The sequence below is a fragment of the Acomys minous genome (genome assembly GCF_964271855.1).
Source record: "Acomys minous genome assembly, chromosome: 6".
NCBI classification, from domain to species: Eukaryota; Metazoa; Chordata; class Mammalia; order Rodentia; family Muridae; genus Acomys; species Acomys minous.
This window is the reverse complement of record NC_140487.1, coordinates 21,287,214-21,498,642: the sequence shown is the minus strand read 5'-3', so window position 1 is coordinate 21,498,642 and position 211,429 is coordinate 21,287,214. Positions and strand designations below refer to the sequence as shown.

General features: G+C 40.8%; 3 protein-coding genes and 1 long non-coding RNA gene across 9 annotated transcripts; 2 read left to right on the top strand and 2 right to left on the bottom strand.

Moving 5' to 3' along the window:
* Window positions 1–45,323: 45,323 nt before the first annotated feature.
* LOC311600756 lies at window positions 45,324–56,039 on the bottom strand. Its single transcript, XR_014780353.1, has 4 exons — window positions 55,674–56,039; window positions 54,740–54,822; window positions 50,230–50,400; window positions 45,324–46,103 (listed from the first exon to the last, which is right to left on the bottom strand). It is a non-coding gene; the product is annotated as an uncharacterized lncRNA (long non-coding RNA).
* Window positions 56,040–56,777: 738 nt separating this feature from the next.
* Window positions 56,778–99,136, top strand: CASD1 (CAS1 domain containing 1). Its single transcript, XM_084785416.1, has 18 exons — window positions 56,778–57,767; window positions 64,427–64,523; window positions 65,081–65,201; window positions 69,213–69,257; window positions 70,649–70,711; window positions 74,042–74,086; window positions 74,510–74,633; window positions 75,772–75,986; window positions 79,084–79,506; window positions 80,530–80,619; window positions 84,874–84,993; window positions 85,985–86,141; window positions 87,340–87,419; window positions 89,843–89,944; window positions 91,319–91,459; window positions 92,326–92,403; window positions 96,740–96,832; window positions 97,674–99,136. Exons 1-18 carry the CDS (start codon window positions 57,218–57,220, stop codon window positions 97,938–97,940), a joined length of 2,811 nt encoding a protein of 936 aa, XP_084641542.1. The 5' UTR covers window positions 56,778–57,217; the 3' UTR covers window positions 97,941–99,136.
* Window positions 99,137–129,216: 30,080 nt separating this feature from the next.
* SGCE (sarcoglycan epsilon) lies at window positions 129,217–202,084 on the bottom strand. 5 transcript variants are annotated; one of them, XM_084785779.1, is made up of 13 exons: window positions 201,898–202,021; window positions 185,233–185,340; window positions 174,133–174,255; window positions 172,675–172,832; window positions 167,361–167,433; window positions 162,696–162,894; window positions 150,122–150,284; window positions 146,184–146,395; window positions 145,222–145,248; window positions 144,353–144,541; window positions 132,458–132,501; window positions 131,564–131,598; window positions 129,217–129,502 (listed from the first exon to the last, which is right to left on the bottom strand). In XM_084785779.1, exons 1-13 carry the CDS (start codon window positions 202,004–202,006, stop codon window positions 129,452–129,454), a joined length of 1,491 nt encoding a protein of 496 aa, XP_084641905.1. In that variant the 5' UTR covers window positions 202,007–202,021; the 3' UTR covers window positions 129,217–129,451. The 5 variants fall into 5 exon arrangements, with proteins under 5 accessions (XP_084641905.1, XP_084641902.1, XP_084641906.1 ...); XM_084785776.1 differs by lacking the exon at window positions 185,233–185,340 and having other exon boundaries at window positions 201,898–202,084; XM_084785780.1 differs by lacking the exon at window positions 145,222–145,248.
* A 172-nt stretch (window positions 202,085–202,256) lies between these two features.
* Window positions 202,257–210,547, top strand: PEG10 (paternally expressed 10). Of its 2 annotated transcripts, none has more exons than XM_084786808.1 (2): window positions 202,257–202,511; window positions 209,177–210,547. In XM_084786808.1, the coding sequence occupies exon 2, from the start codon at window positions 209,292–209,294 to the stop codon at window positions 210,399–210,401; it is 1,110 nt and encodes a 369-aa protein (XP_084642934.1). In that variant the 5' UTR covers window positions 202,257–202,511; window positions 209,177–209,291; the 3' UTR covers window positions 210,402–210,547. The 2 variants fall into 2 exon arrangements, with proteins under 2 accessions (XP_084642934.1, XP_084642933.1); XM_084786807.1 differs by having other exon boundaries at window positions 202,257–202,522.
* Window positions 210,548–211,429: the final 882 nt, after the last annotated feature.

Genomic DNA, 211,429 nt, shown 5'->3' with positions numbered 1-211,429 from the left:
TAAGTACCAACCGTGGCCCAAATACCACTATGTTAGAATAATTACATCTGAGCCTCCTCTCCCAACAGATTTCCAAGCTAACGATCTTAATAATCACTCCATCACCAACGTATCACCACATAGAAAAGAGGAAATAAATAATAACACATTTAACAGATAACAGTAAGGAAACAGAGTCAAGACTCACATAGAATAAATAGTTAAAAATTTGATATCCTAATACCAGTTATGAGGATGGCTTAACAAAAGAAAACATGCTTTAAAAATCCCGCCTTTACATATATATTAAACATGCTTGTAAAAACGGCAAGAGTGGGTGTTCACAGGACAGTCATGTCAAGAGTGGTTTTTATGCCTCTATTTTCCAAATTTGCTATAATATAGTTTTATGGCCTGTATCATTTACAACAAATCATCTCAAAAGAAATTCATAGTCAACAGCCCATGTTAATCTTCACAGAGGAGTGGGCATCTCTAAGAATGGGGTGTCTACCTTCCCACTGCGCTTCTTGCTGAGAGTGAGGACAGCTTGTCCAGCCCCTAGCATGTCCCATTCCCGCTGAGCAACGCAGGGAAGGATGCACAAGGCTATCCCGGAGAGCGGCATCCTCAAGGTTTATACAGCTCCGTTGCTAAGGTAGAATAAACATGTATGGATAGTGCTTTAGACAAAGTTCCGTGTAAGGGGTAACAGGACACTGTTAATCAACTGGAAGGTCTCTTGGGAAATCAATCTCAGTTTCACCCAAAACAGTGATATTGGGCTAACTGGCCTCTTTTGCAGATTTCATTTCTCCCACCAGCCTTCTCTGCTTAGATGCTTCTGCTTAGGAAACCACACACTAGAACAGCTCAGTACTTACCAGCTCACTTGCTCCACAGTGAATATTCCTGGAGTATCGGCTGAGAGAATAGCCATAGAATTACGCCCTGACCATGTGACCCTCCGAAGAGCAAACCTCTCTTCCAGGCTAATTGCCAGCTCCTGCAGACTCTTCTCATGACTCTCTCATGAAGGTTGGCCACCTCCAGCTTTGTGTGAATGTGAGAGACGGGCAAAGGGGACAGGAGAGCGGGATCCTGCAAGGGGATATTAATCAAGTCATTTAAAATCCTATAATCAATATAGTAAATGTACTGGTAAAGAGCAGATACCTGAACAATGCTGCAGGCATTCATTTCATGCCAAAAGACTTTCTCAAATTCTCATCTACCTAATATCATTGAAAAAGAAGTTCAAAAATTGGATTCTAGATTTTAAAAAGTTGACAGTGTCATTATGAATCAGAACAAGAATCCAACCATATAAAGCAGTGGTTATCAACCTTCTTAATGCTGCAACCTTTTAATAAAGTTCCTCAGGTTGTGGTGACCCCAACCATAAAATTAATTTTGTTGTTACTTCATAACTGTAATTTTGCTACTGTTGTGATCCATAATATAAATACCAATGTTTTCCGATGGTTTTAGGTGACCCCTGTGAAAGGGTCATTCAACTCCCAGATCTAGACCCTCTGATCTAGACAAAGGCTTTACACCAAGAAAAACTTGGAAGGAAGTGGTTGGCACATCTCAGGAGGCTAGCCTTAAAACTCCTGTTTATGAACCTAGTTGTAAATCTTCTTTTTATATAGATCTATCTAGATCATCCCAGAGCCCTCTGTTGGTTTTACAGTACCACTAAGCAAGAGCTAATGCTGAGGTACTAGCTCGCTGCCCCCTCCCCTTCCCCTGCCCTCTCTTCCCCACCTCCTGATAATATAACTAAAATGTTTTCTAGCCCTGTGGCTGGACTGGCCAGGGATTCAACAGTTCTGTACCATCAGGGGGCGCCAGTAACTGCCGCAGTGATGGGACACTACACAGCTCCTAAGGCCTGACTTGTCCCTGCAGATCACAAAAAATGAGCAGGTCATTTGTGGTCAGAAGCACGGCTTTACTAGCCTGTAGGCCTCGGGAAAGTCTGCTGAGTTAGGGCACGATGGATTAACATGCTGGCTTTTGCACACTTCCATTGTCACATCTACTCTACCCATGTCACGGAACCCTAGGGAACCCAATGAGCACCTTGTAAAGTGCAGGTAACAGCACATGTCTTCCAGACACTTGCAGTAGCATTTTCATTTAATTTTTTTTTTTACTCCTGGCTCTTGAATTCACATTGAATTAGCTTCTTTAGTCAGAATGTGTATCTTACCATGTCTTACCTAGGATCTGAGACAGTAAACCCACACCCCTCCCCGAATTAAAGCAGAAATTTCTCTTTTCTTTCTCTACTTGCCTGGTGTGAGACCTTTGTCCTGCACCCAGACAGACTTGACCAAACCACCCTTGGACTCTGTCACACCAAAAATGGACCTGTCCCTAGGACCTCTGTAAAAAAAAAAAAAAAGAGCAAAAAAATGGTCAATCATTGGTATATCTTTTAGATAAAATAAGAATTTGTTGGTTATTTAACTTTAAACAAATATATTTAATCTACAAAATGACTGCAAGGTTATAAGAACCATGTAAATAGTGCATGCCTACAACTCGGGGGTTGGGGAGGGGGTTGAACGGGGGATAAGAGGAGGAAGGGGAGGAGGGGAGAAGGAGGGGGCAGAAGGAGGGGAAGGAGGAGGAGGGGGCAAGAGCACCAAGAGCATCCTGTGCTACATAGCAAGATCTTGTTTTTTAAAAGACAATAATTGTTTCTCAGGAACTTTCAATTGCTTTATAACCTGGTCTTCTCAACTGACTTCTCCTAAGCAAAACTGTTGTTTCTGAGACCGTGATATAAAGGCGATTTTGGCCAGAATTCATGATCCTGCTGGAATCTAGAAGTATACATTTCAAACTGAAAATCACCATGTCTTAAAATAAATGGATAAATACAAAAATGTGTCTTATCATTGAAGTGAGGGCTGTTTTCGAGTGTAGCGTTTGACCAACATCTCAACTAACCATTAAAAAGGTGAAAAGAAAACAAAAGCAATCTTTTTTTTTCGAATGGAATCTGTTAATGGGAGGCAGGATAAAATCACGGCAAAAGGCACTACCCAGTGGATGGACTTTACCCACAGGACGGCACTTCAAGTCTACTGCTCCCCCTGCTGGCTGGATGTAGAATACCCCAATGGAGACCCTTTGAATGGAAACTCAGTTCTTAACCGGGGAAACAAAAGCTTTCTTCTTCCTTGCGGGTCGCAGATGCACCTCCTTTGTCTGGCCTATTTCCATGGACTCAGTTCCCCTTCTAACTATTGCCTACCCCAATAGCCTTCTCTATCTATTGTTAGTCTCCAATGGGATTGATAAACAGTCGCAAAGCAGGACAACAAACAGACTTCTAGGTGTGGAGATGACTAAATGCTGAAAGTGCCTCACATAGTGATGAGTTGAAGTAAACAACCACCCTTTCAGAATTTCAACAAGGGGAAAGGATAGGAAATGGGGAGGGGGTGGTAAATTGCAAAGGTAAACCAGGCGCGGTGGCGCCTGCCTATAATCGCCGCACTCAGGGAGCCAGAGGCACCCCGGATCACTGTGAGTTCCAGACCCGCGTGGTCTACAAAGGGAGTCCAGGATAGCCAAGGCTACTCGGAGAAACCCTGTCTCGAAAACTAAGAAAAAAAAAATAATAGTAAAGTGCAAAGGTTCTTTTGAAGAGAGACAAGAGAATATTGCAAAACAAAGCCAAGGGCTTCAGACATGGAGCCATCTGCATTTTAATCCTCCGTGGGTCCCGGGATGAGGGCTGCAACGCGAGGATAAGGCAGGGCACCACAGGGCTGTTTGTGAGGCTGGTAAAGACGAGGCACTCCACCATCCAGACCACTTGGGTCACCAGCCCCCTAATGACCTTTAACTCCACCTTCAAAACTAGCAATCACCTTCCCTGGGTAATCACCTTCCCTGGGTACCATCCTCTCAGATCGTAGTGAGATAAAATGATAACATATCTGGATTTCATTTACACATCATTTTCTCCGACAATGGGGAAGGATCTGCTAATTCCCAAACCCTCTCAACTCTCTTCCACCATCTAATAAAAACATTCCTGGCTTTCATTAACAGTTTCAAGTATTTAATATGTAAAAATACGTTAGCCACCCGATCTTCACACTTTAAAACTTTTTTTAAAAAGGGGAGGGGGAGGATTTGCTGTAAACTGGCTGCTGCTACGTGCCGTTGGACACATGCAGCTTTGAAAACAAGGCTAGTGAACCTTGGACACGGCCTTTGTGCTTACAGGGATTACGTCTTCCTCACAGTGTACTATACCTCACACATGTCCGCCCAACAACTGACACTCAAATTTTACAATTTGATTTTTCTAAAACCCTGGCAGTGGAAATACTAACTCAAGTGTTATCAGCACAAGAAGTGATCATAATTATTAAATTCCTGTCCTCTGGGAACTCTCTTGGCTTATATGAATTTACTCAAGGGCTTTAAACATCATTAAATCACCTATTATTGCTGGTACTTTGCCTGCCTATATGAGTGATGTTATAAATGTCTCCACTTCAAAGAAACATAGACGACTTGATTATAATTGTCTCCGCCATGTGTTTTTCGATCACTGATTATAGATCTGCTTCCCTTGTAACACAGAGGTCTGAAATAATTTCTAAACTGTTATCGATGTAACTAAATTAAAATTTCCATTTACTATTTTGCTCATCAGCATAAGATTTGTTCCTAATCAAATGAATCTTCAACAAGGAGGAAGAGGAGGAGGAAGAGGAGGAGAAGAAGAAGAAGAAGACTGGCTCAGATAATGTTTAGAAAATTTCTCATTTTACAAGTTTCTCTCCAGATTGTTCGCAATGAATATTTACCCTCAGTTACTGCTCAGCGTGATCTATTAAAAATGTAAGGTCCGCGAGTTTTCTCAGATTTTTCCTTCAGCTAAGCTATCACAATAACAATCACTTGAACACTATAAATTATAAGAAGGAACCTCGATTTTCCTGCCTCAAGCAGGCGAGGGTTATCGATCACAAATGGTGCTGACTCCACTAAATCCTCTGAAGCTTTGAAGAGAGAAAGGCAAATTGATGCCCAAAAGGTGTGTTTTCTCACCAATGCACAAATCAAACAGTGTATTTTGTAAGATTTGCAGGGTTACCAGCCCTTTCTTCATTCTCACCTTTGTGAGGAATTTGAAACTTGAGACTTAATTTAGTAAAATACAATGATTTGGGGGTAGTAAAAAACAAAAACAAAAAACAAAAAACCCTAATTACTTTTTCAGGTTAGAGAAAAAGGAAATGATTTCGCTACTCTATATCACACACTTTATGATCTAATTGGATCAAAATATTGTTTCTAAAAGTCCCTTGGTCGATTACAGCTTGCGAAACATTTTAACAAAAATTAGTCTAAAGCCACAGGGTTCTGAAGCCCTCCTTCAACTCACTGGTGAAGCGGGACACTTGCACATACGCCTTTCCCCCAGCAGTGTGTAGTGTTTTACAAGACATTTCCAGACCCTACCAAATACTGTTCAAGCTGGAAGTTCTGAAGTAAGCCCAGTATACCTGCATCGTTAATTAGAGAAGGAAGGTAATTCCGGAGAGCTATCAGAGTCTGGGAAGCACGCTGGCGTGTAGTTGTCCCAGAGCCTGCGTTACTCTCCCCACAATGCTTGGGACTGAAGTTCTCAAACTGTGGACTCTCTAAAGCGGCTTTAAAAGAGAACATGTAACAGCTCATTGACCATGTGAGCAATTAATTTTGGAACAGTTGCAGTATTACAAATGTGATTACTTACTGCAAACCCAATTAATCCAGGCAGGAGGAATGTTAATTACAAAGGAGTACGAAAATTAGCATGAGTGCATGACTAAGTGCCTAAATTTTAGCTTTATTACATTGTCTGATGCTAATTTACTTTCAGGGTTCTTCTTCGGGAAGTCCCCTGTATGTTCATGTGTGTGAACAGTAACGTAGCATTAGCCCTCGCTCCAGGCTTGATGGAGTCATCCTGGGAATATCCCAATTAGGGCACCTCACAGCTTTAGAAATGGCTACCCAGGCATTTTAAACAGAATTACTGAAATTTACATCCGAAGATGGGTTAATTCACATCAAATTTTTAGAAGTAACTTTTATTGTGCAAATAATAGTCTTGAAGATACATGGCTAGCTAGTACCTGCTTGGAATTAACAAAAGCATCCTGTTCTTCATCCTCTTGAAAGCCGTCACTAAGTAACAAGACCTTCAGAAAAAGCCACAACTCCTATCTCCTTCCCGTCACCACGGGCTGCTTCTAGTCACCCAGAACCCTTGAAATGGCTGAAAATCCACTCACGAAACGACTCCAAGAACTGAGGAAGGGCACAAGATAGCCAAGAAAACAACGCACAAAGTAAAACATGGCCTAACTGATTTTCAAAAATGAAATGAAACAAAGCTCAAAACAGGGGACTCATTTCTTGTATGATCAATGAAATATAAATCCAAATGAAATCTAGAGATAATAGAAAGCAATTGGGAAGGCCGCCAAGCTCCCGGGAAAACAGCCCTCAGATGGGAACCGGAGAAGATTTACTAGGTCCGCGTGTCGATAACCGTGCCTCCCAGGCGTAAGGGTAAATCAAGGGGGAAAGTTTAGCCAAAGCTGAGTCAGTCAGCTTCTCTCTTATGGGAATTTAAGGCAGAGAGGGGAAAACGGCAGAAAATGGCGGAGCGCCTGATGAGAAAGCACAGGAAATGGAGGCGCTCTCCAGCCAGCTACGTGCCTCACACCAAAGGCCCCTCAGCAGCACTAGGCTTGGGGTTGTTTCTTAAACTATCCTCTGACTAACTTTCCTTTGTCCTTAAAGGAGGAAACGATTCTTGGTGTTGAATAAAACAAACGTAGTTTTTGTTTTGTTTTGTTTTTTTAATAAAGAGAATATGGAGTACAAAGAAATCTCCAAGCAAGCAGAAACAGAACTGCTCTTTGAAATAGTTGCAAAGATTAAAAACTCTCAGAGAAGAAGTCCTTTTTGGGAGATAATTCTCCCTGACTGTTTGTCATTTCTTCATTTACTGTAAGCAGGGGAGGCATTGACGTTTGTCCGGCACTATCTGCTCAAGGATGTTTATACAGAGATAGCAAACTGCCTTGGAGTACCGAGATAGCACTCGCCTCCAGAGCGAAGAAGCGAGTGGCTGTCCAGCTTATCAGAGATAAAGTCTCCCTCCAGGACTCTTCAAGCAGGTTCGCACAGAGCACTTAGATTCCTGAGTGAGGTGTTGCTTAACTGGAGCACGTCCACTTGGGTTGCTCAACACTGTCCCCATGGAACATGGGCGGGGAAAAAAAAAAGCCTAATGCAAGCAAAAGGCTCACATTCCTTGCTTTTTTGAAATAATGTCCTTCATCTTTGTGACCGCTGGAGTCACATGTCTACGCCAGCATTTTTTGAAACCGTGGCAGGCTAATATCTTAATGGTAGAAGTCCAGAAACTTCCAGGCCCTTCACAGTTTTCACAAACATTTTAAAGAACTCATCTCAAAATGAAGCTGCTCCCAACTCTGTCTTTCTGTCTTTCAGGTTGCTTAGCAACTCGCTGGTCACCGTCGATCTGACGATCTGCAGCCACCAGCAGCCATGCTATGTAGAAAAGTGTGACTTAACCACGTGCTTCTGGGGATGGCTTGACTTCTCTTCCCTGTCTAACTACTCCAGACATTAGTGCGCGCCGTGATTTTACGTTGAATTATTGTTAACTGAAAGAACTGGCATGCAAATGACTGTAGACTTCTACTAGCTGATATCCAAATTCATATCCAAGTTTTGTCAAGAATCACTCTGTTTTATCAAGTTTATCGAACGGTGGTTCGCACAGCCCCACAGGAGCGAGTTCAAGTGACTGCGCATGCTTAGGGAATTGAGCGCCGGACAGCTTGCTGTGGCTGCCACTCCCTCCGCTTCAGGCCTGTAAGTAGCTTTAGGGATCTCCTCCTCAGCCAGGAACTTGGGAGCTTCAGCCCTTTCTTCTACAAGCTCCACCTTTAATCTGGCTCATCTGCCTTCAGTGAATTTGTTCTTTAAATTGTGCTATGGTTTGATAATTTCCTCCTTCTTCTAATTCCTGGGAAAAGGATTCGGTTTCAGTTCACATAGTCCCAGCCGTGCCTGCACTGGCATCTTTTCCGTAGACAACCGTTCATGAAAGCCCATGGGCTAGTAAACATGGCTACCTGGACATCGGCTGCCCCAGTAAGGCAATCTGTAAGGAGATGAGTCTTTGATAGCCCTAGATAGCCATATTAGTATCAGCTACATTACAAAAGTCACACCGGTCTAGGTAAAATAGAAGCACCGCTAAATTCAGATATGGTGGATGTGAACGTCTGCTGCCTATGTGCCCCTCTCACACGCTTCCCATTTCATTTTTCTCCTGAAGAGTACATATATGCATTTTTCTATGTGAACATCCTATCTTCTCATTACATATTAAAATACAAACAAGTCTTAGTAGGCAGTTAAACAAAATCTTAGCTGGACGTGGTGGAGTACACCTTTAATCCCAGCACTCAGGAGGCCCAGCTTGGTCTAAAAAGCGAGTCCAGGGCAGCCAAACCTACACAGAGAAACTCTGTCTCAGAAAAAAAAAATCTTGCAGTGAAGCAAGTACAAAGAGCATGGAATAGCACAAGGAAACAGAATGCTAAAATACAAAAGAGCAAATTAATTACTCCTTTAGTAAAGGAACAGAATAAGCCAGGGTGCTGGGGAGCACTTGTAATTCCAGCGCTTTGTACACTGAGACAGAAGGATGGCAAGTCTAAGGTCAGTCTTGGCAACGTTAAAGAAAGACAACCTCTCAAAAATAAAAACAAAAAGATGAAAAGAAACCAGACTAAAAGAGAAGAATACAAGGAAATGACAGAGAAAGGAAGTGGGGAAGACAGAGGAGAAAGGAAGGCAGAGAAGACTGAAAGGACAGAGAACAGAATCCGTGTGGCTAAACTTCTTCTTAAAGAAAACACTGCTGGAAGAATTGAGACAAAAGATGATTTTTGTTATGTAATTATTGTTAAGTGTAAATTTCAATTTTTTTTTGGACAGAAAATTATCGGTATAGAGCCAAAGGCTTAAAAGTGCTTATACTTCTAGCTGGGTGCAGTGATGTGCGCCTGCAATCCTAGCACTCAGGAGGCAGAGGCAGATCGCCGTGAGTTCAAGGCCAGCCTGGTCTACAAAGGTAGTCCACAACAGCCAAGGCTACACAGAGAAACCCTGTCTCAAAAAAAGGGGGGGGGGAGGGCAGTTATACTTCTAACAAGTTTTATTTCACATCTACATATGTAAGTAAGAAGTAAATCTTTGATTTTTTTTTTTTCTAAAGTGTTTTGATCACAGGACCCAGAAGAAGAGCTTGCCATAAAGCAATGTGGAGCCAGCACAGCTGTCCAAGGCATCCTACCTGTGAAGACAAGTTGTATATGTCCACAGAAACAACGCACAAATCACAGACATCTCACTTTGGAGAATGCCATGGCTATTCGCAGCACAAAGCCAAGAGAAAGAACCAGAACACCCCAGCAAATACACGCTGAGCTGAGCTGTGACCAAGTACCCATGTAACCATCTGAACAGCTGTCATGGTAAAGGGTCTAAAATCTAAAAGAAAAATATAGTATAAAATATATTTTATAATATATATACATATTTGCTATATTTACTATATAGTTAACATATTTTACTATATAGATTTATAAAATATACATACACATAAAAATATGTATAACTACTTTTTCTCGCCTCTGCTTCTGTCAGACAAGCCCTAATGGATTGCCCTAAGGTCACCATCTGCCCTTCCTACGTGTTCGCAGCAATAGAGAGGTAAGTGTTTCTCAGTGAATGACTCTGCAACAGTCTCCAATACATGTGCAAAGCCAAGACGTGACCCTAACATCATGTCTCAGGCCAGTTGTCGTGGCTTTATTTATACCAACCTTTTGGAAATGAACCAGATGCCTAGTAATAGTGGACTGGTTAAAGTAGATGTGGAGCAGCCACATGATGGATGGCAAGAATGTTCTCAAAGTATAGTTAATGATGTGGGGAAATTAATAACCATGTTCTAAAATAAATAGGTAGTGCACAATGAGATGGCTTCTGGTGCACACTTTAAGCTCTCAGAGCAGCACATGGTGAGGAAAAGGTAGTTTACCCGGTCAGCCAAGATCACATGCAAAAATCCCAGACCAGATGGATCCCAAATGCCATGGGTTCCACATGGTTCTCCTTTTCCCACTGTATGGCTCCTTCTGTGGATGAGCATCAGAGACAACTTGGTTAGGAATTATATACAATATATTCCAATACATTTATTCCATTAAACATGTGTGTGTCCCATCAAAATAATAGCCACTGGAACAAAATACACATGCTATGACAGGCACAGAAAGTGGAATCGATTTAGAAAATACCAAATCTTTAAGCCCATCTCACGCATATCCTAGAGCATACATTCAGTAGCAAAATGAAAGGAAAATTTAAAAAAATAAAAGTAGAATTTTAAAAACGTATTTAAATCATCTCTTGTACACGGCATATTGTGAATATTGTGTGGTGATTGCATAACTCATTATATGAAATGTAAATTCAAAATATTGTTTGATACAGATATGCATAAAAACCCAGAAAGCATATGTACAAAAACATTTATATCCATTGTCACTAATGACACAACAGATACTGCCAGACAATGAGTTCTTTTATCTTTTGGTAGCCTTCAGAAGCATTAAATGAATATATATTACTTTCATTATAAAGAAAAATGATTACTTTTAAATGGCATTTGCAAAGCATCGGTATCTTTAACATTAAGCCTTATTTATTATAAATGTTTAATATGTAGTTTTTAGTGGACCAATTCTGAGTCAAAAGACAAATGGTGTAGTTACAACACAGATTAAAGTATAAGAGCACATCTGTGGTGTAGGATGTTTCAGTCCATGGGATATTATTGTACCTTAGCAAGACAGAACTTTAAAGAGATCTCAATAGGATACATGAAAATCTTCATACGTGGATATGGACATTAAGTTGTCCGGTTAAGGCTAAGAAGAGTCTCTCTTGATGTGGATTATGTAAATAGACCTGTGGAGTCTATAGAAAATTGTTTCAGGGGGTACTGCCTAGTTTTCCATAAATTCCTACCCTTCATGTGTCTCAGTGAAATACCAGTTAAGATATGCATCACCACAGGAATTTCTCTTCCACTCATAAAAGATTCATAGATTCTGCATTCACACAAATGCATATTTCCTACTGAAACACACATGTCCTTTTCCATGATTGGGAAAAATACATTTCAAATGAGGTCAGTTAAAATTCTTCTTTGATTATGCAAAATTACTGGTGGCTTGAGCCATTGTGTCAGATGCGCAGTGAAGATTAAATTGTAAGAGTGAGTCTTAAATCATCAGCATTAAACTGAATTAATAAATTGAGCAAAGACGTGCTTCAAGTAGGGCTGAAAGGTTCTGCAAAAAACAAGGCCGTTTGGAACCATTAGCAGCACAGCTACAAAGAAGGAATATCTTATCAGAGAACAGTGGAGGTCGTGGAAAATTAATCGAGACTGCTAGACCCAATCTTGGTGTAGAATTACATGGAAGGGATTAGGAAGTAAGGGGAAGGTAATTAAGTAGAAAGAACAGCCGGAAAGAACCAAAAAGCAAAATATCAGATGGTTCTGAAGTTGAGCCCCTCACCATCTGTTGGCAATCATCAAATTTATTTGATCTTATTGCGTATTTACTCTGTACAGGAAAAAAAAAATAAACCTTATTTTAATGAATGAATGAATGAAGAGTGAGGCGAACGGAGAATGCCTTTATATCGGTGCTCATTAGTGGAGCAAGGGAAATCTCCCCTATTACAACAGGACAAACACAATTAACACAACCTGATGGTTTCCGCCTTTGTCCCTGCCCCTCATCTCTGCTGCACTAAAAGGTTCTTCTGTTTTCCCCGCCTTTTGTGATGACGTCGGAGGGCTCTCTGTCTGTCATGTTATAAAATGTCATTGTTTGTTATGTGTTTGTCTATACAATCTGCTCTTATGACATTTCCGGGGAACAGTGTGTGTCCATCATGAAAGTAGGTCGTTCTGCCACTTAGGTCCCCACCCCCACCCCGTGTAATTGGCATCAGCACCTGTGACTTCATTACCAGTTAAGGAGGGGTTGCATGCTGCACTGTGATTTCATGAAGCAGAAAACTGAATACTTTCCTTTCCTCCTGGCCCTCATATCCCATCAAATCCCAAATTCTCCTGGATTTTACCCACTACCTGCCTTATGGCTTCTACACACACACACACACACACACACACACACACACACACACACACACACGCAGCTCTTGTTCAACGTTCCTTTCAGGCTTTGATGTCCATAAGGACTTTTTACCGCCTCATTCCTTTCAAATCCATCTTCCATCCAGAGAAAACAGAAAACCATAAATCTGATCTTTCAAACACTTTTTAGAATATTTGTTTCCAGGGCATATACAGGGTAATCTCAAAGGCTTCTGCATGATAAAACAACAAAACAAAAAACAAAACAAAAACCCAAGCTTCAGCACCACCACATCTCCAGCCTGTTACCCCTCCCAAAGCTCTTCCTCACCTCAGAGTTTACGCCCTCCAGCCAAACCAGAGTCATTTATAAAGCAACTACTAATAAATAATTAAGCATTTTTTTTTTATCACAATCAACTCCTGACATGCCTCAAGGGTGAATATCCCCTTGTGTTCTGGGCTCTGTGCAGTGCATTAGTATTTAAAAATTAGCTGCTTTGGTTAGAGCCAGGGAATAGGGCCTCTCAGGGAAGGCAGCCCAGCCCATGCAGCCAGCTCATCTGTATAGAAGTCTTCACACCACTCAGCCATACAGCAGGCGCCATCTCCGTATCTCTGAATACATATTAGCGTTGCCCACTAGTCAAGCCAAGTGAGGGGGCAGCTGCACAGAGAGCTGCAGGTTTTCCTTTATTAAAAAGTGATTGAGACAGTGTCATTCTTTGTCTAATATCATCTTTCACGTCCCCAGCAACACTTTTAACATGCCGGATATTGGAAAGGTTTTATCAGAAAGCCACTGGCTCTCTCAAGTCAAAGGAGTTATTTAATTTAGTTCTAGAGTTGCTTGAGGAAAATTAATTTATGTTTCTCTTAGCTTTACAGTCATGTTTGTGCTGTGGACGGACTATTTAACAGTTCACATAATCAATAAAATTGTTGCGAAAGCACGGGTTGTGTGAATGAGAGACTCTCACATATGAGGCTGCTGCCATGTTCATTTTCTCAAGCTTTTCTTTCACAAGAAACCGCCATTTTGTGATGAAAAAAAAAATGAACCATTGGATGTCACACCAGCCAGCGGTTCCTTGCCCACAGTATCCACTTCTTGTTGGGGACTCAGCAAGTACCAATAGTCCCAGCACTCTGTCGCCTCCCACCACTCTCAAATGTACAGGCTCAATTATGCGTGAACAGGTTTGCAGTACCTATTGATTACTGTGCTAAATGCATTAAGAAAAATGCTCAAATGCCCAGAGTATTTTACAAATGAGATGATGGGCTTCATCAACGGATAGAAAGTAAACTACACTTTCTAACCTTTTCCTTTGTAGAGACAGTAGATGAAAGTTATCTACGTGCTATTGGCTAATTCTATGTTTGAACAGCTTCAGTATGTTATAACTAACACAATAGACCACAGGTATTTAGAACACGATTTTGATACATCTATGAATGTTATTGTTTTAAAATAAAAGGTTAGAAATGAGCAACGAAAATGTCTCTCTCTGCTTATACTACAGAAATCATAATTAAAATTTTTAAACATGCCCCTCAATCTTTAAAGCTATATTTCTATATATACATAAGGTAGCAAAGGGCTTCTTTTTCTATCAAATTATAAGCAAACTATGTATATTGTGGTATATTCATGTTTTTTACTAACATCATGGAAAATTTTCATGTCATTAATAATCACCCAAAAGATGATTATTAATATATATCTCATACATTTTTGTTTATCAGTAACAAAACAATTGAATTGCAAAATGAATGAAAAATGAATGATGAAGAAAAGAACCTTTAGTCGCCTCTAACCTGTGATCACCACCAGCAACCATAAAAATGTAACCTCAGAAGTAGCCATACAAAAATATTCATATGGAATCTTAAAATATAAATAGATGTACATATGCACCTGCTTTAAAGTTATCAAAATAACAATTAAACTATATGTGTTTTTACTTCACTATAAAGAAATTTTAATAGGTAGTTTGCACATTTCAATGCTAGGTGAAAACGTTCTGTAAAATGCATAATGAAGAAGTATGCTCATCAATACACAATAATACAGACAACCACTACTAAGCTTTTTTTCCCCTCAAGACAGGATTTTTCTATGTAGCCTTGGCTGTTCTGGGCTTGCTTTGTAGACTAGGCTGGCCTTGAACTCACAGAGATCCCCCTGCCTCTGCCTCCCTGAGTGCTGGGATTACAGGAATGTGCCACCGCTCCTGGCAAAATGTGTACCCCAGCCTGGCCTCCAACTCATGATCTTCCTGCCTCCACCTCTGCCTCCCTCAACAAATCCTTCCAGTGTGCACCACCACATTCACCCTGTTTAATACTTTTCCAAGGAGCAGGATGTGAGCACAATCACACTGTTATATAAACCCCATCTTAATTAAACTTTGATGTGTGTATTGTCCATACTCTTGTACTTATGTCCAGGAAAATTTTAAATCGCAACATCATTATACAATATGGAGTGTTTTAGTGTAAGGAAACATTTAAGACTTTGGCTAAGATTAGAGAGAGAGGGGGCAGGAGGGAGGGAGGGGGAGAGAGAGAGAGAGAGAGAGAGAGAGAGAGAGAGAGAGAGAGAGAGAGAGAGAGACAGAGAGAGAGAGAGAGAAAGAAAGTAAAAAGTCACACACCCTGGTTTGGCTGCGAGGTAAGATGTGTTTTTCAAGTGCTGGCAGGCCTTTTGCAGAGATGTCTTCTTCATCTTGTCAGTTGGGCCTGTGAAGGGTATTTTCTCATTTGTTTCATAGGTGATGTTCACACAAGGAAGTTTTCCTTGATCCTTGCCTTGGCATTTTTCTTTGCTTAAACATTTATGTGTACACTTCTATTCCTCTAATTTGTAACTCGTCACATCTGGAAAGGGTTTGGGATGTGACGTGAGGTAAGCAGGCATCCTTGCACATGGGCTGACATGGTGTCTCTGTCACATCATAAATTCTCATGCATGCATTTGAATTTTGATTTGTGTCAGTGGAGTGACGAAAACTGCAGCTCGCTCTCTGAGCTTTCTTCTCTTTCTGTCTGTCTCTTTTAATGTGGCTATGATTTAAGGTGGTGTACTTTTCCTTCTTACACGTCATAAAACATCATTATTAAAGGCTCACATTTTGATTTATACACACACATTCAGCTCTTGTTCCTCTTACGACGATGCAAGCTGTCCATAGCAGGGGTACATGAGTAACAAAGTTAGAAGGAAGCAATAAACCCGCTTTCATCTTAGAATTCAGTAGCAACTCTGGTAGAACACTGTGGCCCTTTTAATTCTGAGACTACTTTTCACTTTCTAGGTTTGTATAGATGTAAACACAACTCTTTCGATGGTTTCCTAATAGTGACTGTTTTATTCCCAGCCCAACCCTGTCCCCCCCCCCCCCAAGCTCGTAACTGTGAAATTCTTTATTGTTCCAGGGAAGTTTAAAACTAGTCTTTGAAAGAATTTCAACATGCAAATGCGCCCTCTGAAAACAGTAAGCCCTCACCCCATGAACCCCCATTAGTCATTAAAATGGAAATGCTCTGTTTTCACCAGTGGGTGGCAACCTCAACATACACAGCTCCATCTTTTCAATGGGACCACTTCACGCTAAGAAGAAAATGACTCCAGTCGTCTGACACCCTAACTCCGAGCAGCTGTTAGTGCCCTTTAGTTGTCATTAAAAACAGAACCTAAAGAAGTAGTCACAGCTAAAAACACTCTGCAACATGCAACAAATTCACCACTATTAAATGTGGTTCCAGAAAATGAATCATTGCTTTTTGGTTGTGAGTCTAACCTTTAATAGCTAAGCCACCCCCGACGCTCCCATCTCATCGCTCTCTGTCTCTCTTTGTCTCTCTCTGTCTCTGTCTCTCGGTCTCTGTCTCTGTCTGTCTGTCTGTCTGTCTGTCTCTCTGTCTCTGTCTGTCTGTCTGTCTGTCTGTCTGTCTGTCTCTCTCTCTCTCTCTCTCTCTCTCTCTCTCTCACACACACACACACACACACACACACACACACACACAGAGAGAGGGAATTTTTTAAATTGTATGTGTGTGTGTATAATGCAATAACAATTAATGGGCAAGTGAGACCATGAATTTGAAAGAGAAAGGAGCAGAATATGAGAGGATTTGGAGAGAGGAGAGGGAAAGGAGAAATGTTGTAACTGTATTAGAATCCGGAAAAAGAGAGAGAGAGAGAGAGAGAGAGAGAGAGAGAGAGAGAAAGAAAGAAAGAAAGAAAGAAAAATAGTATGCATCTCACCTGCTCCTAAACCCAAAACAGAGGGTGCTGGGGGAGACCGCAGTGATGAGCCAACAGCACATTTGAACTGTGGTTGGGGGGCGCACTTAAGAAGCCCTTAGAGAGCCAGCCCTTGTAGCTCAAGGCAGTGGGAGGAGAGGAGAGCTTGCAAGGGCTCACACACCCTCCTGGGGAAGACCTGAGAAGGAGTGTGTGAATTTGCACTTCCCATACATTTTAGAAGCAAAAACAGAGAATTGTAAATGCCTCTGTTAGAGCTGCCCTCTTCTAATAGTCTTGTGTGAGCAGTGCAGTTACCAAGGTAAAACCCAACATCCAAGCAATGTGCTATCAAACAGGGCTTCCATAAGTTGAATATTTGTCCTCATTTATAGACAACCCAGGCAGGAGTGGTGCCTCTGTCCTTATATTCCAGCACTTGGGAGGCAAAAGCAGGCAGATCTCTGTGTCTGAGGCCAGCCTGGTTTATATAGTGAGTTCCAGGACAGACAGGCCTACGAAAAGAGATACTGTTTCCCCAGAAATTATAAAATGCCTAATTCCTTGAGCTTTTTAAATATTGACCTGGAACTTGAGTAAATATTGGTTAGAAATCGATTGAGTTGTGAATTGTGCTAACCCTGATAGGCCACTCTCTCAAACACTATTTAAGCCACATTCAGCCATCTAGAGGCATTAAGTGGCCTCAGTAAACAATGATGAAGGAAATAATATGTGATTGAGTGCCAGTGTGACCTTTCCAGATGCCAAGAGCTTTAGTAGTCTACAGTGGAGGACTTTGGTCATTGTGGCCAACTGGAGGGCTTAACAGCTAACATCCATCCTCACATCCACCCTGTGAGGTAGACACTATTATTATCTCTGCGTTACACATGAGGAAACTGAGGCTTAGAAATGTTGTGAGAATCTGTTCAAAAGAATACAGCAAGTTACTAGGGATGTGTGGATCCTGAACTCAGACAGCCTAACTCCATAACTCCACATTTTAAAATCTCTTCCATTCATCTCAGTCATGCCCGGGAAATCAGAGGTGTCTCATTTACCTTGGTTCAAGGTGGCTGCTTTCTGATCTGCAGGGACCGGCATTTCCCAGTTCGCTTTTTATGTGAAACCAGGCAAACTGGCCCTAATGAAACAATCTGAAGCTTTGTCACATCTGAGTCCATTGCAAGCGTGAGTCTGGAGCTCATGGTGACAGGTTAGGGCTCTGTGAAAATGAGCAGCGGAAATGTCAAAACAGCCCACAATGGGAGATTTTTTTTTTTTTGAAAACGGGCAATATTGCAATGCATTTCTTAATTCATCGGGAGTAATGTGGATCAGTCAAAGCCCTTTGCATCTTTCTCACATAAACAACAGGCAAACAGGAAGCATTCTATGCAGAAAGTGTTTTCAGTAGATACCAGGCTGATGACAGCAGGGGCTTGGGAGATGTTACTTAAGATCTTTTTCTTTAACTGGGACTTATGTTTTTAATTCTAAGCACACGGCATTATAGTGAGAAGGAGACAAGTATGAAAAGTTGTGTAGAGAAACAGGAGGGAATAACCCCACAGAGAAAATGTTCTCCCCAGTTAGTTGCAATTGATATGCTAACTAAAGACCTTAGACATGTTAAAATGACACTCCCAGTCTCAAGAAGAAAGTTGCTCTGAATAATGCAAAAGGAATTCCATCCATGGAAGCAAAATACCTGGTCTTTGTATATTGTTCAGAAAACAAAACAAGATTTGTCCACAACATGTGACTAGCTCAAATTACACTAATGAAAAGTGAGCGAAACTACCATGAAAAAGTGATTTTTATGTCCTTTAGTAAACAAACTTAAACATTTATTTAGATGGGTGCCATATTTAAGGGGCCAAATTCTGCCTCAAAGAGAACCAGCTGCCCATGAAATACGATCTCCCAGTTGGATCAAGGATAAACAATGTTGAGTCCTTCACGCAGAACATGCAAGGAAGACAGAAAGCATTTTGGCCTGGGATTTGTCCTGAGCAGGTGTCAGCAGCTTTGGTGGCTGCCAAGTCTCTATTTATTCCTCCTAGCAGGATAAGAAGAAGGATGCTGGCATCCTTAGGTCACTTGCACACATGTGCCAGAAGTAGATGTACTTGGAGGTGGTTAGGTTACATCTATAAGCAGAAACATGGTAATGAAATAGCCCTCCATGATTAGAATACTGCTCCCCAGAAACATGGATCTAGAACTGTCTCTCCAGAAAGCTCTGTCCACACATCCCAGATACTGCCCCTGGGGCTGCTTTGCACCTTTAAGAACACTGTGTAAGTATCTTTAAGGCAGACTACACCTTGTGTTTATTATTGCAAAGGCCAGAGAAAAGTTGGCTCCCTGTTAGCATTCCCGTTCCTTAGGATAATGTGCTCCATTGGCTCTGCCTGTTTGTGCTGGAGTGTAGGAATAGGGAAGGTTAAGATAGCCAGCAGCTGCTTGTGGCCTTGTACTTAGTCAATTATTCTATTTATATCTGTGCTAAGACCTCAGAGGAAAGGTGTCACAAGTCCACGTTAAGGCTAGATAGTTATACTGCAAACCTACTTTACATAAGTTTTTGTCACTGGGTGGGCTGGTAAGCAAGTAATAGAGATCTGATTAAAAAATAAAAGTAAACAAACAGTCTTCTAGATGCAAGATGTCCTTTGGCTTATGCCTAGTGTGGTGGCAAATCAGGCGCTTTAGCTACTTCTACTTAGCTTCCAGTCAGTCCAGCAGAATGATGTACAACAGTTTGGCAAGTCATTATAATATACATTAAAACAGTCAGCTGCTCTTGAGTCAGTTAAGGAAATCAATTATGTGTTCTATCTTATTCTATGCATCGCTTTCTTTTCTTTTCTTTCCTTCTTTTCTTCCTTCTTTTTTTTTCTTGACTCTAAATAAAAGGTCTTACCGAAATAAACAGAAAAGAATAACAACAGAAAACTGAAGACTTTCAAACAACCTTTCTAATTTGATTATTTTTGCAACAAAACAGACACTTTCAAATTGTACAGCTATGAGCTAACACCCCCTAAGAAAGCATGGTTTCTGTCTCCTGAACCCAATCACGTCTGAGACACTTTATTGTTTTTAGTTCCCACCATCCATCTCCTCTTTATGAGCTGGGTCTCACAGTCTTCCATGAGAGCTATCTCTCTACCTCCACCCAACACTTATCTATGTTTCGGGTGGCACCTCATTTCGTCCCTCACCACTACCAAGAGTCTGAGTCAGGAAACACATGTCCCGTGTCTGTTCACAGGACTTGTGTGAAACTTCAGGAAAGAAACCCTTTCTCCCCTTTCCTCTGGATTTGAACCTCAGAGACATTATTACTAGGTCCAGCCTGAGACTGATGCCATCCAGGGACGAACAGCCTAGAAAGAAGTAACCCAATTTAGTGTCAATACTTTTTGTGCCTATTCTTTTGTCAGTATATTAGACACCTAACAGCACTTTATCTACTTCCTTGAGTCTGAAAGCATCCCTTCCATGCTTCATGGCCCCAAATCTTTGACTATCTAATCATGATGGGGCTGGTACTCCCTGTGCATAAATGGATCCAAGTAAAGAAAGAACCTTGCCATGGGGTTGTCACTCTGCTACTTGCCTTGCATTGCACATTATGTGGTTGCACAGGACATAAATTCAGAGATCAGATTCTCAGTTAAAGGGCTTCTAAAGGCCATGAAGATGCGCATTTTAATTGTAATAGCAATAGCTAAGGTTACCTGCCAGAAGAGATAAAATGCAATTAATGGCATTAGAAATCACCAAACTTTTAAATATAGATCATCGCATCCCAAAGCTGGGAAAGATTGGCAAAAATTATATATGCTTATAAAGAACTTTAAAATAAAGACCTTTAAAATAAGTATGTGTCAAAAATTGTAGACTGGCTTTCAAGAGAAACTGCTTAACATACGGAAATATTTAATTGAATTAAAAATGAAAACAAAGCGTATGCTTTAAGCAAATATGAGAGGTGTTTAAAAATCCCAGCGGTCTCCTATATTATAGAATCAATGTGTCATAATCATTAAAAACCAGTTTCCTAGGTATGCTTTCCACATAGTGTTATGTGTGACTATCTGCAGGTGGGAGGATTCAAAATCAGGCATGAAACGTAAATGTGTTGAAGTCACAGCCAGAAAATGCCATTGCTTCTTAAAGTCATTAACACTTAGGCATAAATTTCATTTATAGATCTTGGTTCTAAGATTCAGACTCTATATGTGTGTCTTCCTTCCATACTGAATGAGAGGCAGAAATGGAGGCAGGAGGAACCATGGGAATTGGAAGCTGTGGACCTGTGAGGTATCCAAAAAGAAAGACTGGTGGCCACTGCAATTAGTCAAGACTGTAGCTATAAACACAGGCATTACTGTGTAAGGAGCCATCGTAATTGAAAGTCATTATAAGCAGGAAATCTCTAGGACCATTTTATCTGGAGTATGTCACAGTCACAGCAACTGTGTTAAGAAGTCGGCACAGGCATCCTGAAAGATGATACTGACCATGTTACAGCTATGCCTTGTTGTATAAGGAATACATTACCACCACATGGAGTCAAATTGGATTCGAGCATGAGACAGCCGCAGCCCGGCCAAGTGCAGGGGAATTCTGTCATAGAGATAAATGTCCAAATAAGATTTTTGCGAGCCATGGCAACAGCATGAGAGATTGTCAATAAACCCAGTCCACCGCCTCACAAGGATGAACTTACACCCATGGAGTGAGTTAGTAGAAAAGATTTCAAAGGATATTGGGTGCTATGGGGAAATAAAGCAAGGAATTTAATCATGCTCATAAACTAAAGACCAAGTACTTGTGAAATAAGAACAGGGGGTGACACAAATGATAAGCTAAGCTTCGCAGGTGCCCGAAATACGCCCACTCCGAGAGACAATCTAATAAGGAGACTAAGTGACATTGAATCTGCTGCAGGGAAAACCCTCGAACTAGGAATACAAGGCCTGTGAATTCTTGCAGAACTCAAGGCAGAGCTAATGAAGCAGAAAGGACTGGGAAATCTTAAGAATGTGTAAGAAGACTGAATTTTGATACCCAACTTATGAATTTCTGTAAATAGAAAGACAGAACTGAGTATCTACATTGAAAAACTAGCCGCAAAGACTTCCCCAAACCAAAAATTGGTGCAGTTCCTTAAACCAGAGGGTACACCCACTAGATTAAAAAGTCAAACCTAAAGTACAATTTCCAAACATGGAGAAAATTTTCTACTGCCTTTCTTCCTCTACAAATTGCTTTTCTTCTTCTTCTTCTTCTTCTTCTTCTTCTTCTTCTTCTTCTTCTCCTCCTCCTCCTCCTCCTCCTCCTCCTCCTCCTCCTCCTTCTTCTTCTTCCTCTTCTTCTTCTTTTTTAGTTTGGTTTCTTTAGAGATGGCCCCATAAGAAGGGGACAGGAGGCAGGCGAGCTTCGGATTATGGGAGTTATGGAACTTGTGGGGTTATGGGATCAGCGAGGGACTTAGAAGAAGGGGGAGCAAAGAAGAGGGTTTCAAGCAGACACGGGAACAGAGAGGACAGGGGCCATAAAGAGGGAATTCAGCTAGTGACCAACTGTGATCATGAGAGTAGAGGAGCAAGGAAAGAAGTAAGTGTGTGAATGACAAGAGCCGGATTTCCCCATATTAAAAGAGTGAGTAGCAATATCAAAAAGAGAAATGGGCAAAAAGCTCTGGGTTGCCATGTTACAATCGGGCATGTGAACGTGCTTGTGTACATCTTGTATACACCTAAATGAGTATATATGCATGCTTGACAACAGTCACGTTGGCAAAGTGTGAAGAATTCAAATATTACAATGATGATAGAAGTCAATTATAACTGGATTAGATGTAGGTGTTCATACATAAACAAATGAAAAAATTTCCTCAGGAGAATGCCTTTAATAAAAGTCAAAAGACAGCAATAAAGAAGTTACCATGTGCCTGGTCTACAAAGTGAGTCCAGGACAGTCAAGGCTGACACAGAGAGACACTTCTCAAAAAACCAAAGAAGAAAAACTACTATGTGATAATTACATAAAATTATATTTTAAATTATATAAAAATGTAATTATTATTAAAGATGGCTGCCATGGTGGTTGACCTGATCTCCATAAACAAGCATATATACATGTGCATGCATGTGTATGCATACAAGTACATATGAGTATACACACACAAAAAATAAATAAGTAAACAGACTTCATTCTAACAACATTGTATTAAATGGCATAAATATATATCCTTTGGATGCTGTTGGAACTTTTCTGGACATCTTACTGTTCCTTCATTAATAAGTAGTGTGATAATATAACTACTATGAGATTCATAATTTTGCAATTTTGAGAAGTTTGCTTTCAATGCAAAATGTCTCTCCAGAATGAGAGAATAAATAAAATAAATATGAATATGGATAACATTTCTAATAAACAAAATATCTACAAACAATGGCACAGCTTGACAGTGTCTCGGATCAAATCAAATGGTGGGGAAAAATGTGAACCTTGCTGCATTCCTCCAGGTCACCAAATAATCTATGAAGTGTCCTTGATACTCCTTAGAATGCTATGACAAATGGGGGAGGGGAATATAGTTCCTCTTATTTCTGGTTTAAGAAGAAAAAAATTAACATTATAAAAAGTGAGAAAAACTCAGATTTTTAATTAGAAATGAAAAGAACCATAATCTTCACTGAGAAGGCAGAAATAATTTTAAACATCAGTAATTACTATACATATGAATGAGAAAAATATTCAAGTTAATTTTAAATTAATCAAGCTCTGTTTATAGAGAAAACATTGAGTGTTATAAATTGACATAATGTATATGGTAAACAAAGGAAACACGGGTGAGTGTAAAAAGAGAAGTGTAACATAAACATAATATTCTCAAAATGTCACATAGGACAAAAATCAGAGATTGAGAAGGAAATGGAAAGGAAGAACAAGAACAGGAAGTGAAACAGGAAAAGGAAAGAAAAGGGAGGAAAGAGGAGGGGAAAAGAGAAGGAAGGGGAGGGAAAGTACCAGAAGGGAAGAGAAAGGCAGGAGATGAGAGAAGATGGCCTGGTGGAGGTCAGTCCTTAGACCACTTGCCTAGGGAGCATGAGGCCCTGGGTTGCTCCACATCCTGAAATAGGTCAAGTGTGGTGTCACATGCCTCTGTTCCCAGCATGGAAAGGTGGAAGCAGAAATACAGGGAAAGCAAGGTCAACTTTGGCTAAGTCTTGAGATGCAGACTAGTCTGAGTAACAAGAGACTCTGACTTAAAAAACAAAAACAAAAACAAAAACAAAAAACCCCCAAACAAAACAACAACAAAACTGAGGAGAGAAAAAGAGTAAAACAAACAAAAGTAAAAGAAAAATATTTTATTTTTTGAAAGTCATGAAATGTCAATTATTGAATATTAAAGAGAAAATAAACTTCAGAATTCCAAGAAGAACTTGACAATTGAGAGTGGGTTCTTTAGCATCCTTGTCTTTGACAAAAACAGGGTAAACAGATTTAAAGTAAGCATAGATGATATTTGAAAAAAATGTGACTAGTGCTCTTTGAATAGATAGCTTAATATAACTAAGAACTTGGAGTTTGGGTTGGTTGCTTGGTTGGTTCGTTGGTTGGGTTTTTGTTGTTGTTGTTGTTGTTGTTGTTGTTTTGTTTTGTGTTTTTGAGCCAGGGTTTCTCTTGTAACAGCCCTGGTTGTTCTAGGACTCACTCTGTAGACCACACTGGACTCAGACTCACAGATACACTTGCCTCTGTTTCCTGAGTGCTGGGATTAAAAGTGTGCACCACCATCACCCAGCGTAAATAAGAATTTTGTAATAGCAAACTATATGCTACCTATAAAAAAGCTTCAACAAAATTTTAAGCTGTGATATTATGTAAATCATACTCAGAGTACAATGAAATTGCATATACAACTTAAGATGTAGTTTAAAATTGTAAATAAAAATAAAATCAATGAATGCAACATCTACATTTTGAGTCTCCTCCAAACTATTTATTAAACATACACTAACTTTTTAAAGCTGACCGGGTGGCACATACCTTTAATCCCAGCATTTGGGAGGCAGAGACAGGTGGATCTTTGTCAGTTCAAGGCCACCCTGGTCTACAAAGCAAGTCCAGGACAGCCAAAGCTACAAAAAGAAGCCCTGCTTCAAAAAACCAAAAAATAAAATAAAATAAAATTTTAGTTTATTTCCTAAAACTCAGGAAAAAGCCAAAGTGATTTACCCAAAATTACAAAATCTATATAAAACTCAGAAAATCTGATGTGATTTTTAACTTACTTGGTAGCAAAATAAAGTCTTACCTGAAATCATTTAGTAGCAAAATCCGATCTTAATTAACAAGAGGACATTCATAGTCTTTGTTCTGTAAAACGTGAATACTCATGTTTGTTATAATACACTAGCACGCACACACACACACACACACACACACACACACACACACACACACACACACCTGTGCTTTTGACTGAAGAGTACTGCCAGATGCTCAAGAAATCTTGTATGCTCTCCTACATGTGAATTTATGTTGCCGGTCTAACACCTTCAAATGTTTTAACTCCAGAATGCACACTAGACCTCAGGCAATTTGCGTAAGGTCTTCTAGACCAGAAAACTATTTCCTCTGTATTCTGAACCTAAGAAAAACAGGATAATTCAGGGGAGTTTTTAGCTTCAATATCCAATTTTCCACTGCCTCAAACCTCACAATCAAGCCTATTTCTGTGTCAAGACACCAATTTTGTGTCTATTGTAATAACGCAAACTCCAACTGCTTTGCTTTTTCTTTCCTTTCTTCCTTGCAGAGGATAATGGGGTACACTTATTTCCTCTCTCCTCGAGGCAACGTTTGAATATTAAGAAAGAGAACTAATATTTTGGCTGGTAATGATTCAGTCTCTAAGGTAATGATCCATCAAGCTTTCTCATGGGGAGAACTGAACTACACTTGAAGGACAGGGCGGAGTCTCACTGTAAGTGCCATCTGAACAGAGAGCAGTGCTTTCACCTTCCTTCCTTCATCCGTGGCTAAAAGGAAGTTAGGGAGAATAAACATATGCAAAGAGAGTCACTAGAGCTGTCCAGCAACTTATCCCCCAAAAAGGCCCCGTGGGGCTCGCTGTGTACAAGACCAAGTGGGTAGGCCTGAGACGCCCAGCCAAGGGCAGCCTTACACCACGCAGTACCCAGGAACTGAATGGAAGCAAGCAAGAGTTTTTGTAGACGTCATATTTTGTGCCCTCGTCTATTGCCAGTAACAGGAAGGCAGGATTTAATTAAAACCCAGTGCTTGGTGGGGATGTAACTTAGCGCCAAAGCACTTGACAAGTCAGGGCTCAGATTTCTAATCCCTAGCACTCCCAAATAGCCCCAGTGCTTTACATATTAGTTTGGGGCCATGAGGATGTGTTTTGCACTCTATGATTTTGACATATTTTTGTGTGTGTGTGCATGGTTTGTGGATTTGGGCTACTTCTTGTTTGAATAACGGGTGGGCTCAGCCCTCATCCTATTCTGCCACCTCAGAGCCTCTAAACTAGAGCTGAGACAGACAATATATACTGGGCATCTAGCATAAGCCACGGTGATGGAAGAAACGTTCCTTACACAGTGCTACACAAGTGGGACACAGAGTTCACAGATTTCATCTGTTAGTGTCCTAAAGGAGTGGCTTACATGCTTACATTCGAGAGACTTGCAGGGGGAAAAAAAAAAAAGGAGGGCAGCTATTCCTTGACCTGGTCTTCTTCATTGATAAGTAGTTTCAGGAGTCCTCACCATTTCTGGTCATGAGCTAACCAGTAAACTTTCATATGAGTAGGGCAAGAAAGGATATTACAAGGCTGTTGCACACGTAGCATATTTCATACAAGTATGACTTGGTGATACACCTACCCAGTAATATCAGGACAAAGCTCTGAGCCAGTTCTGTTATCTTTTTTTTTTAATTAATTTATTATTTTCCCTACTCTCATATGTTACACTCCAATCACAGTTTCCCCTCCCTCTCCTCCAAGTACTCGGCCCCACCTCCCCTCTCCGCCAGATCTGTTTCTCTGTTTCCCTTCAGAAAAGAGCAGGCCTCCCAGGGCTATCAGCCAACCAAATGTGCCATAACAAGTTACAAGAAGAGTAGACATATACTTCATATCAGGGCTGGACGAGACAACCCAGTAGGAGGGAAACGGTCCCAAAAGCAGGCGACAGAGTCAGAGACAGCCCCACATGCACTGTTAGGAGTCGCACAAGAACACCAAGCTACACAACCATAACATGTATGCAGAGGGCCTAGGTCAGACTTCTTTAAGCTCTCTGCCTGTCACTTTAGTCTCTGTGAGCCCCTAGGAGCCCTGGCTAGCTGACTATGTGGGACGTGTTCTCTTGGTGTCTTTGACAGCTCTGGCTCCTACAATCCTTCCTTCCGGGAATCCCTAGAGCTCCAGTTAATATTTGGCTGTGGGTCTCTGCATCTGCTCCCATCAGTTGCTGGATGAAGCCTCTCTGATAATGATTATGCCGGCTTCCAGTCTATGAATATAGCAAAATATCATTGGAGGGACACCACACCTGACACTGCCTAGATGGCCAGGAACCAGAGTCAGGACAGCCTGGAGGGCCAGGACAGACCCAAACACAAACACATGGGGGCGGGGGCATAAAATGACTCCTACTGACGCTCTGCTACACTCACTATTGCTATCCTACTGTGTGCTTCCTTTTGTTCAATGCCTTGATACTTGAAGCTGGGGGAAGGAAATGATCTCTGGTTTTTTTCCTACTTTAATGAATCATCATCCCACCATTTGGATTGGTCTAAATTCCATCTGAATTTAAGTCTTTCTTGCTTTCTTTCTTTTTTTTCTTTTCTTTTCTTTTTTTCTTTTTTTCTTTTTTTAAAGTTTTCAACAAAGGGCCATGCCCAAGGAAGCACAAATTAAATGCTAATTTTCAATAAATATACAGAGATGATTCGCATTCAAGCTGAGAGGCTAGGAAGCTGCACAGAGGGTAGTCTGCTTGCTGCTGCCATGGGTGGTTGAATTTGATCTGCAGCCTGTGCATAAAAGCTGGGCATGGTAACACAGGCCTAGAGCCCCAGTTCTGGAGAGTGTTAAGCAAGAGGATCCCTGGGGCTCACAGGCCCATCAATCTAGCCAACTGATGGACTGAGAAATAGTGTCTCAACAAAATAAGGGACAGACAGTGTAAGAACGACACATCACGTTGTCGTATGGCAATGGTTCCCACCCTTCCTTTAACCCAGTTCCTCATGTTCTGGTGACACCCCCAACCATAAGATTATTTTTGTTGCTACTTCATAACTGAATTTTGCTACTGATATGAATCATAATGTAAATATCTGACATGCAGGATATCTGATATATGCCCCCTGTGAAGGGGTCATTCTGCCTCACCAAAGCACTCACAAGTCACTAGTTGAGGACTGTTGCCCTACGGCCTCCACACTGCACACTCACAAACACATACATAAACAAACTGAATGTAGATAGTTGTTCTCATTTTAACTGTTTTCTTTATGTTTTTATTATTTGCCTATTTGTTGACTATGCAGATAATTCTTATGCCTTAATAGTTTAACAAAAAATGTTCCTCTCCAATATAACTTTGACTTTTTGACTTTCGACATTTCTTTGGTTTGTTGTCTGCCAGGAGTGTCTCCTGAGTAGTGAAGGTAATTTGCATTCCACAAGCCAATGCCCCAGAAGCTGTAGTTTTTGATGCGTGAAATGCCCTGGGGCTTTTATACCACATGTGATGACCATGGCCAGCAGGATCTTTAGAGTTACAAAAAGGAGCTTACTAATAGTCATTTCACTGGTTCCCAGAAACAGAACTCCTTCTTGCTGCATGACCACAGTAGAGGAAACATCCTGCGGATTCAATGGAAGAATACCACCTCCCTCAGAAAAGGGAGCTTTGCCATCGTGCCAACATGATCCTAAGGTAGATTCAGACAGGCATAATTATAACCATACCAGGGGGATGCCTGTTACGAGTTTCCTAGTGTTAGAGCCAATCTTGAGGTTGCTGTCTGATTACGAGAACTGCTGCTGCAACACATTCTAACCTGATCAGACTTTGTTTATCACAAGACACCATGAAGAAGAAAAAAAAATCACAGGCATCTGCAGACCCAGGATAGTTTATAGCACCTTTTGTCTACGCTCTTTGGAGATCAAATTACATCAAAGGTCACCTGTGATCCCTCAGCCGCAAGCTAGAAGGAGGCTGTGATCCTTTGACCAAAGCTGTTAATGCCATGGTCAGGTGATAAACAACTCTCATCTTTTTCAGTGCCTATATTAATTCCATCTATATATTTTGTTTTGGCCACATCAACTCTTAGCTATCCAAGAGGCCCTGAAAGGGGAATAACGGCGGGATATACATCCCCTATAACACTATTCTGGCTCCTTCTGAATGAGCAGAGCACAAAAATTCTGAATCTTATTTTCTAAAAGATGTAAAATCATAAGATTTCAATTTTTATTTCCGGTATTAAGTACAAGGTGATTTCAGGGCGTTAAAGTTCATAATAGTGGGGACAGCATGGGTGCAGGTGGTAGAAGCAGGAAGCTGGCAGATCACAGTTCATCAGCACACTATGAATAATGCTGGTTGTGGTGGTACCAGCCTTTAAGCCCGACCCTTGGGAAACAGAAGCGGGTTCTCTGTGTGTCCCAGGTGGGTCTTTGTGTTTACCTAGCCACAACCATCTACATATGGAGTTCGAGCCCAGCCAGTGATACTTCGTGAGACCCCATCTAAAACAACAGTAAACTAAAGAAAATGTTATATGAGATTTTTGTCATCTGTTTTTACAAGTTAACACTCCAGAGTTGTAAACAGCTTACAGACAAATCTGCAGAACCTTCAGTAAACCACCCAAAGTCTAGCATTGCTTTGAATATATATGGTAATCTTCTCTGCTTACTACAAAGTCTCACATTCTCCCATCACAAATATCATTTATGTACAGTCTTTAAACTGTCAAAGTTAATTCTACGATTCCACGTCTAGCTGACGGTCTTTAGTAAAGACGGTATTTGTCATTCATTGGGGACTGTAATAAATGTCAAGGTTTTGATAATTGTCATAGTATCAATGACAATAAGTAGGAAGAAATGAGCGTTTTCTGTTCTGATACTTAGCAGCTATATTTCCAGTTTGCAAAACATAGGGAAAGATTAAGATAGCAAAAATATTTTTGTCAATCACTACTTTTAAAATACTGTTCATCAGAAGAGGCATCTGATAGGCATGACTAATAATATCAGTAAGTATTTATATAAATACTCTTGGATAGAGCTACAGGCAATAGAAACAGATTCTCAAATCTGAAAATAGCGACATGGAGAAAACATAGAAAGTATCACATACTGGAGGGAAGGGTTTTAAGTCACCAAACTGACATTCCTAAGTTCTGACATTATGGTGTGTTAGACACTGACGTTAGCTAGCATATTAACTACAAGCCAAACTATCGGCTCAGGAAAGCTTTCTGTTTAATCTACAAATCAGCACATATGTTAATGTCCCCTATATACAGCAGAAAGAGCTATGTCATTTATACATATATATTATATATATGATATTTGCTGTGTGAAGTCATGCATGCTTTTGATCTTAGCACTCTAGAGGCAGAGACAAGAAGATTCTTGTGAGTCCAAGGTCAGCCTGGTCTAGACTGCAAGTTCCAAGACAGCCAGAGCTACATAGTGAGACTTTATAAAAAAATATTAGTTTCTTTTTTTCACATGTGTAAGATATGTATGCATTCACGTTTATATGTATGTTCATAAATGGGCCCACACATTCAAATAGAAGCTTAAAGTTGATATTTAGACTCTAACCCCATTGCCTCTCTGTCGTACTCTTAGAGGCAGGATCTCTCAATTAATCTCAGAACTCAGGGGTCTGGCTTGCTCCACAAATCCTTTCTCTCTAATTCCTGAACCCGTAATCATAAGCCAGCTGGCTGCCAAGCCCACCGGGCACCTTACATGGGTTTTAGAGATCCAAGCTCCAGCCCTCTTGATTCTGTGGCAAGCACTTTAGTCAATAATCCCAAGTCCAAGCATTAAAAAAAAAAAGTATTCCTCAGTAATAGAGTTGTTGCATTGCAATGTTACATACATAGGTGATTTTTGTTATTGGTATTTACTTTATTGTTGCTATTGTTGCTTTATTTTTTGAGACAAGATTTTATGTGTTCTGGGGTACCATTGAATTTCCTATGTAGCCAAAGACAGGGCTGAATTTCTCATCTTCCTGTTTCTACTTCCCCCAGTGTTGGGATTAGTGGTTCATTGTACTGTATTAGTTCTATCTGGTGTTGGGGATTAAACCTAGGGCTTTGTGCATGACAGGTAAGCATATCACCAATTGAGATAAAACCTTGGCCTCAGATATGTATTGGCCATGTGTGTGTGTGTGTGTGTGTGTGTGTGTGTGTGTGTGTGTGTGTGTATGTGTGTTAGGACACTAGGGATTAAACCCAGGTCCTAGAACATGCAAGGCAAGTATTGTACCACTGTGATGCGTCTCATGACACGTCTCTTAGTGTCAATGGAGTTTGTCATCTTCCTTCTGGGATTAATAGAAAACCAAAGGTTTATGGTTGTGAAAAGAGAAAGTCATGTTGGTCATGGACTCTTAACATTGTAAACATGGTTCGTTGCTATTTTAACTAATTTTTAAAAATTTTATACAAGTGTCTCACTATGTAGACCAAGCTGTTCTCAAACACATAGAAATCCTTCTGTCTCTTCCTTTGTCTATATCTGAACACTGGGTTTAAATGTGTGTTACCACCAGGCTCAGCTATCCTTAGATTCTTAATTGAAATATCTCCCTATGAAAAAATATAACTCTCTGTAAACAACTTTCATGGCTAATTTTGTTACCTGTGCTGGAATCTTGGCTCTCCACTGTTGAGACAACTTCAGCCCGACTTTCTTCCTCCCAGGCCCTCTTAACTTTCCCAGACTTTTTATCTTGCCTGCCATACACTCAGAATAGGGACCAGCAGTTGCCTAGAGAACTAAACATTTACAGCAAATGAGTCACAACTGGGGTGATGTAAACGTTTTGAAACAGAGTTACAGTGCTAATGTGTAAGTGTACAGAACCATTAAGAGTTGCTCGAGCTGACTCATGCCTTTAATCCCAGCACTCAGGAGACAGAGGCAGGAGGATCTCTGTGATTTCAGGCCAGTGTGATCTACAAAGCTAGCCCAGGACAGCCAGGACTACAGGAGAAACCCTGTCTTGAAAAACAAAACAATTAACCCACAAACAAAAAGATCAGTCCATCTGAACATTTACATTGACCTAATTTACATGCTTCGTACAACTGAAAATCATATTACAATATATGTTTTTGGTTGCTAGTTGATTTATAAAATATTGTAAAGAATTCAAATAATGATTTTAAAAAACAAGAACTTAAACTATGATTTGAGGGCTGGAGAGTTGGCTCAGTGGTTAAGAGCACTGTCTGCTCTTCCAAAGGTCCCGGGTTCAATTCCCAGCACCCACATGGCAGCTCACAACTGTCTGTAACTCCAAGATCTGACACCCTAACACCAATGTACATAAATTAAAAAATTGAATAAAAAAATTTAAAAAAAACTATGATTTGAGCTTCAAATAAGAAACAGAATTTGAAGTTAGGGGCCAAACAAGTCTGCAATCTGATGAAGCGAAAAGAACAAAGAGTAGAAGTATAGTTCAGTCCTGGCTCAAATGGGCCCTGGGTTCAATTCCTAGCACCACAAAATTAGTTAAAATCTTTGAAAAATTAAAAACAGAGCTCAAGAAAGACTATAGCACAGTAAGCAACACAACACTGACAGTGTCCGGGGTGTAATACATAAGGTACTGAATATATTTTGAAAAACTATGAAACCTAATCTTTAAAGACAGGGTTTCTCTGTATAGCCTTGGCTGTCTTGGACTTGCTTTTAGACCAGGCTGGCCTCAAACTCAGAAAGATCTGCCTGCCTCTGCCTCTATGAGTGCTGGGATTACAGCTGTGAACCACTGTGCCTGGTATGAAACTTAATCTTAACAATAAAAAACAAAACAAAACCAAAAACAAAACACCACTTTCAACAGAGTGAGATTTCATAAAAATAAAGGAATATATATGAGCATATGTGTGTATACATATACACACATATAATATTTGAAACAGTGGAGTGGAGAATTCCATGAAATAAATTACTAACACATTTAAGAATTTACAAGCAGCTATTGTAACTATGCTTAGTGACATAAGGATAAATAGATCAGTAATCAATAAAATAATAAATCAGAAAGAAAATTTAAAACTCAAAAAAATTTTAATTTAAATACCTAAGTAGAAATAAAGTAATTATTAAAGAGAAACTAAAAATTCTAAAACTTGAACTGCAGAGATGGTTCAGTGGGTAAAGGAATTCGGTTCCAATTTCTGAGGCTATGTAAAAAGCCAGGTATGTTGGCATATACTAGCAATTGCTGTATTGGGTGCAGGAGGCAGAGAATTCCTTGGTGTTCTGGTCAACCAGTCAAGCCAATTGGCATGGTCCAGGTTCAATGAGAAGCCTTTTCAAACAAACAGACAAACAAATAAATAAATAAATAAATAAAGCTAAAGATACTAGATTGATTGCTGGCGTCACCTGCATACACACAGGTGCACTCATGCACATATGCAAGTACATTATAAAGCTTCAAATGAAACCTCTGAAGCTGAAAAAAGTCATTAGATTGGTGTAGTAATAAAATAGAAATAAAAGGGGAAATAGTCAGTAAACTTGCTTATAAAACAAAAGAAACAGTAGGATAGAGCAGAGACACCCATAACATCAGAACTTGAGTCTATGGAAGAAAGGACACAAATTTGAGGCTCTATAGCAAGACCATGAATGAACGAAACAGAAAGAGAGAGAGAGAGAGAGAGAGAGAGAGAGAGAGAGAGAGAGAGAAGGAGGGAAGCACAGAGGGAGGGAGAGTAAGGGAGGGAGGGAAAAAGGAAGAGAGAGAGAGAGAGAGAGAGAAGGAGGGAAGCACAGAGGGAGGGAGAGTAAGGGAGGGAGGGAAAAAGGAAGAGAGAGAGAGAGAGAGAGAGAGAGAGAGAGAGAGAGAGAGAGCCCAAATTGCCAATCTAAAATGCACCTCCTCAAAAACATTTAGAATAAACCAAACAAAGCCGTAGAAACTCTGAGATGTCAGCCACAACATCACAGGATCTAGCATTTATAATTGGATTTCCAGGATGTAAGGAAAGAACATGGAAAGAAAAATACTTGATAAAACAGGCCCAAATCTCCAATATTTGATAAAAGAATAAATATGCAGTCAATAGAGACTTGTTTAAATCCCAAGCGTGATAAATATGAAAATGCTATGGGCTGATGCTTCATAGTCTATCTGCCGAAAGCCAAAGTAGAAGAGGAGAATCCTAAAAGCAGACAGAGAAGCAAGCGAGCTACCAAACACGAGGATAAGGAACAGTGACTCAAATGACTGAATTTCACATTTGAAATGGTGGCGGACAGAACACCATGAATTCAAATTGCTGAAAGAAAAAACACGTCAACAGCACACAGTTCCATATGCAGTCAATATGTCCATATGTTTAAAAGGAGAGAGAGAGAGAAATGACAGGGTGAGTAAGCAGAGCTCCGAAAATGTGTTTTCTAACTTGGTTGAATTCATGAATGACATTCTTCAGGCTGAAGAGAAACAATTCCAGATGGACACTGGGAGTTCTTATGGAGTGAAGATGCCTAGAAATGTAGACATCTGGATAAATATAAAATTCTGCTTAACCTTTTAATATATATATATCAGTGTTTAGGTAAAAAAATGAGATCCTCGACTGTTCACAATAACTCGTGCCTGTAATACCAGTATTCAGGGCCTAACAAGAGTTCAGGGCCAGTCTGGGCTTCACAGTGAGCACCAGGAATGTTTAGGCCCTACAACAAGACTATCTCAAACAGGAGAATCAAACATAAAATATACAAAATCCCTTTGTAGACTTACAGTTTCTGTACATGTGGCACATCTGATCGTTGTCCCTATAAAAGAAATGTAGGGGAATAACAAGCCAATAGAGTAGCAAGTTGGTGATAGTGTGTGCAGCCTATAAGACGATTAACTGTAGAGATAGAGTCAAAGATGAAACTACCGCTTTGTTAGAAGTGGAATTTTTTTTAAAAAATTGTTTGCTTCATGTACCTTCTATCCTGAATTCTTCAACTCATACACACACACACACACACACAGAGAGAGAGAGAGAGAGAGAGAGAGAGAGAGAGAGAGAATATTTGTGAAGAAAACTTGAATGCATTTCTTCTTTTTTTTTTTTTTGACATGACTTCCACTGAGTTATCATTAGACACAACACAACGTTTGATATGAAAGTCAAACATGCACCTGTTAGCAGCAGTATCTATCCTTACTGGTGTCTTTGGGGGACAGCACTGCCATACATCATGTTTCCTGATCCACTAAAGGATAGCCCACTCGTATTTAAAGATGTGTTTGTTTCGGAGTACCCAGACTTATGGCTTGAGTTTCACTGATTTTCTATGTGACTTTTCTTTTTGCCTGTGACTTAAGCGAGATAATAATAAAACACAGTGCACAGAGCTACTGAGGAGATTAAAGGAAAGTCACGGACATTGCTGATCACAGCACCATAAATAAGCAAGGGCTTGATTTATGTGGGCTGCACTCTCTGAAGGAAGGATTGCATTTGACAGTGCTCGATATGAGCTGTTTAAAACTCGGTAATCCAGACCTATCACATGTATTAATTATGTGCTCATTACAATCACTGTTTTTCACCCCTATTGGACCACTGGGTTATATAATTCCACTGTGTTATGAAAGCCATTCCTGCCCCCATTGTTTTGTGTCAGGATATAAAAAGCAAGACTGATGTTAACTATGAAGTAATAGTAAACGTTTAAATTTCATTTGTCGTGAGCTTGACTCATTTTTATTACTTTACAAATTCATGTTATGCCCCACAACAAGTTGATCATATAAAGTAGACAGCGAGGAAAATGAGTTAAAAAGAGGTTAAAGGATCCACCTGAAACATGAATCTAATAAGAAGCAAGCCTAAAAGGGCAGAAAATCAAGACTCTGGCCCAGGGCTCGTTCCTCAGCCATCTTGCTATACTCCCTCTCTGAAGTCTAATTTCGGTTCTAATTATCTATAATGCAACACATTTAAAGGTCATCCTAAATAAGAATTTCTAAATCCTGCAGGTCCCAGTTAGTTTCTGGCCAAAGGGCCCATTAGCGCTATAGAAAAGCTCCACTGCTCCATGTGCCCCTCTTTCACAGTGAACAGAAATAGAATAGCCCTCAAAGTCCCAATATGTACAATATCCACCAACATATACCAACCACCACATTGTTTTTCTCTGTCGTGCTGGCAGTGAAAGAAATAGCAGGGGGTGAGAAATTGGTGGAGGAGGCAAGCAGGATGGAAAATAACATGTGAAAAGCAATCGAATCCCAGGTGGGTAGTCTTTTCTCGCTCCCATGTGTTCAGGGCTGTTTTTTCCTCTCTCTTTCTCTTTCTCTCTTGGGGAGGACAGGGTGGCGAGTTGTCTGGGCTTGACTGAAAGTCGCATGGCACTGAGTCTCCCGGCCCTCGATCTGAGGAATTACATAAAAGTCACTTGAGAATACTGGTTATTGATTTGGAGCATTTCTCACCCCTGATTCACTCAGGTATTGAGTAGAAGTTGAAAGGCTTTACCATAATTTTCTATATCTTAAATTCAACTACAAATGTACAATGGCTTCTTTTCAGGTTAAGGTAGTAAGTATATCAGATCATCACTTCCTCTTTCAAGACCAAATGATCAGCATTTTCCAATTTAGATGTATCTATAAGTAGATCACAATCATATTCTGTCCAAATACTTTCTATGTAGGAACTGGCTCTGCAGTATAGGACATATTTGATATTTATTAACGAGAATCTGACCCTGTTGGTTAGGATGACAAACTTTTCATTGTGTCCCTTACTATATTCGGGTATAGTCAAATCTAGACTGTGTCAACATGGTTGAAAGTCATTTTAATTATGCGTCTGTACTCCTTCGGGGGACAAAACATCTTCCTGATTTTATACTCTTGTTTTTTGTTCTCATTTTATGTTCCAGGCCCTCAGGTAATCACAGTTCTCACATTTAAAAGACAAGTTTAGTGAGATTAGATTTGATTCTCCTTGGTAAAAATGCTCAGTCACTGTAGAACTGAGCATATACAGACGATAAAGAAATCAGTGAGGTAAAGTGTAAAGAAGTCAATTATAAAACTATGGAAAGACTAAAGTTTAGCTGTGTACATCGTGAATGAGCTGATAAATGAGAATATAAAAATAAGTGGTATCTCTAATTTCCCCAGCCTTGGAAATACCGGGAAATCAAGAAACACTATTAAAGACAGATAGACAGCAGCAAAACAGCATCTTAAGATCAAATGAATAGAAGTTTTTAAAAAAGGGGGCAGGGGGTATAACTAAATAGATGAAACTTTCCAATAACTCGGTAGCCCCATCTCTCTCTCTCTTTCTGAGGGAAAAGTGCCATTACTGCCACAGAGGGAGAGAGACTGTTCTCCTCACTGAAGAACTGAGTCAATCTGCCTCTTGAATGGGTGGTCACAGCAAGGGTAAATAGACTAAGTGAATCAGCAGGAGCGATTGCCTTCAGGGCTGTCTGCAGACAAGGTGAGAAAGAACTCTTCCTGGCTTTTACCAGGGCAGTCCCATTAAGGAAAGGGAAACTTTCAATCAACTCGGAAGGAAGGCTTTCATCCCGGAAGTCTTCTTTGTCATCTGGTTATAATTAAACATTGCATGACAAGGGGAAGGGAGCTGGCACCAGAGGGCTACAGCCTAGTGCTCAGGGTGATGCGACTTTGCTCACAGCATCCCCCTTGATGCCTCCAGAACCTCTCCGCCTTGCCTATCTGCTTTCTCGTTTGGCTGATGAGATAAAAGCCAGGAAGCTGCTATGATGTGGTCACAAGGTGGCTGTGCGCTGTGATGAGGTGGGAGTCAGTCCACATATCTTCAAAGCCCATGCTCTTCCTGGGTCATTTGGGCCAGCTCTCCCTGGGACACAGGCCCTCCCTTTGGCTCTTCTCAAATATACAACGCATGACAGGCCCTTCCTTATCTGAACCAGGCGTTGTTCTAACTGGTAACATCCCTGCTTCCTCTCCCAGACTCCTCTCCAGTCAACTAGAAAGACACTGAGCTGCAGCGGAGTCAAGATGAAGGCGCAGCATTCTTTAGAGTGTTGTCTTTTGAAATGGAGGAAGTGAACATCGTTTCTTGGTAATAGAAACGAAACTGGGCCGTCTGGCTTCGGCCTGCAAAGTATAATTGACCCGAGTGTCAATCATGGCCTAGAATGCCTACACTCTGGACTCTGCAGAGGCGATTAGTTGCTCCCCAATAATTTAGACTCCGTCTGAGGATGCGGAATGGGGAAACGGACAATGAGCAAGGCCTAAGTCTTTTCCTCTGCTTTCTTCATTAGCCTTTGTCACATGACTCCCATTGGTGAACATGCACGGGAAAGTTAGAAGTCATCATGGGATAAGGAATGTGAAACTGCACATTAGGTATGAGTTTCCTAACAGTTCAGAGGTCAGCCACCTACAGGTCACCAAACTCAATTTGACCTCTACAATTGGTCTGCCACACATTGCAAAATTCACCGACTTTCTTCTCCGAGACAGGGTTTCTCTGTGTAGCCCTGGCTGTCCTGGACTCGCTTTGTAGACCAGGCTGGCTACAAACTCACAGAGATCCACCTGCCTCTGCCTCCCCGAGTGCTGGGATAACGGGCGTGCTCCATCCTGTCCTGGTACTGATTTTTTTTTTTAAATGGGAAACAGTTTGCTGTCTCTAAGCATGCAAGAGTCTGGGATCCAGCAGGACTGTACGGATAGTTTGTGGAAAAATTCACAAAGGGCATGGTGATGATGACGTCTCCTTACTCCAAGCTCTTTCTCAGTACGAGAGTGGTTTCAGGTCTCTGTGTGTGGACATCTTGTCTTCTCCAGGTCTCCCAGTAGACAGAGGGCAGTTCCCTTCCTCATATATATGGTATTAATCAAGTTTGTTAATCTCTTTACTTAATGAGCTACCCGTGGCTTTTACTGCTGCCCATTTACATAGTTACGAATCTGTATTTGTGGACTTGTACTTCTTTATTCTGTATTTTATAAATGATATCTTATTAGAACAAAATCTAAAAGTAAAACTCGCCTATACTCTGCACCTGAAAAATGATGGGTTTTCCTTAAGCCTGGCAGATGACAGAAGACAGCCTTTATATGACTAGTCTTCCCATACAGTGACTAGTATAGCACAGAAACAAGAGACAGGAGCAAAGGGTTTGCACCACCATAACTCACTGTCTTGAGATGCACTAAGAGTTCAGTACTTTTTGTTTAACTCTTCTGATTTTATCTTCATCGGCTGTTTTTCCGGCTACAATTTGACATATTATGTATCTATAAAGGGAGCCTGGGCTGGGCATAGATAACAGTTCTTTGGGTAGTTAGGCAATTGTATTTCTAATTAAAAATGAGCAAATTAGCATTCAAATTTAGACATCTGAGTTGTGAGCTTGATTTACATGAATCTGCCACTGTAAAACACATCTATTCTTCTGTGCTGATAAAGCCTTCAGAGTTCCAAGTCAGAGCCAGATCATATGCCAGGATGGATTCACCCAAGCAAAGACCCCTTGCAGGGTTCTGTGAGGTGTCAAGAGAGCCAGCTGCTGGCCTGGCCCTGATGACATCCCATTCACAGTCAGGGTCTGACTTGACATTTCCATTGCTTCTGAGGAACCGTGTTAACCACGGCACCCCATTAATTGCTGGCATCCTAGTCAGCCGTATGCACGGGATTTTACCACACAGAGAACATATTGTTTGCATCTAATTGGGGTAAAAATCCATTTTTTGTGGTTTCTTGTCCCACCTTCTGTCAATTGTCATATTTAGTGAGAAGAAACATTAAAGTTGAAGGAGTCAGTAATCACCGTGCTCCCTCTCCTTGCCACCCAGCTTATCAACCTCTCACACAGAAGATGGTGGCTCTCTAAAGCTCCCAGGCCTTCACGCTTTCTGCAGTTCACTCTCTATGTTGGCGCGTGCCAGCTTTGACAATGCAGGCTTTTCCCTCTGTGCATTTTTTTCTATGTCTTGAACATCTGAAAACGGATTTACAAGGTCATCAAGATGGAATACTGTAAATATACTTGATTCAGGTTGACTTACACTGAGGATTACTTGCTTTCTTTCCTACTGTCTTTTTTTTTTTTTTTTTTTTTTTTTTTTTTTTTTTTTTTTGGTGGGGGCGGAGGGGGCAGTGTGGAGAGCTGTATTGTGCAGGATAAACCCAAACAATGGTGATGTGATTTCATGGCAGTCAGGAGGAAGTCATTCTGTATTTATTGAGTTGTTACCATGTACATTCAGCACACAAGAGTTCTCAAGTTTACAGTCATGAGAATGCTGCATTCAAGTGGATGTTTGCATTTATGTGGAGGTGTGTTGAGATAGAAACAGAAGAAGGTTATTAGCTTCCATTAGGTGGCCACCAGAAGGTATTTAGAGTATCCTTATTAATAACATCGATGAGCCTCAGTTTTAACTAAGCAATGGCTGGATGACAAGGGTAGCTCATGCAAATGTATCAGCCACAGAAGTCCTTTGTCTCCGCATTGGTCATGAATAACCCTTGAACCCAAATTTTGAAGAGATTGCTGTTGTTTATAGCCACATAGCTCTGTAGAAATAATGTCTGTTTCTATGGCTGAAAACAGTAAGAAACATTCCTGTATCAGCCACTCTGTTCGAATCCACCAATCAAATCTTAGTGACCCACCCTGGTGGCCATTTGGGAGGCTGAGGCAGTAGGATAGAAAGTTTCACAGTCTGGGTTTAAATGGTGTAAACACAAGCTTCACGGTGGTGTGCACGCCTTTAATCCCAGCACTCAGGAGGCAAAAGCCAGCAGATCTCTCAGTGTGATCTTAATGTCTGAAATGATACCAAAGACTAAAAGAGTATCATTGTATCCTTATACAAACTTTTAGCTAAGCAGTGTTCTTTAGAATATGAATAGTTCTGCTTACTTCCTCATCACTAGAAATGCCATGTTGGATGGGTTGAAGGGATTCTGGCCAGCTCTAACGTGGAAAGCATGGCATTTCTAAAGCTAGATCCTGAGGGCTATTCCCTATTAGTTCTATTCCACTTTTGGCCATTTGGTCCCAAAATAGTTTAAACACATCTTTTCTTAGAGTTTTCTTTCTTTTGCCTGCTTTCTCTCTCTCTCTCTCTCTCTTTCTTCTTTCCTTCTCTTTTTTTCTTCTTTGATCATTATAGGGATTTTAATCTCATTCTATTGATCTTATCTCAATGCCTGGCTAGTCCCTTTCCTAATATCGCTCAGTAATTCCAGAGTGAGCTCCTTCTCTGGCTTCAGAGGTTTGGTGGCCAGCACACAGCCATTGTTAGCGCTGTCATTTATTCCACCCTAGCCGGTTCTTAGCAAACAATATGCCCGGTATATGAAAGCAGCTGGAGAGGAACTTAAGGTGCCTGCCTTGACCTCACCCTAACCCTCTGGGTGTTCCTGTTCTACTCAGGGAGCCTCAGCAAGCAAGACAAGAGATGGCTGGCACTCGGCGGAGAGGTGACAGAACAGCGGCATCCTGGCCAGTATATTATTTTTCCCAGATTGTTGTACCTACTTTATGTCTCACCCACAGAATTTTAAGTTACCCGTGTAATGTTTGGTAACTAGTGAGAGGAGACGTGAGAAACATAAGCAGAAGAGGAATGTCAACGTGAGCTACAGAACCAGGAAGCCAAAGGACTTTACCAGAGAGAGGTGGGATGGTGAAATAGGGACGCTGCTTCTCTTCCCTCTAGGATATGCCTCCTTCTTAGTCACTGTGATAAAAAAAAAAAAACAAAAAAAAAGTTAAGACTAAAGTATGAACCATCTTGTCAGATGATATTCAAAGAGAATGTAATGCACATCCAAACAAGGAACCGTAAGAGTAGCTAGCTACAAAGTTCTCTAACGAAACAACAGAACTGCATCTGTCATGTTGGGATGTCATCCCGTGGAGCTAATGGAACACAGGAAATAATTCCCAAGAACGTGCCAAAGAAAGTAATTTCCCACAAGAACCTGAAGAAATATACTGCTATAATGATGCCGGCAATAGCTGATAATACTATTCATAAGCCTTCACTCATCGTGCGCTTTATGGTGATTTCCATAGCGAACAACATCTTTTTCTGTTTCTTCCACCAGACAACTACAACACCTAATGTTCCAGGCCTAACTACAAAGGTGTCATGTTGGATTCAGAGCTACTATTTGCATAAGTGTCGCGGGTAGAGGTGTAGGGGTTGTGCCGAGAGCTCTGTAACTCACATTAAAGGAGAGGCAGGGAACATTGGTGCAGGGGAGCTGAGCACACGTCTCTCTGGCAGTCTGTGCATTCCTTACTGTGGCTATGGAACTGTGCTCAAATGAGAGGCGGCGTGGCTGCTGGCAGAGAGACTCCCATCCCTGGAGCTTAAAGCTAAGCCTAAGGAGAAAAGGTTTCCTTTTAAAACATAACTATCAAGAGGATAGAACTTTAGACAGCATGTTTTCAATATTTTCTACCCATTTTCCTCATGTTAGCATATCAGTTCTTTCTTTTGGTGTGATTAATATGTGCTGTTTATGACAACACATTAGGCCTATTATTTTATTTTTCTGTGACAGCTATATCACTTAAGCTCTCAGTGTCTATCACAACTCCCTGGGGATGTACACACTCATGGTAGCAAGGGGTTAAACCTCAGGTACTGAACACTGAAATAAAAATCAGAATAGCATATACACATTTTTATCACTGCTTAGGGGTGTAGGACCTAAGAGATCATCAAGAAACCAATGTGAGCTCTCATGGTAATTTCTCACCCTCAAGACCACAATTGTTTAGCATTTATAATCTCTGTGACCTACTAAATAAAATCAGAGTAATCAATCCAGAATCCTCTATAAGGATGCAAGGACCAAGGAAATGCATGAAGATATTTTGAGACCACAGCCTTGAAGTCTTTCTGGTACTGGCCTCTGCTCACAACATCAGAAGAGTCACTGGCCACTGCCCAACCGCACCTTGGTCACCACCTCCCCTCTTCGTGGGGCTCCTTCCCAGCCTGGATTGAGAAAGCTTCTTGCAGGGCTGGAGAGTTGGCTCAGTGGTTAAGAGCACTGTCTGCTCTTCCAAAGGTCCCAGGTTCAATTCCCAGCACCTACATGGCAGCTCACAACTGTCTGTAACGCCAAGATCTGACACCCTCACACCAATGCACATAAATTAAAATTCAATAAAATACTTAAAAAAAAAAAGAGAGAGAGAGAAAGCTTCTTGCAGCTTTGCCTACAATTCGGGATGACCAGCTCTTCCCATGGATGCTTCTAGCTGGTGCCGTCCTTCTTCTCCACACTGAGCCTCCCACCCACACCACTTTCATATTTCCTGCTACTCATCAGTCTACTTGCTCCACACATTTAATACCAGACAAAGCAAGTCTACGTCCTTGAGATACTCTTACTTATAGCGTGGTCTTCACGGAGGAAGAGTCACAAGGCTGTTTCTGTATTCCCCCAGTCGCTGCCTTCATCTTTGAGCAACATGATTTTTCTCCCCTGCCTCTTGACAGTAACTCCAGCTGCACTTGCACTTAGTCAAAACCCAGGTCTACTTCCTTTGTGAACCCCAGTGACATATTCACCTTCACGGATATTTCTTCCCCACTTTCTCCTTCATACCTCTTCCTGTTCCTTCTGATATTAGAGATATGGAAGATAGTGCAGCTATTACTGAACTGCTTGCCAGTAGTTGTCCCTGGTCACTGAGACTTCTTAGACTAAAAACTCACCTGGTCTTTGACATTCCCCTGTGGCCGCCATGTTCGCCAGTGCTAGTTCTTCACAGGACTGTGTGAATCCCCAGAGGATGAGCTCCTTCTGGCTTACTTACTATAGTAGTACCTGCTCATTAGGTAGAACACAGGTGGTCAAGCCAAGTCTACGGTGTCTGCTAATGTTGGAGGAACCCTTACATCCTTGCTATACCAAGGGGAAGGAAGGAGTACTGCTTCTTCCTGGCCTGCCATTCCTTTCCCACATCTTCTTTCTCTGTGGCCATGGCAGATGCAGCTCCACAAGTACAAGCGGAAGCAGAGAATATACACTAGTAAACAGACTGCTCTACTTCCTAAAGGTTCCCCCCTCCCCGATCTCTGGGTGACTGTCTTACAGTTCCCCTTATTTGGTCCTGGGCACTAACAAACGCTAGGGGACTCTGAGGAGACATCTCTTCACTCACGCTGAGGACTATGTGAGGGGACTATGATACCAGTTACTCAGTTCATGCCGCGGCTTCTTTCTTTTTCTTTCTCCAATTTTCTCTGAAGTGGGATAAAGACAGGGGAGCTGGCCTCAAGTTGGAGACCACCAGCCAAGCAATCACAAGAGGACGGCTGCCCTTAGCTGTTGGCTGCTGTCCTTAGAACAACGAAGATGAATGCAGGCAGTAGGCTGAGAACTCCATTACTATTCAATGTACAAGAAGAGAATGGAGAAGGAAGGAGAGGGGCGCTCGGGACCGAGAGAGTGAACACACCAACTCTCCCACGCACGTAAGACACAAAACTGGAGCTACAGCGGGAGCTGGAGCTGCCCCTGTCAGCCCTCGCTCCATTCTCTCCTCTTCAACTCTTGATAATTCTCTTTTCTCCTGCCTTCTTTTCCCTCTTGCTCACCAGTCATCTTCTCTCTCTCTCTCTCTTCTTCCTTTCTTCATCCCTTAAGGGACAAAAAGGTCCCAATCCACAGGCCTTGATGGTCTCCCTCCCGGACCTTCCATCCCCCACCTTTCCCTACAACTCTCAGCCCTCTGCCCGGAGTTCAACTTCAAGTCCCAGTATCTGTCCCGGTCCATTCCCCACTGGGTGGAGTCTCTCAGAGGACATCTATGTTGGGCTAATATCCACTTATAAGTGAGTATATATCAAGCCTGTCTTTCTAGGTCTGGGTTATCTCACTCCAGATGATAATTTCGAGTTCTATCCATTTGCCTATAAATTTGAAGACTTCCTTTTTCAATAGCTGAATAGTATTCCACTGTGTAAGTGAATCACAGTTTCTTTATCCACTCTTGGGTTGAGGGACCACATGAAGCAACTCACCAAGACTCTGACAATTTTGGCCATGAATGATCTTTAAAACCCACGTTATGAAGACTACACCCACAAAATTCTCCATCTGTGTAGTTTCTAATCTAAAGTAGCACTCAAGTCTGTTTCACCATGTCCTGTCATAAATCAGGTCCAGCTCGACATAGGGAGACACATGTTGCTCAGTAAATAATACCACAAATAACTGTCACCACAGCCCTCCAGGTGCCCGATTCCTGCCCTGCACTGTCCTTGCAATACTTTACACAACTATAAACTGTGGTTAACCAATTGCACAATAACATCAAAGGATTACCAAACCCTGTGTAAAGGAGAGCCAACCGCCTCTTTTTACTTTCCACCTGCCCTTTATAGAGACCAGTTTTAGTTTTATTTTCACATTTATTTAAACATTCCTGATTTGTAATCTTTAAAAAAAAAAATTCTCCACTCAACATGTAACATTTTACCTTTTTCCTCTTGAGTTAATAAGATCTCTATTTTTTTATACAATTATGAAATTATTCACTTTTCTGTATTTTGATGAGGTGATGGAACTTGAGGCTTTACATATACTAAGCATATGCTCCACAAATGAGCTATAAGCCCAGCAGCCATTTTACTTTCCCAGAGTTCCTCTTGAACATATTCAACAGTGACACGTTGTCACATCCTTTTGGCTATTCCGCTCCTGGTTTAAAGTGATATTCAAACAACCGAAATCACTTTTCCTCAGTACTCTCTGAGAACTTTTGTTTTCTCTAGATCTTAGCCAAGACTCTTCAAATGTTCATGTTAGCTGGAACCACAGGTGGATTCAGTGAGAAACAGCTGGGAACATCGGAGCTCCAGCTCGGTCTTAGCTTCAGTCAATAGAGCTCCTCATGTGTGTTTGGCTCTGGTATGAACAACGAATTCCTCACTGATGAAGCAGTATTTGAGGATCTTCTTTAATGTTATATTAGATAGTGTCTCCCAAGCAATAATATGGATCTGTTTTTGTTGGATGAGAGGTGATGAGAAATCTGGTTGGTCAGCCTTTTTTCCAATTTATTTGTCCTTCTGTTTGTGAGTACAACTCATCGCAAGAAAGCCTTCTGCGTTCCCTAAGGAGTAGCACATCCCTCTGCCATCTGCCACCGGGGTGTTTGCAGGGCTGCCTTGGTTGTTAGCTTAGATGAGTCTGTAGAGCAAGACATCAGGTTCTCAGTAGGTGTGCCTGTGGAAAATCTTTACTTTCATCATATAAATCTGACAGTTTTCTACCTCTGAAGCATGGAAATAAACAAGCCCTTATGAAGAACTGCACTCTTGTGGGCCCGTACAGAAAAGTGTGCCTGTAGGTGGGGTTCATGAGTTTCTTAGGAAGTACATAAAACAAGCAAGTAAAACTAGATTTAAAGAACTCTTAGGGAGACTTCAAGTTCAGAAGTAGGCATATTTAAAAAAAAACAAAACACAAGTTCACACAGTAATGATGGCTCTCATCTATACTGCGCCTGTTCAATACGTCTTGGATTGAAAACAGCTGTGTGACTCTTCTGCTTCTAAGATGTGGTTGAATTTATTTCCTGTTGCTGTATGACACTATCACACACTTCTTAACATAGCAAATGTTTCTTAACTCACAGATCCTGGTGGCGAAACAACACTAAATGTGTTAGATGCACTACAAAGAGGACTCTGTCCTGGAGGATCCACTAAATGGGAAGGAAGGCGATACATAGGGCCTGGGCACTGGCGCTGGATAAGCAGGTAAGGCCGTGTTGAAAAGACAGGACACTGAGCTAGAGGACGCTAGCCACCATCATTGAGGACTACGAGGCACAGAGAAAGCCAGCTACTCAGTTTTTCCAAGTTCCTTAAGAATTTTGTACAACGTGTTTGATCATAGTTAACCTTGCTCCCCAACTCTTCCCAGATTCAGACCCCTTAGTTTCTCACCCAAGTTCAGTGTCCTCCCCACTGCCTTTTGTTTTTTCAACCTTTTTCTCATCAAGACTTAAGTTGTGATACCAAAATATTCTTGCATGTGTAGCCTTCCACTGAGTGTGATGGCCTTATAGGGATCTAAACTTTCAGAGAAAACTTCCCTTTCCTCTCCCTGAGGTTAAGGATAGCCAATAGCTAACCCACTTGGGGTGGAAGCTCATAGCCTGCTCCCATCTCTGTGCTGCGGTTCAATCTGGATTAAACTTACACAGGTCTTACCCAAGCTGTCACCATTGACCATTGCTGGCTGTTGACGTGATATTCTCTCTCTCTCTCTCTCTCTCTCTCTCTCTCTCTCTCTCTCTCTCTCTGTGTGTGTGTGTGTGTGTGTGTGTGTGTGTGTGTGTGTGTGTGTGTTAAAGTTGAACCAGGTTCTGTTTAGTTGCACAAGTTTTGATAATTTAAATATTAAAAGCTAACTTAAGCAGTTTGTTTTTCTTATATAAGACCCTTTGGCCAGATGTACAGACTGTATATAGAAATTACTATTTAAAAATTTCCTGGTGGAAATTGTGAAGTTACTCACTGAACACAGCTTTATATTCCTAAATGAAACTTACAATAAAAAATTAAATCAAAATGAGATAATATTGAAAAACAAAGGAAAGACTTATATAAAGGATGTAAATTTTAGCTCCAACTATTAAGCTACAGGAACTCAAATGATACTGTACTGACACCTGATTGTCTAGAGTGACGTTTGCCAACTTAACAAAGATCTATATTTAACTCTAAAAGTTCACACTATTCTTTTGTCATTTATTATTCTTTAGGAGAAAAGGCATATAAAATTACTAGTGGACTGTAAAAGCAACTTTTATTCTCCTGATGTAGTTGCCATCTTGGAGGCTTACTGCTAAAGAAGCTCACCCTTTGTAGCTCTTTCTGAACTCTGGCTGGCTCAACTCAGCTGTTCTGGCTTAAACTCCTCTCCAAGCTGATTGGTTCAAACTGGCTTCTCTCACTTCTGACTGAATTGCTCTGATTGGCCTCAACTAACTCTAGAAATCTATTCTAATCTTCTCGCTCCTTCTCATTCTCTGGCTTCACTGGCCTCTGCACAAACTCATGAATGAACTCAACTCCATTGCACTGCACTCACTCAACTGAACTGCATCGAACTCAACTTCCTCTCCCTGAGCTCTCCTAAATGGCCTCTCTTTCCTGTGCTATTCTCCTGAGAGTTGAGTCTATCCTATTCTGTCAAATCTTTCTCTTATTCATCACTTTGTCTGTCCCACAATTAAATGTCATTGTGTGAGATTAAAGGTGTTTACTAAATGCATGTCTGCATTCCAGCCAGATCACATAGACGTAGAAGGTCTTTGGATGTAATTGGAGCAGCTATATTACTGGATTAAAATTTGTCCACAATGGGCAAAAGGGGGAAATCACAGCATGGGACAATATCATGTTTACACACCTGTTCTACATTATTTAAGGATGTTTATAACCATTTTAGAACAGAGGGAAGCGGGTAGTTCTGAGGAAGTTTAATGATGCATAGAGGAATATATGGTCCAGAAAATGACCTTTGAACAATTAAATGATTCAGTGAAGAACCTGAACACTGGGAATTTTTTCAGCAAAAAAGAATCTGAGATTTGGTCATCAGCAAAATTCAAAATATATCCAATTATTTCTTATTGGTAACTGGCCACATTAATCATTGTATTTACTTTGCAAACATTTGAAAAATAGATGTCGTGACTCTAAGGGATTATGTCCTTTTTCATGAGTTTTACTGAGTATTCAGACTGTATTTAAAAACACATTTCTTGAACTCAAGGTTTTCTCTCAGAAAAAGAAACTGATTTGGCTTAAAGCAATCATCTGCATGGGTAACCAAAAGCTAGACTAAAGCCACGGTAGCAAAGTACAAGTAGGGATTGGAAAGATGACAATGCAGGCAAAAGCACAGACTGTTCTTGCAGAGGGCCTGGGTTTGGGTCCCAGTGTCCATGCCTAATGGCTCAAACCATCTTAATTACAGTTTCATGGGGCCCAACACACTTTTCTGGCCTCCATGGGCATGTGAAATCATGTGCATAAACTCGAAATAGACAGACAGACAGACAGACAGACACACACACACACACACACACATACACACACACACTATGTATGAAGATACCCAGGAATGATGGTACTCAAAGTAACCCTGAACTCAGGATGCTGCAACAGGCTGATTCCAAGTTTGAGGCCTGGATACATAAGAAGACCCTGTCTCAAGCATAGGGGGTTTATACTGAAGTAATAGTTCTGGGTTTTCTAACACATATTTTTAAAAGATTGTGTAATACAAGGCCTTGTAGACATAGAAAGTTATAGATGTGCAGTAAAAAAGACAGCTTTCTGTCTTGTTCTGACTTTGTCAAGCTTTTGGCTATAAGGTAACAAAACCTTAACCTTCCTCATCTCTAAAAGACCCACAACTTCTTTCTTTTGTGCTTTTTTTTTTGTTAAAGTATTATAGGTCATTCAGATAAACACATAATATTTGTTTCTTAAGCATCCTTGGTTATGGTGATCAGGGGTACTCTGTTTATTTTGCTTTTCTACAATAATATTCTCAATGAAGAAAATAAATTTCAGAGCTTTTAAGATTTTTTTTATAAGATCCTGAAAAGTTTGTTCTTTTACTTGAAGAAGGAAGTGAGGCACAGAATTATTGTTCTAGACACTTTAAAAAAGTGATCTCAACATGGTGGTGTACATTGACCATGAGTGATCAAATTATAGGACATGTTTCATACATACTTGTCAACTGCATGTGTCCAAGCCTGCCCATTACAGGTGACATTAAGAGGCCATCTAGAGATCTTAGAGGGACCTCACTATCTACAGTACATCCTTACTCCCAGAGAGACACAATCAAACTCAAACTCATAATCTCAAAGAAAACATTATTGTGTTCAGTTTTGATTGGATATAGTCATAAAGAGATAGATAAGTACGGATGTTACATAGATATAGATACATAGGTGTCAATATAGATACTGGCAAGATAGATCAAGAGGCAAAGCCATTAACTGCCAAGCTGAGAATCTGTATTCATTGCCTAGACTCATATGGCACAAGAAGAGAACGGACTCCTACAAGTCATTCTGTGACTTTCACATGTGCACTGTAGCATGAATACATGCATGCACACACACATGTGCACACATGTATACCACACACTAAATAAAAAGGTAGTAAAAAAAAACTTCTAAAATTATATATTGGGTGCCCAAAGATTTTACCTGGAATTATATTTGAGAATAAATGACATTTAAGCAGATTTGGAGAGCTTATCATTATAGGACAATATTTACCAATGTCACATGAGAGTTTTACAGGTCACAGTGGGAAGCAACATCATCCAGTGGTCAGCTGGACATCTTGACTGGTGTGGATACTTCTTCAAGTGCAAGAGAATTTTCCAGAATTAGAAAGTAATGAAGGCAACATCTTGGTGGGTAGATTAGTGGGCTTTCTTTCCTGGTCTTTGGATAGATGGAAAAATAATGGAGACATTTAAATCACCAATCCAATCTTCTTTAATGAAATTACTTGGCAGACTTTAATTGTCTGGCCTCCGTAGGGGATCAATACTGACTGCTTAAGGAAGCAAGTCTCATTAGGTAGTACCTCTTGCTGAACTACGTAAACAACCATAGGAAACATACTGAGACTATGTATGTGTGCCTGCCCATGCGCTTGTCTGTGTGGTATAGGTCAGTGCTAGAAGCCTTGTCTATGGAAGGCCCCGAATTCAAACTCCAGAACACACACACACACACACACACACACACACACACACACACACACACACACACGACACAATCACAAGAACTTATTTGTGATCCAAATTTGTATGGTTTCACAAAAGTACTTACAACTAAGAAGATTTTTTAAAGGTGAATTATCAAAAGGTGAGAACTTTAATGTTGTACCCTCTATTTCTTTTTAAAGGTTCAAGCAAGGATTATTTAATGATCTAAGTGAGTGCACGTGTGTTTGACTTGGCTATTTCTGTTAATATCAGCCTATCTCTCAGACACATGTTGTCTGCATAGACAGAGGGAAGATTTAAGAACAGTTGCATATCAATTGACTAATTGCAATGAATTCTGAAGGAAGAAAGAGGTTTCACTGGGCATCATTAAACTGTCAAGAACTATACATTGCTAACCTAGACACACAAACAACCTTGAGTGACAGGTGCTATTGTCCTCATTTTACAAGTAAGAGAGCTAGAGTCCAAGAGGTAAAGTGATTTGCCAGATTGTTTAGCTCATAAACGTGAAAGCCAGGTGTCAGGTACCAAATGTTCTTTGAAAAACCTATGCTCTTTTTACTACTTTCCTCTACCACCGTAGTAAAGTTTTCCCCTAAGGACCACAGAGTTATAGCTGCCGCTCTGTCGGCTGAAAGGCATATCTAAATGTCACAAGTTTGAAAGGCAGAGCTTCATGATGAGAGAAATGTAACCATGAGTTTGGGGTGCAGTGTAAAAAAAAAAAAGCTCCGTGAGTGATCTTGTGCAACCCACTAAGTGTTTCGTTGGCAGTTACTCTTTAGCGACGCACTGGTGGCAGTTAGAAGTAGAGGGGACAAAACATCCCTGAGGAAAACGCAGCTAAAGAGAAAACAAAACATTTCAGGTGCTTTACAGACATTGCCTAATCCATTTTCTGACGTCCCTGTGAGCTATGCAGAGCTACTTGGAAAGCAATCCCAATTTACAGACATTTGCAAGTACTCCACCGGACAGAGGAAGGCCAGATGCACCTAGCAGCAGTAACTCACCTGCGGCCTAGTGTGGTTTGGACAGTTCAGCTACAACAACTCTAAGTGAATTCACAACCATTGCTCTATCTTTACCTGCCCAATGAAAATGTGACTGCCACGTTGGCTACGAGGCTGTGAAGTCAAGAAAGTCATTTATAGTTTTCTTTTCCGCGTTCCAGTCGCCACACTCTGATCTAGTCAATGGTTATACTTCCTCTACCTTAAGACAGTGAGAGATAGTCACGTTTACCTTCCCCAAGGGAAAAGGAGAGTGTGAGGAAGAAGAAGCTGAGACCTATAGGTGACTCTCAAGTGTAACAATCCAACGACAAATAGTAAATATGTGAATGTAGGCTGAAAACCCAGGACCTACAATTTTTTGTTTAAAGTCTTTAAATGCCAACTATTGTGAAATATACTTGCAATCCTAGCACTGGAGCGGTGGAGACATGCTCATGTCTGGCTTTATTAGGCTGCCAGCTTAGCACTACTTTCTGAGTTCCAGACCAGTGAGAGACAGTCTCAAGAAAAAAGATGGACAGCTCCTGAGTTCTAACACTAGAGACCGTCCTATGGCCTCCATGTACAAAGGCACACAGGACAAGGTATGTGCAATAATCAATTAAATCCCAAATTAGGTACAGTTTACATTTGAATGGATGAGCCATTTGCATTGTTACAAGTAGTAACCAATTTACAATAATGTAAACTAACTCAAGGACAATAAAAGGCCCCATAGAACCAGATCATATGTATAATGATTCATATGGATAATTTTTCATTGAAAATACTATAGGTTTGAGGGTCTTTCACAAGTTTTGCCCTAAAATAACACATACATACATATATGTATATATACATACGTATAGTATTTTGTTGTTTTCTAACACATAAGATTCCAAGTGAAGGAAGCGATAAAGGAGATGAACACAATAACTGTGTGATCACAAGTGCACTGCAGTGTATCTTCCCTCTAAACAGAACTGATGATGGTGTCTCCATGCCTGCAGTATGACAGGCAAGGGAGACAGCTGTTCTTATTGGCTTGGGCTTTCTGTAGAATGGGTACTTAAGCACAGACAGGAACAAAGTATTATGAGAGATCTGAAGAGGGAAAGATTTATAACCCCTTAGGATCTCTAGGCACAAATGAATGGAAGCTTCATTCAAAAATGAACCTTCAAACAATGAAAAAAATGAAATAAGCAGAATAAATAGATTGATGGGAAGAAAAAACAGTTCAAATCAGGGGAGTTGAATTAGCTGTTTTTTTCTCATTGCTATGATCAAATTCTTGACAAAAGCAAACCAGGGGGAGGAAGTGTTTCTTTTGGCTCAGGGTTCAGGGATGCAGTCCAGTGTGAGAGTGAGGGCAGTGGCAGCAGGCCTGGGAGGCTGCTTCATCTCTGAGGATCAGGAACTAATGACTGAGTCTGAAACGAAGACAACTTGTAATCCCCTGGCCCAATACCTAGCGGGGCTAGGCTGACAGGCTAAGCTCCTGTCTAAAGGACTTTACAACCTCCTAAGGCAGCCATGCTGTTTTTGGAGCAAGTGTTCAAGCACCCAAGGCTGTGCAGGCATCTCACATTTCGATTGAACAGGAACAGAAAGAGAAACAGCATAGACTGACCATGCTACTGGTTTCCAGTTTAGCATAACTAGATAAAATACAAGGAGAGGAAAGGGTGATCTGCATCTGATCATACTATCTTAAACATGTTAAAAGGTTGGAAATTCATTTTGTTCCCTGAAGTACTACCCAGGTTTTAAAGTAGGGAAGTGACAAGGTCAGCTATGTCAGCAATTACAGAAAGAGGAGAGGAATGCGAGCTGGGAACAAGAAGAGGAAGTGGGAAAAGAGAGAAGAGATTTTAAAAGTCAAAGTATCAGACAGGGGCCATTAGAAACCTTCTTGCAATGGCTGGATCCTGAACTGGGGGAGAGCACTGGGGAGGAAGAGCACACACTTTGGAGAAGGCAGAAGGAACAGAACATGGCCACTCTTAAGTAACTCCATCTTCCTAGGTGGTGTACAATTAAAGAGCTGAGCATGTATCTTTCCACCGTACATAGGTTTATCTATAATTATGTGGTGTGCAACCAATGTGCTCTCATGACTACATAATTTGAGGCATCCATGCATGCTCAAAGAATGAAAAATAAGTTCATCCATGGCTTGGATGCTCAGTATCTAAATGTCTTAATCTTGATGAGCTCATATCAGTAGGGGAATCTCCTATCAAAACACTTCACACTTAGGAACAATGAATAGATGCAAAGTCTTCTTGTAAGTAGTTTTGATAATGTCATTTTTGCTGATTTAAGATATTTTAGTGATCATTATATGTACTCTATTATACACATGTGTATATTGCATATATGTATGTATAATATATATTGCATAGACACATATTAATTTTAAAAAGATATATCTGTATGTATCTGTGTACGCTTGTGCATGTTCACAGAGGCCAGGAGAGGGTGATGGACTCCCTGGAGCTGAAGCAAAGGGTTGTGACCCACATGGCTACTGCAAAGCAGCTTGTAGTTTTACAGAAGACTAGCTCTTAACTGCTGAGGCATCCCTCCAGCCCTGTGGCTGACACTTAATAGAAGTTTATGAAAAACAGTATGCAAGGTGTCACTCTACTGATCTCTCCAGTGTTTAAATATGCAACAACTGGCTGTGCCTAGAACCCTAGCTTTCAGGAGGCTGAGGCCAGTACTATCTAGTGAGACTGTGTCCACTCCCCACCCACCAAAGCAATAAGAAGTCTAAAAGAGAACAAGAATGACCGTGGTGTGTTCCTCTCAGGAAGTCTGATGGTTAAGAGAAAAGACTGTGGGGTGTAGTAAGAAGTATCTGAGGTGTGGAACATTTGGCAAACTGTGAAGGGGGACATGGGCACAGATAGAAAGTGACATCTTCGGGAAAGGGGAATGAGGACATTTTCTTTTAACTTGAATGGAAAGGACAAAAAAAAAAAAAGAGTAATTTGGTAATTTGTGTTAAAATGATAAACAGTTGAAAGAGACATCAGATGTTACCTCTACTTTTCCTCTCTTCTCCGCAGTCCTTAATGTCGTTAGAAAGGAAGTGACCAGCTGTGGGGCGATAAACACTCTAGATCCTTTAGGGTTAGGCAAATAAGCAGAACAATGTTAATTCCATGACTGTAGTATTCAGTAAGAGAAGGCACGTGTAACTAAAGCAAAGCTAAAGCTAGAGAGGGGCGACCCATGAGATTTATGCAGAAGACGCTAAGAACAATGTAAACATTTGCTTGGATAATCCAGTGAAATGATTAGGTGTGTAAGTTAAAAGTACATAGTGGAAGGCCAGAGATGATTTTAAACCAGAAATGCCAACAAATGCTAACCAAGAGCCATGCTACTGGGGACAACCAGAGGATAGCTCTACAGGGATGTTATAAACACAGGAACATACCCTGGCACAGTCTGGTGTGTGTGTGTGTGTGTGTGTGTGTGTGTGTGTGTGTGTGTGTGTATAAAAGGTAACTTGTCTCTTAAGAGCGACGGGGACCCAACTGATGGTGAGGTGATGCTAAGGCCACAGGAGCCACCAGAAGCAAATGGGACCTGGCTAGTACTCTTAAGAAGGGACTGACAAACAGGTCTAGGGAAGGAGTGAGACTTGGACAGGTGCCAAGTAAGAAGTGTAGGAAGCTACACAACAGTCTATAAGAACAAAAAGTGCCCTTCGGATTTAACAAGAGCGCCTTGCTCACAGCACTGGTGAAGAACTGTGGAGGTTGACAGCACAGAATGGAAACCAAGCCAGTGAAAAGCGGCAGCGTAACCATTCCTTCTAAAAGAAGTGGAGAAGCAAACACTGGAACACAGAGGCCGTTGGTAGTTGTAATTAAAGAGGGACACTTATCAGTGGTGAGGCAAGCAGCTAGGAGAGAGGGGATAATTTACAGATGACAGGGGAAAGGACATCTGATGTGGCAATACTTACCAATGGGTTAAAAGTACCAGGAAAGGTAGAATGATAGGCTTTAAAATAGAGGAAAGGAAAAAGGCGAAAGATTTATGCGATCTGAAGAGAAACCAGAGTATAAGGAAGGATAGCAGGCTACCAAGAAGAGACTTGATACCCTATGAGCATATAAAAGGGGAGGTAATCCCCCTCAGGCACAGTCATAGGGGAGGGGAGTAAGGGGGAAATGGGAGGGAGGGAAGAATGGGAGGATACAAGGGATGGGATAACCACTGAGATGTAACAAGAATAAATTAATAAAAAAATAAATAATAAAATAGAGGAAAGGAAAAAAGGGATTCCCAGCTACTTCTATTATTTCCGAAAGCCTTCTGGAGTTCACAATTAAGGAGAACACTGGGTTTGTTTATTTTTGGCAGGCATTATACTAACCCTGGTTACGGAAGGTGGATCAGAAATTCTAACTTGCTGTTGGTGACATCATAGAATTCACTAGGATGTGACTGGCAGGCCACATATTGTTAGCCCGGTTATCTGGTTGTTACTGTATCTGATTCAATTCTGCCAGCATGTGATCAACCTCAGATCAGAAGAAAGAGGCAAAATTAAGCAACCATTTGCAGGCAACAGTGCCTAAGTGTTTGTACACTTATTTAACTTTATTGCTTATTAGCATTATGACAGTGATGTATGTGATTTCATTTAAGCGACAAGAATCTTTCATATGTCGCTCGTGGCTGGAAGTATAATTTTTAAAAAATCCTTCCATGGAGAGGATGGGAAAGACTCAACAGGATCTGTGAGTCCCTTCTCTCTAGCATTCTAGAATGTTGAGAGGGACCTAAAGGCACATGCTTGGGAATGGCTGAAAGCTGTAAACACACTTGACAAACACCTCCAAACTCAACAATGACTCATTCTAACCAGACATTCTGGTCTTCAGGGCATCCTGAGAGCAAATATATGATACACATTCGGTCGGGATTAACAATGCCTTTCAAAGGACACGGAATGACGGCTCTATTGATGATCGCAAAACATTAACCAGGTTTTAGGAGCCAGGGTTGTCATAGGCATCCAATGTGCCATCGTGGCCAGCCTTTGTGTAATCAGAGAGAAAAATGGGGCTCTTATACTGACAACTTCACGAACTTAAGCCTCTGTGGGATACTTACTACCTAGTATTGGATGTATCTAAAAACTGGGCAACTGGACAAACAAGACGTTACGAGTTTCAAGAGAACCTAGCCAAGGCGGTTGAGGAATAATAAGTACAGATAGGCTTTATTCTTGGGTCGAGGATTCAGACTTGTAGCCAGCATCTTAGGTGCAGAACTGGCCAGATAGGTAGTGGGTGGCCTCCCTTTAAGCATCTAGGACCCACGACCAACCGTAGGCTGGCACGGGATTTAAAAAAAAAAAAAAAAGGGTGTGTGATAAGGAAGCAGGGAGTGTACTTTCTTCCGGATAAGTAGTTCTATTGTCCCAACCTGGACTAGGTAGCTGCCAGTCCACCTGGAGACAACCCCAGAGCTGGCATCTGGGCCTTGGCCCACACCCCCATGTCTCTGCAGCAGCAGCCGCCCGCCGCCGCCGCCTGTGACCCGGTGACCCCAGGGGCCCATCTGGGCATGGTGACCCCGGAGCCCCGGGCATCCGGACCCCCCTCACAGGCGCAGCCGCTATTAAGGCAGGAGGCTACCGGGGAGCAGGAAGGGGAGGAGACAGGCGGCCAGGGCGCCTGGGGCACCGGCACGGCGGAGCAGCGGCGGCGGGGTTGGGGGGAGGCCGAAGAGGGCCCCGGGAAGGCCGGCGGCTGCGAGGCCACGGACTCGGGCTCCCCGGAGGGCGGTGCGGGTGACGGGCAAGGGAGCTGGCGGCTGCTCCTCGGCTGGCTACTGCGCCGGCCGCCCCAGTGCTGCCCCTGCGCGGCGCCCCTTCCCCGCTCCGCCGCGCACAGTTGTCATGGAGGAACCAAGATGGCGGCTCTGGCCTACAACCTGGGCAAGCGGGAGATCAACCACTACTTCAGCGTGAGGAGCGCCAAGGTGCTGGCGCTGGTGGCCGTGCTGCTGCTAGCCGCGTGCCACCTCGCGTCCCGCCGCTACCGAGGTGAGCCGGCCCCCCCTCCCCCCCGCCCGGGCCGGCCGGGGAAAGGGGGGCGGGGAGGCGGCGCCGCGGGCCCCGAGCGCGGGGAGGCCGCCCCCCGCCGCAGCACGCCCACGCGGCCCCCGCGGCGTCCCACGTGCCCGGGACCGACCCTGGCGGGCCGGACCCTGCGGCCCTCGGCCCCCAGCTGCCCGCCCTCGGGTCCTCCTCCTGCTGCAGCTGGGCTCTGGAGCCGCGCCCGGGCCGGGCGCGCAGGTGGTCGGGCGAGCGGGCCCTGGGGGGCAGTCCCGCCGCACCACCTCCAAGACGCCAGGGTCGCACACCTTGCGCCCATGGGAGGGGAATCTGCCTTCTGCCCTTCAGCTTCAAGGCCCAAAGGCTGGACAGCTGCTTGGGCCGCCCAGTTTGTTTTGGCCAGAGGGGCCACTCTGGCTAATGATGCGCCCCTCGGCCCACCCCTAGTCCCTTGGAGGAGGTGTCACCAGGCTTTCGTCCACTTTTCAAGACTTTGGGTTGCACACTTTTTACAAATAAAGTCACTGAGGCCAGATTTGGGGTTTTGTTTGTTTGTTGAAGAAGTTAGGAGTTGACAGGAGTAGACATGGGCAGGCGAAGCAAGTAGCATTTTGAAAGCCGCCCTTCAATTTGGCTTTAGACACTGGTGGCAAGCTGGAAAAGAGAACTGTGACCTCGGCTCAGAAGGAATTATCCTTGTGTACTCAAGGGATATTTGCATGTCTTTTTGGTTGATTTTTCCCCCCATCCTTCTTTATGAAAAATGGCACCAGAACAGACCCTGACAGGAGGATCTTTTATTTTTGACCCTTTTTACCGTTAAAGTTATTATCTGGACAGCTGTTGGTGACTGTGAGATAAGTAGTCAGGTGGGATGCTCACGTGCACATTAGCCCTAGGCCCACTTTGGCCAGGTCTCCAGTCACCAGGGTGCTAGAATTTAAGCTGTCCTCCCATTTCAGGCGACCTCTCAAAGTAGAGGCCATCTTGGCCAAACTCAATGCTTTGTTTCTGCCTACTCTTTGAGTTTTCCAGATCTCATATATTACATACCATATCTGTATGCTGTCTTACAAATGTATTAAATCCAACTGAAGAGATAGATTCCTTATATCCTTGTGGCTATTTTCTATAGGGTTATAGCAGATGGCCTGGCAGAGCCTTTGCTTATCTACAGCTGTTATCAAGAACGCCTACCGTTTTCATATATAAAATACAATTAACAGTGTTGATGCACGGGGACTTTTGACTTGGAAGACATGTTTTATTTTATGCTAGTTTGACTGTGTTTTAACTCAATGATATGTTTGTGATACCAAGTTTGTAAGTGTACTGCTGTTGTTCTAAATGTGAGCATCTGCCCTGCCTACTTTTTTTTTTCATTGTGCTCGTTGTCATTTGATGAGCTTGCAATACTAACTCTTAAATTTAGATCGTATTTTGCATCTTGTCAAGATCTGTCATCAGCAGGGAAAATAGAATGTCAGATGGCCCCATCTGAGTCAGGGTAGCAGTCTCAGATCGTAGAGCCTCCTCCAGAAGCGAGTCATCAGTCTCCAAAGGTCCTTCAGTGCCTTGAGTGTGAAGCAGTCCACCTGCCATGTAGACTTTCCCAGATTGAATGTCAAGAACTTGATCCCCTTATTCCCCTCCCCTATGACTGTTCCTGAGGGGGATTACCTCCCCCTGTATATGTTCATAGGGTATCAAGTCTCTTCTTGGTAACCTTCTGTCCTTCCTCTGATAAAGTATTAAAAAAAAAAAAAAAAAAAAAAAAGAACTTGATCCACAGTCTGTTCATGGAAAACAACATATCTTACCAGGAACGTTTTAGCCATCCGTTTGCCTTGGCAGCATCAAACCATGTCAGGTGCAGTGCCTTTCACAGTTCAGTGTGCACTTGAGTCTTTAGAACAAGAAAAAGACTTTCTATCTTAGATGAACAGTGGGAAAGGAGTAAACTATACTATACGTGGATGTGTGGGCATGAACATGCTTCATGGAAGGTACAGTGAATTTGAACGCATATGCGCACACACAGACACACCCCTCTTGGTTTGAAAATTATTCTACATGAGAGGATTACACATTTTAGAACGTAAAGCTTCCTGATACTGTGCATTAAGTTGAGCACTACTGTATGCAAGTAGGGCCTACGGGCTTTACATACTTTGTTCCATCTTTACCGCCTCTGTGAGGTACAGTATGCCATCTCCCCCTCTCTTTAACATTTCTGTAATCAAGAAGAGTCTTTAAGACTTTGATTGCATGTCAAAGTTTAATTGGTAACATTTTTTTTCCTGCTATGAAAAAATAATGATGTGTCTTAGATTCAGTGAATTAGGGAATTATTTACATTTTAAAGAAGGTGCCAGAGAGGTTAAGTAAATTGCCTAAGAATTACAACTAGTCAATGGCTGAGCTATGATAGTTCCAGTTAGTGTGCCTGGCGCCGTGATGTTACAGACTGCCTTTCTTAGAGCTTGGTGGAAGGCATATGGGCGATGAAGTAAAACACTAGTGCTAGATAGTTCAGAGGTACTAATTTCCCACCAGTAAAGCCTTTTTCCTTTGTTTTTCTCTGATGAAGAGTTACTGTTCGAGAAGTCGCCTATATAGAACTTCAAAAGGGTTGCTTTTATTACCTAGTTTTCCTCTCATTCTTCCTAAGTGTTAAGCTTATAACTTAAATACACCTTTGCTTTTTCTCTTTTCTTTGTCTAGAACATCCTCTCTTCCCTTGAATAAAAATGCTTTTTTTAATGGCCTTTTTTTTTTTAAATGCTTGACTCAAATGTTACCTTCACAGAAGTAGGGCTGAGGAATTCATTTTCTGTCAAAGCAACTTGAACATGCTTACCATGTTGTACTTGGGAGAACTGATGTTGTCCTACATACACATACACACACACACACACACACACACACACACACACACTATGAGCTTCCAAGTATCTCCTAAGCATTTTTAAATACTCATGGCCTACCACACAGTAGGGCCTCCATCCCTTCTGGGTGAGTAGATGAGCAAAAATTATTTCCTTCTATTTTTCATTTTGCATTTGGTTTGGTTGTGACTCAAAGTGAATTCTGTGTTCTAATCTCAACTTTTGAAAGAAGAGTTGAATTATTAATATTTCATATAGTATGTTAGAATGAACATTAAAATACTTTCTTTAAAAAAATCTCCATTAATGGTATTTTTCTAGAGTACAGACACGGTTTCCGACCAGAGGCTAGGGTCTGAACCCTTAAGCAAAGTTTTAAAGTGGCAAAGCCAACTTCCAGTGTTCTAAGCTTTTTGAAATTTTATCCCAGTGTTAAATATCCTCCTGCCTCTATTCCCAAATGCTAAGGTTACTGCGCACAGCTTTCTAAAGAAACATTTAAGTGATGTTCTCAGCATGGAGTAAGCTTGCTGAATCTGAGACATGTTCTTCTGCGGAACATGCTGTATGAACACCGTATGATGTGTGTTTTCATGGTGGAGAGTACGCAGCGCAATTTTAGTAGGATGACTCAGTCTAAAGGCAATGAGTGTCCAGAGGTATTTTCATCAAAGGAAAAGGCAATGTGCAATTTATGAAGGACGTTGGAGGTTTTCTTTAGTTCTTACTATATGTTTTCAGTTTCTTGGTTTGCTTGTTTATTTGGTTTGTTCTTACTTTTCTTTCTGTTGTTGAAAAAAGTCATGCATAGAAATTGAACATCTGCATCCACTAACGAGAAAGATTATTCTAGTTTTAACAGAAATAAGAAAGAAGTAAACATCCATCTAAATAGCTTGAGTATTGGAGCCAGCTTTTTTGGAATTGCCTTTTGAAAGTTGTATTCCCGGTTTGATTTCTCTGGGTACTTTGCATCCCAAGTTGGAAGTATTAAAGTAACTATCAGATTTACATTACAGAATTGGAAATAGCAACCATTATTTCTTCACATTTTTTTATATAGTAGAAAGAATTTACATCTAGTATACATAATAAAAATATGGCAGGTTATCATATTTTGGCAACTAGACATACATTTAGTGATTTTATCTAAAAGTATTTGCTTCCTAAGAAAAGAGAATGTGCTTTAGAATATGGAGCTTTAGAGAATTTTGTAAATCGTGTTAATTTATTTTTAATTAAATTCTACGAGTTCTCATTCCTGTTATTTTTTATTTCACTGAATGTGAAAAGGCCAAGTCATCACTGAGCAGTTCGCACTGACGTATGAAAGCAGGCTTGCTCCTTGAGAGACCATTTGCCTCTGAAATACTCTGTTGGTGGGGCCTGGCTACTGATCTCTTCACGCCGCCTTTGCTTCAGGGTTTCCCAAAAGTAGGTTCAAGACATTAGGCCAGGTATTATTCAGTAGATGGCCCGAGCAGCCAGGTGTGGGCACTAGTACAAAGAATGAAGAGAACTGTGCGTGCCAAGCATCTCTGGTGAATATACTTTAAGCTACGGGCATGATGCTTCCATCTCCACACAGGGAGACATGGAGAGCTGATTAGAAAGGCCTCTTGTTTAGGCTTTTACTAGAAAATAAAAGGACAGAAACACGCTGCAGGTTCACTGCCTCACCGTTGCAGCTCATATTTCTTTAAAAATTAGTTGCTACTAACTCACAAGATGGTTTTATACCCATGTCTAAAAAGGTAGAAGTGCAATAAATATCACATTTTCGTTTTCATTTTAAGCACACTCTAATTTATAATAGTATTTTTGCTATGGGACCATCATAAAAGAATACTTGCAGGAGGGCTATTTTCAGGGAAATATCTTAATTGTGTTTTTCTGCAATTCTTCCTTTACTCACCTGTGGTTATTTTTATGCTTTAATTTTGTTTTTTTAGAACTAGAATTAGATTTTTGAAGCTGTAAAGAATTGAGAACTATTTGTATTTAGAAATATCTTATTTAAAATTTTGAATATTACAAAAAATCTTGCATAGAGTACATTTATAACTACAAAATTTAAATTATTGGTATCCTGAATTTCTTATACAGTTTTCCACCAGCAAGACAGTGCAACATTGTGAATTTTTCCTTCCATTTTGTTTGGGACACTGAAGCAATAGCATTCTGTGTTGACCCATATGCCTGCCTTGCACATTTATTCTTTTTGTATGTTTTATGCCAGAGAAGGTAAATGAATAACTAGACTGAGAAAACAAGGCATGATGGTGAGGCTATTATCCAGAGGCAGACTGTCCCTGTGCCAGGCAGGCAGCCCTGGACTGGATCCAGCAACCCACGCAAACAGAAACAGCACCAACTTTGACTTCCTTGGGTTTTACCCCAATGCCTCAGTACTGTTGCTTGTCAGTCCTGCAATATTCCTTGAACTAGAGCCCTTCGTACAAACTAGTGTTACTGTAAATCAAATTTAGTTTGCTGTTAACTGTTAATAAGGAACTAGGGATTAACTTAAACTTCTGTTTTGCTACAATCCACAGTGAAATGCCAAATATCTCCCCTTTCATCTTTTTGGTCCCATATGTTTGACTAAAGTTAAAAAAAACAAACAAACAAAAAACAAAAACAAACAAACAAACAAAGGCCAAAGGATGAAGATTTGCCCTCTCAATTTGTGAGAGCCAGGGGGATTTCCTAGCCAGGCAGCTCTAAAACTAAGCTTAAACCAGGTTCTAAGGCATGCTAATGCATACATGATCAAGAGCACATAAGCAGTTGTAAAGAGGTCATTCCCAAAGTCCATCTTTTAGCCCTTAAGCTTTTATTTTTCTCACTCAGAAACAGGATTGACAACGTGGAAGTAGAAGGAATCACCAGGATGGTGGCCCCAGCATTTAGGGGACAGAAGTCCCTTAGAGTCATCAGAGAGACTTCCTCTGCTAGCAAATGGGAGTGGTGCAGAGACTCCCAGCCAGACATTGTATGGAAAGTCTAAATTGGAGGTCTTCAACTGATACCTCCCCTTGGAGGTCAGGGAACCCCACAGAAGATGGGGAGGAAAGATTGTAGGAGTCAGAACAGATAGAGGACTCCAGGACACATGGCCTAACGAACCAACTAAACAGAGCTCGCGGAGACTGAAGTAGCCAGCACGGGGCCTGTGTGTGTCTGCACCAGGCCCTCTGCCTATCTGTCTGTCATGGCTGCTAGCTTGGTGTTTTGTGAGGCCTCTAAAAGTGAGAGTGGGTGTATCTATGACCTCTCTACCTGCTCTTGAGACTCTTTCGCTCCTATTGAGCTGCCTTGTCCAGCCTTGACATGAGGGCTTTCACCTTGTCTTAGTGTGTCTTGTTTTGTCCTGTTTGGTGAGCATGTCTTAGAGACCTGCTCCCTTCTGAAGAAGAAATGGAAGGGGAGGGGATGGGCCCGGGAAGGTGGGGGCTAGGAGTAGAGTGAGGGGAAACAGTGGTTGAGATGCATTATGTGAGAAAACAATCTATTTTTAATTTAAAAATAAATCCCTTACAGGGTACAGTGGAAAAGAAAAGAGGCTCTTTTCCTCCAGCATGCTAATGTGTGATGAGGACCTTTGTGTGCATGAGAGGTGTGTGCATTTGGAAGGAGTAAGGAAGCCTAGAAAACTTTATTCCCTGATTTCAAGGACTTTGAATAGGACCAGGATAAGGTAAATATAAAAAATAAATAAGTATGTTTACAACACCACGGGTGTTTTACCTGTTATAGGCAATGATTCCTGTGAAGACCTTCTGTCAAGTGGCAGATTTCTTGGCGAAAAAGTCTGGCAGCCTCACAGTTGTATGATGCATAAATACAAAATAAGGTAAAATATTGTCCATTTTGTTTTCTCTCCTAGCATAAATCTTAATACGCAGTGAGAGGCAGAGGTGAAGCAGACAGGGTCCTGTTGTCTGCCTGATGGCCGGTGGGATAGAGACTTCCTGGCAGAGAGCTGGCCCGGGCTGGCCTGGAGCTGCTTCCAAGGGCCAATTGCCCCACAGCAGTAGAGGAAGGCCTTTGGCCAAACAATGTTATCTCATCGAAGAGGTAACCAGGCTCAAATGAGTAAGAGGATGACTGTTCTGTAGCCTGGATCCCTGGCCCCCTCAAGCACTCAGGATAATGAGAGAAAGGGCAGTATAGTTAGGGCGCGTCCGGAAAGTTTAATGCCTGGGGTCAACACCTCATTATTGAGGCAGCTGGTAATAAGGGCATGGGCTAGTAAGTGAAACAGACTTGGCCACTTAATTGTAAAGCTGTGTGATTGCTACCTAACAGTTTGCACCTCTTTGTCTGGTTTCTTTTACATTTTTAAGTCATGTCCTTTCCATTTTAATGATGTTGACTTTATTTTAATTAATGTTTGATTTTTAATTTCAGTGAAGCAAAGAATTGCCTTGTAGATAAACACATTGCGTTTATTGGAGATTCCAGGATCCGTCAATTATTTTATTCTTTTGTAAAAATCATTAACCCCCAGTTTAAAGAAGAAGGGAATAAGGTAAAGTGGTCTGCGCCCCCTCCCCCACCCCCCTCCCCACTGTCCCTTTCACCGGGTGCTCTAAGTGGTATGAGGTGGTCAGCCTTTTCTCTTGATTTGGGGGAAACTGGGCTGAAGCAGGGAATGTTGCTGTAGAAAAAGATGTGGAGGTTGGTGGAGACTGAATTAGCTTAAATGTTCTGTGTTCAAAACTCAGTTCTTCTGGAAAACTTTACTGAAAAGCTTAGAAAGAACGTAAGGCGAAAGTACCCTAACCCATACAGTGGGCATCTGTATGTCATGTGACCTTACTTTGTGGTAAGGAGCTAAGGAATGGCATACCCAACACATTTCTTTTTAGTTTTTTGTTTTTGATATAAATATAATCTTTCAGTGTTTCCAGTCTTATATCCTGCTTTCCCCCACTGCTATCACACTCCACCATATTACTGTGTAATCCACTGAAGTATCCTCTTAATGGCAACATAATATCATATAACATATAGTAGCTATATGTAATTTCATATACTTCCCCCATTTTTTTAGTTTATAGTTTTCTTGAACTAAAACTTTGGTGGTTTTTCTTACTTTGTTGAGTAAAAACTCTAAAACTTCTTAAAATTCTTACTGTAGAGTGCAAATGAGTAGAAGAATATAAACAGCTGAGTGTCATTTCTCTCTGGCTCCGGTGTGTCAGTGTGACCTGTAGTTGGCAGGGTACTGGCACGCTACCTTCTGCAGCATTCCTGAACCGAGACAGCACTGTAGGAAATCCCGGCTTCCTTGATGAGGACTTGCTCATTTTAAAAGCAGATCTGCTGGGAAGACTAACAGGGATGGATATCTTTGTATGTGTTAACTACTTAATTTGGGGTGTATGACCTACCTCATCACAGCCTTCTATTTATAGTCTTCAAACCCCGCATGTCATTAGATAGGGGGTGGCCAAGGGTGGAGAGTTTCTCAGATGCAGAGTTGTAGGAGTCACTCATGAGTTTACAGTGGGCATCTGTATGTCATGTGACCTTACTTTGTAGTAAGGAGCTGAGGAATGGAGTGCTTTGCAGCTAAGTAGCTGTTCACATAGTGGGCCCTATAGCCACAGTAACTACTCCTTATAAGACAGTGATGTTAGTCATGTATTGTATTTAATGTTTGTTTCAATTAATATTTACACATAGAAAAGTTTGATTTTCAAAGACACAGTTTTATATATAGACTTAGAATTCCTTCTGGAAATTAGTATGAGCTTGGCAATTATTTTTTAAAAAACAGTGGTTTAGTCAACAACTATATTACTCTAATATAATTATAAATAAATCCGTATACACACACACACACACACACACACACACACACACAATATGAAATGTTCTGTGTCCTAGTGGAATCCTTAAGCTTGTTGCATTTTCTAAGGATACCCAGTCATCCTGCAGATTATCAAAGATGCATTTTAACAAACATTTAAAAAAGAAACAAGAAAAAACCGTGGGTCCCACTTTTAAAGTTAGAAATACCAAGTGCTTGTTCATTCTTGTTCATTCCAACTACTGACTGAGCATTTCCACGAGTATAGTTTATATTTTCTCTGTTCCCATACCATAAATGCAGATATTGCCTATCCTATTTTGGTTGTTGTTGAATAGAGTTAAGAGATGCAAATTTCAAGCAAAGAAGAAAACAAAATTAAGCAAAGAATACCCTGTAAGTCTAGTGTCAAGCATGTATTTTATACACAGGTGTACATATATACCCATATACAACATATACTTATATATTTATGTGTATTTGTAAAAGTATGTTTTACAAAGATTGTGCATACATCAAAAATTTACATGTATAGAAGGTAGAAACAAATCAAGATGGTATAATTTTTAAAATAAAAATACATACAAGTAATGTAAAACTTTAAACTAAGCATAGACTTATAGATTTCTTTCAAAAGAACACTTTCCTACTTAGGTAAGTATACCTAAAATAAAGAACAGGAAGGTTTGACTTAAAAAATAAGAGTAGTGAGCAAATTCCTGCTAAAGAAAAGTAAGCTATATTAATACAGGACAAAATAGAGACTAAAGTAAAAGCGTTATCAACACAGAAAGTTACTTTCTAGTGACAAAGTGGTCAAATCACTGGGAAGGTGTAAATATTGCCATGTTCATCAAATTAGCCTTAAAATAAAGATTAGCAAAGATTAATATTACAAAAAGTTGACAGATTATAGTGAGAACTCTCCCACTGATCTCAGTGATCGAGGGTCAAGCAGACATGGCTGGCTTGTGGACATTCTTGACGCTGCAGCCTCGTAGCTCAGTAACTTAGAGAGTCACCGTGAGAGTCTGTTGGATCACACTTGGAATGTGCTTGGTTTTTTAACCACATATTAATAAGCATATCTCAATTTTGTCAGAAAATTGATGTTATTTTTTCTCTTTTATGCAACTTATGTTTGAGCTTAACTTGACAGCAGTTCTAGAAGCCTACAGAAAATTTCTTTATTTTTCCAAGTTTTTTATTATGTTTCTTTTTTAACATAAACATTTATATTATTGCACATGGATAAAATAAACTACATACAACAGGAAGAACCACGTGACAATCAAGAATTATATAAATGTTACATTCATAGTGATTTGGCTGTTTGTATCTGGCAACTTGAAGTAAACATCTTTCCTATCTTTTTGGGTCTAAAATTCTGAATGAAAATCAGTATCTATCATATCTCATTTCTATTAATTTAAAACATCTATCTTGATCTAAAAACATCTTAGCCTCTAACCATCTAAGCTTAATTGTAAGACTAAACTATCTGGTCTTCAACATCATCAGAGACTTAAGAAGGACTAAAATTTAGTTACCCCAGTGAACCAGAAGTACGGGTTAGCAGCTTCCAAAATGAAAAAAATGGCTGAGACAGTGTACTGCCTGAACAGTCACCCAAAACTCTCTATAACATTGGAGCATCATCTTCAGCCTCCTGGCCCCAATATCTGTGACAGATATATTTGTGAGGCAGGAATACAGTAAATTTCTTAATGATAAACTGTGAGACCCATCTTCATTAAAAATCAGTGGTGTTCATAATTGCTGTTTCTCATTATGTCATTAGAAAGAGGAGGTAAAGAAATATAAAAATGTAGGCCTTGGCCGGAAGGGAACTCAGCCGGCAGTCCATGTGATATAACTGTGTGCTGGGGAAAGGAGGGCAGCTGATGATAACGTAGACATATAAACATTGCTTGCACAACTAAAATAAAGGTATTAAAATGCAGTTACAGTTCATGTGGCAAAACTACGAAACTAACACTGTAGAAGTGATACCATACTGAGCTATTTTGTAAAAAGGCACTCAGTAAATGTAGCATATTTGTATGCACAAGAAATGAGTAACACTTTACTGAAAGTGTACAATGGTATAGCTCAGTAGTAGGTGTGTTTTTCATAAAATGGCTCAGCATTGTAGAGAAGCCAGTCATGCCCAGATTGAGCTATAGGGTCAATATAAGTCCAGTAAAATCCTAACAGAATTTGTTGTGGAACTGCTGGGCAAGACACTACCAGTAATGCCAGCCAGCAACTCTTCAGAACAAGAATCTGTTCTCTAAAGACTTAACTGTTACAATAACAACAGTACTCTAATGGAGTAGAGCTAACCAAAGCAACCAAATTATTACAGTAGAGATCTCTGAAAGACGCAAGCATACAGCGAGACCATCAGTAGTGCGCACACTGCTGAAGGGCCCCGGATAAAGGAAGTAAAGTTGCTGAAGCACTTGGCAATATGCATGGGCAAAAGTAAGATTAGGTCCCTACCTTGTAATATCAAGTCAGATAGTGTCTAGGTGAGTTTAGAATGGGCAACATTTCAAACTTAAAAAAAAAAAAAAATGGAAGGAGAACATCTTACCTTAATGTAGGGAGAAGTTCCATACATAAGAAATAAATGTTCACTGGGAAAATAGCAAGATGATGAATTTATACTTAGGAACATTTATTTACTAATATTTCTCTGTCATCCCCTTCCAATGACAGCATGAGAACATTCCTTTTGAAGATAAGATTGCATCAGTTAAAGTGGTAAGTTCATTGTGCTAGTAAGCCAGTGCTGAAGCTGTGTTCAGGTGTAGTTTATGTGGAGATCAGCTAACAGTGTGCATTTGTTCCACAGTAAATAGATTTCAGTGTATTCTTTAGAGTATATGTGGACAGCAAAGTAGCTGAATTTCTTTATGTAATAAAATAGAAATTTTTCAGCTCTCAAATTTTTATCCAGGAAACAATAATCTTGTAGAGTAAGTTGAAACCAGTGAGTTTAGGGTTAATGCCCATTAAAGAATATATGTAGGGGGTGTGGGTCAGAATGGGGAAGAGCAGAGGGAGGAGAAACTAATCAGGATGGATTATGTAAGAAAAAAATCTTTTCAATAAAATGGGGCAGGGTCATCATAGACCTTTGTGTCTCCGAGTTGAGAGTCAGACCACCCAACTTCAGAGAGATGGTCATAGACTCAGCTTTGTCAGGGATCAGTAAAGTTGTAGGACATAGTGTGTACCTAAAAGTGGAGCCCCTTTTAGAAAATGTATCTTACCACACTGAGCTTTGAAAATAAAGTATATCTGTTCCCAAATATAAGTATCAGGAAATTCTGGAAGCCAGGCTAGTGGCTCATGCTTATGCCCCATGCTTACAGAAGATGAATTCAAAGATAGCCTGGCCTAAAGAGGAAGACCATGCCTCTAAAAGACAGAAATGATTAAAAGAAGGCAGCACTTCAGCTTAATTATGTTTTGCCTCATAATTTAATATTAATAATAAATTATTAATGTCAAATACTTTAAAAATTCCTGGGCACTCAGGAAAAAATGTCCTTAGTGTAAAGAAGTTACCGCACGTTCTAGTGCCACACAAATATAAGTGGGGTAGGCTAACTGCAAAGAAAGCAGGCAGGAGGTGGGTACACAGGAGGGGATTTAAAGCAGTTTTCCTTTTGAACAAATAACACTTTCCTCAAGGATAAGGAGGATGAACCAAGCTCAGGAAGAGTCCAGAAAGATTTTAGGCAAAAGAATAGATTGTGCAAAAATTCTGGACAAGGAGCACACAGGAGCTTTCCAGGGGTTTTGGTAACCCAAAAGGTTCCTGGAGAGCAAGGATGAAGTTAGCAGAAGGAAAAGCAGAGGGGCAGGTGAAGGCCACAACCTCTGTCTTCCCAGCAAGGTTAAGGGATGCTATTCCCAGGACAGCTCTGGGCTTTGAGTGGGATTGTTCTGCTCAGATGTGCGGAGAAGGAGGGAGTGGACGCAACAACTGTCCTGAGAGTCTGCTCACATCCAGAGGACAAGAGGATGTCTGAGATAGCCTAGTATTTTACTTTTAAGCACTCTGTAGGAAGCTGTTATTTATTTTGGATAATGGAAATAAATGTTTTCATTTTTTACTTTGTCTTCATTTCTAACATTTCTCCCAGGATTTTTTTTGGCACCCAGAAGTTAATGGATCTATGAAACAGTGTATCAAGGCGTGGACTGAGGTCTGTATCTAGAAACAGGCTTTTGTGTGTGTAACTAAATTTAACAAGCCAATGAGACGCCATTGTTTTTCCTAAGGTGTGTGGGATTGATTCTTGTACTTGGCAGAGATGAGAAAGTGTTATTAAATATCTCTGCCCAGTATGGCCATGTAGCTAATGCTCAGAGTCTCTCTTCATGTATAAGGTCCTCTGTTACTGTTGTCACTCCAGTAATTCAAACTTACGTGGCACAAGTCCAAAAGAAGGTTCAAGAAGGTGAGGCCAGAGCCTGGGTGTGTAAATCACTGCCTAGTGTGCTTAGGCCCTAAGTTCAATTGGTGTGTGTGTGTGTGTGTGTGTGTGTGAGAGAGAGAGAGAGAGAGAGAGAGAGAGAGAGAGAGAGGGGGGGGGGGAGATTTCAGTTGAGATTGTGAGACTAATTGATGGATTGATTGGTTTGGTGTGTGTAGTGAGCTCCTATCTTAAAGATGAATAAATACAAATAATCTTCCAGCAAAACACCTATTTTCTTGATACTTTTCTGAGGTTTCTTTATTCATAACCAAGAAATGTTCCTGGCATAGCTTTATTTCCTGGTTTAGTCTATTTCCATAGACTTTGTTTCCTTGTGTCATTTGCGTTCATGACTTGGGATAGGACTGGTGTTCTCCAGCATATACTCTGTGGAGATAAGGTAGAACAGCAAGTGCATCTTTGATGCCTGAGAAACCCTAGGCTCTGTTAGTCTGCCTGCCTTACGGTCTCTACACTAAGCTTTTCACCAGGCTTTGGATGAAGTCTGTATTTTTCCCCAGAGGCCTTTACATTTGGCACAGATTTTAAAAAATGTTTAGTATTGTTGACATTGTTTTGCATAATGACATTTTTGCACCCATTGTTTTTATAATAAAGGCTTAAAACCAATAAGCATCTTTAGGGTCATATTGGAACCTAGGAATCGTATATAAATTCATTTGTTTGAGATTTGTGTTCAAATGGATGGACCTCGGCTGAGAATGGATGCAGCCTACTCAGAGAACCAGCAGCAGATCTAGTGTGTCTGCAGCTCAGAACAGAGTACTTCTTGGTTTTCAGTTCTTTTCCGTTGGGGAGATTCGATAGTTCATGCTATCATGATCGTAGATGCTAAAATGGCAGTCTAAACCACATCACCTTTATCTGCCCAGCCTTTAAAAATGCACTGCTTGTAGACACTTTCGAGTGGATTTCCTAAAAAGCGCATAGGATTGGGTGTATTTTGTGTTTTGAAGGTAGTAGACACTACTGAAGCTAGTAAGTACAGGAATGCTGAGGCATAGCGGAGAAGAAATAGGAGAGCGAGCTGAACTGTGAAGAAGCTACCTGTTTGCGTTAGCTTCGTTAGCTGAGTGAAAATGAGCCCGAAGCTACTTAAGTTAATTTGGGAAGTTTTGGCATGGATTAAGGTGTTGCTAGAAAGCATTTGCCCAGAAACACTGACTAAGTAGAGACTTTGGAGATTAGCGAGGAAAGCTTTTGGGGAATTGGATTATCTAGATGTGGCAGCAGCCTGGGAAGAAAAGCAGGAGGGCAGGGAGGGAGCTGCTGCAGTGTTTGGAGGGGTCTTGGGGGTGGACAGGCTTGGTGTGGCTTTAATTCGGTGAGATGAATGGAGCTGCACGAGCCGGCAGCTCAGACTCCATTAGTGGGCACTAGTACAGTTTAAATGGATGGGTGACGTCCAAACTGAAAGCCTGGTAAAGTGAGGTGTAGATAAGAGAAAGAGAAGCTGGTGCGCCGAGGGCTGATTGTAAGTACAGGAGGCTGACAAGTGAGGCAGGGCTGGAAGGAAGATTGTGGAGAATAAAGACAGCTTGGTACTTTTAGGTTGAAGGAGGAAAGGTGGCACAGGACCAGGCTGATACCAGGAGCTGTGGAGAAGATAACTCATGGATCAGAGCTGCAGAAGGGAAAGAGGAAAGGCCAGGATTGGCAACTGGGAAGGCAGGCTAAGTGAATGTGGAGGCTTGCGTGTGGGAGGGCAGAGCGCTTGTGCTGTCTCAGTCTTGCTCGTTTCTGTACGGAGGGTCAGACTGGATGCTGAGAAGGGCAAGTGGATGTGAGGGAGGAATCTAAGACTTGGGATCAGCTCTGAAGAGCGAGAACAGAAGCTACCTAGGCATGAGGAGAAACAATATGATTTTTAAGAAGTCTGATGCTATAAAATGAAGTTTTGACTGTCTGAAGAAAAATGGACTATGCTTACCATGTGTTACCTGTATTATGGGAAATAACAGTTGACAAGTAAGTTGTATATAAGTTGGGTTTTTTTTTTTTTATTAATTAAATGTAGTCCTTGTTTTCATTTCTTTTCACAGTATTGTAGCATCAGGTCTTCTTGGTGATAGAATGTACACTGAACTCAGAACTTAGAATAGTGGCATCTTAACTGTTCTCCCAGGCCAAGAAGTGCTCTACTGGGTTTCTGAATGGGTCCTTACTGAAAAAATTCAGTATCACCTTTGCCTATCTCACAAGGCAAAACAGTCTATTTTAAAGAGAAATTTTAAGCATGGGCGCGATGGTGCACGCCTGTAATCCCAGTACTCAGGGAGGTAGAGGCAGGCTGATTTCTGTCAGTTCGAGGCTAACCTGGTCTGCAAAGTAAGTCCAGGATAGCCAAGACCACACAGAGAAACCCTGTCTGAGAGAGACAGAGACAGATTTAACAGAAGATACTAAAAACTCAGTGCTATGTAAATGTTATAAGTTCTGTTGTACTAATATATGGTATAACTGTGTTACAAATAGTGTGTCTTGCAGCTGGTGAATGTTTCTAAAGGCCTGACATTTCTTCCCCACATGTGGTCTTTAATAATTATCAGTATATTTTGTTAAATATGTGTTAGATTTAGCCTTCTTGACAGATTATGTTTGCTTAGGGCACTGACCCTATAGTTTGTTTAACTCGTACACTGTGTATTCTGTAGGTTCCCATGAATACCTCTTAATTGACTGACATAATCCATGAGCTTTACTCTAAGTAGTTTACTCAGAATTCACAAAAAAAGTAGGTCATGTTCGATTTCAGTAGTTGTGTGTGTATGGTGTGTATGTGCACGTGCGTGTGTGTGTGTGTGTGTTCATAAAAACACTAAAAAATGATCTGCATAAGTATCTTGCCATACAGTGTAACCATGTAACCATGTAAACTTTTAACTGCCTAATTGTAAAAAGAATCCAGTAAGGAATTCTGTAAACTTAAAGTACATTTGTAAGGAACAAGACATATAAGAAAAAGCATGTGTGCTGTTACTTGTATTCAGTCCGTAAACTGGATGTAGCGTGGCTCTAAGACTTTTCTTCCTCCAGGACTCGGTTGCAAAACCTCATGTGATCGTAGCAGGAGCAGCCACGGTAAGTTCTTGTCTGCATTCTGACAGACTCATCTTTGTTTCACTCGTAAGCACATGATAAGAAAAAGTTATATGAAACAGAATTCTTGATTGTATTTGTATTTTAATTTCCATTTCCATTATAATTAACCAAACTGATGAATTTTAATAAAAGGGCCTGAATGAACTGAGGAAATTTCATGGTAAATCTCAGTATTATTTTATATCCAGAATTATATTCTTTAGTGTTATACATTCAAAACCTGCTTTATAATGTCCTTTTATAATTGTGATCATGTATTTCATTAAATAATTTGACTAAATTTATTCTAGTATTAACTGAGATGAGAATTGTGTTACAATTACCCTGTTACAATAGGTGCGTTATACACTTTACTTTCTGTGCTACGTGCTGAATTAATGCTCATCTCTCACTGCTTCTTAGTGGTCCATCAAGATTCACAACGGTAGCGAGGAAGCACTATCTCAGTATAAAACAAACATCTCTTCCATAGCACCATTCTTAGAGAAATTGGCCAGGACTAGTGATGTTTATTGGGTCTTACAAGGTAAGGAATGAGTAATGAAAAAATGTCATTTTACATATATTTAAAGATAGAGTTTTTATTATACCCTGTTTCAAGAGACAAAATTATGACTTTATGAGAATAAATTTTGAAATAATGTTTGTAAGATTAGAATAAACTAGAAGAACTTGCTTTCTTTTTTTTTTTTAATTTAAGGAACAAACTAATAAGTATAGCAAGCATAAAATAAATAAAAAAATATCCTCCAAGCAGCAGAGTGGCTGCAAATGCAGTAGAGAGAGAAACCCTAAGGACAAATGAGGCTTACCTCCTAAGGCTTTACTTTTCGCAGAGTATATTCACTGTGCTTAGGAAATGCAGTGACAATATTAACCACACTTTATATAATATTGAAATCATTAGAAATAAATATACTTGGAAATGATATGCTATGTTTCAATTGACACCATCTAGTTTATACTGAGTATGAAAGCCACATTAAGTCAGCTCATTATAGGAATTTATTGAATGCCTATTATTTAAAGCTCCACACAATATGAAATGCCTTAGACATTTTAGCAATTCAATATGTTTGTCAAAAACTCTTAGGATTATTTCAAAGTTGGAAGGAATAAGAAAGCGTAGGCAGACTCTGTTGCACCATTTCTGTTTGATTCACAAACTCACAATTAACCTTTTCCTTGTGAAAATGAGAAAGAATTAAGATATAACCTTTGATGCAAATGGACAGAGTAATACTTCCAGATTGTCTGACTGAGCTTCTCAGACCTGCACAGAGACCTCAGGAAAGCAGATTGGTCATTGCTCCTTACTGGAAATTCTTCCATAGTCCAGTTGTAATTTCCTATAATCAGCATCCTGATTTTCAAATTCTTGGGGCATGCAGTATCATGAAAATGTTTCCCTTAAACAATATACATGAGAAAGTGATGAAAGTTCTTTACATTTGAGGGGGGAAAATTGACTCAAAAGTTGAATGTTGGATAGGAAATCATTGCCAGCTTCAGCCAGCTTTTCATGGAAGTAATTTGTTACGTGCCTGATATCATGGTTAGTTTAAGAGCATAGTATGACATGTGGATTGACTAAAGTGTGTGATTGTGCTTTTACCACTAAGAAGCTTTGAACTTTGTTATTTTAAATGTATTTCAATGTGCAGACCCAGTTTACGAAGATCTCTTAAGTGAAAATAGAAAAATGATCACTAATGAGAAAATAGATGCCTACAATGAAGCTGCAGTCAGTATTCTGAACAGTAGCACCAGAAACTCTAAGTCTAATGTCAAGATGTTCAGTGTTTCCAAACTAATTGCTCAAGAAACCATCATGGAGTCTTTGGATGGCTTACACCTTCCCGAATCAAGCAGAGAAACTGTAAGCGGTTTTTGTACGTCAGTGGGAGGAGACTGTTAATCGCCACGAGTCAGAGAGCAGGACTGCGGCCCATTTGTCCCATTGCAGTCCTAGTTGCTCATCCTGTGCAGAAGGAATTTTGCTTTCTGTCACCCACCTGAAGCTAGTCTAAGACGTTTCTTAAACTCTGAAACTCAGAGAAGCAGCAGTGTGCTAGGGAAAATGAAACTTCATGTAGAGCGCCAGGCACCGTTAAGAAGCCCCTAAGTTCTTAGCACGCCCAGAGGACCACTTTATGCTCTCCATCCCATAAGCAAGACTCAAATGCAGGGAAGAGCATAAAAATCATTTTGTTCTTACACTGCATTATTCAAGGCACAGATGAGGGTGACTGGTGGAAGAAAAACTTTATGTTAAGTGTGAAAGAGAACTTAATAAGTAAACACTGTACACTCTGGAACAAAATTTTTAGAGGGCTTTTTAAAAACATGAATAATTGAAATAGAATTATATCAGTTTTCTTTTTGCTTCTTCTTTGTTCCCTCTAGCTCCTCCCATGCCCCCCACTTTAAAGTTAATAGCCTCTTTTATTTTATCAATATTGACACACACACACACACACACACATAAACGTGTGCATCTATATGCACAAATATATAGATACAAGCTGCTAAGCTTGGTTTTGTTGTTTGAGTGTGTGTGTGTGTGTGTGGCCATGGTGTCAGGGCTGGGAGAGCCCTAATGCTCCTCCTCCCAGCAGCAGTCATTAACTGCCCGTAGTTCTGTCTAGGAATGGGGCCCACACCATTTCCCGCCTTCCGAGTATTACTGTGTCCATTGACACTGCCACTGTTGCAGCCTTGTTTGTGCAGCATTTCTAGAAGAGACTGTTTCACAGCTCACTTCCTGGTATTCCATCTCTCACAGTCTCTCTACTCCTTCTTCCAGAACGTTCTCTGGGCCATAGATGTAGGGCTGTGATATAGATTTGTTGTCCACTGGGGCTAGACTTCCACAATGTGCTTCCGCCCTGTGTCTGCCTGTGGATCTCTGTGATGGCCGTCATTTGCTATAGAGAAGCTTCTTTGATAAAGCGCTTAGCTACACTTACCTGTGGGGGTAAGGATAAGGGTTAGAATGCAGCGCGGAGTTATGCTGCTCTAGCAATCGGGAGGTAGTAGGTAGTTTTTTGACATCCTTGACTTGTTGGCTTTGGGAAGTTGTTCAAGTTTCAGTACCAGTCATGATTTCCCTTGTGTTAAGAGGTGTTAGGTTCTGGTACAGGGGCTGTCTCTGACTTCATCGTCTGCCTTTGGCTCCCTTTGCCCTAACTGGCCTGCCTTGTCTAGCCTCAGTAGAAGAAGATTAACCTAGTCTTATTGAAACTTGGTATGTCAAGGCTGTTTGGTATCCATGGGAGGCCTCCACTTTTTCAGGGGAGAAGGGAAGGAGGGGTGAATAGTGGGGAGGGGAGGGACTGGGAAGAGAGAAGCAGAAGGAAGTTGCGATCAGGATCTAAAGTAAATAAATAAAATTTTAAAAGTATAAAAAGAGGGCTTAGGTTGAGTTAGACAGTTGTTGGTTACCACCAACATATGAATGGCACTTACTACATCTTTACAGATGTCTGGTCATGGTTCATAGGTGCTGTGTATGTAGGCAGGACTGTTTGATTCCTTCCCTCCCTTGGCAGCTTGCACAGTATTTGCTGGTACCCTGGAGGATAGACTGCAGGAAGGAGGCTTTAGGGTCAGATCCCGCTAGATTCTTCTGAGTCCTGTGTCCTAAGTACACAGTGTCTTCAATAATGGGGTCCCACCCTTATAGGGTTATTTAACTTTCTAAAAAAGCAGTGGATCTCATGTGTGTGTGTGTGTGTGTGTGTGTGTGTGTGTGTGTGTGTGTGTGTTGGCATTAGATGTTTATTTTATTGTAGCAAAATTCAGCAAGGAATTATTTAAATGTAAATGTGTTTGTAAAGAAGAACTTAAATTTTAAGGAAAAAAAAAGTAACTCATGTTACTTGCTTTAGTCCACGAACCAAATGGATGTAGTGTGGTTACAAAGTCTTTTCTTTCTTTAGGATTAGGTTGCAAAGCCACTTCTCATCACTTTTCATCATGGTCAGAGGGCTCGTGTAGAACATTCTGGTTCTCTTCCTCTCCTGCAAGACAATATCTCTGTTTATATAACCCCGTTTCTCTATATACGTAACGGGCTTTAAAGATCCTGGGAGAGAGTCAAGGACCTTGTGAGAAAATCTGTAGGCTGGGGTTTTGTGAGAATGCAACCCAGAGAACTTCCTCAATCTAAGGGCTGAAACGATAAGATCTTCTAAACATTTGAGTGCGTTGAAAGCTTCCTCTCAAATGATGCCATCAGCATCTCACAGACACCCAAACAGTAGTTTTCATATCTAGAGTTTGACCAAACCTTCAAGTAGACAGAATCTTGACAGCTTGCCTGAAATATGTTTATTATGTTCAAACTATGTTGAGCATTTCACATTTTATGTAGCACCATATATCTTTAAATGATACTCATAAATTATCTATAAGCTCAGAATTAAATGAAAGGCGTATTGTCAGTACTGTTAGCTAAGAATTATTAATTTTTTCAGTGGTACTTATATTGCAGTCCTTTGTCATGTAGGGCTGGGACTCCATCTTAACTATTATGGTTCTGGAAGTCTCCAAATTAAAAGTCTTTGGTGTTTCACATATGCCAGTATGGTTTTTTGGTGTTTGTTTGTTTGTTTGTTTATTTTAGCTGATCTATTAGGAGCCATGAGTTTTTTGCTATTTTGTTGTTGTTTTCTAAAAGGATGGAACCATATCAGTGCATTCTCAGTAGGAAGGAACTATTGTTTCTAGTGTGTTGTGGATCATATTTTAAAATAAACTTACTGTGGCCATAGCCTGAGAATTTTGAGACACCCAAAGTAGCATTTACGAAGTATGGGGATACCCTCATTTGCATGTGTGTGTGTGTGAAGTGGGTGCAAACTGTGCAAGAGCACTGGCTTCCGTATCAGCAGTCTCAACAGTATGCACAGGAGAAAGCGGAATCGAGTGCATCCCTGACAAGATGCTCACTAAATGACCGGCTCTGTTCACAGAGTGCAATGATCCTCATGAACGTGTGCTGTAATAAGATTCTGAAGCCTGTGGACGGTTCCTGCTGCCAGCCCCGGCCTCCTCTGACTCTCATCCAGAAGCTAGCGGCTTGTTTTTTCACTTTGTCCATTTTTGGGTATTTAATTTTCTATGTAATCCATCGTAATGCTCACCGGAAGAATAAACCATGTCCTGATTTGGAAAGTGGCGAAGAGAAAAAGAATATTATCAATACTCCTGTATCTTCATTAGAAATCCTTTTACAGTCTTTCTGCAAACTTGGCCTGATTATGGCCTATTTCTATATGTGCGACCGTGCAAACCTGTTTATGAAGGAAAACAAATTCTATACACATTCATCATTCTTTATTCCAATTATCTACATATTGGTTTTGGGAGTGTTTTACAATGAAAATACGAAGGAGGTAAGATCATTTTCATTAGCTCATGTTATTATCCTGCCTCGCTAGAAAATGTCCGTTCAAGAACTGCTGTCACTTACAAACATGTTCACACATGAGGTGTCTGTAGTTATCCTCTGCTTAATAGACTCTTAACCACATCTTTTTTTATAGCAGCTAACATATTCAAAATGTTAAAAAAAGATACAAGTAAGGCCTGTGAAAAGATGTCATGACTTATGCTCTTTTGCCTGCTTGAGGCTACAGAAAGAAGAATAATTACTTCAATACTAGATGCTATTTATTGTCAATTATAATTTTAAAATATAATTATATTAAGAAATACTCCTATATGAGAGAAATAGCTTATACATTTACCAGATGTGTACACACAAATTAGAACCTCCGTGATGATGTGGCTTCCACTCATGAGACCCTGCTTCCTAACTTAGAAGTGTGCCCGTCTTTCAGAAGAATTCTTGATAGAACTTCTCCACAACACTATCTTATTTGAGTTATCAAATTCTTCTGCAAAACAATAATAATAATAATAATAATAATAATAATAATAATAATAATAATAACAACAACTGCTTCATGAGGATGGTTGATCAGTTCTTCATAGCCTGTAAGAGTATGCTAAGGAAAATAAATTCTAATAAAAGAACATTTCCTACCAATGAAGTGTAGGAGAAGTGTAAGACCATTTTTAAACACTGAAAATCTAAAATTTTACAAAGAAAACTGTAGGATGCCATTTTTAGATCTATAAATACAGCTCTCGTACTTGTGGTGCCATTTTAAACAAAACCAGAAGGATCACCTGAACTCCTCAAGATCTCCTCAGATCTGTCTTTCAAATTTGTGTTACATTTAACACAGTTGTATCATTGTATCTTTTAGCAAGAAACAGTTTGCCCCAACCATGATTCTTTGACAGAAGCATTAGCTTTAAATATGTAAGGAAAATGTGACATTCCTAATATGTTTTGTCCAAATAATTACTTCCCAATGGATTTTGAAGCAGATTTTGGTTCCTTTATGCAGACTAAAGTATTAAACCGAGAACAAACAGATGAATGGAAAGGCTGGATGCAGCTTGTGATCTTGATTTATCACATCTCTGGCGCAAGTACAGTAAGTACTTTGAGTCTCAGTTGAGAGCGGAGAGGCAGCAGTGTTGCTTAAGAGTCCCTTCTCACTTCCTACCCAACTGTTTGCTCATCCTTCTCATGTTCCCCCCAAGGCTTTGAGAAGTCTATCGTGGTAAAAGCAAAATCAGTTTTCTTTGAAAGAGAGGAGGTAATAATTGACTGCATTTATTTGCCCTTAGTACTATTGAAATAGCCGCTGTCTTGCATCGTCTTGTTGAACAGCTAATGTTATCAGGAAGCTTTATAAATAGCAAAGGATTTACAGTAGGCTAGTTACTATAAAAAGAAATCAAATTTATGTCCTATTACTCACTGTGTTTTTAAAAGTTTGATCAACAAGTTTTACATTTAAAAAAATTAAAATTTATTTTTAATGAAGTCTTGTTGTGTGTCTGCATTTAGAGGCACGCACATGAGTGCCAGTACCTGTGGAAGCCACAGGCATCGCATCCTCCAAGAGCTAGAGCTGCTTGCTGTGTGCTGGAAACCAAACCAAGGTCCTCTGCAAGAGCAGCAAGTGTTCTCGATCACTGAGCCATCTGTCCCAGCCCCTACTAGTTTTATATTTGAAAAATGTTAAAACTGAGAAATCTTTGGCCTCACTCTTTTCTCCCTCCCAGGAACTTTGTAGTCTGGGCTGCCTCGGATATGGGAGGGTTACGAAACACTATAGTCCTTCTGTGTTTTAACATTCCAACTGTAATGCACTGAAAATAAGCCTTTGTGAGTGAGCCTGACAGCTGCTTGTCATAAAGGCCTTCATTGTGAAGAGTCAAACTCGTATAAAAATGTTTTAAAACTTGAAGTTAGAAATTCATTCATAATTTGTGAAGTACCAAGCTCTTTTATTGCTTCTTTGCTTACCCAAAACTCATCTAGAAATACTTAGTATTTGACTTGATGATATAAATTCAAGTGAGAGGATAGTGCTCTGAGAGAAATATTTTGAACATTCCATAGTAGCAATTAGGATTATAAATAATATTACCACTAATTTTTTCCTTAAAAAATTAAAACCACAGTTTTCCTCATTTTGCATTTTTGAAAGCTTGTGAACTTATGACTTTTTGGATGTTTGGTTTAAAGACAGGGAGCAAAGGAGTGAAATGTACTCCTTTCTGGGAATCTGTGGCTGTGCTATGTCTTCTTGCTACAGCGGTGAGGTTCCTGTGGCCCCTGCAGCTAGCAAAGCTGAGACAGTGAAAGAAATCCAGCCGGGGAGATGGCTTAGGACTCCTGGCGTAAATCTGCAAATTCTTTAGGAAATAAAAAGAGGTGACTATTGGAGCCTAGAGATACCTCTAACATATGAGTTAGGATTTCATTAATAGGGGGAGGGGTGTTTTGTTTTAAGAACATGCCATTTAGAGACATAATTAATTGCTGGCATATTAAATGGTGATATTTCTATCTAAGAAATTAGGTAGGAAAAAATTAATGGCAGATTAAGTTCCTCAACTCAGTGATTCCAGAAAGGAATTACATCGTAAAGAGATGAAGGCAATTTGGCATGCTAGTATAATCATTTACCAACCCAACATTCAATATGTCTTCTTAGACTGCCTCCCAATACATCCTCATTTGCAATAGAGAACAACAGCTCTGTTCTGGAAGGACAGACTTTTCATTAGCAGATCATTTGTAATGATTAATCATGTGTCCCTGTTCTGTTATACGTGTTTGGTTGTTAAAAATTACCTGTGTCCTCTCTGGGAAAGCACTGTTCATGTAGCTTACAAGATATTTGGGGTTTCCACACATGGGTAGTCGAGGAGGTAACTTTATTTACATCTTTAATTGTCCAATTGCAATACCTTAAGTAAAATATGTTCCCTAGTTTTCATGCTACAAGGCATAGTATGATAAAATCCTGGAGAAGTATTAAAGAGTCTCAGCAGGTAGTTATTGTTGGCATAAACATTCTTTTACAATAAGGTTTATATCAAATATGCAGAAAATGCTGAGAGATCTGCAGGAGACAACAATTTTTGTTTCATTGTGCTTTTTCCTTCCTTTTTAAGACTTTCATGAAAGATTGTGAAGGGCTAGAAAGTCAGCCTAGCTCTTTAATGAAGTTGATCTTTCAAAATAACTTCAACTCTAAACTTTTGTTATAATCTTGATACATGAAAGGTGAAAGGGAACTAGGTATCAAAAGATACTAAAGTGTTGTGACCATCAATGCAGTGTGTGGTTCGTTGTCCGCAGGGTCAGGGATCAAATTCACAGCTTGATGTAGTCTAGGCCAGGAACCTACCACTAAGCTACTCCTCCCGCTCCTGCGCCCTTGACAGCGTCTTGCTGGATAGCCTGTGTGGGTCTTGAGCTTTTTCTAGCATAAGCTGGCCCTAAATTCTTTATCCTCCTGCCTCTGCCCCTGGAATTACAGATGTAAACCACAATGTCCATCAGACAAAAATGTTCCGAGAAACTTAAAAATGAATAGTGTAGTAGAGGCTATTTAATATTCATATTAAATTTATTGCCCATTATAATGCTAATGTGGCTATGTAAGGTACTGTCTTCCTTCTTAAGAGATCCATGGTAAAATATTTAGGAGGCCTCTTGTCTTCATCAAAGTCTATAAAGTTCCTTGTATCAGTCTTGCAGCTTCTCTTTTGATTTGAAATATCATACAATCAAAAGTTCGAGGAAATATGTAAGATTCATAGCAGACCCACACTGATAGGAACTTGGAAATTTTCTGTAATTGAACTGTGCTGCTTAATAAGTAAACAAACAAGCCCAACTTTGTAGTCCCAGCCTCAGCCTTGAAGGAACTTGAAATTTTGCTTTATAGAGAGTGGTTAAAGTAATTAAGGATGGTTAACATAGGTTTGGCATCTTTTTTTTTTCCAATACCTGCAGAGCTGTCAGACAGAGAAAGATGTGTCTCAAGTAAGTGGTTCTGCAGCCACACTCCACTGTGTTAGCCAAGTAGCCATTGACACTGTAGCTAGTCAGGGCTGAAGTGTGCTGTTCAGAGGAAAGCAGATTAAGTATAATTAATTATAATAAATTTACACTAAGTTCAAAAATTTCAAATTAGAAAGACTGTTGCCTTTACGTTAACATTTTTAAATGACAGTTTTTAAAAAAATAAGTAAGTAGAATATATTTATTAAAATTAGATTCATCTGTTTCTTTTAGCCCGGGGAGTGTTAGGCAAGCACTCTACCACTAGCTAGCCTTAGGCCTTGGTATTGTCAATAGTCCCAATAGTCTTAGTTTGGAAGCTGCATGGGCCTTGACCTCTATGGGTAGCCCCAGCTGACCTCGAATTTGTACCCCTCCTGCCTCAGCCTCACAAATGCTGATTCCAGACCCCTGTAATCGCCCCCTGGCTTGCAAATAGGATTCTAGTCAACAGAAGAAGATTTGGGAGAGCCTGATGATACTTCGACAGGCAAACAGAAGCTAGATGACTTGGAAGCATATGAAAGGTCACGTTCGGAGTCAGAGTCGCTCCGTTTGCTCAGAGTAGGCGCTATGCAGAGTGCGGATGATGCGTTGTAGGTTTATAGGTTCACTCTGGGGTTTGCTTGCTTGTTTGTTTTCCCCCCTCAAGTAAAATATTCTTTATAAAGGAAAAAGATGTATTCCAAAATGCATACACTTGAGGCCTTAAAGTCCACTTAAGGTATCCACTTAGGTTATTTTTTTTTTCCTACAATCACTTGGGAAATTCACATTATCTTACAGTGGCCCTAAGCAGTGTTAAAGCTGGATAGTTTCAGAGGTGACCAGATGGCTGTAAATGGGAGCCAGTGAAGCTTAGTGGTTACAAGCCTTTTTAAAGGCGTATACTAGTTACATTGTAGAGACAGTAGCTGCACTCTTAAAGGCAGATGACTCAGTACGATCAGGTTCCTTAGTATGTGAAGTGAGGTGACATTTCCTGTGACTGCCATGTGTAGATTAAAATGTGCTGTGTTTCCGGTGTGAAGTTGTGGTTCTCTGGAAACAATGCAGTGAGCACCTCTGGTGAGGTGACACGGAGTTCTAAACAAGATGCTTTCGAAGGGCGTGCCGAGATAGCTCGCAATTGTGTTTCCACGTGTCTAATGCAATTTTTTTGCTAAGTAAATTAAAAATTATAATTAGTCCTTTGGCTATTTAGTTTTGTTTTGTTTTCCATCTGTTAGGAAAATAGGAAACGTAGGGTAACTAACTTCAAGAGTTCCCATCACCCCAAGAGTTGTGCCATCACCCTGTCCATGTTCGTTTCTGTCAACAGTTTCTGCCTGTGTACATGCACATTCGAGTTCTGGTTGCTGCGTATCTGTTTCAGACGGGATATGGGCACTTCTCTTACTTTTGGGTCAAAGGAGATTTTGGAATCCATAGAGTATGTCAGGTAAGAGTGCAGTCAGCTATTCCCTTTTTCTTTCAACTCAGCATGCTTTTTCTCTCCATCTGTTAAGAAAAAAAAATTGATAGGATCGTTTTGAGATCATGAATCATTATGACTTAGGAAATATCATTTTGAAGTTGTATCTTTGCGTTCACTGTGTAGTCGTTTGAGATAACTTACTAGCGATGGAAGGAAAATATAACCTAGATGCATATATAATAGCACCAGTGCTCAAAGGATCACTGTATTGGTCTTCGTCAGTTTTGAATAGAGGTTCACAATTACCTGAAATGATCATGAATTCTTTTTATCCTGCCTTAAGAGAGTATTACTACCTACCGGCTTTCTGCCTCTTGCTAAGCAGTTTCTAAACATCACTTTCCTTTCCCTGTATTGCAACCCTGAGATGTTCTCATGGGAACAGAGGCTGGGAGAGGCTAAACACTCTGCCCAGGGTCACAGGGTCAGTGGACAGGGCTGCTAGAGGTCTGCTTACAGTCTGTATTTTGTCAATAAAAGTAGAGTGATATCTGAAATGACTGTAATGGAAGTCACAGAGACTTTTTTAAAACTTGAATGATACTACTTTGGATCTCTATTACCTATCCATTTTTTTCCCAAGAGGATAAATCATCATCGAGCAGAAGATGGAAGGAGCATCGTTTTCTTGAGGCAGTTGAATCTCTGCCTGCAAAACTAACCCCCAGAGGGTGGTCTATGATTTCTTTCCTCTCTGTAAAAAGAGGACAATTTCCTGTGACTGTAGTTATAAGATGGCTCTGGCTGCTTTTTTACTGGAAATTCATTAGTGTAATAATACACAAATATATCAAACTCTATAGTGATTGTGGGACAAATGAAACTTCAGGGATTGGTAAAATACACTTGTATGGTTGTTATTTGATTCATAAATGTATTATTGTATTCAGAAAAATCTGTCTTTGCTTTTTCTTCATATTGGGAATGAAAACCATTTTCTTTTCCATTTTCATAGGTCTTATTTCGTCTCAACTTCCTGGTTGTGGTATTATGTATCGTGATGGATCGACCTTATCAATTCTATTACTTTGTCCCCTTGGTCACCGTGTGGTTCATGGTCATATATGTCACTTTAGCACTGTGGCCACAAATAATCCAGAAAAAGGCAAACGGTAAATAGACTGTCTTACTAAAGGATGTAGGCCATTTAAATGTGTGTGTGGTTTTAGCATTTTTGTTGTAAAACTTGTTTCTAAAATAATACAGCCAAGTAGCTCACTGCACAGTATAATACAGCATTGCAGAATATGAGTGTACATTTATATTGTGTGTTTTCCGGTGCAGAGAGGAGCTGTGGGCTCTTCCCACGTTGTCCTTCAATACTGCCAGCTCCGTTGTGTGTGGTTTCTTACCTGTGTGGAGAGTCTGAGTGAACATTCACTAGCAAAACTTTCACGTGTCAAAGAGTTTATAGTTTGTCTTCTGCACAACTGTTTGGGCATTTCTATCAACCTATTTTACATATAAGGAACCTACTTCCCTCCCTCTAAAGTTGTCGTTTCCACATCCCTCAGTCGCTTACTGATCATGTTCAGGTAGGCTACAGTTGTTTATCTTAATATGGCTTCTCCACGGTCATTTCATTCAGATAAAGTCTTAAGTGTTCAAAAAAATTAATATTAAAGCTGTATTTGACGTTGAACTTAAATCTTGCTATCAGAATTTTTTCTCATTGACTTTCATTAAGATGTTAAATAAGTTTCCAGGAACATTTCTATACAACCCCTTTAAAATTCATTAGTATCTTTGCACAGTCTATAGATTTAGAGTACAGTTTTTCTTCAGAAACTTCAGACATTAATCAAAATGCATAAACTTTGACCATCTACTTTGAAGGATGCATATGTTAAAATGTGCCTTAAGGGTAAATCCTAGTCCATGGGGAGTTTACACTTCCTGGAACTTTATGCCTAATCAGTGCTACCTAAGCTAGTATTTAACCCGAGTTTGAACATTGCATTGAACATACGGTTGTACACTTTGTGGAAACATTCAATAGTGACGGATAACATTGCACGCAAGAGGTACCTTAAAGTGAGTACGCCTAGGAGACGAGCAGCAGGTATGTGGGCCTCAGGTGCACACCGTAGCCCCGTTCCTCACAGTGATCTTCTACTGATCACTTTGCCCTGCCTTGGATGTATGCCCCTAAACACATTCAGCTATGTCCCATACTTACCGTTTACATATACTATATCAAGGGTTATTCTGAGAAACATTCAAGATGCAAAAGCCTTGAACAGAGTGTCCTCAGTGTGTTTGCTAATATAAATTTATATTGCTGTGTATGTTGCACATTTTCTCCTCTAGGAAATTGTTTCTGGCATCTTGGCTTACTGTTGAAACTCGCCTTTTTGCTGCTGTGCATATGTTTCCTGGCATATTCTCAGGTTCGTGTGGTCTTCTTGATTTGTATTTTACAATATTTTAAAGTTCAACTCTACTAAGGCTTGTGAGAAGAGTTTTTTAGCTTCATGTTTTAATGACTGTAATAAAAGTGTCACTCTTATATGCTCGCTGTAGTTCTTTTGAGACCCTACCTACTTTGTTACCACTGTTTTTGTTGTAAGAGCAATTTTAAGCTCTTCCTCTGGCAATTGTTCAAGATCCATTTTACTTGACTTTGATCAATCAAACGTTTATTGAATGCCTCTTATGAGACATACTCTAAGTAAGGATCAAAATTCTCTTGACAGAATTTGCAGCCTAGTTTGTGCATTATTCATTGCATCAAGCTGTTAACTTGATTTTTCTGTAAATGCACAAAGTAAATTTGAGACAGTTAGTAAAATGAACTTGGGTGCAGAGGGTTTGCACATGTCTAATATGCTTAATTTAAAAGATGCTGGTAATTTTTGTGCTTCTGCCCTTATATCCCTTATTTTAGTGGTTGAGATTTTCTGTAGATGTAGCAGAATGGCTGTCTGTTATCTGCTGATTCAATCCATCAGGCAGACATTCTATTTGGGCAGCATGCTCCTCATAACAAAATATTTTATTTGAATATCTATAGTTTTGGCAGAAGCTGCAGGTGACTTGCAGTGCTACATTTTGCTATGTCAAATGTAAATGCCCGTTAGGTATATTTTGCTATGTGTAGGGTGGGGCCTGAGCTAATTCTGCAGAGCATTTTGGGGAGGGGTGTTTAAGCTTTTATACTTCCTGTATTTGCCGGTGTATAAGACACCTTTTTAACACCAAAAAAAATCCGTTGCAAAGTTGGGCGCCTGCAAATAGACCCATGCCCAAGTCTGCTACCCAGGGTGTGTATTGGAAGAGGGGTAGTCTTATATGGTGAGTATATTCCAAACTCTATCAATAATGCTAATATTATATCATTTGTCTTATGCACCCAGTTGTCTTATATGCCGGGAAATATAGCACTTCCATACTTAAAATAATTTAAAACAGTTTTGTTTCTGCATGACATCCAGTTTTCTTTCCCATGTGAAATAAATAAAATAATAAAACAATGGGCAAATGTATAAAGAAATAGGTCAAAACAAATACCCAACATTCTATGAGTACATTTGAATGGAAAAAGGGAAGATCACTCATTATTAAATAGTGAGAATAAAAATCTTCCCCAGCTCTGGGTCACTGTTGACCCCAGGACAAGGATAAAAAAGTACACAGTGCAAAGTAGCCCACTGACTTTTCAGGAAGTCAATACTCAGTAAAACTTCTTTATTGGTGACATAATAAATAAATTTCAATTAGAAATAAAAATTTTAGTTACAAATGTATTTATACATAGATAATCTTCATATAGGTGGTTACCAGGGTCATAGTAGATATAAATCTCATAGAGCTATACCTGTTATGTTTTGTATTTGATCATAACTATATGTACGTGTATACATGTGTAATCCAGGAGACTTTATTTGGCACTCTTGGTAAGAGCGAGCCTAAGTTTTCTGCAGAATAAATTTTGATACAGTTCTATTTTATGTACAGTTGAAGGTGTGGTTAAGTGGAAACAGTGCATTTTGCTAAAGTGATTAAATTCTTCTGACACAAGGATTCGGCAGTATCTGAAGTATTTCCTCATATTTTCCTTTGGCTTTTAGTAATTATTTTTTATGCTGTTGCAGTAGGTCCAGTGATAGGACATTCCTTAGTAAAGCTTTGTGGCATTCTTTAGTCGATATTGAGGATTTGTTTTCTTTGAAAGGCTTCATTAGTGTGCAGGAATGTACCCAAGACTTTTGCCCCTTCGTTCCCACATTTTCTTGGCTGTCAGATTGATAAGAGGGGGCTATTCACTAACTGAACAGAAGAAAACTTGAATCTGTGGCTGTCATAGCGTTTGAGAATGGCCGATTGGAGAAACTAATCCAGGGGGTTTTCAACTTTAATAATTATAGATAATTAAAGACACTGAGAGGAAAACAAATTATATTTCACCTTAATCATTTTTTTGGATATTGATATCATATTGGCTAACGCATTTTGTGTTTTTGTGTCTGACTGGTGAATATGAACCTTTTTGTGTAGATTGAACTCTACAATAGAATGCTTTTCTAATTACTAGTTTTTTACTTTTTCAAAATTTTACAGTTTTAGTAGCTTTCCCGTGAAAGACAAATAAATTTGGAAAGTATTAAATATTTTTTGGCCATAGCTAAAATAAATTTATTCTTAAGTGAATTTCCAATGAAGCCATATTTTCAAATGAATTGGACAGAAGTTAAGAATGTGAACAGCCTTTGTTTAATCCCTAGCTTAACCAATATAGATTATAATAAAATTGCAAAACAAGCACTGACAAGCAAAATAATATAGTGTTAACTGTCTGCCTTCCTTCCTTTAGGGTGCATTTGAGAAGATCTTTTCTCTGTGGCCACTTTCCAAGTGTTTCGAGCTGAGAGGGAACGTGTACGAGTGGTGGTTCAGATGGAGGTTAGACCGTTACGTATGTATTTACTTTGTGATATCTTGATGCCTCAAATTATACTGTTAGAAAATTATTTGCCCTCTTGTCTGTTTCTGCTTAGTTTTAGAGTATCTAAGAAACCTGTCGAGAGTAAATTAAGCAGACCCACGCACCCTTTCTCATTACAGCAGGAAATGAGTATGCAGAGCACTAGGTCAGCGCTAGCCCCCTGACTCTTTGCTCTTTTCTTTCTGTCTTTTACTGTCTCTCAGTATGCTTTCAGATAAGCATTCTGTGTCATTCCTGTTTTCTAACATCTGTGTATTTTCCAGTGTAGCTTATGGCATCTCCAAGCCACATACAAACAAAGTGTCTCTGCTATAAGTCTCTTTAGTCTGCTAGGATGTGCTTATCTGTTTGGGAGCCTGAAACAGAACATGATAGCCTGGTTGGCTCCTGAACAACAAAGCATATTTCTTACAGCTCCAGTGACTGGGAAATCCAAGTTTGTGGTGATGGCAGATTTAGTGTTTGGTGAGGGCCTGCTTCCTGGATCATGAGCAGTCATGTTCTCACCAGGGGTGCTCTCTGGGGTCTGTTTTATAGGGCACTAACGCTACTCATAAAGATTGCACCCTCATGACCTGATCGCTTCCCACATACCCAACTAAAACCTCTAAATTCCAGATAGAAATTTGTTTTCCACATACCAGAGAGTGTTTTTTTTTGGGGGGGGGGGGGTGCAGGGTGATAACTGAGGGACACAAAAGTTCAGTCCATTGCCGTGATAAATCACGTTATATTATTTGTGTCTCTTTTTATTTGCTTGTTGATTGTTTGGTGGTTTTTTAATTTGTTTCTTTGTTGTTGTTGTTTCAGAGGAAAAAAAAAATGCCTGTGCACCTTCTGTCCCACCACGTTTTTTAATATACATTGTTTCTTTCTAAACTTCAGATTTTGTAGTATTGTTGCCTGGTTTGATTGAAGGGATTGTATAAAATGTACTTTAGTGTTTTTGGAGAATGTTTAGGAGAGGTTGGGATGTTGAAATTTTTATGGTTGGGGATGTAGCTCAGCAGAGGAGTTTGTGCTTCTCCTGTGTAAGGCTCTGGGTTCAGCTGAAATAATCACTTGTCTTTCTTCCCTCCCTTGCTGCCAGGACACCTTGAGGTGGTGGGGTGGGGGGTGGGGCAGTCTACCCCTGCAGCATACTGGCTCTCCTGGCTTGCACTTTCTAGCAGTCACTCGGTCATTGGCTTTATTTTACTGTCAAGGTTTACTCTTTATAGCCACTCAAAAGTCCTAAAAGCTTCTGGCCAACCTAATGTTATAAAGACAGTTTTCAATAACCAAGTATTGTTGCTCATATTTGAGAGGTCACTTCACAACAAGTTTTCTCTGTGTTGTTTTCAGGTAGTCTTCCATGGGATGCTGTTTGCCTTCATTTATCTGGCTTTACAGAGACGTCAAATACTTTCTGAAGGAAAGGGTGAACCTCTTTTTTCAAACAAAATTTCCAACTTTCTATTATTTATTTCAGTAGTGTCTTTCTTGGTAAGTTTCAAAATAATAAGTCCCTGATTTTCTAAACTTTTAGCTTATAGAGAAAATTAACCTTATAACAAGGCAATGTAATCAACTAATTTAAATCAATACTTTAAAATTTTTACTGTATTTTTTCTAGTTAGATATAAGTTCTAAATAGACTGCATATTTAAGTTAAGAACAAACACTATCTGAGAGTATAGTGAAATAGGAACGATCAATTTGGGAAAAATTATACCATGTTCCCTATCTATCTATCTGCATATCTATCTATCTATCTATCGGTTTTGGAGACAGTGTTTCTTTGTGTGCCCCTGGCTGTCTTGGAACTCCCTCCATAGACTAGGCTGGCCTTGAACTTGTAGAGATCCACATGAAAGGCATGTATTACCACTGCCCAGCTCCATGTACTCTTGTTTTTGCCTTTTTTGGTTTTTTGTTTTGTTTTTGTTGTTTCGAGACAGTGTTTCTCTGTGTAGCCCTGGATGTCCTGGACTCACTTTGTAGACCAGGCTGGCCTCGAACTCACAGAGATCTGCCTGCCTCTGCCTGTGCTGGGATTACAGGAGTGTGCCACCATGCCTGGCTGCTCCCTATAGTCTTGGATGTGGATGGAGAGCCAGCTCTGCCTGGTGATGACCAGATTACAAGACATGTCCAAGTCTCTGTGTACCCCTTTCTCTTTTGCTTTCTTATACTTCGATAGTTGATCCTACTGAAGTAAGTGAACAAACCTAATAAAAGCTTTCATTGGTTCTTTCTATAGCATAGTGATTACAAGTTGAAAAGAAGATAACAACTAAGCCATTCTGTTTTGTGTGTGCTTAAGGGCCAGCCAGCCTTTTTGTGATTTGACCTGTGCATTCTTATTTTAGACCTATTCCATCTGGGCTAGCAGTTGTAAAAACAAAGCAGAGTGTAATGAGCTGCACCCATCTGTTTCTGTGGTACAGGTAATTATCTTTCTTGATTTCTCACAAGGCTTTTTTCTTTAAAAAAAAAATATTTCTAGATGCTTTTCCTACTGTGTAGCCCATGCTGGCCTCAAACTCATGATCTTCCTGCCTCAGTCTCCCAGGTAATAAAATCAAGACATTCACCACCAAAGAATTATGTCGATTGAGAGAACTATTCACTGAAAAGATTGTGTAAGAATGTAGTACTCAGAAATAAAGAAAGGAGAGTCCAAACCCCAGAAAATGTAGGGAAGTTACCAAATCTCTAAGCCTTGTCTCTCTCTACAGTAAGAGCTATTAAAATCACACTCAAAGGGCTCTTCTAGCTCATGTTTGAAAGTTGTGCAGCTAAGCACTTGTAACTTAGAAAACATTAATCCCAGGACTACGTTGTTGGCTCTGTGGGTGACATGTTTGCTGTACAGAGTGCAAGGACTGGCGAGGTCCATCCCCAGCAGCAGAGCCGTTGAGCAGCACACTCATTGTTGACCTCTGGCCTACACACATATATGCATTCACGTTTGCGAACACACACGTCATACGCAAACATTTTAACTTTCGAATCACATGCACATTTTAAATATTTTTTGAGTGTATTTAATTTTATTTATTAATTATCTACTGTGCTAAGTTCCATGTTAATCATAAACGGCTCAGGATTAAAAAAGATCTGACACCTGTCCTCAGGAAATATAGAATTTAATGGCGATTCATGTAAGTGTCTTGTATTCATGTAATAATCTTTTGATTCTGCATGTTAGATATTGGTGATTGCCAGATCCAGCACAATTTCTACCCTTGAAGAACTGACAATATTCTGTAACAAAGTATTATAATAACCACATAATTATGAACAGAAGCATATCATACTTTATGAGAATATATTAATGGGTGGTATATGACCTAGCTGGAGTGGGGTCAAGGATCACAGATCATTTCCCTGAGAATGGAGGGAGTGAAGGAACCGTTGGGCAGGTCCCACAGGGAAAGGGAACATGGCCCATTGAAGGACCTGCAAGCAGGACACTGGGGCTGCAACTCAGAGAGCCAAGATATAAAGAGGTGTGGGATCGGGCCTGGAAAGGGGGCAGAGTCTGGTGAGGGCTCAAACCAGAAGGTCAGCTGCAGCCCGTCATAGGGCATGACCATCAGTGGAGGACCGTAGGTCCAGATCGCTTTGAAAGCCTGGGTGTTTTTCCTAACCTTTGTTGATTAAAGAGCAGAGTTTTGAAGGAAGTTATGTCTTAAAATCTTAAGGGGGAATTGTCCAGCCCAGAGGGGCATGGAGAGTTTCTGGAGCATCCTCCCCAAGTGCTGAGTGTTCTTTAGTGCGGGGACTGTTTGATTTATTCCCAGCTTCTGTGTATTCTGTAGCACCAAACAGGTGGGAGATTCTCTAGACATTATCGGCTATGACGTTTTCAGTGCTGTCTTTGAATGGCATTTCTATTACTTCTGTAGACAAGGGCACCACTTACCAGGAGCTTTTGTACAACTTATAAAATGTCATTGCTGTGACTCACAGGATGAGAGGGAACATTAGCACTCACGGTATACCAGACAGAACAATTGGAGAGCAAAGGAGAAAGTGGCTGCAAGCAGAATAGTACCAACTCTTTTCCTACTTACCACCCCCACATGCTCACATATCTGAAGATACCTTTGTTGTAGGACCACGGCTTCTTGTAGGGTAAAAGAATGGACAAGGAGTATAAACTAAAGCAAGTTTTCGTTTTATTGGCTGTTTTCTTTTCTTTAAGGATATTTGTTCCACCTTGTAAATGTCAACAGCATCTAAAAACTTCCTATGGTATAACCACACGCTTCCAACTTGGTTGCATGCTTATTCTTAGATGTCAGCAGAGGATTTGTGTGTCTCCTGAGAGCTGAAAAGTGAGAGGGGGGGATCATTAGAGCACATACACGTCTGCGGAAATTCCTTTAAGATTTTACCCATGTATACAATTCCTGCTCTTTCATTTGAAAATATTTCCCAGCCTAACTGGTGCATAGTTTTTCTTTCCTTATTTCTCTCTCTTCCCCCTGCCCCTGCCTCTCTCTGTCTCTCTCTGTATCTATCTATCTATCTATCTATCTATCTATCTATCTATCTTTTGTTTGTTTGGTTTTGTGGTGTGTGTGTGTGTGTGTGTGTGTGTGTGTGTGTGTGTGTGTGTGTGTTTTCGAGACAGGGTTTCTCTGTGTACTCTTGGCTGTCCTGGACTCGCTTTGTAGACCAGGCTGGCCTCGAACAAACTCACAGCAATCCACCTGCCTCTGCCTCCTGAGTACTGGGATTAAGGCGTGTGCCACCACGCCCACCCCCCTAGTGTGTGGGGGTGTGTGGGGGGGGTGTGATGTGAGATGATAGGCACATTACCCCTGAGTGTACCCCAACCTGTGTCAGCCTTTGAATCTCAACTTAGTGATTTTGCCTCTCAGACTTGGTAGGAATTTCCAGCAGTGACTGGCTACAGAACAAGGAATTGACTGTAAAGAGTGTATAGAAAATGATTAGAATAGTACCCAGGAAGGTACAACACTACCCCAATTGTAAACATCATTGTATTCATTTGAAGTTAATAATGACTTTCCAGATGTCAACTGTGCTCTCTGTGGTTATTATTTCTCTTTGACTTTTCTCTTTCCCTTATTTATTAAATACATGATAAAACATAAGACTTCAATATGATAAAGAGATGAAGTGCACATTGAGAAGTGGCAGATCCCAGATAGAGAGAGAGGACGTGGCTCTTTTGGTACTCTTCCTGGACTTCATGTTGCTCACTCAGCCTGAGGGATTGTATGCATATGTGTTCATCTTCCTAGTATTTAACTTCACACCTGTGTTACATTGCTCATTATAATAGCACATTAATTAGAGATAGGTCTCCCCTGCTTGATCTTTACCTCTAAGTGTGTAATGCTTGTGCTGTTCACTGTATACTCAGTTTCTTTAAAGATCTCCAGTATATGCCTCAATAAATACCTGGACATGTTTTTATATTACATCCCCATTTGTGATGATGAGAAATCAGACCAGGTTAAGTGCCTTTCCTCAAGTCCCAGAACTGGCACAGGCAGACCACACTGATATCTCTCTGCCATCGCCACCAGGATGCCTCAGTTGAATCGTGTCTGAGAGTTTCTTCTGGTCAGAGTATCCACATTCCTTCTTTTACTTCCTTCCTACTGTGCTCCCCAGAGAATTCCTGCATCTTTTGAATGAGGCATTTCTGAAGTTTAAATGGCTGTCCCAACCGTTTTCTAAAAGAAGATAGTGATGAAAATGCAGCCTCTTTTTTAAAAAAGTATAATGTCTCATTACTTTAAAGGAAGATGAATTCTCAGCATAGTGCTTTGCTTAACAAGCTGGTTATTAGGTATGAGACTGTGAATTGGAAGTTTTAAATGCAAGGCATACCTTGTGCAAAAAGATCCTGGAGAGGGATGCCAGCTAGGAGCCCCCAACTAGAGATTATGTTGGAGTAACAATCCAGAGGGAAAACGGTTGCGTGTAAATGCTGCACAAAGTGCATGCCATCTCTCAGGCTCCGCAGCAGCAACCTGACGATATTCGTGACCCCGCTGTTTCCCATACAAACATCCGTGTCGGCGGAGGACGGGTTGTGCTCATTGGATTTCTGTCACTGTGACAAAATACTCAAGGAAAGCAACTTCAGGGAGGAAAGTCTTGCTTTGATTCATGACTTAATAGGTTTCTGTGGAGTTTGTGGGTGCTGGTGCATTGGGCTGCGGTGAGGCAGAACGCCTCGACATGAATGTGGCCTGTCAAAGCTGCTTGCCTTGTGATGGCCAAAGGAGGCCCAGGGACAAGGCATGCTCCTCAAAGGCATAGCCTCCCTGATCAACTTCCTCCACCTAGGCTCCACCAAGAATGGCTCAGCCAGCCAGGAACCCATCAGTGCGGCAATCCATTTCATGGAGCCTTCATAGCCAGACCACAACAGGAATTTGAAAGATGTGAAAGAGAAAGAGTGGCCATTGGCCTGGCAGATACTCTATAAATGGAGCAAAAATATATCAACTTTACACAGAGAGGTGGGGTGGGGTTGGTGTTTGGGGTAGTTTGTTCTCCGTTATACATAAAGTAAAACATTTCTCTTTCATTACCTCAAGTCTGCACTACTCATCAGTATACAAACCCAGCTTGGATGCACTCTAACCAAAATACCCTGCCAATATTTATCAATTAAAAAACATGTATATCAAATTCAAGAATATAAACAACACAGCTACCCTTTAGGCTTCATTCAAGTTATTGTAAGTAAATGTGTTAATGGTATTTACCTTTCTTGGGTTTCCCTCATAGATTGTGGCTTTCATCCTGATAAGGAACATCCCTGGATATGCCCGTTCTGTTTACAGTTCATTTTTTGCTTGGTTTGGAAAAATTTCACTAGAGGTTGGTATTCTAATATTTTGCTTTATCACAGGCAGCTGAGCGTATGTGTGTATGTGCACATATGTATGTGTATGTGAATGTGCAAGTCTGACATACTCTGTTTTATACTAAAGTTAGGTTCAGTGTGGAATTTGAGCAATCATAAAGCATTTGGGTAGGTTTTTAGAGCCTTCTTAACAATAGCTAGGTGCGGGTAACTATCAAAGCATTCTTTCACATTGTTTCAAGCTTTTGATTACAACTAAGATGCTTGAAAAAAAAAGAAAAGTATTAAGCCAGATATAAATGAATTCACACTAGGGAGATTTTGACTTTTTGTTCATCTCCATAATTAAATATTGCTGGAATCCACATCTCTAATGTTTACTCTAGTAATGTAACTTTAATATGACTGGACACTGTGGGAAGATAGTGAAATTCATTACTGTTTGAGCTAGAAAAAATAAAAAATTATCTACAAAATCAATGTAAGCCATGGGTTTGAAGAATGTCCTGCCAACTCTGACCTTTGTTATTTGAAATAAGATGCTTTCACACAGTCCATATTGCAGTTATAACAGGTACTTTTTTTAGAGTTGAGGTCTATGGAGTGACCTTCTTAAGTAGGTCAGGTAAGTTCTTCCAAGTTCCCTGGTCAGGATTCCATCATTTTATGGTTGTCTCAGTTGGAAGAGGGACTACATAGGGGGAAAGAGCACAGCAGGCTCCAGGGTATGAGAATCACATGGGTCCAAAAAGCCCCCAAGGTAAAACATTATCACAGATTTCAGCTCGGAGAAATTAATGATTTGGTCACTGATGCTGTGTGCACAGCTAACTTCCTAAGTGTTTTCCCCCCTAGCTGTTTATTTGTCAGTATCACATATGGCTGGCAGCAGACACAAGGGGCATCTTGGTCCTCGTCCCTGGCAACCCTACTCTCAACATCATCGTCAGCACTTTCATCTTCGTTTGCGTGGCTCATGAAATTTCTCAGATCACTACAGACCTCGCACAGGTCATTATTCCTAAGGACAACCCGTCTCTCTTCAGAAGGCTGGCGTGTACACTTGCATTCTTTGGCGGACTGCTCATCTTATCCTCCATTCAAGATAAATCAAGACTCTAGGCTCCTAAAGAATCCTAAACACAAAACTGTTTGGGCTTACTTTGCATCTGTCTAGACAGGAAAATCATCTGTCTGAAGATATTAATGACTGTGTAAATACAAACACTTGGCAAGAGGACAGTTTTGTGATGTCCGTTGAACTTGTGTGACTGTATATATGAGCACTGTATATACCCAATGTGAAATGCTTAAAAACAAGGAACCAGGATGTATATATAGGAGTGCATGTAGAAAAGGCTTTTCTACTGAATCTGTGTCCATTTATAGGTGATGATAGTTAACATATGAAGGCAGGGAAATGACCGAGTTTCCAGTAAACACATGTAAGTAATATAATTAGCCTAGTGACACCACTGAGTGTTTTGATGTCCTGTAACTTTGTGGTAACCGTCCCGTCTGCATCTGTACTCACAGAACCTCCTACGTCACTGAAAACTTAGTACCGAAGTGACCTGCGGTGTGTCTGTCTTATGTGCAATGATGTGGAATGAGAAACAGTGTGTCGTTAGCCCATGTGTATTCATAGCCGCTGTGTGTCTCCGATGTGACTGTTTCCTTGCTGTGGTTTGCAGGTGTGTAAGCCTAAATCTTTGTACACTTTGCCCTTCACAGAGCTGTTCTAAAGCTCTGGGTTGAGGTTTTGTTATTGTGGGTGTTGTCGTTGCTTCTTTTTAAAAAGGCCAAATTTTCCTTCCAATCTGAACATTGTATTTCTTTTCCCTAAGCTATGGCAGGATAAAAATAAACTGCCCTGTGGATCCACTAATGTTTGCTGGCCGCTAATTAAGTATTGCATATTATTTCCAATGTTTGGAAAGCTCTTTATAGCCATTTGGTATTGCCTATTATTCCCTCATTTTTTTTTTAACTATTTATCAATCTGAACCTGTGCATTGCAGTGAAGTTCCAAATCCTTTGATTGAAATGTACGATCATAGTAGAATTTTAAGTAAACTGCTGACTTTGGACAATAAATGATTTGTTCAGGTTTTTTTGTTTTTTTAATGAGCTGTTAGAGGTATACATTTATTTATCTGTTGTACAGATCTGATTATGAATTTTAATGTATGAAATATTGCACTTATTTGCTCTTATTCTGTGTGTGGTACAATATATTTTCTGTTCATAGTGTGTGACAAAGGAGTAATTTAAACACAAATAAACATTCAGTGGATGCTTATTTTTATATTGTTAAAGTATCAAGCTATGTGTGGTTTTTTTTATCCACTTACAAAAATGTATTCTCTTTATCAAACCCTTAATGTGTAGGGGTAAGTCACCGGGTTCTAGTTGAGAAGGAACAGTTTAGTTCTTAGGGATTATGATGATTCTCTGTCTTCCAACAGGGAAATTTAAGCATTGGGGTTTATTTGTAGCTTTATTTAAAAGTCTTATAATTCTCAAACCTTATATGCAACTGATACATTCCCATTAACTGGGAAATATTTATTCTACAGAAATGTGCTTTTCTCTTTTCTTCACTTCGTCTGCCCTTCCTTAATCTTTTGACATTTCCCAGATAGACAATTGTAATGATTCATTGCTGTGCCTCCTGGACGGCAGCCTTGTAAGCAGAGAATCGTATAGTTATAAATCAAAAACTTCCAGGCACCGTGCTCACATTATTCTTGCTCATGTAGCTTGCCAATGAGCAGAGTGCATTTTAATTTAGCTTGTGAGTTTTATCACCTGAAGAAGACTCTTTTTGATGGAACAATTGAAAGAGAAAGATGAGCGGTTCTCTCTCCATGGTTTGGAAGCAACTATATTTTTCAATAATGATGCCCAAGAGTTTGCATAAGTTTTTCCATTCTATTTGAATTCAAGTTTAAAACATAAGCGAGAAGCCCTATTTCTTCATGGCATGTTTTATTAAGTTGAAAAACTTCTTAAGATAGAACTATATATAATATAATTAAAACAGTGGCTTTTCTTAATGTATACTTGAAACACTATATTTGATTTGGTTTGGGCTGTCCTCAGGATAAGAAGGGTTGCAGAAGTCACCATGAGGATGGCATCTGTGTAGAAACCGACTGTGGCTGGGCATGTGACTCACCGTAACAAGCTGCTTCGGTGTCTAAGGAGTGCAAAACACAGTTCTCAGATTTTTTTCTCCGGTAGGAATCACATGCAGGGAACTAGCTTCTGTCTCTAAGCTACTTCGATGATTCAATTTTCCCACGTCCCTTTATGCTCCTTGTGTCAAACCTTCCCCTTATGTCTCTTGAGGAAGAATCATAGAGCTGTCAGCGTGTGTCCTCCCCCACTACCTATCTGGCTGCATTAGAGCATGTTGCTATGTCAGCCCGTGTCCTCCCCCACTACGCACCTGGCTGCCTTAGAGCATGTTGCTGGGTTTTGTGATGGTTGTAAATGATGTTGATATGCCATTGCTTCATCATAAGAACACTGCAGCTTCTTTAATGGATGCATTCTTTCCCTCCACAAGTTCTTTATTATCTCAAGGCTAGGAAGCTTTTAAACTTGATAAACTTAACTTTAATAATAAGCATATTAATATATCTTTTTAATGTTTTACAGATATTTTTATAGGTAGATGGATGATGATGATGATAGATGGATGGATAGATAGATAGATAGATAGATAGATAGATAGATAGATAGATAGATAGTTTTACAGAACCAAGGACAGCACTTCATGAAGTAGACACTAAAAGAAGTAATACTAGCAAGGGTTTACACTTCCTCAGAGAACCCCATCTCTGTAGATTAGTATTTCTATCAATTGAGCAAATGTTGAAAGAACCAAATAGGCATGTTTATGTTGAATAACAAATTACTAATATGCTAGTATACAGAAGTAGGGTTTATATCGTCCAACCTAACATCTTCCTTTGTTACATAAACAAAAATCATGATGGGTTGCTATCTAAATATTTTACTTTGATAATTATTCTAGATGTTGTAAATACAGAGTTTGGTCATATTTAGGGTAGTTTTTTATGGATTGATGAAAACTTTAGACACTCACTTTTTAAAAGCACTGGTAAACATTTTTATTCAATAAAATTTATTCTAGTGTCGTGTATTACAAGAATTAAAACTACTATTAAATTCCCTAGAAGATTCATGAAGCCTTATAGATAAGAAACAATTTTTCAAAATGATTCAGTCTATTTATTATAACATCCTTAGCAGGTTAATTAGAAGTTACCTACTTAAATCTTGGAGAATAAAAACGAGATAAATCAATATTTAAAAAAATAAAGCTTGGGGCTGGCAAGGTGGCTCAGTGGTTATGCTTCTTTCTGCCATGGGACCCTAGAAGGACAGAGCTTTCACGAGCTGTCCCCTGACCTCCTATGTGTGTGCTAAAGTTCACGGAAATCCATCTCTATTGGAGTTTCAGTTACTAATATCCACTGGGATTTGTATTTTGGAGAATTATCTAATAATGAAAATTGGTTAGAAGTTGTAGCTCAAAAATACTATTAAAAGTACACATTTTTTTTCTAGAATGATTACAGATGCTTTAACGATTTTTGACTCCCATGGACAAAATTGCATCTTTCCTTTTAGTTGATGGGCAAAGCTCTCCACATTATCACTGGTCTCTAAAATGTGAATTCCAGCCCATGAAAGGCCGTGCCTCTTCTTCCTCCTCATATTGCTGTGTTCTCACCCTTTTCACCTGCCTACCTCTAATTCCTTTAGAAAGTGAAATTTAAACATCTCTGTGAAACTAAGTACTTTCTCTTCTCTAAACTGTGCAACCATTAATCATCTGGCCCCATTATCTTATCAGACCCTATTACTTCCGTAAAGCTTGCAACTCCAGACTGAAGATGTCCTCTCTTCTGAACATGGGGTGTTCATGTGAGCATGAGGGGCAGTAAGCACAGTAGACACAGAAAGCAGGATCTCATTTCACTTACTGCTCTTGTCAGGGAAATCAAGGACCTTCATCCTGCTAAGTCCCATTGTCACTGCTCACCTTTCCTGGGCCCCAGGCAGCCATCTTCATATTGCCTCTGTGTCATTTCTGCTTGTTTGTTTGTTTGTTTGTTTGTTTTGCTTACTTCCTTCCTATCTGAAAAGCCAGCTTTATTTTATGGGTCCTCTTCACACCTTCCCCATCTAAACTGCATTCCCCCAAACCCAGTCCCTTGACCCTTGACCTCTGAACCCACTCCTTACTGTGCCTTACCTAATTGCCTGAGTTGGCATATCTCTATGCTGATGACTATGATGTTCATATTCTATCTGAACTAGAACTCACATACACATCTGCTATGTGTGTTCAGCTATTTTAAATGACAGCTAACCGTTAAAACAGCAGGCGAAGCTTGCCTATTATCGGCCACACGTGAAACAGACCAATCAAACCTTTCAGTCCTTCCCCACCTTGGCAAATAGCAACCACATTCCTCCAAGACCAACAAAAATGGAAGCTCTTGATAACCTTATTCATATACACTGCCACGTCCTGCAGTCAGCAAATCTTGTCAGCCTCTCAGAATACATGGGTAATTCAACTGCTTGTCCTCCCCTCCAGTGTGTGTGTCTGTGTGTGCGCGCGCGCGCGCGTGCGTGCGTGCGTGTATGTGTGTGCGTGCATGTGTGTGCGTGTGTGTGTAGAGTCCTATGGTCTCATTTCTCAAAAGCCATCTGCCCTCTGTTTTGAGAGAAGGTTTCTCACTGGCCTGAAGTTCACTGGTTCAGCCAGACTCGACTGTCTCCACTTCCCCTGTTTTGGGATTCCAGGCATGCACCAACACCTGGGCTTTTTGATGTAGGTTCTGGGAATTGAACTGTTGGTCCTGCCTCCCTCAGAACAGATGCTTATGAAGACAGGAAGCTTTCTATACATTCACTGTTATTTGTGCTGCTGCAGCAACATCGCACACCATTTGCTGAGGCCACCCGCTCAGGCAGTGCTCCAGAATCGCACCAAGTACTGACCCTGTTTTTGAAGTAAGCAAGCAGACTTGCAAAGCAAGAGGCAGTTCAGAAAATGCTTCTTTTTTAATATATATTTTATTAATTTATTCATATTACATCTCAATTGTTATCCCATCCCTTGTATCCTTCCATTCCTCCCTCCCTCCCGCTTTCCCCTTACTCCCCTCCCCTATGACTGTGACTGAGGGGGACTTCCTCCCCATGTATATGCTCATAGGGTATCAAGTCTCTTCTTGGTAGCCTGCTATCCTTCCTCTGAGTGCCACCAGGCTTCTCCATCCAGGGGATGTGGCCAAATATGAGGCACCAGAGTTTGTGTGAAAGTCAGTCCCCACTCTCCATTCAACTGTGGAGAATGTCCTGTCCATTGGCTAGATCTGGGTAGGGATTCAAAGTTTACTGCACGTATTGTCCTTGGCTGGTGCCATAGTTTGAGCCGGACCCCGGGGCCCAGATCTGCCCATCATAATTTTCTTCTTGTAGGTTTCTAGGACCCTCTGGATCCTTCTATTTCCCTGAAAATGTTTCTCTTAGGGACAGAACTCTAGTTGGCTGTTATGATGTTACTTACAGGACTCTAACATTTTAAATAGGTAAATAGTTTCTTTAAGATGGGTTCCTGGTAGAACTGGACTTGGCTCCCTGCACTGTACAGCTTTTCTTCCCACTATGGATGCTGCCGTCTCTGTTTTGTCATCACCTTTGATTGTTGCTTCTTACAGTAGTAAGTCATTCCTTTGAACTTAGATACCCATCAAAAGTAGGAAAATAAAAATATAAGAAAACAGTCCTTTTTTTCTTTTTTTTTTTTCCTTCGAGACAAGGTTTCTCTGTACAGCCTTGGCTGTCCTGGACTCACTTTGTAGACCATTTTAAAAGATTGAAGTTTTATGAAAGGCAAAAGTTCTTTTTTATTGTAAATCAGAAAAGATGATCGTCAAATGAATACTGCTACTTAAAAGACCACTGTGCAATAAACGATACCAAAACCAGTGCCAAAACATAGAAATGCATATGCAAATGCCAGTATAGGTAACGAGGTCAATGAACTGGGTTTTAAAAATCCTGAAAACCTGGTTTTGTTGATTCTTTGATGTGAAGAGTGGGGACTGACTCTGACATGAACTCTGGTGCCACATATTTGACCACTTCCCCTTGGAGGGGAGGCCTGATGGCACTCAAAGAAAGAATAAGCAGGCTACCAAGATGAGACTTGATAGCCTATGACCATATAGTGGGGGAGAAGGTTCCCCCTTGGTCTTAGACCTAGGGGAGGGGAATAGGGTGAAAGTGGGAGGGAGAGAGTAACCGGAGGATACAAGTGATGGGATAACAATTGAGTTGTAATCTGAATAAATTAATTAAATAATTTTAAAAATCCTGGAAACAAGTCTTAATTTTAAATAAATATTTTAATGTATGTAGTAGCACTGTGAAATTCACGTGTACAAACATCACAAGTGAAAGAGAACAGTAAAACATTTTACACATTATAACAAATATTATATGCCAGAAAAAGAGCCTTGGAAGATACAAAGTTAACAAGAAACACTGCTGTATCCATTAACATACTAAGATGGGATAATATCTCATAGGGAAGCTTTTTTAAAGATACAATGTATGCCAATTTCTTTGGCACTTCATCCAAGATCAGGCCTCAATAGCAGGAGCCAGTTCGTTCTATCCGTTCATGTTTTCACTGCGTCCATGTCATCATGTCATCTAGTGGTCCAAAATCCTACGAGTGCCAAATTCCTTATAAGGCCACCGCTCATTAACGAGCTGGGTTAATAGAATCCTAGAAGTTTCATATAGGTGAATATTAACAAAGTCACTAACTAGTCAGCATGATTGTACAGCGTGTGTGGACTTGAGAAGTGAAATTGAAACGCATGATGTTATGCAGAGACGTACAGTTTAAATCCACCGTGGGTTGGTGCTTTACTGTCAATGCAACTTGACACTTTTTCTTTCTTGTGTGAAAGGAGTAACTCAGGGAAGTTGTGACAGGTATTTTGGGTGCGGTGAAGTAGACCTAGGCACCTACAACTTCTTTTTGCCTTCTTCCTTCTCCTCTCCATCGTAGGTCCCCGTTCATTTGCAGAGAATCAGCCACAGAGAAATTGTTACTTGAAATCCTGGGTCTAGCGGTTGCAACTAGCCCACTTGTGCATGGGAAACAGGCCAGGAGGCCGGCCTGCCTCAGATACTCCGATTTAAACTGAAATTATAAAGAAGTTGTATATAGACCTGATTGGTCAGTAAATATCTTCAAATAGAATAGTGAGGAAGGATAAGACTTACATAGTTGGATATTTAAGCACATTATTAAATTTCAATTATGTCAGTATAGAAAAATAAAATAATATATAAATCATCGTTGGCGTTGACTTTATATAAAAGGACATTAAAATAAAGTCTTTTAAATTGGGTGTTAAAATTAAATTAGGAGGGTTTAAATTAAATATTTTTTCTCATTGCTATGACAAAATACCTGACAACAGCCGCCTTTTAAAGAAAGTGTTTTATTTTGACTCCTGGTTGAGAGGAAGCATACTTGCAGCACCGTGAGAAGGTATCATGGTAGGACCAGGAGGCAGCTGGCCACATTGCCTCGGCAGGCAGGCAGGAAACAGAGAGATGAAGGGTGGTGCTCAGCTCCCTTTCTCTATTCTACTGAAGACCACAGCCCATGGGATGCCGTCACCTACATTAGGATGAGTTTGCCCAACTATATTAAACTTTTCTGAGAACATCTCATGAGTGTATGCAAAGGTGTGTTTCCATGGTGATCCCACAGCTGGTCCAGCTGGTGATGAACATTTTAGTTACTATTGCTGAGGAAAGAGAGACAGAGACTAGGTATAGTCCTGGAACAGTTATTTAACTTTGAGGATAAAAGTGCTAAACTGCGATTCTTGTACCAGCCCAAATATAAAGTAACTGATGGATTTGAACACACACACCACTACCACCAGCAGCAGCAGCAACAACCAGAAGTGTGAATATGACTATCTTGTCTCAAATGAGAAACGGCCTATGAAAGAAATCAAAAGTGAAAATCAGAATCACTACGCTCCAGGACAGGAAAATTTAAAACTTAGTTCCGAATTCCATTACACAAAAAAATCAAAACTTAAACATGCCAAAAGACACAAATAGAAAAAAATAATGCAACCTGGAAATTTGCAGAACATGTCTATTTGATAGAAATTTAATGCCCGGAGCATATAGAGGGCTCTTATGGTGCAGAAATACCAAGCTGTCTCCAGATGCGAGCTGGTTGCTAATTCTGTACAGAAGACCACTTCATTCACACGCCTTAATGTATATTACACAAATAATTTCACTTGGAAGAACATCAGGAAAGCAGCATACTAAATACAGTCTTTCTATGGATCATTCTGGGAACTGGCGAGAAGGGGAAATTTTTCTTAATAGCCACTGTGTTTTCTTATGCTTCCTTCAACCTTTTCCAAACTAAAATTAATTAAGACTAGATTATATTTAGTGGAAATTTAGAAACTAAATGGCCCATCTGTCTGTGTGAGAACACAGATTCAATATTATTTTTCTCACTAAAAAGAACCTTGGCCCTACCTCTAGAGAATTAGACAGAAAATTTCCCCAAAAGATGTCGCTCCTGCCCAGTATCTTAAGATGATTTTCTCTAGGACTCTGGGCTACTTGACTCCAGGTAGAGACTATCTGCAGTGAACCCCACATAGGAATAGAAAGTGTTTATAGGTTTGGCTGTAGGAAATGATTTATTAATGGAATATTAAAAAGTGTTCATTTTGTCACTTCTTCCAGTCCTTTAAAATGTATTTGTGGGGCTGGAGAGATGGCTCAGTGGTTAAGAGCACTGCCTGCTCTTCCAAAGGACCTGGGTTCAATTCCCAGCACCCACATGGCAGCTCACAACTGTCTGTAACTCCAAGATCTGACACTTTCACACCAATGCACATAGATTAAAACTAAATAAAATATTTAAAATGTATTTGTATTGCTTACTTTACTCGTCACTCTGATCAAATATGTAATGAGAAGCAACTCAAAGGGGGAGGAACTGTATTGGCTCACAGCTCATCCTGGTAGGGGAGGCATGGCTGCAAGAACTTCCACCCATGGCACTGGGACAGTTGCTTGCTGGCAATTCAGTGGACCAGGAAGCATGCGGACCCCCAGCTGGCTGTCTTCCCCCTGCCAGCTTCTCTCCCCCTTTGGTCAGTCTAGTGCACTAATCCAAGGGAACGAGCCTCCTCCACTCAAATGCGGCTTTTGCAGAGTGTCGTGTAGGTAACTTTAATCCCAGCTTTAAGGATGCAGAAACAGGAAGGTCTCTGAAGATGAGGCCAGACTTGGCTACAAGGTGAGTCCCAGGCTCCCCGTGAATAATTTGACCCTCTCTCAAAAACAAAACAACAACAACAAAAACTGAAACAGTAAGAACAACAAACAAACAATGAATGGATGGTACCCCCGTCCCACTAAGTAATCTCTCAAAACAACCCTTACAGACATACCCCAAAGGTATACTTCCCTAATGTTCTAGGCATTTTTTAATCCAATCAAATTGACCAAAGCCTCCAGCACAGAACGTCAGAATTAAGCTAATCAAGCAGCCATCAAAGATAATAATAACTCCTTACTAAGCCCCGGAATCTCTCTTTGTATTTGAAGACAGTGTTCTGCTGTTGCAGCTCATCCTACAAACCAACTCTATGAAAGTCACCATTGTGTCTCTAAGAAAGCTTGATTATGTCTCAGTGAGCTGTTTTCATGCACTTTCAAATTGTTCCCTTCTGGCCACACTGGAGTACTTACGCGGGTTTCTTTGCTAACATCTCATGGATCCCGCAGTGACTTGGTTTCCAAGTTTTACTAAGAAGAACTTAGTTGTGTGTCCCATAGAACAGGGAGCTTTGCTAGTTACGCCATCCTCCTTCTTGGCCATGTGTTCTTATCAACTTCAGATGAGATCATTCTTGCCTTGTCTCCATCCTTTTTGAAAACAAGGCAGCCTTATGGTCTTGGGAATTTCTGTCAACAACACCAGTGAGAGTGAGCAAAGGACCACAGTCACGGGTACCCCTCATTTTACCGGCCATGCTAGGGCTACCAGCCCTCAGAGCATGCCTCTATAGCAAGTCTTCACAGCTCTCCTCACTCTTTTCCTAAAAAAAAAAAAAAAAATGCTGGAAATTCTCCATGCCCTCCTCATTGCACATGTGCCCTCTTTCTTAACCAGTCTTATTTTTCCTTCTTTCTTTTTCTTTTTAAGTCACCACAAGTGATAGTATTATTTCTACCTGCTTTTGCCTACAACTACCACTACTATGTCCCTTACGGAGATGGTAGTCCTGAAGACCAGCTGCCAAGTCATAGCCAGGCCGCAGATGGTGGCACACACATGCCTTCGCAGCACAACAGATGCCTGTGCGCTTGCTTATGTTTTCTCTGCCATGTCTCCGTATTGCCGCCTGCTCTTCCCTCTGTCTTGTATGCTTCTCTTCCTTGTGGCTTAGTTTTCTGGTAGCTCCAGAAACACACGACATTCTGGTCTCTGGAAGGAATACTTTCTTCCTTTAGTGACCTGACACTATTGTCTTTCAAGTGCTTGCGTCCTGGAGTGGGTAGGGAATAACAGCAGAGAGAAGACAGTAGTGGATGCAGAGTTACTGGGGCTGAGCTGCCATGCAGGGCAAAGAGTTATACTGTTGGTCTTACTGTCTTATGCCCAAATAACCAGAAAAGAAGCTGTGTCCTTACAAGGATCAGAAACGGCCTTTCTAGAAGATGATAATACATGCTCTGGGGAATTGACATCTCTGCAATGAATCCTTTAAAGGAAAATGCTTTCTGGTGGTGGAGGTCTATGGGAGAGTCAAACTACACTTAGTGATTAGCAGTTCTAATAGTGAAATGCTGCTTCATTTCCCTTATCCTATGTAACCTAAAGGCTTACAGTATTCTTGGTCATCTATAAGCATTTTTGTATAATAAGGATGATAACACTTTTTTTTTCTAATTTTGAAAATACTATCCCCAGTTTCTACTTGCCTTCTATTTTGATGTTTAATTTATTTTATTAATTTTAATTTAAGAAATTAAAATTCACTTGAGTGTCTCTCCAATTTTTGTGAGTTGTTTTCCCTAAGGCTCTTTTTATTCTGTGGATTTTTTTTTTTGTCCAACTTCTCTGTGATAGTTTTGTCTCCTTTTATTATATTTTTATTTTGTTTAATACTTCATTATTATCCTATCTAGTAAGAGACAGAAAGGGGGTGGGTCTAGATGGGAGGGAGTTGGGTGGAAATGAGAAGGGTAGAGCAAGGGGAAAGCATATCAGGACATATTATGTGAGATATGACTATATTTTCAATAAAAGGGAAAAAAGAAAATGTGAAAAGGCCTGAAAAATACAATCCATATTTTAAGTATTCTATTCTGCTCAGCTTTTTCCTATTCAGAACTCCTCTGAAAGCTAGCTGCCTCTTTTGTCTCTTGGCATATGGCCAGAGCAGTAGCCTTTGGAGAAGAATATGTTGTCTCTAGAATTTAAAAGAAAAAAAGAGAAGCCTAACCAAGCGTGCCTTCCTTCCTTGCAGTAGATGACGTTACGTGTATTCTTTGTTTCGGTGGTCATGTCTGGGTACAGTACTCATTATTGGACTCCTGAAAGGTCTGCTGAAAAGCTGGGCCTGTTTTTAAAAGTTCATTACCCATAGTCCAGAGCACATGTATCTCACCAAAGTCTGAGCAGGGTATACTAGTAAAGTATACTAGTGAGAGAGAGAGAGAGAGAGAGAGAGAGAGAGAGAGAGAGAGAGAGAGAGAGAGAGAGAGAGAGACAGAGACAGAGAGAGACAGAGAGAGAGAGACAGAGAGAGACAGAGAGACAGAGAGACAGAGAGAGAGACAGAGAGAGACAGAAAGAGACAGAGAGGGGGGGCAGTGTATAGGCAAGCCAGAACTTGTCAGGCTGTTGTATGAGACACAGAGTGAGTTACACTCTTCAGTCAAATGCATATTGTCTGTTCTATGTGAATACAAAGTATTTCCAACTGAATGGAAAGAGCATGTACACTCAGTTAGTGGGCACATGCATCCTCAGCAGTCTGCTCTAGGAGTGAAACCCTGTCTGGTACAACACAGACAATCTTGGTTAGTACATGATTGAGTTTATTATATGTACTACTGATGCTCCTCAGGATCCATGTTTTATCTATGGTACCATAATGTTAATTAGAGTTATACTAAGGCACTGTTGTGATTTATCTGTAAATCACACCCCCTACAAAAGTCTCATGTACGTGGTCCCCTGTTGGAAGATCTGGTCATTGAGAGTTGATTGGATGACAAGGGCTCTGACATACTCAAAGATGAATTCATAATTTAACAAGATTAGTGGGAAGTCATGGTAACTCCCGGTGGTAAAGCCTGGTTGGAGGAAGCAAATCACTTGAGATATGTACTTAAGCTCTGGGTTTTGTCCTGAGACCTTTCTGTTTCCCTCCATCCTACAAACGTCTTTATCTACTCCACACTCCTGCAACTGTGATATTTTGCCACATCTCAGGCCCAAAGCCATGGATCCAAGCTGAACGTTGGACTGAAACTCTAAAGCTGTGAGCAAAAACAAGTCATTATTCCATTTAACCAAGTGGATCAGGTGTATTTAAACTGTGTGCAAACATGACAAATGCAGGTGCCACCAACCCATACCCTTGCACGCTGTAGAGTGGCTAAACCAGTATCTGCCATCACCCCAAAGATAAGAACTGTTTGTAGCTTACCACCACAGCCAATGGAAGGCAATAGTCTCAGTGTCTTGCACTTATGGTAGCCTCTGTGATAGCTCTTGTTACATGGGCAAAGGCAAAGGCCAGCACAGAACCCAGTAATTTCTTCCGTACCACTCAGGGGATAAGCATTGGATGGATGCTCAGAACTTGTAAATTCCATTAGGCCAGAACCTCATTTACTTAATCCCTGGGTGGCCTGCTCCCACCGCTAGGGCCCTAGTGATATACTGGGTCTCTAGGTATCAATGTCAAATACTCCCCAAAGTGTCTGGCTAGTTCCCGTTTTTTATAGCAACACGAATGCATTAGTGTTTAATGTTCATAGAACTGTAGGGGAGGAAAAACTGAAGAAATCTTCATAGTCAGTGGGTTCCTGATCTGAACAGCCTCAGGCCTGGAAATTAAACAAGACATTATGACATTCCACTAAACTGTTGCTCTTACTCTCTCTTCCTTCGTTCTTACTTTCCAGCCTGTTCATTCTTTCCCTTAGGACAATTGTATTTTAATAGCTGTACTCACCAAGACCCTATAACTATCCCTAGACTTTGACAGTTACAGTAGCTTCTGGGAGTTCTGTGCCACCACTTGGCATCTATTATTAGAGACGAATAAACATCATGGTTAATAACTAGACTAACACACATTGCAGGGACCCAGATAGTCTATATAGGTTCTGACTTGGTGTCACAGGCCTCCCTCGCCTGAGTCCTTGAAGATCTCTGGACCTATCTATCACGCAGGTTACTAAATCCTGAACTTACTGCTGAGCTGTGTTGCTTTTGCATCACAGGCTGTGAGGTCCTCTCTGAAAGTTCCCAAATAGGCGCTGCGGCTTTAAAGATGCAGCCTGCGTCTGTCAGCTACCCTCAGTTTTGCCACGTCCTCTACAGGAGTATCTTCACTGTTCTTATTCTTCTCAAAACTTTCAAATGTCCCAATTACCACACTTCTAAGGGCTCTTTCCTCTGCTAGGACATTTGATCAAATCAACACGAGCGAAAGCTTCGGCAATTATGCTGTCATCTTATGCTAAGTAGCCGTGTTCCACGCTGTACTTAGTAATAGCCAGCTCTTCATTGCCAATTGAGCGCAGGACTCTGGTCTCCTAAGCAACTCCATTTTTAACATTACATTCTCAGACTGTTCCAGCTGCCAGTTATGCAAGCTTGGGCCTCCCAGAGGCAGACAGAATTCGATGTGCAAGAGATTTGCTATGGAAAAAAAATACTTGTGGAAGAGAAGGGTGGGGGCACGGGGGTGGGCAGGGGGAGGGTGGGGGAGACACAGCAGGGGTCAGCAGAGAAAGCCACCGTGCAGGTCTGACATTTCACACAGCACAGTGTGTAGGGCAGGCTTCTGAAGGAGAAGCCATCCGTTAGAAAGACCTCATAGCACAGCAGTGTCGAGAAATCATGGCGAGGGTGGTAAGAACCCTAGAACTAAGGCTAATCTGTCAGTACTGAACAGCTGTACCCTGGCTTAACACCCTGGCTGTGCCTAGTCATGGCTGGGATCGGTAGCCACAGCCAGCCAGAACATGTAATGGTTCAGCAGGCGAGTTTCTCTGCCCACTGCCTTCTTCCTGGAGCAGTTTTAAGAGGTATCTCTGAGTAGCACACTTCTATGACAACCACAGGAAACAAGAGGGAACAGTTGTAGTTAATAACAATCATAACCCAGAATTTACAATTAAATTTTCAGATCCCATCCAGAAACCAGAAGAAAAACTGGGACAGCCATATGTCTGTGAAAATTAATAATACAGAGAACATAGTATTTTAATAAACAAAGAAAGGAGGGAGGCAAAATAGAGTTTAATTTTCATCTCTGACGTAGAAACAGAAGAGCTTAATCATATAAAGAGAAGAAAATAAAGTTCGCGTAATCATAATATTCACAAAAGAGAAATATTTCTCTTAGTCAAAAAAAAAAATGCCCTAAACAAAGTAAAAGACAAATTAGAAAAGCACTAGTGAGCTTATTTTTGATATCCCTGCATAAAGGGTATTTTTTTTTTTTTAAAGCCAGGCATGCTGCAACATGTGGCTGTTCCTTCCTAGTTTGCATTGTACAGCACTGCATTCACTCCAGCACTTTGGACTCCACTTCATACCTAGCAAGCTCAGAGGGTACAATGAAGCACCTTTGGCCAAAGCTAACATATAAGTACCGCGCGCTAACCGATTGCGCCACTGGAGCTCCATGGCACACGTCTTTAATCCCAGCACTTGGGAGGCAGAGGCAGGCGGATCACTGTGAGTTCGAGGCCAGCCTGGTCTACAAAGTGAGTCCGGGGCAGCCAAGGCTACACAGAGAAACCCTGTCTCAAAAAACAAAAAACAAACAAACAAACAAACAAGCTAGTCATTCTACGGATATTTCACTGGTTTGCTTTCTTTCTCAATGTGCTCCTGTGTGCTTGCCATCACTTCTTCTGTGTTGTGTGGAACAGAAGTTGCTTGTTCATGGCGCCATCTGTCCTCAACTAAGAGCAAATTCTAAGCTCTGCCTGCAGGAACTCTCTCCCCGGGCGGCCGGACTTCAGTGATTCCCTCAGCCCGTCACATATGCTAGCTTGATGGCCGTTCTGGCTAGGATTTTAGTATGCAGAGAAAAGCTTTCTGTCACTCTACACCCCCAAGCAGGTAATGCCTAAATTTGCAATGTCAGTGAACCAAACAAAATAGCCGTATGGCAGATACTGATCAGAGAGATTTTTTTTTTTTACACTTTCACATTTATTCTGATAGCTTAATTTTGAGCTTTATTACTTCCGTCTTAATTTACTTATTTCTATTACTCAGTAATGTTGTGTTTTCAGTTCTTTTCTATTGCCTTGAGTCTTCCATACATTGTCTCTACCGTGGCAGGGGTTGTCTTTCTCTCTTTGGTCACAGTTTTAACATTATCTGAGTGAGGCTGCAAATCAGAGCAGCCATATTAGGGGACAACAATTTAAATTGCAGTGATCTCTTTATTTCACATATGAAGCAAATGCATGCCTCACGTGTGGCATTATCTAGCCTTGGCCATCTCACTGGAGTCATATGATGCGTTCAGAAGGCAGGTGTTCCAGTCCCCCCACACACACACCCTGAGGACTGACATTCCTTCCTGAGTCTCAGAGCTCTGATTAGCTTTAAAATTACAGAGGAGCCGCAAAGTCAGCTGAGACAGGAATGTGTGCAGGAGCCAGCAGCACCTGGTAACTTCTTCTTTCAAAGACAAAGGGGAGCAGATTTTTGACGGTTCAAAAAGTAAAAAGTACAACGGAGAAATAGCACAAAGTTTCCATATTTCCTCATCTGCCCCAAGTCCCATGATTTCTACCATCCAACACCAGGTAGCCCCATGATTGATTGGCTTTTTTGTGCTCTTGCAATTTTGTTTCATATATGAACTTTTTCCTCACCTAAAATATTTTCTAGTGTCTTTCTCATCAAAGTGCTGTCTTTCCAGAGAGAGAGAGAGAGAGAGAGAGAGAGAGAGAGAGAGAGACAGAGACAGAGAGACAGAGACAGAGAGAGGCAGAGACAGAGACAGAGAGACAGAGACAGAGACAGAGACAGAGAGAGACAGAGACAGAGAGAGACAGAGAGAGGCAGACAGAGACAGAGAGACAGAGACAGAGACAGAGAGAGACAGAGACAGAGAGAGACAGAGAGAGGCAGAGACAGAGACAGAGAGACAGAGACAGAGACAGAGACAGAGAGAGACAGAGAGAGGCAGAGACAGAGACAGAGAGACAGAGACAGAGACAGAGAGAGACAGAGACAGAGAGAGACAGAGAGAGGCAGACAGAGACAGAGAGACAGAGACAGAGACAGAGAGAGACAGAGACAGAGAGAGACAGAGAATGTGTGTGTCTCTGTATGCCTATGTGTGTCTCTGTCTGTGTGTCTGTGTCAAAGGACAACTCAACTCTCAGGTGTCATCTGCTTGATGTTTTGAGACAGTGACTAGAACATTGTCTCTTAGGTTAGACTAGCTGGCCAGTCATCTCGCAATCTGCCTCTGTCTGCCTCCCTGGCATGTATATCCATGTGTCACTATCCAGCTTTTTGTTGTTGTTTTGTTTTGATTTTTTGAGATAGGGTCTCTCTGTATTAGCCTTGGCTGTCCTGGACTTGCTTTGTAGACCAGGCTGGACTTGAACTCACAGGGATCCGCCTGCCTCTGCTTCCTGAGTGCTGGGATTAAAGGAGTGCGCCACCATGCCCAGCTCTATCCAGCACTTTGTGTTGGTTCTTTGGACTGAGCTCAAGTTGTCACAATTGAGAGACAAGTGCTTTGTCTCTTGGACAATGCCCCATGACCCTCTATCTTACCATTGCATAGGTTGAATGTAAGTCATTGGCACTCGTGACATACCATCATAATTTTTACTTATTGATACTGTTAATTCCAAATAAATAATATTAGAAACAGTGCTGCACAAATAGTATTACTTACATATAATTTTGCACTAATATGAGTATCTGTGTAAGAGAAATTATCAGATGCAAAATTTCTGAGTCTTAAGGGATATGCATTTTTAATATTCAGGAAAATTGGCCTCTTTAGGGACCCTAGGAGCAGTATTGGTCTCTCTCAGCACCATGGCTTTCTCTCAACACACAGATTATCACCTCATATTTGGTCACATTCGTAAAAGTCATTAATATTTCTCTCCATGGGCACAATGTGCTACTATTGCTTGCCCTCTGTCTTAGTCCATGAGGGAAATACAAGATCAAAATACTGGCAGACCCTGTCTATGAGGTCTTAATGGCAGTTTCTGACACAACAGTCTTTCCCCTATGTCCTGATATGGTAGAGAGGACAAGGCATGTCTTCAAAGTCTTTCTTATAGGCTGCTAATCCCATTTATGAGGGATTCATCTGCATTCCCCCATTATTCCATAAAGTCCTCACTTTCTTATAGTTTGCAGCATAAATTTCAGTATATAAATATGTGGGGGGGGGCGGTGTACAGGCATCTAGACCTAAGTACTTGCTTATCCATTGTTTTTTTTTTCCTTAAAAAAAACACCTCTTAATTATTCTTTATATAATTGGGAGATTAGCTCATTGTCAATGATGTAAAATATAAATACTTTTTCTCAGTCTGCCTTTTGTTTATTGTTCTGTTCTACAAGAAAAGATTTTTTTTCAAAGAATAGATTGTGTCAATCTGCCATCTTATGACTTTTGCATTTGAATACTTTTTGAATAAATAGAATTTCCCATTCTTTTTTAACAAAGGAAGGTAATAAAGGAAAACTGACAGTCCTGTAGGCCTAAGTGGTATATGCTAGAAATCCAATTTAATTTTGTTTCAGATGACCATTCTATTGCCAGAATCAATTTTTAAATAGTCCATCTTTTTCCAAAAGTGATTTGCTGTTGCTTATAATATGTACCTAGACTACTCAGAATATGTGAAGAAATATTTTCATATTGTATCACTAACAATCATGCAACAACTTCCCACAGTTTTAATTATAGAGGCTTCCAGTTTTTTTTACCTCATAATATACTATAAAATGTATCTATAACTGGTGAAAGAATCTTTCTCTATCGTTTTTTGAGACGCCTACTAACAATATTTATGCATATTTTTTCCAATTAAATTTAAAGTTAGTTTGTCTATGTTCAAATTCATATACATGCAGATCACACCAATTTTACTAATTGATGGATAAATTATATCCTTCGGTTATTAAGTTTAAGGAAATGAGAGCCTCTTTTGTGATATTCACGGTGGCATTTTGAAATCTCTAGATACATAACATTTTCCCAGGCCAATTCAATACTAGATGTTTTAGTTGCTGTTGTTTGCTTATTGTTTGTTCTTTGTTTAGGCTGCTATTCTGAGGACTTTCCCTTTGTATCTTCTAAGTGGTAATTAGATTTACAGTGTTATCTTCATAGTAACTCTCCATCCCATAGTACTAGACAGTTTTTTGAAAGTGACCTTATTTTTACTCATTTGTAATTGTTTAGTTGACTCTGGTGGGTGTTTATATTTTTCCTTGTCCTTCTCCTGATAGTTCAGCATACTCTTTTCATCTGTTTTTATTTTCTGCTTCTGATGCCTCTGCATTGTCAGTTGGTTGGTGTTATTTTGTCCTCTTGGCGTCTCATGTATAAGCTGCCTGAGTCGGAACATCTCTGCTCTTCCCGATCACAGGACAGGCCCTGCTAAGCAAACACCTATCCGGGTGCCGTTTCAGACTCCTGGCTTCAGCCGGGAGTGGTGGCGCTGCCTTTAATCCCAGCACCTGGGAGGCAGAGAAAGGTCAGCCTGGTCTACGGAAAGTGAGACCATGATAGCCAGAAATACACAGAGAAACCCTGTCTTGAAAAAACAAAAAACAGAGCCCTGGGTTCTGTTTGTTAAAATGAGAGCTAAGATTGTTTTTGCTTTGTAGCAGCAATGGAGGGGGCCATTGCATTTTAAATTCCAGGTTAATTAATGTATATTTAGTCATCGGGTTTATAGTATTGAATTGGATTTGTGCCTTTCTGCGTGTTTTCTGGCCATTTGTGTAGTAGCTCCTTTGGACAGATGTTTCTCTGGGTTGGTCGTTTTGCACTGGGTGTCTGGCGTTTTGCTGAGTTGGGGAACTTCTTTGTACAAAGTGGGCCTCCCATCAGATAAAGGAGCCGCAGCTATTTTCCCCATTCTTCAGACTTCCTTTTCATTTCCTTGATGGTAGTTTTCCATACATGAATCTTAACAAAGCCAATTTTTCTATACTCCTGAGTTTATGGTTTTTAAGTCGAAGCTTTGATACAGTTTGAATTATTATTTTAATATAATTTTATTGGCATATATGTGACAGGTTTCATGAAGACATTTTCACTCAAGTGTACCATGTACTTTGGCTGTATGAATTCCCCACTCTTCCTTTTCTTGCCTCTCTTCTCCCGTTATTTCCCCAGACTTATTTCCAGCTTCATGTCCTATATACATATATGACTTACTCTACCAATGAACTAAATTCCTATCCCTTTTACATTTTTTATTTATTTATTTTTAATTTATTTAATTTTAATTTTCATTTATGTGCATTGGTGTGAGGGTGTCAGATCTTGGAGTTACAGACAGTTGTGAGCTGCCATGTGGGTGCTGGGAAATTGAACCAGGGTCCTTTGGAAGAGCAGGCAGTGCTCTTAACCACTGAGCTATCTCTCCAGCCCCCTTTTACATTTTTTAATTAATTTATTTATTTGCTTTACATCTCAATTGCAGCTCCCTCGCTCCTCTTCTCCCAGTCCCGCCCTTCTTCCTTCTAGCCCCTATAACCCCTAATTTTCAGTTAAAGTCTTGCTTAATTACCCAGGATGCCTTCTCCCTGCCTCAGACTTCCAGGTGCCTAGAACAGCTTGTGTGATTGCACCATCCTAGCCTTTAACCACACTGTTTGCCTGTGGCTATCTTATCTTCCTCACATCACTTAATAGGGGCTTTCTTTCGCCACAGAATGGCTTTTGAAACCCTTTCTAAAAGCCAGGTGATAAGGAGGAAGTGGGCTAGTGTGTGGAGGGTAAGAAAAGTTAATGTGTTTGTGTGTGGAGGGGTATGGTCAAAGTGCACTATATAACCTTAGCAGATGTCATAATGAAGACCATTATTTTGTATTAAAAAATATATACAGTAATAAAAAAATTAGTTTGTTACCTACAGTGTATTTCAGTATGAAATTAGATCTTTAGATACATCTGGATCATGCTAGAACATCAGCTTGCCAGAACTAGGGCTGTACCACGGCTTAGTTGGCAGAGTGCTGGCCTAGCCCGCACAAAGCCCTAGGTTCAGTTCCATGCACCATGTACGCCAAGTGTTGGTTGTGCACAGCTGTGATCCTAGCACTGGGGAAAGGAAGGTCCGGGATCAGAAGGCTAAAGCCGTTCTAGCCTACACAGCACGTTTAAGACCAACCTGGGGCCGTAAGATTGTTTACCAAAAGAAAAAAAAATCTGCAAATTTCTGGTTTTGACCATAATTTTTGAAACTGTTTACCTTAAAAGTAAATTCTGGTAAACCAGGACATACTTCTGCATTGTTCACTATTTCACACGTGTCACAGATTTTTGGTCCCTCATTTCCTCATTCTTGCCTTTTGTGTTCAGTTGATTGTTTCCAGTGACCAGTTTAAGTTACCCCTTTTTGTATACACTACACACACACACTCACACACACACCACCACCACACACAGACAACTGTAACCATACACACCTGGACCCACGCCCACACAGAGAGACAACACACACACACACAAAACACACACATGCGTAGACAACACACACACACCACCACCACCACTACCACCACACACAGACAACTGTAACCATACACACTTGTACCCACACACACACACAGAGACAACACACACACACACACACACACACACACACACACACACACTACAAACACATTCCTCATTCCTTTCTGTGCTCTTTTTTTTTTTTCTGTGCTTGAAGTCAGGGCTTTCCAAGTGCTACCAAAGCACTCTCCCAGTAGTACCCAAGCCTCTAAATTCACACTGATACCAACCGACAAATGTGTCAGTTTCTTTTGTGTTGTTGATGTCATTGCTCACGTTTTAGTACACTATGAACATGGAGTGACAACTCTCATTGTCAACCTAGTTGCCTTGGAAATAAACCAACGAACAAAACCTCTGAGGTGTGTGTGAGGGCACAGGCCAGAGAGTTCCACAGAGGAAGGAACCCCATCCTGATTGTGGGTCACTTCATGCCACTGGGAGGGGGGCCTGGACTGAGCAAAAAGGACAAACTGGTTGGAGAACCGGCAGTCACCGCTTTTCCTGCCCGTGGCTGCCGCATGGCCTGCCACCTTATACACCGCCACCAACTTTTCCCCCACCACAATCAGAGTGAGCGGTATCCTCAAACCCTGAGCCAGAATTAGCCTGCCTTTCTTCCAGGGCTTTCGTCAGGGTTGTCAGTGGTAGAGATAGTTAATTTATATTTTAAATCGTTTACCTTTAAATCTTTGTCTACAAGTCAAAACTACAAAGGCACGGCTTTCACGTTTACCTTTCACAAAAGAACCGGCTTTTCTATTAACCCAGGTGCTCACCCTCATTGAAGACAAGGCTTCACGAGGATTCAGGTTCCTGTCATCTCCACAGAAAGGACCCTGCAGCATCTCTTGTGAGTCAGGCCTAGTGAAAGTCGAACTCCGTCTGCGTTTGTTTCTCCGGGAATGTTTTAATTTCTTTGCACCATTTAATGGATGGTTTTGTCAAGCAGAAACCTTCACATTGACACCTTTTTTTCCCCACCCCACCCCCCCAGGTCGTAATAGCTATGAAACAAATGACAGAGAAGGCTTCCATTTCTTGGATCTGACTTTTAGTCGAAATCTCACCTTTTAAGGTTGTCCCTAGAGAGAACTCAAAAGTCCACCGATTATGTGGCTATTTATTTATTTTTTAATCTTGGTCTGCGTGTGTGTTCTCCCGGCCTCTGCTGTCTAACAGAAGTGTGTCTTTACTACAAGCCTTCTCCTTTTCTGTTCATTTTGTGCTGGAGTGTGAGAGAGGACAGGGTATTCATAGAGTTAGTTTGTCTCTTCCAAAGAAGACACAGGCAAGGCGACCCATCCGAACCTAGTGTCGACTATGAGACTCTTTAGTTGAAGATCGTGGCCATGTCTGTGAAAAAAAATCTGGGGGCCTTGGCAGGGCCTTTGTGCATCTGCGTGTGGAAAGAACTAAATACTTAAGAGCAAGGTACTGACTGGTAAAGTGACTACATCGATAGTGTCAATAACCAACATCCCTATGTTGTAGTCTCTGCCCTACTATCGCATATACTTTACCCACTCGAATTTAGGCCTCAGCTGATTGACTCGCTTGGTCAGGTTCTAGCAAGTATGTCACGAAGAGAGAGTAACTTGAGAGATGCACACTTTGCACATTTTAGCTCCTCTCATCTGTGCCGGCCCAAATTCAGACAAAAACAAGGAAGAAACTAAGTATCCCCAGAATCACTTAGTAGGCAGCCAGCACAAGGCATCAGAGAGAACCCAGATGCTGTGAGGAGTGCCACCTTTTTTTAAAAAATTATTTTTCTTTCAGTTTTTCCCTTTTATTGAAATAGATCATCTTTTAAAAATATTTTTACATATACATTTCTATTATTACACATATATACAATAAACTGCCTACAGCAAGAAGAACTATGCAACAATCGGGAATTATATAAATGTGACATGTTGGGCTGTTTTAGCTATTTGTAGTTGGCAGCCTTGAAGAAGATGAGGAGCTCCTTCTAATTAAATCTAACTAAATGGAGGGCTCACAAAGATCTTCCAAAAGCATGTTAAGCTAAGTTTCAGAGCGGCTTTTTTCACATCAGAAGTATAAGAGCAGATACCTGTGTGCCCATGAAGAATCAAGCTACCCAGTATAAACCATCTGAAGGACACTTCACTCCCAGCTTCGTTTTAAAAATATAAGTATTTGGAATTTCTTACAAAGTAGACTTGACAAGCTTGTGGGTCACTCTGGTGGAGTAAGTGGACATGCTAGATTTGATTACTAGTTAGGAAAGCCCTTAAGAGTATAATCTGTGGCTAACGTCTATGAAGACGAAGCACCGGTGTATCTGTGATGCCACAGTAGGCACTGCACGCACCATAGCGAAGACCTCTCCCTCTCTTAGTGGCCATAACGGTCTGTAAGTTCTTGGGTCTCAACATTCAGATATTTGAATGTGAAAAGGAGGCAATTTCAATTTTTTCTATAATTCTCAGAGAATGTAATTACTGAAGATTAAGAACCAGAGATGAACTCAGTTCTACCTCTTATTTACTTTTCTAATCTGTTTACTGGTCTCGAGGTCTGCACAAGACCGTCCCTGTTACACATTCACCTGAAAAAGACCCCTGGACCTCGCTATCTCTATCTCCGGTAGAACCTTTGAACACCATGTGCTCTCTGTGTGACCTAGGCATTCCCGTAGCTAGCTAATGTTTCACTGCTGTAGCCCTTAAGATTTGTTTCTCAAGATGGACAACAAGTTGTCAGGTGCCATTGAAAACTCCCAAGATGGCACATTTGCCCTGTTGTTTTCCCTAGAATGAAAAATAAAAATGCTCCAAATGATTTTGCATGTATCCTTAATGTCTTCACCACCGCAGTAGAGGAACCAAAACACACCCACAAACTAAGGCCATGCTTTGGGAAGTTGTCTTGAGTCGTCCTTTCCCTAACTCACAGGATTTAGTTCATCAGAATAGTCTACCAAGTCTATGTTTAAACTGTCTTCAATGACAACTGTCTATTCCTTCAGCACTCTCCCCACAGAGACAACTGATCCTCTGACTCTGCGCTAACTTCTTGTCTTTCCACCCAGTGTTCGTATTTTAGTCACAATGTTTCAAAATAACTTGGTGTGGTGTGGGGTGGGGTGGGGTGTGTGTGTGTGTGTGTGTGTGTGTGTGTGTGTGTGTGTGTGTGTGTGTGTTTGTGTGTGTGTGTGTGTGTACTACGGGTGTGCATGAGGAAGTCAAAAGACAACTATCAGTAAATGTTAAGTGGGTGCCAGGAGCCAAACCCAGGCCTCAGGCTTGAGGGAAGGGCCCTTTACTTGCTGAGTCATGCTGCAAGCCCCCAACTGTGTTGTTTTTAAGAATTTAACTCTGAGGTAATTACAGAGTTGCAAATGGTTTAAAGTGAGTAAACAATCCAGATATAGGAGGATTTATCAAAGGTTGATATTTTACCACTTTGGCTTTCTCACTTATGTACACCCATTCAAGTTTAGTTTGTGAGGTAGCTGGCAACAAGTTGCAGACATGATTTCCCTTTGCTTCCAAATTCTTTAGTATAAATCCTTTTTGAAAAAATGAACATTCTATTATATTATCTCTGTTTAGTCATCAAAACCGGAGATCTGTTGTTGATAGAATTCTATTGTCTGATAGGTAGATCTTATTTGTATTTTATAACTTGTCCCAACAAGGTACTTTTTCTGCTTCAGAGTTCAGTTGGAGAATACATACTGCTTGCCTTCATCCATAGTCTTCAGTGACCTGCAAGCCCTGCCTTGGGCTCTTTGAGCTTGGTAGCTTTCACGGCTGAGACTGGTTATTGTATTTTCTGCCTTTAAGTTTGCTGTTATCATATTTCCTCTTGTTCCGGCTCAGGCAGGCATTTTTTGGCATACAAACCACAGTCCTGTCCCTGTGCAGACATCTGAGGACCACCCGTGTTTAGCCAACTGTCCAGTGTTAACATGACTAGAGGTAGGAAACACGGTACATTTGCCTGTTGGTGGGGCAGGTTGAAAATGGTGGTTCACATCATTTACAATAGCCAAAAAAAAAAAAAAAAAAAAAAAGAAAGCAAGCATAAAAATAAAAATTAAGAAAAGATAGATAGAAAGAAAGAGACTGACCGATTAGAACAAGTGCCAGCAATATATATTATTTCTCTCCAATCCATCTCCACATGATTTAGAGTATAAAATGGTATTATTCACATTATTTAGGGGTGCAGGAACGGGTTAATTTTCTCTATGGATTAAAGAATTAAAAGGTAGGGGGAAATCTGAAAGTCAAGCAAACCTTAAGTTTATTCAGAGAGGACAAAAATCAAGTTGAAAAGTCAGGCCCCAGGGCAAGGAAGCTGAAATCTCACAGCTGCCTAGGAGGAAAGGGAAGAGAAAGAGCTGTGCTGTTTGAGTGAAGGCTGCATAGAGGTCAGCCACGTGGGGGGACAAATAGCCATGTGGAGGGGAGAACCTTAGAAGAATGTTAAGGAACATCTCCCCCAAAAATACCTAGGCTCTGGTCATCATCATCAGAAACAGACCAAGGAGGCATTTAGGAGTCAGGACTGAGGGAGGTGGGCAGACCACACAAGGTGGCTCAGAAGGACTGTGCGGAAGGGGCGGGGGAGGGGGAGTAGAAGTTTGAGGAAGGAAAGTACATTATCTCATCAAACTTTAATTATTTAAATTGAAAATATTTTCCTTTTTTAAATCGTTTAAACTTACCATAATTTAAAGCCATCCCCTTAATGATTAAAGGGATAATTACTTAGTCCACCCGTCTCTTCAGCAGGGCTTAAGGAAAGCCAGCTTTCCTATGGGTGATCCTCAGGTGATGGACAGGCCAAACATCATTAACTTTTTAATTCTTTGGATGGCTTGGAAGGTTAAGTCTCTACGCAGGCCAGAGATTTCATCCTCTTGACCAGAAAAAAATTAGTTTTCCTTTAATGGGCCTTTTATTGGTGCTGTTTTATTACCTTTTTGAAAGCATTCACCAACTGCGTGTATCCTATTCTTGTGGAGAAATAAAATAACACTCTTAGACTGAACAACACCTGGGAATGTTCACACAGAGAATGGGGCTCCCACCGCTTCAGCGACCACCTCTGCCCCCCTCCCCACTCACCTCTGCCTCCTTCCCCACTTACCTCTGCCTCCCTCCCCACTCACCTCTGCCTCCTTCCCCACTCACCTCTGCCTCCTTCCCCACTTACCTCTGCCTCCCTCCCCACTCACCTCTGCCTCCTTCCCCACTCACCTCTGCCTCCTTCCCCACTCACCTCTGCCCCCCTCCCCACTCACCTCTGCCTCCCTCCCCACTCACCTCTGCTCCCTTCTCCACTCACCTCTGCCCCCCTCCACACTCACCTCTGCCCCCCTCCCCACTCACCTCTGCCCCCCTCCACACTCACCTCTGCCCCCCTCCCCACTCACCTCTGCCCCTCCACACTCACCTCTGCCCCCCTCCCCACTCACCTCTGCCCCCCTCCCCACTCACCTCTGCCCCCCTCCCCACTCACCTCTGCTCCCTTCTCCACTCACCTCTGCCCCCCTCCTCACTCACCTCTGCCCCCCTCCCCACTCACCTCTGCCCCCCTCCTCACTCACCTCTGCCCCCTCCACACTCACTTCTGCCCCCCTCCTCACTCACCTCTGCCCCCCTCCCCACTCACCTCTGCCCCCCTCCTCACTCACCTCTGCCCCCTCCACACTCACTTCTGCCCCCCTCCTCACTCACCTCTGCCCCCCTCCCCACTCACCTCTGCCCCCCTCCTCACTCACCTCTGCCCCCTCCACACTCACTTCTGCCCCCCTCCTCACTCACCTCTGCCCCCCTCCCCACTCACCTCTGCTCCCTTCTCCACTCACCTCTGCCCCCCTCCCCACTCACCTCTGCTCCCTTCTCCACTCACCTCTGCCCCCCTCCTCACTCACCTCTGCCCCCCTCCCCACTCACCTCTGCCCCCCTCCTCACTCACCTCTGCCCCCTCCACATTCACTTCTGCCCCCCTCCTCACTCACCTCTGCCCCCCTCCCCACTCACCTCTGCTCCCTTCTCCACTCACCTCTGCCCCTCTCCGCACTCACCTCTGCCCCCTCCCCACTCACCTCTGCCCCTCTCCGCACTCACCTCTGCCCCCCTCCCCCCTCACCTCTGTCCCTCCTCCCCACTCACCTCTGCCCCCCTCCCCCCTCACCTCTGTCCCTCCTCCCCACTCACCTCTGCCCCCCTCCCCACTCACCTCTGCTCCCTTCTCCACTCACCTCTGCCCCTCTCCGCACTCACCTCTGCCCCCTCCCCACTCACCTCTGCCCCTCTCCGCACTCACCTCTGCCCCCCTCCCCCCTCACCTCTGTCCCTCCTCCCCACTCACCTCTGTCCCCCCTTCCCACTCACCTCTGCCCCCTTCCCCACTCACCTCTGTCTCCCCTCCCCACTCACCTCTGCCCCCTCCCCACTCACAACACCGTCCTCATCTCTTTTCAGAAATCCAAATCCCCACTTGCCCACTGTCCTTGCTTTCCTTGAAAGGGCCTTACATTCACGATGCCTATGACAGAACTCATATTTATTTCCTCAGCCCTGCTTACTGTCCTGTGTCACGTCACAACTGGCCCCTTCCTAGTCCATAACACAATTTCCAAAATGGAGATGTATCAACAGCCCCGGCCCTGTACCTCCTAAGCAGCTCTTGAACCGCCCTCCCCCCACTGTTCTTAGTCATAATTGAAGCTATTGTTTCTTCAGTTGTGTGTGTCATCTAATAGACATAACTGTTCTATCCACATCCACTGTGCCCACTGTTGCACATACTACTGTTAGATTACTCTCCTTGGAATGCAAAATGTGATGTCATCACCTTTTCGTCTTAAAATCCTTCAGGCTTTAATTTTCTGCCTTTAAAACTCAGCCTTAGAGACCTTCGGGGTCTGTCCCAGACCTCACCAACCTCCCTTAGTTGTTCTTCCCACGAGTAACACTGAAGGCTCACACAGAACCCAGTGCTCACTGGTGTGTCTCCTGCTAGCAATGCAGAGATTAGATGGAGACACGTGTGTGCCTCAGACACTTTTTGCTTCTCCTCATCATGTAGCCTTTTGATATCACCATGGACTTCTTCAAGGAAGCAGATCTTCCCTTGTAGAGCAGATGGGGAATCCCTGAGATGTGCGTGTTTCACAGAACCAGTTACTTTTCCCACACAGGAGTCACCATGCTTGCACTGTGGCCTTCATGTGTCTGGAGACTCCTCCGTTAGCACCTGCCTTTCCTACTGAGTGCAAGCATGAGGAATGTTGGGGTTACAGTCAGGGTCACTACTGCATCTGTAGAACATTGACTGACTCTGATGAACTTATTGGCCATTTAAACAAAATAGGCAAGTGGTAAGCACTAGCCATAGAAGTTTTCACGTGCACATCCATCTTAGGATTTTGTTTTGTTTTACATGTCATCCGTCCTCTCCATTGGGTTAGTCAAACATGACTCGTGATAGTTTCAGTCATGGGTTGTGGGTCCCCAGGGTCACGTGGCTTCTACAGCTATAGCTGTACTTGAAGTTATTGTTTTAGACACTTTCTAATTTTCTACTTATTCTCTTAGCCCCAGACTCTGCCTTAACACATTTGCCTAGCGTTCTTTCTTTATTATCATCAGGGCAGACTTGAAGATGTGAAATGTTTAATGACCATTCTAACACAGCTGTTTCAGAGCTTCTAGCTTTCTCAGTCCAGGCAGTACCTCTAACAATTGTTAATAATTCCTTGTTGTTTGCTGCCCAATCTCGCTAATTATGCGGTGTCCAGTGTCCATAAAGAGGTGATAGGCTCGGAAACAAAATTAGAAGTCCGGTGGACAGCGGTGTTGGGAGGGCCAGTGTTTACAAGCTTCATGCTCCTTTAGTCCGTTCTGGAGAGCTGCAGACACCAGATCTGAAGAAGAAAGGGAAACCTTGCAACCTACAGATGCATCACTGAACCAAGAGCCTTCCTTACAGGAATTAACCTCTTATATTGATGACTAGACTAGACTCGGAGGACAGAAGACATATACTGTCTGGGCACATCTGGACTCTGAACCCAAGTTTAATTTAACCTCCACAGATGCAGAACACTACACTTTTAGGACAAGGCCTTATTGTGGCCAATGGAAAAGGTGTTTTAGGTTCAGCTTTTTGGAACTCCAAACCCACCATGCAGCGACTTCCTCAGCACAAGAGTGAATCTGCAGTGTGAGGCAGAATCCCAATTATACACGCACGCACGCACACACTCACGCACGCATACACGCACAGACACCACTCAAAACAAGGATCATTAGGGCATTAGCAACCAGAGGTAAACTTTTGGACTCTGACTCTCAAAGTTTTGCATCAGAGGGAAGATTGCTTTTTCAGGTGGATTTTTAGGGATTAAAGTTGTCAACAATGTGTTAAGACTTTGGACAATGGTCAGTGCAAAGATCAATGTTATCTCCAGGTGCATTTTCCAAAGCCCCCTGTAATTCTCTACAAATGAGTAATCCTACTGACTCCTGACGCACAATTCTTTGTTGACTCTACCTTATCCTAGGCGTACTCACTTAGTCAGCAGAACAGCACTTTAAGCGTGTCTCTCCTGCACCTCCCATCCCCACCCCAACCTCTCCGGAGTCTGAACAGTGAGTTTGCAGTTGCCAGCTAGTCACAACAGAAGGACCTCAAGTGCCAATGCCCTGGTTGTATTAGAAGAAAAGAGATCTATCTTTAAGAACTAAAGTAAGCTTGACATATTACTGCATGCCTGTAATCCTAGTCCTTGAGAAGCTGAGGCAGGAGGATTGTGAGATCCAGCCAGCTCCACAGGAAGATGCTGTATCTAATTTTTTTTTTAAAAGAAAGAAATTAAAGACACAGAACCAACACACTTCCATATACTAAGTCCTAGAAAATACTGAGACGAGCAGGGCTGAAATCCAATGACATGATGGCGTATTCCCTCTACATGGAACATAACTTGTCCTACACAATACAGAGGAGAATGCTTTGGATTTAAAATGCTATTTATATATCCTCTGTAGGACGTCTGACTGACTACCAGGGAACCCAGATAGTGGCCCAGAATAGAGAAACAAAATGTTTTAACTGGTCCATCCCTAGGTGAAGCTGCAGGCTCCTGTGACTACTGCCATATCCGCTTTGGCTCCTAGCTTCTAGCTTAGACGCCTTAAAAAGACAGACCTTCCCAAGATCTCAGAGGACTCTGACACATAGTTTCAGGGGAACAAAACCCTACGACTCAGCTGGATTAAATGCTCATTCTCAGCTAATCCCAGGTAAGAAGGGAAGAATCAATCTGGACTATTTACCATGTAAGAGAAGTGTTTCCCCAAATGAACAGGTATTTTTTCTTTTTAAAGAAAATTATATCTGGCTGCCAGACAAAACAATACATGTTGATTAAATAGTTAGCCCTAAAAACTATAATATCTGTCTCAATACCTAAAGAGGCAGGATCTGAAAATTAATGATCCAAAGTAACAAGGAATTCTTTGAAAAATATTACATGCCTCACTTTATCTTTATCTGACTTAGTTCAGTTCCTAAGGGTAAATGTATAAAGGTCTTCTGTAAGAATATGGTTTTTGTTGTTGTTGTTTTGTTTGTTTTTGTGGACTGGGTGTGGTGGCTCATGCCTTTAACCCCAACACTCAGGAAGCAGAGGCAGATGGATTGCTGTGAGTTTGAGGCCAGCCTGGTCTACAAAGTGAGTCCAGGATAGCCAAGGTTATACAAAGAAACCCTGTCTCAAACCCCCCACCCCCCACCCCCCAAAAAAGGCCAGTAGCTGATATCCATGATGGCCCAACTGTGTTGGAATCATGAAACAGAACGACATTGGATGAGGAAAATGCTGGGCCTGGAACATGAAGTTTCCCATAGTGGACACTGATAATTTTCAGCCCTACTAGTAACTGTTCTATGTAGAATAGCACCTGGCTTGCAAACACCCAATTATATGCCCCGGGCTGCAGTACATGAACTGGGCATGTTCTCGTTGCTATCAAAAACCACTAAAGAACTCTATAAAATACAATGAAACAACAGCTTGCAGGAGTTAAAGCATTATTTAAATGGAACACAATTTATAAATTCATAAGAAGCACTTATTAAAAATCCTGTTGAATGACCCTGCTCCTAGAGACTAATAGATTTCTACTACATGAGGCAACCAAATATATTTATGAAGAAAATTTTACCACACATTAGGCTTCATTAATATTTATTTTAAAGATCATTTTATTGTAACAAATATAAAGTCATTGATGTTTTATAAATTTTCAAAAATGCTTTAAGTACAAAAAGAATACATTAGTAAATGAAAGGTATGTTGTAGCATTTGGTCTATACTGAATACAGTCAGCATGCACAACTGATGGCAGGAAAGCTCATGCATTATTGGGAGAGAAAGGAAGTGAGGCGTAAGTGCTGCGCTGCTGATTATAAACTCATTGCTTCAGTCAGTTTTCTTTCTTCAGGGATACCATTTACCTATAGCAGAGACGACAACATGAGTGTGAGTTATGCGGATTATGGCACATCTAGAGTTTGAGCACAAGAAATTATTACAAGAAGAAAGCCTCTCTTTTTTAAAATGTATACAACGTTTATATTATTACTAAATTTTCTAGTTTATGTGCAGATGGTGGCTTTTATCTCCACACATGTATGTTTTGTATATGAGTCTTATTTGGCTCTTTATTACTTTTTTTTTTTTTTTTTTTTGCATTCTCCTTTCTTCTTTCTGGTCCTTTTCATACCACCATTCCCTTCCTTAGCCCAGACAGACCGACTTCTGCTTTCATGTTGTATACAGGGCATGAACACACACACACATATAAAAATCTAGACTTCGAGGGGAATTTCTCTATCAACTTAACTTAAAATAATTACACTGCATTATTTTTCTGTGTTTGGGTTTAAAAGAAGGAAGAAAGAGATGAATTCTAAATTAGCACCTCTTTGTGCTGAACCAGGATATAGTGTTTTCTTTTCTCCAAAGGTATAGCCTGAAAATTTCTCCCACAATAAACAATCAGAATGAGGCTGACTGTGGGGTGTATGGCTGTACCCTTTAATGGTGGCTTTAAAAAAAATAGCATGTTTGTTGGAAGGGCAGAGAGAATGAGAGAGGCTGAAAGGACATCAGGCCTACTGTCTTGGACTTTGTCCAGAAGGTAGAGCAATTGTGTGCCCTTAACTGCTCTATTATCCCAGCCAGTGCTCCAGCCCAGCTAGTTCACTTGCTAAACTTTTGATAGGAATTAAAAACAAAAACAAAAACAAAAACTAACTGCATGAAACAAGCGCAAATCTACTGTTGGCTGATGAAGTCCATATAGGCAGCTAGGAATAAGACGGCTTGCTAAGAGATGACCCGAGTGCCTCAATCACTCTCATAAAGAAAAGCCCTTTGCTGTTTCACAGTAATGATACACAGATGAGTCCCTTCACACCACGCTAGGATGAGCAAGGTGACAGAACAGAACAGCTAAACTGTACTCATGAAAATACACGCTCGGTCCCAAATCCACGCATTTGCAGATGGAACAGAACTGGAAGCCGAGAAAAACAAGATTTTAATGTAAATGAACAGAATGAGAACAAAACGTAACTGTCCTCTAATTCACCCCCCACCCCAAGGGGCCTAGTACCACTTAGTTTTAAATGTATGAGAGGCAGAAACAACATAGTTACACAAAATGCTATGGTGGTCTCTCTCCCTTCAGCACTTGGATGCACTGTAGGCTCACTGAGGAAACAAGAGCAACAAAACCTCCAGGAGGAGACAGGACCCTCTAGTCAATAACATGAGTCAAAGTGCAGAAAAGCATAAGACAACAAGAAAGTGATAGGAGAGTCCTAACCAGAAAGATGAAATCAACCAAAGTGACTGCTCCCCAAAACCTTTTTAAAAAATAATTTTAAAAAATGAGGACGAGCAGCCAAAAGACCTCCAAGAGGAAAGCCTTTTTATCATGTGTACTTGGCTTTGAGTGTGCCTTCAATCAGGGGAGGCCCCCCAGAACTGAGCACAGCACCCCAATGCAGCCAACAAGTACCCCCACCTGTTGATACCATCAAGATGTCCACTCCTAGTGGGCAAATAGTTAAAAAATCTAGATTTTTACAAGCCTCAAAAAATATTTACAGTTTTCCTAGAACTTATGTGACCTCTACTCATTGTATGCCTCTTGCATCAGAAAACAGACATCTCAGGACAGACAGACCACCATGGTTAGGAGGAAGGCACTGCATCATTTTTTGTTACAGCCATATTCCTTTAATTTTTTTCCCTCTTTAAAAAGCTAGGCATGTAATTAGAGATAAGAATTTGACAATTTTCCTCTTTCAGTGAAGGATATTTATAACTAAGTTTGTTTCTTCATCAATCTCCCGAATGTTTACAGAATAGCACCACCCATCAATATATTGAACGGTCTGCTTGAATCACATTAGCATTTAATTAAAACAAGCAATCAAAACCTAGGGACAACTCTGATAAACATCATCTTATAATTAAAATCAGATGAAAAACTTTATTATACTTGCCTCAAATCTTTGAAAAGTTGTCAAACGAAAATCTCCTTCAATTCCCGCAAGCAATAATAAAGAAGATAATTCTGAATGAAAACATCCAATACATTTCTACACTTGGCCGATATTTTTTGGAGACTCACTTAATGGCTTTCCTACCACAAAGCGACTATTCATACTTAGAATTCCACACTCACCATACATTTTTAGAACTTCTCCTTTCCAAAAGAGGAACAAAAGCATCACTGGTTGCCTGGCAATTAGAGCTAGGGATCAACCACTGATTGGTAGACAATCGTGAGTAAGTTAGGAATGCATGAAATAATTGGCTGCGGAAGATTTTTAGGGACACTTGAAAGTAATAAACTTAAAGAAAGCAAGTCTTGGAGATCAGAACAGCCCAGGGAGAATTGTCCGCCATCTTGTTGTCACTGGTCATATTTTAACGGCCTTTTAAAGCTGCTTTCAAGCCAGGCCAACTATTTCTCATTGATCGCTCCAAGGCTCAGTGAGTGATCAGTCACAATGGTTTTCCTTTGTAAGAGTCAGTTTCAACCTGCTCGCTTACTGAGACAAATCCTAGACCCATTCAAGCTCAAAACTCTTTTATACCAAGGGGAAGAATAGGGAGCTCCCCTGTAGAAAGGGAGTGGAATTCAGTCTTCCTTAATTAGACAGGACCTCCCTGGATGCTACTGATTTAAGATCATTTGCCCTTTGTCATTCTGATGCCAATTTATGCAATAGTCTAAGCCATTATTCTGAAGTTCTAAGTCTAGCTAAGGAACGATACAACTGTTTTTGCCTTCCTTGATGATGATAACAGTGTCATTAATTATGGAGCGCTATGATTATCTTTTAATATATTAGCTTCACCCATAAACATCAAATTGGCATTTGAGTACTCACCTGTAGTCTGCTGTTGAGGAATCTGAGTCTGATGTGGCAGGTTCCTAAAAATGATGAACATGATTGAGTATAACTGTGTTTGCACACTGGTAATTAGAACAAGTCACATTTGATGGAAACCTGCTCGGAGAGAGAGCACCCCGATGATGTCACCAGCTCCTGCTCCGGGCTCTGGAGGTCATACACGAGGAAACTCAAGTGACAATCTGTGACAACATCCATGAAATTCTCACCACACACCATACTAAACCCAGCTCTAAGAGATAGGCATTACTATTATTTTCCATTTTCTTACAAGAAGAAATAGAGTTCGAAGATGGTGCAACAAACATTGGACAAAAATATAAACGCCGTGATTCCAGCAACTGAATTAATGACCTGTACTGTTTCAAACTAGGTCTAGGTCAGAGATCAAGTATGTATTTATGCACGCATATATGTGAATACATATGTAACACATGCTCATCACCATACCATCATTACTGGCATGTAGTAACAGTTTTTGAGGTACACCGTCACTTTTATTCACTATCCCAAACCTTTGTTATCTTCATGCCAAGAAAGGCCATTTCCCCTACTGGACTAGCCAGAATTTGGGAGTCAGCCTTGACCTTTTCCTCTCTTTCCATTCCCAGAGTCTGTTGCTGCGGACTTGGGACGTTTCTTGGTCTTAGTTAAATCTGCTCCCTGTCTTCTATACCTTCATGTCTCCTCTGGAGCCTCTGACAGATCTATGTGTTTCTTTGTTCACATTCATCCTCCCTTACCATCCACTATGGTCACTGATGTCAGATGGTCTCCCAGGACACAAATCTGTAACACACACCTCAATATCTCTTTATATCTATCAACAAACTATCATTGGTCCCCTGCACAATCAATCAGTCAATCAATCAATCAATCAATCAATCTGCCCCTGACATGATAACCCCATCTTTTAAAACAAAACCTGTTTTGCGGGGCAGGGGGACAACTGGATAAGCCTTCTATCGTCTTTGAGAATTCAATTCTAAGTTTCTTACAGCAGATATCTAATACTTACAAAAAGTGTGTCTGTGTGTGTTTGTGTTCCTGCATGTGTGAAATGGCACATGTGTGGCCAGAAGTCAACCTGCATCTGCCAGTTTCTCCTTCCACCATGTGGGTCATAAGATTGGACTCAGGTCATTTATGCTTGGCAACAGGTACTGACTCATCTAACTATTACTTCCAGGAGTAGAAGACTCCATATGTATCTATCAATGTTGAAATATTATTTTATTTATAAAATAACATTGAAGGAACCACCTCTTTGAGGTCTGGGGAGATGGTTCAGTGGATTAATCACTTGCTGGACAAGCCTAAGTATGAGAATTTAGGTTCCCCTCACCCACATAAATGCCAGTTAGTGTCAGCCTGCCCTAACTCCAACTCTAGGAAGGCAGAGACTAGGGGCTCCCCTTGGAAAGGGGCAGTAACTAGTCTAGGGACCAGCTGCTTCTGGTTTCGACTGAGACTCTGCCTCAGTGAACAAGGTAGAGAGTTCTCAAGGAAGATTCCTTGCATCAGCCTTGAGCTTTTACATGTACACATACATTCTTCATGGACCCACATACGTGAATATGCATATAAATGAAGCACACATAGATATGTGCAGAAAATAAAAATAAACAAGACCTCTTCTACATGTTTTCATTCTCTAAGCATCCCCAATTAGGGGGTAATTAGGCCATTTACTGTGCATGCCTGACATGTAGTCAGAGATGTGCTGACTGCCATTGCATTTCTCTGCATATGGTGTTCTGTTGTCCCAAATTACATTATTAGTAAGAACCACCTTATTTTGTTAATGACTCTAAGAGGAAAAGACATACACTAATTTTTGAGTAACATATGCAGAAGTGAGATACAAAGACTCAGGTAATATGCACATATTTACTAACATATAGATATAGAAATTCTATGTTGAATTATGACATTGTTATTAGTTTATAAAAATATACAATTTAGGTTGTAGGTGGAATAAAGCATAGAGCCAGCCTAGTCTATGCACTAAGAAGTGTCCCAAGTTTTTTGTTTCTCCTTAGCAGTGCAATGCGTTTCAGCTGAAATCACATTAGAACCCTGATGTAACAAAAATGAACAAAGGAGCTGAGACTCCTGCCTCCTTTGTTTTCTTTGGCTCACACGAAGCCCTAAAATGGGTCTAGGAACCCCCCAAAACACAGAGTTTGAAAGCCACTGATACGAATCATTCCAGCAAGGAGGAATCTTGTGTTGTAAATACAGGCACTGGAGAGATGGCTGCGCGGGCCAAGTGCTTGCCATGAAAGCAGGAAGGGCCAGCCTTGAGATCCTCAGGACCCACACAGAATGCCGGCCGAGTGTGTCAGTTGGCCTGGAATTCAGGGCCTGGAGGCAGAGGATGGAAACCAGGAATTTGTGAAGCAAATTGGGCCACCACGGTCTGCCGCCCGCCCCACACTAGTCACCAGATTCCAAGGACAGGGCCTCAACCTAAGGTAGAGAGCAATTTAAAAAAGATGTCTCATGTCAGCCTTGGGCCTAAACACACATGCGCGCACACACACACCAACATACCCTCACACAATAAAGAAACAAAATACATAAATGACCAAAGTGGAAAACAGCACCCACTCGCTGAATACTCTTTTTGTTCTTCGTTTGTTTGTTTGACACAGATCAGGCTGGCCCTCAACTCACAGACATCTATCTGCCTCAGGTGAGTGCTAGGGCTGAAGAGGTACGCCTAGCCTAAACCCTTCTAAATGCCTTTGGATGAATTTTTTTTTTTAAATCAAGTCTCAGCTGGGTGTGCTGGTGCACGCCTTTTATCCCAGCACTTGGAAGGTAGAGGCAGGCAGATCTCCGTGAGTTTGAGGCCAGTCTGGTCTGCAAAGCTAGTCCACGGCAGCCAGGGCAGTTACAAAGAGAAATCCTGTCTCATTAAAAAATTTAAAAATAAATCAAGTCCCACTTAAAATTCATTGTTAAGGAAATGAAAAAATCCATTCTCACTCAAGGTAACAAAGTTATTTAATAATTTACCTCAATGGTAAATCCTTTTTGCAATTAAGTATTAGCTATACTTATGTTTACGTGGTTTAGGGAATATTTTGTTTGTTTGTTTGGCTTGTTCTTTCAGAAGTTCACACAATGAATTTATATTGGTTTTGGTCACAAAGGTAAAAGGATTGATTAAAAAACCATAAAGAGATGAGTTGTGCATTTAACAGTGGAAAAGCCCAGACCTTTATTACACAAGTCCAGATGCAATTACGTGTGCCCTTGGGATGAGGGTGGGGATGAACTTCCTTTCAGCTCCTCAGGCACAACCGGACACCGGTCTATTCTATATTCGAAGCTGCTCTAACACTTTCCCTACATCCTGCACTGCACTTCCTCATTCTCCATTAGCTCCAGGCATACCTACACCTGGCCTAATAACCAGGCAAACCAATTCACGTAGACAAAACCCACAAGGAAAGAGGGGGAAAAGGCAGAATTTACGTGTCCTGACGCAGGCAGTGCTTTGTCAAAAATACCAATTTTTTTTAACAAGCTGTAGATGAAGGGTGCCCCAAACTCAAAGTCAGTGTTTGGATAAGGCCTCTTGAACCCCACTTCCTTGTTGGGCCCCACAGCCCAATTTTTGATGGCATATTGTTTTAAAATGCAGCTGTCAAAGTCAATCCATGCCTGTCACTTCCTGAAACTTTTCTTCAGCTACATTGCCAAATTTTTACAATCACAATGGTCTTGGATGGGTGATGAAAAACTGTTGGTTGAAGAAGATACACACTTGTAAGAAATCTGGAAAAAGTGCAGGAGAAAGGCGTTTGAATACTTGAGTTAGTCTGGGGATTTAGAACAACCAACACTGCACCCGGCTAAGTCAGGACCCCCCAAGCCTGCAAATGAAACTTTAGATGAGTTATACAAAAAAGGCTCACATGGACAAACAGGCTAAATAACAACAAAAAAGTTGAGCTATCCCTCTAAGGGGATGGGGGTTGGGTAGGTTTCTGATTGCTCTCTGGGTCTACAGAAACTTATTTTCATCAGGAGGTGGTTATAAGTTATTATTGGTCTTATACAGAAAGAAAACTAGGCTGAACTCAGGGATGTCTTCATCTCCTTTATCTTTAATCTGTAGGTAAGGAGATAGGAGCTGAAAAAAAAGAAAGTAGGATATAGAAATATAGAGGGAGGATAGAACAAAAGGTAGAACTACTCCTTAACTCAAGGCCTTAATGTTACTCACAAAGAAGGTTATCTCTAAGTCATTGGTCTAGGATTTTGTATATTGATGCAAATCCTGGTCGTGTCAAATACATCTGATATAGCACAAGAATATATATCCTAAGTCTAACAGATAGATATGTATCTATAGATATATAAGGTAAAATAGTTAAATAAGGTCTTCAAAAGCCTCATAGACCCACAGAGTTCAGCATTTAAGGATGTTTTTATTATTCTAAAGATTCTTTGACAAGACAAGTTAACTACTGACAACACCCAGCCAACCTCAAAGATGATGAAAACCAAGAATCTCCTTATGGAGTTTGCTTCCAATGTGGCAAACCAGCCACTAGGCAAAATGTCCTCACTTCTGCCACAGACAGAATTTTCCTAAAAATGGGCAAGCTTAGATGCAGGCAGAGTCAATGGCTGAATTCTGCTAAGACAGGGTAAGCAAGTCCTCAACAGTTCCTGCCTTGTGAATAAATCTGGCAGAGATATTGGGCTAGAAGGCCGAAGATGAGACTTCAATGTTATAGAGAGTGTTGGGTGACTGTTCAGGCAGTAAACTCTCTCAGTCATTTTTTTTTTTTTTCATTTTGGAAGCTGCCAGCCTGCATTACCAGTTCGCTCAGGCATTTAAGTTTTTCCTTCTCAAGTCTCTGAGGGGGCATGAAGACCAGATTGTTTAGTTTTACAATCAGGTTTAGTTGGTTAGGGGATAAGGTCTTTTTAGATCAAGATAAAGGATTTAAGGTAATAGAGATGAGATATAATAGATATTGAATTTTATTCAGAAATTTAGACCCAGCAAGACAGGAAGCTGTGTACTTCAAATTTGACAAATACAAAGAGCCAAATCCCTATGAATGTAACATTTACATAACTCATGATTATCTCATGGTTTTCCTTTCTGTATGTAGTTTGTTTTACTCATGTGTGATAAAATAAATGTATATGTTTAAAAAAAAAAGTTGACCTACTGTGAGAGTGCATATCTGTGTGAACATGTGGGAAGCTGATGTCATAGGTGCCGCCTAGAACAGGGAGGTGCTCATAAAAGTACTGCTGCAGACATAGTGATTAATATGCCTAAAACTCACAGTACTGGCACTGTGGTAAAGAGAAAGCAGTGGGAGATCTAGGAACATGTCTATCCTCAGAGCAAACAGGCCACTAAGGCAACTGGACAGGCCATGGGGCTGCCTTCAAATACAGTTCCTGTAATCCTTCAAAGAAAGGACCTTTATGAAGTCATAAAACTATTTAGAATAATTAAGTTATTAATGAAGTTATGGAAGATAATACATTTCATAATATGTAAACTGTAGTATTATATAGGAAGCTAAGAAAAACTAATTCTCTGAATTATTAGCATTCATTATCTCCCAATTTTATTGCAATTAAATTACCTGCATCTAAATAGAAAATTGTGCAAATTAGTCATTGCACAAACTTCATTCTTTAAGAAAGCAAAGGTATTAATTTGCAAATTAGTAAATAAGTGATTTGGGGGAGTACACAATAATTTGTTATTTGTACAACTGTTTCAAGGTAATTTACATTGTTGGCTACCCTGTAGAGTAATTCTATGAGTAAGGTGGATGATTATCAGCCAATTATGTTGGACTTGCCTGAAGACACAAAAAACAAAATGATTTGCATAAAGACACAGAGTCTACACCGTAGTTTAAAGGGGAGGCATAGCTTCAGTGTGTGGCATGTCTTTAAAAATAATATGGAGACTTTAGCAACACGGCAGTAGTTACATTATTTGGGAAATTTGTCAATTACTTCAGCAAAGCTAATATGGCCAAAACCTTCATCTTTCCCCTTTAAAATGATGGCTTGGACTTACAACTCTTTTTGATGAGAAAACAGGACATTGGGAGAGGATAGTGAGGGAGCGTCACACAGAGCCTCGAAATCCTGTTATGGTTTTAGATGTGAAAACCTTAATTTTAATTAAAATCAATACTATATTCTTTGTGATATGTAAAGGAGGAAGAAGACTCCTCCATCTGATTATTACTATTATTATTATCATTATTATTTATTATTATTATTGGTGTTCCACTTTTGCTTGTATAAGGCCAGAAGCAAACCCATCCTAGCTTTAGCCATAAGGTAGATGGGTTCTATTAGGCAGTAGAGACCTATAGAACCCAAATCCACCAAGCAACAACAGTCCATCACTCTTAGTCTATATTTACAAAAATAAAATAAAATAAATGACTGTACACCCTTGGAAGCTGACAGTTCTTGTCCATAGGGAAGCCATCGTCTTGGTCTACTAAAATAGTTTGTTTCAACTGACAGTTACATTCATTAAAATTAATTTTTTTGTATGTGGAATTTTACCTTGCATTTGGTTTTCATAATTACTGATGAGAAGACAAATGGAAAATGCCCAAATAAAAGCTAAAATTAGTTTACTACCTTAAATTATAAGACTTAATTGCACCCTTAGAGTTGTTGACTTGCAAAAAGATGTAAGCACAGTTTACCTCCTGTTTGAGGGGCACTCAATTATCCTGGATTAGATGGTATGTTTAGTACAATAAATAAGGATAATTTCTTGCACATCAGCTAAAAAATGTTACAGGACAGATTCTGGGGCATTTTCCCATGTTCTCCATTACATAGGGTCCTCTAGGAAGGTGCTTCTACCTAGAAAAAGTCAGCGGCTATGGAGCTTGTTACAAACAGAATAAGGAAGTAGACCATGCCCCCTGGAAGGTAATATGGCTTCTAAACACTTCAAAATACATCAATGTTTTTCTAGAAAATTCAATATTTGGGATCCTCCAGTCAACGCCTGCTTCTCAGGACATAAAACTATATATTGACTATATGTCCTAAGGTATTTTTATCCTTTATTTGTTAGTGTTTCAATATTTAACATTTTTCCTCTTATTTGGCCAGGGTTTTTAAGTCAGTAACAATCTCTCACATCCCCACAGCATTTCCTTCCAGCTGTTGAGGAACTTGATGGAAAGTCCAAATGTTTAGCTGTATATATTCACCAACAGCCCAAACTTTATAGAAAAATTCACAGGGATGCCTACTCCATGATTCTACGTGTGCCCCTTGGGGGATCTAGAAACAACAGCGACTGTCTTTTCACACTCTAGGTGGAGGAGTGTATTTACCATCTACACTCTTACTGCAGCCTGCCGGAAAGGCCTGGGAGGCTTTGCCATTCTCAGTCTTAAACCTACATTCTCTAAGCTTCTATGTGGAGATTCACAGCCACAGTCCTGCTCGCATGACATGCACTTCCAGCTACCTCGGAATCCCTGACTCAGGGCTGAGCTCCGCACTGTAAAAGCCCCACAGAGATTCTGAGCACCACAGTTTGGACACGATGTTGGACTGTCTTTCAACTTAAGGACATAAAATCCATGACTCGGAACTTTATAGTAACCTTGTCACTATAAAAAGGATAACTTCTAGAGCTTTGGTTAAGCCTCTGATTTAAAAACATCACCAAAATGCCCAAGACTCTTTGGGTCAAGGCAATTTACATTTAAGAATTACTTTAAAATGTGATTTCCAGAATGAAGTGTATTAAGGGGGCTGCTGATGAGGGGTATCAATAGAAATGTAGTGGTTGAGAGACACAGACAATGAAGAAAGGAAGCAGTGATCCTGACTAGGTAGCCAGAGGGGGACCACTTCTCAGAACACGTGACTACTGCTTCTCCACACTGCCAGGGTAATCAGACACTGGCAGATCTAAGACACTGCCGAGAGCAGAGGACACCAAGGAAACATAGTGACTACTGTGCCCTTGATAAAATGTTGGAAGAAAAAAAGGACATGACTGGAAAACTAGTAAAATCTGAAAAAAAAAATGTCTGCAGCCTAGGTAATGGCAAAGCACCATTGTTAAGAACGTCACCGTGGCCATGTATGTACAGGGTAGCATAGGGCGCTAATGAGAGAAACGGACTGAAAATAACTGCAGATTCTCCGTCATCTTTGCCACTTCCTTGTACCTCCAAGATCGATCCAAACTCATAGAGCACAAACAAATCATGAACGAAGATCAAGCTAAATTGATATTCCATCTCTACACCATGTGAAAATTTTAGCACAAGTTCATATTCTCTCTGCAACTTGAAAAGTAGAAGGAACGGTGATCTAAATGCCCCTGTTTTCTGAGCATGTGACTTGTCTCCCAATCCTGCCCAGCCCGCTGCTTTCCTTGCTCTTCAAACGTCCCTGTGCCTGTAAGCTGGTTCAGGAATGCCTTTGAGGCCAATGGCCACACACTATCTATCCAAAGGAGATACCAGAATTGGTAAATACCCTAATCTCCATGCTGACCTCATTTATCTTTGACTATTGTTGGTGTCTTAAATTTATCACATACAAGTGAGCGCGCTTATTCTTCTGTCTTGCTTTGGTTTGTTTGTTTGTTTTTTTTACTGGATAATTTATGGTGTTAGTCTGGAGCCTGGTCAAGTATTGTGCCAAAAGAAGAAAATAGTTCTATGTAAGAGATAATAGTGGCAGCCCTTAGTTACACAGCTGTTGTGAGCTTTCCATACCTCTCAAGTGGACTGACTTGTTTAAAGGAACAAACTGATTTTTATACAGCCCTGAAGCAAAGCTCTGAATGTCCCCACGTCTTACTTAGAAGTTCATGGAGGTGTTTAGCCACATCACTTTGGCTGAATATTGCTGCTATCAAATCTGAGGAATAAACATGAAATCCTGTTGCTGACCAAACTCTTTATGATTGACAGGTTTAGTACCCATCTATGTGTGAGAGATGGCAATGCTAGCCCTTTCACAATAGGCTAATAAGCAAACACAAAGCCGCGTTATCCAAGCAAACACCTGGCTACAAAGACCATATATCTGCTCATATAAAGATCTCATTTTCACCTTGAAACTTCTGTTCCATCCAAATGACCAAAATATTTATGTATCTACTTGATGCTAAAATAAAACTTAAAAAAAAAAACAATGATTTTTTTCAGTTAAAGTGTAAAAGTTGAATTTTTGTAATAAAAACGTGTTGATGAATCTGACACAATAAATTCCCTATTATCAGGCATAGTTAGAAAATGAGGTTAATCACATATTCTGGCTTATAGGGAGTTACCATAGAGACCATGCACATATTATCCATTTCCAAGAAGAAAAGAAAGATAATATACACTCAACACTGAAACGACACCGAATGTAATTTAATTTTCCTCTGATGAGTCAGGCGCACTTGATGATCCCACAGTGCCTCAGAACAATCACTGTGAACATCATCAATTATCTATGGACCCTATTTATATAGAAGTGCTAGTTAATGGAGCTTTTCCATTAGCAGAAGTAGGAATAATACAAAGGTTTTTCTGGACTTCAAAACACATATATGTTGCAATTGTTGCAAGCTCAGTGTAATAGCCTATTGTATTTGCAAAGAGCTGATCAGCATAATGGGATCTTGATGGGGTCTGCAAAGGTCTGACAAACGGGCAGACACAGAAACTAGACAGAAAATTGTGTTTTGTTTATGTATCAGTAACAACAGTGTAAAATCCTGGACACAGAAAATCATTATATTTTTTAAGAAGATATTTTTTTATTCTCAACATACATGTCCAAAAAGAGTGTCTTTAAAAGCAGTAGCAGCCTTTTCCCACTCACACGGACATCACGAACACTAGCCTATCTGCACTACACACATCCCAGTCTTTCAGCCCACCACAGTAAGTAGCTGCTTCCCTATTCTAAAGTTTTTTGCATGGTGACTAGGATCAGTCCCAGACCCATATTCTCTTAGCCAGCCTCACCCTTCCCTCCAAATTCCAGAGGTATCAGAGGATGAAGATGCTTGTCACAGAGGCTCATGACCTGAGTTACACCCCCCGGGACCCACATGATGGGAAGAAAGCAGCAATTCCTGTAAGCCGTCCCTGGCCACTGCGTGAGCACTATGGCATGCAGCCCTCCCCAGGATAGTAAGTGATAACAACTAAAGCAAACAAAACCTGGCTTCCAAGAACACTTATTAACTCCATGTTGGGACGACTATGGATACCTCTTTGGCACTCTACACAATGTAAGAAACGGTACTTAAGTATCAAGTATGGTTCTGAGAATGAATAAGATCATTTTCAATTTTCATCTGAAAACTTGGATAGATGGGTAAGCTGTGTCTTATTAAAGTGTTCTCTAAACTATCAATCATTGTCGTCAGTGCCTAATCCTAGTAAATGGAATCCCAGATTAGCCTATCACAATGGGCCACTAACCTGTCCAAACAGAAGGTCAAAGTACATGCTTTCTTTATATTAAAACTAAATACTGTGAAGCGTGCATGTGCAGATCATAAGTATAAATAATTTTATTTCTGAAATCCTGAATTCAAATCACACGAACTTCCACCACCATGAAAGGACACATAGCCTTGGCCTTCACAATCTAAGTAGAAGATGATAGACACTTAAGAAAATACAGCTGTGTTACATTTTCAAAGTGTCTGTGCTAAGCGCATGGAGGCTGAGTGCTCACACTGTTCTCCGAGATGACCTTTTGATCTTATTTAGCATATACATTTACATAATGATAAATAAGCAATGGAAATTAGTTCTCAGATAAAGCTCTCTCTCTCTCTCTCTCTCTCTCTCTCTCTCTCTCTCATGTGTGTGTGTGTGTGTGTGTGTGTGTGTGTGTGTGTGTGCGCGTGTGTGTGAAAGAGTAAGGGACAGGAGGACTGAGAGATTTTTTTTTTCTGCATATCCATTGCATTTCCTTTTAAAATTGGAAGGAACATAAAAATACAATTGTGGCTTCTAGGTCTTGGGTGCAACTCAATTTAACCCATTCTAAGATAAGGTTAAAAACAGAAAATGAAAAAGAAAAGGCTACTTTCCAAAGGAAGGAATGACAGTTTTACCTACCACCACTTCATATATCCAGATCTAGTCTCTACGCACAAATCCTTCACTATCCCTACCCAGGCCCATTCTTTTAAGTCCCCTTCCTGGATTCCTGACCCTTGTTTCTGAAGCATGAGAAATGAGCTATAATTCCATGGATGGATGTTCATCTGCACATGGTAGCACATGCCTGTGTTTCCAGCATGTAGGAAGCTGGAACAAAACCAGAAGCTCATGGTTAACCTGGGCTACATGAAACCCTGCCATAAAAGAACAAAACCAAACAAAAAAATAATTGTATGTTCAGAGCCCAGCATTGCTTGTTTTACATACAAGTAGATGGGGGGGGGGAGAGGGGAGGAGAGAGAGAGAGAGAGAGAAATTTAGAATATTTTATAGTTTAAATTATATAGGTGTGTGGTAGTTTAAAAAAAAAAAAGTAACTAACCAAACCGACCATCTCTTAAAAATGATGAGACTATCATGCTTGAGTCTGTGCCCACTTTTTCACAATGAGCTCATCTAGGGGCACACCTCTGAATTATTATCAGTGTCAATTTCTCACATATTAATGTTGATGCATTTTTATTACTGAAGAAAAATCTTGAGATGATTTTTATTACATTTATGTCAAGCCAAGTCATGATATTTTGATATGATTATTGTTCTCCAATAATAAATGAACAAAATCAATAATAAATGCTATGGTTTGGGCAGATATTAGTAAAACACTCATGCATGTTGCCTCCACGCGGATACTTACTGCTGGGTCTGCATCAGAGGCATGTTGGTGCTGTCGTAGTTGTCTGTGTGCAGGGGAGGCATGATCTCCCCAGTCACAGGATGAAACACGGGGAGTGTAGACAGAGGCCATGCAATCTCCCTGTTTTTGGACATGTCTCGAAGCTCCTTGGTAGATTTCTGAATAGAGCTATGATGGACAAGTTGAATACTACACAAAAGAAAAATATAAAACAACATATTTAAAATGAGGCACTAGCCCTAAAGAGTCACCAATTTGAAATTTTCACTTTTTTTTTCTTTAAAAATAAGACATTATTGCTTTTGGGGGTGTTCTATAAACTAGCTCAGAAAAACATACATCTCACACAGCTTTATGTAAGTCTCAAGTTAAACTCAGCTAAGAAGCACTATGTTAATATTACAGCTCAAGTCACAACTAGTTACCTATTTATTTTCTATGATTAAGATAAAACTACGAAAGCTTTTATATGATTGCTTCATGTGGGGGCATTTATAAATACTCACGGGAATTTCATTTTATGGAAGGTTATTACTGCAGATTCAGGAAAACGTGTATGAAAGGCCTTGTCATCTGTCATCTGGTTTATAGAAATGCAGATTGGGAAATCACATAATATAAATGGCATGTTAATATTCTGAATCTGAAATAATTGAGGTTTAATTTTTATCTGGGTTACCTTAGGTTTTGAGCCCTTTTTATTTTTATTGTCTACCCATCTATTTAGAAAGCAGCCTTCAAGTTTGTGAAGTCAACTATGAATGACGGTGAATGAAAAGAAAGCATGAGACACATGTGCGAAGCATGACGGGCAACTGAGAAGTGACAAGAACAATGGTAAAGAAAATAACAGGAAAGAAGACACTTACTCTGGGGTTTGCATGTTTCTCTTTTCCCTAGAAACAAAACAAAATTTATGAATTAAATAATAGCATTGATATTTGGAACATTAAGACTATATGTTCATGGACCTTGTATGATGTGGAAATGCTGATGTCGTGATTCAGACGCAACTAGGCAGCATTTGCCACCAGGTTCATATATTACGTGGAAGAGCAGACATACAGCGATGGCATACTGATGAGAAACACACAGAAAAATGGAAAAAAATGGAGATTAAGAATCAAGCTCTTGATTGAAATAAACTCTATGACATAATGAAATCAGGCTACATGAGGAAGGGAGAATGTGTTACTTGCTGCTTTATGAGTTTTTGAGCCTCTGCTTTGTTACCCTGACTTCCAAGTAATCTCGGGAGATTATCTTAATTGACATAGATGTCCTGAAAGTACTAACTATTCATGAAGGGAAGACTCATTACTCAAATGATACCTTATTTTCATTAATTTACTCCTGGGTTATTTTTTTTAATATATTTTAAACATTTAGATTGTGTCACCCTGTTTGACAGCAGAATGACTTCAAGAAGAATTCTGACCATCACTTTTCATCACACTGACTAAGACAATTTATTTATTTAAATGCAATTACCATGTCAATAGACTCCTGTCTCTGCTCACACAAGATGGCTTGCATAACCACAGTGTCTAGCCTCAATTATTCTTGGGACTGTTTTTCCATCATGAATTTATATCTAGCCTTAATCATTTCTGAATAAAGTAATTTTGGCCCCTAATTTGGTTTGCTAGACTCACAACTACTTTAATTCATTTTAAAGGAATAAAGCACTGCTGCTGTTTGATTTGAACAGAATTTCAATTCATTTACAGTGTGTTTTATGAACTAGATGCAACTTTGCTTTTAATGGAATCGTCTATGTCATTGCCTTAACAGGCTTGCCAATTCTTTATTAGTGTTTGAAAGTACTCACACTCCTTCCCGTCGGCAGCACATGATATAAGCGAGTATTAGGAAAAGCACTAGAGCTACTGCCGAGGGCACAGCCAGGGTAACGAGGAAGTCCGTGTAATAGTCTCTGCTTTTCAAAGAATCCGAAGGGGGCTTATACTCCCCACCATCGGGCAAAATCCCCTCACCACGGACCACTTCCTGGTAGGTGGACACTTGCTTTGTTTTATCAACCTGATATAAAAGAAGACAATTATGCATCAAATTAAGAGCTACAAACATTGTGAGATTGTAAGATCTAGACACATCAACACAGTCTCTGACAAATTACCCTCAAAAGCCGATTAGTTTTCCAGTTACTTAATCATCCCGATTTGCTATTCTCTATTGGAGTCAGGGAATGTACGAATGAAAGTAATGAAGACTTTATCTTGGCCTGTTTCCTCTACCCTTCTTGGTACATAAACACATGCACACATACCCGCATGTACCCAGGATATGTGTGTGCATGTATTTGCTTGTTTCTTATAAAGCAGAAGTCTCGTGCAGATGTTAATACCCTGGCTGGTAACCAGTACACAGGCGTGACTTGCAAGGTTAGTGGGGTAGAAAAAGGAAAACACAGAAAGAAAAGACAATTTCCAATGTACTACTCAATCTTTCTTCTGTTTGCCTGACATTAATTTTAGAAAATAGAGCAGAAGGCAGACTCTATCTGATGGTGTGACACTACTACATTTTATTCCTCGGTCACAGCGTGCATGCACAATGCACTTCATCACCCGACTGCTTTCATGGTACTATTTTAATTCTACTATGTTTCATTTGATGGTTTTGTTTGTTTGCTTGTTTTGTTTTGTTTTTTTGTTGTTTGTTGTTGTTGTTGGTTTTCTGAGACAGGGTTTCTCTGTGTAGTTTTGTCTATCCTGGACTCACTCTGTAGACCAGGCTGGCCTCGAACTCACAACGATCCAACAATCTGCCTGCCTCTGCCTCCTAAGTGCTGGGATTAAAGGCGTGTGCCACCACGCTCGGCTTTTGGTTTGTTTTTTTTTTAAAGACTGGGTTTCTCTCCACTTCCTCGCCAGCATGTGGTGTCGCTTAAATTTTTGATCTTAGCCATTGTGATGGGTGTAAGATAGAATCTCAGAGTTGTTTTTATCTGTATTTCTCTGATGACTAAGGAGGTTGAGCATTTCTTTAAGTGTTTCTCAGCCATTTGATATTCCTCTGTTGAGAATTCTCTGTTTAGTTCCAAGCCCCATTTCTTAATTGGGCCCAGGGGTCCCGCTCAAACTATGGCACCAGCCAAGGACAATACAGGCCGTAAACTTCAAACCCCTATCCAGATCTAGCCAATGGACAGGACATTCTCCACAGTTGAGTGGAGAGTGGGGTATGACTTTCACACGTACTCTAGTGCCTCGTATTTTACCATGTCCCCTGGAGGGGGAGACCTGGTGGCACTCAGAAGAAGGATAGCAGGCTACCAAGAAGAGACTTGATACCCTATGAGCATATAAAGGGGGAGGAAGTTCCCCTTAGGCACAGTCATAGGGGAGGGGAGTAAGGAGAAAATGGGAGGGAGGGAGGAATGGGAGGATATAAGGGATGGGATAACCATTGAGATGTAACAAGAATAAATTAATAAAAAGTAAAATAAAATAAAGACTGGGTTTCTCTGTCTAAGAACCCTAGCTGTCCTGAACTTTGTACTCTAGGCTGGCCATGAACTCACATTGATCTGCCTGTCTCTGCCTCTCTGAGCACTGGTATTAAGGGTGTGTGCCACCATGCCCCGCTCTCATCTGATGACTTTTCTTTTTTTGAATGTTGGGAGGATTATTTTTGGCATTATTCAGCATCCTCTGATGAAAACCTACTTGTACACTATACTATGTTAGCCAAGTCTTTTGTATCTGCACAGGAACCAGTGTTCTGTCTTCTTCCAAAGAATAGCCAAATAACTCAATTTCCAGGGGTTTTCATTTGTAGAATTAAGAAACTGTTTGTCCAATACAACCTTACTTTTTAAGTTTTAAGTCCTAATTTTTCAACCTTAAGCCCCTACCCAGATCTAGACAATGGACAGAACACTCTCCACAGTAGAGTGGAGAGTGGGATATGACTTTCTCACATACTCTGGTGCCTCACCTTTGACCATGTCCCCTGGACGGGGAGACCTGGTGGCAATCAGAGGAAGGACAGCAAGTTACCAAGAAGAGACTTGATACCCTATGATCATATAGAGGGGGAGGTAATCCCCCTCAGGAACAGTCATAGGGGAGGGGAATAAGGGGAAATTGGGAGGGAGGGAAGAATGGGAGGATACAAGGGATGGGATAACCATTGAGATGTAACAAGAATAAATTAATAAAGGAGGAAAAAATGTAAAAAAAAAAGTCCTAATTTTTCCTAATTTTATTAAGTTTGTTATATAACTTTTATTTATCATTATCTTTACTTTATTTTTAGGTAGAATGCAGCCTTGGCTGCCCTGGAACTCCTTACATAGAACAGGCCTCAGAACAGGCATGCACCACACCCAGCCCAGTGACTCTTCTATTTAAGCCTCCTTAAATATCAAAAAAAAATTTTTTTAAAAGAAATATCCTGTATTACAAATGATGTGATATATAAATAAATACATGTAAAATTAAAATGAAAATCCCCAAACTTTTCAGTTCTAAAAGCTTTGCCATCAAAACTTTCAAAACTGGAATAATTTTTAACATTTGGAAGTTAAGACACTGTTGCTAAACATAAATTCACTTAACAGCATAGCCATGAACAGAATGCTGCTGGCAGGGCCTCTTGTCTCCTGGTTGGTGGGAGGAAGGCATGCAAGTTATGACCTCAGCTGCTCCTTCACAGCCTTAGGTGCCTAGCACCAGGACTGAAACACTGAGCTCCATAGTGTTAATATGTACCCACGATTGTACATAAAACACAGGAAAAATAATTTCATGAGATTTAAGAAGGCAAAGAAAGGGTATGATTTTTCTAAGATATAAAAGAAAGGAGAAAAAGCATACAGGGCAGAAAGCCACAGGGCGCTCTAAGCATTGTAATGTGAGTAATGCGTTCTCCTGGCCAGCACCGGGCCTGGAAAGCTGCCTGCAGTTGCCTGCCTCTCTAAGACATGAAGTGACAGTTGTGGTTATGTGTAAGGCACTTTGTTCAGACGTCAGTTTTAAACTTAGCTCTAAATCACTCACTATCAATCATTAAAAGTCGACAGAAGTTAAATCTAAAGGTCATTACAGAATTAAAAGGTCATAAAATAATTAAAGATTCTAACTAAGATCAAGATCTTGTATAGGAAGACAAAGAGGGCATACACTATATATAAACAGAAATATTATACATCTCTTGTGCATATATGAAACTACTTAGGTTTTTTAGCATTCAAATACAAAATATGTTTTCAATTGTCAGGAATAAGTTAAACCAATAAAAACAATATTAAGATGGTTTCAAAGACTTATAGTGCTGATACATTTATTTTAAAGGTTGTGGGCAAAAATCCTCTGCCTTAGAGATGACGCACGTCTTTTGAGCTCTGTCACTTAAGTACGCAGAGGGCTGGATCAGAGCAGAACACAGTTTTATCTGCCCTATCTTATTGTACGCTCTTCTTCTCTTCTGAAGTGAAATGGTGGCAGCCCGTGTAAGGAGACCTTTCGTGCCCACCACACTGGCTCCCTAGTGTCGGCTGAGTCAACAGCCTCAGGATGTCCAAGAGCTTCCTTTGGACCACCCGCCAAGCTAATCCAGCCTCCGCATCTCATCAAGTGTGGAGCACAAAGGTGGCGAGACTCTTACTTAAACGGATGTACCATCATCTAATTTACCAAGTCCTTAATCAAGGAAGTCCACAGAGCTGACAAAGAAAACCTAGGATTTATTTCCAACAGCAAAAGCAAAAGCAAGGTTTAAAAAAAGAAAAAACCAACTCACCAGTGAAATTTTGCACCAGTCAATGTAAAACTGAGTTCGAAACTTTTTATCACATGTAATCACAGGCTCCATTTCTTGACTGCATCTTAACTGATTCTGTGGATTTTCAACTTCTCGTAAACAGGAAGAAAATGCAACATCGGCACCAACCATGACATAAACTCTGCAAAAACGTGAAACTCTCAAGTTATCTTTAGGAAAACTGAAAACAAAACAAAAAAAAAAAAAAAAAAAAAAGAGAGAGAGAGAGAGAAAAGAAAACAGTTTGCCCCTGAAAGCAGGACTTATCCTTTTGAATTGAGGGATTAACTAGAATCATTTCTGAGAGAGGAGCCTAGGCTTTCAAAGCAGTGATTCATGTAGGGGCTCCTGTTGTCCGGTCCCTCAGTCAAGCAAGACTTACTAAGTGCTCAGATGTGCGGGCACTCTTTCCATCCCACGCGAAGGTCTGGAAGTTACACTTCATCCTGCTTTATTCTATTTATTAACATTCTATTGCACTCAAATCAGATATGTGCTTTATACCCTGGTTACTGTATCGTAGACTACTTATATTAAGATTCTCCTATGGATAAATTTGTTAATTAAATAACCCTATCACTAAAAGAATGGTTGTAGGTAGTGGCTCTTCATTTGATTTGCTCATAATGCAATTCCGACATTACACCCTGGAGGAGCCAAGCTCTCTGCCGACTTCATTATTCAACTGGTCATGTCTGTGAGTGTTTCAAGCACAGAGGCCCCTCTGTGCTCGGTTTCCTCTCGGACCCCTCACTCTTTACCTAAAGAAGTTATCATAAGACCAAACTGTTGTCTGCTCAGCACAAATGAAGCAAAACATGTTTTCTTGAAGGGCGCCCTTCTCATGGTGAGAAAGGAATGCTACTGACTTGAGAAACGAGGTTTCACAACACAGGGGACAGGGACCGCTGAGATAGAGCAGTCTCAGAGACTCTGGGGAAGATGGCAATCTTATCTACTTTCCAAAGAAAAAGAAAACAAAATAATTACCTAAATAACTATAATTTCTTTTCTTAAAAGATAAGAATTAGGCTATCTATAAATTGTGCAGCTGTCCTTTAGACATACTTTAAACACTGGTGCTGAGACTCACAAAAGATCAAGAAAACGTAAAAGCCTAAAAAGAGAAATCTGAGTAAACAAATTTAGAAGAGGCACAATGAAGGGTTGCAAACGTACTCAAAGCTACAACATAAAGACAGTGTGTACTGCGTGGAGGAATGTTAGACATACAAATCAATGATAAGTCCAGAAATCAACCCTAATATTTAATAAGTGGATTATTGTCACAAGAAAGTCTGATGGAAGATGAAAAGTATTTATAATGGATGGTCTTAGAACAATTAGGTGTCCATGTAGATATAAAAAAATTTAAATACCGCCACCACCTCATGCCATAAATACAAAATTATGATCACAACTGAACAATAACGCTTGCTTTTGTATCTAGCCATCACAGTAGAAGACTGGCCATCACCGCCATTATCCTAAGTCAGAAAACAAAAACTGAACACACACAGTTGAGTGGAGAGTGGGGTCTGACTTTGACACAAACTCTGGTGCCCCATATTTGACTGCGTCCCCTGGATGGGGAGGCCTGGTGGCACTCAGAGGAAGGATAGCAGGCTACCAGGAAGAAGAGACTTGATACCCTAGGAGCATATACAGGGGGAGGAGGTCCCCCTCAGTCACAGTCATAGGGGACGGGAGTAAGGGGAAAATGGGAGGAAACAAGGGATGGGATAACAACTGAGATGTAATATGAATAAATAAAATATATTTCAAAAAAGAAAAAAGAGCAACTCTTAAACCTGAAAGACAAATAAGGCCTTAAAGGGAGCAGATGCTCCAGGTCTCGGGACAGACCAACAGCTAAGTGCACATAATTACGGCCACCTGGAGAAGAGGGTGATAAGGCACAGCCTGCGAGGGGCCTGCGTGATGGTAGATTGGGAAACCGGAGCTGCAGTTAAGGCATTGCTGGAGGGCCAGTGTGGACAGAGGTGAATCATTAGCCCCACTGCACCTGGTCCTGGAGGACCCCTCGCTTAATGTGCCTTCTCACCTGGCTCAGCTTCTCTGGGAAACCCTATGTGTTCATGCTGTTGGCAGGAAGGAGAGAAATAAACAATTCTTTTCTTTAAAAGGCCTGCTTTCAGGAGAAACTAAGCCGAACCTTAACTGCTGGGATTGCGGTATGCAGAGCAGACCGAGAGAGGGGAGCTCTCACTCCACTGCCTCAGCCAACTGTTTGTTAAAGAGAAAACTACAGATGGTGTTCTCAGCTCCAGCACAGAGGCTCAGGTAAAACAGATGCACTCACAAAAGCCCCAGTCCCACATTTGAACTACACTATTACTTAATTTACAGCAGTTCCTTTTACTCACTATCAGTCCAATTGCCAAGAAAAAAAAAAAAGGGCAAACATCACACCGTAAAAAAAATGAACTGCATCTGAACTCAACCCTGCAACACTGGTCTGCGTAACGTGAGTTAAAAAACAAAACAAAAATCAAAAACTTAAATAATAATTTTAAAATATTTTGAAATAAACAGAAAGCATACTGTAAGTTTTCAAACTTTTGGGGTAACAGCTAAGACAATTCTTAGAGGAAACCTTACAGTGCTGAATGCATATATTAGAAAATAGAAAGATTTAGAATCAATCACACAAATTTCTACTTTAGAAAACAAAAGCAAAGCAAGTCAGCAAATTAAACCCAAGGTATACGAATAAAAAGCAACAATGAAAATCAGAAAAATAGAGCCGGGCTTGGGGGTGCAGCCTGTAATCCCAGCATTCCGGAGGCAGAGACTGGTAGATCTCTGTAAATTCGAGGCCAGCCTGGTCTACAAAGTGAGTGCATGATGGCCACATAGACAGACAGAGAGACAGAGAGAGAAAAGACTCCAACTATCAAACACAGTAGTGAAACAGAACAGCAAAGACAGAAGACTGAAAGTATCCCACCTCAAGGCGTATGACAAAGTTGCGGCAATCAAAACACTGTGTGAGCAGAGAGAGGAGAGAAGCCAGTGGAGGCACGTGGACGGCTGAGGAACAGGCCCACACAGTCCAGTTAGCTGACGTTACCCGGGAACAAATACACTAGCTTAAATTGATCTTTTCAACAAAGGATGCCAGTACAATTGAGTGCATACATTTTTAAAAAGCTACTACCGAGTCTTCGTATGTACCGTGTATTCTTCACAAGTGTGGCCTCAAAATGAGTCACAAATAAGTACAAATGCAAGACTACACAGTCCCAAGAAAGTAACGCAGAGAAATACTAGGTGATTTTCTAAGACAAAACACGATGGGTGTAATTCGTGAAATAAAGGAATTGATAAAATAGACACATTTAACTTCTCTCCCATACTAAGCAAATCATCATGGAAACTTTCCAGAACCTGGTGGAAAACATTTGCAAGCCCCTGTATCATAAAAAGCTGCTAACAAACATAAGCCAATAATAAAATGAAACTGATTGAAAAACGCCCCAGAGTTGAGGGAGATGGCTCACTTGGTAGAGTATGCTTGCAGTGGGGGGGTGGGGGGTGGGGGGGAGGGCTGGGGTCGATCTCTAGCACCTCATAAACCTGGCATAGCAGCAGACCTCTGTTATCTCAGAATTCAGGGAGTGGAGGCAAGAGGATCAGGAATCCAAAGCCGTTCCCAGCCAGTGAGTTCGAGACCAGTTTGGGACTGTCTCTAGATAGACAGACACAGACAGATAGATAACTATTTTTTTAAGAAAAGAAAAAAAAAACCTCAATAGAGAACTTAGCAAGGAAGTTATACAGAGAACAAATAAATATTATTAAGGAAAAAAATGTACTAAAACAGCATTGAAAGACTATAAATAAACTCTGGAACACAAGGAGCTGCTAGAACTTTCTTGAATAGCTGGAGTCACAAAATGTGACGCAATTTGAAGAAAGTTTGAAGTTTTCTTATAGCATTAGGCATATTTTTACCTTATGGCTCAGCTATTAACAAAAGGTGCCAATACTTAGACCACACACACACACACACACACACACAAAAACCTTGCACATGTGTGAATAAAGAATACAGAATCATTGTAATTGCCAAGCAGAGAAGCAATCCGTATGTCTTTCAGTTGGTGAATGGTTAACTGTGGTACATCCAGAAAATGAAATATTCAACACACACACACACACACACACACACACACACACACACACACACACACACAGGAACGAGTTGTGAAGAAAAACAAACTTAATGAAGGAGAATGAAAGAGTAGTGCACCAGCTATGTGAGCTGTACAGCACTCCAGAGAAAGCAAAATCTAGGGATAAGCAAAGGGATAGGTGGTAATGGAGTAGAGGAAAAAGAAAGAGGAAGAGATGGCACGCAGATGATGTTCAGGGTAGTGAAATGACCCTGAATGATGCACCATAGTGTGTGTGTGTGTGTGTGTGTGTGTGTGTGTGTGTGTGTGTGTGTGTGTATACACTGTCCACTCTGGCACAAGACAGCGATAACTGGGGAACTAAACGTGTGAGAGCAGTGGCACACACAGCACTTTGTACTTTCCTTTTAATGTTGCCACGGAGAAAGGTTCTCTAAAATCAGTTTACTTAAAAATGCATACAATGACTTAAAAGCAAGAGTTAAAACTGTTAACTCTAAGAAGAAAATAGGCATAAATCCTTGTGGCCTTGGGTTCGCCAATGGTTTTTTAGCTTTGACATCAAAAGCCCCAACAGTGACAGGAAAAACTAGATAAGCTGAGCTTTATCAAAATTAAAATATTTCATTGCTTCAAAGAGCAACAGCAAGAAGACCAGGATAAGTTACAAAGGGGTTATTTACAAATCTCATGTCTGATAAGTGCCTTGCATCCAACATATGTAAAGGATTCTCATGTCTTAAAAAGACAAACAAACAGCCTGGTTTAAAAAAAAAAATGATTACAGAGCTGAACAGACATATCTCCAAAGAAGATCCAAAAAAGAATTCTTCTGTTGCATGGCATGTAAAGAATGTATACAAAGATATTCAGTTGGTCACTAGTGAAAGAGATGTCAAATCCACCAGGAGATAGCACTTAATTCCTGCTGGGACAGTGATAATCAGAAAGCAGGATGGACGCTGGTGGGAGGGGGAATCTGGACAATCAAAGCCCTCCTAGTTGGCTGATGGGAATGTGAAAGGCTCAAGGCTTTGGGAAGTCGGCTTAACAGTTCCTCAAGGGGTTACATACAGGGTCACCAGATGACTCAGAAATCCTGTCTCCATAGATGTGCCTAGGAGAAATGAAAATAGATCTCTATGCAAAACGTATAGCCAATGTTCACAGCAGTAGCGTTTCTCATAGTAAAAAATGTGAAAATAATTCGAAGGCTTGTCCACTTATGAACAAACAAAAGACTATAATTCACTAAAAATACAAAATGAATTTTTTTCTAGAATATGAATGCAACTTGAAACTTGAAACATTATGGGAAATGATGAAAAAGGCAGTCACAACAACCACATACTATACCATATCATTTATGTGGAACAGCCGTGGAAGGATAAATGTAAAGACACAGCCATGTCTGCTAGAGTTCGCTAAGAACTAAGGTTGTTGGTAGTGAGTGACCACTGAGGTGCACAGGGTGGGAGAGGAGGGATCCGAGACTATAAGACTTACCGACACTTTCTTATAATCATCTATTCTGAATGAGTGAAATGTGTGGTATGCGAATTCCATCTTAACAGAGATGTTATTTGCTTACTCCTTTTGGAGAGAAGATCACATTTTTATAATCAGAACTAACTACTCACTATGTGGCCAGAACTCACAGCAAAGCCTCTGGCTTCAGTCACTCAAGTAGCAAGTTTATAGATATGAGCCACCCCTCCTGGCTTAATGCTATCATATCTTAAAGGGAAATAAACCAAGATGTAAAAGAAAAATTCAAAACCGTGTCAATGAAAGCATCATGTCATGGCACACTTGAGATGACAACAGCTTCGGAACAGTGGTGCATATGACTATTTGTTCTTTACATCAATCAACTTACATCAAGTCTCAGGTGTCATGTAAAGGGCAATTAAAACCAAACAACTATATACCTTTGGGGAACTAAAGAGTAACTAATGCACTAAATAAGAGATCAGACTAAAAATTCAGAACCAAGGCAAATGTAGGAAATCTCTGGGACAGTTAGGGGCTGCACGATCACGCGTATATTCTGTTTGTAAAAGTCACTGGTTTCCAGCTTTCCCAAAACCAGTTTCCATCTCCTTATCAACTGCCTGCCCAACACCATACATTTTTCCTTGATTAACTGCAAAATATTTCCATAAATAGAGACAAATGGATGTGCTTCTCACAACCACTGAGAGCCCTCTTGCTCAAAGCGATTCACATTCGTAATTAGTAAGGTTTTAGATTAATTCATCTAAGGTTAATATAAATAAGCAGAAGAAGTCTTGGTACTGTGAAATGTGTTTTTCTCTTAAATTATAAAAGCAATATAAAACATTATAGAAAACTTGGAACATAAAAACCAAACTCATTTATATTACCAAGATAACTATTTTCATTTTCCAATGTACCTTGTAGAATATTTTTCAAATGCCTATATTTTAACCTAATTGCAATCATCTCTAAAATTTAATTTTGTATCCTGCTCCTCCACTTAATGTGTCATAAGCACTTTCCATATTGTAGTCTTTGTAATTATGGTTTTATGGCAATATAATTTTTAAGTGCACATGATTTATTCAGCAATTACTTCAGTGTTGGACAAGCAGTTGCTTTTAATTTTTTGATGTTATAAATAAGATCGCAAAGCATACCTCTATACACAGTACTCCTTACTGTTGCTATCTTAAAAGAGATGCCTAGAAGTGGAAACATTTTTATGGCAGTTGCCACTGTGCCAAGTTACTTTCATCTCTACTAGGATGCTCCATAAACTCCTCAAACTTGATATGTTCTGCACTAAGCTCATCTTCACCCCACCCCACCTCCACCTGTTCCTCCTTCTAGCTCCTTCTCCTAGTGATTGGCAAGCCCAGATGCTGAAGTCCTGGACTCCAGAGCCATCGTACTTGACTCCTCTCCTTCTCTCACAGGTCAATCCATCATCAGTTGCTGACAGTTGCCCTGAAATAACTTGCAAACACAAGTGTCACTTGGTCCCATCTCACAGCTACCACTTTAGTTTGAGTCACCAACACCCTACATGGGGGCAAAGCAACAGTGCTGTGACTGTTCTTGACAAATGAATAGCGCTTACCAGTTAAAAACACAAAACACAAAGGTCATGATGAAGAACAGTGGTCAAAAGTAGCCTCGTCTCAAAGATCAAAAGACATATTTGTTGCCTATTTGTAGAATAAATAACTTTGGAAACGTTGGCTCTTTCTACCATATAATTTTGTATGAGATCATACTTAATATCAATGATGCTGTCCATAAGAAGGTTATATCTCTCATGGTGTTTTCCTTTTAGCTATCCTTTGAATATGCATTTTAAAAAACTCTTATCAAGGAAAATGAAGAGAGTTGTTACCCAACCACATGTTTCAAATTTTCAAATGTGTCTAAAAAGTTGAGATGGGCACCTATTATCAAAGACAAAGCCACATGGCAGTGTGGCTCTCACCCTTCCCAACACTGCGACCCTTTCATACAGTTCCTCATGTTGTGGTGACCCCCCCCAGCCATAAAATTATTTCATGGCCATTTTATAACTGTAATTTTGCTACTGTTATGGATCATAATGTAAGCATCAGATACGCAGGATATCTGTTATGAGACCCCCAGAGGGTTGCAACCCAGATGTTGAGATTCATACTCTAGATGAATATAACGTATAGTGCTTCAAAATGCTAGAAATGTCTGTACACTGGACAAAACTCTTCATGAACAATTTTTATTACAATTTGAACAACTCAATTTCCCTTGAGGTAGAATGTGTGTGTTGAGGCACTTAAACATTTAATGTGAGGAATCAGGAAACAAGAAAACAACTGTATTCCACTGTCTTTCACATCAACCTCAAGACAGGGATTACCATGAATATATGTTCTCCCTAATTGTTCCCCTACAGAATACAGTTGACTCTTAACCTTGTGCCCAAAAGAGACCCAAACCAATGTGAGCATATATCTATGTATGCTACATGTCACCTGGGAATGTGAGCTCCCAGGGAAAGCAGCGCCATCTCCTCTCTTGCCCCTTACCCCACTTCTCTGTTCTGTATACAACAGTAATTAATCTAAAAATGAGGTGAAAATTAACAATTTATAAAACTGTTTATAAGATATATAACAAAGGGACTAAGTAGAGCCCAGATATTAACATTAAAATAGGATTAAGATTGCATTTTAAGCCAGAGCTTTGAGTGTGTGGTGAACTTACTCTCCCATATCAATTAAAAATAGAAAAAAAATTTAAAAAAAAAGGTTAAAAATAGCACCTTCTTACTACCAAAAAGAAGAGCATCATTAGTTCTCAGAGACCTGAGAAACGGGATTGCTGTAAATTCTGTGAGAATTAGTACAGAGTAACAGGAGTCTGAGGGAAAGAGGAGAGAGAGGTGCTCTGTGGCTTTTGGATGGCCAAAGTTCCATGTGTGATGCACTTGAGCTGTCACAAATCTGCACAACTATTTCTACTCTTACATTCGCTCTCATTTCCCTCCACACTACATGTAATAAACCTGATGCAAAGATCTCTTCGCTTCAGGACAATATCCAACCAACTTTTGGCAAATCTTATGCCTTATGTGGTTCAGCCTTCATCATCCTCTATTATAGCCATCATGATGTTGGGGAAGCAGAGACACATAAAATCCTGGTGCTCAACGTCCACCCAGCCCAGCCTAATCAGCAGGGTTGTACCAGTGTAACCCTGTCTCAAAGGAACAAGGTGACTAGCTCCTGAGGACTGAACACACACACACACACACACACACACACACACACACACACACACACACACACACACACACACTCATGGACAAGCGAAAAGATGAGGACAATTTCAGGGCTGAGCACTGACTGGCCCAGCATCATGGCTTTCCATCACAACAGTATCTGGCAGCCCTGACATACATGCTCTTCCTCAACTGTTCACTGAGGCTTTTGCTGTAGGCAAAACCCAGCCAGTTAGAGCATTTTATGGAAAGGTCCAGAGAATCAATGAGGACAGTTTTTCTGCCACTGACTGAGGCTACATCTGCACGCTTTGGTCACCAGAGGGAAGAGGTTTGACAATCTCTTATGAAAAGTGAGCATATTCTTTAATCTTCACACCCCATCATTCCCTTCATAGTCACCATTTACACCACATCACTCAGCCGTGGTTGGCAGCTATAATATGCCTAGCATGAAATATGAGCCTGCTCCTCTTTCCACCAGCTTGATCCCAGGCTAAATACATCAGTGAGTCCTTCGCCCCTGGCTCTAAGTCAGGAACAAAAGTAGCAGGGTGGGTGCACAGTTGCCTCTGAGGTTATAAGCCTGGCAAGTGAAATCAGTCTTTTCAGAGGGCTCAGGCTTCCTTTGCAGAAGCTTACTCACTTTGGAATAAGGCTTTATAATTTTTTTTTTTTAATTTGATTTAGAAGAAGTTTGAAAGCTGTCAGTAGGTTCTGTAGAGATGTGACAATGCTCACCACGGAGGATGAGCTGGGATGTCACACAGTGGGCTCCACTGACTGGCGCTTAATGGCACTTGGGGCTGTAGAAGGGCATAAAAGGGCCCACTATGATGAGATACTCTAAACCACCTGTTGGTTATGTCACTACACATGCCAAGCACAGAAAAAAATATATATGTTGTTAGTAGATTGTGGCTGCCATGAGTAAAAAAAAAATAATAATTTCATAAAGATCTTTTTTTCCTTTAAATCTTGGAGCCCCATTTATGTTAAGTATTAAAAGAACACATTTATTAGTTTCTTAATTATTATCACCAAAGCATACATATTACTTTTAAATAAGATTATAGAAAAGCAATATCTGAAATTCCTTGGCTAAGTCTGTCCTTCCCTGTTTATATTTTCAATATTTCATTTTAAGTATATTTATAGCTCATGCCTTTTTAACGCAAGAGCAAAAAGTATATTATGTGAATTTTATATATACACTATATATCATTTAAATGTATTAAGTGAATTATATATGCACAGTATACATCATTTAAAGCGCATTAAGTGAATTACATATATACACTATGCATCATTAAAAAGAAAGAAAGGCGTAGAGCTGAGGAAAGTGTGGGATTCCTTGCAGCCATGAGGCAATGCAGATAAAGATAGTTTGGTTATCACAATTTTATTCATCAACTCAAGAAAATATACAAAATCATTCCTAGGGACACACTTTTCTCCTGCCTTATAACTCAAGTGGGATCTTATTTCACCGGGGCTCACAGGGAGATACTAGAGGAAGAAGGCTGGTACTCGGTACAGTTTATAGAGACACTATTTTAAACGTCTTCTCCTATGCGTACTTTGCAAAGGTTGAGGCTTAACATTAAATTAAGGCTCATGGAAAGCATTTCAAGTTGGGCATGGATCTGAGACAAGAGTCTAAATAAATGCCACAGGGCAGGCTCTCTCAAATAGCTGACAGCATATATGGCCCTGAAAGCAGGTGTTGCGGGTCAGTTAGCTAATGACTGAACTCTCAACAAGGACTTGGAGGGCCAAAATTCTGTTCCTAATTTAGAGTCACATGCTTAGGGCCAGCTCAAAACCTCTCGAGGGTATCAGAGGCCGGTAACCTATCTATCATGTGCATTTTAAATAATGCTTAGGTTGGGCACCGCTGGAATGTTTGGTTTAGTGAGCTGCTTAATTCAATTTAGTTTCCTTGGCATCTTAAGATCAGAGTCTGCGCTACTGATTGGAGAAGGGGTGAGCCCAGAAAAGTATAACTGTCAGTGCCTGGGGCTCCTGCTGTTGCTTCCAAACTCCTTCTGGCTGTTGTTTTAACAGTCATCTTGAAACACATTAAGGGGACTGCTGAAAAACAGTGGCATGTGTGGACGGGGCTTTCAGGGGATTCTCCTGATCACCTTGTTCCACAGTTATGCTTTTTAATTTACTCGGTGGGAAAGAGATCCAAATTGGAACTCCACAGTGAAAATTTAACCTCTAGAGTTATGTTTCATATAAGAAGCCAACCAGCACTTAGACGAGAGATAAGCCCACCATTTTCCCCCAAGCACTTCTATGTGTGCTTGACTGACTTCAAAATCCATTGCTATAACATTCAAGATAAAACTTAATTCTGAAATTTTAAGTTGAGCTTCACAGGCCACTGCTTCTTCCCCCTGTCTCCTGCCTACCCTCTCAGATCTCGTTTATGTGTGTTTGTGATCTTCTCTGTTATTACCAAACAAGTTCTCTATTAAGCTACCCTGAAATCTGATTCTTATGAATCCAGCCATCCCGGTTAATCCTAGATATCACCTGCATAGAAGTGTTCCCAGGATGATGGGAGAAGGGAGAGCCGGGAGGGGGCTCTGGCATGCGAACTGTGATTTATTCTGTGTACTGCACTCTCGCAGGACTGAGGGAGAAGCAATTCTCCATCAGTCTACAGATAAGAAATTAGAGCTGGACCTGTCGGTGTGATACTGACACCGTTGCTTTCGCTTTACCCAACAGGAATGTCTTTCCTTACACGGGTCACATTCTGCGCTGCTTGGGAGGGGACACACCCATCCCAAATGCACTCTCTCATTTAATCACTCTAATATTTGACCACGTCCCCTGGATGGGGAGGCCTGGTGGCACTCAGAGGAAGGACAGCAGGATACCAAGAAGAGACTTGATACCCTATGAGCATATACAGGGGGAGGAGGTCCACCTCAGTCACAATCATAGGGGAGGGGAGTAAGGGGAAAATGGGAGGGAGGGAGGAATAGGAGGATACAAGGGATGGGATAACAATTGAGATGTAATATGAATAAATTAATAAAATACATTTTAAAAAAAGAAGCAGCTTGAGAGAGAATGCCATCCCCGCTGGAGCAGAAAAGGAAGTTGAGGCACAGAGGGGTTCCACATTTGTGCAATGTCACCAAGCTTGTGAGTGACAAGGCCAAACTTTTGGCTTTAGTGTCACAGGGATACGTTTCAAATCCACTTCAGCCATCAGCCACCAACACATGGTGGAAAGAATGTGAAAGGCGAAGAAATAGTTTCCTAGAATAAAGCTCCAGCGGGGCGGGGAGTCCTCCAGCTGATAACTGGGCATCCATTGCCTTTGAAATGCATGGCCCTAAATAATCAGCTTGTCTCTGAAGTTACAAAAGGCTTAGTGCTATAATTTATGATGTCAATGCTGATCTACAATGAGATTCATGGGACCTGGGTGCTGTGATAGAAGGAACCACTGACACCATCTCTTTGTCAATATAGAAAATGGCTTATACGTTCATATCATCATAATATCTATTTCTTATTAAAGAGAAAAACACAATAGGCTATCTCCCATCTATAAGAAGTTGGGTAAAGTTACCATACTTAAAAATCCGCATTTAAGGCAATGAGATAAAAGCTGTCTTACCCCTCCTTCATGTCGTTAATAGGAAGCGGTACCCTACCGCCCCTGTCTAGGGCCGACGTGATGTTTATAGCATTGAGGCGCTCCGGCTGCCACACGTTTTTTACAGCCCCCAGAAAGTCTCCAAGAACCTCACTGGCCAACATTTCTTCCACGTTCATATTTTTGATGAAGAACTCTGCTTGATACGGCAACGGGAATTCTGGTGTTGATGAAAGGGGATAGGCATAGCTTTAATGAAGCAGTCTCTTCAAGGGAACGATTTGAGTTTTGTTGGGTGCTGGCATGGTGATGGCAGTAGAGAGGAATACAACAAAACAATCAGAGCTTCATCTGTATGTCTCCAGATGCTTGGATTAAACAAACCATAATCCCAAATCATTCTTTAACAACTATGGCTGAGCAGGGCACAGTGGCGCACACCTCTAATCCTAGCACTCAGGAGGCAGAGGCAGGCAGAGCTCTGTTGAGTACATAATGAGTTTCAGGACACTCAGAGCTACATAGTGAGACTCTGTCTCAAGTAAAAAGGTGTGTGTGTGTGTGTGTGTGTGTGTGTGTGTGTGTGTGTGTGCGTGCATGCGCATACTCAATAGGTATAAACTTTCTCATCATCCTCTGAACAATGTGTCAACTATTTATATAGAATCTACACTACCTAGGTATGATGCATGATCAAGAGATGATTCATACATAGGAGGATGTGTGTAGGCCATATGTAAATACTATGCCAGTTTATCTAAGGGATTCGCAAGGTTTCGGGTTTGAGTATCCAAAGCAATGTAGAAGCCAGTTTCTGGTGGATACTAAGGGATTACGGTGGTTTCAAAGACTTTCTCTGTAACTGATGAAATTGCCTAACAAGATAATATACATTAGAAACGGAACTGTATCTATAATACAATAAAATCAATGTTTTATGAAGGTAATTTATAATGTTAGTATTTAGCCAGAGAAAGAAAGGAAGGAAGAAAAACTGACCGAGCCCGTGTTTTAAATTTATAATATTTATGATATTGCTTAGAACATGCTAAAAATTATTACTTTTTTCCGCCTATAATATTGATTATACAACTAGTAAGAATTCTAAAATTTGCCTCTAACCTCTTTGGCTAGATATTTCAGAAAGTTCTTATATAGTTTCATAGTTATCATTTTCATGAGCTTTTTTTGCTTTCCAAAAAAATTCATTAAAATTCTTCCTTAATTTTTTAATAATATATTTTAAACAAGCCTAATATTCTCAAGCTGGGCAGTGGTGCACGCCTTTAATCCCAGCACTCGGGAGGCAGTGGGAGAAGGAACACTGTGAGTTCAAGGCCAGCCTGGTCTACAAAGTGAGTCCCAGACAGCCAGAGCTACACAAAGAAACAGTGTCTCAAAAAAATGAAAAAAGAAAAAGAAAAAAATTCAGTTTTTCAAGTGTTATTCTTGCATTAGTAACAATTTTCTTATGTTATAGTTATAACATAAGTTTTAAAATTACAAATGTTTTCTTCTTATACAATACTATTTCTGCAATAATGAGTTAGTTTAAAAACTATTTTTAAAATAGGACAAATGTAGGGCTGGGAGTGGTAGCAGGAGCAGGCAGATCACTGTGAGTTCAAGTCCAAGACAGCCAGGGCTACAGAGAAACCCTGTCTCAAAAAATAAAAACAAAACAAAACAAAACAAAAAACCCAACCAAACAAACAAACAAAAAAAAAACAGGAAAAATGAAGGTATTCATGTAGATTATAATGGCAGGAAAGTCATCAGGATCTTGTATTTTCCCCCTATACTTTCAGTGGAAAATTATTTTTAGATATGATCAGAAACACACAGTAATTTTATTTTATGCCATCCAATTTTTCTCTAAGCTAGAAACTGTGTCTATAATATGCTCGGCAGACTACAAACATATGGTAAAAAAAAACTTATAAAATATTCTAATTTTAACATGAAAAGGTTGGTTATATGAATATTTCTGAGTTCTAAACAGACTTCATGCGTCTGATGCTAATTATACTATATAGATCCTCTAATTTTGCTCAACAAAAATTATGAATTTGTAAACTAAGCCACTCTTGTTTAATAACTGGAAGATAAAAACACATAGTAAGCACCTGATATCTTGATGACCTCACTTCTTAGAAGCCTCTTTGATAATAATGGACTCTAGATACCAGAGACTCGGTGAGCAAGCCAGCTCTAGCTGCAAAGTTTTCTCCGGAGCCATGTAGCAGGCAGTGACCACTTCTAAAGCTATAGTTTTGTAAGGCCCACCTCACAGAAGAGTCTTTCCTAGTCTCCTGCAAGCACAGATTCACCTTATGGTTTTGCTAGATTTATTCAGTGCATAGCCCATCTGCAGTCTTTTAACATAAGGTCTCTTCATTCTTTGTCTTGCAAATTAAATTTCAGTTTACACAACCCGAGTTTCTTTTCACATACTATAGCAGCTTAATCATGTGACACTCCTCCCCATACCTAGAGAGAGTCACATAAGTGAATCATGAAGAACAGTGTCTTGGTCAATGATGTAATATTTATAAGTGATAGAAACTCTAGTTTTTGATATGCCACACGTGTGCAGCTCCTCTTTTCCCTAAATGTTTTTACATTCATGTTTCCATAAAAACATAGAAAGCCTCCAGCCACCCTAGCCCATTCCACTCAGTGCTACTTTTTGCAGAAACCACTCTGCGGTTCCTCATAAGCCATTTAGCCACACTTTGTGGTTCCTTCTGAGCTCTGCTACAAGGCCTTGTGGTTGCTACCATATCCTGCCAAGACTCGGGCTGTGCAGCTTGCCTGCTGTCTACTGGGCCAACAACTCCTGCCAGGTCTCCCTGGGATGAGTCACAGGAGCTTTCTAACTCGGGGGAAATCCCATGCCTGCTATATTTGGAAATCAAAGAGGCCAAGAGAACAGTAGGCCAACAGATTGGCGGCAGGTCTCTGAGGTGCTAAACCCAATTTAGGGATTCACTTTCTGTACTCTCCTTGAGCACCATGCTGTGTGAGGCTACATGACTAATTTCCCATTAGGTCACTCGGTGTAGAAGACAGCTGGCCCAAGAGCTGGGCTGAGCATGAGTACTCTGATTTACAGCGTTGTTATTCCTTTTTCTCAACCTTATCTTGGACAAATAGCATGAGTGAAGGCCATGTTCAAAGATGCTCATTCTCAAGGGCCTATGAATCTTGTCTAGACTGACAAGGACAAATGTATGACCTTTATAGTTTAGTGATTTTTCAAACTCGTTGGGATCCCTGAACTCTTGCTAACACAGCTTTGAACTACATCATGCAGGAAAGCAGTCCCTAGCACTTACTTCTGACCTCCAGTTATGTAGCACCCTTCCTGCAGGAACCACATGTATATAGATCCCCACGTGACAGTAACTTCTATAATAGATTTTGAGTGCTCACTTTCTGCAGCAGAGACCAGACCAAAGAAAGAGGAAGGTCCAGTTGTAGACCAGGATCTCTTCCAGTCTGTCACATTTGACAAAGACTTGGTGTCTTTGAGCCTTGTAATTATAAGGTCCAAAAGCTCAAAGCCACCACATTGTAACCATGTGATGCCAGCCCTGAATCCACAAATGGAAAGGAAAGGGAAAATACGATGATGCTGCCCATTTACAGCTCCCAATTCTAGAGGAACAGCTTAAACTAGATATAACTATCCAACCCTAATAAAGTCAAGACCTCTCTAACCCATGGATGGCTAAAAAAGCATGTGGAGGGTGAGAGTGTAGAGAGGGGATGCTATGTTTTGGCCCATAAAACCAGACCTTGCACTTGTTTTCATATGTAAATGACACTTTACATTTTAACCTGGCATAGCTGTCTAGAGTTGGTAATGTAAAGGCACCCAGGGAATGATCCAATGAAAGTTTGTCTACAGAGTGAGTTCCGGGACAGCCAGAGAAATCTTACTTTGAGACAAGAACAAAACAGAGCCAAACCACTTATGCCTCACGTTTTGGGTATGGGGTGGTAATATTTCCCCCCTCCTCCCTCCAGCTCCTCCCAGCTACCTTCCCATGAACCCTTCCCCTGCCCTTCTTCCTCTCAAGTTGGTAACCTTGCTAAGTGTTGGACACCTTTCCTATTCTTTGCCAAAATACGATCAAAATATTTGAGAGCATACATTTTAGAATATTCCCTGTGTCCCTGACCTTGGAAGTCCCCAGGAAATCATTGAGAGTGAATGTGTCCCTCTAAATTCTTGATGGAGTCTGATAATTACTGACATAATGAACAAATTTAGCTAATTAGCAATTGTGTACCTCAAGTCCCCAAATCACAGTTTATCTTCACATGCGGCTAAACTACTACCTCCTATCACTCTACTGTGAACATCAGACTAGCTAATAACTACCTTGCTTTCTTAGACCTGTCAGTCTTTAGACCACACTTGGAGGGAGGTTCTTCTTAGTACCATTTCACTGCTGCGGAAGCAAGGCTTGAAGTCAGCAAGGCATCTGCTGCTCTGTTTGTCCCCACAGCACACCACTTTTTATAAAGAGTTCTAATCACTTAGACATTTTACTTTCCAACATTTTATTATATCATCAGTTACATTGTATGTGGTACTTTACAATCCATGGCTACATGAATTGTATGTTTATAAACACATTTCTTATAAGAAATGATCAACACATTTTCCATACTTACCTTCTGCTGACATTATATTAATTATCAAATTATGCCTTGCAGTCTCAAAGGTACGTCTATTGTAGGCAGTTATCTATTAGAAAAGGAAACGGATGTTTAGAAAGTAAACTGTTTTGTAAAACGCAACTCATTAACGACAACATGAGAACAAATCATTGTCCTTCTCACCTTTATTATTTGTTGATATGCCTAGAACATTTTCTCTCCTTTGCAATAAGAACGCAGGACTTCTAGCAATATTATAGGAAAAATAATTAACTGGGTCTATTTAACATGCTAAAACAAAGGTAAGGTACATAAAGGTAAAGTACATAACGACTCTTCTGTAGAAAGCCATTGTGCACAGGAGGCAATGTAGAGGTGCCACTAGAAGATGTCGAACCATTACGAGTGGCTTACTGATGACTACTAAGATTAAAAAACAAAAACAAAACCTAAAAATGTGTGCTCATGCTTGTAAGTTTAAGAGTCGGCATGAAGAGTACACTTTAAACCAAGTGCACCTCCATTAAATTTAGTGCTAACTGAGCAACAGTCAAAAGGCGTCATAAATAACCCTTCCATGCCAAGTAAATACACCTCATGATGAGTAAAGCAGCAGGATTCATAGTCTATGAAATTCAGGGCACATGCTCGAAAACCACAAGTCAGCATTTTCATACAGTCAAGTGTTAGTAAACATTTCAGGGTCAGTGAGCTTATATCCAAGTCAACTCAGAGAGGGCTACCAGAGACAGGCAAAGCAAAGGCCATGGCTTCAGAACACAAGGGGCAATTAACTTTGTAACAGGTTATTAAGTGGGGCAGAGCCATCTGTAGTACCTCAACAAAACCAAATGATTGTGTCAAAGTCTTAAGAGTCCCAGCATTAGGTTTCTGGCGGTGACTGCAGCTGGAGGTGACATCAAAATAGAAGAGTGGGAGAAAACTGGCTCCAACTACTAGGAGACGCCTGTGCACTGAACAAGCACCAAAGAGGTTGACATATCAATAGGAGGGTCTAGAGAAGCAGTTCAAATCATTAGGAATATTGGGGTTAAAACAGTAAGAATTGGAGGATGAATAATTTCAAACCTTTGGCAGTATTTGTTCTGAGCAGCACACTGACCCACAGAGTTAAGGGAGTTTCTTTCTCTCCAGCTTGCCAAATGTCATTAGATCTGCCACCTCCTTCCTCGCAGACACATGGTCAGTGAGGCTCCTATCAAATAGTGACCATGAGACTAGCTACTAACAAGAGTGAGGAGGAGTTATTTTCCCAAAAAGGCAAATGGAAAAATAAAATATAAGTTGTCCTTGTGAGTGTTTGTAATTAAAAAGTTTAGCCTGCTCCCATTAATTAATATAATTAATATATACTAATTAACTAAGTTGCATTACTCCCCCAAATAATCATAATCATAATCATATATTCAATGGAAAAAAAGATGGCTGATCATCTCCAATATGTTATTACAGCGAGGTTTGGGCTCAGAAAAGATAATGGGCATTTTAAATTGACAGAAGTATTTTTGGTTAACCCTCCCTATTTGTTATAAATTTAATTATTGTAAGTATTGTAAATGGTAGTAAGTTTCTTCACTTATTTTTTAATCACAGGATACTGGGGAAGTGAGAGATATCTCATATTAGGAGGAATAATCTTATCATCTGAATGTATATACAACGTTTAATTTTAATAGCTGTCCCAGAAAGTAGCCTGTTTTCTTTTACTTTTAATAAGACATTCACGTACTGTAATGACCGCAGTCAAATTCTACTGACTGAAAAGATGTGAAGTGTATCAAAGCATGAGAGGGATGCTTGCTTTTTCATTCTCTGCTTTTAAAATAATGCCTACCCAATTTCAGATGTGTAAAATCTAAATATTTCAGATACATAGTTACTGAGTAGATTAATTCATGAATTTATGTAATTAAATAATAAAAGGTTGTGCTAAGTTTTCATCAGCAGTGTTTTAGCATGTTACTTGACACAGATTCTAACATTTCCTGTCTGCAGTGACTCACAAGAGTCACTTGAACTCACCTGGACTCACATTGCTGCTCGCCCCAGGCTGCTTCCAAGCAGTAGTTGAAATTGTAAACTTGGTGTTTAAATATCATTTACTGAAAGTAGTTTTATTACAAAAACATGTTGACTTAAAATATATCCCTTAGCTTGCTTGCTTTTGAACACTACAAAACTGGGAATCTACATGCCATGCATGTATAGTCTCCTGGTTCATCCCCGTACCTCTCAATTCAAAGCTTTGTTTAAAAACATTTATTTATCCACGGTGCTGGGCAAGCCTCAGCTCATTTCTGCTCTTCATATTTACCATGTAAACACAACACAATGTATTTACCTAGTTCTTGCTGACAGCATTTGAGTCTCCGCTGTTTGTGGGGTGCCAGTGCTCTGCTTTATGAGCAGTGTTTGCGGAGCGTGTCTGACACGCCTTCAGGTGAGTTTTTTGCAAGTTACTTGTTTGGGTAGATACCTACCCCTAAGTGGGACTACTTAGTGAGAGGGTACACTCAATCCCAGTCACGAGACAATTTGTTCTGATCCCCACAGTGGTTACATCATTCTCATATTCACCTGCAATGTAATTTCACTGATGGCAAAATCCTCATTCTGCTGCGAAGATGAATGTTCCTCATCACTGATAAGAAAAGACCTCTGATTTGTGTTCATGGGTATTTGTGTGTCCTTTTCAGTAAAATATCTTTTTCTTATTGAATTGAGGATTTCGTTTCCATTTCAAGTACCCTATAGTCAGGCATATGCAACACAAATATCTTCTCCTGTTTTTTTTAGCCTGTATTTTAAATAATCTCCTTTGATGAACAGTCTACAAATATTACAGTAAGAATGATATATTCTTCTCTAAAAAATAAGCGTGTGATAGTTAAGAAATATATTCTAGGCCCCAAGTTGATAAGAGAGCCTTTTGTGTTTTAATATAATAATTTAACCTTTTGCTTTTCACACTTCATCCTTAATTTACCTAGATTTGTGCCTGGAGTCTGTTATGACAGATCTAATTCCTTGGTTGGTATGAAGGATCGAATTCAAACAGCTAACAATTTTTTCTGAACACTAGCTATGCAATAGACATTCCTTCCCCCTATGACTTGTGATACCAGCTCTTCAAGTACCTATCACTGTTTCCTGTGCAGTCCATGCTTCCGGCCTTGCTACTCAAGCCCTCAGCTCATTTGTTCATCCCTGTGTCCCATGTGGCTACAACTCTGTGATAATGACCATGGGTTTATGGAAATCTGGATGCCCATGAGGGAAAAGAAACCTTCTCCTTTGTACTTCTTCATTAGGGCGTAGATATTTCTAGCATATAACCCCTCATACATGCTATAAAAGGTCAAATTCTATTTTTAAAGCCATTGGAAACTATACTGGCATTGTACAGAAGGCATAGATTAGGGGGAAACAATGACATTAGGATACTATCTTCCTATTACTGAAATTACAAAAAAATTACCACCTATTTATGCAAATTTATATACTTTGTATTATATTTACTCATGGTACTTTATAATTTTTTTTCTCTATTGAAAATGCATGCTTCTCTGAAACATCTATTTTTTTCAGTGCTTTTTATTCATGTACAGAAATGCGACCACATTTACATTTATCCTACAGCTGATGGCTAGCCTTTCACAATATTTTCAATAGTCTATAGACTGTATACTACTGGCTGTTCAATTTCTTTCTTTCAAATCATCGTGGATTTGATGTATGTTCTTCCCTTCACTAGCTATGACTTCAATGTACTCCAGAATAAGACATAGAGGATGCCATTCTTGTTTTGTTCCTGAATCTAAGTGAACTTTCTTTCTCCAGTGCTTCTCCACTGAGTATAAATGATGTTTGCTATTCTTTTGGGGAAAGGAATATCAGGTTAAGGAAGAACCCTTCGATTCCTTGTTTAAAACGAGATCAAAGAAGGGAGTGGTTAGGAGTACATCCTACTTTCCCAGAGGATTTGAGTTTGGTTCCCAGCACCTATAAGTAGTGAGACACCTTTATTTTTCAATTGTAACTTTTAAGGGAAGTATTAATTTAACTTAAATTATCATCTATCATTACTGTCATTCATTTCTAATGTCTTCTAGGTATTGTGTTACATACTAGAAAACACTGGTGAATTAGAACATCACAAAGGCTTTAGACTGTAAGCTAACTACATCATCACAGCTTCCATAGTTCTTGGGGCCTTGCCTTAGTTACCCTGATAACCTGTGCTCCTATCACTTGTCCCCTGGGATGCACCCTAACTTCTAACCACATGCATATCTCTCTGAGAGCATAAATTTTTCCACACCTCCCTGATCTGTTTGTGTGTGTGTCTGTATGTGTTTTTGCATGTTCGTGTTTTTACTGCTTTTTGTTTGTTTGTTTGTTGGTTGGTTGGTTGGATGGATGGTTGGATGGTTGGATGGTTGGTTGGATGGTTGGATGGTTGTTTTGGTTGGTTGGTTGGTTGGTTGGTTGGTTGGTTGGTTTCTCCAGTGCTGGAGGTGAACTCCATGTGTTTGTTATGTAAGTTAGAGCCCCAAACCCTATTCCCAAAATCTGGAAGGGCTGCTTCCTCTATCCAGGAAGGCTTCCCTGACTGTGTCAGCTGGACTCCTCAGAAGCTTCTGATGACAGCAGCTACAACAGCATTGGGTAGGTGTGCCTTTGTCTCCCAGATCTTCATCCCATAGACCATACAACATGGCTGAATGCACTTGTCATTTGTCCTTCTAACACTAGTCACTGCTTGCAGTGTTTGGTAATTAAGATTTCTAATAATGACTTTATTTCAGTAAGCATGAAATTTTAATTTTAAAAAAGTAGGATTGACTTGGCAATTTGGCTCAGTAGGTAAACTGCCCTTACTGCCAAGCCCTGAGTGTGCCCCTTAGGACATGCAGATTAGAGGGAGAAACTCCTGAGAGCTGTCCTCTGACCTCCACAAGGGCACCGTGGCACATGTGCACCCACACAAATATACACACATATAGATAACCGAAATAAAAATTTAAATATAGAGAACAAATGTTTTAAGTTTGCATTTATCTTATCAAATAGAATTTATAACAATCTATTTGTTTTAAGTATCATTTAATTTTGACTAATTTCATTTATCATTTTTAATATAAATAGTGAAATATCAAACTTTATAGAAAGAAATATATGTCTAACAGCAATGGGTACATTTGTACATTAAAAAAAAACCTTAAAAATAACTGCCAAGTAACTTCAGTTTCAACATTTAAAACAAATGATTAACAAAACACAGTATAGCTTATTCAAAATAAATTACCTCAATGATAGTTGGTTTCCCCACATTTTCAGCTGTTGGGGACCCATACAGGACCCCATCACTGTACGGTGTCCTTTGGATGTATCGAAGCCATCCAGGTCTGTCTGGGTAACCCATTAAATTTGTGTTAAATGTTATGGGGTCATTACTAACCTCACCTAGATAAGGAACAGAGTATTAAGACATAAAACAAGTTACTTTCATGCATGCTTCTTTGGTAGTTTCAATAAAAACATTCCAGCTGAAAAAAACAATTGACATCTGCAGCAAACTAAACACACACACACACACACACACACACACACACACACACACACACACACGTCATCTGAAAATTTTTACTTAGGTATCCAGGTAACAAAAAAAAAAATCCTTTTGGTTGTTGAAACTGTCTAGAGATCTAATGAATATAATAGATTCAAACAAATTTCTTGGATATATTTTGAGAAGAATACAAGAGGACAGTTTTGTCAGTGAGACAGCAACTACCATTCACAAATATCTCCCAAAACTCATTCACCTGGTAATGAGAGCCATTCCCTTCACGGATCTCCAAAGATTGTCAGTCTAAGATTAAGGAGTGGCCAAAAAATTATAAATGTATCACAATGTGTCATTACTACATGCCTTTCTTAAATGTAGCAACTGCTGTCCAGAAGGCAGTTTTATAAAAATGAAACAACTCTTAAGAAAATACTTTTAAAATAACTAAAGAAAAGACACATTTTTACTACTAGAATAGGACATTTATTAATGTCAGATAAGCTGCACTTCCTCATATAATCCACAAAAGAATATTTATTAATTCTAATATTAAACATGTATTCTTCCAAAATTTAATTTTCAGAAGTCATATTTGTTACTTAAGAGTTATTACTTAATGTTTCCTTACTATTCTTTCTATATCTTTATTAATATGACAGCACTTGTGATAATTTAAAATAACACATTTACACAAATAATGAACTAAATGTTTTAATAACTGTTATTATGCTGAAGGAAAATTAATCATCATTACATTATTATGAAGTTATATCAAATTGTATCATACGGTAAAAGCTTTTTAAAACACTGTCACTTAATACCTTATTTCATTCTTTTACATGGCAAATGTATAGCTCTCTTTAAAAAAAAATCAATGTACTATGTAATAAACTAAATAATAGTATAGAAAATCATAATTGGGTAACTATTTTTGTGTGATTAGAAGTGGGTCATTTACCAGGCAGGGATATAACAGTCAACACTAAAACTCCAGAAATAAGCACTCTAAAATTCAAAAAATTATTTCCTTTAACAGTAAAATTTCCAAACTGAGAAAGATCCTACAGCAACTAACTTTTCGTGTGCCCAGATCATTTTAAACAGTGTTAATCATGTTTCATTTTCTATCTCCCAGGTCTGCGCAGTAAACAGAAAGAAGTTATTTAACCTTTCTCCCTCCTCCAGAGAACCTACCAGGCTTTGGATACGGTGGGAATTCACCCTTAAAGTACTCTCTCTCCAAGACATGGACAAAGAGGACACCTGCAGATGGGTACACGTTCCTATCCGAGTGCACCTTGGAGAAAAGAGTGTACACTGGAAGCAAAGGGAAATAAAGAGACAGAGGATAATAAGCGCCACCCTTGATAACTGAGCGCAGACGAGTCTCGCTGTGCAGACATTGCTGAGAAAACCAAAACAACACACAAGAGAACCATTAGTGCACATTTGTTTGAAAAGGAAGCAATTTTAGGACGAAGATCTTCCGACTTGTGTTTAGAAAACATTACACAAATAAAAATGACACATGTTACTTTTAGTATTTTTAATTTCCATTAAGCATAAAGACATAAATATCATTTTGATGATTTTTTGTTGTTCAAAAATGTTACCAACGTAGTGCATTTAATAAGAACTGACAAATTTCATGACTACTACAGTTTTCCCCCTTCACTTTTTAAAAAGCAAATACACAAAGTACCTTTAAAATAATAAGTGCTATTGCTTTCCAAACAGAGGCGAGTGAGCATACCTAAGCCTCATCAGAATGCATGCAGAAGCTCACTTATGCTTAGGAAAATGCACCACTTTCTCTACGCATTCTTAAAACCTTTTATAGACAGTAACTTTATTTCATGTCTCCTGATTTAGGCATCCAATAATTAAAATAGTATAATCTATCCCATTCTGCTACCTCCCAAATCAGCAGCAACAATTACACGATGCAATTCTGGACAAATAATTTCTTTAGGCGAAATGGGACCAATTTCATGATTCATTGTGACTTAGGACATAAGACGTGAGTGCACGAAAATGGCCAAATTGGTTTGATTAGTTTCTCCGTCTTATTTTTCCTCTGATATCATCATCTCCACCAACACATTACTGTCATCACCCTTGTCACCTTTTTGGGATTTTAGCTTCATGATTGGCCAGCAGGTGCAATTTTTAGACTGATAAACCCTAACAGCCAAGTTCTTTCCCTTAGTCATTGATGGATTTGTAAATGTGGTGATTAACCTTAGGAACTCCAAAACTGCTCACACCAAGCTCACAAAGTTGCTAAAAGCTCTAGGTATCCAGATGACTGACAGTAAAGTTTTTAATATAAGAAAGAGAAAAAGAAAAAGAAAAACAAAAAACAGAACTCCCACAAAATGTTTTTTTCCTCTGAGAAAAACCTGTCCCATGTTCTGAGGACAGCTGCCCTTTCCCCAAAAAAGAATGCACTAAAACATTTGGCTTGTACTTTCATGTATCCAGAACCTGACCACTAAAAACCCAACTTCAAAGTCTATGGAACAGCCAGATGTGGTGGCTTATGCCTGTCATTCTGTCACTCAAGAGACTGGTAGGGGAATGGCTGAGTTTAAGACTAGCCTGGTCAGGGTAGCCTGGATTACAGAACAAGATGATCCTGTCTGAAAACAAGCAAAGTAACCACCACCACCACCCCACAACAACAACAACAAGATCCTGTCTGAAAACAAGCAAAGTAACCACCACCACCACCACCACCACAACAACAACAAGATCCTGTCTGAAAACAAGCAAAGTAACCACCACCACCACAACAACAACAACAAGATCCTGTGTGAAAACAAGCAAAGTAACCACCACCACCACCACCACCACCACCACCACCACCACCACAACAACAACAAGATCCTGTCTGAAAACAAGCAAAGTAACCACCACCACCACCACCACCACCACAACAACAACAACAAGATCCTGTCTGAAAACAAGCAAAGTAACCACCACCACCACCACCACCACAACAACAACAACAACAAGATCCTGTCTGAAAACAAGCAAAGTAACCACCACCACCACCACCACCACAACAACAACAACAACAAGATCCTGTCTGAAAACAAGCAAAGTAACCACCACCACCACCACCACCACCACCACCACCACCACCACCACAACAACAACAACAAGATCCTGTCTGAAAACAAGCAAAGTAACCACCACCACCACCACCACAACAACAACAACAAGATCCTGTCTGAAAACAAGCAAAGTAACCACCACTACCACCACTACCACCACCACCACAACAACAACAACAAGATCCTGTCTGAAAACAAGCAAAGTAACCACCACCACCACCACCACCACCACCACCACCACAACAACAACAACAAGATCCTGTCTGAAAACAAGCAAAGTAACCACCACCACCACCACCACCACAACAACAACAACAAAAAGGCTATGAAATCAAAGAAATAAATAGATAGGTAAATAACAAATAAACAGAAGCTGCACGATAGCTTAACAGGTTTTGCAGAGAGACACTGATGTGTGTGGCACTGAAATATGTCATGCCTTCCCTTGGTGTTCTTATTAGCAGCTTCTGCCCAAGGACTATTTGCTCACCTAGAGGGATGATGACCACATTCCAAATAACAATCCCTGCATTAGAGGAAAAAGTGTCAGCAAGAAAAGGATGATAATCTGAATGTTTTGGACTCAGCTCAATATCACAATGTGCTCAAAATATCAGATGGTATCGGAAGTGCGAGGACCAAAGAGACCCTCCTACAAGGTCACCATCCAGTTCGGGAGACCAACATCTTCTTAACTAGGTATTAGCCCAGAGTTTTAGCTGCTCTGGCAATACCTTGAAGGATGGGCTGACTGTTGGAAAGATATGGAAAATTAATAGACTTAATGTTTTTCTTAATAGTAAGTGTTTATAACCCACAGACAGGGCATTTGGGTAGTCAGCAATGAAAATGTGCAAGATGCAACACTGGGGTACTGTGTGGACCCTTTAAAGGAATGAAGCAAGACAACAATGCACAATCCTTGGGTTCATGTCAGAGAAAAACAAAACTGAGAAGTAAAGAATCAAATTGTACAGAGTTTCAAACTCCCCCTGAGAGGTTAATTTTTCTCTATATTGAAGATGTGAGAATTTCAGATCGCAGCCTTATAGCTGAAGTACAGGAATGGTTAGTATAATCTAAACATATCTCTTCTGAACTTATCTGACTTATTAATCTTTCTAGAGATGAAAAACACTATGCAGTGCAATTCTGAGTTTTATTTTCCTTGTCATTTTTTAATACCTTGAGGAGTGTTGAGCATATTTTAATAGGTTTATTGATGCCGGTGAAATGACTGAATACATTCTAATACAAAGCAATGCAGAGACAGACACTGGTCTCATGCTAGGGAGCTAAATATATATGGCACTTAATTTAAGGTATAGTATTCTGTAGATTACTATCCTCCATTTCCATCATAAAGTAATAGCCTCTTTTAGTGTTTGCTACAGCAAAATGATATATGTCAGCTTGTGAAACAAAAAGAAATGTTTCTCATGCTAAATAACACTGAAATAATTCCATTTTCTATATAGCCCCCACAGAGCATAACATGAGCCCATTAGAGGGTATCCATCATCCATATCACCCCACCATGACTAGTATAGAACACCTCGGATTCTGCTCTCACAAAACAAACCAAACAAACAAAAACCATCTCTTCAGTGTACACAGTTAATCCATACTCCTCTGTGGCCCTCTCGGGCTTTAAGATGACATGCACACTTCTTTATTCATGTGTACTCAATTGCCGTTCTGCAATCTGCTGAACTGCATCCTTGCTGGTCAGTTACCTTGGCAACTCCACAGTAAAGCCTGCTTCCCTTTAAGTATAGTATGCCATTCACTAGAGAAAAACATGATACAGATGTATGACACATTCATCATCATCCAGAAATGGAAAATGACTAAGCCACTATGTTTTGTTTGTGAAAATAATACTTCCTTTCTGTATGATGGGTTTAAATTATGGGCACCCACACAACATTTTTAGAGAAGGCTCTGTCCCTGTCCCTTTGTTATTTGCAAAACAAATAGCCCTTCAAGAGTGGCTATTTGAGCGGTAGTTACACCTATGCTTCTTTTCAAAAACCAAATGGCATAGAAGATTGGAAGGCCTGGGTTGTTGTCCTTCCGAACATGAGCTATGTCAATAATGCTCACAGGGTCTAAACAAACTACCCATAGAGACTGCTACCTGAATTAACACACGCTGCAGTCACAGGTGCACAGATGGCACATACAAACTGCAAACTCGATACTGGCTTTTTTCAAATAACAAGTCTAAAAAAATGAAATGTAAACACCGAAAGAAGCCACAGAACTCTGTTCTGATCATCTTCACAATATACACGTGTACAGCACTGTGCTAGTCAAGCCGAGGTCACAGGACCTGGCTTCTCTGTGGCGCACATGGTTCTGTAATCTTGTACAGCCGCAGATCCATTACCTCGGCAAACATGCCACTGGATACAAATGAAACTGAGAACCGGTGTGTGGCTAAATCCCCACAAATCTAGCAACATTAGTGGGCAAAACAATTAAAGCAAAAGTTTAACCCATGGTGAAGCAAAACCAACACTTTCAAATAGGAAAGAGAACTATGGTTGTAGAGATGAAATTTTCTGAAAATGCATTGCCATAAGCAATAAAATGTTTTTTGGGAAAAAAAATCTCCTGTCTGAATAGAGAAGAGCCAAAAGGAAAACAGTGCTAGAAAATAATGATTTCAATATTTTACCTCCATAAACTCCTATGTTTTTCATTACCATACAGCCAAAGTGCTAGTCACAGAGGTATTGCATGTTTTAAAACAGTGCATGTTTTAGTCACAGGGTATATATAGAAAGGTCAGGGCATTTCATCAACTCCATATTATTTGACAGTAGAGAGCCAAGAATCAAAGAATAGATCTTGACAGCAATAGCAATAAAGCGGGGCTCACGTTAGCTAACTTGTGCCCGTCTTCCTGTGCTAAGAATCCATTAGAAACATTCTCTGTGAGTGAAGGAAAAGATAAGCATGTGTGCATCAGTGTGCTTGTTCACAATAGCCTTCAGAACAAAAGCAAACAGGGATAACTTCACAAACACAGAAGTCTGAAAGCATTACGTTGCCGAAGAACCTCTAACAGGTCTTCACAATGGCTGTGGCTATTATTACTGAAATGTAAACAGACACACATGCCATCCCATCTTTACAAAGAGTCCAGAGAACAATCGCCGGACCTTTCCCTGCGTCACTAAGGACAAGGACATGGCTATAAAGATAAAACAGACATTGAGCATAAAGCCGGAAAGTTCCAGCTACATTTAATCTTAAAGCTGTCTGTCTTTGCAATCTTTGAAAGGAAAGTCATGAATTATTGTCAATAAGCACGCCCAAGCAGCCTTCGCAAGGTACTAATTGCGTGCATGTCTGTTTCATAGGTGCCTTATCAATAAATTGATGGCTTTCAAAGATCTATTTCTATGGTTAGTTTCTCATTTTTGAGGTTTTTCAAGAAAGGGGTAAAAAAAAATCTCAGTTTACCAGGAAACCCACAGGATGGAGCACACAGAAGGCTGATGTTCCTAAGGTAGCAGTGGTTGATCCACTTTCATAACATAAGATCACCATTTCGCACATCAGTTACCACATACGGCTCTATTATACAGGGGGCAGTATGGACTGCTTGGCTGCCTGTCATTTACAAATCACACGAGTGGGTCCCAGGAGGCTAATGCATTTTAAGGTTGTGTGTTTTATAGATTTTGTTTTCTTCTCCCCTCCCTGCCCTCTTAGACAAGTTCTCAGCTGTCACTGCTCGTTTGCTATCAGTATGGTTTCTGTAGTAGCTCCCGTAGCCTTTCAAGTTGGCCGTTATTAAGCCACTGCAGGTTTAAAAACCAGATGAGCAAATGAGGTAGGGCTGCGTGCTAAAAGAAAAGAGGATACGTGCTGTTTTTCAGTGTACGCAGTGCTCTGCTGGCCGGGAAAAACCAGAAGCCCACGTCTGCAGCACCCTTTAGGGTGCATTTCCTCGTACTTACTTGATGCAGTATGCCGATGAAAAAAAAACTCTCTTACTACCCTTGGCATGGTGTCATTCCTTGAGGTAAAAACAGTATAAACTCTATGCTAATACATTCTAATACATTCAAAAATAAATACGTGGACAATTGAAAGTCTTAATTCAGTCCAGATGTTATGTAAACACCAGCCATCATATCAAAATGAACCTAAGGTGTGATGTGAAATAACTTCCTGTTTGCTATGTGGGAAACAGACTGTATAATTTAAGCAGAGATTTCTAGATTAAATATTACTCGTAGCAGGAGTAATATAACCAACCTAAAAAAAAATGCCAAGGTGCTTCAGTGACTAGTTTTCATCGGAGAAATTAAAAGTTCATTTTTTAAAGCATCTCAGTTTTTATTAATGGGCTGTTCACATCCAATTTTAAGATGTCACATTACTCACTCATTGCTAAGTATCACAAAGGTACCTCAAAGACAGGCTATTTAAATAAGACAGTATATGTATTTCCAACTATTCACATACTATCTTAAGGAAAGTATTACCTGTAAGAAATTAGATAAAAATTATGAAGATGATTTTTCAAGATTCTCAAGCTATAAAGAGTGTACTGATCGGGCACCTGTCTTAATGCAACTTTAAAAAACAAAATTTGACCTAACCAATCAGGCATGAGTATCCAGAAAATCAAACAATTTATGTACTAACGAGAGAACTAAGGCTTCATTTCCCCCTCTATATTACAGCCTTAATGGGCTTACCCATCTCTCTGAGACCCAGAGCCCCGGCGTGCACAGCACTGCAAGGAGCCGCCACCCAGTGTATTGGAACAGACTGCAAGATGAATCCTGTTGGCTCTCTGAATCAAGAGAACTCATCTCGAGGTTTCCAGAGCTGAATCAATGTAAAAATTCCTTCCTAATTTATTTTTAACAAGGGATTACCACATTCAAATTGAAATGTAATTATTAAACCAGGTAGTTACTGTAGAAAAAATAATTTAAGACACCGTAAGACCCAACCAGGTACACAACATGTTTTCAATGTTTTCTCTTCTCATTCAGATTTATGCTAGGTGTGATCAATCCAGCCTTAGAAATGTTGACTTTCAATTGAAAACGTTTCTCTGCTGTCAGCCCTTCACCTTAGGGTATCAAAGGCCAGCAGGCTGTTCATCCGGAGGTAGGCAGCTATTGTTTTTCTTGCAGTCACAGATAGCCCATGCCTAAGCGGTGAGATTCATCCTAAAGACAGCACTAGATTTCCTCCTTTGATAAGAAACGCAGACCCTTCTGCTCATGTGAGGCAGAAACCAAGGCTTGGATCTTTTTCTACAAAAAAGGCAGAAGAGTTTCTTCATGAATTTTTTTCCTCCTAACTTGTTACTTCTTTTAAATTTTATAAATTGGAATTATCTTAACTATTATCTAATCAAATATATTTTCCCCTTTGTACGTTTGTTTGCGTGTCTGTGTGTCTTACATTTCGATAGGAAAAAGGTGCAAACTGTTGTTAGTGGGTGATCAATTGAACACTGGACTCAGAACGCCAAAAATTGAAAAGGATTTTAGGTGTCATGTTGTCCAGGCATGCAAATATCTTTATTAAATGGCAGGCCAAAGCACTAAGTTCTGACCTCGACATGCCCTTAGCCTCCTACTCAGGCCAGGACTGGTATACATTTGCTTTTCCTGGGGGAAAGCATTTTACTGTATAGATAACAAAACTGAACCCAGTACAGCCACAGAGCTCATCAATATAACAACACAAAAGACAAGTTAACGCATCTGCTAGTTAATAATTCTGCTACAGTAAGATGGCTGTAAGGAGCTGCATAACCCCTTAACTTTCTCAAGGATTTCTCTGTGACTTATAAAGAACCAGCACCTATCAGACAATCCAGGCTTCTCGTTTTGGAGAGTTACCTTAATTACCCTACAGAACTAGAAGACGTGAGTTTACAAGCACAACCTTAACAAACTCAAGTAGGAAGAAGCCTGCTGGCTGGTTAGAAGAGAAGGCAGCTCAGCCTCATAGCTAGAACTCAGGAGGAGAGCCTCACATTTTTTGTACATGGTTCCTTGGCTTCTTGAAAATTTTGAGATTCTTCTGACTTCACCACCTACCAGAGGCAAAGGAATATTTTCAGTTTAGGGGCACTTCCTGTTCTTCTACGGCATGGAAGAAACGAGAGCATCAGGAACATTCTTCTATTTCCATATCTCTCTCTCTCTCTCTCTCTCTCTCTCTCTCTCTCTCCTCTCTCTCTCTCTCCCTTTCTCTCTCTTGTTTGTATATGTGACTGCCTTACTGTATGTATGTACTCTGGGACTGCAATTTCAGCTGGTTGTGAGCCACCTATGAGGTTGCTGGGAACCAAACCAAATTACTCTGCAGAAGCAGCAAGTGTTCTTAACCACTGCACTGTCTTTCCATCCCCAACACTCATTTCTTTGCTTGTCAATAAAGGAGCCTCCTTTAAGTTGAAGATCAATCTGCCTAATGTACACATTGTTTTAGTCTCATGAATATTCATTTAAGGTTCAATTTTTTGGTTGAAAAGAATTAGGGAAACTAGGCACAATCATTTTGACTTTTTCTCTTAATTCCTTAGGAATAAAAAACCTCCACAATGTCTGTCAACCAGTAAATCTAAGCCTGACACATTTTAGAATGTGGCTTTCCTAAGGGGGGAATGGTCTCGTATAAAAGGATAGCAAGAGATAGTGAACACAAGAATATGATCAAAGCTTATTAGATGAATACACAATGTACTTTCTATAATTAATGTGTGATGAAATAAAAAGAAAAGTTAATTTTAAGTATATAAATATGAAACTGTAAATTTTAGGTGAATTATCCTAAGGATACACATCACAGTTTTAATTCTCTACTCTGACTCTGAGATAAAAGAGGATAAACCATATTTGAGGATTTTTTAATGACTTTTATACTCACTTAATATACATCAAAGACTAATTTAAAATATGTTGGCATAAGTCAATCAAATTCCTCCGAATTTTATTTAGAGAAGTGCTATTCCACTGTTTAAGCTAAGGACTAAGATATTTTAAAAGCTGCATCAGAAATAGCCATTACATTAATTTTACTCCATAAATGTTCTTATAATACTTTGTGCTCTCTTGAAATTACCAAGCGGTGACTGGAATTCGTGGTGAAGGAAGAGCAGAGATGTGAAATCTGAGACAGCATTTAAAACATCCTTGCTACACAAGCTACTAGTACTTGTTGTACGTTTTAAAGTGATGACCAATTTTCTTCATATGGTTAATAAAACGTACACCTCTCTCTACAAGTTATTCCAGTCACTCAGAAGAATGCTAGAACTTAAATGGGATGAGGAAACCAGGAAGAAAGAAGACTCTAAAGGATGAGGAAACAAGAGCATCACACCCCAAACTGATCTCATAGATAAATTTGAGAAGTGCTTTCATTTCTATTTCAAGAGATAGTATATGTCAATTTACATACTGAACACTAGTTTGAGGTACGATTGGAATCATGACATTCAAAAAAGAAAGAGGTGGTTACCCCTTAGAGATTCTGGTGGATGTTGTCTGTCTGTTGTTCTGTCTGTCTGTCTGTCTGTCTTTCAATGCACTTGATTCAGAACAGCTCCAGCTTAGTGACTAGGCTTCATCTAAGAGCTAGCTAGGCAACAGTGTTTTTTTTGTTGTTGTTGTTTTGTTTTTTTTTTGTCAAATCAAACAGGGACCAGAGGAATATTCTAGAAAAGATAGAAGTGCTAAGAATTAGTTTAAAATGAGCAGGAGCATAAAGAAGGAAAGAATAACTATAAATTAGTGCAAAATTCTGGGAAGTCCAAACAAAGAATCTTTGGGAAATCCATTCAGGCATGAGTAGCCAAAGAAGGCGCCATTCCTTTGGGTGGGATAGAATGGAGGGGACAATGCTGACCAGAGCAACAAAGGATAAACAAATCATTCCCATAGCTAGGAAGAAGCAGGAAGAGTGGCTATATGAAACAAACAAAACCATAAATGTTATCAGAGTGAGCCCTTTAAAGGACCTGTGGAAGAATACAGTGGCGATAACTAAAGATGACGTGTGACCCCAGAGTGGCTCTAGATGACGTCTGCTGCCCTTTAAAATAAACACCTGGCATCTTGTCATGGGAAGCTACTGTCATAAAATTGTTATCTCCACTTAACATGAGCAATGAAATTCCTTTAAATACACAGATGGTTCTCTCAAAGACAGAAGCAATACTGGGAAACTTTGCCCTACTGGGAAACAGATGTGGAGGACAAAGACTCCATCTGCTAAATAGTTTGGTACCAGTTATAAGATAGTTGGTGACCTCATCTTCAAACGTGCCTGAAGGAAAGAAATTCTTTACTCTGAAGTTTTTTATCTCACAGTAAGGGCATTTTATGATGTGACATTGTTCTTTTCAAAATATTTTAACCCTAGCATCAATATGCAGACATTATTGTGGCCCCAAAATTATAGAAACCTGGCAACAATTTGGTTAATCTCCATAACCACATACAGCCAATATTTGGGAAAGGAGAAATATCTTAGAGCTAATAAACAAAAATATTAAGTGAGAGCTTACAATAATAGTAACTGATATTTTAAACAAGGTTAATAGTAAGGCAGACTTTCTCCCTAAATAAATGCACTGCTTCAGGAGCCATGTAACGCTGCTAATGGACACATCTATAGATAGAAAAATATTGAAGGATGAACCCATCATTGTAGGGTGAAGCCATCTTTCTAATAGAAAATAAGTACCAAGTAATTATTTAATAGCAAAACATCAATTTGGTTTACAATCAAATCACCCAAAATCAGACAAAGTATTTAATATAAATTTTTCTAAATTTATATTAAGGTTGTTTAAAAATGATGTTGTTAATCATATTTCTTAATGTTTTCCAATATTTTAAAGAAATTGTTATAATGAGCATACTTGGACAAGTTCTATAAGTGGCACAAAAGAGACTAGATAAGGGCATAGGTTAAAAACAAGAGTGATTTTTAGTTTAAAAAAAACAAAAATAATGGATTAAGAACACAAGAAGATCAAAAGCTTTTAGAACATTAGAGAAACAAAATTTTACTTTTTCAGATTGACTTATTAAACACACAGGACTAAAACACAGCAGAAGGAACACTAGAAGCAACACTGACTCCCAAGTGGAGATTTATATTGACAGCCTAAACTCACCATCCTTCTTTCCAGCAGCCATTTTCCTGCTGATAATAAAACTGTTGGCTTGTTTGGTCTTCCTGTTAACTGTTCCATTTATGCCATCAGCACAGCTTAATAAAAAAGCTTTTCAGAATAAAACAAATGCACACAAAGAAATGAAATTAATGTCAAATTAAAAACTACCATCACAGATACTGTTAACTTGGCTCAGAGTACATCTGCTCACACTAGCAGCTGAATTCCAACTAGCAAATGTTTATTACGTTTGCTACTCCCCAACAGGGGGGAGTCTATAGGAGTAAGCGAGACACAGGCCCTGCCCCACAAGGAGCTCACAATCTGCGAGGATTGAATGTTAACTTCTCTACAGAAATATTGATTATGAATTGACATCAATGATGTCCACAGAACGGCCAAAAGCACGAGAGCGACAGCAACACGGGAGGGGAGATGATCATCTTTGGTTGGGAATTTTTCATTACATCAACTCAGGGCTGAGTTTGGAAACCTTAAAGTGGCACCAATGACCAGGATTCTGTAGGGTTCAAAAGGTACCAGGCAGTCTATCGCAATACCCACCTCAAAGCTAAAAGAAAGACAGAGAAGCGCCAGCTGCAAGACACAAAGGAGATAATGCTTTTCAAATCTTAGGGCACATAGATAAAGGAGAAACCAAAGATGGCTTTGAAGGTGTTTGATCTAGAAGGATACTGGCCCTTTGGCCAGTAAGCCCAGAAGAATGGCTAACTTCAAAAGAAAGATGAGAATCAAGTTTGAGATATATGCTATCTAGGGTCCCAAATGTCCATCCAGGTGAACCCACCTAAGAAGAAAGGGTTACGTAAAGAGGCTGCAGGTGCAGATTTGAAGCCATCTCTCTTAAAGAGCTAATAACAAAAGCTGAAGACTCACTGCAGCTCTTTGAAGACATCATATCCCCTGGGAACATATCTGAAAGCCTGAGGCATGAGGTGATCTGGAGCACGTACACACTTTCATCCTGCTTCTCGTCATCCGAACTGCTCATCTTCCCACTGAGTTCCCAGGGTCCACCCCAACCTTTCAGATTTCATGGATTTAGGCTTCATTTTCCTGGCAACACTAGCTCTCTGTTCTGCTCTCCTTTCTTTTCATCATCTTGGAAAAGCTCTCCTCTGGCTTCAGCACAGCTGCAAAATCCTCTGGGACTTACCCTATACATCTGTCCTTTCTCCTAAGCCGGAGAAAGAGCTAACACACACACACACACACACACACACACACACACACACACACACAGGGCTGAAGAGGCGACTCAGTGGTTAAGAGCACTTGTTGCTCTTAAGAAGTGGTTTGGCACTTGGGAGGCAGAGGCAGGAGGATCTCTGTGAGTTCGAGGCCAGCCTGGTCTAAAGAGAGAGTCCCAGGACAGCTAGAGCTGTTACACAGAGAGAAACTGAGTCTCGAAAAACCAAAAAAAAAAACAAAAAAAAAAACAAAAAAAAACCCAACCAAACAACAACAAAAAAAAGTGGTTTGGTTCTTAGCACTGAACCCATGTAGATAATGAACCCTAAGGAATCTGATGCCTTCTGGTCTTGCCAGGTACTTGCAATATAGATGGTACATATATATAAGCCCAAGAGTTCATGCATACACATATATTTAAAATCTGAAAAAGAAGTAAAAGAGGACACACAAAAGAGCAAGGCTAGTAAACGTAGAATGAGTTAATATACATATGTACTAGCAAAATCTGAGAACGATTCTACAAAGAAAAGGCAGTCACAGGTTGGACAACAGAGTCTGAAATACCACATACTCCAGGGAAGAGAGATGGCAAAGAAGAGGTTGCGATCCATATCCACACTTGCTACAAAATGGCCAGAGGATGAAAGCTTTATAAAAGAGAACTAGCTTTCAAAAGTAGGAAACTTATTAGTGACTCCTTGAAAACGGAGTTCTAGTAAAGTGGTGAAAGAAGAAAGCACACTGCAAATTCCAGCTGTAGAAGCGGCAAGCCCAGGCTCTGTGGAGAGCAGCAGCCAGTGTGAGGAAGCCAAAGTGAGCATAGGACGGAGGGCCTGGTGGAAAAAGAGTGGGACAGGGGGACGTGCTAGTGGAGGCAAACTGGCATTCCACACGTAAACTCTTTGAGGACTGAGACAAAGAGAAGGACCATACTCCCTGGGACCCAAATCCAAGAAAGGCAGAGCATATGGGGCCAGAAACAGACAACATAAATAAAGAAAATACTTCCTGAGCAAGAAAGTAAAGACACTGAAAACAGAAACATTCTGCAGAGCCTAACAAAATTAATCTTAAAAGCCTGCTCATCATGAAGTCGGAGATTATGTATGTATTTTTTTTCTTTCTCTTTTCCTTTCCTTTCCTTTCTTTCTTTTTTATTTGTTTTATTTTTTAATGTTTGGTTTTTCAAGACTGGGGTTCTCTGTGTAACAGCCTTGGCTGTCCTAGACTCACTTTGTGGACCAGGCTGTCCTCGAACTCACAGAGATCTGCCTGCCTCCACTACCCAGGTGCTGGAATTAAAGGCATGCGCCACCACACCCAGCCTATATTTTCTTTTTACATAGACATATCAATGAAATGTTTAACAAACTACATGATGAGAAATATCAAGTTCCCCATGTAAGGTGAAAAAGTACAATTCAAAATCTAGGTTTTAGCCGGGTGGGGTGGTACATGCCTTTCATGCTTGTACTTGCATGTGGAGGATAAGAAGATAAAGGACAAGCTCCCTGTATCAAAACAAACAAATAAAACCCACAAAAACCTAGGTCACCAAAACAAAGCAACCAACCAAAAGTCTCACTCTGTAAACTTAAGTGCACCAGCTCTACCTACTAAATGGCCAATCTTATGAGTGACTTTCCTAACAACTAGTTGAGTTGTTCTACAGCTGAAATTACAGGTTTCTAAAACTACAACAAATATACGGTAGGCATTACCAATAACTTACATTTTAAACAAAATCAAAAAACGCTAAGGTGTGATGGCCCAGCACTCCCTTTGGGAGCCTAGTCATCATTGGTTCTAAAGACAACGTGGCTGCTTATACACCTACGTAGCATCTTCAGAATAAATGTCCAATGTGCACCCACAAAGTGTATGACAAACAGAAGCACAACACATATCCATGAGTGTATAAAAGAAAGTCTGAGTAGCTGGGCTACACGACTACATCATGTGATTCTCAGAAACAATTATATTGCCTCGAAGACTGCCATATGTGAAAAAATATGAGCTGGTAGTCCGAATTGTTTGTATACACCAAGAGAGACCCAGCACTGGAAACTCTGCCCTTATAACTTCCAACTAATCTATCGTAACAGTCAGAACAAGAGTCACTGCTGGGCGGTAGAGAAACCCACCCTACAGACTCGGGAGGCAGATGACAAATTCTGCTCGGCTCTAATTTCCAGCAGCATTTACGTTACTGGCAGATCCTGAGTGGAAAGCTTTCACGTATTCTCTCGCTCAATCCTTACAAACCCGAGTGAATCTATCAACCTGTTTGAAGATTACTGGGGCTTAATCTTAAAGCACCAGGTAGTAAATCCAGCAGGCAGACGCCCTGGAGCTCCTCACTTCTCTGTTAACTGGGCGGGTGAGTCATCACAAAGCAAGCACTGGTTGGGAGACCAGAGAGCACTGGCCGGATTTCTCCCTCCATTGTAGTGCACCAGTCCTCACACTATGTTCATTAGAATTACTGTTCAGAGTTTATACACTTGATGAGGGCTTCAAAAGGCTCAATTGCACAGTGTCAAGTCTGTGAGGTTCTGCTCTTGCACTGTTGTTTTCAGAAGTCGACTAACCTAAGCTTTGCAGTCACTTTATGTCCTTGGCTGGTAAACTAAATACGATTTTTAGACTTTCTGGGTTCTCTATAGAAATAGCCTAGTTGCCTTTCATAGGATTTTAGAGGGGGAAAAAAATCTCATTAGTGTCCCAATCATCAAGGATTCAGGCAGAATAAAAGAGTTGTATACACTTCCTGTTTGCTCTTTATCTTACAGGTGGCAGTGCCTTCAGCACATTCTTTCTTTTTTTAATTTAAGAGGAAACCAGGTATTTCTTTTAAATTGTTTATTTGTATAGCGTGTGTGTGTGTGCGCGTGCGCGCACATGCACGTGTGCGATAAGTACACGGGACTAAGCATGCCGTGTTAACCATACAGAGGTCACAGGATAACTTTATACAGTCATTCCTTTCCTTCCATCTTTACACGGGCTCCGGGGATATTGCTCGGGCCACCAGACTTCACAGGAAAGCACCGTTACCATGGCGTTACTTCCCTGGTTCAGGCATACTCATTTTCTGAAGTTCATATTAATTTGTATATGATCTGACTGACCTCAGAAAACTGAAGCCTGACAAATCTATAGAAAAGGGTGACTACTATGGCTCTGCTCACGAGGCAATGTTATTAAAGGCGAGACAGAAGGCCACAGAGAACGTGGTTGCTTAGATATTCAAGTCCCGCATACACCTTAAAGAGAAAACTTGATAATATGGAAATAATTATTTGTTTTTAATTTTATGCTCAACATCAAAGAAGCACTTAACTAATTTCTTGTGTAAAAAAAAAATCACTATAATCTGTAAACTGACAAGTCGAGATTACTCACTGTGGAAGGGGGGAGCTAATGCTTGGTCGCTTTATTTTCATTAGAAGAAAACAAATGCATTTTTCCCTCTGTGAGAAAAAAATATTTCTTTAAAAAAAAAAAACCAAGACTCGGTTTTTAAAAAAATATCTTTCCTGTACACAACTTTTCAAGATTAAATCTAATGTGTAAAATAATGTCAAGTTGTAGAGACCGGTTATTGGACAAGCTCCAAAGGTGACACATCATCTTCAGAAATCGTTAAAGGAAGCGGTTCCTGATCATTTGTCACAATTACACCTACAAGGCTGCTTTGCTCTAACTAAAGGCAAAGAGAGCCGTGAATGCCGAGGTTCCGCGGTGTAAATCAGAAACTGTTCACACAATTTGCTGGGCTAGCAGTGTCCACAACACAGCCAAGGCTTCCGCGCTTCCCCGCTTCCCCTCCCAAACAGTCAAAGCTGAATGACTCGGAAGGTGGCTGGCACGCACTCAGGTTCCTTGGAAACCATACAATACTTAAAGTTGGTCTTAAGACTTTCTGATTCATTTGGCGGCTTGCGGCAGCGTAACAAGTTTTCATCTGGCTGGGGCAAGCCGGGTCTCTGAACAGAGATTACAGCTCTTTCCCCAACCTGGGTTAATATGCAGACTGGTGTGAGGGGGTGGGGGTTGGGGTGGGGGTAGGGGTGGGGGTGGGGTGGGGTTGCTGTTTAATCTGAGCAATTGAAGAGCTATGAATAGTGACTGATTGCTGATGAGCTAATCAGAATGACAAGGGACAGAAATAATAAATAATAACGTGCTCAGACATCACTGTCCAAGTAAACAGCAGGCTATGCCAAATGAAATTTAATCTGATTAGCACACCTACCTTACGAGTGAACTATCAAGCCCTATCAAGCTTCTCCCTGCTCCCTGCTTCTATTCTATTAAGTCTATTCTAAGAGGACTTTGCTGAAGTTGACTGGACAGCTCATGTCTCTGAGGGCTCCTCCCTTCTCCAACTGCCTTCAGGACCCTTTTGTAAAAATTTAATTTATTAGCGTCGTGTGTGTGTGTGTGTGTGTGTGTGTGTGTGTGTGTGTGTGTGTGCGTGCGTGCGTGCGTGATGTATGTGAGCATGTGTGATCCATGTGGGTGGGTGGGTGCACAGGCCATAGTGTACGTCTGGAGATCAACAGAAAGCCCTGTGCAGTCAGTACTGTCTTTTCACCTGTACTTGGGTTCCAGGGATTAACCCCGGACTGCTGGCTTTCCTATCTGGCAACAGGCACCCTCACCCACTGAGCCATCTTGCAAGGCCCTCTTCCCTCCCTTTCCTTATGCGACTTTGTTCCCTACTACTTCCCAAAGTGCTTCTTACACTGTTTCTGTTGTCTTTCCCTCCCTTTGTACAAAGATTAACGCATTTGCACCCATGTTTTTAGTGCGATGCTAGCTAGATACCGAGCTAAGGTGTTTACACATATTAACATATTAACTAACTTAATCCTTACATCAACAATGTGAAATAGGTAGTATTAGCTCCGTTGCACAATAAGGACAAGAAGTCTCAGGAAATGACGCAAGTTGCCACTAGTCACATGCTTCCTAAGTGGCGGGATTGGATTTTGAACCCGTTTTGTGGCTGACTGCAAAGTCACCATTAGCTACTCAGCAACCCTACCTCAAAACAGTGTTCAAAGGAGTGCAGCGTGTAAGCGGTACATCCTCATCTCAGATACCCTTACTGTTTCTAGATTATCAACTGCAAGACTTTTTTGATTCTGAGGGGGGAAATACATTGTGGGATTCCCTGCATTAGAAGCAGCAACAAGTAGTGCCCCAGCTGTGGGGTGGAAACCAAGCTGGTGGGCTTTTGCAAAAAGATAAACACGGAAACTCAAAACAGCCCACAGAGAGAAGAAAGCCAACATACTGGTGAGACTGAGGACCGGGAAGGCTTTGCTGAGAACGCCTCCTAAGCCTCTCCCAGATGCCAGGAAAGGTGTTCCTAGGAGAAGTGCTTGCCGGCCTTCAACTCACAAAGATCCATCTATCCCTGCCTCCCAAGTGCTGGGATTCCAGACATGCGCAACCACACCTGGCCTAATTTTATCATTTTTAAGGAAGGCAAAAACATGAGACACGAGAGTGAAATAAAATTGGATTGTAGAAAGGAGGCGGCCACTGTGGGACTCTCTCTCTGAAGGGAGGCTGGCAGGACTCAAAAATCTAGTTGTTCCGCGCTGATTATTTAGTGTTTCTGTGCCTCCGTTTCTTCCTCTGGTAGGGGTGGGGACAGAAAAGAATTCACATCACAGAGGTGCTATGAATACTAAACAAGAGAATACACTTAAAATGTTTACAGGAAAAGTTAGCACGAAACAACAATCCACAAGTGATAGATCTGTTGTTCATTTTCAGCTTCTCTGCCGAAATATCTGGATTATAAGAAAAAAAATTTTGACATTGCAGTAAAAAATTATCACTACAGCTGGCATTATGTGGTACTTTCTACAACCATGATGCCTAAATAAAGTCATACTTCTATGGAAGGTTAGAGAATATTCCAGAAGACCCCTGAGAAACACACCAAAAGCCCAGGTTTGCGGAACTCCACCCCATTGTCTCCAAGGGCTAAGAAGATAACAAGTCATGTGCCTCCGGCCTGACCCTTAGTCGGGGACTGCTGGCGACTGAAAGTCGCAGTTTACCTCTTTGAAGGCAGCAGATGTGACGTGAATTCCAGTTAAGACTCATCTTTTCCTGAGATCTCATGAACCCTCAGGTGTTTGTTCTGGGAAGAGAATGCAACCAAAGGGGAAAGAGGGCCGTGTGCACACGCTTCAGCTTTGCTCTAAACCCAGTTCCAAGACTAAGTGAAAATTAAATTGCTATGTTTGAAAGAGTAGGGGGAAACCAGAAGCTACTCTTTTCTCTGGCTGCAATAAATGTCTTCTTTGCTCAAAAAAACTGAGAAGAACTGTTTTCCTCTGCTACACCGTACTCTCTGCTGTGGGTGAAACAGTGGGCGGAAGGGGGACACACTGGGGCCTTTAACAAAAGGCGCCTCCACTACATGCAGTAGCTATGTGCATCACTGCCGTCTAATGTCCTCATCTGAAAGAGGTAGGACTGTTTTCAGATGAAAAACCACAAAACACCGTGCACGATTCAAAATCCAGAGTGCTAGTGCGATCTAGTGGAAAGGGATTAAAAAGCAGAGGGTCTGTGTGAGCCCCTGGGGTAGGGAGGGGAAGCAGTGGGAATGATTTCTGTCCAAAAAAAAAAAAAAAAAAAAAAAATACAACAATGCTATGCCCTTTCCAATTAGGAAGCATCAAAAAGAGAAACAGTCTCATATCACATGTTTGCTTTAACCTGTCATTTAATTGTCTGTGATAGGAGTCAAGCTTTCTAACTGACACGTTCATCAGGACGCTGTTTTACATAGGTACCTTCTCACACCTCTCTTGTCACTCTAAGGCCACTCACTGGCTACAGCATGTACTGTTAACTATGCATCTTTCTCTATTTCATTCATATGCAACACGTAATTGTACAAGGACAGAAACTTACCATGTTCTACCCTACAAGTGATTCCCTCTGTTTTTTATTTTTCACTCAGAACATATTTGCACCTCTTTACATGTTAAAATTGCATCGCATTCTGTTCAGTGGACCGATCACAATTTATTTACTATCACCATGAACTCAACCACACCGGATTTAGACTGGAGCTCCTGCCTTTCCAATCTGATCCCCTTCCAGCAAAACAGAGACCATCGGGCAGATGACAGAAATGTAGCAGACATAATCTCCTGGCTAACCGCCTCAAATTCAATTCCAATATATCTAATTTCACCCCTCAAAATGTCCCTTCTCTCTTCTTTTCCCTATCCCTACATTAGCCTACAAGGTCACTATCTCCAACCTGGATTTAAGCAGCCTCCAATAGAAACTATGCTGGCGCCTCTAACCTTTCCTGGCACAGCAGTTAGAGTACTCTTTTTGAAATGCAAATCGGGTCTTGTCCTGCTTAACCCCCCTCTGAGACTTCCCATTGGTGTTAGTACAAAGATGAACCACTTTAAGGTGGTCTACTAGGTCAGGAAAGATCGGCTCCTTGACCCTGCTGGCATTGTCCTTGCCTGTCTCTTTCTTCTCTCTGCACTTTTTATTTAGCGCGCTCTGGCTGCCCCAGGACCTCAGCAGAGCCAGTCTCACAGGCACCTTTCCTCCGGAACACTTCTGCCCCTGCCCATCCTTTCTTCCAGTCAAACCCTCTGCCAGTGTTTTTCAGCATGTTGCTTAGTCCCAAAGAGTGCAATCTTAGGTGCGATTATTTGATTAATCTTCACAACACTTAATCCCCCAAAGGGAAAAAAAAAAGCTTGATTCATCTTTGTCAATTCAGTACTGTAAAAAAGTTCTAGAGCCGAGACCACCTTTTACCCAGTATCTGTTGCAGTGTCTTAAAAACACCCAACACCCCCCAAAGAAAGTATAAAATAATCCTTCATTCCTAAGATTACCAAGTTTTTCTAGTTTATTATTATTACTCTTATCAACACCGTATACAAAACACATCCAAGTTTGCATCTCTGACCACTTTCACCAGTTTACATGTAGGCTAAAATCTATAAGGAAAACTGCTAAGCCAAAAAAAAAAGTGTAATTCAAATTCTGATAGGATATCTAGCAGCCTACTGCAGCACTGGTCTTTGATTAGAATCAACTCTGTATCTACTGAAAATAAAAGATGTCAAAGGTGCTACATTAATTAACTGTTGCATTGGGAGAGAAAGGCCAGTATCATTTTACCGCCCTGTGAAAAGCACTGATTTGTTAAAGAGGGAAAACAAAAATCCTTAGAGCTCATGGTTCCTTTCCTTTTGCATTTGGAGGTAAAACAGGAGCTATGTTTCTTTGCATACTGCTGAAAAAAAAAAAAAAACTAGGGAAGTGAAACACCCCTCTACAACCGCTCTCGGAAAATTAACTGTGATCTCTTTCAAATTCAGAGTGAACCCCAATCTCCATAATAATCAAAGTGGTGACCAGATGAATGAGTGAAAAGGCAAAGAATGGGAAGGAATTTAACCAAAGCTGCCCATCTCCCAAACAGTTTTGAAACCAGCCGTTTCATTTATCTGAAAAGAAAGTCTGTCCTTCCATGTCACAACAGATGCTGGGTGATTCCCGTGGTACAGGCTGCCAAAGAACTATTATAAATATCTGATAAACCTAAGGTAATTAGGTAGAAAGTGTGCCATGCTAAAGATGATTTTTTAATTGATAAAAATAAAATTAAGCCACTGACAAAAATGTTGCATTAAAATCCCTAGGTGAAGATTTTAATAACAAAAAAAAACAAAAATCTTGCCAGGGTGACCTAAGAAGAAAATGGTATAGCCTTTACTAACACATTAATGTTTCTCAGAGTATAATAGTAGCACACCAACAACAAATGATCATTCAAAGGCAACCTAGGCGTTTCCAAATTTAACTAAGTTTTTAAGCTTAAACACTGGGATGATTACTTTGTGGTTCAGGGACATGGGCAAGCACTGCACTCAAGGAATTGCAAGCAGCTGCCTGCAGATCAGGTGAGTTTTGACGAGCCAGAACCTCGCTTTTCAGAGTTCCTCTCTCGGAAATACGAGCTGAGCCAAAAAATGCCTGTGGCATCCCTAGCAACTGGGAAGACAGCCACACAAGCGGCTGGCTGTGTGTGTTATTACAACCTCACAGAAGTGCATGGCACTGGTACAAAATGAGAGGGGGAGGCGGGGTTGTTTAACAGTAAAAATCTACTTCATGCAATGAAGTAGCTCTACTTCTGATTTCTAACCATTGGAGCGGGAAAGAAAGTTCCGGGTCTGAGGCAGGAGTGAGAGCTGGTTAGCAAAGACAACAGATTTACCTCCCTTTTCTTCACAGCTCTCACAGAGCCCTCCAGAATTTGCAAGGTTTCCAATCATTTGATAGAAATTCTATGCAGACAATAGTGCTGCTCAAAAAGAGAGGTCCTGGATGGAAGTACTGTAACCCCCATGAATTCATTTAAAAAACAAAACAAAACCAACAAAACCACATCTCCCAAGTTAGATACGGCTATCAAAATAAACAACCAATAGGCAGATGCACAGATGCAGAAGGAAAATCTGCCCCAAGACACATTTCACATAGTAAGAAATTGCTCCCGAGGCAGGCAGAATCCAAGCTCTCCCTAATAAGCAATTACAAGAGCAGAGGCTGGAAGCTACTTCTGATGGTTATGGTTTTACGGTGCTGCTGGGGAAAAAAAAAACCTCAACTTTATTATAAAGTGATAGCTACACCTGTGGGGTGAGGGAGGTTGCTGAAGGGAGATCTGTCCCACACTCCTCTGAGGAAGAGGAAGGCAAGCAGCAAGCCATCTTGGACCAGCGGCCAGTATCTTGCCTGCCAGGTAACCCTGATATCCAGCAGCACTCCGGAGGAGAAGTCTGCTCTGGACCAAACAAGACACCCACACCCAGAGGAGGAAAAAGAGGAAGAAAAAATGGGCTCGGCAAGCCAGTTAAGACCAGGGTATGTGGAAAGGAGGAGATGATCTTATATTTCCCCAGATTTTCATGTTTGCGATGCAGAGGCGGGAAATACAAACTCGAAATGTGTAGGGCCGTTCTTTTTAGAAAGTTTATCGAAGAAGGAGAAGGGTTTCCATGACAAGTTTGCATACAGGTCACACTAGAATGTTCCATTGGTCTTCAAACTCCACACTGCAAAAGAGGTGAATGTTTCTGATACTGTAAAAGAATAGTGACATCCATTTTTTTTTCCTGTTGGGCTGCATTGTTGGAAAGGTCTTGAATTGAATCTATCTGCACTTTCACCCACTCAATGCTTGTTCTGCTCTCTGAAGCAAACAAAACAGAGTTTATTTCTACTTTTACTCTACCCAAACTAAATCTTGCCAGACCTTTGAGGATACCCCCATGACAGGGTTGCCAGATCCCCACCACCCCCTCACAGACTGTTGTGCAAATTGTCTAAGTTGCCAACATCTCTCTTCCAACTGACAGCCAGAAATGGATATAAAACTACAGATGTGGCTGGTTAGAGCAAGGCCCTATTCATTGTTATGGCATGCAGACGTTACAGCTGGTACCTCAGTCTAGCTTGCATTCTTATTTGTATGAGCCACATCACACTGTTGCTTCTTACTGATCTTCCTAAGGAACAGGAACCACACAAAAGTCACCCCCTTCACTTGTATCAGTGAATTATGTTGCACTAACTGGTGTGTTTTGTGCTTACAGCGAAGGACTGAACTCACATGATATTTAACTCTAAATTCTGTTATCTATTTATAAGCTATCCCTCTTTCAGTCACTCATTAATTGCAAAGTATGCTTTCTAGATCCTTGTCAAAAATCATATGTGCCAATGCTAAACAGGAGGAGATCCAGGGCAAAGGTTTGTGACCCTACCGGGCCTCCTCCCTTCCTCAAACCCAATAATCTATACCCACCTGGCCAGCACTAGTCCCCGCCAGTCTCCGGCTCACGCAACATTCCTGCTAATTAGTCCTTGGTCCGCAACCCTCCTCTCACATCAGCCTACAGCCTGCAAACTGCTTCCCTGAACCCACGATTCACTTCTCTTTCAAAATAAAGTGTAAAAGGCACACACGGCTTAAAAACACAAGTCTATGAAAATACGCATACACACAGAGCAAAACCCAGGAAGGAAAGACCATCAGTGAAAGCATCTGAGGCAGGCTGGGAGATTGTTTGGGGCTTACTGTTATTGTTTAATTCATGGCTGCCTTTACTACAGTTAACATGTTACTTTAAAAAAAAAATTAACAATGAAAATCATGTACAGAGAATCTGGCTTAGAAGCAGTACATATAAGATGGCTTTAGACCGGTGAGAATCTCTTTCCAACCAGAACACTCTAAGCAGAAAAATAGTCTGGGATAGGACTTGTTGATCCCTAGAAACTTCAGCCTTGCTTTCTCTCTCTCCCCTCTCTCTCTCTCTCCTTTCATTTCCCCCCCCAACATTGCCCTGCTATTTAGAGTTAATGATCTGATAAATAATGGAAAGAGCAGACTAGAAAACGGAACACTGAAGCTTAGAAAAAAAAAATTCTGGGTGATCTGTGCACATATGAGTGTCCATGAGTGTGTGTGTATGTGCACGTGTGTGCGTGTGTGTCCCATCCATCCCTCTGCCTGCCTGCCTGACTCTGTTAGATAGGTTAGGGAAATATGGAAAAAATGGTAAAGAGACTACAACAGAGAAAAATGTAAAGGTTCCTTTCCAGCCTAGGAACGGAACAGAAAAATCCAACCCGTGTCATCTGATTACCTGGGGTTCCTCTTCACACTGAGACTAGGAAATAAGATAAATAAACAGAATATATAGTTAGAAGCTTAGAATAAGGTTTATGGAAGGGTATGCTTGAAGAGAAAAGATCAGGTAGGTATGAGTGTGTGGGCAACTAATTAAGGGGAGGGAAAAAAAAAAAGCGAAGTGTGAACTAATTGTGGAGAAAAACACCATGTGTAAATACCGCACTTATCAGCTTCCCAAACAATCTGATTGTTTGACCTGAAGCATTTTCAATAAGCCAGGATTTCTCGGCTGCTTCAGTCTTTTCTTTAGGGGTAATTTTCCTCAATAGAAAACCTAGGTGTGTGCTATCTTTCTTTCTTTCTCGGGTTATCTCCAGCCCGGTTTTATAATGTGTTCATTGCCATCTGCAAAGTCGGTGAGACAAGTGACTATCCCATTTGGCTTAGAAATATAATTTACTCCCCAAACTTGAAGTTATGCTATATATGCAAGGTGAACCAAGAGCTGCTAGATTTATGGTAAACTGTTATAATAATAGAAAAAAAAAATGAGCAATCCAATCCCTCGTTTCTCTTTGACAAGTGAAAATTGTTTAAAGAATAATTTTCCTCTATTATCCTTGGAAGCGAAGTCAACTACAGGCAGCAAATCAGCAAGTTCACATCTGTATCGCATTCCCATTAAAAAGGATAAAATGGCCAAATAGGTAGTCCAGTATTTGACCCGTAAAAATTCTACCTGTGCTTTGAAATACAAATCCTCCCCATTCCTCAAGAAGCCTAAATATAAGAGATAAATTAACAGCTTCACAGACTTACGGCAAATTGCCATAACATAGGTAAAATATACAAACAGAAGCAATATAATGTGCGATGTCAAAATCCTACTTAGCACCGAAGCAGTTCCCCTGCGCCGCCCCCCACCCCCCGAAAACTAACCATGGTGGCAAAGAAAGAGACCGACAGCTCCAGAGCGGACACTTTTTTTAAAAAATGGGTAAAATGTTCAAATCAAAGAACAGCTAGTAAGTAGTAACTAGTGAAATAACTAGGGTATAGAGGCATGGCTTGTGCTTCACACTGACCCTTGTGGAAAGCCGGCACAGAATAATGCAGATGTGGAAAGACAGCTAAGAAAATCTAAAATTCACATGGAGTGTTTAAGAGTCTTACCTATCAGTATTAGGACATACTGGTTTTTAAAGTTGTTTTTTATTAAAAAAAAAAAAAAACTCAAGTATCTATTAATTTTGTCTGTCCACTTAAATGTTGTTTTGTTCTTTTGGTTTAGGAAGAATGTTTTACCTAAACAGCTGTTATTGCTTTTTCCCTGAGAAAATCATAATTTGAAGCAAAGTAAATTTTTTTATATGTAGAGCATAAAAATCCTCAAGGATGTTGATCAGAATCCTATAGCTCCATGTTATAATCCTGAGGTTGGGAGCCAGGCTCAGCCTGTTGGCTTGAAATACTTAGGTGTTATGGCTGTTCATATACATCAATCAGAATTTATTAACTTGATATTATTTATTTTAAAGAAAACTGTAAAGTTAATGATATCTGATGCTCAAAATGTGCCTCTTAGAAAGAAAGACATGAAAAAATTAATTAGATTCAATATTCAATTTTGAGAAAAATATGCAACCCTATGGAAAAAAACATATTTTTTAGAAACCTCTGTAAGTATAGAGGGAAGTCTAAAAAGGCAAGCTATAGTTTGCCGGCACCACGGCCATCCGGGGATGTCACAGGTGATCGCGTCTTGATTGCCTTTACTAAGGTGGCCTCTGAAATTTGAACAATGAGTAGAATTCCTATTATCTCAAAAATTCCAACAAAGGTTTTTTTTTTTCAAGCTAAAAAAATATTGCTGGTTAGAATTTTGAGATGAAAAATCAAATCAGTTCAAACTCTGAAAGACGGGTGATTTTTTTTTTTTTACACTTGAATTTTCCTTACTTTCTACCCATGTTTGCTATAAATCTCACTCTTTTTTTAAAAAACCAATGCTATCAGTGAACTGCCAGGTGAATTAACTGTGGAAGAGAAGCAACTGATAAACATGTGACAGTCCCGCGGTCACCAGAACAGTAACTGTTAAATAAACATTGTTTTAAAATCCTGGAATTAGTCCGTCTTGCCAAAGAGAGTAAACACTTTTAAATTCAAAAGACATGGTTATGTTCACCTAACTTCCTAGATAAACGTCTTTGGCCCTTGGAAATGTTCAGTTTTTAATTTCTTTTTCTGGGGCGGGGGGGGGGTCAACACTTAATTTTTAATAAGTAGATTCCGAGTAAATGAGTGAGTTTTTGCTTAATGCTAAAAAGCTTAATGCGTTGTATAGGACAAGGTCCCTTCTACCTTGTCATACACAATGAGTCAAAGTCTTCTTTTTCCTTTAAGAGGAAAAAAAAAGCTGTAGGGATGTTTTTGAATTATGCTCAGTTTTAGTCTTGAGAGACAAATATATTTCATCTGTGGTTCATAAATCCATCTCAGTTGTAGACAATTTGATTTTCCTTTTAAGCTTAACTTTTTTTTTTTTTAGACAAAGATTAGCAACAGATAGTTAATTTGCTCAGCCCCACTATGGGCAGTTTAAGTGGGAATCCACATTAAGGTTTTATTTATCATCCTTTCCCTTCCGTATTTGAATGTTTGTCCCTTTGCAAATTTCCCTAACGATAAAAACATTTTTTTTTTTTTTACTGGTTTATATGTATCAAGTCAAACAAATGCTTGGAGCTGAGTCTCAGTAACCTGTATCAAAGGTTTAAACGTGCGGTTACCGCGCCCCAAAACATTCATTCACCCACAAGATTTAGAAAAGCGTAACGGCGCGGCGGGCGCGGGGAGAAAGCCAAGCCGAGGTCTCCTTGTGAAACCTTGAATCAGCACCACAGTCCGTAGCTGAAAGCTTTCAGAGCCCGCCAACTACATTCGAAGCACCCACAGCTGTTTTCAATTGTTCTTGCCTTCCCTTCATAGAGAATTTAGTAGGGCAGTGGGTGCTGTTTGCAGCATCTCTAGCCCACAGCCATGCTTTGACCCTGACCTGAACACCCCACCGCTGTTCGGCTCCCAGAATTTCATGATTCTGCTTCCCGGTTCGGTAAAACCTAAGAAAAACCAGGTTTGCGCCACCGGGAAATATGCTTAAGACGAAGGGGGGATTTAGTCTTTTAAACATCATATTTTGGTGGTCTGTCTTTCTCTCTCAATCAGATTCCAGAAAAAGAGAAAAAAAAATGTCCATCTTTGTGCGAGAGAGAAGGCAGCTGGTCAGCCATGTCCCATCTAGGCCAAGCAGATTCAATTGTGGGGTAAAGCCCCCCACCCTACGCCACCCCGAGGGACAATGACCCCCAGGTCTCCGTTTCAGGGATCAGAAGATGTCCACCACCGCCCTGGGGGGGACGAGGGGTACCCTCCTTAGTAGAAACTGGAGATAAATTCCTGCCCTGCTGGACAGGGAGGGGCCGTGGGGGTGCAGAAAGAAAGAGAAGGCCAGGGGTCAAGCCTGGGGAGGAATCCACTGGGCCCAGGAAGTGGGCCACAGGGTGCCCTGAAAAAGGGGTGCCGTGTGTGTGGCAGGGGGGCTTTGGCATAGAGAGGGACCTGTACCCTTTGGGTGCGCCGTGGTACCCAGGAACCCGAGTGGGGGAGGGGGAGGCGGCGGCGGCGGCCTGTGGGTCCCCGAACCTCCGTGTCGCGCGCAGGCCACTAACCTGTCAGTAAGAGCGTGCCAGTGGTCGCGGGGCTCATCTTGAGTGTCCCCCGACCCTTTCTCGTCCAAGCACGGGGGTCTCCCAGCTCCCACCACCAGAATAATAGCATTCTTGGGCCTGGCTAGGCCGGCTGTCCTCGATTCTCCCCACCCCTCCCTTTCTTCTTTCCTCCCGGCTTGGCTAGTTCAGCATCAGTATCACGTACCCCCCCTTCCTGAGCCCATGCTGCCCCTAGCGGCGGGCCAAAGCGGTGCAGCCGCACCCCCACCCCATCCCCCCAGGCGCCCGCCCACGCAACCCCCTCCGCCCCCACCGCCCGCGAAGCACGCTGGGATTTGGCGCCCCCACCCCTCGGATCTCTCTATATAAGGCCAGCAGTCCGGGCTCTCGGCACACGCTTTTCCAACTTCAGTTGGTGTGTGTCGAAGAATCCTGACCAACTACGACCTGAGGAGACCAGCCAACGGAGAACGTCCACCGAGCTTCGCCGAGGTCCACTGCGAGGGCTGCGGTCCGGAGCTTTCTCCGGACCGCGGTCGCCCAGTGGACCCGTGTCCTGGCCAGGTGTGAGACCCGGGTCATTCCTCCAGTCCTCGCAGAGGAGTCCTCGAGTGGTGAGTATGCGGTGAGGAATTTTTTTTTTTTTTACAAAAATCCCGATCACACGCAATCCCCGTTTTTTTCGGGAGCTGCGGGAGATGAAGTAGCGCCCCCGAATATCTCCTCGCAAATCTTGTCACGCCTTCAGTGGCTGGACCCTGAGACGAGAGTGCGGAAAGCAAGCCTTTACGGCTTCGGTTCCGCGACTTCGGTCTCCACGACTCGCCACGCGTCCAGAATTGGTCAGTAGACGCATGAGCTGCGGACAGTGATGAGCTGCAGACGCACATGAGCTACAGACCGATCTGCGATGTGCTCCTCAAACGCGCTGCGAAGTGACTGGCTCCGCAACTCTTTGGCGCTTCAATGCGCTAAAAGCGGACAAGCGGCTCAGTTGCGCGGCCGACGGGCGCTTCTTGCACCTCGGCGAACCAATGGGCGCTTCATTGCGCTACGAAATACTTAATTAATAGGCGCTTCATGCGCTACGAGATACTTACTAATAGGCGCTTCATTGCGCTACCGAAATACTAATAGGCGCTTCATGCGCTACCGAAATACTAATAGGCGCTTCACGCGCTCCGATGTACTAATGGGCGCTTCATGCGCTTCGCTGTACTAATGGGCGTTTAATGCGCTTCACTGTACTAATGGGCGCTTCATGCGCTTCGCTGTACTAATGGGCGCTTCGCGCGCTGCTTCGCTGTACTCACGGGCGCTTCGGGCGCAACAACCCCGTCCGAACCACGGCGATACACGACGTGGTTCGTGGTTCACACACTAGATTCGGAGCGGCAGGAGGTTACCCAAATGCAAAAGCGCAAAAAGAAATGCATTTCTAAATGCGCTACGAACTGCTGCAAAGGCGTAAAATGCGCGGAGGTACAGGGAAAGTAGTGTTGGAAAAATGAGAGAGTTTTTCTCTCTCTGGAGGGGGGGACAGCACCTTTCGGTACAGCTCCGAGCTGGTTTACCGTAGGACGGCTATCTGCACGATGGTGGTGGTAGACAAAATGGAGCCCTGGGCGGCAAAAAAAGAAAAACGGTGTTTAACATTCTGTCCGCACCGCTCCTGCTATGGCAGTAGAGTGGAGGAAGGGTACTGGATTTTGGAGATGGCAGAATAGGCTGCCTTGTCTAATGGTGACTGATCGAGGTGACGGCGCAGTTGACTTGGTGGCGCGAATTGGCATCCAGCAACAGTTTGTGGAAACTGTCTGGTTTGCTGCGTGGGCATGAGGCCGAGATAGGGCGCGGGGCGGTGGCGGGGTGGGGGTGGGGGTGATGGTGGTTGCTGTTGCTGCGCAGAAGGAATTTGGTTGCTGGGAGTTGGTGGGAGGGGGTATGGGGAGGGGGAGGCGGAAGGGAGGGGGGGAGGCGTGCAGTCATTCTGCAGCCCTGTAGCAGCCAGTCTCAGACCTGCCCCGCCCATCTAGCCTGCCGTCTCTGCAGTGTCTACTCAGAGAGGCCTGCGCGCCTCGCAAGCGCGCCTCGCCTGCGCGCCTCGCCTGTCGCGCGCCTTTCCAGAACATGCTTCCACAGGCCCAACCTCCCCAGTGCTGACGCCTTAGAGCCAGCCTACTTAATTCCCCGCCCCAAGGCCAGCCTCCTCTGAGGTGGCCTACCCAGGCCCCGCCTCCTTTGAGGTGGGCTGCCCAGGCCCCTCCTCCTCTGAGGTGGGCTGCCCAGGCCCCGCCTCCTCTGAGGTGGGCTGCCCAGGCCACGCCTTCTGAGCCCGCCTCCTCCTCTGAGGCCTGCCCAGACCCCGCCTCTCACTGTTTGGCTCCTCCCAGAGCTCCTCCAAGGAGGAGGCCCAGAGGCCCCCCCCCAACACCCCGCCCAACTACCCTCAGCCAGCTTGCGCATGCGCAGTTTGGGCCCCCCCTCCAGCCCCTCCCTTCACAGCTTGCCTTCTTTGCGCAAGTGCGCCCCTACCCTGTCTGAGCCTGGCTGTACAGCCCCGCCTCCTTGCGGCTTCTCTGTTGCGCGGTTTTACTTTTTGTCCACAGGTGTCTAGTAAATATAAAAATAATAAGAATAATTAATAATAATAATAAGTATACCTGGCATGCATAAGCACTTTTAATAAGTGCCTTGCATTATTAACTAAGATGATCCCACAATTAAAACTCTTGATACTGGGACATAGAAACTTGCAAGAAGACCTCGCTGATGGCTTGAAGCAATTAAGCCAATTATTTACTTTAAATTAAAAATTAAATTAAATTATTTTTATATTTAATTATTTTCTCAAGACACCATTGGACTTCCTGGAATTAAATGCTTTGGTGAATACGAAGACAGGAGTAGTTTGAACTGTGTTTCTTAGGAGTTTTCAGTGGTTTTTGGTGTTATGGCTTAGCCTCTGAAGGAGGTGTTTGTGAGCATAGAAAGTGTTTTTGTTTTCTTGTTTGTTTGTTTTTTCTTTAAAATTCTAGCTGATTAGCCCTGGCTGGCCTGCCTACATATAATAAATTGTGCTTGGCACATAATTGCCATTGCCATAGTAAAGTAATTATTTATTGTCTTGATGCTAGCCTTCGAGGTGTTTTGAGTTTATGATCCTTTTTTCTATGGTGCTTTGCTGTCCTGAGTTGAGTTGCTGCCCCACCCCCATTTAAAAGTTTCTTTTTAAAAAGTATGTTTTTGAATTCCAGTAATATAAGCTGTAATTATAATGTGAAACAACTAAATTATATTCCAAATAATTAGCTTTTTTCATAAAAAGCTAATTATTTGTTATTCCAAGTAATTAGCTTTTTTCATAAAAAGCTAGTTATTTGCTGTCTCAAGTAATTAGCTTTTTTCATAAAAAGCTAGTTATTTGCTGTCTCAAGTAATTAGCTTTTTTCATAAAAAGCTAGTTATTTGCTGTCCCAAGTAATTAGCTTTTTTCATAAAAAGCTAATTTAAATTTGGGGCGTGTGGGTTATTAATACTATATATTGACATTAAAAATTTGTGTGATGTAACAGAATGGTTACATTTCAAGACATAGATTTTTCAATTGGCTTAATTAAATATCTGTGTCATTTACAAAGAAGGCAAATAGAAATGTCTCTAAATTAATGAAGAAAAGTTTTTAAATGGCTCTATATATTATAGACTATGAGCCAGGATCTCTTAAGGGGAGAATTGGAGGCGTTTGCTCCCCCCACCTTTCGTCTTCCTATTGCGCCTCTCTAATGTATAGCTATCTATGGGAAATATATGCTTATAATTACAGCCTGAGATTCATGCTTTGCTTTGGAAATTTTATCTGCATATTAAAGAGATTCAAAACATGGGGAAAATATATGCAAATTAAATTTCACAAATAAGCCACATAATACCAAAAAAAAAAAGCACACTTAAAAATATAAAGTAACTAAGTGGCTTTAATGGTGTTTCATTTCCTAATGAGACACTTATATATGATTTTATTTGCTATTACTGTTCTTTGATGTGTTGGGGGATTAAAAAAAAAAGTTTGAAGAAGTCATTGTAGAGAGTTAATAATTAATCAAATGCACTTATTCCTAAATTGGCTAAAATTTAATTATCATTTATAAAGATGGCAGCATGGCTTATGCAGTGTGACCTTTCAGTTTTCAGGAATGGGAGCTCTCAGCAACCGCCCCCCCCCCCACTCCCAGTTCATCCCTTTAAGGGGGAATTTGAGGAGCCACAATTTTTAAGTCAGATTAAAATTAAATTAAAATGTTCCTTGCCTCTCATCAACTTGTACTGTCCCAGTTGCTTTTTAAACATTTTCATGACCTCTTTATAGTTGCTGTTAACCAGTTTGTCCAGGACCCTATTACTTTTTACTGGTTAACCTACTCAGCTTTGGAGAGTCCCACCCCACAATTGTAAGCACAGCCCCCCCTCCCCCCAAGGAAAGCCTGAGACCCAAGAGTGGTGAAGGTCACAGATTTTAAACTGGTGACCTCACAAGCCAAGGATGGCATTTAAATTGCTTAACCAGTACTGTGTTATTGAAAAACAAAAGCTATGCCCCTGAGTGCCTTGGTGGGACTGGCACCTTTCTCCAAGTCACCTGGGTGCAGCTCCTCCCCCATTACCTTAATTCCAATCTCAATTTAAATTATCTTACTGATTTTTTTTCCCTAAACAGGGCATTAATTGTTGTCTTTTATAGGTGTTAATGCCCATTAGACCTGGCTTCAATAAAGCCCACCCCAGTAGCTTGTAACCTTCCTGACCTAGGTCAGGCTGTACCAGGCCATGCTGAGACCATCTTAATAAAGCTTTTAATTTTGATTTTTTTGTTTTCTTTTTTTCTAATTTCTATTAAGTGGTATTTTCTAGACAACAGAAGTCACACTTAGTCACCTGTGTGCTCTACTCATTGGAATGGCCACAGGACTAGCTCTGGACAAAGGGAAAATGGCAGGGGGAGGAGCCTAAAAGATGGGGACAGTGAGAAAGCAGGGGCATGGGTCAAAGATGATAAACAGATGGCATGTGGGATGTCAGTTTTCACTATTTTAAAAAAATTCTACTAGTTAAAATATTACCTAACTTTTCTAATTAACACAATTTTATATTTTTTGTTTCATGGAATTTAATTAGTGTCCATTTTTGCCATGGTCAGAGAAAAATGACTTATTTTTAAACTTATGTTTGTTTAAAATTTTTAAACTTAACTTTATGTCCTTAAACTTTCATTGAACTTATTAAATTAAATGTTTTTAACTATTAAAAACTTTTAAACTTTTTGAAAGTTTTAGAACTCTTAATAACAGAACTTTTAAAACTTTCTAAAGTTTTAAACAACTTTTAAAACTTTCTAAAGTTTTAAACAACTTTTAAAACTTTCTAAAGTTTTAAACAACTTTTAAAACTTTCTAAAGTTTTAAGCTTGAATCTTATAAGTTGTAAGTTCAAACTTTTTAAAAGTTTTTTTTTTAACTTTAATAAACTTTGTTAAACTCTTAAAAGTTTACTGGACTATCCAATTGCAAAGTTTTAAAAAACTTTTTAAAGCTTTAAGCTTGAAACTTAAAAGTTAAGTTCAAACTTTTTAAAAGTTTTTTTTTTTTTAATTTCAGTAAACTTTGTTAAGCTTTTTAAAAAAGTTTGCTAGATGGCCCAATTACAAAGTTTTTTAAACTTTAAAGTTTTAAGTTTGAAACTTAAAAGTTGTTTCTAAGCTCAAACTTTTTAAAAGTTTTTTTTTTAACTTCAATAAACTGTTAAACTTTTTAAGAAGTTTGCTAGATGGACCAATTACATTTTTAAAATTTTTTACTACAATTATTTAAAATTTTCCTATTTAAGATTTGAGCACTTTACAAATACATAATTATTAATCACTCTTTAATCATTATATTTATATTTAACCCTATTTTTCAGGTTGACTCTGTACTGATGATCACTATACTCAATGAAAACATTTAAAAAATTCCTTCTCATACACACATCTCCTCTTCTTTGAGTACAGGGTTACCCCACCTTAATTTTACAGGCCTTTGGGTGGGGCTTTACTGAAAAGTCTCAATTAAAACTAAAGGCTACATACTGGTGACCTGTAGTACAAGTAAAGTTCTGTATCTCTTTGACTAATAAAGTCTATATTTTAAGTATCTTTAGATTCAGGATGCCCAAGTCTCAATAGTTAAACACTCTCCCCACTTATACAGATAGTTACCTTTTGTTATTTAATTAATAATCTTATTAATAATCAGTTCACAGTTAGAATTCAGTGACTTCTACATACACTATTTACTTAAAGCGTAATAAAATTGAGTTGTATTATTATCAGGCATCTTTTAAAATGTGTCCTATTATATAGACCATTAGCCCATTTCCTCCTAAAATGCATCAATTAATATTTGCTTAATGATTGTCTAATAAGGTAAACTGACATCTCAATGCCGTTCTGTCCCATAGGGAATTCTCTTGAGGATGCTGACTTGTGGTAACAAAAGCAATTAAGCAATCTTGTAGCTTTTGTTGTTTGACTTAATAATTAGACCTTCTGTGTTAAGGGTGTACCTCTATGTGACCTTTGGCCAAGAATATTTTGGTTTTTTTCAGAGCTGATAAGTATAGGCATTGTGGTTTTAATACCTATCTCTTGTGTGTGCGTGGTGGTTTCTTATTGATTAGAATAGTATTTTCTCCTAACAGTCTCATTAATAAAAGGTATGATGTTGGGTTATCTTGCATAATTTAGAAGTTATTATGCATAATTTGTCTGTTTATTTTTGCCGTGCTTTGTGACCTCCATGAAAAACTACTGGTTTACCATTGTCAGTCTTCTTTTATTGTTTGTTGTAAGAGTGAGCATGCCACTGATGAAGGTTGTGTACTGTTAATTATAATGAGAGGTGACTTTTTTAGGAGGAGGGTCACTTAGATATATGGACGTCAAGAAGTAGTATGCTTTTCATTATGCTGTGAAAATAATTCACCCTCTCATGAGGGTGTGTGTTCTGGTGACTGTGTAAATAATTCACCCTCTCATGAGGGTGTGTGTTCTGGTGACTGTGAAAATAATTCACCCTCTCATGAGGGTGTGTGTTCTGGTGACTGTGAAAGTAATTCACCCTCTCATGAGGGTGTGTGTTCTGGTGACTAATTATCAAGTGATAATTATCAGAGGATACTTGAAAACCTATAGTGACTGCTTTGAATGTGTGTATTGAATATGTGCTTTTGTGATCATTTACAGGAATAGGCGGGTCTTGAAAACCAAGAAAAGACGCCGACCTCGAGGGGCCCAGAATCCTGGGCTGCCTCCCCAGAGGAGTGAGGGGACACCTGGGAGGTCCCCTCCCACTACCACCATGGCTGCTGCGGGTGGTTCCGACTGCCCGCCGCCGCCGCCTCCTCCTCCTCCTCCTAACAACAACAACAACAACAACGTGCCCCAGGGCAGCAACAGCAACAGCAGACCTGATGAACTGTCAGATGAACTCTCAGATGACAACTTCGGGATTCTGCTGGGCCAGCAGGGCGAGTTGAACAACAACCTGCAGTATCAGATGCAGATGCTCTCGCTAGAGAACGACTTCCTCCGGGAACACATGGAAGAAGATGAAATTGAACCGGAACCTGAACCTGAACAAATTCAGATCCCTGCCCCTGAGGACAGTGACGATGATGACCTCGAGCTCCAGGGTGCTGCAGCGGCTGCTGCTCCAATCATTTTCTTCGAGGAAGACTGCTCTGATGACTTTCCTGAGAAGTTTGATGGCAACCCGGACACTCTGAGTACTTTCATGTCTCAGTGCCAGATCTTTATGGAGAGGAGCTCCAGAGACTTCTCAGCTGATCGTATCCGTGTATGCTTCGTGACAAGCATGCTGACCGGCCGTGCCGCCCGCTGGGCTTCTGACAAGCTGGAACGATCCAGTTACCTGATGCATAACTACCCTGCCTTTATGATGGAGATGAAGCACGTCTTTGAAGACCCTCAGAGGCGTGAAGCTGCCAAACGCAAGATCAGACGTCTGCGCCAGGGCCTGGGATCTGTCGTGGACTATTCCAATGCATTCCAGATGCTTGCCCAGGACCTGGATTGGAACGAGCCTGCTCTCATTGATCAGTACCTTGAAGGCCTCAGCGACTACATGCAGGAGGCGCTGTCTCACGAAGAGCTCCCCAAGACTCTGTCTGCTCTCATCAACCAGTGCATTCTCATCGAGAGAAGGATGACTGCCGCTGCTTCAAACAAGCCTTCCCCACCGCGGGCCCTGGTGATGCCTCAGAACCACCAGGCTGATCCTACTGAGCCTGTGGGAGGTGCCCGCATGCGCCTGACCCAGGAAGAAAAAGAAAGACGCCGCAAACTGAACTTATGTCTATACTGCGGCAGCGGAGGCCATTACGCCGACAACTGTCCAGCGAAGGCCTCCAAAAATTCGCCGCCGGGAAACTCCCCGGCCCCGCTGTAGAGGGACCTTCAGCGACAGGGCCGGAAAGAATAAGGTCCCCACCCCCCGAGGCAACGACTCAGCACCTTCAAGTGATGCTCCAGATCCATATCCCGGGCCGACACACCCTGTTCGTCCGAGCTATGATTGACTCTGGTGCATCTGGCAACTTCATTGATCAAGACTATGTCATTCAAAACAGAATTCCTCTAAGGGTGAAAGACTGGCCAATCATGGTGGAAGCTATAGATGGGCATCCTATTGCCTCGGGCCCAATCATTCTAGAGACTCACCACCTGATTGTTGACCTAGGAGATCACCGGGAATTACTGTCTTTTGATGTGACTCAGTCTCCCTTCTTCCCTATTGTCCTAGGAGTTCGATGGCTAAGCACCCATGACCCCCACATCACCTGGAGCACTCGCTCTATTGTCTTCAACTCTGATTACTGCCGCTTTCGCTGTCGAGTGTTTTCCCAGATACCTCCTGCTCTCCTATTACCAGCACTACCATATCTGTATCCACCTCCATATCCACAGCAGCCTCCACAGCAGCCTCCACAGCAGCCTCCACAGCAGCCTCCACAGATGCCTCCACAGCTGCCTCCACAGATGCATCCACAGATGCCTCCACAGATGCCTCCGCAGATGCCCCCGCAGATGCCCCCGCAGATGCCTCCGCAGATGCCCCCACAGATGCCTCCGCAGCTGCCTCCACAGATGCATCCACAGCTGCCTCCACAGATGCATCCACAGCTGCTGGCGCAGATGCATCCACAGCTGCTGGCGCAGATGCATCCACAGCTGCTGGCGCAGATGCATCCACAGCTGCTGGCGCAGATGCATCCACAGCTGCTGGCGCAGCTGCATCCACATTTGCATCCACAGATGCCTCCACATATGCATCCGCATATGCATCCACACATGCATCCGCATATGCACCCACAGATGCATCCACATATGTATCCACCGATGCACCCACAGATGCATCCACATATGTATCTACAGATGGATCCACAGATGCGTAGACAGATGCATGAACAGCTGCAC

Coding starts and splice junctions, on each gene's coding strand:
- CASD1 (XM_084785416.1), top strand. CDS start 57,218: ATGTCTCTGCAGCAGCAGCCGCCCGCCGCCGCCGCCTGTGACCCGGTG. Junction 74,634..75,771: donor TGTTTATTGGGTCTTACAAG/GTAAGGAATGAG, acceptor TTCAATGTGCAG/ACCCAGTTTACGAAGATCTC. Junction 87,420..89,842: donor GTTTCCTGGCATATTCTCAG/GTTCGTGTGGTC, acceptor TCCTTCCTTTAG/GGTGCATTTGAGAAGATCTT.
- SGCE (XM_084785779.1), bottom strand. CDS start 202,006: ATGCTATTATTCTGGTGGTGGGAGCTGGGAGACCCCCGTGCTTGGACG. Junction 185,341..201,897: donor TGGCACGCTCTTACTGACAG/GTTAGTGGCCTG, acceptor TATTCTGAAAAG/CTTTTTTATTAAGCTGTGCT. Junction 167,434..172,674: donor GGAAACCAACTATCATTGAG/GTAATTTATTTT, acceptor CTTTTCTAATAG/ATAACTGCCTACAATAGACG.